This window comes from Suncus etruscus, chromosome 8 (assembly GCF_024139225.1).
Source record: "Suncus etruscus isolate mSunEtr1 chromosome 8, mSunEtr1.pri.cur, whole genome shotgun sequence".
Lineage (NCBI taxonomy): Eukaryota > Metazoa > Chordata > Mammalia > Eulipotyphla > Soricidae > Suncus > Suncus etruscus.
The window spans coordinates 10,116,167-10,400,401 of record NC_064855.1 but is presented as its reverse complement, the minus strand read 5'-3'; the positions used below and the strand labels follow the sequence as shown (position 1 = coordinate 10,400,401).

The window sequence follows — 284,235 nt, the reverse complement described above, 5'->3', positions numbered from 1 at the left end:
ACCACCTTACTCCATTTACATACATACACTTACATACATGACACGTGTTTCTGGGTGGGCTTCACCTAACTCCACAACACCAAAATTAACTTTTGTCCCAATTTCAAAGGACCTTGCTTCTTGTTTTTTTTTCCCATATCTAATCTCACATGTATTTTTGTGAGGGGAGGTAGTTACACCCAGAGGTGTTCAGGGATCACTCCGGGGCCATATGGGATACAGGTGATGAAACCTGCATATGCTATATGCGAGCTAAAGCCTTCCCTATTATACTATCACTCCAGCCCTAATTTTTTTTCTTTTTTTCCTTTATATTTTTGGAAGATGAGGTTCCAAGCAGTGCTCAGGGCCCCTGGGGCCATTCTCTATGGTACTTGGTCAAGAGAGAATGTGAGGGCCTGAGGGTTCGATGCTGCTTGGGCCCTGAGGTGCTGGGACATTCTGGAACCACAAAGGCCACACCCAATGACATTTGAGGCAATACCCAGTGGTGATTGGTTGTAAGTTGTAAGCAGTGCCAGGGATTGGGCCAGGGCCTGAGCATAAGAGCATGTCCCCAATTCCTGTGCTGTCTTCCTAGCTTCAGCTCACCTCTAGTCTTTAACTTATACCAGAATTCTGCTCTCCTTACACATTTTTGCCCTCTTTTGGACTTATTGCTTTACGTATCACCTATGTGTTGATGACTCCTCAATGGAAATCTCTTCCTGAGTCTCCACACTCACCTCCCTGACTGCCCGTCAACTGTTTCTTCCTGAAGTATTTAGCTTCATCAGCTTCATCAGCCTCCCACACCCATTAATAATGCCTAGTGACACCGAGTCGAGAATCACTGACTCATCTTTTCTCTCTACTTCTTTACCTTCAACCTTATCAGTCAGTCATATCAGCTTAACTTGTATCTAGATCCGAGGTTCATATTACTTCCGACTGCCAGGCTCCTGGCATATCACCATCTCCCACGGTTATTTTCTGTGCAAACAAATCAACAAATCTCTCTCTCTGTCTCTCTCTGTCTCTCTGTCTCTCTGTCTGTCTGTCTCTCTCTCCCCCCCCCCTTTGCTTTTGTCTTTTGAGACACTGTCCCTCCTACCCTGGCTGATCTGCCTTGGAAATGTATGACAAGTGCAGCATATTTCCCATCCCTGCCCCACATGGAAGTCCTGTGATGTCTCACCTAAGTTATAGCCAGTAGCTTCCATACTGGTTCCCTGCTTCTCTATTTTCTCTCAAACACTGCCTGCCATAGCAAACAGCTCTTTCAGCTATTTCTCTCCAAGTGTAAGTTCCTACCGTCCCTCTGCTCCAATTCCTTTGCTCTTCAAGGACGCCTGGGCCATTTCATTTGATTCAGGAAAGATGAATTCCTTACAGTGTCATAAATTGTTTATCTCTTACCTCTTTCATGGGCTTATTCTGTGGGCCTCATTGACCTTGTGCTTGCTCGCTCATCTCAGGACATTATTGTGGCAGGGCCTTTTGATTTTTGCTATTTTTAGCCTGGAGACACTTTTCTCCCAAGGGTCTGGCGCTCTCTTCCACACTTTCCCCAGACCCCTCTCAAAACAGACTTTTTCTGGTCATCCACCTTCCCCCAGCCCAGTTCAGTGTGCTCTTCTTGTCTTCATGGTACCCAGATCTGTGTGACATAAAGTTTGTTCCCCAATCATGGGTGTGCAATGGGATTTTGTCCTCTTTCCTATTTTTAAATTCTATGTTTTCCACTAAAATGGGGAAATCTTATGTAGAGAAACAATTCCTTATCTAATAGAAATAAGAACCCATAAATTTTATAATATAGGGATACCTTTCACCCTGAACATTTGTCATGGGGGCTTGACTTAGACCTCATGTGATTGGGCATCGACCATCCAACCCTGAACCCCAAATCCAAACCTTAGAATTAAATACAATTCCATGCACCTTCACCAGGAATCAAACTCCCCCCACAGGAGTCCCTAATACTGCTCCAGTACCAACTTGCGCTAGGGTAGTTTCTACGACACCCTTACAAAGATGAAACAGCAACAACTTGATCTAAGGGCAGGTTGCCCTACTTTATAACCTAACAGTAACATGAAATCAGAAGAACCTCCGTCCTAGGATCTGTGCAAAAACCAAGATCACTAATTACAGAAGACTGACTACCACAACTGCAACTGAGCAGAACTTTTCCTGGTACCACAAAGAAAGACCCTGGGGTTTGACAACGAACATGTCTGGAGCCTGTAGTCAGTCTCATGACAGTATGCTTCAAGAGTAGAGACACCCTGTATCTTTTAGGCTAAGGGAATTTCCTTTCTAATTTTCCCAATTAATTTGCTCTGTCTATGCAAAATAATAACAGCAACAACAAAAATTTGCCATAGTTCGTCCCTTTTTTTCTTTTTATCTTCTTTTAATTTTATTTATATTTTTAGCTTCTAGACAGGGGTTCTTGCCCGCCTTTTTTAATAGAATCATATAATATGAATCATCTTATTCTGACTCATATTTCTATGTTTTTTTTTCATTTTGTTTTTTTTGTTTTGTTTTGTTTTGTGTTTTTTTTTTTTAGAATAAAAAAGTGGATGGTACCCAGGAGCCAAGCAGTCTCAGGAGCATTGAGTAGAAATAAAAGATGGTCAGACCTAAATACCCAATGACAATAGAATCAAGAGATCCAAATTACAACAAGCTATACACAAAGGGACTTGTCACACTAGGAGTCCAGAGGGTTAAGGGTGAAGATATGGAATTGGATGCATGCTGGGAACAATGGCCAAAGGAGGCCAACACTGGTGGTGGGAATTGCACGAATACACTGTCACTATGTACCTTAAATACAACTGTGAAAGACTTGAAATTCACATTGGTCTCAAAATTATTTAAAAAATTCTATGTTTTCACATGATTTTGATGTTTATGTGAAATTCTTTAGAATTTATTTTTGCTGGATGGGGCCAGAACAATAGCACAGCAAGTAAGGCCTTTGCCTTGCACCTGGCCAACCTGAGTTTGATCTCTGGCATCCGAACCTACCAGGAGTAATTTCTGAGTGCAGAGCCAGGAGTAACCCCTGAGTGTTGCCAGGTGTGGCCCAAAAGCAATAACAAAACAAAACAAAACAAAAACTTGCTGGAACTGGTGCAATAGCACAGTCAGTAGGGTGTTTGCCTTGCACGCAGCCAATCCAGGTTTGATCCCTGGAATCCGACATGGTACCCTGAACCTACCAGGAATAATTTCCGAGTACTGCCAGATGCCCAAAAGCAAAACAAAAAAGATGTTTTACTTTGTGATTTCCTTTTTTGCAATTATGATTTAGGGTGACTCTTTTAACTTCTCTGGGCTATATTTTTCTAAAAATACATAAAAGGGGGGTTTATACTAAGGGATCTTCAAATCTTCCTTGTATCCCTGACATTCTGTGAATGTCTTCCAAAAGTCTGAGACACAAGTTTTATACCCTTATGCTCTCTTGCGAACTCTCTGTGTCTCTTGTTACCCACACTGAGCCATGGCTTCCCAGTGGTTTCCCATTGTGGACAGTGAAGTCAGTAGGGAACAAGAGCTATTTCCTGGGGATGGAGTCATAACACAGTGGGTAGGGCTGAGCCCTGAGTACCACCAGGTGTGACCCAAAACAAAATAAAATAAAATAAACAAAAGATCCATCTCCTTGTCTCTAGCTCTATCATTAGGTTTTACTTTACAGACTTGTGATTCTATAGGTTATAGTTGAACCCAAGGGCAGACCAGGAGGAGGTGGGGACCTGGAGGCATCTGCCCAGCTCAGGCAGCAAAAGCCGGGAAGCATCAGCCTTGCTGTTCCCAATACGAACTTCGTCCTGAGAGAAGGTTTGGATGAGGTTAAGGCAGTTGCAGTGGAAGGGTCCGAAGAGGCCAGTGTCAGGGGACATGTGTGTTCTAGATGGTGCACTGCAAGAATGTCAGCAGCAAACCCAACCATGGCATGTTTCCTTGGACAGTCCCCGAGACAGTCCCTCAGGGAACTTGGACCTGTTAGGACTCTGTGTCCTTTCCTCACATCAATCCAGTATATCACTTAATTGGCCTTTTATCTGTTGAACCTTTTTTTTTATGTTGAATCCTTTTATGATGGGCAAGATTGAGATTGTCAACAACCTGATTGGTTACCCCCAGCTACAGAGACTAGACATGGCTGCACTGTGTCTTCTAAGCAGTGAGTGTGTTACAAGGCTGTATTTACATCTCTCTGTATTTACTGAGATTCTATTTGGAGAAGCAAAATAGTTCCTTTGATTTCCCTCTGAATTAGTGAACTTACAATGCTTAATGCTTCAGGCAATTTTCCATGCTTACCAGGAGGCAGGGGGAACGATTCGGGGATGATATTTTTGTTGAGGAGGGGAAAAGCAACCTTCTAGCATGCTAAGCCCTTTCTGCTAGTGGAAAATCTTGGAATGAATTGGTTTGGCTCTGTAAAACTTTTTTTATATATAAAATCTTTAAGCACCATGATTACAAGCATGATTGTAGTTGGGTTTCAGTCATAAATAGAACACATCCCCTTCACCAGTGCAACATTCCCACCACCAATACCCCCCCTCCTCCCCAACCCTGCCTGAATTCTACTTCTCTCACTCATTAAGATTGTCATGATAGTTAGTGTAGTTATTTCCCTAACTGCATTCACCACTCTTTGTGGTGAGCTTCATATTGTAAGCTGGTCCTTCTGGGCCTCATCTCTATTGTCTCTGGGCATTATTACAATAATGTCCTTAATTTTTCTTAAAACCCATGGATAAGTGAGAGTATTTTGTGTCTATCTCTCTCCCTCTGATTTATTTCACTCAGCATAATAGATTTCATGTACATCCATGTATAGAAAAATTTCATGACTTCATCTCTCCTGACGGCTGCATAATATTCCATTGCGTATATGTACCACAGTTTCTTTAGCCATTCATCTGTTGAAGGGCATGTGGGTTGTTTCGGCTCTGTAAAACTTTTATTTAAAAGATGGAGAGCCAGAGCAATAGTACAGTAGGGAGAGTGCTTGCCTTGCATGTGGCTGACCTGGGTTCAGTCTCAGACATCCCATATGGACCCCTGAGTATTGACAAGAGTAATTCTTTTTTTTGTTTTTGGGTCACACCAAGCAGCACTCAGGGACTACTCCTGGCTCTATGCTCAGAAATCCTCCAGGCAGGCTTGGGGACCATATGGGATGCCGGGATTCGAACCCCTGTTCTGCATGCAAGGCAAACACCTTACCTCCATGCTATCCCTCCGGCCCCTGACAAGAGTAATTCTTGAGTGCAGTTGGATAAAGCCCCAAGTAATGCTGGGTGTGGCCCCTAACAAACAAATAACAAAAGAAAAATGATGCTCTGGTCCTAAAAACCTGTTCTGGTGATGCTTCGCCAGTCAGGCTCGAGTCCTATACTTAGACCTAAGAGTACTGTGCTGCTCAGGCCCTGAGGATCTGGGTACCAACAAGAACACACCTGGGGTGTTCAGGGGCTTCCAGAGCTACATTGAGTAATGCTCAGGGGACTGTGTGGTACCAGGAATTGAATGGGCATCAGGCTCATTTTAGGCCTGCACCTAATATGATTATTATGCTATTATATATTGGGCTATTTCTCTGACCCCTAATACTGTCACAAGTTGGAAGCATATGGTCACTATTTTTTACTGATGGAGTAAATTTTTTACTGCTGGAGCAAATTTGTCATGTGTACCCCTTAACTCACTACCTCTTCAGGCCTCAACACAAGATCACTTGAGGCATCATCACTCAAGCTCTTGCCTTAGGTTCTCGCCCCCCAACCCCTACAAAGAGAGATCATGAATGGGATTGATGCTGTCCTCTTTCTGATCTCATGCTCCTCACACATCTGCAACCCTGAAACAACCTTGATGGTTGCAAGTCAAGCACTGCCTCTCTCAAGCATTGGTGCCAAAGGATAAAGAGGCAGAAAATGGCAAATCAAATCCATATTTTGTTTTTCTTTTATTTTTGATGTACAAGAGTCATTCCCAGTGGGTCCCAGTCGTCACACTCAGCAGTGTTGGGGAGTGTTGGTTCTGAGGATGGGACTCAGGGTCTTACACATACCAGGCCCATGCTCTACCACTTGGCCTCTCTCTCTCTCTTTCTCTCTCCCTCCCTCTCTCTTTCCTCCATCACTCTCTCCTCTCTCTCTCATTCTCTTTCATTTTCTCTCCCCCTCTTCCTCCTTTTCTTTCTCTCTCCTTCCCTCTCCTCACCTCTCTCTCTCTCTTTCTCCAGCCCCTCAAGTTTCTATTTCTGTCTTCTCTCAGAATTGAGTTTCTCTAGAGAAACACACACACACACACACACACACACACACACACACTTCAGCTTATTGTCAAAGCTCTTTCTTGTTCTATCTTCAGAGGTGCTGCGACTGAGGGACAGTTTTTCCCATGGTTTGGATCGTGGGGACAATCACCATATATGAGTTTTCTAACCTTGAACAGTTTACTCAGGTATTTCCCAAAGAAGCATTTCCTAGAGTAGTGAGGCTTTGGTGAGGAGTCACCACTCCAGGCACAGTCATGCATCATTGGAGGCCTTTCCCCGACCCTGTCTAACCCTCCGCCATTTCACAACAGTAGCTGGGATGGAGCAGGAGGTGCAGGCCCTGAGCCATATGCCAGTTGGCTGCTGTTTCTCACGCCTGAGGAATTTTTTCTGTTCCCTCAGTTGTGATGACGTAGACATTTGATTTGTGTTTGGCCATTGGATGTTATTCACTGCTCCATCCTACATCCAGCTCTTTCTTGCCGCTGAAAGGCAAACATTTTTAGGGTGGGGCATCAGGGGCCTCCCTTTCAGCTCAGTAGGCCTGTCGCAGAACCTGTAAACAGGCATCTCTCCCCTTTCTCTCTCCCTTTCCTTTCTCTCTCTTTCTCTCTCTCCCTTTCCTCTCTCTCTCCCTTTCCTTTCTCTCTCTTTCTCTCTCCCCCTTTCTCTCTCCCTTTCTCTCTCTCCCTCTCCCTCTCCCTCTCTCTCTTTCTTTCTCTCTCTCTCTCTCTCTCTCTCTCTCTCTCTCTCTCTCTCTCTCTCTCTCTCTCTCTCTCTCTCTCTCTCTCTCAGATCAGGCCTAGTTCAAGGCCCTGAGTTTGCTCTCTGATACCACATGGGCAAAGAATCTCTGGGGGTTGCCCCTCTAAAAAGCACAAACAAAACCTCTGATAGCCCCCCATCCAACTGGGTCACCTGCCTTGTCCCACAACTCAGACTCAGGCTCTTGTCACCATGATGGACCCTGAGACTTGTCAAAGGAAGTCAGAGCCAGTGCCAGGCAACCAACCAACCCGTCTTGTCCCATCACTTGTCAGGATTTTATAGCCCACACAGAAAGCTGCCTCTTAGGGTTCAGGGCCAGGAAATCTTTCACCACACAGAAACTCTTTGTTCTTGCTTTATAAATGGACATGGGATGGAGAAGGTGGATGGGGCTTCCGGAAACAGGGCTGCCACTGGGGAGGGTCCTTTGCAGACTGAAATAGGCAGTGGGTGAGCAGTAGTAGAACACTTGAGCTGGAGAAGCACAGGCACTGGGCCCCTAATGGCTGGGAAGAATGTCTCAGTCAGATGTGGGGCTTTATTAAAAAGTAAGGAATTGGGGCCGGAGAGATAGCATGGAAGTAGTGCATTTGCCTTATATGCAGAAGGACGGTGGTTCAAATTCTGGCATCCCATATGGCCCCCAGAACCTGCCTGGAGCGATTTCTAAACATAGAGCCAGGAGTAACCCCTGAGCGCTGCTGGGTGTGACCCAAAAACCAAAAAAAAAAAAAAAAGTAAGGGAAAGGAGGACTGGAGCAATTGGACAGTGGGTAGAGCATTTGCTTTGCACACAGCTGACCCACATTCGATCCCCAGAATCCCATACGATCCCCCAAGCCTGCTAGGAGTGATTTTTGAGTGCAGAGCCAGGAATAACCCCTGACCACCGCTGGATATGCCCCTCCAATAAAAAAAGTAAGGGAAAAATATAGATATATATGAACTAAACATTGGGTTAATAATGTAAATGAAGACAACTGATCTTCCATAGTTCTAGTTTGCAGCATTATAAATTAGATCAATTATATTGTTTATTTCTTTGTATATTTTCTTTTTTGTTTTGTGTTGGAGCCACAGAGGTCGTGATCAGGGATCTGCAGTGGCTCTGCACCCAAGAATCACTCCTGATGGGCTCTAGAGACCAGATGAGCTACCAGGTATCTAATCCAGATTTGCTACATGCAAGGCAAATGCCCTCTATACTGTCCTATGGCTATTTCCCAAGTTGTATCAACAGTGTGCTTAGTACCAGAAATATGAAGCTACTTCTTAGGAATTTTGAGAGAAGTTCTAAAGTGGGATAACAGATGGGAGATCTCAAAAGTGCTTTGAGAGTGTATAGCTATAACATCTAGCTTTCAAAGAGGAAGACTTTGGGTCATTGGCTCAAGACTTTTGTCAGATGTTTGTCAACATCTTCCTAGTAAAACTCTTCCTGACCTTCCAACCCTTGACTGAAAAACATCATAATTCCTCAAGTGAATGCCTCGGATTTCTAAACCCAGCTTCCGGTTTTTCTCTGCCCAACCTGTTCTCCCTGTTGCATTCCTCTTGCTTCCCACTGTTGCGATAAAAGAGCTTTTCCAGCTGTTGGCACTACAGGGCTTTGAGCCGAGAGGTAGGTGGCTCATCCTTGCAGCCCAGTCCATGTGCTTCCCCTCCTGTGTGTATTATCCTGGAGCAGAGAGTGGTTTTCTCTCCTATGTACCCAGTGGGGCAGATGACATGGAAGGGGGGGTGGGCCAGCAGCCAGTTCAGAAATCTGTGCCATGACACTGAATTCTCTGTCCCCTGAGCAGACATGGGTAGAGGGAGATGCTCAACAGGCAGACTGGTACTCCAAGAGTCAAGACCCACCATTCCTCCTCTTCTAGAATCAATAGACCAAGGACTGTGAGGAGCACCACTCAAGGATTTTCCCCCATGTTTGAAAGAAAACTTGTTATAAAACAATGTAGACTCTCATGAAATGGCAAAACAAGTTCAGATGAGGGCTGGGAGAGATAGCAGAGGAATTAGAGGTGCAGGCTGTCCCATGGTGAATTCTGGTTCTATCTCCAACATGGCATGATCCCTCTGAGCAGCACAGGTATGGCCCTGGAGCCCTTTAATTCCCCCCTCCAGTGATCCCCAGCACCACAGAGTCTGAGTAGTACACAATCATTGCATTCTTGAGGCTTAAATTGATCTGAATGGTCCCTGGGCTCCTGAGCACTTCATAGAATCTGTCAATGCTAAGCAGATGAATAGAAAGCACCCCTGACTGCATCTGAGGTCACTGCTGTCCTTTGTGCCATCCAGTGCCCTTCGTGGGGCTGGCATCACCTAGGTGACTTGATTTGTTCACACTAGTTGCTGCGTGTTTTGTGGTAACTAAAAGTCTCCCCCTCCCCAAGTATAAGGCCACATACTGTGATTCTGCAGCCTATTCAAGGGGACAGTCACAGCCAAGAACGCACAGTATGGCTGCAGGATGGGCTAGATGGCCTGTTTCTAGTATTTCTTACAGACCAAGTGACTATAAGCTCAGGGGAGTATATGGGATGCTGGGAATCAAACCCAGGTCTGCCCTACATTGGCAGCATGCAAGGCAAATGCCCTGCCTCTGTGCTATCTCTTCAGCCCCCAACTCAAACAGCTTTCTGGTTTTTTTTAATAATATCTTTATTTAAGCACCTTGATTAAAGACATTATTATAATTGGGTTTCAGTCATATAAAGAACATCCCCTTTCACTAGTGCAACATTTCCATCACCAATGCCCCCCATCCCCCCGCATGTATTTGAGACAGGCATTCTACTTTTCTCACTCATTAACACTGTTGTGATAGTTGTCAGTATAGTTATTTCTCTAACTGCATACACCACTCTTTGTGATGAGCTTCATATTGTGAGCTAGTCCTTCCAGCCCTCATCTCTATTGTCTCTGGGCATTATTACAATAAGGTCTTTTATTTTTCTAAAACTCATAGATGAGTGAGACTATTCTGTATCTATCTTTCTCCCTCTGGCTTATTTCACTCAGCATAATAGATTCCATGTACATCCATGTATAGGAAAATGTTATGACTTCACCTCTCCTGATGGCTGCATAATATTCCATTGTGTATATTTACCAGAGTTTCTTTAGCTATTCATTTGTTGAGGGGCATTTTGGTTGTCCCCAGAGTCTGGCTATTATAAATAGCACTGCAACGAATATAGGTGTGAGGAAGGCATTTTTAAATTGTATTTTTGTGTTCCTAGGGTATATCCCTAAAAGTGATATAGTTGGATCATATGGGAGTTCAATTTTCAGTTTTATGAGGAATCTCCATATTGTTTTCCACAAAGGCTGGACTAGGTTACATTCCCACTAGCAATGAATGAGAATTCCTTTCTCTCCGCATCCCTGCCAACACTGATTGTTCTTGTTCTTTGTGATGTATGCCAGTTTCTGTGGCATGAGATGGTACCTAAATGTTGTTTTGATTTGCATCTCCCTGATAATTAGTGATGTGGGCATTTTTTCATGTGCCTTTTGGCCATTTGTATTTCTTCTTTGAGAAATTGTCTGTTTATTTCTTCTGTCCATTTTTTGATGGGGTTAGATGTTTTTTTCTTGTTATGTTCTGTCAATACCTTGTATATCTTAGATATTAGCCCCTTATCTGAAGGGTATTGGGTGAATAGTTTCTCCCATTCTGTGGGTGGCTTTTGTATCCTAGTCACTATTTCCTTTGAGGTGCAGAAGCTTCTTAGCTTAATATATTCCCATCTGTTTATCTCTGCTTCCACTTGTTTGGAGAGTGCTGTTTCCTCCTTAAAGATGCCTTTAGACTCAATGCTTTGGATTGTTTTACATATATGTTGTTCTATATACCTGTCCTGTCTGGTGGGGATCAGAGTACAGTGAATTGTACCTGTTTCTCTGGGCACAGTGGGGACTGCCTTACGACCTACTAGAGGGCCTCTCCCGTCACCATGGAGGGGTGCTCTTCACCTCTAGAAGAGGTGGACAGGCCAGCTAAGAGCCAATACAGCAGGGCCAAGGGGGCGGGCATTCGTTTGCACTCCCCCTTTGCCTCCATGTGGACCAGGCTGCAGAGCTGGAATAGACCCATTACTTACTCATGACCTGCTTACCTCTTTCTAGATCCTTAGGCCAGAGAGTTTGGTTTTCCTATTCCTCCTTTCTCTTTTCCTTTCTTCCATCCTTGCCCTGCAATGCTGTTGCTGCTTTGGGGTTGCCGAGTCCCGGCTCTCAGCCTGGAACAGACAGATGCAGATAGTTGACTGTGATATCTCCCCTCAGACCTCAGCCACCATCACCACCAAGCCACCTTCTCTCCCTGTCTTGGGGGTTAGTGATACCTGAGAATAGGAGGAGAAAAAAAGTGCCTTGATTCTATCCAAATTCAGATATGCAAGCCTGGAAATGGGGTTTGAAGAAATCGTCTTTTCTCTAAGAACACAAATCTCATCATATATATTAAGAATATGCCACCATAGGGCCCAGCCTGTCTGCAGGGTGAGTGTCCATGTCTGACCATGGAGACCCATCCTCCCACCTGGAACTGCTCACTGCCTACTCTCTCCTTCTTGCCTCTCCTGCCAGTATACTTGTTCTTTCCTTCACACCTTCTCCTCTTCTCTGTGTGACCCACACTGACGGGGCTTCCAAGCCTGCCTCTTGCACGGCCTTTCCAGAGACCATCTCCTCTGGCAGAGACCATCTCCTCTGCCAGGGCTCTTGGAGGCAAGTTATGTTTCATCTCTGCACATCTCTGTCCAATTCACCTCTGCATTCCTGGAAGGAAGGGCTAGGCCTATCTTATTCATCCCTGGATGCTCAGCCCAGCTCTCAATAAATGGCCATTGAATGAATGAATGAATGAATATTAATTACTTTGGATACCTGAGCAATCAAACATTATCCTTACTGCCTGTATGACTAGGTTTTCTGGAGTTCCTCAGTGTTATCATAAACATCTGTTGCTTCTGATTCCCTCCCACACACTTGCACACACACACTAAAATGAGTTGGAAAGATTAATCCCAATGTAACCACTTCCTCAATCAGCCCACATCTATATATACCTGTTGCTGCCTATCAAAAGCAGAATTGCTTCCTGTTTGGCTGTGGTGGCTCCCAAACCCATTCATTCCTTAGGGCATAAGGACTCCCAGTTCAGTTTGGAATACACTGGAAATCTCCTTTTCAGATTTGTTAGATTTAGACTGGGAATTTATTTTTCCGTACCTTTCCTAGTTTGTTTGTTTTTTGTTTTTTTTTTCTAGATGGATGACTGGCTAGCTAGCTGGCTGGTTGGATGGTTAGGTAGGTAAGTAGGTATTTGGCCATTGCACTTAATTTTGGTTGAATAAGTCTTTTTAGGTTGTTTATATTAGAAAAAAAATATCTTATTCCAGTTTTTGACAGTTAAAAGTCTATGTTCATCCTTGTGCACCACTTAAATATATGCCATCACAGTGCTTAAAATAACTGAATTGACATAAAGGTTAGGTCTACAAAACTAAAAATATTATCAAAAAATGGGGAGAGAAATTGAACAGATGTTTCTCTGAGAAAGACCAACAGATGACGAACAGACACATGAAAAATAAGTTCATTATCATTTATCATTTATCATTAGGGAAATCCAAGTGAAGAAACAATGAGATGTCATCTTACACCAATGAGGATGGCACATATCAAATATAATGGGAACAATCTTTGGTGGCAAGGATGTGGTGAGAAAGGAACTCTCCTCCACTGCTTATGGGAATGCTGCCTGGTCCAACCACTGTGGAAAACAGTATGAAGGGTTCTCAGTAAACTCAAGATTGAGCTGCCATATGACCCAGAAATTCCCCTTTTGGGTATCTACTCCCAGGACAGAAAAACACTCATCCAAAAGAATGTATGCACACTGCTATTCGTTGCAGCACTCAGTACAATAGCTAAGACAACAACAACAGTGATGTGCCCAACAACAGATGAGTGGATCATTAAGATGTGGTACATAAATACAATGGAATACTGTGTAGCTGTAAGGAATGATGCAATCATGCAATTTGCAGCAATGTAGGTGGAACTAGAAGATATTATGTTAAATGAAGTAAGCCAGAAGAAGGATACATACAGTATGATATCACTCATGTGGTATTTAGAATAAGTGCACAAAGAAACACAGTGGTCTAAATGGCGGATGTCTCAAACACCACAGGCTCCAGAGTATAGTGAAGAGAAGAAAACAAATGGAGTGAAAGAGGAGAAACACAAAGGCCTACATTTTCTTTTATACTTTAAAGACCTACAGCAATGGATACAGCTGTTTAGATTGAGCAGGTGTTCAATCAGTTGCTCTTAATAGAAGTCTATATGTTCTATGCTTTTTATCCACAGAAGCAGATGCCGAATGTGTTTGGTAGCCATGGATCCTACTATAGTTCTCACTATAAATGTTTAATTATCTTAATATATCTATAATAACTTAACATTTTTGTTCACAGTGGTTCTTGGAGATATAGGTTGGTCGCCCTAGTTTCACATTACAATGCTATATCATGTAAACTCTAAACACAGTGCTCATTATGATAATGTCTTGACAAAATACTCTATCCATTTTCTACCTGATTGCAACTGCTACTATGATCCAATGTTTATATCCACCGATACCATTGGAATAGGTAACTGCACACCGTAGACTCAGGCTATACAGTGCTTGTTCATTGAGCACGCTGTTGCAATTTTTTCTCAATTCAAGCTAGTTTATTATTATATACCAATGCCCATATTTTGAGTTTGCTTTTAGAAAAGGAACCTGGATGCTTGAGACCCAGTAGATGATACTTTATGGGGTAGATTCTTCCTACAGTGCTCTTTACCATAGTGTGTACTATTCTAGATGTGAAAATTATGATGGTTCTAAGAAAGCTCCATGCACAATCTAACCCTGGAAACCTTTCTTGAGCAAAGTTTATCTTCACCAATGATGATTTACCTAGAAACTAGAAAACCTTTCCCCCTGATCTCCCAGCCTCATATTTTTTTAAAGTGTTCTGACTTATTCCATAGAGTCAGTTCTTCAACAGCAACCTACAGATCCATCTTCAATGTCAGTCTATGTGTGTGCTTGCAAGCGTATATGTGGTAGACACCTCTATGTCTGTTTAATCTGTATTGTACATAATGCCTACGTTGTATATAGTCCCTGTTATATATAATCCTTCCTCCCCACCCCCATCCACCACTTTACAAATCCTCTTCTATCCTCTCACCCTCGCACCCCTGATCTGTTATTTCTCCTTATCTAACCCTCTTTGCCCTCAATTTTTAACTCCTCACAAACTGGAACCTTCCCCCTACCACAGCCAACTGCCAGCTGGCTCCCAAAGCAAAAGGACAGCCTCCCAACCCGCCTTGCGTTGGCCCAGGAAGAAGCTGCTGCCATGGCTCCTGCTACGTGGCCCCTTTTCTCCAATCTCCCTTCACTGGGGACTGTGGTCGTTACCAGATTCGAATCCAGAGAGAATCCCAGCTTGAGGACACTGCCTGTTGATCCCTGACGTTTGCAAACCATTTTTCAGACTCCACAAGACCACATTGCAGGTTGAAACTGTGCTCTAGATTTTACCCCCTCAGAATATTTCCTCAATAGGTATAATTGAAGAAAGACAGTGGGGTTGGCCTAGTATGCCCAGAGTCTGTGGTTGGTCTTATGACAGGATGCTTCATGGGTACAGATACCCTGTTGTTTTAGGCCAAGAGTATTTCTAATTTCCCCAATATTAGCTGTGCCTATGCAAAAAAAAAAAAAAAAAAAAAACAGAAAACATATTTGATTGTTAGGGGCAGGAGAGATAGCATGGAGGTAAAGCATTTGCCTTGCATGTAGAAGGATGGTGATGCAAATCCTGGCATCCCATATGGTCCTGCCAGGAGCAATTTCTGAGCATTTAGCCAGGACCTGAGTGCTGCCAGGTGTGACCCAAAAAACAAAACAAAAAAAATTGATTGATGGGGCCGGGAAGGTGGCACTAGAGGTAAGGTGTTTGCCTTGCAAGCACTAGTGTAGGATGGACCGAGGTTCGATCCCCCGGTGTCCCATGTGGTCCCCCCCAAGCCAGGAGCGATTTCTGAGCACATAGCCAGGAGTAACTCCTGAGCATCAAATGGGTGTGGCCCAAAAACCAAAAAAAATTTTTTTTTGATTGTTATCTTCTAGATAGGGCTCTTACCTTTTTCTTAGAAACCTGGGACATGAATTACTTACACTCGTGGCCACTTTCATTCAGTACAACACACACATGAACAGACAAAAGGGTCGATCCAAAACTTACGTTAGAAAAAATTGACCCGGGTAAAATTGGACAAGCGCTTTTAAATATTTAGCCAGCATGTTTGTAAGAAAAAAATTTTTGTAGAAAAACTTTTTCAGCTTTTAGAAGTACTTAATGTAGATGGAGTGGAGCTTTGATGAAAATAAAAACTTTAAGGTTGAGATTTAGCACAAAACATTTTTAAAACAATCCTAATTTGAAGTTTAAAACATTAAGTAAAATGGTTAGTAAGCAGTTAAAAAAATTTTAAGTAAAATGGTTAATGAGCACTGTAGAAGGAGTCTCCACTCTGAAGTATGATATCTGCTGTAAATAAAACAGGTTTCCTTTAAATTAGTTTCACAGTAGAACAGTAAGACAGCTGCAATAAAGTGTGAAAATTTCAATGATTAAACACAAGAGCATAAACTATGACTATTAAAGGTCTGAGAAACTGATTTTAAAAAATAAACAACTGTTCCTACTTTGAAGACTTCCAGTGAATAATTTGTAAAAAATATTATATACCAAATTAACAAAAGGTTTAGATCATTATAAAGTATAAAGACACTTGATGCATTTCCACACCTAGAGCTTAAGACCAAAATTATATTTGATACTTGTTGTCAATCTGCTTATAAGATTTAGTTACTTTTATAATATTAATTAACAATATTATTTTAAAAAGGCTAACCACAACATTTTTCATGTACTTTTAAGATCAAAAATAATTTTCTAAGAGAAATATAAAAAAATTCAAATTTTAACATTTTTGTGTCCGTTTGAATTTTAAAACACCAAAAGTTTTTTTTTTACAAGTGTTAGAGTTGTTTTCTTGCTCTAAAATACCTGAGGCATAAACAAAGTTTAGTGCCCTTATCTCCCTGTTGCTCTTTCTCCCTAGAGAAGTTTTTAACCCTTACAGACCTGAATTTAGAAGGTTTTTTAATTTCCAATGTTTTAATAATTACTTTACAACACCCAATGCACAAAACTTAGTTACATAAAGGTTTTTAGAAAAGGCACATTCATGCCACATAATTTAATTCACAAACAAATCTGACAATAATTCTTATTATAAATTCCACATAAACAGGGTTGCTGATTTTTTTTTATCTCCACTGCTATCTGCCATCTTAAGCAGAGCTATCGATCAAACTTGCGACTACAAAGAGACACAGAGACTATTTCTGCTGAACTTAAGCCAAATTTTACCAACTTTAAGGTGGAGGTGATATTCTATCCTAAATTATTGTCTGCATTTTGACTACACAGAAACTTACGTTTCCAATACAGGTATAGAATATACCACATATACACTACCTCTGCATAGATTAAAGGGCTCATTATGACTTTTTTTTTTTTGGTTTTTGGGCCACACCTGGCAGTGCTCAGGGGTTACTCCTGGCTGTCTACTCAGAAATAGCTCCTGGCAGGCACGGGGGACCATATGGGACACCGGGATTCGAACCAATCACCTTTGGTCTTGGATTGGCTGCTTGCAAGGCAAACACCGGGCCCACATTATGACATTTTTAAACACTTTTAAAACCTCATAATTTTACCAACTGTGCAAAAGTATGATTAGTGGATATTATGGTGAACACATCATTAATTATATAGGCAGTATGTTTATTAGAAGACCCATTCATAAATATGACATCTGCATTATTAATAGGAGAGGATTATGTTATAATGGGAAAAATACAAACATGCATCTTTTAAAAAACTGTATAAACTTATTTGCTGGATAATGAATACCAATTTTTTTTAGCAGAGGCACATGCCAAAGGCCAGTTATTTGTATTTTGCATCAGCCAATTAATATGCTGTTTTATTATAAGGTTGAATAAGATAATTAGGTTTTTTTTTCCAAAATATTTTTTGCAAAATGTATTACCTGTGCTACATATATTTGACAAAGTATAGGGCTGAAAAAGTGAGGCAGAACCTTCCACTGATAACATGGGGAGGGGCCAGCACAGTTAACAGCAGGAAGGCTAAAGGCAAACCTCTTACAGTCAGCAGGGTGCAATGGTATAGAGAAAAAACAGCAATCTTTTAAGATCAATTACTATTTTATAGGAATTAGAGGGAATGGCAACCGGGGAGGGGAGTCCGGGTTGCAAAAGCACCCATGGGGATCATTGGTCTTGTTAATTGCTTTAAGATTATGCAAGAGACGCCACTTTCCAGATTTCTTTTGGATAACAAAAATTGGGGTATTTCAAGGTGAATTGGAAGGCTTCAAGTGGGAGTGGCAGGGCCTGAGCTGGCTGTTCCCTGAGGAGGCTGAAAGGGGGCCCAGGGCTGGCCCGAGCAAAATGTCCCGTTTTTCCACACTTAAACATTCTTTGTTGGCTGCTTGATTAAAGGCGGTCCTGGTGGCCAAATGAACCATCTGAGAAACCTTATGGGCAAAGGGGTCAGCCTTACTACACATTTGGATCATTTCATTTAAGAACTTATCCTTATTACCAATAGCCTCTTCCCCCAAGGCTCTTTCAGCTGCTTCCAGCAGGCAATTAATAAACTTACTATAATCCTCTTGAGCACTTTGCACAACTTGGGGATGGGGGTTACAGCCAACCCTTTAAAGGGGATTGCCCTCCAGGCCCCCAGGGCTGCGGTGGTGGGCACGCGCTTCTGCATATTCTTGGAAGAGAAGCGACCTTGTCCACTTAGTTTTTCATAAGTCCAGGGGGTGCCCTGAGGCCCCGGGTTTTTGGTAGCAATGCTTTGACAATGCTCCAGGAAGGCCTGCCAAGTAACAAATTGAGCTCTGGTGAGGACAGCACGGATAACTTTAATCCATTCACATGGGAGCAACAGACCCCCAGCTGAAAGGGCATGGAGAATGCACTGAGTAAAGGGCGCATTAGGCCCATAAGTTGGTAGCAGTGGGCGAGCCTAGCCAAAGGTTGCGATTCCTTCATAGAAGGGCTGCCGGGCAGAGTATCAAATCCAACATTCCCCTTAGGCAGGGTCAGTCAGAAACTGGAAGCCCCAAGGGTAAAAGTTATTAGTGGCAGAAGGTCTCTGACAGGTCAAAATGTTTCAGATCTGATGTGAAGCCAGAGGTCAAGGTCCCAAGAGACAACCAAGCCATCAAGGTTCTGGAGCAAGATCCTCATCCTTTCATCTCACGTTCTACAGCTCCAGCTGCCTCCTGGTTTCCTGCTGATAGGGCTGTCCACACCCTGCAGGGCCCAGCGGGCAGTGCGGGACTCTTACCTGATAACAGGCTGGGGAGGCAGGAGCAGAGTCGGTGTGGGTGAGTGAAAGGGTTTCCAGACTGCCACATCCCCTGCCGCTCCCCAGGCAGCAGGAAGGAAGGAAAACACCCAGCCTGTGAGCAGTCTGCCCACCCACGGAGGGCGAGGCAGTCAGAGTCTATGTACAAGCGTTCTGGAGGTACCTTGACAGGACAGCAGGGCTGGGCTTCCCAATAAGGCCCCGGGTGAGGCGGCTGCTCCCAGCGACTATGCACACCATAAATAACTACCCTACCATCCTCTCTCAGTCTTTGGTGTGGCACCTCCTGGCACACACAACTTCTTCAGGGTGGCATGAGAAAAGAGCAGTGATGTGTCCATCTCAGAGATGGCCTCCCCACACCCCACAGTCCTGTGGTCTCTGGCCCTCGAGCTGGACTCAGGCCCTTGTGCCTCTCGTGTGGGCTTGTTCAGCTGTGCTGTAAACTTGCTGATACTCCAACATAATATTGAAAACTTGTGTCTGGTCACGGAGAAAACACAGGGTCTGGAGCTCATTGGCTGCATGTCTGAACACGTGTCTGATCCCGGGCATCATGTACCCAGGTCTGCCCCAGTATCACTGGGCTTGAGGGGTGCCTCATGGCCAGGGCTAAGCACTGCCCCCCAGACTCCCTGAGCACTTTTAGGACCCCATCAAAGTGTGTTATTTTCTACTCGCTTTGGCAGTACATATACTAAATTGGATGATACAAAGAAGATTAGCATGGCCCCTGTGCAAGGATGACATACAAAGTCATGAAGCGTTCCATATTTAAAAAAAATGTGTTGGGGGTCGGAGAGATAGCATGGAGATAAGGCGTTTACTTTGCATGCAGAAGGACAGTGTTTCGAATTCCAGCATCCCATATGGTCCCCCGAGCCTGCCAGGAGCAATTTCTAAGCGTAGAGCCAGGAGTAACCCCTAAGCGTTGCCGAGTGTCACCCAAAAACAAAAAAAAAAAATGTGTTAAAATTTTATTTGAGGGACCACTACCAGGTGTCCAGGGCTATTTCTGGTGCCAGGACGGACCCAGGGCCTTGCACAGACAGACACCTCTGTGCCCAAGTTCCTGCCTGTCCTGACTCTCTCTGGGAAGGAACAGCAATGTTCCTGAGGGGCCCACTCCTTGTTCTGTTCCTGGGGAGTCCACTCCTGGCTCTGGTCCTAGGAGGTCCACTCTTGGTTGAGGTCCTCAGAAGGTCCACACCTAGTTCTGGTCCTGGGGGACCCACTCTTGGTTCTGACATTTGCTCAGACTCATCCATGTGGTACTCTCAGCGGCTTCTGCCAGCCTGGGCAGCCTCCTGCGGGAGGGAGGGCAGTGTGCTTAGGGTCCCCTACATGAGAAGCGCTCTAAGCTCCCTCACCTGCTCAGCACACAACCTTGGGAGGAATGAATGGAAGAGTGGGCATCTCGTTTTTGTTGGTTGGTTGATTTCCTTTGGGGCTTCACCTGGTGGTCCTCGGGGCTTACTCCTAGCTTGTGCTCAGGGGATCCTACGTGGTTCTGGGGAACAAATCCGCCCAGTCTGGTTGTACGTGCGCAAGGCTTGTTCCCATCTGCTGCACCACCACTCTGAGGATCTTATCTAGACACCAAGGCCCTCCCGGGGCCCTGATCCCCCTGTCCCCCTGGGTGCTCCCAGGGTTGCTTCTATGGGTTGCAAACCGAAGTGGACCTCAGGAGCTCCCTTCCCCGACAAGATCTAGACTCTGAGCCCAAAGGAAGCAATCCCTGCCTGTGCCAACCCTTGCGCGCCCCGAGGGCGCAAAGCAGGCAGACGCCTGAAGTGTGGAGACAGGAAGGGCTGAGAGCAGGGAGCCCTCACCCACCCCCATCAGTGGGAGGGCAGCTTTCAGTTCCTGCCTCCGAGCCGAGGAGAAGCAAACCACCCCCAAGCCCTGCCGTGGCCCCGGGCACAGCCCCAGAAGTGCCGGTGCAGCAGCAGCAGCGGCTGCTGTGCGCGCAGAGATGGGCCGGCCCCGGGCTCCATCTGACCCTGCGGGCGGTCAGGTGCGAGGGGGCGTGGGCTGGGTGCGGGGCATTTAAACCGCGAGACCGCCCCCGGAGGGCACCAAGCGCCAAGCATCAAGCACCAAGCACGAGGAACCGCACTAGGAACAGCACCAGACACCCGGCCAGTGTCTGTCCTCGCTCAGTGTCTGTCCGTCCGGCCATCCCATCTCCTCCAGCAAGATGCGCTCTTCCCTGGCGCCCGGCGTCCACTTTCTGCGCTCCTTCTCCCGGGACAGCTGGTAAGCCGCTGTGTGCCCACGCATGTGTGTGTGAGGCATGTGGTTGTGTCTTGGAGGGTACAAGGGGGGTTTCGCCGACACCTACTATTTGCAGTGCCCACCAGAAAGATGGGTGATACCCCTCCCTAACTTAGCAGCCCTGAAAGGACCGTCACAGGTGCACTTGGCAGGCGCGCAAGAGAGAGTTGGGAAGGAAGCTGCTAGCACGGAGGGAATGCAGATGTTGATGCCAAGTCGGACAACCAGTTTCTGAAGGAATGCCAGACCCCAAGGGCACCCCCCAGGGAAGGACACACATCTCAGCGAGGTCCCCACTGTGGGTGTTGCTCCGCTCATTTCTCTCCTGGGGCTGTGGTGGACAAGCACCGGTTTGTTTGGTGCTTCTGGAGCCACGCTCTCTGCGCACCCAGGCACTTTGCTTGCTGCTCAGGGTGCTTTGCAAAGGACAGTCAGTGGCTGTCACCGACCAGGCGCCAGAGTAAAGCAGAACATGGTAGTGCTGGGTCTCAGTTTCCCAACTGGGTCTGCAGCTGAGTTTCCCACCCTCCCTTAAAGAGGGCCAGTGGAAAGCAAATCCTGGGGCTTCCTGTGCACTGGAGCTGAGCTTCCCAGAGTCTCACCCCAGCTCTGTCCCTCATCCCCTTAGTATCAGACAGTGGAAGTGACCTGAGGTTGCTTTCCAGCTGGGGAACTGTCCCAACCAGCCCCTTACACCCAGTGCCATGGCTTGCTTACTTGCTTTTGCTCTCTCTCTCTCTCTCTCTCTCTCTCTCTCTCTCTCTCTCTCTCTCTCTCTCTCTCTCTCTCTCTCTCTCTCTCTCTCTCTCTCTCTCTCTCTCTCTCTTTCTTTCTTTTCTTTTCTTTCGCCACACCTAGTGGTCCTCAGGGGTTACTCCTGGCTCTGTGCTTAGAAATCGTTCCTGGCAGGCTAGGGGGACCATATGGGATGCCTGGATTCAAACCACCGTTGGTCCTGGGTCAGCTGCTTGCAAGGCAAAAGCCCTACTTAGCTTTCCTTTCTTGGATCTTTTTGAGTTGGAGCTTCTTTCTGTTCAAAGACATTTTTCACCACTCAAGTGAAATCATGCTTCTCAGAAGGGTATAAAAATGACACTTGTGGGGCCGGAGAGATAGCATGGAGGTAAGGCGTTTGCCTTTCATGCAGAAGGTCATTGGTTCAAATCCCGGCGTCCCATATGGTCCCCCGTGCCTGCCAGGAGCAATTTCTGAGCATGGAGCCAGGAGTAACCCCTGAGCACTGCTGGGTGTGACCCAAAAAACCACAAAAAAAAAAATGACACTTGTGAAAAAATTCATTTCTCTCCACTTGAGGGTCAGAGATATTCTAATGGACACCCCAAGAAAACCAGGGAAGGGAGACAACAAGTCAGTTCAAGTGAGGGCCCAGCAGACATTGGCCAGATGAGACGCTACAAGGGCTGAAAAGGTGTCTAGACTCAGTGTAAGGGCACCCACTGACTTTCCTGCTGTTTGTCCTGCTGCTACAGAGAGGGAGCCCAGAGAATTTACCCCTTTTTAAGCCCCTGGGAGAGAGAGCCAATGCTGGCCCTTCCATGGGTCAGGAGGAAAATGATAGTCCAGGCATGGGCTAATTCTTGTGCTTCACCCGTTACCTTCCCAATTGAATTATTGAATAGTTCAGGATCCACGTCACACCCCAGTCAGATCACCTCAAGGGGTGCCTCCTAGCCAATTTGGGTTCTCAGTGACACACGGTTTCTTTCCCTGAACCCTTCAACCAGAAATAGCCTCGCTGAAGGATTATTCTTGGTCATAGGCGTGACCTGATCGTTTCTGAAGGTGATTTTTACAGGCTAGGCCATATTCCGGTTGTGTTGCTGGAGGTTGCCCAAGGAATCCTAGACTGGACTTGTTCGGGGTCCACACCCAGCAGTGCTCAGTGGTTCTGCACTCAGGAGTCACTCCTGGTGGGGATCAGGAGACCATGTGGGGATAACCAGGGATCAAACCCAAGGGGGCTGTGTGCACGGCAAACATCCTTCCTGCTAATCTGTTGTTCCAGACAAGGAACAAGAATTTTAGATTGAACTTTTAAAAGCTTACTATTTGCTCTTCTGAGATTATGAAGCTAAGCCAAGAAATTGTCTCTGTAGACTTTATTGTATCTGCTATAGCAATAAATGTGGGCAAATTGTTCTGGGGGCAGGGGATCCTGTCTGCAAATACTCAGGGCTTGCTCCTGGCTCTGTGCTCAGGGATCATTCCTGGTGGGGTTCTGGGGACCATATGCAGTGCCTGGAATCAAACCCAGGCCAACCTCAGGCAATGCAAGCGCCCTCCCTGCTGTCCTATTGCTCTAGCCCAAGTCCCCTGTCTTGAACTTCTAAACTGTACTAACACTCCTGGTCCCACTAATGGGTGACCTTCCTCAAGAGCTTGTAAGCTGACACAGGAAACCAGTTTTGTTTTATTAGTATTGGCCCTACACAGCCAACTTTCATTCCTTCACACAGACTACTTCGATCTGATTAAATGAGCATCATTGTCAAAGGGAACCCGCCAGGTGAGGCCTGGGTTGCATAACCAATTTTCTAATTATGTCCTGGTTAAAAAATAAATAAAAAAGGACAGATGACCATTGGAGCTTTTGCAACTCCTATTTCCGTGCAAAGCAAGGAGACTTCTGAGGGGTCAGCCTGAAAAAAGAAGATATTTGCAACTGATTTTTTTTTTCACTTTACACAAACCCAGAATCTCCTGATGTTTCACAGATCACAGATAAGCTTCCTCAGGAAGACAATGGGAACCAGGAAATCAGCTTCCACAGTCTTTCCATTGACAAATGCCAGTCATTCCCTCCCTCTTCACTCAGTGCTAGATGACAGATTCTTGTTCTATGGAATTTGGGGCTAGCAACTTTATAAACCCTTCTACTTCTGGACTAAAAAGTTCTGGAAATCCTGACTTGGCTGGAATGTGTCCCTCCCCCCTAAGCTATCATGATTAATGAGAATATTTAATGTTTTAGACATACACAGCTATAGCACCTCGTCCCTGCCAGGATTCTGAGCCTGCTCCTTCTCCTCTGCCTTCCCTCCACCACCACCACCACCACCACCACCACCCCCTGGCATGGATAAGCTCAGTTCTGTTGACAGCATCTCAGGCCTTGTTTTCATTGGCCATTGTCTAGTCCCCTGCATTGTTTCTTTATATTCCACAGAGGAGTGAGATCACCCAATATTTGTTCTTCTGACTCACTTAACTGAACATGATACCCTCCAGTTCCATCCAAGCTGTAGTGAAATGCAAAGTTTTCTCTCTCCTCACATCAGAGTCGGGGTCCTTTTGTATCTCTGGCTCCATTTCCTGACTGACTCCCTCGTCTGTTCTCCAGTACTTGGTTGTCACCAAGCTGTTGCAAGGAGAACTACGATTGAATATAGACATGCAATTTGTCTTTGCAGCCGGGTGTTTTTGTGTTCTTGGGAGAGATGCCAACAAGAAGAATCACGGGGTCATCCAGCAGTTCTATTTTTGCTTTTCCATTGCCAGTGAGTGAGAATTCCATTCTCACCACATCCCCTCCAGCACTGGTTGTTTCAGAACTTCTTGAGACGGGTCAGTTTTCTCTGGTGTGCGGTGAGCCCTTGTGGTTTGGATTCATGTTTTCCGATCACCTGTAGCTATGAGCATTTTGCATGTGCCTGTGGGCCATCATCTGTATGTCTTTGGAGAATGTCAGATCAGCGCTTTTCCCCATTGCTGGGGGAAGACTTGTTCCTCATTGCTAAGTTCTACAAGTTCCTTCTCTCTCTGTAAGCTGGTCCTTAGGTATTTCTTTTCTCTCAGTTAGTCAAGGGTCTTTTTGTTCAGCTGATAGTTTCTTTTCTTTTTTTTTTTTTTTTTGGTTTTTGGCTCACACACGGCATCGCTCAGGGGTTACTCCTGGCTCCATGCTCAGAAATCACCCCTGGCAGGCTCGGGGGACGGAACCACCGTCCTTCTGCATGAAAGGCAAACACCTGGGCCTGGAGAGATAGCACAGCGGTGTTTGCCTTGCAAGCAGCTGATCCAGGACCAAAGGTGGTTGGTTCAAATCCCAGTGTCCCATACAGTCTCCCGTGCCTGCCAGGAGCTATTTCTGAGCAGACAGCCAGGAGTAACTCCTGAGCATCGGCCGGGTGTGGCAGAAAGAAGGAAGGAAGGAAGGAAGGAAGGAAGGAAGGAAGGAAGGAAGGAAGGAAGGAAGGAAGGAAGGAAGGAAGGAAGGAAGGAAGGAAGGAAGGAAGGAAGGAAGGAAGGAAGAAGGAAGGAAGGAAGAAGAAGAAGAAGAAAGAAAGAAAGAAAGAAAGAAAGAAAGAAAGAAAGAAAGAAAGAAAGAAAGAAAGAAAGAAAGAAAGAAAGAAAGAAAGAAAGAAAGAAAGAAAGAAAGAAAGAAAGAAAGACGGAGGGAGGGTGGGAGGGAAGGAGGGAGGGAGGGAGGGAAGGAAGGAAGGAAGGAAGGAAGGAAGGAAGGAAGGAAGGAAGGAAGGAAGGAAGGAGGGAGGGAGGGAGGGAGGAAGGAAGGAAGGAAGGAAGGAAGGAAGGAAGGAAGGAAGGAAGGAAGGAAGGAAGGAAGGAAGGAAGGAAGGAAGGAAGGAAGGAAGGCAAACGCCTAACCTCCATGCTATCTCTCCAGCCCCCAGCTGATAGTTTCTTTATGTTGTCTCAACAATCCATTAGAAGCCAGAATAAACTTTTGGTGTGGTGCTTTTCAGAGAGAGTTCTTAATTGGGAAAGATGGACACTCTGGCCTCTGACAGACAGATAGACTGACTAACTGATTGACTGCAGAGCCTTAGGGAAACATTAGAAGAAAACCAAAGCTCTGTAGGTGACAGAGACTCAAAAGGCATACTGAAACTTTCCAAAAATGAAATTATCATCAGGACAAAATGCAGCTGGCCAGCAGAGGTAGCTGTTTCTAAGGTGTGCAAGAAAAAAAAGTCAATAACCCTCGCCCCCAAATCCAGACAATGTCCAAAAAATCTCACAAGGCTAATATAAAAAAAAAAGATAGTGAAATCAGTTCTGATTGATTAAAAATGGGTGAATGCAATTTTCTTTAGTTTTATTTTTATTGCAGTCTCAGTCACAGGTTCCCATAGTGTTAATGTTGATGTTTGAATTTACTGCACAGAAAGTGCCCTAGACCATCCACTACTGTCCTCATGATTTTGTTTTGGTTTCTATTTTGTTAATTTTGGGGCCACACCCAAAAGTGCTCAGGGGTTACTCCTGGCTCTGAATCCAGGGGTCATTTCTGGCAGTGCTCAAGGAAAAAATGGGATGCTGGACATCAAACCCTCCCCACTGTGCTATTACTCTGGCCCCAAACACAGTTTTGGGGAAAATGAGATCATATAACTATCCTGAGGCTAACTCACAGAAGATATGAAGATATGTTAAGGGTGTTCACTGTTTATGAATGAGCCCTAGGTATAGGCCCTTCAGTAGAATAGTTCATAAGAAAGTCCAATCTAGGATCCTGATCTGAAAGATGCTGACGTAAATGATGGGGTGGCCCAACTGACAGTGACAGTGTCAGCTCAGGTTTCCCGGCCGGCCACATCCTTGCCAGTGTGAGACCCTGGGCTTCATCGCCAGTTCTGTGCGCACAGAGTCTGGGGATCCCCAAGCACAGCTGTGACACCTGTGTCAGCTGGACTCCAAGCCTGTTCAGGGCCACAGGAAATGACGGGGAGTGGTACCCCAGAGGCAGGGCTGGCCCTGAGCTCTGGCTTCCCAGAGCTGGGCACCACTGCTTCCTGTTCACTGAACCCAGCAAACCAGCCCCTGCTCTTGCTCTGGCAGCTTAGTAGGGTACATTCTTGAGTGTTTGTCCCTGCCTGGGGACAGACACATGGGCAGTGTGAGGCACAGAGGAGTCCAGTAGCTTGACTGAATGCACGGTCCAGGCAGGCTCCGCCCAGCAAGGCCAGTTGGCAGCAGACAGACTAGTTCGTCTCTCCAGGACAAGGAAGGCCCTGGTGTCCTTGGAGGCATCCCATGGAGGTTGTGGCTGCATCATGTGGCTGTCCACGAAAGTGTTTCATAGGGTCCCTGAAAACCTATCACAGGAGCTGTGAAAATCTAACACAGAGGCCAAGTGCCTTAGGCACAGCCTGCAGCCACTCTAGGTCCCTTCGCTGCCTCTCTCCCCATGGCTGCTGCCGCTCACGGTTGCCCGGGGTTGCCCGTGCCTGTGTGGGCATGCCTGGGGCAGCCAGCAGCACTGAGGCTGCTCATTCCAAAGCTTTGACTAGGGAGAGAAGTGTGTGGGAGGAGGCCCGGGGTGGTTGGGTGAGCAAGGCGGACAGGACCAGGCGGGCAGGCAGAGCAGGCCCTGTGGCTTCCCTATGGCATTTCCCCCACACCCAACCCCTGTGGGAGCAGGGGTGTTTGCCTGCAGCAGCCCCCAGATGGGTCCAGAAGCTTCTGTGTACGCAAGGCTTCCTCATCCTATAAACTACATAGTGTGTGGCAGTCCCTAAGCTTAGTGTCCAAAGCAAGGTTTAGCCTCTTGGCCGCTGTGACCTCAGAGGAAGACCCTCCCAACCCTCCAACCAGCTCTGGGCTTCCTCAGCTTGCTCTGAAGGGAACTGGGGGGGCAGGGAACGGGAGGTGGGCCTTGAGCATATGACTGCAGCCCCCAGTGACCACTGGCTCCCAGCTGCACTCACACTTCCTCTTCCTGCCTGTTTCCTCTTTCCTTCACAAGGCCAAGGTGAACCCCTCCCCTTCTTGGCCCCCAAGATTGCTCTCAAGGACTGCAGGAGTTGGGGGTGGAAGCACCTCGAGTCTGGCCACAGCCTCTTCCCTCTGATTAGTTGCACAGCTGAGGGCAGAGGCCTCAGTGGAAGGTGTGAGGGACCCCCCCATATCTGTGGGTCCCCATCCTTCCTGCTCAGGAGGGGAGACAAGAGTGGCCCCTTGAGAGCTCTCCCACTCACTTCTCTCTCAGTCTCTCTCAGGCTCTCTCTCTCCCGAAGCGCTGAGTCAGCATCTGGATGTCTCTCCCACCCAGCACTGTGGCTTTGGCTCTGCTGTGTCAGCTTGGACCCTTAGCTTCCCCTGCTCAGAGGCACCCCACATCCAGCCTGACCCTGTCTCGACCCGTATGGCCCTGTCCCATCAGGATACTCCCTGCAGGCCGGGACTGGTACTGGTGTCCATTTGCCCCCTGCCAGACCTGCCAAGCCCCTAGACAGGCACCAAGTTCATGACCTCTGCCAGTGCTCGGGCCACCAGGGGCCACCTGCCTGCTCTGAGCAACCTCTGGTTGGAAGAGGGGTGAAGGGGGTTCTCCAAATTATCTTGGGGTGGTCAGGAAGCTGGGCGAGGTTGCAGGGTGATGGGTGAGCAGCCAGAGCAACCCCTGGGGTTTTGCTTGTGAAGGGACAGCCTTGGCGGACATTGTCCTTGTTTCAGCCCTGAATCTGAGGGCTGTTAGATCTGCATCAGGGCCTGAGGGAAAGAGTTGGCCATAGCTGGTCAGTGGGGGGACACTACTGTCCAGCTGTTCTGTCTGCCAGCCTCGTCACTCAGTGACCACAGAAAGCAAGGGAGTGCCCTGGGCCTCAGGTGGTCAGGAGGGCCTTGCCTTGGTTCCCACTGCCCCAGGACCCAGCAGTCTCTGCAGCCTCTTGACTAAGGAAGAGCCGGAAGAGAAGTGAAACTCTTGCAGTCTAGGGGCACAGGACTGCTTCCCTTGGGGGTGGGGGCTGAGAATACTGCCTGGGCAGAGGTGACTAGGTTTTGGCCTGCATATAGCCATGGTACTGTGGCCTGGCTCTCAGGATGCTGCCTAGTGTCACCAGGGCACCCCTCCCCCCACTGTGAGCTCTAGGATCTCCCATTCCCTGGGTCCTGACTTTCCCTTGGATGCTACTAAGTCTCTGTCTCTGCATCTCAGGAATTGGGGTGTGGCCACTCTGTAGACCAGCCTCCTCTGGCCTTCTGTAGGCTCCCCAAGTGTCCAATGGGCAGCGAAAAGCCAGTGGCCTGTTTGCATCCCTGCAGACCACAGGGGTCTCCAGACCTGCCTTCACTGTGACCCCAGATCTGGGGGCTCCCCAAAGAGAATAGGCGGTCTCACCTTGACCCCACTCTGCTGGCACTCGGTGGGCACAGTATATGGGTGCCCTCCCAGAGGTGACCCCAGATGACCCCTGCCCAGGGCAGCAGAGGCTGGCATCCAATGACAGTGTCCAGAGCACTGCAATGTTCAAGAAAAATCCCACCTTCTCCTGACCTGTAGAAAAGCTCAACTCCATGCTACCTTAGTAGCTAGGGAGTCCTATGGTGGGCAGTGATGGAACCATGGGGGTTGGGGCCCAGGGGGAGATTTTACGGGGGCTGGAGAGAAGAGTAAAGAAGTGTCTCCATGCCTGGGTGGCCAGGGGAGGGTCTTGAGCAAAGGGTGGTATGGAAAGTGCAGTGGGGGGAGGGACCAGACAAATGTCCAGAGCCGGGGTCCAGCTGATATCCCTGCACTCCTTGGGGCTGGATTGACTCAACTCAGCTGAGGGTGACTCAGGAGAACTTGGGTTCTGCCCAGCCCCCTGACTGGAAACTTGGCAGAGTCTGCCCAGCTCAGCTGTTCCTTCCACTTCTGATAGTTCCTGAGGAGAGGGCAAGTGTACACGAGGGGAGTGGAGGGGATGACCCACATCCTGCTACTGGGGATCTTGGGGTCCATCACCTGCCTCCCAGCAGAGGCCATACAGCCAGGACACACCGGCTAAACTCATGTGTGGTTGGTTCCCAGGTTCAGTGACCAGACAGACCCTCTACAACTGCCAGCGGCCTAGAAGCCTCGTCTGTGCAGCACACGCACCAGGCACCGTGCACATGCGTACAAAACAAGCAGTACTTGCACACACATGCATATAAATGAGTGCTGTGCATAGAAGCACAGTACATGTAGCTCATGTATAACTCATGTGTGTACAAGCACATGGGAAGAGGCACTTGTGTGTGCTGACATGTTACAGGCATGCAGTCTTGTGTCTAGACACATGTGTGTACATCTATGCTTTGTACACAGATACATGTGTGTCAGACACATGAGCACAGGTGTCTAGGCACTTGTTTGTGTGAGCATGTACATAGGCATGTGAATATATGCATCTGAATATACGCTTGTTAGACATGGACACTCGTAGTGTACCTCGGCTTGTGTGCTTAGGCACAATGAGAGTGGGGTGAGGCCTTCTCCTGTGCTGAGCCCCACAGGCTCCCTGCCACTGCTGTGGATGCTCCGGAGCTGCCACCAGGAATCTGGGTCCCTTTGAGCCCTACAGTCTCAACTCTTCCCTGGCTGGTGGCCTCCACTGAGGTGCTGTGTTAAAGGGGAGCTTGTAGAGGGGGTGCAGCCCCAGGGACCTACTTTCTGTCTCCCCGGATCAGTCCCCTTTCTGATCTCCCCCTGGCTCTGCTTCCGCAGGTTCCGGGGCTTCATCCTCCTGCTCACCTTCTTGATCTACACTTGCTACCACATGTCCAGGAAGCCCATCAGTGTGGTCAAGGTGAGGCCCGCTGCCCAGCACACTGGGATGGGTAGAATGTTCTGGAACTCGGCCCATTGCCACACAGTTTTTGTCCCACAGTCACCACCAACATAGCTGCCTCTCACCTGCAGTCGCTCTTCCCCCTTCAGTGCTCCTTGTTCCCTTGGTGTGGTAGGGTGCAGAAGGGGTGCATAGGTCTGCTCTCCAGCATGGCTCTTGCAGGAGGAGGCGTGATGCAGCAGTGGGGTGCACCGTGGGAGGGGGAGGAGGAGGCTGAACCCCTCTGCCCAGTTGTCCGTCACCCACTGCCCTTCGCCTGCTGCTCCCCAGAGCCGCCTGCACCAGAACTGCTCAGAGCTCATCCACCCAGACAATGACACCCACAGCCCCAACGACACCACATGGTGCAGCTGGGCCCCATTCGGTGAGTGCAGCTCCCCCAGCCTGGCGTTCGGGGTTGGGAGGAGCCCGAGGGGCATCTGCAGGGCCTGTCAGGCAGCCTGTTCCATGCCCCTCATACTTGCTTCCAGACCAGGATAACTACAAGGAGCTGCTGGGCGCCGTGGACAATGCCTTCCTGGTGGCCTACGCCGTGGGCATGTTCATCAGGTTAGGGGCTCCCTCGGGTGCCCAGCTGCCCACTCACCACCTGACTTTGCCTCAAGAGCCCCTTCCCCAGGGGCAGCTCCAGGGGGGGGGGGAGTCTGCTTGTGGCCACACACGGGTCATTTGCCCAGAAAAGAGTGTAATGTGGGGTTGATTGTACCAACTCTCTCCCTAGTGGGATTTTTGGGGAGCGGCTGCCTCTCCGCTATTACCTGTCAGCTGGGATGCTATTCAGTGGCCTGTTCACCTCACTTCTTGGTTTCGCCTACTTCTGGGACATCCACGTGCTCTGGTACTTCGTGCTGGTGCAGGTATGGCTTTGAAGCCCCTCAAGGATGGGGTTTTGGCCCAGAATCCCTCACTGTTGCCCAGCGCACCTCCAACTTGTGTTGTGGGCTCCCACTTCCCATGCATGGGCTTTGGGGGCTACAGAGCCTCCCATGATCCTACGGGTCCAGACACAGTCTTTGCATGGATGCTCATGTCTGAGGAGGACTCTAGTTCTGTTTGTGTGTGTGTGTGTGTGTGTGTGTGTGTGTGTGTGTGTGTGTGTGTGTATGTGTATGTGAGTGTGTGTGTGTAGAGCTGGATCCACTCTCTGATGTGGACCCTCCCCATCTGGGGGCCCAGCTTTTCTCAAGCCTGTGTTCCCCTTGCAGATCTTCAATGGACTCGCCCAGACCACAGGCTGGCCTGCTGTAGTTGCCTGCGTGGGGCACTGGTTCGGAAAGGGGAAGTAAGTATGTGGAGGGGATGGGGGACCTGAGAGGAATGGGCATGGCCCGTGTCCTCTCTTTCAGGAGAAACGACTTCCATCTTGCTCATGTGCACCTGTGCTGAGATACAGACATCTCAGTCCCAGAGCAGTGGCATTGACGCATGGCTGCACCCCCTAGTCAGCCTGCAGGAGGCACTGAGTCAAGTCTATTTTTCTATGAAGCCCAGACGTTGAATTTCTGCTCTTGAGATTAACCTGTGTCGGGGCACATTTGGGGGAGGGGGGTTGAGGGCTTGCTTGTCCCTAGCAATACCTCCATTGTGGCTATCGAGAATCACACACACACACACACACACACACACACACACACACACACACACACACACACACACACAAAGTACTATGCTCTGTCTAAGCCCTGCCCACCCCTGGTAGGTGCTCTGAGTTCTAGAAGCTTCCTGGGCAGAGGAAAGAGCCAGGGGATGAGGATCACCTGTGTCTTCTCGGGCAGCTTTGGGAAGGGATGCCGGCCTTGCTGCTGGCTTGTCTGCTCCTGGGCATCTGGATGAGCAGCCAGGCCAGTGCTCTGCGCATTTGTGTGTGTGCCTCTGTGTGTGTCTCTGTGTGTCTGTGCATATATCTTTACACACATGTCTGTGTATTCCATGCATTTATTCCTTTATGCCTTTATTCCATATGCATGTGTCTCTGTGCATGTCTCTGTATATTCCGTGTGTGTCTCTGAGCATATGTCTCTCTGTATCATGCATGTGTCCCTGTGGGTCCTGCCCTGACATTGCCCTGCCATCCCTCTCCATAGACGGGGACTCATCATGGGCATCTGGAACTCACACACGTCCGTGGGCAACATCCTGGGCTCCCTGATAGCCGGTGTCTGGGTGAACGGGCAATGGGGCCTGTCGTTCGTGGTCCCTGGCGCCATCACTGCCATCATGGGCCTCTTCACCTTCCTCTTCCTCATCGAGTGTGAGTGGGCAGGAGGGGCAAGCGGGCGGAGCCGGGACTGGGTGGACCGTGGAGCCTGTCTCTCATGCGTGGACAGAAAGCAGCCCCATGTGTAGCTCCTGGCAGTCCATGGTTGCAGGGCTGAGGGGAGAGGGAGCCCTGGCCCATGGAGAGGCGCCTGACACAAGTTTGTCCTTCAGACCCAGAGGATGTGGACTGCAGCCCTCCCCAGCATCATGTGAGCACAAACCCCTCCACATACACAGACCCCGACCCTCAAAAGCTCAGTGTGGCTTTCCCTGTCCTCTTTCCCCTACCAGTGAGGGTTGGGTGGGGGTGTCAGGACACTGCCCACAGCCATGGTGTCCCTCTCTCAGGAAGGCCCAGAGGTCAGTCCAGACTGTGTCGAGGAGAGCCGGGATGACAGCCTGGAGGCAGCAAGCAGAAGCTGCAAGGACCCAAACACACAGCCTGCGGCCATCAGCTTCTTCGGGGCACTCTGCATCCCGGTGAGGGCCACAGCTGGGACCAAGGCCAGTGGGGATGGTCAGGATTGAGGGTGCCTGCCAGAGGAAGGGGAGACGGAAGGAGAGCAGGGAGTCCCTCATGCTCAGGGCGTCACCCACCCCTCCCGCCCAGGGCGTCATTGAGTTCTCGCTGTGCCTGCTCTTCGCCAAGCTGGTCAGCTACACCTTCCTGTACTGGCTGCCGCTCTACATCTTCAACGTGGGTGAGTCTTCACAGACAAGGGGGGGTCGGGTGTGAGGACTGCTCAGCACCCCCTTCCCGGCCAGTGGAAGGAGGACACTTCCAGCTACAGAGCTTGAGCTGGGGCCTGTTTTCTCCAGGAAGAAGCCACCTTGGGTTCCCAGAGTGTCTGAGGGGGACAGAATGGGAGCACCAGGGCAGGACCCCAATTCTGCCTGGACCCATTCAGGCAGAACACCCGCCATGTGCTGAATCCCCTGTGGCTCAGTACTGGTCCTTAGATGCCCCTTAGCTCTAAGGCTCCCCCTTCTGCCCCTGGCTCTGTTTGCCAGCAGAGACTCAGATGGTGTGGGGTGCAGGGGGCCCAGCAGCTGCACAACTTCCTTTCTGATCCCTGCGTCCTCTCCCCTCAGCTCACTTCGGAGCCAAGGAGGCTGGGGACCTGTCCACACTCTTCGACGTGGGCGGCATCATAGGTGATGCAGGGGGTCTCCTCTGAGGGTTGCTCCCACCCACGTGAAACCCCATGGGCCACCTGCTTTCACCTGGGCCTCCCCATTCATTGGTGGGGGGCAGGAGGCGCTTGGTTCTTCTGGTCCTGGAAATGCTGCTGGGCAGGGTGGGGGTCCCTGGGTGGCAGGGAAGCAGTTGGGGGTGGCAAGGAGTGGAGAAGGGGCAGCAGAAGGGGTGCAGTGAGAAGGTTTATGAGTGATGCGGCAAGGGAGCTGCGGGTCTATGGGTCGAGCTGGCTTTGTTGCAGGCGGCATCCTGGCTGGGGTGGTGTCCGACTACACTGGTGGCAGAGCTACCACTTGCACTGTGATGCTTCTCCTAGCTGCACCCCTGGTATGAATGAGGCAGGTGGGGGCAGGGGTGCATGTGAGGGCGAGTGGGGAGGACCATGGGAAAGTGTCCAGGCCGTGTTAGACAAGGGGAACCCCCCACCCCACGGAGCCTGGCAGGAGCCATGGAGGCCTCAGACGTGACCCCTCTCTGGGCAGATGTTCCTGTACAATGCCTTTGGCCAGAGCGGGTTGACCAATTCCATAGGTAAGGCCGGGGAAGGGCTTCCCACCCAGAGATGGGGCCTGTGGGCAGTGGTGCCCCAGCCTGACTGTCCCCGTCCATTTCAGTCATGCTCATTATTTGTGGGGCATTGGTCAACGGCCCCTACTCGCTCATCACCACAGCTGTCTCTGCTGACCTGGTATGTGGGGACCCCCTTGGGGGACTGGGCCAGGCCCACTTCCCCTCCTCTCGCACCTGCTTCCCTAGACAGTGCCCCCCCCAGGATCCTGATCCCATCTCCTCACCCCTCTCCTCACAGCTCCTTCCCCATCTTCTCTGGGTTAGGGTCCTTGCATGTTCTCCTTTTCTCCCAGGGCACCCACCAGAGCTTGAAGGGCAACGCCAAAGCACTGGCCACAGTCACCGCCATTATCGACGGCACCGGTTCCATAGGTGGGTGATTTCTAGACTCAGGCACTCCTGGAGACCGAAGAGTCTGGGAAGGGGGGAGCCCCCTCATCCATTGCCTTCGCTAATCCTTTCGCTATACACAGGGGCAGCCCTGGGCCCCCTGCTGGCCGGACTCATCTCCCCCACGGGCTGGAACAACGTCTTCTACATGCTCATCTCAGCCGACGTGCTTGCCTGCCTGGTGAGTGGTTGGGGGGTCCAAATTGGGCTGGGACTAGAGGGTCAGCATCAGCCTTGGGGGCCCAGGGAGAGACGGACACTGCCTGTGGGACTCTGTGTATGTGCACCCAGTCCGGCCTGCCCTAAGCTCATCGGATCTCCCCACAGTTCCTTTGTCGCCTAGTGTACAAGGAGATCGCTGCCTGGCGGATGTCTCTGAGCAGAGACAGAAGGTACGTTCCCCTCAGCGCCTCCCCATCTCTCTACCTCTCCCAGGGCACAGACCGGGCCCCACTAACCTGTGTGCGTTGTCCCGTGTCTCCATAGCTCTAATCTGGCCCTCACTCACCCGCGATAGTCTTTCCCTCCAGTCCCAACATTTTTGTGAGTATTTTCTGCAAGTCCGCAATCAGTGAGCCCTGAGAATCGAACCCGCATGCAACTCCTGTCCTGCCCAGACCCTCTTCTGGGCGGCAGCTTGGTGTTTGGGGAGTCTTCTGAGGGTCTTTGGGCTGCTCCACAGGTTGGCAGTCCACCGCCCACCCCTGCTGAGGGGTTAAATGCACCCCCCCCAGTCCAGAGTGGAGGCCAGTGGGTCACTTTCCCTTCGAGCTGACTCAAAGCCTCAAGGGCACAGGTTCAGTCTAGGGGTGCCCAGAAGGCAGCTGCCAGTCAGACCTGGGGAGCAGATGGACCCTCGCTGGTGGCGGGCTGGTGGCTCCTTGCTGTGGTGCATTGGTGGTGGTGTGACCATGTGGCTGGGTCTTGCATGTAGTTCTCGGGAGCAGGAGGCTCTGAGGGCCTGTGCTGGCCTGGCTGCAGGTGGCTCTTTCCTTCACGAGGAGCCACCCCTCCCAGGGTGGGAGCTAAAATCAAAGGACAATGGAGTGGTGCTGACTTGGGGATGAGGCCTCGGGATAAGGCCACCCCAACACATACTCTGAAGGAAGTCTGACTTTGCAAGGTTACCTCTGCACCCTCAGTCAGGCTCCATCCTTCAGTGACAAGAGAGATCTGTGCTCAGGACAGCCTGGCCTGAGAAGGACCCAGGCTGGAGCCAGGCGGGACTTCCCCAGAAGTGCTTTCTCCATCGTAGTCTTTATCCTAATGTCTCACCCTCTCCCTGAGTCCCTAATCAGCTTCTCCGAGGTGCAGGGGAGATGAGGCGTCATTGCTAATGCAGCTGTCAGATCAGGGCTGGGGGACCCAGGAGTCGTCCCCATCTCTGAGCCTGCAAGAGCTTGTAGGATCTCACTGTCCCCCTCCTCCCCTGCAGCTATAAAGAAATATGAAGCCCTGGATGGACAAGACATGGAGAACCCCACAGGGGACCTGGATATCCCCCTGGGCAAGACAACGTGGTCACCATGGTGAGGCCTAGGCCTTGGAGCAGGACTCAAAACTGAGACTCCCGGGAAGGGCCAGGCCACAAAAACGTGGAGGCCTGGGTTCTGGGAAGACAAACAAAGCCTGGACTTGGCTCATGTGACTCTCGGTTCAGGCAGAGCTCGGCAGGGCCAAGCCTGAAGCAGTTGGGGGTCCCCTGCACCATAGATGGGCCCTGGCCCAACTGCATTTGTCCTCTGTCACTTTGTCCGTGAGCACCCAACATGGCACCCTTGTGGCTCAGGCCCTTTGGATGGATGCGCCGTAACTCTGTCCTGGACAGCACAGGGCCAGTATGCTTGCTTCAGGCCAAGTTGATGGAGGGCACCAATCACCTAGGCACAGGCAGGGTATGGGGCCTGCCAGAGGTGCCGGCTTTGGGTTTCTCCCCCAGCCAGACTGGCATCTGGCTGACCCCGGAGTTAACAGGCACCAAAGCCCAGTTCTTCTGCCTGTCACACCTGTGCCCTTAATTATGGCTGGGGACTTTGGAGCTGCAACCCCAGGTCCTGAAACCACAGCAGAGGGTTCATTGGCAGATATGTTCATGGCACAACAGGGGTGAGCTGGGCCAGAGCCATGCTCCAGCAGACTTGGTATATGAGGCAGTGGGCATTCGGAGAGTCTCCACAGGCCTTACTCTGGCTTCGAAAGCAGTGGCCAGCAAGGAACTGGGGTGCTGATGACACTGCAACTTGCCCACCAGATTCCTGCCACATCACTCCTCAAGCGACCACCAGAGAGCGCCATGACGCTGTGGCAGAGCCGGGAGGCTAGTTCTACCCACCGCCCAGCCAGCCAGCCAGTCTGAGCCATGTGGGGCTAGCAGCGAGGGAGCAGAGGGCTTTTGGGGGGGGGCTCTGCCCAGCACCCCATTCACCACTTTCAGTGTTGTCCCAGCCCAGCACAGAGGGCTCAGGACATGGCAAACAGCTGGGATCTTGGGGATCGAAACTTCTGGAAGGTGCCAGAAATGTGCAGAGTGGGCAAAGGCCACAAGAGAGAGGGGAGCAGATAGAGGAAAGTGGGATCCCCCGAAGAAGGGCCCCCCTGGAGCCTGCATCAGGCGCCAGCTAAGGGGACCAAGGAGGTATATTTCCCTGGGCCACCCCGGCCCAGTCCCCAGGGAACAGGGGAACTTCCAATGGTAGACATTGGCAGAGTCCCAACCTGAACCCATCCTCTGTGCTCTCTGCACCTAGCCCCAGGCTCCCCCCAGGTCCCCTCTGCTCCCCAGACCTAGTACCTGCCATTTCCTGGGCCTCGGCACTCACTTGGGGCTAATGCAGGAGCATCACGTTAATTAGTTATTCATTTAATTTAAGTTCACATTTGGTCTCAATTAAGCTTCAAGTGTTCTTCCTTATAGATGTTACAATAGCACTTGTAATTAAAAAGCAATAACTCTGCGTTTCTCCTTTAGAGATCTGCTGGGAGGCCAGGATGGGGGTGGCAGGAGACTGGAGCAACCCGTCCTGTGACTGCAGCTGACGGGACCCCACACTAGTGGCCAAGGGTCAGGCTCTCTCTGCAGGGATGGAGGGTGGAGGTCCTAAGCCCCCAGTGTACCCCCATTCCTGGGATCGTGTCCGGGACAGAGGTACTGTAATGGATCTGCACCAGGCGCCTCGCACTGTGCCTAGGACAGTGGGCGAGACTCCCCTGAGGTCGCATCTCAGGTCCTCAGGAGGAGCTGGGGTGTCAGAGGTGGTTGTGGGAGGGAGACAGGTGTCTCAAATGGGAAGGCAGGGGGGGGGCTGGCTTATCACAGCTCCCCAGCCTTCACTCAGGTTCCTGCCCCCCACAAGTACAATAAATCAGTGTTATTCCAAACTGCCGGTGTGTGGAAGTTCCTACAGCAGTGAGAGGTTGTGGTGGGGCCCTAGGTCGGTCGCAGCAATAGCAACAGAGGAGGAGCAGGACCGGAGAGGGGGGCCACAGGGCTGTCGAAACCCAAAAGGCAAGTGGGAGTAGATGAGGTGCAACAGGCAGCCCTTATGGAGCACCCCCACCCGCCTCCACAGTCTCTGCACCTAAACTCCACAGCTCACAGCTCACAGCAGTCCTGCCCTGGTCCTTCCAAAACCCTGATCCCTGTTACCTACCTTTCTGTGGAGCTCTCTGGGCTACCCGGATTCTGAGAAGGAACCCTCTGCTGGCTGCCCTGGGTTTAGCATCTGAGCTGGGCCCTTGGCGGTGCCAAGTGTCAGAGCTGCCTTCAGCAAGGAATCTTGCCCCAGCGTCCTGGCCAGTCTGAAGTCTAGATCTGCTCCGCTCCATGGCTTCTCCTAGGGATTTCTAAGAACTAGATTTATGTCACCTCAAATCTTTCCCCTTATGTTATTTTCTCATCTTTTGGGGCCACATTGTAGGATGTTAAATAAGGAGAGCTAGGACAGGAGTCCACCAGCCTGACCCCGGTTTACTCTGCAGCTCTGAGTACATCAGCTTGTTTCCCCATCAGTGATGGGAGGATTGAAAGAGTCACTTCACGGGAATCCTCATCAGGGTCCCTGCACTGACGCTGACACTGCATAGACAATGAAAGCTGAACCCAAGTTTCCCAACAAGTAAAACCTCAGCATGTGAAAACCAGAATCTCCCCCGGTGCAGGGACGGAAATCGGCTGAACTTAGTGAACTATAAAATCCCCTCCTGCCCAGAGTTTTCATACTCCTAAGAGAATAAGCCATGTTTTTTTCCAGGCCTGTTTCCGTACAACTCCAGTTCTCACATCTGGAAATTTGCTGCTCTGTAGCAACAAAGATGTAACGATTGAAGCCCAGAAGTTGGGAGAAAGTGTATTGTCAGTTCCATCAAAAATTCTCTGACGGGGGGCCAGGTGGTGGCACTAAAGGTAAGGTGCCTTCCTTTCCTGCGCTAGCCTTGGAACGACCGCGGTTGATCCCCCGGCGTCCCATATGGTCCCCCAAGCCAGGAACGCAAAAGCGACTTCTGAGCGCATAGGCAGGAGAACCCCTGAGCGTCACCGGGTGTGACCCAAAAACAAAAATCAAAAACAAAAAATCTCTGACAAAACTTCCTCTTCTGAATGTGGATGTGGGCCGGGGAGAGGATGGTTACAAAGAGCTAAGAAAGTGCTGTCCAGGAAGCATTGGACAGTAAATAAACACGTGGAATTGTGTGAAAGCCAACTGGTCTTTAAGCTGAGGAATGAGGGGTGGCAGGCTTGTACCCCAGCATCAAGTAACTGAGACTCTACAATCCCTTCATCTGCCCACTGTGCCTCTTTGTTGTTGTTGCTGTTGTTTGTTTCTTTTGGGGGGAGGGAGCACACCTGGTGATGCTCAGAGGTTACTCCTGGCTATGCGCTCAGAAATCGCTCCTGGCTTGGGGGACCATATGGGATGCCGGGGGATCACACCACCATCTGTCCTAGGTTAGCGTGTGCAAGGCAAACGCCCTACCGCTTGTGCCATCACTCCGGCCCCTTTGTAGGGTTTTTCTGTTGTTTTTAATTTTTGGTGGGTTTTGTTTGTTTGTTAGTTTTTAGTTTTGGGTCACACACTGAACAAAGATCAAAATCAAGCCAAAAATGCCACTGGCATAAGTGAGGAGTTAGAGTTGGTAGAAAGAAAAGTTCTGTTGAAGAACAGGAGTGGATTGCTGCACATTAGAATCAAAGCATGTTTGAATGAGTGGGGGCCTCCATCTGGGATGCAGCTGGAAGAGCCTCTGCCCTCTGCCTAGTACCTAGGCTGGTATGCTCTATCAGGACCACGCGGTCGTATGGTGAACATGGTCACCAAACAGGGCATGAGGAGTGCACAGGGCAGAATGCTGTTGAGCGTTAGATGACGCGCACATTACCCAGGGTGCGTGAGGACCTGTAGCTTTACTTGCACTGTTGTAACTAAAATAAGCACTTGTTTATTTTTTGTTTGTCTTTTGTTTTTGGGTCACATCGAGCAGCGCTCAGGGTTACAACTGTCTCTACACTCAGAAATTGCCCCTGGAAGGTTCGGGGGGACCATATGGGATGCCGGGATTTGAACCAAAGTTCTTCTGCATGCAAGGCAAACGTCTTACCTCCATGCTATCTTTCTGGCCCTGTAACTAAGAACTTGAACTGGTGCAGAAACCTCCGCCTCACTGATGGGGACTTTGAGACAGAGTCTGCAGCGCCACCTGGTGGGGGTAACATATGCCCAGGAATAGGGGACTGGAGACAGACTAATTCTGTTAAGTCTCAGGAATAGCAGTAAAGGGAGGTCTAGTCCTGGACTACACCTTCCCTGGCGCTTTCAAGAAAGGAAAGGATGCTAGGACCTGTGTACCTGTGTACACAGGTAAATCTGGTGAAGACGGCTCAGCCTCGGGAGAGGAAGAATCCAGGCTGCAGTGTGGCCCGATTGTCTTCCCCGACCCTCCACCAGCCCCGCATGCCCTCAACTTCCAAATTCCGGGGGCCCTGCCCTCAGAACGACCTCCTGGACCCTGTGTCCTTCCCTCATGGGCAGCCATGAACTGTTGGCTGGGAACAGGACCCTGGTCCTCCATTAGCAGATGGTGGGGGGGCGCGAATGTCATTTCCCCAAAGCCATTCGCTGGAGTGGACAGTGATGCTCATCTCCAGCTGCCAACTCGCCCTCCCTGGAGCAGTCCTTGAAATTTGTCGTGGCTTGATGTCAGGTATAAAGGCGACACCCCATGTAGCAGCAGCTCAGTGTGAGTGCAGGGGTTTGGCATAGACGGGCTCCAGGACGTGATGGACGAGAAGAAGGAAGAGGCTTCCAAGGAAGACAGCCATGAGGACAGCCAGCAGGACATAGCGGCCAATGAAGAAACGGTCCACAATCTGGAGAGAGAAATGCCCACCGTGAAACATCGTCACTTTGACACTGGCTCGGCTGAGGGGCCCACCCTGTCCTTGGGGTAGCCTGTCTGCCATCTGGAAGATGGAAGTCTGAAGACCCTCTTCTCCATCTACACATAAGAGCAAGGTGGAGCCACTCAGAGCCTCTGGGTGCAGAGCTATGGGGAGTCGTAGGATCCAGAAAACACTTCTCACTTTGAAAACTGTAGTCTAGCTGGGCCCTGGTTGCCTCAGAGCGAACTCCAGATCATCAGGTTTCCCCAGCTCATCTCCCCTGCTCTAGTGCTGAGAAAGCTGGGGTGGCACTGCAGTACCATGTGTGCCCCTACACATACACACACACACACACACACACACACACACACACACACATACACACACACATACACACAAACCTGTTTGACTTGGGGCAGGAAAAGCTCCTGGTCCACAGGCCTACTGGAACAAAGCCACTAACCAGGCCCCAGGGTGAGCATCCAGCTTCTACAAGCTTTGGAAACCCAGTGTCTACAAGGGAATCCCAAACACCTGAAAGCAATGGGGTGCAGGGTTTGTGTATGCAATAATCACTCCCCAATGGCCAGTTCTGGAAACCTCTGTTCCATCTCACAGCAGGGGGTGGAAAGGCTGCAGATGGGATGGGGTGGTTGAGTAGCGACAAGGATGGGCCTTAACACGCAGGTGCTCCCCACCCCCCAATACAATCACCAGAGCTCTTAAAAAGCAAATGAGGGAGTCAGAGCTGAGGAAAGAAGCAGAGAAGGAGGGAGATTCCCTTCCTGTTCTGCAGATGGAGCCAGGGCATCCCTATCTAGGTACTGGGATGGCAGAGATACCAAATCTTCTAGAGCCTCCTGGAAGGAACCCAGCTTTAGCCAACACCTTGGTTTGAGCCTGTAAAAGTTGTATTGTTGTCATTTGTTAGTTGGAAGACTCTCGGCTTGTCAAAAGAAAGAACCTGGGTTCTATCATTGCCCCAACTAGTGAAGGGAGGAAAGGGCCACCCCAGAGGTGACCCAGCACAAATATCCGGGAAAGGTCAGTTGGTGACACAACCTGAACATGGTTGACACATCTCGAGTGGCCTATAGACAGAAATCCCTTGCTTGTGGGACACCTTGCCCTTTGTAAAGAGCTATTAGCAGGCCTTGGGCGTGCTAATTAATTCATGGCTCAGCCCATGGATTATTGATCTGGTATCGAGCTGGCTATACAATGGCACTTGGCTTGCCCATGCCTAACTCTGGATGGATCCTCAGCATGGCATATGATCCCCAAGCACTGCCAGGCATGGTCTTCTTCCCCCACCCCCAACGAAGAAGCAAACACCAAGAAGCTCCCATGCTACTCCCCCATGAAGGGAGAAGGTACAAGAGAACCATTGGCACACATGCCCTGTTCAGTGCCTACTTCTGCTACACCTGCTTCTTAGCACTCCAGGTACCTGCAGTCAGCCTCATGGGCCCCTCAACAAGGGACATTGAGGGGGGAAAAGGGGGACTGGCCAGGCCCCCAACCATGGTATACTACCCCTACGAGACAAGTCTTGATGCATGCGGTGAGCACAGACGGTCCCCTGGAGCTGCAGAAGTGCCTTCAGGCCCTGCCTGAGCTGCACTGGAGGTGTGTCTATATGGGTTCAGCAATGCTGTCTAAAAATGGGGGTCCAAAGGTAGGGCCAAAAGGGAGGCCCTGTCTTCTGCTGAGTCAGTCACTAACAGACAAACTGGAGCTGTGTGGCCCTCTTGTTTATACTATGGTCCCATGCTGGGCTTTTTGCAGCCTGTTGGCCCCTGTTTCCTTCTGCAGCTGTTCCTGCAGTGCAGGGTGGGATCCAGGCTCTCCCCCACTAACCCTTGTGCTCCTTCTTCCTCCTCACAGATCTAAATGAGGCCAAGGTGGGGCTGGAGTGATAGAACAGGGGTTAAGGTACTTGGCCTGCAGGCAGCTACCCAGGTTTGCACCCTAGCATCCCTTCTTGTCCTGAGTCCAGTAGGATGATCCCTGAGTGCAAAGCCAGGACTAAGTCTTAAACACTGCTGAGATTGCACCCCCTGAAAGCAAAGATGTCATGCCAACAGTGTGGCGAGCAAAGGACCTGCGGCATGGGGGTCCTGTAAACACAGCCACCCAGCCTCATGCTACTGAAATAGTAAGTGTGAAGGTCAGCTGGCAAGAGGGTAAGAAACTCAACCAAGATGCAGCGTCAGAGCCCATCAGAATGTCCTCCAGAGATGCAACCGCAGGAGGCAAACCCTGAAAAGGGCCTAGGGGAAATCCCTTTGATGCATTCCCCATCCTAAGCTTTGTTTGGCTTTTTGGGCCACCCCTGGTGATGCTCAGGGGTTACTCCTAGCTCTCCACTCAGAAATCGCTCCTGGCTCAGAGAACCATATGGGACATCAGGGGGATCGAACCACAGTCCGTCCTAGGTCAGTTGCATGCAAGGCAATGCCCTACTGCTGTGCCACTGCTCTGGCCCCAGCCATCCTGAGTTGCTTTTTCTTTTTCTTTTTTTTTTGTTTTTGTTTTTGGTTTTGGGTCACACCTGGCAGTGCTCAGGGATTACTCCTGGCTCTGCACTCAGAAATTGCTCCTGGTAGGCTCGGGGGATCATATGGGATGCCGGGATTGGAACCACCATCTATCCTGGAACAGCTGCTTGCAAGGCAAATGCCCTACCACTGTGTTATTTCTCCAGCCCCATCCTGAGCTTTTTAACTGCAAAATTCCCCAGCACATTTTGTCTCTTTGGTGAGGAAAGGGGTTGGACGGGCCACTCTAGGGGACAGAGAGAGCTACCTTGGTTTCCACTACAGGAACTGGGAGTTCGTCAGCACGGGGCAAGAGCAGCAGGACTGAGGTGATGATCACAGCTCCAAGGAAGAAAAAGATAACAGAGAATCTGAAAAAAGAGGAACAAGCTCAGAGCACTATGCAGTTTCCTGGCCCATTGGACCTTGGTCCATACTCGCAGTGAACCCACAAGTCTCACCTCCTGCCTGGCCCTCCTTCCCACACAGGAGCTAGGGGATGCTAATCTGTGATCCTGCGTCTTCAGTCCCTGCCCAGGGCATTGGGAGCTTGTTCTGTAGCCTCATGCAGCCAGACTCATGTAAAACAAAGCACTCCCTACCATTTCTGATTTTGTTCAAGAACTTAAAGATGGAGTTGGAGAGATAGTACAGTGGGTAGCTTGCTTGCTTTGCATACAGTCAGCCTGGGTTGGATTCCTGGCATTCCACATGGTTCCTTGAATGAGCCCGCTAGGAGTGATTCCTAGTACAGAGCCAGGAATAAGCCCTAAGCATCTTTGGATATGGCCCCAAAGCAAAACCACACAAACACACACACACACACACACACACATACACACACACACACACACACACACTGAAATTATGAGATATGCGCTGAGTTATGCTGATGATGAGAGGTAAAAATGCAACTCAAACTGCTGGCATTTGGCAAGCCTTCTCCTGAAATAATGAGTGTTTCACGGGTATGTGCGATCCTGAGTCCGATTGCAGAGTGTCCTTACCTGGCTAGGCCCGAGGTTCTGGCCAGCAGCATACACAATACCAGCACCACCACCCAGAGCAGGATCAGGATGAACACACCGGCCCCCACGCCCAGCACCGTGCTGGTCATCTGCAGGAAAAGAACGTGAGAGGTGCCAGACTCATTGTGGGGGATCCCTCCACTTACCAGGGACTGAGGTGTGGCAAGGAGTAACCGGGCCAGATCCTGTCTCCCAGGAGTCACATATGGGACGCAAGCCTTTCTCGACAAAACTCTACTCTGCATGACTTCCTTCAGAGACTGCTTCTGAATTGGGCTTTGAGAGGTGCCCAGCTGTATCACCCCTAGGACAGTTGGCCAAGGAGCTACTCTCAGTCTATTCCCCCATCCCCCAGCAGTCATGGGCTGGTGCCATGAAAGATGAGAAAGCAAGCAGGGAGGGGGCGTCCCTACAGACCATCCCTAACCCTCTGAACCAGAGTGTGGCAGGAAGATACGCTCTAAGGGCTCTAAGAAACAAACAATGTGACTTGCCTATGACAGCCCACCTTTCCAGGCCTTAGGTTCAAACTCAGCAGGGTCCTCACCCATGGGGCAAGATGCATAAAGACTAGACTTAGGGTGCTGGGTCCCCAAAGAGAGTCTCCTGTGGCCCTATGTTCCAGGAGAGACCACCACAAAGCTCCTGCCTCCTACGTACATGGTAGCAATGCAGAGAGGTACAGGTGGGAATCACAAGGATGGGTAAGAAAAATACCATGAATAAAATGAGATCAGAACATCAGTGAGGATTTGATCACATATAGTCCCCTGAGCCCACCAGGAGGGTTCCCTGGGTGCATGACCAGAAATAAACCTGACCTCGGCTGGTTGTGACCCCCAAATGAAAAAACTTAAAGATCTTGGTAAAAAAAAAAAACAGGAGCAACCAAGCAGTTTTCCAGTTCAATGAAGGAACAGAGCAATGGAAGTCACTGGACCATGGCCGCCCCTTTGCTCTAGGGCGGGAAGACTTCAGTGGTCACCTGTTGACTTCATTAAGCTGAAGTGCATGGAAGGAAAACTCAAGCAAACAGCCAGCCCCGGAAATAGAAGGAAGACCTTCCGGGGCAGCAGAGTATGGGGACTAATGCACACAAACAGGCCAGAGGGAAAAGAAACAGAACAAGCAAAGGGATTAGAAAATGTGAGATCAGACTATAAAAACAAACCTAGATGAAACAGTGGTTCTAGCAGACGCAGAGAGCGGAGAGTGGACTGTTGAAAAAAAAAATGATCCTACTGGAATTCTAAAAGCTATGCTGAAAGACCTCAGCACAAAGTGAGTGGAATGGAAAAGGCAAGTACTAACACAACAAAGACACACACTGGGGTTCAGGGACAGGTTGTCAGTAGATTTAGGGTTCCATTTTGTAAGAGGTAAACCTAAAGAGATATTCTACAATGCTCTGAACCCCATATCCATAACACCCTGTAATGCTTCAACTAGATAAAGAAGTACGTTTTATGAGGGGCTTTAAAGCCATATTAAAGTAAATAAAATATAAGCTGAAGTAGTAATAGGATCAAGCCAAAGAGAATATAAATCTTTAAAAATAGCATCATTGCAAAAACAAAAAAAAATAGCATCATTGGGGCTTGAGAGATAGCACAGTGGTGGGACGTTTTCCTTGTATGTGGCTGACCCAGGAGAGACCCAGTTCAATTCCCAACATTCCATATGGTCCCCCAGCCAGCCAGGGGTGATTCTGAGTGCAGAGCCAGGAGTAATTCCTGAGTACCACAGGGTGTGGCCCAAAGATAGATAGATAGATAAATAAATAAATAAAGTTACTTAAATGGCATCGTTAAAGACTGTGTCTCAGAATAATTCAGCAAGATACAAGTCAAATAAAAATAAAGTTAAAACAAAATCTCAAAAACAAAAGCTGAAAATTGAAAGAATCATAGCAAGAAATGAATAAACCAAGAAATATAGATTTTAAGCTATTATCACTTAGAACTGGGCAACTGAGCAAATAAGAGTAGAGGAATAGGGGCCAGCGAGGTGGCGCTAGAGGTAAGGTGTCTGCCTTGCAAGCACTAGCCAAGGAAAGGAGCGAGGTTCTGTCCCCCAGCGTCCCATATGGTCCCCCCAAGCCAGGGGCGATTTCTGAGCGCTTAGCCAGGAGTAACCTCTGAGCATCAAACGGGTGTGGCCCAAAAAACCAAAAAAAAAAAAAAAAAAAGAGTAGAGGAATAGAGAGATAATACAGCAGATAAGGCCTTGCATGTGGCAAACCTGCCCTGGCACACCATATAGTCCACTGATCTCCAAGCTCAAAGTTACCAATAGTCCCAAATCCTATCAGGAGTGACTCAACTCCCCCTAAAATGTGAGGGACACTCCCCCACCCTACACACACCCACACAAGATAATGACACACAATGACTAGAACTTCCCAGCTATCTGGGCATAGAAGGTAGAGACCATGAACCCAAACTGGCCATGAGTGCATTATTGAAGCTGTATGATGATCTCATACTTTTGAATCATTTGCAACTTTTAAAATTGAAAGGTGGGTGCATGAATATGTATAAGTAGAGCTTAACAATAGATGTGTAACGTTTTTACAGCAAAAATATCAAAATATATTCAGAGATTTGAAAAAAAAAAAGGATCTGAATAGAGCAATAACCCATGTTGCTAGCTGGAAAGGTTCACTATAAAAAGATTTCCCTGTTCTTTAATCACCCAATTCAATGCAATTCTTATCCAAACTCTCAAAATAATTCTTCGTAGAACTTGGAAACTGATCCTAAATATGAAAGAGCAAAAGTCCAAGAATAGCAAACACAATTTTGAGAAGTTGCCTTTCTCGTTAACAACTTCAGTGAGATACATTATAAAACCAAGGTAATTAAAACAGTGTTGAAGTGATATAAAAACACAGTGGGATAAAATAGAGACCCAGGAACACTCTGTGCATTTAGAAGAGCTTGGTACAAGACCGAGGGGGCTTTATGATTCCACTGGGGATAGGATTTCATAGATGGTGTGAGGACAAGTGATTATCCAATCAGAAAACATTCAAGTCCATCTTTCTATCCTCTCCAGAAGCCCATTTCTAATGGAATGTGGCTCATAATAAACAGCATATGTTGGATGTGCAGGCGCTCAGGTTGACTGCGCTATACCTAATGAAGTTACCCAGTCAGATGCTTGTGCCTAACTTAGACTTCAGAGCAGAAAGCCACACACATGGGCAGAGGCAGATATGTGCAATGGCGGTGCTGATATCATAATGGGATGGTGACGTTCAGTAGTGCCAGCTGTGCTATGCAGGTGCCACGGCACAAAAGCATGATCTTCCCTTGATTTACATTACAGCTGCTTTCTTGGAAATGTTACTCATCAAATGGGTCCCCAAATACATGAGATATACATACAAAAGACTGGCTCAGATCAGAAGCTCTTGCATCCCGTGAGGGACAACTCATCCGTCCCTCTGAGGGCTATATCAGGTGCTATCAAATGTCCTGCAGCCCCAGACTGGCTCAGGAAACCTCTATAAGATGCGGCAGAGAGATAATACAGTGGTTAAGAGATAATGCCACAGAGAGATAATATAGGGATTAAGAAATAATAGTACAAAGATAATACAGAGGTTAAGGCATTTGCCCTGCATGTGACTGGCTCTGGGTTTGATCCTTGGCACTGCCAAGAGTAGCCATAAACACTACTGGCTGTGGCCCTAATGCCCCCAAAAGAATAACCAAAGTGCCTATACAAATTCTAGACCATCAAAGGGGAAGTGTTGAGAAAACACTCACACAAAGAACTATGTTAGGAGCTGGAGTGATAACATAGCATTAGGGCATTAGCCTCGCATGTGGCTGACCCAGGTTAGATTTCTAGCATCTCATATGGTCCCCAGAACCTGCCAGGGGTGATTTATGAGCATAGAGTCAGGAGTACCCCCGAGCGCCACTGAGTGTACCTACCCCAAAAAAAGAACCACGTTAAAGAATGTTATGCAGCTTCACTCATAACACAGCATGGTGGGAGGAGGGGTGAGGGGCATAACTAGCCATCCATAAGAGAATATAGATTCAAAATATATGCCCATAACCCTTAGGAGAGCAAACTCTGTGCCTACTGGGTTTAGGAACCAAATGTGTTGTCAAATGTGTTGTGGTAACTTGGGTTAACCACATGCAAGACAAGCACCCTTCTCACTGGTTTAGCACTCCAGCCCCTACTTGCTCTTTTGCACAGGCACATCCAGTGGTACTTAGAAGTTACTCCTTTTTTCTTTTCTTTTTTTTTTTTTTTTTTTTTTTTGGTTTTTGGGTCACACCTGGCAGTGTTCAGGGGTTCCAAACTCCTGGCTTTATGCTCAGAAATCGCTCCTACAGGCTCAGTGGACCATATGGGATGCCGGGATTCAAACCACCGACCTTCTGCATGAAAGGCAAACATCTTACATCCATGCTATCTCTCCAGCCCTTAGAAGTTACTCCTGAAAGCACCTGTGGGACCATCTGGGGTGCCAGGGATTCAATCTGGATTGGCAGCATACAAGGCAGTTGCCCTGCCTGCTGTACTATTGTTCCAGTCTCCTACATTGTTTTGCCCCCCCTTTTTTTTTTTCATTTTTGCCACAGCTGGTGGTGCTCAGGGGTTACTTCTGGCTCTGCGCTTAGAAATTACTTCTGGCAGACTCAGTGGGCTATATGGAACTGATGGGGATCGAATCCAAGTTAGCTGTGTGAAAGGCAAACATCTTACATGCTGTGCTATCTCCTTGACCCCACCCCTACTTACTTTTTTTTTTTTTTTTTTTTTTTTTTGGTTTTTGGTTTTTGGGCCACACCCGGTAATGCTCAGGGGTTATTCCTGGCTATGCGCTCAGAAGTCGCTCCTGGCTTGGGGGACCATATGGGACGCCGGGGGATCGAACCGCGGTCCGTCCTAGGCTAGTGCAGGCAAGCAGGCACCTTACCTCTAGCGCCACCGCCCGACCCCCCCTACTTACTTTTTTATTAAAAAAATAAACCAGAGTATAATAGATAAACATGAAATATATATATATATAAATATATATATATATATAAATGTTACATAATACTGGGCTTCCATGGTATTTAGCAATTTCAGAAGAGGAAAGGAAAAGGGAAGGGGAAGGAACCAGAAAAGAGATCCTAACTAAAAACTGGTGTTTTGTTTTTGTACAATAAAAAAAAAATTGGGGCCAGGGATGTTGCTCAGAGGTAGAGTACTCGCCTTATATATAGGAACCCTAGGTTTAATGGTTTAATATTCAGCACTGCTGGGGCCAGAGAGATAACATGGAGGTAAGGCATCTGCCTTTCATGCAGAAGGTCATTGGTTTGAATCCTGGCATCCCATATGGTCCCAAGAGTCTGCCAGGAGCGATTTCTGAGCATGGAGCCAGGAGTTACCCCTGAGCACTGCCAGGTGTGACCCAAAAACCAAAAAAAAAAAAATTTCAGCACTGCAACAGAAAGAAGCAAGAGGAGTGGAGGAGGGGGAGAAAAGAGAGTGAGAAAGAGAGAGAGAGAGAGAGAATATACACTACTTACCTACAAAAAAATTTTCAGATGTGTTGAAATATCAATGTCTGTTATTTTACTGGCATGGCACAGGGATTCATTATATCTCCAAGAAAAATAATATCTCTCTGCAATTCTTTTTGGAAATTTTTATAAGAATAACTGGTGGCAGGATGCATATAGTTCCATTTCACCAGGTCAGGGTAGATGCGGGTCTGAATTCAGGTCTTGGATGTGGAAATTAAAAGAATCAAGGGACAGTAAGCCAGGAAGGTGACTAAAATTTTCTGATTTGTTGGTTGAACTGATGATACTGCCCCAGCAACACAACCAGTTCATATTAATTTTGCTTTCTTGGATATTAAAACCCTATAAGATTTGGATTAATTCTAACACCTTGAAGATGAGGCAAATGGTGGTTGAAGTTGGTATCAGTAGAGGTACAAAGAGTTACTGTAATGAGATAAATGTCTCCAAGCTCTTCCAAGAATGAGGCCATCACTTTATAACCAAACCTTATATTTTCTGACTAAGCCTGGAATAGTATTATGAACTATAACGACTAAGAGGTCACATCTAGTCATTTATCTTGTAATTCAGTGTGGGTGAATAGTTAGATTATTGTAAAGTGTGGTTGCAAAATAAAAATGACAGTACTTTCATTTAAATGTCTAGGCCTGTTTCAAAACTCTGCAGAGAAGTAATGGTCAGCCAGTCTGGTTCCAAGGTCAAAGTCTGTGGCACTGAAAACAGATGGATGGGTCAGAATAAAACCACCTGTTCCTTTAGCAGCTGACAACAGAGCAACTTTAGGGGCCATTCATTCCCCTCCATTGTCATGCGAGGAGGCCTCTTTGGAAAGAGTCTGTCTGGCTCTTTAGAGGTGGCCTGGCCTTCATTCACTGGACAGCTGGTCTCCATATTCTCCTTCATATTCTCTGGACAAGTGATAGAGGCAGGGTTCAGGGCCACCCACAACTGTGCATGCTGACTGGGTTTGCTACCTAGCACCACTGAGTTCATGAAGGGGCCACAGACAGTTACTGTCCCTGGAGCTGCTGTAGTGAGGATGGCATTGGGGACATATCCTGTCCCCAGATGTTCAGACTCCAGACCTTGAAAGCAGCAGAGAACAATAAACCTCAGGAGTAACCCGCCCTTTCACTATGCATAATTATTCCTAACTTTCAAAAATAGTGTGTGTGTGTGTGTGTGTGTGTGTGTGTGTGTGTGTGTGTGTGTGTGTGTGTGTGTATGGGGGTGGGTTGTGGTGTGGTGTAGAGAAAATTCATACTTTCATTTCTCAACCATTATGGGGTTGGTTTTTTCATTTGGGGGCCACATCTGATGATGCTCAGGACTTATCCCTGGCTTTGTACTCAGGGATCATTCCTGTCGGCCTGGAGGGGGACCATATAGGGTGTTGGGGTTCAAACCCCAAGTTGGCCATTTGCAAGGCAAGTGTCCTACCACCTATTGTTCTATCACTCAGACCTCTAATTTTTCAACTTTAAACACTGACCCATGGTTTGACAATGCTAAATAACTGATTTGGTTAAAAAAAAAAAAAAAAAAAAAAGCCTGGGGGAAATAGATGCCTAAATGCTACCTAAATGCCACCAATGTTGCATAGTCTCAAAAATGCCCTAAAGAAGGAAGGTAGAATGGGCAGGGTCAGATCACATGCTTGCTTCCCTCTTTCCAGAATCTGGATCCAAATGACAAATGACAGGCATCTCCATAGATGGGCTGTGAACAACCAAAGGACCCCCAGGTCTGCAGCCCACGAGAACCCAGGACACCATCCTGCCAGCCCTGCAACCCGTGAATTGCATGCATTGCAGGCTGCAGGACAGGCCTAGAGTCCAAAAACTCTAAGGGATAGCTTGGGAGTGGTCTACGCACCGACCTTTCCCCCTTGCATCTCCTATACCCCATCCCCTTCCTTTCTCAACTCCTCAGTGGATTCCCTCCAACCTCCATCTTTCCCGGGTCCCCTTACTCACATCTCAGTCTGCCTTTTTCCAGGCCACGGCTGGCCTTGGGTTCCTTCGGACGAATCATAAGTGAGCTTTTATCTAGACGCGTTCGCATTAACCAATCAGCATAGCTGTTTTAAAATTCGCTGGATTTTTATTGGCCGTTCGCCTCGGCTCCAGGCAACGGGGTGGTGGGCGTGTATTATTCCGTGACGGCCTCCGATTGGTCAATACCAGCCGGAATGTCGTCTTTGATTGGAGGGACGCTGCCCTAAAATCCAGATTTAAGACGTCAATCATCCGTCGCCGTGGTAACTCGTCAGCCGATTGGCCAATCCGGCCAGAGGGCGGGTTGTTAGGCGGAAGGGAGCTGAGGCGCCCTCGTTGTTGCCATGGAGACAGCACCACCACCCCCCTCCTGCTGTGAAGCTAAGGGACCAGGTAACCCCTTTTTCTCCATTTCGAAGCCACACAGACACTCAGAACTGTGAGCGTCTAGATTTAGGGTCTGTAGACCGCTTGCAAGGCTGAGGAGTTGGTAGGTAGCAGAGGTGAAGACAGTTCAGGGGTCCCCAAGCACACCTGAGGGGACCCCGAGTCTGAAGCATTCAATGGCATGACATGTTTTCATGACACCCCTGGCCTGGCGCCATGTTGTGGTTCTGTCAGCCCCCTTGGAAGCTTTTCTCTCATGGGGCACAGTGTGCAAAAGCAATTGAGTCACCCCAGGCAAAAGCTCTGTCACTGTCTCCCCCCCTCCCCCCAAATTTCCTCACAGACACCCCAGATCTACATGCTCACTGAAACTTTGCCTTGTAGGCCAAAAAGATTTGTAAAAAAAAAAAAAAAAAAAAAAATGGCAGCAACCCTAGGGGGTTGTGCTCTTTGGAGGGAAAATGGAAAAAAATCCAAAATCCAAAACCCGAAATCTTGTCACACCTAAAATCTGAAGTCCTTGAGCCTTTGACCTGAGGTAAAATTATGACCTGAGGGGCCAAGAGAGATAGCATGGAGGTAAGGCGTTTGCCTTGCATGTAGAAGGACAGTGGTTCGAATCCCATATGGCATCCCATAGGGTCCCCCATGCCTGCCAGGAGCGATTTCTGAGCATAGAGCCAGGAGTAACCCATGAGCTCTGTCAGGTATGACCCAAAAACCAAAAAAAAGGAAAGAAAATTCTGACCTAAGCATAAAGCAAACAGACCTTCTCTCCTGCAGCAGTGAATCCCGATAGAAGGATATAGGTTCAGACCCTGAACCCTGTCATGGCAAGTAGGGGTGACAGAAAGGAATTAATTCCATTGATTCCCATTGTCACAGCCATTCAACATGAAGGCTTCCTCAGCAGCCACACCACACGCTGACTCATGATTTCTGCTGCGTTCAATCCCTTAACCTTTCTTGTCCTGATGAGGAGCACTGTGGTTAAGAACAGCCATTATTTTGATGAATTCCTTTCATTGGAACCAGTGTTAATGGTAGCTCAGACACTATTAGGGACTATGAGGATACAAAAGAAATATGATGTGACGCCTGCTTTAATAGCATGTGGTTTGTGAATGCCAAAAGCCTGTGAAACAATTAAGAAACACTTTAAAACAATAACGATGTGCCAAACCAAATTTATAGTTCATCACCCCCCAGAGCTAATACTAATGTTTCCTATTTGCATCGTATTTTGTCGTGTTCAGAGTACTTCTTCATTTGGGTGGTGGGGGAGCGTGTTTGCTCTGGACTGGGATCGATGGGGATCCCCAGGTCCAGCCAGTTGTTCACTGTAGGCCCTCACATAAAGATAGGAGAAGGACAGGGGAGCAGAGATGGATGAGAATCAAGCACAGAAACTAGTTTCAGAAAAAAAGGCAAGAATGAGCAAGTAAGTTCTGGGAGATCATGTGGATATTGATGAAGACCAGAGTGAAGGCAAATAATAGAAAATAACCTTGTGTGGAAAAATCTCATTGTTCTACACAAGTTTTGAGTTCTTAAGAACTGGTTGAATGAGGCTGGAGAGCTCACATGGGTACAGGCAGGTGCCTTGTATACTCTTTTGTTTTATTTGTGTTATTTATTTATTATTTTATTTATTTGGTTTTATTTGGTTTTGGGCCACACCTGGTGACGCTCAGGGGTTACTCCTGGCTATGCACTCAGAAATTGTTCTTGCTATGGGGACCATATGGGGACGCCAGGGATCGAACCGAGGTCCATCCTGGGTCAGTCACTTGTGAGGCAAATGCATACCGATGCTCTAATCACCCCAGCCCCAAGTGCCTTGTATATTCTTCCAAAAATTGCCAAGTGAAGTCTTTTTTTTTTTTTTTTTTTTTTTTTTTTTTTGGTTTTTCGGACCACACCGGTTTGACACTCAGGGGTTACTCCTGGCTAAGCACTCAGAAATTGCCCTGGGCTTGGGAGGACCATATGGGACACCGGGGGATCTAACCGCTGTCCTTCCTTGGCTAGCGCTTGCAAGGCAGACACCTTACCTCTAGCGCCACCTCACCAGCCCCGCCAAGTGAAGTCTTGAGAGACCCTCACACCTCCCAGATGTGGCCCAGGAACCCCCAGGTGACCTAGCACCACAGGGTCCAAGCTGCACCACATCCTGGGCACTTCACATGAATTGCTAGCAGAGAACAGCCACGAGGACCCAAGGCCTCCTGAGCACTGTTTCAGAGCACCTGAAGTGTTCCAAAGCTTGAGAGTGGGAAAATCAACTTTGGTAAATTTGGTAAATTCTAAATTAAGAATGTGGCTGAAATGAGGAAGCGCCTGATACTTGTTACTGCGTCCTGGCTGGATATAAATTTTTTCTATGTCCTAATAGGGGACCCCACTTCTCAAAGCCCAACTCTGTCTCATCTCATATGGGGAAGAGAAGTAGTAGTGGTGTTCTGATTCGCTTGTGGCATCCCTCTTGTTGAAACAGAGAGAAAAGCTGTGTCATCGGCCATTTCCTGCCATTGCCTAATCAGACTCTATTAATCACTTGCTTTCCACTATTTGTCATTTTATACATTGTCTTTTGGATGTCAGATATTACTCTGTGCCCCTCCACACTGCCTCTCATCTCTGCCTTGTTCTTGTGCAATGTACACAGGTGCTATATAGAGATGTTTGCCATTTTGTTTTCATTCTAGTTTTCTTTTCTTTTACACAGAATAGTCCAAGAACAGTATCAACTACAATTGGTGCTTCCTTTCCTCTTTCTTAAGAGGGTCACTGTTTTATTGTGTGAAATAGTTTGTGAGAGGGAGTATAGCAAAAGAACAGTTATTGTGGAATGTAATGAATGGTTTCAAGAAAAGACACAAGTTTGGGGATCATTTTATAGTTATCAAAGTGATTTTTTATTTGAGAGCCCTAAATTTATTTAATGCTATTTTTTGAGAGGCACACCCGGGGGTGCTTTGGACTTAGTCCCCGCTCTGGGCTCAGTTTCTATTTGGACTATATTTGGTGTTGGGAATTCGAACTGGGGTTGTCTGCATATAAGGCAAGTGCCTTACTTTATGTATTTCATTCTCAGCCCCTGTTGAATGCCTTTTTGTTCTTTTTTATTTATTTTTTTAGGCCGCATGTGGTAAGGTTTGGAGGCTACTCCTGATTCTGGGCTCAAGGCCCCTCCTGGTGGTGCTCAGGGGACCTTGCAGTGTCATAAAATTTGGGCCTCCCGCTTGCAGAGCACATTGCACTCCAGTCTCTTACCCTTTAACTTTTCTTTAGTTCTGAAAATGGACCAAGAACTTAAGTAATTGTTGGTTTATTAGCTGAGACTCAAGACCTACCACTGTTCCATTTTACTAATTGGGACCTTGGGTAAACAAAAATTTCCTCCAGCACTTCACTAGTTGAGTTCAAGTTGCTTGTCTTCCAAATTCACCTCGATTTCATCATTTTTGCACAGCTGGGTGTGCCCTCCCCCCCAAAAAACCCTGACAAACAAAAAGTATGAACAGAATAATCCATGTGATCAAGGAGGCTGTTTTCTGTGGGGGAGAACCTGTCTTCTATGGGGGGACCTTGACTTCTAGGAGGAGGCGTCAGGTAGGGAGCAAACCAGCATGGAAGGTGCCTGCTGATAGAAAGTAGGGTCTTACAAGCATTGCTTTCTACAGGGTTTTCAGATCTCTGATAAGATGACTCTCAGTGATGACCAGGAGAAATGAGAGTTGGCTAGGCACTGTAGTGAGCCAAAGGGGGGTCCTGAAGGGTGATGTAGGGTTTCAGGGCAGAGAGGAAGAGCCTGTTGAACTGGAGCAGCTGCTCTGGAGGGCTGGTGACTTGGGGGGGGGGGGCGGCGAGCCAGCAGGGAGGGTGTCTGTTGGAGCAGAAGACTGACATGGGCAGTGCCAGGACTGTAACTGATGTTTCTGTCACAGGGCCACCTTCCCAGAACTAGGAGTCACTTTATCCTAGAGGCTCCTATTTTGCTCCAGGGCTCTCCTCTGGGGAGAAATAAAGCTGTCAGGCCTTTGCCCAGGCTGGCCATGCCCGGAGCGGGAGTGAGTCTGGTTTCCTCTGGTGGCGTGAAGGCAGCAGCTGGGAGGATATATATGGCAGAACTCAGCTGGAGCTTGCATAGGAACGGCAAGGGAGGGGCTCACGATGCTTTCTGGGGAAGTGTGAGAGGATTAGGAGAGCCGTGGGGGTTCTGAGGTAGCAGATGTCTTGAGGCATGTTCCAGCCCGAGCCCCAGGCCTCCTTACAAGAGGAGACCGTTCACAGAAAGCAGTGGAAAACCATGCCTGTCTCCCCAGGTTCACACCAACAGGCACTCATGATGGTGTCCAGTGATGAGAGCAGGAACATGCTGAGTGGGGGGCAGGGGGGGAGTGCAGCCATGGTCCGGGCATCCCTGCGAAAAGGGGGCCAGACCCAGAAGGGAGGGATTTAAAAAGACAGGGAACAAATCTTATTTGAGCTCTCAGCTGCTCAAATGAAAAGGCTTTTTATAGCTTCGTGCTGTGTTCTGGGATTGAAAGACCAAATACTTAGGAAGGAGATCTGGAAGCTAATGCCGGATTAGCAATATGATTCTCTCAGAAGCACAGGGATTCCAAGGTGTGGCACAGTGGAGAATGGAGGCCCTGAAGCAGCCACATTTCTTGCTGGGGTGGGCCACCCTCCACAACAGGAAAAAGGCTGCTTGAAGAGTTCACTTTTGGGCTTTCACCTAAGAATCTGGCTCTACTAAGCCTTTGAGGATATTACACCCACCTCCCCTCAATGGCAACATATGAGTTTATTACCCAAACTCAAAGATAGGGGGCAGAAGATAGGGTCATTCTAAGAAGTAAATGATGAAGAGAATTGCTTTGCCCATCTATCCCCCAGGCTGAGCCAGTTCTGGGAGACATAGAGCATGGAAGCAGGAGACAGTAGGAAAGAGAAGGGGAGTAAGACAGAGGCAGGATGAGGATAAAAAGGTTGAAGGCAGCCCTGACATTCGTCCCTACTTGAGGAGCATCATTCCACGAATCAGTCCCCTAAATTTACTTCCACGGATGATTCCTTCAAGGGAAACCCTACATTCTGTGTCATGTTCAACCTATGGTATCAAGACCTGGTGCAGTTCCTGTAGAAACCAGGCATTTCAGGCCAGAGATAGCATAGCAGTCAAGGCTCTCATCTTGCACACAGGTGACCTAGGTCACCTCCATATCCCCACCAGGAATGATTCCTGAACACAAATCCAGGAGTACTCTCCATACAGTTCGATGGCCCAAAAACTAAACAATAAAAACAAGCAACTCAGGAGGGAAAAAAAAAAGGCAACTCAGGCCAAAGAGATGGGGCCAGAGAAAGGTGCTGGCCTTATTTGGGGCTACTTTGACTGCAACCCTTTGATCCTTGTACCATATATGCCCTCCAAGTACCACCAGAAGTTACTCCTAAGCACAGAACCAGGATGAACCTCTGAGTGCAACAACCCAGAATCCAAACCCAGAATCAAGCATCAGACTTTGTAGAACTGGGTATGTAGAGATGAAGGCCAAATCCTCTCTCCTAATTGTTCACTTTCCCCTCTTCCAGACAAACAGGGAAAACAAGCTACGTTACAAAGTGTTTATCAGAGACAAAGGGACAGGGGAGGAAACTGTGGGGTTAGGAGAGGTGTTCAAGGGAACACTTGCTGGCAGCCTTTGCGAATGACCATAAATTAGCCACAGAGATAAGAAGGGATTCTGGGCCCCAGGAATTGCTATACTGAGATCTAGCTGATGATAGAGGCAAGTGGACAAATGACAAGTGAGGGGTATGGAGGGTCTGTGACAGTGAGGGCTGGGGGTATAAGGGCAGAAAAGAAAGTGGGGGTGGGGTAGGCACATTTAGGATCTCATTGAGACCAGCAGGACAGATGGTGAGTTTGGACCTTACCTTAGGTTCTGACAAGTCACCAAGAGATTGTACAAGGGAAGATTATTATATTCCGTGTGTATATTAATAAAATTTCTCCCATAACTCTTCCATAGATACTTATCTACTTATCCAGCCTCCACATGAATATGCTGAGGGCTAGGGAGCCCTCAGCCTCTCAAAGCTGCATTTTATTGCCGGGTGCCTATAAATCTTAGAAGTTCTGTTGAGCCAAACTCTGCCTTCTCATCATTCCTACTTACGTGCCTTGCACTGCCATTTGTGGAAAGACATAAAGGATCACTCTAAAAATGTCAGAAGATCCGGGTGAAACCTTTCCAACTTTTCTGCTTTCCAAGGTAGGCACACACAGTATGGCTGGCTCTTTGTTTTCGTTCAGAAACCCATCATTTCTGGATACCTTTGCCAGCTGGGTCACAATTAATGGGCTGAACTTCAGGTCCCTGAAGCTTTTTTCAGAATCTGGCCTGAGAATGGCTCATAACACTTGCCATCAAGGCAGAGAGTTCTCTGGCACTATTGCTGCTTCTTTCAGATGGGCCACTGGCATCAGGGTCCCTTATCTCTAAGCAGTTGATCAGTTGCAGTGTGTGCCTTTACTGCTTCTGAGAAAAGGAAGCTTCTAACTTCCAAACATCAATCACTATTGAACAGAATGATCACCATGCTCAGTATATGCAATTTGTTTCGAAATATATATACTTTATATTTTATTAAATTTGTTTTTCTGTGCCCAGAGCTAACTCTTGGCTCTGCACTCAGGAATCACTCCTGGGAAGGCCATATGGAGTGCCAGGGATTGAACCCAGGTTGACTTTGTGCAAGGCAAGCACCCTACCCATTGTACTATTGCCCCTACCTCTGACACAGCTTTTTATTTTTTATTTTTTATTTTTGGTTTTTGGTGGCACTCAGGGGTTACTCCTGGCTTTGCCCCCAGAAATCACTCCTGGAAGGCATGAGGGACCATATGGAATGCCAGGATTCGAACCACTGTTCGTCCTGAATCGGCAGCATGCAAGGCAAACCGCTGTGCTATCTCTCTGACCCTATGGCACTGCATTTTTGACTGCACACTTGCTGGGTACATGTCTAAGCCCCCAACTTTCTCCTTGGGGTCCAGATTCAGTAATACAGTTTTGATTCTCCCTACTCTGATACTAGTGGGTTTCCATGTACATTTGATAAACATTCTTTGTCCACTTTGTACATAGTCATCAGCAAAATCATTGTCTAGGTCAATGCTTGTTTCAGAGCACTGAAGCCCTCCTTCCAGTCTGAATACATATCTGGGTAGCTTTGGTTTTGCCTAATGACCCATTTTACAACATGATTAATAAGAACTTGGAAGATACATTGTATTTGGCATTTCCTCTCATCTGAGTCAATAAATGTTTATTGTTGACCTCCAGTCTGCTGGATTCTGGGCTAGGTGCTAAAGATTCAAAAATGACCAAAACATCATTCTTATCTTAAACATCTCATGACTTAGATGAGATGAAAGATATCACCAGCTTGAAATTAACCTGCATAGAATTAAATGTGTCACCTCTAATTTATATTGGAGTGATATAACTTTTTCTACATGAAATACAGACTAGATTGTAGACATTATATTCTATTGTACTTTACAGTAAAAACAATATTCAGAGCCCCAGGAAAGGGAAGGAAGAGAAGATTACTTCCGAATTAGGGGGAAAAGAGAAATGAGAACTTCACAGAAGATGATATTTTGGACTGGAGAGAGAGTATAGAGGCTACACTACTTTCAAGTGCCTTGCCTGGTTTGGAGCCCAACACCACATAGTTCTCCAGACATCACAGGGTATGTATGGCCCTTGTTTCTACCAGCCACCACTGGGGTAGCCCTGATGGTCCCCCACACCATATGGCCTGTGCAGCTCCGCATCCTTGGACCCTCACATAGAAACATTGGTCTAGTTTCTTAAGAATTTCTGAGTGTAGCTCCTGATCCCCCTAAACACTGCCTGGGAGCATCCTAAATAATAATAAAAAAATGGCATTTTAGGGGCTGTGAATGTGGTTCAGTGGTGAAGTGCCTTCTTTGCATGACCTGGGTTTGCATAACAAAAAGAAAAGGAATGGCATTTTAACTGACTCTTGAAATATAGGTAGGGTTTTGTAAGGTATATCAAGAGCAAATGTAGAAAGATATTCTAGATATACCCACCAAAGAAGATGGAGGGACTGTTAGAGAACTGGAGCCACACGCTATATTGTGAAGGATAAGGTCACAGAAAGTAGAAATGGGGAGGAAGGTCTTAGCTACCGATTTGCCAACCTCATAATTCTGTTGTATGTGTAAGTGAATCAGAGTAGGCAAAGCTTACTTATGAACTCAGGTGGGATCTTTTTCTTTGTTTTGTTTTGAGTCCATACTTGGCAATGTTCAGGGGTTACTCGTAGCTCTGCACTCAGAAATTCTTCCTGATTGTCCTTGAGACAACGAACATATAGGATGCTGGGGTTGGCTGTGTGCAAAGCAAGTGCCCTACCTACTGTACTTTTGCTCTGTCTCCAATGGGTCTAGTTTTTAATGACTATTAAACAATCTTCTTGTGTGACTTGCTCAGCTCCTATATATTTACTGTTTTGATAGTTTGGCCACTTATTTTTTTTAACTCATAGATATTTGGGGTCTGCCTTTGTCTTTCATCTCCCCCTACCCATAAAAAAAACACCCCATTCCTTTCCTGTGCCCCAGTCCTTGACTGCACAGGGTCCTGCTCTTCTGCTCTCATACCCTCAGTTCTGCTGCCATCTTGGCCTTTCTTGTACTAACATGGCCCAGCCCTCTACCATCTTCCCCTCATTTCTTCTATCCTAGCTCCCTGAATTGCACCTCCACTTCTGGTGATGAGATCAATGGTCTTCCCCTTGCTAGAAATTATGTGGTGTGTCAAAGAGATAGTCCTAATGCACAAAGAACTACACAATTGCAAGTGATTGACCCAATTGGAGGTACTAAAGAAAACAGGAAATTCAAGAAACTTTGGTGGAATAGCCCTTTCCAGGCAACTTCTTTCTTTCAAGTTTTGGTTCTATGAGACCCAAGCAAGTCTTTGGAAGAAGAGGAAATATAGGGCGGGACTTCCTCTGGACTCCTTTCAGATTGGCTCCTGAGCTGCCTGCCTTAGGGGAACGACCTTGACTACGCCACCTAGCGGTCACTGTTCCTAGACACTTTACCCGCCTCCAGGAGAGAACAATTTAACGCCATTTTCAGCTTAAGCACCATATCTACAGGGCGTGAAATTAGTTCCAGCAAGCAGCAAATTTGCTGCTAATAAAAATATTTAGCGATTCACTTGTCTTTAAATCAGCAGCAGAATATTCTTTTACTTGCATCAATGCTTGTTTCTCCCAATTCTAATATTTGATAATCAAGCTAGCATTGTTTAGCTAAAGCTGTGAAATAGCAAATTCTTCAGCTCTGCAAAAATGTCGGATTTCCCCGGGAACAAATTTCTCTTTTGGTTAGAAATTCTCTTTGGATCATGGAGACAGAACAACTCTCACTGGTCTGGGAATCTTGGAAATAAGTTTTCGTTCTTGCTGTCTGCCAGTCATTGTGAGCTTTCTTGAGTCATAGAGCAAGTAGAGCATGGAGGGCGGAGGGCGGAGGTTCTTGTTTAGATTCAGCCATACTCTTGTCTCCCAGCCAAACTCATTTTACTTTCTTTCTCCTCTCCTTTAGACTCATCTACCTAGAGTGAGGGTAATGTCAATACTGGAGAGAAAAGTTAAAAGAATGTATTCCAGAAGTATTTATTGGAGACCTACCAGTGGCACTCTGGATCAAAATGTTCTAAAGTCGAACCTGAAAAGAGAGAGTTTGACCTAGCTGAACCCTGTTCTGGAGGTCACTGGAATAGCTTCTCCCAAAGTCTGTATCTTTTTTTTTTTTTTTTTTTTTTTTTTTTTTGTAAGAGTAGAACCTACAGAAGGAACAGAGAGAGTGGCAGACTTTCTACCCTATGCCACTTGATCCAAGAGGCTGATAAACCATTTGTTTCAAAGTCCCTCCAAATTAAGAGGAATACAGGCCTCATTGGGACTTCATCCTCATCCACCTTAGAGGCACCCTGGCTGGTTGTCTCTTGTTAGTTCCTGATAGAAAACCAATTTTGATCATCCTGATCAGAAATCAATGTAAGGCGGTGTCATACATGTGTTGCTCTATCTTCCTCGAAAATCAGTCAGCAGAAGATACTGATGGAAGCAGATTTCCTGCTTAAGAGAAGGCCATATGCAGAGCAAATAACAGGGTGGTTGATTTTGGTTTGAGTCATACTGGAGTAGGGGCAGCATACAGTGTTTGGGATTGAACTGGGATGAGCTATTTGCTAAACAAGTATCTCCTGTTCTTTTTGTCTCTCTCTCTCTGTCACTCTGTCTCTTTCTCTGTCTCTCTGTCTCTCTCTGTTTCTCTCTCTCTCTGTCTCTGTCTCTCTCTCTCTCACCCACAACAGGGAGTTATAATTCACACAGGGGCAGGGGGCAGAGAGAGTGTTGAGGATAGAGCATTTGACTTGTATCCTGCCAACCCTGGCTCGGATTCCTGGTACCACATAAGTTCTCCTGAGCACTGCCAAATATCACTTATGAGCAGAGAATCAGGAATAGCCCCTGAGCACTACCAGGAATCACTTTTGAATACACTGATTTCACATGGGCATTGCTGAGGTTGTGGAGAGCTGTGGAATACAAGCTCTGTGCCACCATTTCTTTATCTAGAAAGTAAGAAAAATCTCCTACCTCAAGATTTGCTTGGTACAGTGGGCGTTATATTATCTTTAGTCATTGTCACATGAAAAATGTAAAGATTTTAGGGACTGAAGAGATAGCATGGAGGTAAGGCGTTTGCCTTTCATGCAGGAGGTCATCGGTTCGAATCCCAGCGTCCCATATGGTCCCCCATGCCTGCCAGGAGCAATTTCTGAGCCTGGAGCCAGGAATAACCCCTGAGCACTGCCGGGTGTGACCCAAAAAACCACACACACACACACACACACACACACACACACACACAAAAGAAAAATGTAGGGCCCGGAGAGATAGCACAGCGGTGTTTGCCTTGCAAACAGCCGATCCAGGACCAAAGGTGGTTGGTTCGAATCCCGGTGTCCCATATGGTCCCCTGTGCCTGCCAGGAGGTATTTCTGAGCAGACAGCCAGGAGTAACCCCTGAGCACCACCGGGTGTGACCAAAAACAAAACAAAACAAAACAAAAAAACAAAAGAAAAATGTAAAGATTTGCCCGGAGAGATAACACAGCGGCATTTGCCTTGCAAGCAGCCGATCCAGGACCAAAGGTGGTTGATTTGAATCCCGGTGTCCCATATGGTCCCCCGTGCCTGCCAGGAGCTATTTCTGAGCAGACAGCCAGGAGTAACCCCTGAGCAATGCCGGGTGTGGCCCAAAAACGAAAGAAAGAAAGAAAGAAAGGAAGGAAGGAAGGAAGGAAGGAAGGAAGGAAGGAAGGAAGGAAGGAAGGAAGGAAGGAAGGAAGGAAGGAAGGAAGGAAGGAAGGAAGGAGGGAGGGAGGAAAGAAGGAACGAAGGAAGGGAAAGGAAGGAAGGAAGGGAGAAAGAAAGAAAGAAAGAAAGAAAGAAAGAAAGAAAGAAAGAAAGAAAGAAAGAAAGAAAGAAAGAAAGAAAGAGACAGAAAGAAAGAAAGAAAGAAAGAAAGAAAGAAAGAAAGAAAGAAAGAAAGAAAGAAAGAAAGAAAGAAAAAGAAAGAAGAAAGAAAGAAAGAAAGAAAGAAAGAAAGAAAGAAAGAAAGAAAGAAAGAAAGAAAGAAAGAAAGAAAAAGAAAGGGAGGGAGGAGAAAAAGAAAGAAAGAAAGAAAGAAAGAAAAAGAAAGAAAGAAAGAAAGAAAGAAAGAAAGAAAGAAAGAAAGAAAGAAAAAGAAAGAAGAAAGAAAGAAAGAAAGAAAGAAAGAAAGAAAGAAATAAAGAAAGAAAGAAATAAAGAAAAAGAAACTGAGTGACGATAAAAATAAATAAATAAATAAAAAGAAATAAAGAAAGAAAGAAAGAAAGAAAGAAAGAAAGAAAGAAAGAAAGAAAGAAAGAAAGAAAGAAAGAAAAAGAAAAGAAAGAAAGAAGAAAGGAAGGAAGAAGAAAGGAAGGAAGGAAGGAAGGAAGAGAGAGAAAGAAAGAGAAAGAAAGAAAAAGAAAGAAAGAAAGAGAAAGAAAAAGAAAGAAAGAAAGAAAGAAAGAAAGAAAGAAAGAAAGAAAGAAAGAAAGAAAGAAAGAAAGAAAGAAGAAAAAGAAAGATGTAAAGATTTTCAAAAAGCCCAAGCTGAAACATTCCATTTATTTGTGCACTTTATAGAAAACATAGAAGAAAAAAAAAAAAGACTTCAAACTAACTGAACTCATAAATCCTAGGGCTGGTACAATGCCCCATTCTTGTGGATTCATTGTGAAATTCTCATGGCAGCTGTTCCAAAGCATTACTACTTCATCTTGGCACAGTGAACGTTTGGGGCAAAATGATTCTTTGTTGAGAAGTGCTATCCTGTATTGTGGAGTGCTTAGCAGCACCCCTGGCTTCCACTAGGCACCATCAGACCATGACAGCAGTGCCTTCTCCCCTGTGTGATCATGATAAACATTTCTGTCCATTGTTCCAATGGCAGTTGGGGGCAAAGTTAGCCATTTGCCAGAATTCACTGTTGCAAATCCTCTGTCTTCACTTGTTCGCACCCCTTGCCCCTTAGCTAGTTCCTGTTTTCCTGAGAAAGAGATGAGCTGAGAAAAGTCTTGTGCCTCTCTTCCTGCTCAAATTCCCCAGAACATCCCCCAACCTTTTCTCTTCTTCTTGGCCTGGACTTGACCTCTTTTCCAAAATGAATCTCAGCACTTGCTTCCTTCAGGTCCACTGGCCCCACCTCTGGTCCCACATCTGGCAGCAGCTTCTCTTCTTCCATGCTTTATGGTGACCTCCTCATTTGTCCACCATAACCCCTGTTTATTTCAAGCACTTTTGAGTGTCTTCATTGTCTTCACTAAAAGCCTTTAAGCTACTAGTCTTTGTTTTTACCACTGAATCTTCATGACTTTTCTGAACAAGAGGTAGTAATGTGCATGTTGTGCCAGTCCATGTTGGTAGATACTATGGCTTCACCTCAGCTACACTTTGCTTCTGCACTTCATGCCTAGAACTGGTTCCCTCAATGGTCGGCAAATGGCCAAAGCCAATTGCCCTTTCTTGACCGTCAACTCTTTGCTTCTTCTAAGGCTCTGAATTTATACCATTGAATATGTTAGTTGAAACTGTTTCTTCCTTGAATTTTAATTTCTCTGGGCTTTAGTTCGATTAGCTGAAAGACATAGGAATTAATTGAAGTGATTTCAAAGACACACACACACACACACACACACACACACACACACACACACACACACACACACACACACACACACACACACACACACACACCCCGAGCACCCTTTGGGGCCAGTATCATAGACATTTAAGATTCTCTTGGCTTCTGTTCTCCAGACAGCTGCAGCCAGAATCCAGGTGCCCGGGATGGCCTGAGGAATGTGGGAGGCTGCTGTTTGCTTTTTCAGGTGCTGCTTTCTCCAAGTACCACTAGGATTTTCACCCAGGCTCCAAACCATGTTTAGTTTGGTTTTGCCTTCAGCTTCTTCTTCCTTTCTCTGATCTAATCCCCAAATCCAGCTTCCCTGGATTCTCTCAACTCTCTCTCTCTCTATTTTTATTTTTATCCCCACCAGCTAGTACTGTAATCAGGACCTAATTATTAATTTGAATTCAATTTCTCTGACAGTATTTGCATTTGTCCCCATTTTCTAAATAACATTAGGTACTAACACTTTATTCTGCCTTCTCCCCAAACACACACATTATTCTTATCATTTCCTCTGGAAGATGCTAATTAAATTTTCTATCACATGTTACACACACACACACACACACACACACACACACACACACACATTACCACCTAACCTAATTACCATGTGGTTTTTGGTGAAGTTGGTATTTGTTGTTGGTGTGTTGTGGCTATAGAAATGTAATAAACTGGGGCCGGAGAGATAGCATGGAGGTAAGGCATTTGTCTGGCATGCAGGACGACAGTGGTTTGAATCCCGGCATCCCATATGGTCCCCTGAGCCTACCAGGAGCGATTTCTGAGCGTGGAACTAAGAGTAACCCCTGAGCACTGCCCGGTGTGACCCAAAAATCAAAAAAAAAAAAAAAAAGAAAAAAGAAAAAGAAATGTAATAAACATTGTGTTTCAACAATTCAAGCCATGTAATTCTACCTCATTTTCTTTGTGCCTTTCAAAAGTTATAGCCAAAATCTTTAAGACTGTCAGCTGGGGCACAACTGAACCGTGAAGAGTTCAGAATTTTCGGTTCCCTATCATTTCACTCTTTATCTCTTTCTTTCTTTCTTTCTTTCTTTCTTTCTTTCTTTCTTTCTTTCTTTCTTTCTTTCTTTCTTTCTTTCTTTCTTTCTTTCTTTCTTTCTTTCTTTCTTTCTTTCTTTCTTTCTTTCTTTCTTTCTTTCTTTCTTCCTTTTTCTTTCTTCTTTCTTTTTTCTTCCTTCCTTCTCTCTTTCTTCCTTCTCTCTCTCTCTTTTTTCTTTTCTTCTTTTATTACAGGAGTAAGAGTTCCTCAGGTCCGGCCAGCTCCTATCTACACTGGTAATTCTTTAGTCCTGTGACACTTCTTGGGGCACATTTGGGAATTCCTCTCATTCCATCTGAGCTGCCTGTTTCCTGGATCTTGTGTCTTGCTCCTTCTTGGCTTACTCCCTGGTTGGATTAAGTTAGTCCTCTTTTAGGCACATTCCATCATGGAAGGAACTTGTGATAGATACATCATTTTTAGTACTTTATATTTTGGAGGGAACTTTCTTAGTTGATTCATAATTTACCAGAATATGGATGTCTTAGTGGAGTCATCTTCCTGGGAACCTTGATCAACCATGATTTTTTGTATTTTGTCCTGTCTTCAAATAGTCTAAAGCCTTTCTGATCCCTACTTCTGTGCATGCAAGCTTTATTCCTCTCAGAAAGTTTATAGGGTTTTCTCTCCTTTCCTTTCTTTATAAATCAACTTTATTGAGATGAAATGCACATAGGTGACCTCACTTTGATCCCCAACACTGCATATGCCCCCTGAAAAACACAAGGTATTATTCCAGAGCACAGAACCTGTAATAGGTTGCCTCAACCTAATATATATATATATATATATATATATACATACACATACACCAGTTAGAGCAGTAAAATCAGAAGTTCAGTGGCTTTTATTTATGTTTTGAAACTTTATTTAAACACCATGTTTTAGGGGCCAGAGAGATAGCACAGAGGTAGGGCGTTTGCCTTGCAAGCAGCCGACCCAGGACTGACATTGATTCAAATCCCAAAAAACAAAAACAAAAAAATGTTCATAATACAGGTCCAGAGTGATTGCACAGTGGTAGGGTGTTTGCCTTGCGCATGGTTGACCCAGGACAGACTACAGTTCAATACCCCAGCATCCCAAAGGGTCTTCCAAATCAGGAGTGATTTCTGGGTGCGTAGCCAGGAGTAACTCCTAAGCATCACCAGGTGTCCCCCACAAAAAAGTTCATAATACAGTTGTTTTGGGAATTCACCACTGGTGTTACCTTCACTTCACCATTGTTCTAAGTTTCCTACCCAATCCCCAAGTCTGTGCCTTGACAGACACAAAATAATTTATTTTTTATTGCTTGTTGCAACAAATGGTAAGTAGAATTATCAAAATATAGCTCAAGGGGCCGGAGAGATAGCAGGGAGGTAGGGCATTTGTGTTGCATGCAGAAGGATGGTGGTTCGAATCCCGGCATTCCATATGGTCCCCTTAGCGTGCCAAGAGTGATTTCTGAGCGTAAAGCGAGTAGTAACCCCTGAGCACCGCCAGGTGTGACCCAAAAGCACAAAAACAAAAACAAAATAGTTCAGTGAAACAAAGTTTGTGAAAATTGTTGTATCTCACAATGGTGTTATTCAAGTTATTGTCTGAGGAGTTACTGAGCTTGTTGCTAGTTTTGTTGTTGTTCGTTTTTGTTTCTTTTAACTTATTGAGCTTAGTGAGGTTCTATGTTACTTTTCCATCTAATTTTCTATGCTCCTACTGGGCTGTCAGTATTATTAAATTTGGAGATATCGCTGGTTTCATGTGGGGCCACAAGCTTCTGGAGTTCCAGGATCTATAGAACTGGGGCAATTCTCAGACTGACCCTTTCCTAGGGGAAACCCCTGAGTTCTCACATGAAGACTGATGTATCCATTTTTGGCTTGGCATCTCTTCCAGGATTAGTTTTGAAGCTGTGAAGCAGGGCTGTGGGATATGGCTGCTGGAGCTTCCAGCAGTGTGGGATGAAGGAGGTGGAGAGAAAACTGTCTGCCCACACTCTAAGAAGACTCCAGAGGTTTCAGCCTATAAACCAGTGTGCCTGGGCATGTTGCTGGCTTAGCATCTGAAGAGATTAGTTGTGAAGCAGTGGAGGTGGGTGGTTTGTATGGCAGTGGTTGCGGGTGTAGGTGAGGTTCGGGGAGTCCTAAAGGATGAGGACTTGCCCTTCCCAAGAGTATCCCAAAGGATCATGCTGTACCCATGAGTTTCCTTGGCTTTGCTTGGCGTCTCTTCTGAGATTAGTTATGAACCATGAAGTTGGGCTGTTTACATGGAAGCAACTTAAATGGTTTTTATTTAGAGTTGTACAACCATAACAACAATCACTTTTAACATACTTGATCAAAGCCACAAAGATAGTACATGGCGATAAAGTGTTTGCCTGCTATTCTGCAAACCCTAGATAAATCCCTGAAATGGAATTTGATCCCTTGAGCATAGCCAGGGCTCACTCCTGAACATAGAGCCAGGAATAGTCCCTGAACCTACCACCCCCAATCCAAAAACATTTGATCACCCCCAAAAGAAACTAACCTTATAATTGTTAGCAGCCCTTGCTAGCCAACTTTCCACAGTCTGCCTCTATTTAGATCTGCTTGTTCTAAACACTTGATGTAATACATGATTCTTTTTTTTAATGCCTGTCTTTAAAACTTTGTTAGTAAACATATTTTAAAATATTTTTTATTATTTTTGAACCATTTTCCAGGGCTACTCCATCTGTTTATAGCCTGTGATGGTGCTTTGATCCTTTTCTGGATAGAAGACATCCCTGGACTCTAATGTAGACAGACACATTTTGTTTCTCCATTTTAAGCTGGTGGAGATTTGGGTTTCCCATTTTTGGTAATCATGAATAATGGTAATCATGAACAGGCTTCTTCCTATTTTCCCCTTTGTGAGGTGGTTGAGGTTTTTGGGTCACATCGAGTGATGTTGATAGGTTCTGGCTCTGTACTCAGGAATTACTCCTGGTGGTGCTCAGGGGGTCATATAGGGTGCTGGGCATCTAACCCAGGTCAGCTGTGTACAAGGAAAGTGCCCTCTCCAGTGTCCAATCACTCTCATTTCTTCTTGTTGTTTCTGTGACTTTGCATGGAGGGCCCTGTGGGGTTGGTTTCCTTGGAAGTCCAATGGGCTGTTTGGGACTGGGTGGAGGTGCTGGCCATTACTGTTGCTGTTTCCATTCTCATCAGGTCCTTAGCATCTAGGCACCTGGTGCTTCTTATTCCAAGGCAGACCCTTGGACCTTTTCAGTCTGCTGTTGTCTCCTTTTTCATAGTCTCTTGTCTTTGTGGTTCAGGTTCTTTGTCTTCATTTACTGTCACTTACGTTGGATTTTTGCAGGAGCACAGATAAGCTTGTCTCACCCTCCATGTTTAAATTGGAGTCATAATTGCCTGTGATGGAACTATTTTCCCAGTCTCATGCATGCCTGTTCCAAGTTTCTGCTTTGACCTAATCTATGCATTCTGCCCTATATATCTTTGTAAAGCCCAGACTAATGGTACAGCTCCTCACCTTGCAATCCTTGACTGCTTCTCCTTTTACTGTAAAATCCTAATGTTAGGGGGGCTGGTGAGGTGGCGCTAGAGGTAAGGTGTCTGCCTTGCAAGCACTAGCCAAGGAAGGACTGCGGTTTGATCCCCCGGCGTCCCATATGGTCCCCCCCAAGCCAGGGGCGATTTCTGAGCGCTTAGCCAGGAATAACCCCTGAGCATCAAATGGGTGTGGCCCAAAAACCAAAAAAAAAAAAAAAAATCCTAATGTTAGATTTCCAGGTCTCAGAGCCAGCTCATAGCGTGGTGCCTGAGTCTTTCTGCAGCGAGGGATTGTTCCTGGCTCTTGCTCAGCCTGAGCATCTGCAGTAAGAAAGCTGCTTGCCACCTGCCAGGTCAGCAGTGCTGCCCACCTTGTCTGTTAGCAGGTTCTTCCCAGAAAGAGCCTGAGCCCAGGCAGCACTGATCCCAGGGCTTCCAGTTAGTGACCCAATTTCTCACCTATAGAACCTCTAATTAAAGCCTGATCTCAGTTGCTGGAGAGGTAGGTCAGCACTAGGGCACTGGCTTTGCGTGACCAACCCATGTTTGATCCTCTGCTCCCTATTTGGTCACCTGAACCCCTTCTAGGAGTGATCCCTGAGCCCAAGGCCAGGAGTAAAACCTGATAAAACCAGGTGTGGCCCCCAAATCACTAAAATACAAAACAAATAAATAAAAAAGCTTGGTGCCTCTTCCTTATGATAGCACTTCATATCATTGAATTATACCCACCTAGTTAATGTCTCCTAGGCCTTCTGATTAAACCAATTCCTGCAGCTCTTCCTTACCGGCTGTGGTGATTGACTCATGTTCCAAACCCTAGACTGTGCTTAGGACCTTCTGTCACTTTATTTGGCTCCTCTCTCTCTCTCTCTCTCTCTCTCTCTCTCTCTCTCTCTCTCTCTCTCTCTCTTGCTCTCTCTCTCTTGCTCTCTCTCTCTTGCTCTCTCTCTCTCTTGCTCTCTCTCTCTCTTGCTCTCTCTCTCTCTTGTTCTCTCTCTCTCTCCCTCTCTCCCTCACTCCCTCACTCCCCACCCCAATCTGTCCTCTGTCTCTGTCTCTCACCTCACATTTTCTTCCTCACCAGTGACACTCCTCTTCTCTGCAATCAGGGTTTCCATTCGAGCAGTATTGCCAGCACACACTAAATTCAGAGCAGTTTCTGTGGGGACGGAGAGGTGGGATGGATGGCTGAGTGTGATGGATGGCTACTGATTGATTTTTTTTTCTTCTACTTTTTATTGATTCCTGTTTCTGTGGTACCAGGGATTGAGCCCAAGGACCCACACATGCAAGCCTGTACACTACCTCCCTGGCCTGCTTATTGGTTTCTTCTAGGTATGTTTCTTCAAAACCACAATAGCATCATGGATCATCTTTTTTTCCCCCTGTTATTATACAATGTGACTTTCAAAGATATCCAAATTAAGTTGAACAGTATATTAAAACAATTTCCACTCAGGAGTAGCAGGGCTCAGAAACTCTTCATTTTCCTTCTAAAGGAAACTCCTTAACTCAAAGACCCAGAGCAGTGAGGAGTAGTTTTCTTACAGCCTCTGTCTTGCTTCCCTTTTCTCACTTGTTTGTTTTTGTCGTTTTGTTTTGGGGTCACAGCCAGTCATAATGTGGTTGGGGATATACTCTCAGCTCATTGTGTAGAGGTCATCTTGGGAGGCAAAGCTCAGGGAACTATGTGATGCTGGGATCCAATGGGGGATCCTGCACACTCAGAACCATCTCCGTGGCAGTGTGTTATACCTTTTATTCTAAATATCTGTGCACTGGTTTTACCTCTCCTCTGGATGATCTGCACTCAGGGCACCCTCCCTGCATGGTGCTGGTGACTGCTGGCTCCTTCTTCAGTTCTGCTCCACCTATGCTTCTGTTCTTTGCATGGAGTGAGAGTGTATGCAGGACTGGTGTGTCTCCATTCAGCCGCTGAGTGGCATTCCTCAGTGTTATACAGCCTTGTCCCTCTGTTGCCAGAATCTCACATGCTTCTGTGTAGGGGAATGAAGCTGACTAGGAACCCTGGCAAGGGCAAAGGAGGACAAAGATGGGCTGGGCAGGGGTGAGATGAGCCAGTTTCACACTGGAAGTTGGGGACACTGGGATTAGGAGAATAGGATGCCCATGTCCACATGGCATATGCCCCAGTCCCACACAGCTGGTCCCCAGATTGTGCTGCATGCTCCCCAAGGCGGTATGGAGCAGAGAGCCCCATTATTGATAGAGGTGTGTCCTTCTGGTCTGCTTCCTACCTGGTCTGCCCCTAAACAAGAGCATGAAGAGTAACAACTGCTGACGCCCACCTGGAGCCCTTTCCTGCACCTCACAGGCCTGTCCCTACCTACAGTCCCAGTCTTTCTCTGTTCGCAGTGACAGTCACAAGGCTGCCAGCTCCTGGCTTCTGGGAGGGCATCTCAGGTATGGATACCCACAGACCAGGTGCTAGCTCTCTGCACATTCACTCTGCCAGCTCCCTGGTCCTGCTGCAGCGTCTCCAAGGCCAGCATTGCTAACATTGGCTGAGTTCCAGCAGTCAAGCTCCATCTTTTTCTTTCTTTTGTCTTTCTGGTATGATCTGTGCAATGAAGCATCACTTCTGAGACCTGTCAACCATTAGTCCTTCCCCTTCTCCCAACAGCCGATTTACATTCTTTGTCCCTTTTTGGATGGTTTTCTCCTTTTCTGACTAATTTGTCAGAATTCCTGGAAGATTTGCGGGTGCAGATGTCTTTCTCGAGGCATTGCCCAGCTGTTGATGTCCGTGGTGTACTTCACAGAATAGAAATAGTTCATTTCTCTGTAAAACCTGCCCATCCTCCTCCTTCAGATTTTGCTTTTAGGGCTGGTTATAAACAGTCCTGTCTTGCCTCAAGGTCAGGTCTTTTTATATTTTCTTCTGGTACTTTAATTTTACCTTTCACATGCAGGTACTGAATCCTCCGCAGAGGGTTTCTTTTCTTGTGTGGTTTGGTTTTTGGTTTTGGAACTATAACCAGCAATGCTCAGGGATTACTCCTGGCTCTGTGCTCAGGGGTCACTTTTGGTGGGCTCAGGGGTGCATGGGATCGAGTTGGCAAATGCCTTCCAAATTATGCAATTTCTTAGGCTCTAAGAGCTGGTCTTCTTACTCCACAGTGAGATGCTCACATCTCTTTCAGTATTTTTGGTTTGAGTCAGGGTTCAGCATGTGTGTGTGTGTGTGTGTGTGTGTGTGTCCACTTGTTAGTTAGCAAGGCCCTGCTGGGCGGTTTCTTGTCTATCGTCTGCCCGTCACTGGGAACCTTCCAGCCTAGCCTTGTTCATCAGGCAATCATTGATTTGGTGTTTTGCTCCCGGGTTTGAGATTCATGTCGGATCATTATTGATTTATGTATTTCTTGATGTTCTTTGCTCTGGAAGGAAGCATTGGAGAGTTGAGAGTCTGAGAACTTCAAAGAGCAGAAACCAGGGTTAGATGAGAGAGATCATAGCGGACTGAGGGTGCTCAGGGAAGTGGGGCCCCCCTCCTGAGGGCTAGAGCCCAGCTGCTCCATGCACCCTGTCTTCCTCATGCACTGGACTTAAGGGGGGGGTCCTGTGGGAGGGAAGAGAATGCTTAGGGATCAGGACTGATTCCAGCACAACTACAGGGAGTCACTTTGAGAGAGTGACCCTGTAGCTAGAACACAGCAGGAAAGCAGAAGTAGGGATGCCTTTCTCTTGCCCACACATCTCTGTAGCCTAGGGGTGGGGAGAGAGTCCCAGCTTCCATTAAAAAGCTTTTGAACCCAGTCTGGATATAGTGCCCTATAGGGCATGACTGTGAGATGCAAGTGGGCTGGGGCTGGGGGCGCTGTGTTTTGGGGACAATTGAACCTGTTGCTCCCCTGTTTGGGTCTGAATTCAGTTGTGCTTTGTTAGCAGTTGTGCTTTTGCCCAGCTCCTTTGATCCCTCCTTTCCTCTTACAGACAACATGAATCTTAGGCACCCCCTCTCTCCATGGTGACCAAGTCCCTCATTTCCATTTCCGCTCAACCTCCCTCCCTCTGCCCCACAGTATGGGCTCCCACTGGCCTCTCCTCTTCTTTCCGCCCCCCTCCTGGCAACTTCCCATCGTGGAAGGGACACATGTCAACAGTTCCTAAGTCACAAGTCGTCGTTCCTTCCCTCTGCTTCTTCTGGGTGTCCGGATCTTCAATCGCTCTGGCGAGGATTCTTCAGTTCTTCGTGTGGCTGAGTCTTTAGGGGTGGGGGTAGAGGGTGGAGAAGGCGGCTGCTCCCCAGGCCTGGCTCCTCTCTGTGTCCTGCAATCTGGGCCACCTCCCCACCGCTGCTCAAGTCTGCTTGTCTGTTTCTCTGCACCACCTCCCCTGTTACCGGATCCCTCCCGGAGGCCCTGCACAGTGTGAACATGCCAGAGTCAGGAGGATGGTGGGGGAAACCGAGGCCCAGAAATACTGCAGGAATGAACAAAGCCTTTGCGGGCAGAGTGTGGACCTTCTAACACATTCCACCTTCCTCTCCCGAGGCAGGGATATATGTGCTGTGGTGGGCAAAGAAAGGGGTGAACCAGAATGGGGCTGCAGAGGAGCCCTGGGCCCTGCCCCCCTAGGCTCCACTCATAGGTCTCAGGGCTGCTCAGCCCCTTCCTGTCCCTGTTTCTCTGAGGTGCCCCACACGTCTGCCTTCTGGTTCTGAAGCCCTGCTTGGAATGAGGTGGGGTGGGTGGGAGTGGGGGCTTGCATGTGGTCGCCACCCCACACACTCTCTAGCCTTCTGTCTCCCCAGCCTTTGGCCATCAGCGTGTGTGTGTGTGTGTGTGTGTGTGTGTGTGTGTGTGTGTGTGTGTGTGTCTGTCTGTCTGTCTGTATGTATGTATGTATATTCCCCAGGAGCAGCTCCAGAGCACCCAGGAATAGACAGCCCAAGACCCAAGTTCAAGTCAAATTTCATGGCTATCATTTAAGCCCAGATCAGAGCCCTCATGGAACCGCTAACTCGGGGCTCCGAATGCGGGCTTTATAGTCCATCTGTCTCTCTGCTTCAGGGAGTCTGTATTAAATTTATTGCGAAGTAAAACAAATAAACCCAGGCGCAGGCAGGATGGAAATCTGCATACCCGTCTGAGAATTAGCAGCCCTCTCCTCTCTGTCAGGAAGGCTGCTTCTCAATTTGCATCTCTAAGGAGTTGTGACTGCGCTGGGGGCGGGGAACTGGGGGGCAGCCTGACTGCTCCCTGCTGGGCAGATGGAGGAAGTGTAGCCACGAGACTGGGGTGGTGATGGTGGTGGTCATCTTCTTTGGGGAGCCCCCACACTGCTGAACAGATGGAGACTTTGTCCCCCAAGTGTGGACTTGGAAGAGCAGGGAGCAGAGAGAGGGTAAATGATGCTTCCTTCCCAACGGAAGACGTGAGGACCGGAAAATGGACAACTCCTAAGAAGCCGTGCTTCAGTACTTAGGACTCTAACACGATGTCTTTATGGCCCGGAATTTGGGGAGTTATGGCCAATTTGAGGGAGATGATACAAGGAACCCCACTCCTCTCCCCCAGTCCCATCCTCCTTCCTTCACTGATCCACTGCCTCACTGATCCATCCTTCCTGTTCCAGGGTGGACAGGTAGCAGCAGTCACAGAAATCATCACTAATAATTGTGTTTGTTTAAATATGATTCTCATTTGCCAGAAGGCAAAGTCCTTGAACCCTGTATATAGCAGAGACCAAGGGAATGGGCCATTGGACATCACGGCCATGCTCAGTGTTTTCCTGCCTTCCAAGGCAGTGCCTGCACTACAGCAGGGTTGGGTTAGGGCCAACGTGGGTGGAGTGAGTGAAAGGTCTGCCCTGGTGTTCTCTGTGCCCTTCTGACCTTCCTCATCTTTAAACACTTACTTCCACTGAATCTCCTCACTTCTGACCTTCCTCATCTTTAGACACTTACTTCCACTGAATCTCCTCACCCTTAGACTCTTCTTCAGCCAGCCATGCAGGGCGGGGTGGGGGGTGGGGTAGGGACCACACACCCTGAATTGGGGCAGTTGAGGAAACACAGCCAGAAATGGCCCTGCAGTCAGTTCAGCATCAGCTGCCCGGTGAATCTGGCAGTGCTGGCCTGGGGCTGCCCTTGGAGGAAGAGGGGTCTCAGGTGAAAGTTTGCCAGAAATCACCTCCCTGAATTGGGTGAGGGGCTCAACCACATAACAGAGACCCCTTAACCGTAGAGGCCCCTTCCTTCTCTCATGGCCACTGCTTTGGCTGCTGGGAGTCAAGGTCAGAGCCAGCTGGGTCCTCACAGGTCTGCTATCAGACAAATGCTCCTGTGTCTTCCTCTTCTGAGAAGGTCACCAGGGGCCCGTGTTATTTAACCGGCACCATCACTTCCTTAAGGGGCACCTGCACATGTAATTAGGGTTTGAGCTGCAGTGTCTGTGATGGGGGAGCCCTGAGGGCACTTCAGCTGCCAACACTGCAGTAGGCTGTAAGTTCCCAAACTCAATGGCACCCACCACCCTGCGGAACCTCCCACAGTCTCAGTCAAGAGGCTGTGAAGGAGGAAATGGTCAGTTACAGTTTCATGATGTTTTTGTCTTTCTAATGTTGGGAGGCAGGGGTTTACCCAGCATTGCTAGGGATGGAACCCTTGTCTAGGTCTTCTTGAAAGAGTCATTGGCCCTTTGTAGGCCAACAGAGCACATCCTCACTGTCCCTCTGAGACCCTGAAGGCCCTCTCTAATTTTGAGGTCATAGCTTCACTCCCTAGGGGTGCAGCATTTGGTGGATGGCTCACCTGACCATGCTCTGATCTCAGGAATTAGTCCTGGTGGTGGTGGGGGGACCATATAGGATACTGGGGATCCAGTTTACTATGTTCAAGATAAGCTCCCTCTCCGCTGTTCTATGGCTCTCGCCCCAGGAGCTCATACTCTCTATTTTGCTAGTAGATTGTGTTCGTTGTCATGTGACTTATTTAATATTCTTTTTCTGCCTTAAAACACACCCAATTATAAAGTGAAATATCACAATTAAATCACTTAGTGAAGGACATTAGGCAGCCAGAAGGAATTGATTTGTAAAAATTTGGGGGATAGGGGCCAGAGAGATAGCATAGCGGTAGGGCATTTGCCTTGCATGCAGATGGATGGTGGTTCTAATCCCAGCATCCCATATGTTCCCCTGAGCCTTCCAGGGGTGATTTCTGAGTGCAGACCAGGAGTAACCCCTGACTGCCAGGTGTGACCAAAAAAAAAATTGGGGGGGGGGGATAATTCAAGATTTTTTTTTTTTTTTGGTTTTTGGGCCACACCCGGTGGTGCTCAGGTGTTACTCCTGGCTGTCTGCTCAGAAATAGCTCCTGGCAGGCACGAGGGACCGACCATATGGGACACCAGGATTCAAACCAACCACCTTTGGTCCTGGATCGGCTGCTTGCAAGGCAAATGCCGTTGTGCTATCTCTCCGGGCCCAATTCAAGGTGTTTTGAGAAGTGACTAAGCACCAGTTTTTGTTCTTCAAACAACTCACCTCTAGCAACTTTCCCTTGCCCTGTTCATCCTTACACAGGCTCAGGCCCTGGCCCACCCTTGGTCCTTGTGCTGGTGCACCTGGTTTCCATCTCCTGCCGTAAGACTCCTTCTTGCTCAATTCTCCTCTGCCTTTCCCCACCAGAGGAAATTCCACCAGCCAGCAGATCATGTCTGCAAAGTTCTTGGAAGCCATCCAAAAGAAATGGCCACTGGGTGGAGAGGCTGGAGTGGGCAGGAAAGGAGAAGGTGTAATGGTTTTAATCACGTCTCTCTGCCACCTTGGTGAGTGATTGATGTATTTTTGTGTTTGCTTCCCAGCTTTGTGGTGATCAATAGCAGTTAGGGGCATAGGAGCAGGAAAGGGCCAGGATGTGGGATGGGCTGTATTGATTGGTCTTTACGGGAAAGAGCCCTCCGGAAGACTGACCTTCTAGTCCTGAGGGTGCCTGGAGGGGAACTAGCTGTCCTGGACAACTTTGACCATAGAAAGTAGGGAGTGAGTGAATCAGGACTAACAGTTCCCCTAAAAACCCTTTCTGGTATTCTAGGAGCCAGTTCCTAAAAAACCCTTTTTAATATTCTGGCAGTCAGAGTTTCTGTACCCCCTCCTGTAAGTGGGTAGGAACCAGTATTAGGGTAAGGTGAGGGGACACTGAGGCCCAGACTGCTTATGACATAGGTCACTTCAAACTTGACTTCAAAGATTGCTTCAAACCCACCTCCATGTCCCCTAAGTCCCATCAGTAAAATGATTCTCAGCAGCACCTGTTCATCCAGACCAGGGGCTAGAAAGGGCCTCTAGTACCTGGCTTTCATTCCAGGCACCACTATTATGGTTCCCCTCAGTCCTGCTAGGAGAGACTCCAAGCAGTGTGAAGTTGTCACACCACTGGGTATGACTTTTGCCTGAGCCCAAAAGCAAAATGCCACTGCATGTTGGCACTGAGAACATGTTTGCATTGAGAGCTGAGTTCAGTTTTCTTCGGTGACATAGGTATTCTCAGGATTGGTGCTCAAAGGTTGTAAGGAGGCCTATTCTTTTCCAGTGTTTGTAGGATTGGATCCCATGACAAACTCAGGTCGGCAGAGGGACCAACAAGATGGAGGGCCTCTCTGTGCTCTCTCTAGTCTCCATAAGGAGCCATAAGGAAGGCACCCAAAGGTGCTTTAGTTCCTACACTCCAAGTCTTTAGATCACTGACCCAAACTGACTCTCATAACTTAAATATATTGTTTTGAAATATATTTCTTGGGGCTGGAGAGATAGTATAGCAGGTATGGCACTTGTCTTTATTTTATTTTATTTTTTTTTTGGCTTTTTGGTTGCACCTGGCGAGGTGCTCAGGGATTACTCCTGGCTTTGTGCTTAGAAGTTGCTCCTGGCAGGCTTAGGGGACCATATGGTATGCCAGGATTTGAACTGGGGTCCATTCTATGTTGGTTGCATGCAAAGCAAATACCTTACCACCGTGCTATTGCTTCGGCCTCTGGGCACTTGTCTTATCCACAACCCCTGGGTTCAATCCCTGGCACCTCATTACTCCTGAACATCATCAGGCGTACTTCATGAGTGCAGAGCCCTATGCATCACTGGGTGTGGTCCAAAAACAAAACAAAAGAAAGATTTTAAACCAGCAAATGCTAATTTGTATAACTGTTATTTATATATACCATATACCTGGGATCATATAAAAATTTCTAAAATTCTACAAGTGTCACAAGTGCAACAATTAAAAAGCCCTGCTCACGTACATAGGTTTTATCTTATTTCATATTTGATTGTATTTCTAAACATATGTGTTTCTTTGTGTGTGTTCCACGCCTACTTGCCTTAACCCCTATTATATCTCTCCATCCCCCATTAGCATCATTGAAAGAGGAGCAATGGTCTTATGACATTCAAAACCTGGGCTAGACCCCAGTTGCCCTGTTCTTCCCCAGTGCATTTCCTCCTGACTTCACCAGAGACTTGATTCTACTCTATATTTGTTTGTTATCTAACAGCTCAGATCAACTCCCAGAATCCTTCTGGGAGCCAAGCATGTATTAGCTCTCAAATCTATCCAAAACCTGGAGCCTGCACCTGGGCTAGTCAGAGCAGACCCTTTTGCACACACTTGCCTGTGGACATTCTGGGCCAGATCTCTCAGATCCTTCCATCCTTCCCTCCCTCCCTCCCTCCCTCCCTCCCTCCTTCCCTCCCTCCCTCCCTTCCTTCCTTCCTTCCTTCCTTCCTTCCTTCCTTCCTTCCATTCTTCCTTTTTTCCTTCCTTCCTTCCTTCCTTCCTTCCTTCCTTCCTTCCGTCCTTCCTTCATTCCTTCCTTCCTTCCTTCCTTCCTTCCTTCCTTCCTTCCTTCCTTCCATTCTTCCTTTTTTCCTTCCTTCCTTCTATTCTTCCTTCCATCCTTCCTTCCTTCCTTCCTTCCTTCCTTCCTCCCCTCCCCTCCCTCCCTTCACTTTTGGCCACACTTAATGCTCAAGGCTTACTCCTGGCTCTGCACTCAGGAATCACTCTAGGCCATTCTCTGGGCACCAGATGGGATGCTAAGGATTGATCCCAAGTCAGCTATGTGCAAGGCAAATGCCTTATTTCACCGTACAATCACTAGCCCCATACTGCTGTTTCTTGATACAGCAATTTTAGAAATTATAGGTGGATGTTTTATCACGGTAGAAGGGAACTTGGTTCTCTCACACTCTTCTCCCCCACCCCCAGACTCCCCCACAAAAACTACCTTGCTGTCTTAAGACCAATGACTTGGCAACATATGCTGGGAGCAGTCACATGCTGAGATGTGTCAGGACCTCTTACATGTGACCCTTTGTTTCTTCTAGAAATCATGACTACCTCCCTTAAGATGTCATGCTGGCATCCAAACATATGCATCAAATATTCTTTTAGGCAGCACCGACCCTTTCCACACACTGGCCAATAGTCTGTCCCACGTGATGTAGTTTGTGTCCTTCCCCAGCACAAATCTGCTGTTCACTCTTTCTGTCCCTTCTCCCCTTTCTGTTGGATTGTGGCCAAGCTGTTGGCTGGACCCTTCCCTTCCCCAGATCCTGAACACTCCCTGCTGTCCCCTTGCTTCCTGGAGCCAAGTCTTCTTTTCTGGACTAGGGCCAAGCAGCCCTTCAGCCCATCCTCTGAGCACCCCCAGGAATAGTATTAGGGGCCACTTACTGACAGTTATCTGAAAATCTCTCATTGTGGCTCGGACATGTGGTTGCGATTTTGTTTGGGTTTAGGATTCTAGATGGAAAAATACTTTCTCTCAGAATGTAGAAGGGAGTTGCCTGGCACTCTTCAATAGCTGTAACAGTTCCTGAAGAAGTTGGATGTTTGTCTTATTAATATTGCTGCTTTTGTCTGCATTCTTAGGGAGGATTTACGGTAGAAGCTTTTATTTGATTTCATGATTTGGAACGTCACAGTGATGATGGTGAGGGCAGGAAATGACGCTTTTCTCCTGCTTTGTGTTGGCTGGTCTGGAGACCAATGTCCCCAGGTGTCTCCTGAGTCATCCCTTTCTCTGAGGCAGTCTCCTTCCAAGCCTTCCTGGGCTCTATCTTCTAAGCCCTGAAAAATCAGAAAAATTTTGTAATGAATTTTCAGATCTCAGAAGCTTGTTTTCAGTGAGCTTTTGCCTTTGAACTATAATTGCATTCATGTTATTTTTGGTTTTGCTTTTGGGCCACACTTACCTGGCGGTGCTCAGGTCTTACTCCTGGTTCTGTGATCTGGTTCTGTGATCACTCCTGATGGACAATACTGAGTGCCAGGATTGCACCTGGGTTGGCCATATGTAAAGGCAGTGCCCTCCTCATTTTGTTGTCACTCGAGCCTTGATCTGTCCTGCTGGTCCAAAACTTGGTGTTTCAGGGGCTCCTTGGTGGTCAGCTATGCTGGCCCAGCTCTGATTTCCATCAACTCTTTTCACTCTGCCCTTCTAGTTCCCTCTCCCATTCATGCCCTTGACTCGCCTGGAGAGGTCATGTGGACTGTGTGGCAGGATGTGACTTGGGTCTCACAAATCCTCATCAGCTCCTGTTTCTCATGTACCCCCCCCCCCCAATCCCGCTGCTTCTGCTCCATAGAGATTCTGTGTGTCCTTGTAACTGGATTGGCTGGAGACAAGGGCAGACCCAGACATGCTTTGTGGTCCCTGGCTCTGATCACCTGGGCTAGAAGGAGTGAGAGGCGGGGGTGGGGGTGGGGGGAGAGGGATGAAAAAGCGGTTCTATTGCTCTTTCCTGATTATTGACAGGTCCCTGTTTGGAATCTATCTGTCCTGAGCAGCTTTCCTTGACAATTGGCCAATGAGAGCAGGTTCAGGAAAGGATAATGGCAAGAGGAGAGCCATTACCCCCCTCTGCTGCTGTCACTCATTCTACAAGAGTTGGGACTGAATGATATAGCACAGTGGGGAGGGCATTGGTCTTGCATGCAGCAGACCTAGGTTCGATCCTCAGTCCCATATGGTTCCCTGAGTCCACCAGGCATTGTCCCTGACTGCAGAATCAGGAGTAATCCCTGAGTAGATGTAGCCTTCCCACCCCACACCCCAAAATGAAAGTAAATCTGGGTTCTTCTGCAGTTTCTGAACTCAGCTGTGAGTAACTCCCACCCACCTAGTACCACATGGAAACTCCAGCTCACACTGTGGGCCTGTGGCTCCTTCACCAGGGGCCAAGTGCAGAGAGACAGGATGGTGAGTAGGGTGCTAGCCTTGCTCACACATGCTCTGCTTCAAATCCCTGACACTGCATAGGGTCTCCCTAACCCGGCCTGGAGGGATCTCTGGACTCAGATCCAGGAGTCAGTCCTGTGCAAGAAAAATAAAGACAAGCAGGTACTTTCTTAAGTGTTCTGATGTTATAAGCCCTGGTGCTGTGTCCCGCCACCACTTACTCTACCATGAATTCTGTGAGAAGCCGGCCCAGTTGTTCTGTCCTTCCCAAGGCATCACCCCCTCCCTGTTCCACCATGGCTGGATGAGGAGGCTATGCACAACAATGTCCCCCAGACTCCTGTTATTCTCACCTGAGAGAAGGGACCAGCTTGGCTTGTGAATGTCTAGAGAAGCTCCTCTGCTCACAGAACCTCATTTCCTAGGGTAGAGCTGGAGCCTTCCCACCCCCACCAGTGGCAGGCATGTGGGGGTCAGGGAAGAGAGGATGTGGGCTGCAGGATACAGGGTTGTAGAATACAGGGATGTGGGGTACAGGATCAGAATGTGGGATGCATGTATATAGGGTTATGGGATGAAGAGATGCAAGGCTGCTGGATGTGGGGATGCACAGGTATGAGGATACATGGATGTAGGTGTTGAATGTGAGTATGTAGGGGTGCTAGGATGCAGCAGTGAGGGATGTAAGAATGAAGGGTTGCTAAATGCAGGGATATGGGATATGGGGGTGCAGAAGTGAGGAATCTGGGGATGCAGGGGTAAGTGATATGAGGATGCAAGGCGATGGGATGTGGGATGTGAGGATGAAGGGATGATGGATGTGGGAATACAGGGGAGTGGACAATGGGATGTGAGGATGGCAAGGCTGTGGTATGTGGTATGTGAGGATTAGGGGTATTGGATGTAGGGATCTAGGGGCATGGGATGTGGGGATGCAGGGGTGTGAGGTGTGAGGATGTAGGGGTGCGGGATGCGGCTATGCAGAGGTGTGGGATGCGGGCATGCAGACAGCACTGTCTGGCCTGTGCCCTCCTGTGGTCCTGCACTCTGCCTCCAGAGGGGAGCTATGCCGCTGATCCATCTTCTTCAACTGGGCCTGTCTTCCAAGAACCAAACATTTCCTCTGCCCAGAGCCCCACACACCCCGCCCACAGCCAATTTTACAGTCCCTCACTCTCCACCCCTCTTGCCGACTCATCGTGCTGCTGAGAGCTTGGCTGCTCTGATTTATCGGCTTGCACAGGCCCCTGTTGGATTCGGAATCTGGAACAATCCGACAGGGCCATCCATCAGCCCTTGCTTGGCTCTCCCTGGGCTGGGGCTCACAGGAGAGGCAGGAGGGGTATGTGGCGGAGGAGAGAGCCTCAGGGGTCCTGCCCAAAGAGCATTTGTCACATTTGATGGAACGCGAGGGGCCAAGTGGGTGGGGGAGCCCAGGCTCTTTATCTGGTGCGAAGCCTGCCCCTGACATCGAGACAGAGGAGAGTGGGGACAGGGCCCTCGGGAGCACTCCTAAGGGGGAGGAGGAGGGTGTCTGCGCTTAGAGGGCATTGTGCTTCTCATATGCCCCCACAGCACCCACCCCAACCAGCAGCAGACACCTGCTCTCCATCCCACCCTGCTTCAGCACCACTTCGTGCTGTCCTGTTTGTGCCACGGGCACAAACTTCTTGACCTGACCTCAAAGTCAGGACAACCAGGCAAGCCCTGGTCCTGTAGCATGAGTGTGAGGGTTTGTGTCCTTTTTGCCCACCTCAGGGCATCAGCTGCCCACAGCCAGGCATGCCACATACCACCGAGGGTGATGTGATCTCTCCCTCTACATCACTTTCCCTTCCCTTCCCTTCCCTTCCCTTCCCTTCCCTTCCCTTCCCTTCCCTTCCCTTCCCTTCCCTTCCCTTCCCAAATCACCCTGCAATGCTCACAGTAGGCTTGGGACCATATGGGATACCAGGAGTTGAACCTGGGTCAGCTGTGTTCAAGGCAAGCATCCTCCCTGCTGTCCTATCACTGCTGCTCCTCTCTACATCTTCTGGGCCCTGTAACCCAGCATAGAGACTCCTTGGTGGATATTGTCTAAAAGCCACTTGGAATCATCCTTGCTCCTAGTAGTCCCAGCTTGGATTCAGGGATCATGGATCAGGCTGAGGGGCTCACAGGTCCTTCCACCTCCAGCTATGTAGGTCTGGCACCATCTCTTCATGTGCCTGCAAAGACTGAGTTGGGGAGGCTAGGAGGTGAGCATTTGACTGTCAGGGAATTAGGGGCTTTGTTCAAAGCCAGAAAGAGAAAGTCAAACCCTGAATCTTGGAGCTGAAGAAAGAGAATCCAAGGGCTGCAGAGTGGCACGGCTTTGTGGCATCTTTTGTTTTAGGGCTGTCAAAGCAATGGCTCTTCAAGGCCTGGGCATTGCCGACTCCCAGCTGGGAAGCTGGCTGACCTGACTGGAAGCCAAGGGTGGCTAATGAGTCATTACGAGTCTTTATCAAATTAGGATTATAATCCATCTCAACAGGCAGAGGGAGATGTTGCAAATTATCTACTTTCTTAATTGCAACTCAAAGCTTTGGCAGGAAAGAATCAGTAGAGATAAGGTCTGGGAATTGAGGCTGGGGCAGATGCGTGTCTAAGCTTTCAGAATCTTGAGAGCTGGAGACTTGGCCATGCACAAGTGCAAATCTTGCGTGCCTGGCAGCCTTGCTGTCACATGAACTCAAGAGACAAATGCGCATGCATATGTGTGTGTAGGTATTTGTACTCACACACACATGTGTCTGGATACAGCAAAGTCATAGACATTGTCCACCAAAGCCACAGCCTGAGGCAACTGATGAATGCTGAGATTGGGGAGGATCAGTCACAGCTTCCTCACCTTTGGGAAGCAAAGGTCTCCTTTGGTCTCCTTCTCTTTGCTGTTCACGAGCATGGACCTCACAAATATACTTCCTACCTAGGGCCCCCAGAGTTCACACCTGTAAGGCCTTGTGACAGGCATATTCTCACTTGAGGGTGTATATACACTTGTGTTGTCGTGAGCAGTTATACATGTTGGTGGTAGGGTCTTGAGGCTGTCCAGAGGACCCTCAGTGGCCATGGTTCATGTTGAGTTTCTGCCCCTAGGAAGAGCACAAGTGCCCCCAAAGCTAGGCCTGCTGCGGGATCCCAGAGGACTCCTCATTGCCTGTGATCAGCAGTGCTCAGTTGACCCTTTCTTGGTTCTCTTGCCTGAACTTTCTATGCTGTATAGTAGTGAGGGGTTCGAGGATTAAGCCGGGTGCCATACCATCCCCTGTGTGTCTATAGGATCTCCAAAGTCCAAGTAAACATTCTCTTTTGTTTGGTGTGGGGTTGGATCACACCTGGTTATTTTCAGGGACTGTGACTGGCTCTGTGCTCAGGAGTGACCCCTGGTGGTGCTTATAGCGCCATATGTGGTATGGAGGATACAGACCAGGGTCTTGATGCCGAAGAGATAGCATGGAGGTAGTGCGTTTGCCTTGCCTGCAGGACGGTGGTTCGAATCCCGGCATCCCATATGGTCCCTGAGCCTTCCAGGAGCAATTTCTGAGCATAGAGCCAGGAGTGACTCCTGAATGCTTTCAGTTGTGACCCAAAAACCAACCAACCAAACAAGCAAACAAAAAACCCAGGGTCTTGTCCCTGCTGAAGGCCTTGTATACTTCTGCCTTGGTTCTTGCTCTAGGCAGTGGGAGCTGGGAATGTCTGCAGGGGGGCAGAAGAGACCAGTCAGGGGTCCAGGAAGCTTTGCAGGTGAGTCAGCATAGGGAATAGTGTGGGTAGACACCCCCCCACCCCCGGCCAGGAAGGAGGAGATAGAGAGAAGGGTGGCTGAGCTGGAGGGGTGCACACCTCTCAAGTGACTTCTGTTTGTTAAGGAATCAGTTTGTTTGTAGTACTTTTGAGGGCTGTCCCTTCCCATAACCCTCACCATCAGCACCCTCGGCAGAGGGTGAGTGGTGCATTTGTGAGCCCGAGGAGCCCTTAGCAATGCAGTCCAAGGTTTGCAGGAGGGAATAGCACATGGGACGAGGAACGAGTGGCCTAGACATGGGGTCTGCCCAGTCTCTTACTCAGCAGTTCTCCAGTGCATTAGTGCCATGCACATCCCACAGCACATCTGTCCTGAGTGCCCTGCTGCCTTCCCAGGGTGTCCCAGACCTGCATCCACCTACCCAGCAGGCACATGCAACTCATTTCTTTGCAGCACTGAATAATTTTCCATGATCTGGGTGTTCTACGGTCTCATTATCTATTCACCTAATTTTGAAGGGCATTTTTTGGCTGTTTCCAAGATTTGTTATAAGAAAAGCTGCTGTAAACATCATGGTACAGATTTTTTTTACGAGGATATATATATATATTACTTGTCTTTTTTTCTATCTTGCCAAACTATTTTTTTAACTTTATTGATTGATTGACTGATTGATTGTTTTTTGGGCCACACCCAGCAGTGCTCAGGGGTTACTCCTGGCTCTGCACTCAGAAATCACCCCTGGCAGGCTGGGGGACCACATAGGATCCGGAAATTGAACTGGATCCCTCCTGGGTCGGCTGCATGCAAGGCAAACACCGCACCATTGCGCTATCTCTCTGACCCCTAACTATTTCCGTTTTTTGATAATTTTATTTTTTAATTTTAATTTGCCTTTTAAAAATATTTTGGGGTGTGCTGGGCAGTTCTCTTGAGCTGCTTATGGCTCAATGCTCATGTTGTTCAGGGGATCATGCGGTGTTTGGAATTAAATCCCGGCTTCCTGTATACAAACCATAGCTATTCTCTTGAGCTCTCTGGACCCTGGACACACTTTTAAAATTCTTTTGAGGAATGTCATTGCCAGGCCCTTTGATAAGGATGTGTTTAGTTTTGAGAAAAACTACCAAACTGTCTTCAAAAGTCCCAGGACCGCTTTGCAGCCTTGCCAGCAGTGAGGGGCCTCCCTGCACCTCCACAGAGCCCTTCTTGGCTCACTGTGGGATCTTTCTGTCCGCTTTAGCCTGAGCCTCTGCCACTCTCCTGACACAGACAGATGCTTCCTCATGAGCGCTTGGGTGAAGCACTGGCTTATGCCTTTGTGCACGGAGCCAGGCTGTGCTCTTGCGTGGATTTGTGTAGTGATTCTCTGAGCTTGGATGATGTTCCTTTACCAGACGTGTCTTCAGCATGTTTCTCCTCCCCTCTGTGGTTTGTCCCAACAGTCTTTTCTTAGAACAGTTCTTGTGAGTCTGTTTTATTTATTTGTTTTGTTTTTCTTTTTGGACCACACTAGCTGCACTTAGGAATGACTCCTGGTAGTCTCTGGGGACCATTATAGGATGCCAGGGATAAAACCCGGGTCTGCCACATGCAAAACAACCACCCTACCTGCTGCTGTCCTTGGAGCAGTTCTTGAAATATATTCCCAAGCGCTTCTCCAGACCTACTTTTTCACGAAGTGAAAGCAGAAGCCCAGAACTATGAAGAACCCCCCCACACACACACACACCCCTCTACCCCCAGCCCATGATCCTGCCAGGACTAGCCCTGGGCTCAGCACAAGGTTGGGAGGTTAAAGCAGGACAGAGGGAGGTTAAGCCTTCAGAAAAACACAAGGCCAGACAAGGAGGGAGAAGAGCCCCATGCTAGAATGTAGCATTTAATGACTTCTCTTTGGGGGCCAAAGGTGCTTGGGATTCAGCCCAGGGCCTCACACGGAGGAAGCAAATGTTCTGTCTTGGAACTTAGTACCCCTGCCAAGGTCCTCTTTTTTTTTATATATATATATATATATATATATATATATATAATATATATATATATTATATATATATAATTAATTGGATCCATGAACGTTTTACATGTTTATTAAAAGTCTTAAATTTGGGACCTGAGCAATAGTGGGAGGGCAATTGACTTATATGTGGCCAATCTAGGTTTGATCCCTGGCACCCTGTATGGTCCCCGAACATAGCCAGGAATAGTTCCTGAATGCAGAGCCAGGAGTAACTCCTGAACATAACCAGGTGCGGCACACACACACACACACACACACACACACACACACACACACACACACCTAAAACAAAAGGTTGAAATCTTATAGACGGGAAAGCCAGTGACACACACACACACACACACACACACCTAAAACAAAAGGTTGAAATCTTATAGACGGGAAAGCCAGTGACACACACACACACACACACACACCCCTAAAACAAAAGGTTGAAATCTTATAGACGAGAAAGCCAGTGAGCCCTTAAAGAAAAACCAAGAAGTGATCCACTCTGTTTTAGGATGAACTGTCCTGGCTTCGTGTAGAAGAGAAAGTTATGGGATTCTAGAGACACTAGAACTAGTCAGGAAACTATCAGTGTATTCAGGTCACTGGTGATATGATATATGTATTTTGTTTGTTTGTTTTGTTCTTGGGTCACACCCAACAGCGCTTAGGGGTTACTCCTGGCTCTACGCTCAGAAATCGCTCCTGGCAGGCTCAGAGACCATATGGGATGCCGGGATTCCAACCACCGTCCCTCTGCATGCAAGGCAAACACCTTACCTCCATGCTATCTCTCCAGACTTGGTGATATGTATTTTAACTGGGTTCGGGCTGTGATAAAACTCTGAATTTAATTCAATTTAATTCAACAAGTCATTTATTTTGTTTTGTTTTTTGGTCACACCCAGCAGTGCTTAGGGGTTACTCCTGGCTTCATGCTCAGAATTTGCTCCTGGCAGGCTCGGGGGCCATATGGGATACCAGGATTCGAACCAATGACCTGCATGAAAGGCAAATGCTTTACCTCCATGCTATCTTTCCAGCCCCAACAAACCATTTCTTTAATGTGTTTTTTCTGGACTGAGTACAGTATCAGATTTTAGGGATTCTAAAGTAAAATAAAATATTGCCCCACCAATCAAGGAATTCACCATCACCAAGATTTATCACTGTTAGGCTGAGAAGAAAGGGAACTGTACTTGCGTAGTGTTAGGAGCCCGTGTCTTTCCCAAATTCACATATTTAGTCTCTGGCTCACCATGGGACATTATTTGGATCAAGCATTGTCTGATAGAAAGGGGAGAGACACTGAAGGTCTTCATCTCTGTCCCTGGTACACTCAGGACACAGGCACTGTGTGAGGACACTGTAAGATGTGAGGAGAATGTCAGCCCTGCTGGCCTGACTTTTAGCACCTTCCCCTTCCCCCAACTCTAAGCAATAATAAAGGTCTGTAGCCTGAACCACTTAGCCAGGTTCTGTAGCCAGGGTCCTTTGTGTTTACTTATGGCAGCTCAAGTGGACTCATCCATGCTCCTCTTTCATTCAAAGGGTCCTCCGTTAGGCCACTGACTAGACAGACCTGTCTGGACCTCACAGGAGATGGAGCTGGGTGGGTTTGAGTTGCTTTTTACCAAAGATAAGTCAAGTGCAGGTAGAATGAGACGAGGGCAGAGAAGCAATCCTGAGGAATGTCAACATTTAAGAGAGCTGACTAGGGCTCGTGGGCAGCCCTGTGTTGTTATTGGCTTGGTGGCTCTATCCTGTGACCCTCTCCCTTGTCTTGTCCTCAGTGGGCAGATGGGAGGGACTGTAGTCGAGTGTATGCCACATGTATGCCACAGAGCTGTTCCCTACTCTGTCCTACTACTCACTGACAGCCAGTATTTAGGTTTAGAACTCATGAAAACGGACATATTGTCGATTCATTTGCTCATCAATTATTTACCAGCTTGTGTAGGATTCTTGTATTTTTATGAATGTTTTATACTGTGTCACTTTGCTTTCTTATCTCTCTTAAATTTTGTTGTAGGCACCATGATTTACAGAACTGTTACTGGCAGGGTTTCATGCATACAACATTCCAGCACCCCATTCTCCACCAGAGTGCCCCCTTCCTTCCACCACTATTTTGGTGCTCCCCTCACCCATTCTGTCCTCCACCCCACCTACCTCCTCCCTGTGGTAAGCTTCTCACTGGAAGACCAGTTCTTGAGATTTGGAAGAATTGGTCTTTAGAAGTTTCTGTTGCCTGTAGGCATTTTTATTCCCCTACTATGTTTTTTTTTTTTTATATTCTACATATGAGATGATTCGGTGTCTATTCCTCATTCCAATTAGCTTCCTCAGCATGATACTCTTCAGATTCATCTATATAGCAGTCAATTGCATGAGTTCATCTTTTCGTAAAGCTGAGTGGTATTCCATTGGGTAGATGTACCACACTGTCTATTTGTGAATATTGCTGCAATGAACATAGGAGTGCAAATATCTTTTCTGAATAAAATTTTTGGGTCCTTGGGGGAGATGCCAAGAAGTAAAATTGCTAGGTCACATGGAAGTTTATTTTCTAGTTTTTAAAGGAATGTTCATATTCTTTTTTTAAAAAAGGTTGGACCAGTCAACATTCCCATTAGCAGTGAATGAGGGCCCCTTTTCCCCACATCCTCACAACACTGGTTGGTTTTGTTCTTTGTGGTGAGTGCCAGTCACTGGTGTGAGGTGACATCTTGCTGCTTTGATTTTAGGTGCTTTGTTTCCCACTGGAGTGAAAGTGTCTTGAGAACAGGAGCGGGAACTTGAGCTCCTCTCCTCCTTTTGTCCTCACAACCACATATGGCACAGCTGCCAGTGGTCACTCAAATCTTGAAATGTAGGCCTTGAATGAGTCTAAGGAGGATGGTTACATTTTTAGGTAATGCTATTTTAAAAAGTTTTTGCGAACTACCAAAGTAATCTAAGTACGATGCCGTTGTACAAAAATTACACTGTACCTCAGAAAGCACCGAAAGGGCCTTAGTGGAAACAACAGTGTCTTAAAGACTGCTCAAACCAACAGCTCAAGGCACTGGTCCTCCGTTTTCAAGAAGGACTGGGCACTAACGGGCTTCAGAACCCCAGCGTGTGTGCCTGGCTGAGTCAGCGGTGCTGGTGCTCTGCTATGGCCTGCAGTACTATTTATGGCGCCCTGACACCTCTCTGATGGGGTTAAGTATTTACATTCTGCTCGATCCTCCCCTTTGACTCTGCAGACTAAGACGAGGCTCTGTCTTCTGGGAAAGAGAAGACCTCTCCCTCCAGGGGTCCGGGGCTGGGGCAAACAGGGTCCCCTCCCCCTGCCCTATCTGAGCTGGCTCCCCTCTGAGAGTTTATGGCGGCCTGACCTCCGCCTCTGGGGTGGAGGCTCTGGCTGCTTCTGTACTACATAAAAAGGGCAAGTGCATTCATTATTATTATATTATTATACAATGGATAATATATAATGGCGATTATGCTGTCAGCAGTGGGAGTCTCTGACCACACATCAGAGGCTGGGGTGACATAAATCCACCTAGTGAAGCTTTTGGAGGTTCTATGTGAAGGTGAGAGGACCGGACTCAGGGTAGCGGGGATTCTGGGCAAAGTTTCCTACCACAAGCAACTTTGGAGCTTGAGTAGGGGTTAGAAAAAATAAAGGGCTGGGAGAATCCGGACAAAGGAGATTTGGAGTGTCTGGACGCTGACAGGCCTCGGAGCCCTGGAATGCTAATAGCTCCCTTCGGGGAGGGGCCACGAAGAACGACCCGACCTGGAGCCTGGAAAGAGCCGGGGCCACCTTCCCCTCCGGGGGTCAGATTCTTGACTACAAACCTGGCCTGCTTGGGTTTCACTTTCTGCTTCAGGCTCTTCCCTTGGTGCCTTTGTCTTGGCTTTGTCCAGGCCCCCTACTGGGCCCGGGGTCAGGAGGTCACTGGCTGCCTGGCTACGGGGAGCAGGGGTCGAATTTCCTGGGGCTCGGGGTTCCCCTCTCCACCCCACCCCCCTGTGCAGAACTGTAGGACCCTGGATCTGCAGGGAGCCGGGTCTTGTGCCCGGCACTTAATAGGATCGAGCTGGGGCGACCTGGGAGGGCACCTGCGAGGCCTCTGTCCAGGCAGGCACTCCCAAGTCCCGCAGCGGAAGCCCAGCTGGCCACCCCAGCCCCCCAGAACCCTCCACTTTTTAGAATGAAAATAGCGGTGGCTTTAGGAAAGGCTTGCCCGGCCATCGCGTTCACTGACAAAGCCTTTGCACCCTTTTATCTCTCCCCCTGCCCCCACCCACCCCTTCCCACGGCCTCCCTCCACTCCCGAACCCAGCGCCCCAGGAAGCCCAGAGCAGAAAAAGCTCTTGAGAATCGGAATTACTAACCAGAAGTGTCATCCGAGCACCTTAGCTGGAGCCGGGGTAATGAGAGTTATTCAAATGCAATCATAAAAATGAGGCCAGCCGGGAAGGGGAGTGGGGTGGGGTGAGGGCGGGGGGCGGGAGTGGGGGGGGGGAGGCAGGCTTTCCAGCCAAGTTACGAGTTTCATCATCTTCTAGGGAGTTCTCTCGAGGGTCCCCAGAAAATGCCACCACCTTCCCAGAGCCCAGGAGGCCCGTGCAACTCCGCCTGGGCACTTTGTGGAAGAGCACTGGGCCCCGGGCAGCGGCGTGGGACGCGGGGGCGTCGCGTTCCCGAGTGGGCGCCTGGCCGGTCGGTGGCTCGGTAGGTCGTGGGTCGGCCGGGCTCCGTGTCTCCGGCAGAGGGAGACACAGCCGCGGCTCCGTCGGCTCGGCTCGGCTCGCGAGCGGCGCGGCCTGGGCCCAGAGTGGGTGGAGGTAGATGGTGCGGGGAGGAGGAGAAAAGACAAGCCGGGGTGGGGGAGTGGGAGCGGGGCGGTGTGCGTGTGGGGGGGCCCAGGGGGCGGGTCCCCGAGCCGCTGACGTCCCGAGCAGTGCTGGGAAGTATAGGCTGTGTTGTCACGCCGGTGTCAGTCTGATGAAGATTGGCATCAGGTAAGCTGTCATTCATTTCCATGTCAGAGACGCTTCTGCAGGCGGCGGCGGCGGCGGCGGCGGCGGCTGCTGCGGGCGGCTGCCTTGGAGCGCGCGTGTGTTTTATTCCCGTGCCCAAGCCAGAGTATTATTCATTGCGACAGGGCGAGGAGGAGAGAGAGGAGAGAGAGGGAGAGAGGGCGAGAGGGAGGCAGCAGGGAGGAGAAAGAGGGAGAGAGAGAGAGAGGGAGGAGGGAGGCGGCGAGCGGCGAGGGACGGACGGCGGCGGCGGCGGCGGCGGCGGCAGCGTTCAGCGTGCAGGCCCGGGGACCGGGAGCCGCGCGGCCTGCGGGCGCTCCAGGCCCGGCCCGCACGCAGCCCCGTCGCCTCCTCTCCGCGGGGTTCCCGGGCCCGCCAGCCGCGCATTGTCCTCGGGGGGCGAGGGGCGAGGAGCTGGGGAGCCCGAGAACGCGGAGCTAGCTGGCTGCCTGGCCGGGCCGGGCGCTGCGCTGCGGGTCGGTCCCCGCGGACGGAGCGGAGCGTCTCGTCTGCAGGCGGGAGCTGCCGCGGGCGGACTCGCAGCGGTTGCCGGAGCCCGTGGCGCGGCCGGCGGGGCCTGGGCGTCGGGGTGCTTGCGGTGCTTGCGGGCGGATCCGGGGGACGGACACCAGAGGCCGCGCTCGGGGACCCCCCTGGCTTTCCTTCGCTCCGCTTCGGAAGGCGCGATCGGCGGGTTTCGGCAGATTTTGGGGAGTCTTCGCGGGGGAGAGAGAGAGAAGCCGGGGTGCGGGGCCGGCTCGGGAACCGGGAACCCCCTACCCGGGCTTGTGGACGCGGGCTGGAGTTGGCAAAACAAGGGGCGCAAAGGGCCGGAGAGGTAGCGTGGAGTTAAGGCGTTTGCCTTGCATGCAGAAGGACCGTGGTTCGAATCTCGGAATCCTATATGATGTTCCCCCCCCATAGCCTGCCAAGGGTGATTTCTGAGCGGAGAGCCAGGAGGAACCCCTGTGCAAAGCCGGGTGGGACCCCCAGAAAACAAAAACAAAATACGAGGGTCGCAGAGCAACCGAGAACAGAGAGCGATGGGGTGCTGGGGGGAGATTCCCGCGTCTACGCGCAAACTTTCCGCTTCTTTGGGGTGAGGCGTGCGAGGTTCGCTCCGGCTCCCGAGTCCGCGGCTTGGCGGCCGGAGATGGATGGAGCCCGGTCCGGCGGGTCCACAACGCAACCGAGCGGGGCACACGTTGACCCGCCACCGGGCTATAGGCTGCAGCACCTGGCGAAAGTTTGGGTCGCGGGTACCGACCGTACCCCGGTTTGTTTTCAGAACCGGATTTCGAGTCTACTCCACCCGGGTCCTACCTCCCGAGGGCCTGGCTGGCGGTGCCGGGAGCTCCATCCATCCATCCATCTCCGGCTGCAATCGGAGGAGGATCGGCGAGCGAGTTCGAGGAGGGTTTTCTCCACCGGCTCACTCTTCGCTTTGCATTGGGATCGAGGTTGCTGGCCTTTGGGGTGGGGAGGTCCGCGCGTCTCTTGAGTCTCCTCCCCAACGCTCCGTGGGTGGAAAAAAAAAAAAAAAGCCTTTGGGTTGGACGTCCAAAGTAGCGGATCCCGGCAGCCGAGCGCTGAATTCCTGCTGCTGCTCCTGGGGAACAGATCTGGAGGCGAGGACTCCGGGGAGCTTAGGACCCCAGTGCTAGGGGAACGATGGAAGGCACCAACACCTCGAAGGGACCTTCTGGGCCGAGCAGTACTGGACAGCCTCGGCAGGGACCTCCTTGTGGACCCCAGAACCCGACCCTGGAGGTTTCTACCGGTGCCAGTCCACACCATCAGGAACCTTTCTTTGGGCTGCACACCGCTCGGCGGGGCAGATGCGGGATGGGATGCGGGGCGCGCAGGGCCCGCGCGCGGCCTGTGCTGATGCTGGGGGCATCCCCTGCACAGAGCCGGGTCTGTACGGGCCCCAGCTCCGGCCGATCTTGCTTCCCCGCCGCCCAGCGACAGTGCAAGAAAGGGGGCACTTTCCTCCTTTCCTCCTTCGCTTGCCTGGGACTTCTCAGGCCTGTTGACCTTTCGGGTTTTCGAAGCCCCCGGGGCCTCGAGCTGGCGACCCCCGCCAGCCGGGGTGGTGTTGAAGCACCTTTGTCAGCCTTTGCACTTGGTGTCCAGGTTCCCCCCATACCTGCATTCGCGGGCGCCCCGGCCTAGCTGGGGTTGGGGGTGTGGGGCTGAGACATCTGAGCCCAGCTGGGAAAACGGCCCACAGAATGGGGGTGTTCTTAGGAGGGTCTTTCTCCACCCCTCCCGGACCTCCGCACTCCCCTTGGCCACCCTCGCGGGGCGGCCAGCCAGCCAGAGCTTCCCCGACCCCAAGGGCGCGCGCGCAGGAGTGGTGGTTGCCTTCGCGCAGGGCCCGGCGCCTTGGCTGTTGTGATCAGGGGTGTAGGGCAGCTCCTGCCTGCCCAGAGCCTGATCCCTCCGGGATTCCTTAGTTCGTCCGCGTCAGACTCCTTTGTAAGCACTAAAGGCAGGCAGAGGAAGTGGAGTCGCTGGGGACGAAGGGCTGAGGGTGGCCTGGGGAGGAGGAGAAGGACAGCCAGGCCACCAGCCCTCAGCTAAATCCCTCCTTGGAACTGCACCGGTGCGGCAGCAACTGGAGATCGGCTGTTTTTACGATCCTTTCTGGGAGTGTCCCGCTCCCTGCTTTCAAGTCCATAGATTGCTTTAAGTTAATGAAAGTGCCGCTTTCAAAGGGGACTTTGATTGTGCAGCAGTGGCCAGCCATGCCAGGCCATTTACTCTTCCCAAATGGGCCTGTGTAAAAAAGAGGGAGCCTCTCGGAGTTCCCACCGCCTTAGCGAGACGTGGGGGCGGGGCCCCACGTGACACGGACGATGAATAAAACCGATGCCCCGATCATGCAGAAACACCCCCTTTGCTGCTTTGCCAGCCCGTTTCCTCTGCTTGGCCCTGTAGTGCCTTTTGGACTTTTGCTGAGTCTGATTTAATTGTGGCCCGAGACCCCCCTCACACTCACGCGGGCCCCTCGTCCCCTTTCAACATTGCTTTATGAAGGGCCTGACCCCCTCCTCAATTCAACTCTAACTCAGGGTTCCTATGGGTGCCAATTCAAAGGGCCACACGGGGACAAGTTGTTCACTGGGGCCTGGGGAGGGCTGGCTCTGGCTTTGGTGAGTTGGATGGTCGCAAGTGTTGGAGAAGAGTGAGCTGAGAGTCACGTGGAAGGCTGGTTCCAGGGCTCTCCCCTTTTTCTAGCTCTCTGGCACAAAAGGTGAGACTGCCAAGGTTTTTGCGGAGGCATCCGCGGGGCAGGGCTGTGGCTGTGACCGCATGTCATAACCATTTAAACTGCGGTTAAGCATTCAAAGCCCAAAGCATCTCCAAGCTGGGTTTCATTAACTCTACACCAGTTGCCTGGAAGTTTCAGTAGCAATAAATTGTGTAAACACATTTGAAGTAAGTTAGTGATGAAATAAGGAGAATTACTGTCTTGTGAGTGGAGAATCCTGAATCCGGGGAGTTCTCCCGTAACTGGAAACAGGCCTCCACTGGCCTGGCCTTGATGTTTATGGGGGCTCCGGAGTATGTGTTAAATTTCTTTCTGCCATGTCCATCTTCGGCCCAGGCCTGAAACTCATTAGAGACCAAGGCATGCCTGAAAAGCAAAAAGAAAAAAAGCGAGAGCCCCGGCTTCAAGGGGCTCTATTAGCTTGGTTTCGAAATTCAGCCCAGCCCATCAACCTGACTTCCTTCCCTGGCTGAACGTGGTGCAGTCGCATTAAATGGCAGCGGAGCAGGCCAAATTAGATTTTTAAATGCTAGCAACTTAATAATACCTTGTTGTTAGCCATTGAATTTGTTTTTATTAGAGAAACAACCTATTAAATTTATATAGGCCTCCAACATGTTGCGAGATTTCCTCGCTATTTCTGTAGCTCCCACCCCCCACCTCCATCCTACCCCTGTCCCCAAAACTCTACCTTCAGTATCAGGCTTTGGCTCTTGGCGTCTTTAACGTAGAGCACATTTTCTAAATTAGTTCGAGGCAGGTGAGAAACGCAACTCAAAGTCTGCCCTTCCCTCTGCTGGGTGGCACTGGGCGCGCTGCTGTGGGTTATATATACACAAATGTGTGATGAATTTCTAGAGGTGACACCGGCACGTGAAGCCGAGTGTCTGCTGCATCACACGAGTTGCCAAGGAGAGGCAGGATTGGGGAGGGGGGGGTGCAGGCAGAGGAAGTTAGAGGGGAAATGAAACTGTGATGAGCCTGCACCAGCCTCCCTTTCCAGCCGACACACTGTGCTGAGGGGTGGAAAGGCTTCCCAGGAGCACTGTGACTTCCTGCAGATGGGATTATTCTAGGCCGTGGGCATGGAGGGAGGATCTACAGGGGCTGGGTGGGGGCCAGGATGGCTGCAAAGGGGAGCTGCTAATTTAATTAAATCTAATACCTGGTGGGGAAGAGAAGAAGATAATCAAGGCTGGTAGGTCAGCCCGCTGAGCTATGTGCAAACTGAGTTTGGGGGTGCTGGCAGTTTGATACCTTGGAATCATCTGACACCCCTAGTCACCGAGCATCTTCTGGACTTTAGTTTCTTCATTCTGGTTTTCTTTTTTGGGGGGTTTGATTGTTTCTGTTTTTTTGAGGGGTGGGGGGACACCACCAGTGGTGCTCAGGGATCACTCATGGTGGTGGGCCAACTCAGGGAACCATATGAGGTACTGAGGGATAGAACCTGGGTCTGTCATATGCAAGGTAAATGCCTTGTCTGCTTTGTTTATTCAGCTCTAAAGTGGAGCATATCTGCTGTAGTTCTGTGGAGTGTTTCTTGCAGAAAGGCAGGCTGGGTACGCCCTAGTTCCAAAGATGTGACTGTGCCACCAACACTTCCTTCCCAGGTGCTCTTTCCCTGCTGGTGCCACAGCCTCCCAGGAGTCCTGAGACTTGGGCAAAGGGGCTCACTTTCTGCCCTAGTTTATGTTCAAGGATTTGCCTACCCCACCATGGTCCTCTGCTGCCTTGGGATGAATAGTTGAAGCTGAGCACTGCACTCTGTAGGCTGGTAACTTTTGCCCATCCTAGCCCCCCTGCACCACCTGAACTCATATTCATGGTCTCATAGACGGGGGCTGGGTGAGCCGCGTCTTAGCCCTGCCCTGTATTGTCAGTGGGAAGGGTAGGCCTGAGCCATCCCTGGCCCAGAGGATGTGGGTGGGGGGTAGTTGGACACTGACCCCTCAGCTCACCACGGTCTGAACCTCTCTGAGCAGGCTCCATGCTGGCAGATCAAAGCAGTTCTGGGCTGGAAAGCCCTGCAAGTCACACCCAGCACAAAAGATCCTGTGCTCCCTTGAAGCCTGATTGCTGGGGATCCTAGAGACAAGACCCTGCTGGAATGCTGCCCCCCACTCCTTCCTGGTGGGGGAGTTGTATCCTCCGCAGTCTCCTCCCACAGCCAAAGGCAGCATCTTAGCCTCCCCCCCATTGGGAGTGAGGCAGAGTTGACTGGGAGGGCAGGTTTGCTCAGAGGGTGCCGGTGAGGAGCTGGAAGATTCCCCTCAATTTCCCAGACACCTCCAGGCCCCAGCCTGGGGTGCCTGGGCCGAGCTCACTGCACACGTGTTGTCTTCAGGGGCATCTGCTGTTAGGCTTGGCTGCCGCCTCACTGCAGGGCCTGCCTGCCTGGGTTTCTAATTACAAGAAGGACATTTCTGCTAAGACCTATCTCACTAAAAACACATCACTGTGTGTAATAAGAAACCCTAAACCAGGCAGGATATTTTAAAACCGAAGCAGCAAAGATTAGATTAAGTCTCCACCAAACGGCTTGGTTCTTGTATTATTTTTGGCTGGAATGCGGGGGTAAAGCAGCTGGCCCCGGGCTCAGGCTGACTCGAGGCTCGGATGGGGCTGGAGCGGGTGGCGTCAGCGGGCAGTTCAGTGTGTGCAATCCAGACTATGAGGGGTGCCTGGTGGGGAGCGGGGGAGTCCCTGTGGTGAGGGAAGAACTGAATGGGATGGGCCTCCTGGTGGTCCCAGAGCCAAGTAGGTCACAGGACACTGAGAAAAGTCTGACTGGGCCGACCCAGTCTGGTCTGACTTTGTGTGGTGGATGTCTGCTCCCACCTTGAGAGACACCAGAGTCTGCAGGGTGCTTTCCGGAATGGAGAAGAGCAAGACTGACTTCTCCAAGATCACTGGAAACAGCCCAGAACCCTGCACCAGCCCTACTCTGGGCCATGTGTTGGCGCGGCAAAGACCACCCTGTGTCTCTCGGCTTGTGACCTGGTCCTAGGCAAGGAGGGGACTGTGCTACACAGCAAGTCTAAGTAAATAGACAGACCACAGTGAGACACATATTATACCAGCAATTGGCAGATTGTTCTAAAATCCCATGACCACCTTTGTCCAGTGCAGGAGATAAAAGCATAGGCCAATGGAGTTGGAGTGATAGCACATCAGGTAGGGTGTCTGCCTTGCATGTGGCTGACCTGGGTTCGATCCCCAGCATCCCATATGGTCCCCTGAGCCTGCCAGGAGTGATTCCTGAGTGAAGAGCCAGAATTAACCTCCAAGCACTGCCAGGTGTGGCCCAAAATCAAAAACAAAACAATACACAGGCCAAGGGCCGAGTGATAGCACAGCAGTTAGGGCATCTTCTACCTTGCACATGGCTGACCTGGGTTTGATACTCTGCATCCCGTAGGTCCCCCAAGCCTGCCAGGAGTAAGATCTTAGCACTACTGTGTATGTCCCAAACAACTAAAACAAACAGGAAAACACAGGCCAGAGAGCCTGAGCGTTTAGGGCCTGACTCCCTCCCATGCTGCTCATGACAGAAGGCCCAGTGGATAGGGTTCAGGAGACCTGACTGGGTTGGGCTGCCAGTTACTACAGGGGGTGTGTGGCTGAGGTAAAAAATAGTCAGTGAGGGAGAGAGCATGTGCAGGTGCACAGAGGGACCCCAAGGGACAGTTCTAAAGGCTCGAGATGGATACTATTGGGCGAACGGCCCACTCCTGGGAGGCTTCTATGGAGAGTATTAGTAGGGTGGGGTGCCACAGTGCTCTAGCAGTGTGGTGCAAGCCCGAAATGTGGGCATTGGTGGGGCCGTAGCTTGATTTGCTGGTTTGGTTTTAGTTGGGGCGAACTGTTCCCAGCACCGTGCTTGGACCCACTGGGGGCAGTGTGTGTAAGAAAATGGGGTTCAGGGAACTGAACTAGGGTCCTGCTACCTGCAGAGAACATGCTCCTCTGAGTGGCCTCTCTGGCCTGCAGCTTGCACCAGATGAGAAGTTTAATGCCCCCCCACCCCAGACCTCCTGTGGGGCTGTGACTTGTTTAACTCCTAGCTCCTGGCGTCATTTCCAGGTAGGAATGAGGCTAGAGATTCAGTGCGTGAAGCCAGCCTGCACTGCTCCTGGCTGCAGGTCAGTCCCCCTTCGAGCCCCTTGAGTGGCCATGCTACAACCTTCATCGGTCCTCAGGGACCATGATGCTGCCCAGGTGTGGCCGGGACAAGGAGAGGACATGGCTGCTCACACTCCCCTGGTCTGTGGGGCCTTCTGCTGTGGCACCGCTGACCCAAGCCCCCTGCACTGTACTGAGCACCTGGGTCCATTCTCAGGATCCTCTAGCCTGCTGCTTTCTCGGCCCCCTTGGTGGGTCCAGGGACTGAGGGCAAGGAGTGGAGGGTGGCCTGGGGCTTCCTGGGCAAGGGGCTGGGCCCAGGACTAGGGGTTTCCTGTGGGCAGTGCCTGTGAACCCTGTAAATGGAAAACTCATAGCCCCCCATTCCTACACTGTCCTACTCCCACACTGCCCACACCACTCTCATCCACAAACTGCCATCTTCCCTCTACACTGCCCTTACCCCATACTGTCCCTCCCCCCTACTCCTCCTCACAGAGTCCCCTCTCCCCCACTACCTCCCTTCTCCCTATTGTCCCCCACCCCACCCACACTGTCCCTCCTCAACTTTGCTTCCCACACACAACATCCCTCCCCCAAATTCTCTCCCTCCCACAGGCAGCTTCCCCATACTGCCCCTCTCCCACTCTGCATATCCCCAGAATAGACTGCATGTATGGAGGGCAGTAGCACAAAAAAGATGCAACTTTGGTTTAGATAAAGTCAGTACACACACACACACACACACACACACACACACACACACACACACACACACACACACACACACACACACAAAACACCGCACCACCCACTCCCCCAGGCCACTATTGCCTTTGATGTATGTGGGCCAATGTAGCTGAGGATCTCAGGAGCTTGGTGTTTGTGGCACAGCTGGTTTGTGCTTTGTCCTGGGTGTGCTGGTTTGGGGCTGGTCCTGCTGGCTTGACCCTGCAGAAGTGATGGCCTTGCTGCTTTCTGGGCTCTGGTGCTGTCCCAGAGGCAGGAGGAGTTTGGGGGCTGGGGCCCTCCTGTCCCTGCCTTCTCATGCTGACAGCAGACCCTTGTGACTTCACTGCCTCCTCTTTCTCCATATGTGATTTTCTAGAGTGGGAAGGCAGGAGGGATGGGACTAGGAGAATCAAGGGCAGAAGTTGGGGTTCAGCCAGCTGGGGACTTCTACTCCTGCTGGAGGCTGAGCCTTGATCAAGGTCACTGACTCTTCACAGCCACTTTTTCCGTGGACTCACGAGATGAGAATGCACCAAAATCTGTGCTGCTGCATGGTCAGGGCTTTCCTCAGCCCTTCTCCCTGTGAGGCCACACTGGCCGCCACTCTCATGAACTTGGGGGTGTGAGTGTTATGTGTGAGGGTGCAGTATGTTGTGTGAGTGGGTGTGTGTGGTGTGAGGGTGCGGGCAAGTGGTATGTGAGTGATTGTGAGTGTATATGATATGTGAATAAATGTATGCATGTGTGAGGTTGTGTCTGAAAATGTTGTATATATGTTGGTGTGCGGTGTGTGTGATGGGAGTGAGTGAGATGTGTGAGTGAATGCTGTCTGTGCATGTATAAGGTATGTTTTCTATGTGCGTACGTGTGTGTGTGTGTGTGTGTGTGTGTGTTGGGCACTTTCCCCACCTCGCTTAACCCTTCTGTGGTTTCAGGTGACCCCCGTCTTTTCGTGATCACCTCCCCACTCTAGTGCCAGAGATGAAGGCTACACCTCAGAGGGCGTCAGATGTGTTCACTAGTTCCAGAATTTTGAATGTGGAAGTTTGTTTTCTGTCCAGTATTCTCAAGGGGCAAGAGCAGCACCCCTACCCTGTGGGCCCAGAGCCAGCTCTGCCAGCCCCTCAGGCTCTGCTTTCTTCCCGACTGTGGCCCATGATGCTGAGCCTCTTGCTCCCCGAGTTTGGGGAGCTGGTTCTATGTGGTTCTGAGGTAGCCGAGCAGCGCTGTCCTGCACTGACTCCCAGTTAACTGGGGAACAATCAACACGGGCTCCCCCCACCCGTACCTGCCGCCGTGAGCACTTGGATAATTCATGGCCTGTGTTTGGTGTCTGCCTCACATTTCTGGGTCACTGAGCTCAGTGAGAGCCTCTGCTGCGGGGTGATCCTGGAACGTCTGGCTTGGCAGGGGCACGGTCCTTGGGGGTGGTGCAGCGGGTGCAGCAGACAGTGCTTGCTGGCTCTCCTCTCAGTGCTGTTATGCCCAGTATGAGACACACAAGACTCAGACCATGTTTTGGGGGGCTCCAGCATGATCCCCGTTCCCCACTTCTGTGCTGCCCCACCCCATGGAAGTGACACCCGAGAGGCAAGAGTGACTGGGATAGCCATTGGAGGGAGCCTGCAGGTAGAGATCGGGGTTCCAGTGCTTCCAACCTGGGGCTCCCCAGGTCTTGGCTGGCTCTGTTCTCCAGGGAAGCTGGGCAGTTGGCATATCTTAGTAGTGGCACCTGAAGACCGTGTCTGAGGGAGTTCAGGGAGATGAGGGCATAAGATGCCTATGCCAAGGCAGGGCCTCCTTACATGATATCCTGAGAGGCTGGGCAGACCCCCCTCTGCCAGGAATGTTTGCACCCACAGTTATGCTGCTGCTTTGTGGGGTGTGTGGGGCAAGTACAGCAACATTTCCTGTCCAGCACTATGTCAGGCCCCTTGAGTTTCAGCATGTTTGGGATGAGGATTATTCCAGACAGACCCCACCAGGTTTGCTCTAGCTAATGCATTGTGCTCTGGTCTCCACCTACCACCACAGTATTTCTCCAGTGTCCAAGAGCCATTTCTATGCCATTATCAGTTGGGTGTCCCCAGCAAACTCCTGCTGTGCGGCCAGGTATGAGCCGCCCCAGGAAGACAATATGTGGGCAGAGCTGCAGATGTGCAGCCTGGCCCTTCTTGGCCACATAGGGACACACAGAGCTGGGGGAAACTCCCACATCTCTCTGGAATGTTTTCCCCACTATTTCAAGCCTCCCATCTGCAGCTTTTTTCCTGTGCCTCGACTGGCCCATAAGTGGGGACTAACCCATGAGTGTGAACTGGCCTGTGTGTGTGGACTGGCCTTGAATATGGACAGTAACTCTGGGTTGTGTCTCTGGCTGCCTTATCTTGTGTCACAGCCCCTTAATACCCGAAAAGGACCCCAGTGCAAAGCAGGGATGTTTCTGGGGAATTGACCTATGCCCTCTCCTGCATACCTGGGACTGAAGGAGGGCCAGAAAATGGGGTGCAGCAGCCTCCGGTGTTACTTTGGGCCAGCAATTGCCTCAGGTCCCTGCCATGCAAGATTGGTGGAGGTTCAGCACCCCCAAATGTGAGGGTCTTCAAGCTGCCCCTGTCAGGCAGGCGCCAGGCACTGCTGTGAGTGGGGCAGTAGTCCAAGCTCTGGGCTTCTGCCAGAGCCCTGGGGTGAGGGCAGCTGATGCAAGACAGGGCTGAGGGGCATGCCTCCTGGGTGTGCTGTGTGGGGGCAGAAGGAAGCCCTTACTGCTCTTCCATCTCTGCACCCCAATCTACCCAATTGTTTCTAAAGCCTGAACCCCCTCCTGGTCTTTGCTCTACCCCAAGGAAGTGACAGTCCCTGGGGAGTGTTGGCATCCCAGGTAGAGGTTGGGCCTCTAGCCCTTTCCTTCATCCCTCCAACTCCCCCAGACCACCCTGCAATGTTCCCTGGCCATCCCTGCTCTCCAGCTGCAAAGCTGCTATGGGCATACCTGACACCAATGCCTATTACCTGGGTTTACAGCACGGAAACCCCACTGATTGTCTCCTGCTGGCCAGACATCGGAGCTGGGAGGGTCCAGGTAATACCCAAAACAGGCAAAGAGGTTGTTTCTTCCATCCCTCCCTTCTTTCCTTCCCTTCCTCCCTTCCTCCTTCCCACCCTCCCTTTCTTTTTCCTTCCTCACCTTTATCCTTCCTTCTTCCTTCCCTTCCTTCCCTTACTCACTCTCTCCTTCTTTCCTTCCTTCCCTCCTTCTTTTCCCTCCCTCCCTCCCTCCTCTTTCTTCATTCTCCTTTATTCCTTCCTTCCTTCCTTTACCTCTCTTCCTTCTTTCTTCCCTCCTTCCCTCCCTCCTTCTTTTTCTTTATTCTCTCCTTTCTTCCTTCCCTCCTTTTCCTTCCTCCTTCCTCCTTCCCTCCCTTCTTCCTTCCTTCCCTCTTCTCTTTCTCCCTCTCTTCTTCCTCTTTTCTTCTTCCTTCTTGTTTCCTTTTACCACTCTTCCTTTTTCCCTTCCATCATTTTTTTCTTTCTTTCTTTCTTTCTTTCTTTCTTTCTTTCTTTCTTTCTTTCTTTCTTTCTTTCTTTCTTTCTTTCTTTCTTTCTTTCTTTCTTTCTTTCTTTCTTTCTTTCTTTCTTTCTTTCTTTCTGTTCCTTCCTTCCTCCTTCCTCTCTTCTTCTCTTCCTCCCATCCTTCCTTCTCTTTTCTTCATTCCTTCCTCACATCCTTCTTCCTTCTTACCCTCCTTTCTTCCATCTCTCTCTCTGTCTCTTTGTCTCTTTCGTCCCTTCTTTCCTCCCCCTTTCCCTTCTCCCTCTCAGCGCTGCAGGGTGCTTGTTAGTAAGAGAGCCTCCAGACCTGCCTGCCTCAAACCAGGCTGCAGAGGGGTGGGTAGCCAAGTCGTGGGTTGATGTCCCGATCTGTTGGGGTCATGCCAGCTGATCTATATACTCTGAGCTGCCCATGTCCTTAGGATGGGTGGTCTGGGTTCCCACCCTACCTTGCCCCTGGCACACCGGCAACTCATCCTCACAAGGGCTCTGTGCAGCTGCTCTGGCATGTTTGGGAGAAGCCAAACTCCCCTCTCCATCCATGGGCCCAGGCTCTTGCCCCTACTCTGTACAAAAGGGGTTTCTCATCCCCAGGAGCACAAGGCAGGAAGCTCGATCCATGTTCTATTTTGTCATTCCCCTGGCAGGGATCCCACCCTGAGCCAGGAGACACTTTCCTTCCACACAATTTCTTGCGTCCCGGACAGCAGGGCTGGTGAGTGCTGGGAATCCTTCGCCCTTCCTCATAGGCTATCACTGGGGGCCAGGGGAGGTGGCCTGCACTGAGTAGGGTCCCTGACCCAGCATAATACAGGCTCACCCCTCCCATCCAGCTGAGATCTGGATCCCTGACTTGAACCCATGGCTTACAGACTTCCTGACTATGGGAGACTCTCTGTTGGCCCAACCCTGTCTCTCCCATCACTGGCATAGCCCCTGGCATGTCTGTCTTCTGTGCCCATGACTGTCTTCTGCTCCTGGCACCCTGGCCCTTCTCTCTCGGATGCAGCTTTCCAAAGTGTCTGTGTCGAGGGTGAACACAATAGGAGGTCCAGAGGAGCATGGGACAAGGGGTCCCGGCTCACTCTACCCTGTGTCCTGGGCTAGAACACAGGAAGGAACGACCGAGCAGGCGGACCCCCAATTCACTTTCTCCTCCCAAGGAGTAAATTTCAAGTCTGAAGCATTGTCCAGACCATCGAGGCCCCAAATTCCCACTGTCTCCCTCTGGTTGCCCTTTTACCCTTCTGTCCTCTCTGGCCTTTCTCATGGGCTGAAGAGGGGCTACCTAAGGAGAGGTGGGGGTTTTCATCCCTCTTCAGGGCTGGGCAACGTCACCACTGCTGTTACCATTGCTGACTCACGAACAATCCCAGCCCCAGTTCTGGGGACCCATAGAATGTAGGGCGCATCAGGCATGTCTTGAGAGCACAGGGGTGCAGGGTGAAAAACCTGCCCCATGAGGGTCTCTTCGGGTGGTCGTTACTATTGTATGAGGGAACAGTGGGGACCCGTGTGACCACCAGCCAAGGCAGGTCTGAGGGGCGGGTCGGCTGCAGGGTGGTCGCCTCTGTCTACCACTGACCTGAATAGGCCATGGTCCCAGGCCTGATCTCGCTCTGGGGGGTTCTGGGTTCTTCCCCGGGCCGAGGCTGCTCCTCAAGCCTTGCTCCTTCCCTGCAGGCATGCCCCCCCAAACCAGGCAGGCTTTGTCAGCTCAGGGTCGAGGGAGGCAGCATGTTTGGGGGCCCTGGCGGAGCCCCAGCCATGGCTGTGCCAGCAGCCCCTCCGTGGAACCAGACAGAATTAAGCCTTTTGTTTCCTGTTTGCTAGGCCGGCTTAAAGAAAACAGAGGGTCCCGGCGGCGGGGGCACCGACAAGCCCGCCTTTGTGCTCCTTTAATTAATCAGTTAGCCCACGGAGAGGAGAGGAGGGAAGGGCACGTTATAAATACATGTTTTTCTTTGGCTTCTTTCACCTCCAAAGACCGGGCCTGCATGGATCCCCAAGAGGGCTCCCCACCTCACCCCAGACACACGAGGAACCCCCCACCCATGCCTGCCCCTAGGGACCTATGCCTGATCTGGGAGACCCTGGGGAAATGCTCAGAGCTGGTTCTCACACCCCATTCCCTGCCTTCTGCACCCCTAGACCCTTCTCAATCAGCTGGATGATGCTCTGCTCTGCCTCCTTCCGGGTGCCCCCCCTCCAGACACCTGACTGCACCTTATCCCTTATCAGGGGCTTCTGAGAGCAAGCTCATGAAGTGTCCTCTGGGATCCCTGGACCCTGGCCCTAGCTACAGCCCCTCTGTGTTCCTGAGGCATCTCAGGCGGAAGCTGCTGAGCTCATTCCTCCCCTAGCCCCCCACTACCAGCTGCCAGGTGTTCACCAGCCTCATCCCTTTTCATTGCATGGTGAAAGGTTTGCAGTCCCCAAATCAAGGGCCCTGTAATGGAATTTCCCTGCAGTAAGTTTTTCCATGTGCATGTCCTGTGCAGAGCTTCTGGAAGGTCTGGTAGCGGCACCTGTGATGCGAAACCTCTGGACATGCCACCCAGCATTGACCAGACAGAGCTCATGGCTCCAGGCCAGGGCTGTGAGGGCCCTCCTGGGGCCAGGCCTTACAGCCCGCCCCTTGTGTCCTCAGCCCTCCAGTGAAATGAGGGTGGCAATAGGCCAGAGGAAGGGCTTTCCTCTCAGACCTGGTGGCTCTCTGAGTCCAGAACTTGCACACATATTTTTTCCTTGTTGTTATTTTTACTTTACTTTATTTTATTTTAGGCACGAATACATTTTTGTTTTGTTTGTGGATCACATTCCAGGCTCACTCCTGTCTCTTCCTTGGGGGACTATATGGGGTTCTGAGGATCGAACCTGGTCAGCTGTTTACAAGGCAAGCACCCTCCCCACTGTCCTACGGCTCTGGTTCTCACTCTGTCTTTCTAAGTCACATCCAAGTAGAAACTCATTCTATTCTCACTGTCACTTTTTTGGTGTTCAGAAGGCCTTGAGGACTGTGTCTGGTGCCATGGATTGGCCCCAAGGCTTGGATACCAGGCCTTGAGCAATGTCTTGTCCCAGAGGCTCATGTCTCATCCCGTAGCTGAGTCTCACCTGGGAGGAGGAGCTGTTCCTTGCCTTCCATTCCTTTGGCCCAGTTCCCCTAAGCAGCTTCTCCCTTCAAGTCCAGACTCTCCCTTGCACAGATGCCTCAAAGTAAAGCACCACAGCCCACCAGACACCACCCCTGCCCGAGGCATTGAGGGACCTGGGATAGGAGCAAAACTACAACTCTATCTCTAATTGGGGAGGCGGTTCTGGAAAAGGGAAATAACAATACAGGAGTTAAATAAAAATGAAGATAACACACAGGGGAGGTCACTAGCAGGAAGAACACTAATTAATAACAGAATGAGTGGACTCTGCGCCAGGCCTTCTGGGAGGAAGGAGAGGAAGAAGCCCGAGTTGGGGGGACTGGGCAGGGGGGACTGAGCAGAGGGAGGCTGGCAGGCTCCTGCATTGTGGCAATGAGGAAGCAAGCAAGAGATGGTCTCTGTCCTCCGGGAAGTGCAGCCCAGTGGGCAACGGCAACCCCAGGGATAAGGGACTGTGCCAGCCAACCCAAGAGGTGGAGCACCAGGAGAGCCTTCTTGTGTAGGCAGCAGCAGTACCATGTGGCCTGGGTCCACCTGTGGGCAGGGGTACTGTGCGGGCCTGAGTGCGTTTGTCCAGGTGCACTTTGGAAGGATGGACCAGAGGCTATGTTCAGAGACCTACACAGCCCTTCAAACCCTATTCATTTCCCCTCCCTCTATTCCCAAGTCTCAGTTTCCCTGTTTGTGAGTATGGCAGAGCCAGACAGAGCTCCAGAGCCAGATAGGGGGAGAGGTAGATTCTTTTTTTTTTTTTAAGTAATATATTTATTTAAACACTGTGATTACAAACATGATTGTAGTTGGGTTTCAACCATAAATAGAACAGCCCCCTTCACCAGTGCCTCATTCCCCTCACCAATGCTCTCCATCTCCCCACCACCACCATCTGTATTTGCAACAGGCTTTCTATTTCCCTCACTCATTGGCATTGCTATGATAGATCTGAGTGTAGTTATTTCTCTAACTGCACTCATCACTCTTTGTGGTGAGCTTTATATCGTGAGCTGATAAGAAGTAGATTCTTGATCAAGGTCCTTGTGTGCTCAGGTGTGTATCAGGAGCGGAAGACCCAGGGCCATGAGGACCCCCACAGTGCCTGCTTTCCTGGTGTAGGGTGGGTCCCACTCTACATTGGCAGCTGAGACTGAAGAGCAGGAGCCATTTCCTCAGGTCTGAAATCATTGACTTCTGGCTCTTGGCATTCCTCTCTCTTCCTGCACTGAGCAGACGAGATCACTGTGGCAGGAGCCGCTGTTTCATAAAGGGGAGAGCCCCCCCTCCTCCGCAAACCATACTCAGCAGGTCCTTGGCCAGCAAGGTGATTCAGTGTGAGAATGGGTTGGGGATACCTGGGCCACCCTGATGAGTGCTTGTGGATCCACGAGGAGCTGGGGATAAAACGAGCTGGCTGCATGCAGCCATGTTGCTTCTCTGGCCCCAAGACCCACTTTATTCACCCTCCCTACTTCTGTCAGCATTACTGAGGGACCCTGCCAGCCAATGCCTGCAGCTGGGCATCTCTGATCCCCAGAGATGGCCCAGAGGGGCAGTGATTTAGCAGCCACTAAGCGCATTGCTCTGTGCAGGAATTGGCCTGAAGGGGATAGCAAGCAGGTTAAGTTGGTAGTATGGGTGTGGGTGTGGGGGTGTGTGCATGCGCACGTGAGTGCAGGTAACTTGGAAGCCTCTGAGAAAGTGACGGTGGGACCCAGTCCATTACCCCAGCTCTGTCTCCATCTCCCCCTGAGCTCACTCCCCACCCAGCTGCATGGAAGGTGGGTCGCAGCGGATGTTCCACTCCAGGGATTCATGGTGGTGTGAGCAGCGTCTGGGTCGTATGGCAGACAGTGACCTCAGCAGGCTGGGTGGTCTCTTGACTGAAAGTCACTCTGTAGCTTGTCCTGGCAGCTGTTCCTTCCACATCACCTTTTCTGGAAGGAAACCTGCCCCTGTGTGCCTGACTCCCTGATGTCTGACCTGTCATCTTCTCTACCTGGAAGGCAGTGGCCTCACATCCCTGTCACGGGGACGGTGTAAACATCTGAGAGCAGGGACGAGACAGCTCACCTGTAGGCTGAGGACCTCCTGGACCAGAGCTGCTGGTGGCCCTTCTCTAGTGCCTCTGTGCTCGCTGTCAGGATCCAGGCTGCGTGTGCCCGCAGCTGGGATGGCTTTGGTAGCTGGCACCAGGCATGGCAGTTTCTGGGGACCTTTCAGGGCAGAGGATGATAATGAACTACAGTGACACAACTTGCCTAGAATCAGTGCTGGCGACTCTGCTTGGCCTGACCCTCCCATCTCTGCACCCACAGAATGTCAGGTACCCCCTTCTAAGGGTGTCTTGGGGTCCCTACATGACACTTGCCTTTCTGTGCCACCATTCCGGCCTTGGCCTCTGGGACATGTGCTTTACCCCTTGCCCCCTGCCTCCCTACCTCCAACACCACAGATGGAGAAAGGGGTACACGAACCCCACCATCAGGATAGCACAGAGGAGAGTCTAACTCATGCCCTGGGAGCCTGGCAGAAGCCACATGGATCACAGAAGGGCTGGTCCATGCAAAACCCTGCCCAGTACCTCACATGCCTGCCTCTGCAGCTTGGAACACCCCTCCCCCCAAAACCCTCTGCTCTCCAGTAGCTTGTTTGAGGACACAGAGCTGAGGGGACATGGTATCGATTCTTAGTCACTTACCCACACCCACCCTCACCTCACACCCTTGTCTTGGGTCAGAGGCCTCTCTGCTTCACGAACACCCATACTGTGGAGTGTCTCCAAGGGCTTTGGAGTGGGGTGACTGGGAAGAGGGGTCAAGGCATGACCCCAGGGCTGCTTGGGATCAGAGGCTGTGGATCTGATAACTTCAGAGTCCCAGCTCCAACAAAGAGAAGCTGTGGTAGTCCAGGGAAGCATAGCTTCATGAAAACAAACTTTTGGCTGTGCTTTCTCTGCTCTTGGCAGAGCAGAGGGGAGACTCAGCTTCCGGAGCCACTGTGGCTCAGAGTTCAGGCTTGGGAATGGTCCTGGTATCAGCATGCTCCTGTAGGGGGGTGGGAAGTGGGGTTGGGGTAGCCTGGAGCCAGGCCTGGGGGACAGAGTTGAGGGAACTAGTTTCCTAATGCAGGTGGGAAGGGCTGACAAGGCCAGGGAAAGGTGGGCAGTGGATCCCTGCATGACTGGCCCCAAACCTGCTCTCACCCCTCTCTCTTCTCCCTGTATTGCTTCAGGAAGGATTTACAGCTGGAAAAGCAGCTCCTGGGCCCTGTGTTGTCTGATTTGCTTCAACCCCAGTAATTCTCGTCCCCTAAAGGAAGTGGCTCTGCCCTTTTCTGTCTCCGCTCTGTTGTGGCCCAAATGAGGTCTTTCCTGTGAATCTGTGTGCCAGCCTGATTTGACCAGCCTGGGGACTCCTCTGGCTGAGTTCAGTGCTCTAAAGCCCCCGTGCAATGGAGCAAGTGGAATAGAGGAAGCTACTGCCAAGCTGTTTTCAGCCCCTCGGTACAGGGCGGCCTCGGCACCAGCCCTCCTGCTAGTAGAGAATGAGCATCAAGGGTTCTGGAAGGCCAGAATGGGGCTGGGGTCAGGGGGCTGGACTTCACTTCCCAGTGGCACCCTGGGTTTGTGGTAGAGAATCTGGGGAAGGGGCTGTCCTCGGGGTGCAAAGGTGCCCTGAGACTCAGTGGGATCTGCTCTCTCCCCCGCCCTGCTCTTCTTCTTGCTGGTGTGTGTGTTTGTGTGTGTGTGTGTGTGTGTGTGTGTGTGTGTATTTCGTATGCTCACTGTCAACTCGTTGAGAGGGGACACCTGCACCCCCAACCCCACCCAGCTGGGTGCCTCAGCCAAGGTGCCTCCTCCTCCTTCCTGCGCTCACAGGTCCCAAGTCCTACAGCAGCTCGTAAGCAGCTGGGGATGCTGATGTCAGGCGGGGGAACTCCCAGCAACAGGGCAGCATTGTTAGGAGCTGGGCACCAGGTGAGGCCTCTGCTGGCCGCAGTTAGAGTTCATGACATGTCTAGGATCAAGAGGCAAGGGAATGCGCGTGTGCAGAAGAGGCAGGAGGCCAGTCTGTGCCAGCCGCCGCCTCCTTACCACCCCAACTCCTGTGCTAGAGTTACAGTCCCACATGGGGCACGCAAGCACCATAATAATGGAGCACACGTGGCACATGGAATACATGCAGGTCACATGTGGGACACGTGTAATCACACAGGGGACACAAACTTATATGGAACACATGCATGATCATACATGGAACATGTATGTCACCATATGTGGGGGACATACGAAACGGTCCTGTGTGGAGCACACATACATGGGTCATATACAGAACACATGCAGAATCATACATGAACTGCAAGCTACCCACAGATGTGTACAGTTGTGCCTACAACACAGACAACATGCATGTCCAGCCATGCATGGAGCACACACAGTCATACATGGAACATAAGGCAAGTTGTACGTGGAACACTTAGACACATATGTCTAAGACATATATGAAACACACAGCTAGACTTAGGCACATTCGCACTGAGGCATATACCCAGGTGATACTATCACTCATACACATACACAGAATCGCACATAGATGCGGACATGTGCACACTGAATCATAGCAGGCAGTCACGTCCACAAACCTATGTACACACAGCTACATGTTCTCACACCACGCATGCAAACTGGCGCACAGCACACCCAGACGTACAATGTGCGTAAGGCATATGGCACGCCTGGAATCCCACACAACATGACAACCCAGAATCCCACACAACAGGCATAGTCGGAATCACCCCCGCCAGCCTGCTGGAGCCTTGAGGGTCCTCCCCATTGCCCTGCCCCCTCTCCCCACCTTGACGCTCCACCTTCCGTCCCCCTTCTTCCTGAGTTGTTGCCAGGCACTAGATTCACCGCTGTAGGGTCTAGAGAACTTGAGACAGCAAAGTATGGGGAGATGCCCACTGACCCCCCCCCCCTCTGCTGGGCTCCTGACCACATTGGGGAATCCTTGGTTCTTAGAACTTGCCTTTCTCTTCTGTGGGTGCAGGCTGGGGCATCACTGGGGGGGGGGGGCTTATGTGGGGGCAGGAGTGCCTCTGGGGATGCAAAGGCTGCATCCCATCCCCCAGTGCCTTCCTGCTGCCTGCTTAGGCCAATGGCCTCATCCATAGGGGCTGACCAGGGTCACTGGGAGAGTCTCCCCAGGCTCCACCTTACCTGCCTAGGCTGTCAGGGCAAAGCAGTTGGCACTGCCCTTTTACCTGGTCAGGGGAGAGGCTGAGGGACATCTCTAGGGACAAGTGGGATGAGAAAGGGCTGATCTAAAGGATTGGCTCTGGCTGGAGAGATAGCATGGAGGCAAGGCGTTTGCCTTGCATGCAGAAGGACGGCAGTAGAAATCCCAGCATCCCATATGGTCCCCTGAGCCTGCCAGGGGTGATTTCTGAGTGTAGAGCCAGGAGTAACCTCTGAGCAGTGCTGGGTGTGATCCAAAAACCAAAATATAAATAAGTAAGTAAGGAAAGAAAGAGAGAGAGAGAGAGAGAGAGAGAGAGAGAGAGAGAGAGAGAGAGAAAGAGAGAGAGAGAGAAAGAAAGAAAGAAAGAAAGAAAGAAAGAAAGAAAGAAAGAAAGAAAGAAAGAAAGAAAAGAAAGAATTGTCAAGAAAGAAAGAAAGAAAGAAAGAAAGAAAAGAAAGAATTGTCAAGAAAGAAAGAAAGAAAGAAAGAAAGAAAGAAAGAAAGAAAGAAAGAAAGAAAGAAAGAAAGAAAGAAAGAAAGAAAGAAAGAAAGAAAGAAAGAAAAGAAAAGAAAAGAAAGAATTGTCTCTGAAACTTGCTGGTAGAGGTGATGGGGGCAAGTGGCCCTGGCAAGCAGTGATGGTAGAGCAGGTGGTCCCTGAAGGGGCTCACAGGGAAATCTGGCTGTTGGGAGCACAATGTGAACAGGGACGAGGCCTGTGTGTATGGAGGGGGTTGAGGTTGATCAGGATCCAGAGCGTCTGGGGCAGAAGCCCAGGGAGGACAGGGTCACTCGGAGTTCTGCTCTATGGGTGTTTGAGAAAGCAGGCAGGGCCGAGTACATTCTGCAGCAGTGGGCGAGGGTTGGCAGGGACAGGGCTTCCCAAGCACAGCCCAGGTACATGCCAACTGGGAAGCCTTTGGCTGCCAGTGCTGCCCATCTCTCTCAAAGGAGCTTAACCAACAAGTTACTGAGGAGCTTGACTGGATCGTGGTTCTGAGACACCCACTGCGCCCAGGCTCTCTCTATGTCACCCTCAGAAAGTCACCTCAGTTTGCAGGTGCCCCTGGGCTGTGCGACGTTTGCAGCCATTGCAGACAGGACAAATGTCTGAGCCAGCAGCTAGGAAGGGTAAAGTGGACCACAGGCACAGGAAGTGGCAGAGGCCATGCAGGAGGTGGGTGCTCCCAGCCTGAGATTTAAATGTGAAACTTGGGGGCATAGTACAGGGGTTAAGACATTTGCCTTTCATGGAGCTGACTCCAGTTTGATCCCCAGCACCACATCTGATGCCCTGAGCACAGAACCATAAGTATAAGTAGGCCCTGAGCACAGTTGAATGTGTTCCCTGCCCCCATCCCCCAAAAACAACGAAATAAAAACAAACCACTTGTCAAGCACCAGCCCATAACAGCAAAGTCAAGATACATACCACCAGCTAGGAAACATTTTGTAATTTGCATCTCAGGACTAGACACCCTAAAGTAAAAAGAATTCCTGAAAATCAACCACAAGGCAGGAGAAAAAATAGGCAGAGAATGCAAGTTGGACTGTCACAGAAACTGCTTGACATCTGAAATGTAATCTGCTTGGAGATAACTATATTGTTTTCAATTTTTTAAATTTATTTTTAACTATATTGTTTTTATTGTTATTTTATCTTAGCTTTTGTGGGGCTATGCTCGGTGGTGTTTTAGGATGACTGGTGATTACTTCCAGTAGTGCACAGGGGACCATGTGGTAATGGGACCAGACACAGGTCTCCTGTGTACAGAGTGTGTGTTCAGACCATTGTACTCTCCTGCCCACCCTTCGTTCAGTTTTCAGATGGATAAATAGACATCCAGAGTTTGGTGTCCTACTGCATAGGGAACAGTTTTATGGTGCCAATCACTATTACCCCCTTAGACAGGCACTTTGGCAAATATCTAACAGAATGATCAATCATTTGTCTTCCAACTCAGCAGTTTCATGTTGTGGGACTGGTCCTAGAGAGATTTATACTTACGTGAAATGACACGGGAGCTTGCTTGTTACTTGCCATGTTATTCATAGTAGTGAATGATCAGAAAGAACCACAGTGTCCCTCAGCTGGGGACATCGGAATTTGTGCATTTTTAATCAGGAGTAAGGAAGCACTGTCCCCTCAGATGGATACAGAAAAGTCTCCAAAGCATAGGGAGTATAAAAAGACAAAAGTCCACCAAGGTGGGGGCCGGAGCGGTGGCACAAGCAGTAAGAACTACCTTGTCCAAACTAGCTTAGGATGGACCGCAGTTTGATCCCCCGGCATCCCATATGATCCCCCAAGCCAGGAGCCATTTCTGAACACATAGCCAGAAGTAACTCCTGAGTTGACATCACCGGGTGTGCCCCCCAAAAAATATTCCATCAAGGGCAGGAAAGTGCACATTTAAGGAACAAAGCAGCCTTTTTGTTTATTCAAAGGTGGGAAATATTGAGATTGAGGGAGAAGGTGTGGATGTTTCAGTGGGGCATTTTCATACTTTCAATTTTTTTTTGTTGTTGTTGGTGTTTGGGTCACACCCGGCAGCACTCAGGGGTTACTCCTGGCTCAGTGTTCAGAAGTCACTTCTGGCAGGTTTGGGGAACCATATGGGATGCTGGGAATCAAACTGGAGTCTGTTTTGGGTTGGCCGCATGCAAGACAAGCACCCTGCCACTGTGCTATCGCTCCAGCCCATATTTTTAATTTTTGAACCATGTTACATATTGTCTTTCTTTCTTTCTTTTTTTTTTCTTTGCCACATCCAGGTTAATCCTGGTGGCCTCGGGGGACCTTTTGGCCTGCTGGGGATTGGACCCAGGTTGGCTGTGTGTGTGCAAGGAAAGTGCCCTGACTTCTATGCTATCTCTCTGGCCCTGCGTGTTGCCTTTCAACCAACATAGTCCACGTGGCCCTTACAAAACACTAATGGAGGCTGTTGTTCCTGGCACTGAGATGGGGGCGATGCTGAGTAAGAGGATGTGACAGGCAGGACCAAAGCTAGTTCTAGAGAGAGGAACCCTGGAACAGACAGTATTCTGAGACAGGGAGTGTGGGAGAACCTGTGGAGGGAGACTAAGAGAGGAGAAGAGGTTTCTTGGGGCCACAGCCCAACTCTCACTAGTTCGTGTCTTTCACCACTCTGACACTGGCCTAGTGCCTCCAGAGTTCAGGCTTCAGCACTGATAATTTCTCCCAGCAACACACTAGGCTAGCACAGTGCCCTGGCCTGGTTGGGGCGGGGGGGGGGGGGGGCGCCCAGAGAGGAGTGGGGCTGCCAGTCCTGGGGAAGGCAGCCCAGTGACCAGATAGAAATCCCGTTCTCCCTCATGTGTTAGATTTGGGCAAGCCTGTGCACCCTGGTCCCCTCCGTCCATCCTTTCAGGGATGAGCCTGGGCTGGGGCCTTGGGATTGGGGCCTGCCATGGGGCAGGAAAGAGGATCCAGGCCTTGGAGCTCATGGCAAGAGGCTCCTTTGTGATGGGATACGTGGGGACACCTTGACCTACACGTCAGTTGGAAGTGGCAAAGCAGGGCCGAAATAGAGCAGTGTGGCATCTATTGCACCTTGCCAGGAGCAGACGAGGGGAATGTGGGTGCTCAATGGGTCTTTGCTATAGCTGGGAGGAACTAGGAGACAATTAATAAATCATTTAGTGCCCCGAGTTTAAGTAACTTATTATTATGGGCTGAATATATTTATTATGCTTCGCTGGGCAACTTTGGCAAATCTCCTTCAAATATCACACGATTTGTATGCAATTTGTTTCAGAAGGTTTTTAAAAATGCATATATAAATGATTAACCTGAATTCTTCAGAACAAAACGCCAGAATCCCACCCCTCTACTCTCTGATATGCCTCATAACATCTTCTGGTCCCCCAAATGATAGTGGAATTGTACCCCAGGGGCAGGGGGGTGCAGAGTGTGGGATTGGAGCTAGGGACTGGCTGTAACATTCTTTCCCCCCTGTAGCCAAGCCTGAAAGATGGTGAAGGAAGCTGCATTGGGGATGACTGGCGGTTGCTGGAGAGGACCGGGGATCAGGATTAGGGATCAGAATCAGGGATTGAAATTTGGGCCCTTCCAAAGCCAGGCCTATGTCCAGAGAGATCTCCTGAGGGGCTGGCCTCCCTGCAAACTCAACAAGCAAGTTTAGTCCCTCCATGTGCCCAAGCATTCTGTGCCAGTCGCCAGCTCCTTGGCTGGCAGGTGCCAGGTGGAGATGGCTGCTCAGGAGAGAGATTGTTCCGCACAGTTTCTGCTGCCAGGGGCCCCACTACCTCCCCCCAGCACAGCGGGGTGCTCTGTCATAGCCTCTCCAGGGAGTGTCTGGGAAGTCCAGCCAGTGCTGCTAGGAAGGGGCTTCCTGGAGTTTCCTGAAGGGCTTGTGGGGGGCACCAGGGCACCTCCACCCTCTTCCCCTTGATTGGAGTTGGTTCTCTTCGAGGAGAAACGCAGGTTTTCCTACCTAGCTTCTCCTCAGATTGGGTTGCACCCTGGAGCCAAATTAATGCAGAGACTAACAACTCTGGGAACAGCTGGAACTCTAACACACTGGGAAACAAACTAACAACAACGGGAAGTTGACAGCACTAGAAAACTAACAATACTGAGAAATAAACTAACAACTCTGGGAAACAAGTAACAACACTGTTACAAACTAAAAACTCTGGGACCCTAACCTACTGAGAAAGAGAGGAACAACTTTGGAAAGCAATCTAACCCTAAGAAGCAAACTAACAGCACTAGGAATCAAACTAACAACTGGGAGGCCGACTCTCCCTGTCTTGATTCAGGAAGTGCAGGGGGAAGGTCCCATGTTCCCCTCTTCCCACACCCTGCAGAGAATTAACCTCCTGAGCTGAAAGTAGCTGCCCCTCCTGGTAGTCGCGTTAGGCAGTAAGGAGTGGGACGTGCCAGCCTCCAGGGATGGGAGGGTACCTGCTTTTCCCATGGCCTGACTGGGCTCAGTGGGTTCCATCTCTCCAACCAAGGTTCCTTTCATTTTGACTGGCATCTTCTGCCAGAAGTGGGGGCCCTCTTGACTCCTGTGGACCCTTCTCTGATCCCTTTTATCACCTTTTCTGCTGGCAGCCACTTGGCAGGGCCACAGGACATGTACCCTCCATAAGGAGCTGGATCCCTGTCTGGTGTCTACCCCTGGTATAGCACGGAGCTGCTTCAGACCCGTCATTTCCCAGAGTGTAGGCTCTCCAGTCTCTCCCCTCCTCCTTCCTCCAGCGTTTTTGCCTTCCTCATGGGCTCTGGGCATGGTGAGACTTGGCCTGGCCATCAGGTGGCCTGACCTGAAGCCAGAGCAGCCATCCACCCTGGGATGCTATTTCTCAGGCCTCAAAGTCTTCCCAAGGCTTCCCAGGATTTGGTTCTGATTTTTATTTTGGTTGCTTTCTTTTGTTGTTGTTTTGTTGTTGTTATTGTTTTGCTACTTTGTTTTTGGAGCTGGTACTTCCACATTTAATATTGTTCAGGGGATACTCTGGGGTTCTCACTCAGGTATCTCCCTTGGTGGGATTCAGGCGTCCGTATGTGGTGCCAGGGATATAGGACCTGGAACTGCTGCATGCAAGGCAAGTGTTCTGTCACTGATCCTTGGTTTTACCTTTTTTTTGTTTTTGTTTTTGGGTCACAGCTGGCAGCGCTCAAGGGTTCCTCCTGGCTCTACGCTCAGAAATCGCTCCTGGCAGGCTCGGGGGACCACATGGAATGCCAGGATTTGAACCACCATCCTTCTGCATGCAAGGCAAATGCCCTACCTCCATGCTATCTCTCCGGCCCCTGGTTTTACCTTTTTGAGACTTCTCATTTCGTTTCAGATGAGCCCATCTGTTTATTTTATCATTGCCTTGTGGACATGACATACTGTGTTTGTTTCAGATGCAGAGCATGGGATTTGAGGTGTGTGGGCCCTAAAAGGGTCCCCCGTGTCTGTCCCTGTCCCCTTGTGCCCTTGTCACCTTGTCACTTGTTCTTCAACTTTCCTGGTTTTTTCACACCCCTTGGCAAAACTAAACTCCCATCCCTGACCCTGCAGAGTAGCCTCAATACCCTCACCTGGCGTCCCCTCCCAGGCTTCGGGGAATTGGACTCAGACTCTGTCCTAGACACACCAGATGTGCTGGGCTGCTCTAAGTGTGATTCTAAGGCCAAAGACAAAATTTGATGTTTTCATTCCTTTGAAGGAGTCAAATGGGAAGTCTAAAGACAAACATGTAGCCAGGATGTGCTGCCTCTTGTGAGGCCTGGGCTCTATCCCCGGCATTTTGCCTCTGCTGGGAGTGGCCTAGGGTCCCCCAGGATGGCTGGTGTGACCGGCACCAGGCGCACGTGGCGAGGTGCTGAAACGAGGCCCGCCTGGCACTTGGAGGCCCATAGGCAGCTGCGGTCTCGGGAGAGTTTTCACATCACGCTCTCCAGCCTTTCCACACCTCGGCTGGCTGTCCCCGCATCACCTGGGACGGCGGCGATGCGTGTCAGTAACGAGCTCACACTAAATGTTCCTGGTCTGCTGCTTCCCCTGGAGGGCTGGGAGCCGAGCGGTCTGTGGCCTGCTTTGCAAGTGATTAACACGGTGTAAGCAATCTGCACGGGAGGAAGAACCCCCTGTCCGTGTTCCATTATTCTATTAGAGTTTCAGAGCCGGGATTAAGTGGACATGATTTCTTCCTATGGGCCATTAATTTTGTTTTATTGCCGGTCTGACGGCCATTACCCTTTTTTGCCAATGCATTCCCCCATTAGGTTTGTACAATTAACAAAATATGTGCTGTTAGGGCTTTGATAAGAACAGTGGGATGGAAATAAAGAGAAGGGGGTGTAGGGTCCCCCGAGTTGGAGGTAGAGAGAGGTGGAGCTTGGAGTGGGGGGGTCTCCTGAACATAGCTGGTAGAGACCCAGCAACTCCTCGGACACACCCTATAGCCTTACCCCCACAAACCCTTTCCCTGCCCTGTAGGGAAGAGTCGCTCAGGTGACTGGATGCTGTGTCCTTCCCTACCCACCGCCCTGCTCAGCTGAGACACCATATGTCCCTTCCTGCCTTCCTGCAAGCTCTCCTGCACTTGAACCCCACAGTCCTCAACATGCATCCAAGACAGGAGAAGCTTTGGGACAGTGATGCCTTCTCTGTTACCAGCAGGTCTGTGCTGGGCAGGATGAGGTATTGGGAAAGCCTGATCCCTGGTCCCTCGGCTAGGAACCATTTATTTATGTATTTTGGTTTTGGGGCCACACATTTGGCAGCGCTCAGGGATTACTCTTGGCTCTGCACTCAGAAATTGCTCCTGGCAGGCTCGAGGGGATGGGGGGACGAGACACTATATGGATGCCAGGAATCAAACTGAGGTCGTCTGGGGTTGACTGCTTGCAAGGCAAATGCCCTACCACTGTGCTATCTCTCCAGCCCCTGCTGGCACCATTTCTACAAATATGGGACAAGCAGTGCGGTCCAAACACCTTTAGGGCCTGGTGGGAGGAAAGGATGGGGTGTGTGTTTGCATTTCGAGGGGATCCTGGGCTAGAGAGATGGTGGATAGGCAGACACAGGGTGGCCCAGGGCTGGACCCCAGGAGGGGCGAGGCAAGCTTTTCTGATAGGGCTTTAGCACGATTTGGTGTCTTCACCTCAGAGGGAACCCTAGTGCCATGATGTGACCTCAAATAAGCAAGCACTGGGGTGGGGGTGCATCCCTGGGGGCCCCCCATGGCCCCCATGGTGTTGGGGCAGATTGTGGGTGCTGTGGTGCCTTCACCTAGGAGAGCCCTCGGGACAGCATGGTCCTCACAGTGGCCGAAGTCCTGCCGTCTCTCGACCCTCGATCTCTCCTGCTTGCTGGTCGTTGGGCCTTCCCTGCTCTGTCAGAGATGGGGAAGCCCCAGGAAATTGTTAGCATTTGTGCTGGTACCTGGGTACCCCACAGCCGTGGGTCTGGGTTCTGAGGAATGGGGGGTGTGACTCCCTGGGCATGACCTACCCAGTGTCCAGCCCAGCCATGCATGGTGCAACATCTGTCCCCTTATGTGCCCAGGCCTGCCCACCAAGCCCTACACCCCTGCTGTGCCCCCTGCAATCTCCTCCCTGGTGTCCCACACAGCTGCTAAGGCTATCTCCTCTCCCCGACAGGTGAAGTGCTGAGCAGAAACCCAGACCTTCTGTCCTCCATGCCGCTCCCCCGCCAAGGCCCCGTGAACTGTGAGTAATTTGCTTCATTTCTGTGATGGCCCATGAGGACATAGGGGGCTTCCGGGTGCCAAATCCTGGTTGGCTAGCAGCCCCATCATTGAGCAAGGGAGACCCATGGGCCACCAAGCTTGTCCTGTATTGCATGCAGCTCTGTGGGTTTGGGCCAGGGGCCAGGGTGAACAGGGCACCGGCTGAAACTAGTCTTCGTGGTGGTCAGCACAGCCACTGGTTGTGCTTCCATTTCTGATGTCGCAAAGGCAGGTTCCCTGGTGTCCGGCGAGACCAAGCTGAACCAGAGCCCTCCCTGGCCTAGTAAGAAGCTCAGACTAGGGTTAGAGTCCTTCTAAGGCTCATAGGAGGGAGACAAGTGTATCGGCCACTTCTCTGAAGAGGTGCCTGCCTAGCAGGCCACTCACCACATTGTATTGTCATGTTATCATGAGTCCTGGTCAAAGGCAGATGAGCACAAGTACAGGGGCTCAGCACAGGTGGAGCTCAGGGTATCACTGGTTGCCTACTGACCTCAGAGGGCCAAGAGAGAGGGTTGGGCTGGTCGGGCACACAGGCCCACCATTGTGTTGGTTCATTGTCTCCTGCTGGACCTGTCTCTTCACCTATAGCGCCAGCTGAAGACTTGCTTCTGCATGTAGCCCTCCCTCCCACAGGCTCTTTCTCCCTCCCTCATCATGTCTGTCCTGGCAGCTCCATCTGGAGGCACCTTAGGACTTGTTCCAGGAGGCACAGGTCACCCTCCAGCTCAGGCCAAGAGCCCTGGCCGGGAGACTAGGGGTTCCATATTCTCCCCCCCCCCCAACCGCTGCTTCTGGCCCTGGTTTGCCCAGCAAACGTTCTTTGAAAGATGGGGTGCCCCATGGGCTGCAGCGCTTCCCCGCCCCTCTTCTGGGGGCAACTAGGCCCTGAGCCTTGAGCCCAGCTTTGATAATGCATTGGCTTCCCACCAGTCGGTGAAATTATAAATGATTAACCATCATCAGCGCACATCCTCACCTCTGTGTAAAAATAGATTGACTGTAATGAGTGTCTGAATAAATCATAAGAATGGCCGCCCCGTGCTCGCCTGACATCCTGCCGCCGCCGCTGCACGGTGTGCACTGGCGCCGGGCCTTGCCGCCTGTTGGCTCCTGGGGCTTGCTCAGCTCCCTCAGCTCAGCTTTGGAGAGGCCTGAGGATGGCAGGTGATCCCTGACAGTTCCAGGAAACCCCCAAGAAGTAGGGGGCCAGGAGGCAGAGCCCAAGGAGAAGGAACGGGGGCCCTGAGAATTTGCAAGAATTATTGTTCTAGGGACCTGAAAATGGGGCCTGGCGTGAGAGGAGTGAGCTGGGAGCTGCTGGTGACTTGGTGGAGGGCAGTGAGGGCTGCAGTGAAGAAGACACATGTCCATGGAATTTTGGGGTGATGCAACGACTTCCTAGCATTCATAGGGCTTGTTAATTTGGTGGCAGACCCAGACTGTGTGGCCAGTTAGTCCTTGTCCTCCTGGATCTGGGTCTTAGCAGTGGGGCTTGGAATCATCTAATGCTGCTGCCGACTAAGATTTAGTCCCCCCAGCCCAATCAAAAATTGGTACCAGGAATCTTGATTTTTAGTCATATGTAGGTACAGTCAAGTTTTAGGCATCCTACATTCCAGCACCATACCTGTCATTGGTCTTTTGGAAACTTTTCAGACCCTACCTGCCTGTTCCCTAGTTCCTGAGTTCTGCTGCTGGAGGTGTAGGCTGAGACTATGAACCTGGCCTCTCCCCGCCCCCAATGCCTGGGCTTCCTTCCTGCATGGTGGCAAGGCTCTGAGAGATGATGTGAGTCAGGAGGAAGCTGCCCCACCAAAGCCTTATTTCTACCACATTCTCTTGATGGGGGCCATCGCAGATCCCACCTAGATTTGAGGAAAGGAACAGGAGCCCCTATTTCCCCCCTCCCCCCCCCCCCCCGGGACTATTTTTGTGCTTCTCAGAAAGGAGAACAGGTCTGTGTATGTATGAGCTGATGGTCATCTCTGGAGGGTGCCACTCGCCATGACTCGCATTTACCAAGTCTACCACAGAGTAGCCTCAGTCACCCAGAAAGGATGCCAGGGGCCTTGCTCAGGACCGTGAGCTCCCCGGAAAGCTAGTGCCAGTGGTTACCCACTAGCAGCCTAGGGCTGAGGGACCAGGGCTGAGGGTGGGCTTGGACCTTGACCAAAGGTTTTCGAAAGTCTTTAGCTTTTATTTATTTTTGTTTTTGGGTCATACCCGGCAGCGCTCAGGGGTTACTTCTGGCTCTACGATAAGAAATCGTCCTGGCAGGCTTGAGAGACCATATGGGATGCCGGATTCAAAACCACCGTCCCTCTGCATGCAAGGCAAGCGTCCTACCTCCATGCTATCTCTCTGGCCCTGTCTTTAGCTTTTATTGCCATCCCTAGGCCCATATCCCCAGCTCCATGACCTTCCAGGCTAGAGTTGGTTCCAGTCACATACTATATGGGGCCAAGGGATGGGATGTGGGGTAGAAGGACACTGGGCAGCCCTTTCCCTGCCGTTATGTTCTCTCTTTTTATGCTTCCTGACTCTGCCAAACAGTACAGACTGTTCCTGAAAAGAACACTTTCCCTGTTCTTTGCCATTTTCTTTTCGTTTCTTATATTTTGTGTCGGGGGGGGGGGTGAGGGTGGGGGTGGGGGACAGCACACCCAGTGATACTCAAGGATTACTCCTGGCTCTGCACTCAAGATTCACTCATGACAGTACTCAGGAGACCCTATGGGATGTGGGGATCAAACTTGTGTTGGTCACATGCAAGGCAAGCGCCCTCCCTGCTGTGCCATCTGTCCAGTACCTATTCTTTGCCTTTTTCTTGATCCAAAAGTAATTCAATCTTGTAAGAGTCTGAGTGTCCTTTGTTGTGACTCAAGGGGATCTAAGAAGAACCCAAACAACCAAGAAGTAGAAACTGTCAGTTTCTGAACCAAAGGTTAGAGATTTGGCAGCGGCAAATCTGGCAGTGGCTGATGGCTAAAAGTGGGCTTGGTCCTAACGGAAAGGTACTGATGGGTTTGAAGAACAAGTCTCAGTGTCTCCACGGTAAACATCAACTGGCCAACAGGCTTTACTGAGTTCTTGCTGCAGGCTGGGAAGTTCCCAGATATCCCAGGATATCTGCTGGTGGTTGCAGATATCCTTGGAGGAAAGGAATCTCATCAGAAGCAGCCAAGCCAGTCACCTAGTAGAAGCAAACCTGCTCTCTCTTCTAATCCCTATATGTGGGGCCTCAAGATCCCAGTCCACCTTCTTGCAAAACGGGCATATCAAATGGTGCTGTCTCATGCCCCAGAGTGCGAGACATTGATTAGCAGGAAGAGGCTTTGGTGTGTGTGGAAGTCAACAGAACCGAGCCCCATCTGTATGAGACCATGGGTGCCCCCACTGTCCCATGCCTGGATCTGACCCACTGTCTTCTGGGGAGGTGAAGGAAACAGGCAGAAACCGGCAGGCTGTGTGCTTGTGTGTGCTTGCCTTGCATGTGAGGCCAAGACTGGCAGCATTATTTGGGTGTGGAGTCTGAGCTGGGGTTGGATGTCAGCTGCATGTGATGGCCTTCACGTCTCTCTGCTCTGGTGGGGAAAAGGGATGGGCGGTGACTCCCAGCCACTTCTGGCAGGCTGCCAAGGGCCCAGGTGGTCCCCTGGCCTTTCCCTCACCCAGGAAATAAATGGAAAGTGGAGAGAGAGAGAAGAAGCTCCTGTTGGAGCTCCTGACAGAAACAGTCCAGAACCTGCCTTTAATGGCACCTCCCTAAAAGTTCACTCATAAACTATTGATGTTTTAATACTACACATTAACATCTTGCCCCTCTGACAGATGAATATTGAATGAGCACTTCAGGAGGCAGATGAGAAGCCAGGTGGAAAGGGCTTCGGGGAAGCTGGGCCCGGGTTGCCTGCCCTGGACCCTAGGCACAGCTCTGGGGAGTGGGCCCAGCTCTGCCCACTGCAGGGTTTCCTGCCCTGCTGAGGTTACTGCCCTCTGACTCTTGGGGGTTTCTGACCTCTGACTGTCAGGTGATTTCTGCCCTCTGACTGCCAGGGTTTTCCACCCTCTGACTGCCAATATTTCTACTCTCTGGCTGGAGGACCTGACAGGATCCATCACTGACAGCCGTAGCCTCCATCACACAGCGAAGGATCCAGTGCTGGCATCCTTTTTCCACACTGCATGTGTGCTCTATGCCCCCGAAACTGGAGTCCAGCCTCCAGGTCACTTAGCACCAGCCTCTCTCCTTTCCACAGCCTTTGCCGACGGCCCTGACAGGTGGTGCTGGTGCAAGGGACATGCTAAGGATCCTGAGACTGAATTCCCTGTAAACAATGGTCGGCTCCTGGGGTCCCGAGCTTCATCCTCCTGACAATGGTGATGGGGGTTCTTTGCTAGTCAGCCTAATTGGAGTGATTTAACGGCATTTCTGGTGCGTTCAGATTTACACAGCCTTCTGAGCTGCAAATCTGCTTTCTAAATGTGGAATTTTTGTGGAGTGGTAAAAAATAATGGCCGTTCTGTGATTCCTGCTTTCCCGAGCTAGGAGATTGCAATTTACATTATGCAAATAGACATTATGCAATCAAAGGCCCTTGAGCAGGAACGTGGCAATGGTAGCAGTGGCTGTGGTGGTGGCAGCGTAGGGGAGAGGCCGCTGATGAAATGGCGGTCTGAGACACATTGCAAGGGTGGTGTGAAGTGGGGAGCCCCCGGGGCAGATGAGAGGAGCCCGGAAGAGAGTGCCCTTGGCCCAGGGACGTCCAGAGGTGCCAGCCCAGAGATGACCGCATCTGGGAGCTGCCAGGGACTCTCTCAATTAATGACTCTGTTTAATCATACCCCCTGTCCAGAGGAGTATTGTCTTACGGATAATTTCATTTGCCTAACGAGATTTTGCTAATTAAATCTCCTTTCAGTTGGTGTGACTGCCTGCAGGAGAGGGGCCTGTTTGGAATCTTCTTCATGAACCTTTCTGGAGAAGAGCTGGGAAGGCAAGGCGGGGAGAGGGCTGAGGTGAGGGTGGACACCCCTTGCTGTGAGCTGCACAGAGGCGCTGCGAGATGAGATGCCTGCCCCTGCCCCCTGCCGCTCGCTCCCCAGTGCCCCGAAAATGCAGATGTCATAAATCTGGGTCCCGCCTGGGGACCAGTCTCTGGCTACCTCCACCATGATCTGTTCTTTGGCTCTTCAAACAGCCGCCCCCCCCCCCCCCACCACCACCACCACCACTGCAGAGCAGGAGGGTTTGCGAGCCAGGCTGCTTCTGCTCTCTGTGAGGGTGCCGGAGGTGGTGAGTCTGGATCCTCACAGAAGAAACACCGCCTCATCTCTGGCTGCTTCTCCTGGGAGAATGGCCTGGACCAGAGGCAGGGTCTTGGCAGACTCAGTCAATCCAGACCCTGAGTCCCATCCCAGCTCCACTAGCCCTGAACTTGGCTGTGGGTTGACTGATTCCTTACCCAGCTTCACTTCCTTCCTCCCTGTCTCCTACATTCATTCACATGGCCATAGGCCCACTCCTGAACCAGGCCCCATCTTTCCCTCTTACCCACCTTGACATACTTGCTGAAAACTGAAAATGTCTAAAGTGCCTCCAGGGCTGAAATGAAAGCATAAGTGGGGAGGGTGTTTGCATTGCATGCAGATGATCCAGGTTCCATCCCTGGTATCCCAGATAGCCCCCCAAAACTTACTAGGAGTAATTTCTTACCCTGAGTCAGGAGTAAACCCTGAGCACTGCTGGAGGGTGCTCTGGAAATCAGAGAGAAATAAATAAATAAATAAATAAATAAATAAATAAATAAAGTGCCTGCACCAACCCTAAACTGAGCACCAGTCTTAATTGGCCTTGCCTGCAGGATCTGTGCTTGGGAATTCAGGAGCCTCTGGTTGGGCCAACTTTAGGGAAATATGCTGCTGATGCTTGGAGGAAATGTGGAGCATGGGACTAGTGTTGGGGGTCACCATGAGGCAGTGGCCACTGTGTTCCAGAGAGCCCCTCCTCCCAACAAAACACACACTTAAATGGCTATGGAAAGAGAAAACCCCAAAACTTGAGGCTGTTGCTGAGATGTGTTCAACGCCACCACAACTGTAAATTCCATATCAAACTGTCTTAAGTTGGGGGGTTTGGGGATTGCTGGCTGCCCACAAGTCATCTTCACTATGATCCCCTAGTACCCTCGGGTCTTCATTACCAGGAGCTTCCTTCACTCTGAGACCTGCGTTGCTCCCAGAATGTCCCCTGAGCTCCCTCTTCCATAGTGTTCTCCACCTCTGTTCTGTCCTTCACTCCAGACTCCCCTTGCTAAGGGATGAGTCCACGACTTCTGATCCCAGTGCCCAGAAGCAGGGATGGCCACTGCATGCTCCTCCAAATGGGCTGAGTGCATAGGGAAGGATTGAGCCTGGGATGGTGCTAGGTAGGGTTGAGTCACCTGGGAGAGCACCCTGAGCCCTGATGATGGGGGAGGAGAGGAAGGAGTGGGGGCGGGGAGGGAGAATGTTGTCAGGAATCTGACCTCTAGTAAGGCTCTGGGATGCCTGCCCACTGCTGCTGTGTGTCACTTTGGGCCATGAGCACCATCTCTTCTATGGCCATGCTGCTCTCCATGTAGGTATCTCCAGCACAGCTGTTGGGCCCTGAAGGAGGGCATTGTTTCTATAAGCATGCCTGTTTTCAGCAGAAGACAGGTTTGTGACCTTGGCCACTAATGCCCCCCCCCCCAACATAAGCTTGTTTTGCCTATAGATGGGCATAATCCCCCCACCTCTCTTTCCCCACTCGTCTCCTCCATTCCCCAACTATCCACCTGCCCACGGCTCCCGAGAAGAGCAGGCAGCCTTCTCTGGACTTCAGGCAGACCTGAGTTAGGGTTCTCACTCTGGCATTGACTTGGTGGCACCCTGGATTTCCTTTCCTTGCTGCAGAAAGCAGGACTTTAGAACAGTCTTCTGTCTCTCTCGATGTGTTGCAGCGAGGGAATTATGAGAGATGGGGGATGTGGCTGATAAAGTGCTGAAGCACCATCGAGAAGAGCTTATTATTATAATGGCTGTTAGACTTGAAGAGATGGTTGTGTTTGAAAGCAGGGGAGTATGTTTTCAGGAACATAAGATTAGCCCCACCAAATGTGGCTTGTCAGGCTGACAGCGCGATTGCCACAGGGACTGAGACCAAAGTGCTGCATCCCCGGGACCCTGCAGGTTTAAAGGAATGGGGGTGCGGGTTACTGGTGATCCCTCTCAGCAGTGGCCACATCTCCACACGGGCCTCTGCACTTGCTCGGACTTCTTGACTCATCAGCTTTGCACATGCGCTTCTTTCTGCCTCAATGCCTTTCCCCTCGTCCCCTTCCAGGCTGAGTGGCTGTACACATACTGCAGGATACCAAGCTTGCTCCTTGTGGGGGAGGTAAGGGCTGTTCTCAGTGTCCCCATGACTGGCGATGTCTTATCAAGCATTTTAGGGTGAATGTTACTGGTCTGAGAAGTCAGGGGAGAGTAGAAAGGGGAAAGTACAAGATTTGTGTGGGGGGTTTTTGTTTTGTTTTGTTTTGGGGCCACACCCGTTGATGCTAAAGGGTTACTCCTGGCTATGTGCTCAGAAATCGCTCCTGGCTTAGGGGACCATACGGGTGAATCAAACCACAGTCTGTCCTAGGTTAGTGCTTGCAAAGCAGACGAGTTATGGCTAGCACCACCCCTCTCCAGCCCCCCAAGATTTATGGGTTAATTTCGTTTGTTTGTTTTGGTTTTTGGGTTACACCCAGCAGCGCTCAGGGGTTACTCCTAGCTCTACACTCAGAAATCACCCCTGGTAGGCTCGGGGGACCATATGAGATGCCGGGATTTGAACCACAGTCCTTCTGCATGCAAGGCAAACACCCTACCTCCATGCTATCTCTCTGGCCCCAAGATTTGTGTTTTTGAAATGCAGAGAAATTAGCACCGCTCAGCAAGTGAGGCTGTTTTTTTTTTCTTCTTTTTTTTTAATTGGGAGCCATACCTGGTGGTGCTTGAGGCTTACTCTTCCTGGCAGAATCCAGGGGACCATTGGATCAAACCTGTGCCACTCACATACAAGACAGGTGTCCCCCCCACTGTACTTTTTTGGGGGGAACCACACCAGTGGTGTTCCTTGTAGGCTCCCAGGGGTCCTCAAACTTTTTAAACAGGGGGCCAGTTCACTGTCCTTCAGACTGTTGGAGGGCCAGATTATAGCAACAACAAAAATTATGAACAAATTTCTATGCACACTGCATATATCTTATTTAGAAGTGAAGAAACAAAATGGGAATAAATATAATATGTGGCCCACGGGCCGTTGTTTGAAGAACCTTGCTCAAGACCATATGGGATGCTGAGGAATGAACTAGTTGGCCGTGTGCAAGGCAAATGCCCTTCCCACTGGGCTATTGCTCCCACCCCACACCCACTGTACTATTGCTCTGGCCTCCAGTGCTTTATTTTTTTTGTTTTGGTGGAGGGGTTACACCTGATGGTGTTTGGGGCTTACTCATGGCTCTGTACTCAGGAATCACTCTTAGCAATGCTCAGGGGATCAGGTCAGCTACACACATGCCCTTCTTTTCTCTATACTATTACTCCAGTCTCAGTGCTCCATTTCTAAGAGATATTTCCCACCTGGCCCAGACCTGATTGCTCTTTCTGTCCCATCTAAATGCATTTGCTCCAGGTTGTGGGGGTGGATGGATGCCCTGTACTGCTGAGCCCTCCAGCTGAGCAGTCCCACCCTAGGGAACAGGTGCGCTTGCCACCTTCAGCCTTTCCAGATCTGGCCTCTGGGTGGTGTTGCTCCAGCTGGTGGGCCCGTGCCAGCTCCCCTCGCCCTTCTGAAACCCCTGGCAGCCGCCGTGCAGTGCCGGGGGGGGGGGGGGGAGCTGGGAGGTTTTCATTACCGAATGCACTGAACCTCTTTGCGCGTCTTTTGCAAAGTGTTTAATCCAAGGTGTTCCCTCGATTAAATTAGTGCAAACATCTGTGTCCCACATCCGCCTGCATTTCCATTCCGTGCCATTTGTTACCGCGGGAAATTGGAAGGTGGCTCCGGTATACTTAGGGCCGAATTAGCTTTGGGGTGGGCTTCTGGGGGTGCCTACAGGCTGGCCCAATGCCACCATTGCTGCTGGAGACCTCAGCAGGAAGAAGCATCCAGCTCAGGATTTGACAGGCTTATGGGGGAGGCTAGGGGACTCCTCTCGCTGTGGAGGTATGTGGGGTTCACTCTTCCTGTTTCATCACTGTGGTGAGAGACAGTCTTCCCTCTTTGTGATCCACACCTGGTCTGGGGGAAGGTCCACCCATGATAGGCAATGACTGCCCAGTCCTCGCTATTATCCAGCCCACCCTCCTCCTATGGGTTCCATGCTCTGTCACAGGACAAAACTGAGAACTGAGCTGGCATGGCCGGGGTCAGTGCTCAAGTCTGTTCCCATCCTGGTAACATTTGTAGGGATCTGCATGGTCTTTCCCTTCTCACAGGTGCCAGGACAACTGCAGAGACACCTACCCGCCCCGCCCCCCATTACTTCTGGGTTTGAGCTCTGCTGCTGGAGGTTCTGCCTACATTCCTAGGCTGTGATGGGCTCACCGTAGATTAGTGGGTATGCCCCTGGGTGATAATGGGTTTACCCTAGGTTAGTGGGTATACCCTGGGCAGTGATGGGCTGACCCTGGGTTAGTTTGCTAGAGCATGGCTGGGATGAATGTGGTGAGGTAAGGGGCTGTGTGATTCTGACAGACCTGAGTGCTCCCTGGTTCCTGGCACCTTGAGGGTGCAGAGGCTTGGCCAAAACCCTGGATGGGAACCCATGCTCCAGCCTATAGGCCTGGCTGCCTGGCCACTCTGAGCTCTTTCTCCTTCCTTCCTTCCTTCCTTCCTTCCTTCCTTCCTTCCTTCCTTCCTTCCTTCCTTCCTTCCTTCCTTCCTTCCTTCCTTCCTTTTTCCTTCCTTCTCTCTTTCCCTCCCTCCCTCTCTTCCTCCCTTCCTTCCTAACACCTGAGCTCTGTGGTGTGCTGCTGGCTCTCCTGACACCAAATGTCCATCATGGCTGCAGCAGGTGCCAGGGGAGGATAGTGGCCACTCTGGATTGTCATTGTCCATTGTCCCTTGGGGCTGCCCAGCAGAGAGCTGTCCAGTCCAGCCAAGGATACTGGTCGTGGGGCCCTGCACCCCTCTGCTTCCCTGCCTGTCTACCCTGGGGCTGGGAGCCGTGGAGGAACAAAGCATGATGGGCTAGGGATCCAGTCCTCATTTCCTCCTCTAGGTGCCCCACTTCCTGTTAGTCCTCTTTCCCTGTTAAAGAGAATCATTGTCTCATCATAAACAAAAGGAAATGACAAGCAGCCTGGCATCTGCTCATCCTACTCCCTGCCCTTTCCAGGTGTCCTGTCTATACTCATCTTGTCTCCTGGGCCAGAGTGGAGGAGGTGGGTGTTGGGCAGATGACACTTTTCTTTCCCCTGCCCTCCCTGCTGCATCCAAAGGCTTGAACAAAAATGCATCTCAGGAGGTTGAGCAGTGGCGCAAGCAGTAGAGTGTTTGCCTTGCATGCGGCTAACCTAGGACAGACCGAGGTTCTTTCTCTCGGCATCCCATATTCCCCCAAGCCAGGAGCGATTTCTTTTTTGTTTTTGTTTTTGTTTGTGGGTCATACCCGGCAGTGCTCAGGAGTTACTCCTGGCTCTACGCTCAGAAATCGCTCTTGGCAGACTCAGGGGACTATATGGGATGCCGGGATTCGAACCACTGTCCTTCTGCATGCAAGGCAAAACGCCTTACCTCCATGCTATCTCTCTGGCCCCAGGAGCGATTTCTAAGCACATAGTCAGGTGTAACCCCTGAGTGTCACTAGGTGTGCCCCCCCCAAATGCATCTCACCCTGGGGCCCTCTTTGGGGGGGCTTCACTTCCTAGGAATGACTGTCCACCACCGGCACTGAGTTGGCGCTTCCTATGTGGATGGCTCTGGCCTGGGAGCAACCCAGCCTCTGCTTACCACCCCAGGCCCCGTCATTTCTACTCTCTTCTGATTTGTTCTACCTCCAAGCCAGCTGACTCTGTGCCCTTTCCTCTGCCTGTGTCTTTTCTGAAAGGACTCTTGCCCCAGAAGCTGCCGAGATTGTGTATACAGGACGAGCAGGTCTGTGGCTGCCTCTTCCCAAGACCCTTGTCTTCCAGTATCTCAACTGCACAGGTTCCTGGGGTCCATTCATTGTTCATCCTCAGTACAACCCCCCTTGGGGAGCTGTAAACACCTGGGTGGTGCTTCTGAACACCTCTCTGTTCTGCAGCCACACCGGGTCTTTTCTGCTGTGGCTCCAGGAATCGGGCCCTCAAATAGAACGAGGCCTCAGGGAAGACTCGTCCCCTGGGCTCAGTGTATGCTGCTGCCAATAATGTTTCCTTTCCTTACACTTGATCTTAGCCAAAAGGCCGAGAAGCGGTGTGTTTCCTTTTCTTGAAGTCTCCTTTTCTCTTTGCGAAACCGGCCCATTCCCAGCCCAGTCTTGGCCACCAATTCCCACATTTCTTAGGTCTGGGGAATTGCATGGGGTGAGGGGCATGAAGCAGCAATTCCTGGTCAACCTAGGCAACTCCCCCAGGGTCCCTCAGATCTGTGTGGCACAGGCTCTCTGGCACAGACCCTGCCCTGCCTGCCCTGGCCTCTCAGTGTACCTTGGCCAGGTGATCCAGCACCAGCCCTGCCTCCCACCTGCTCCTCTAATCCTGTGCCCCAGGGTTCTTGCAGGCCTGCAGCACTTTTGGTAACAGCTTCTGGGAGCTGGAGGCAAGGGCCCATCCAGGATGCAGAGCTGGGATCCTGCTCCTTTGCTCACCAGGTTGGTGTCTGGCTCTGTGGAGAGGCCTGAGGCCAAAGGCTCCAGAGCCCAGCAAGCAGGGCAGGCTGCTGGGCTGGAGAAAATGAGGCCACTTAGTGGCTGGTAGATTTTAAAACTCTCCCCTGCTCAGACTCCTAGTGTGCTCCGCAGGGTGCCTCAGGCAGGGTGGAAAAAACAAATCTGGACATGAATACTCACACATGCCTGTGCGCGCGCACACACACACACACACATACATGCAATCTGTGCATATGTTTGTATATTCATGCCAGCCTACTGGCGCACATATATCAATATTTTCACGTGTTTGCATGTATGACATGCGAATACATGCACAGTATAATTGTGTGCATGTATGTTCATGCATGTACAATCTACTAACCCTACTACGCATCCTTGCTCAGCTACACGTCTGTGTGGATACTGGGGCATCTTCTCAGGCTGGCTGTTAGGATGGTCCTGCTCACTGCAGGCACATGCAAGTGTGCGTGTGAGTACATATGTGTCACCATGTGTTTGCACATGCTCACGGCCCCTTCCCTGCTGACCTACCAGCTGCCTTCTCAGCACAAAAGGAAGGTCTGGAGCAAGGCCTCCTGACCAATGTCCTGGGATCCAGGAGGCCACACATGCCAGCCCTACTTCTCAGCCTCCTCCCAGCCCGGCATGTTGTGTCTGTTCCAGTCCCCCCAGTGTGTGGCCAGCAGCAGTCCCTGCTGCTCCCCAGCAGGCCCTGGCAGTGGGCACCCCCACACACCCTCCAGCCGCTCCCTCACTCGTCCCGGAACTGGGTTGCATGTGACTTTCCTCTCTTCCTGTGCGCACGGAGTACTTGCCACCCTGCTGTCTGTTTTTCCTTGCTAAGGTTCAGTTCTAATTATGTTGATTTTCTTCATCCCACCCCCTCCTGGAAGCTTATTAGGTTGAATATTTTTATTTATTATCATTTCGCCCAACTCCTGCCAGCATTTCCAATTACTCTCCCCGCTTCCTTGTAATTGTCTTTCTGTAATGGCTCTGAAACAATTGCGCTAAATGAGGTGTCTCCTGGAAGATGAGAGTCTCACTTCATTAAAGGCTAATGTATTCTCAGCTCCAGCTCTGTGGGGCTAGCTTGGAAGGAAGACATTTAAACAGCTTCTTTTATTTTATAGGGAGCAACTTTTCAGCGACAGAGATGTCTGTGGGGTATATAAGCGTGTGCGTGAGTTGCCTGATTTTAATTTAAAGAAAGTTTATGAAATAGGGTGCGTCTCAAGATGAAACTCTGTTCTCAAGGCACCAAGACCCCTGCTGATGGGGTGCAAGGGCTCCACAGTGGGCTGGAAAGGGGTGCTTGGTTCAGCCGTCCTCCCCATGGCTCTGCAGCCCCCCCACTTTCTCCCCCGCCTTCTGCCTCAGCTGCCACTCCCCCTGCTCACTGCGCCTCTGCCTCCAGCCTTCTGAGCCGGGCTCTGCTGCAATCTCTGACCTCCTGTTTTCTTTTCAGGCAGTTCAGAGATGCTCACCCCACCCCATTCATGAGATCAATCGTTTGTTTGTTCGTTCATTCATTCATTTACCTGTTCATTTGTTATTCACTCGCTAAATGGGGAGCCCCTGCTACGCTCAGGCATGATTCAGGATGGAAATAGGCCCATTTGGAGCTTAGAGTGAGAGAGGAGGAGAACCCAGGTGACAGGTAAGCCAGACACTTGCAGAGCTCCCGGGAACAGCTCTCAGGGCTCTGAGAAGCTACTAGTAAGCCCTCAGGGCCAGCTTGGTGACTCTGGGATGGGCACTGTGTAGCCTGGCTATGCCCAAGCCAGGAAAGCTAGCTGGTCACTCCCTGAGGCCAGACCACAAAGAGATCCATATCTCCTACCAAGCCCAGGGAGCCAAGAGAGTTGGGCATGGAGGATGGTGGATTTCTGGCCACCCCACCTCACTGTTGGAAAGACCATTTTTTGCTTCAGGATCATCTATGGGCATGGTGCTGAGGGAGAGGTGAAATGTGACAGTGAAGGGGCAATGCCTGGGGGCATTCTGGCTCCCTAACCAGGGCCTCCCCAAAGGTCCCAGATAACTGCTAAGGCACCTTTAAATGCTGTGCCCTGCACTAGGCAGTGCTGGCTCCGCCCCTGCTATCCCTCATGACTGACCTAGACTTACATTGGTTCTGAGTAGGCAGCACTGCCAACCTAGTCCTCCAGCCAGGAGCAGTGTGCAAGGGTTCAGGTGAGAACTTAGTGCTCTCACCTGAGAGATACACACACACACACACACACACACACACACACACACACAACTGTACGAGCTTGAAAGCCTCTTCAGGGTCCCTGCGAAGTGTCTGACACCCCCAGTCTCAAAGCAGGCCATCCAGACTTCTGCTTCCTGATTTATCCACTGCTCTTCCCTACCCATCAGCATTTCACTCACTCATTCATTCACTCATTCACTTATTCACTCACTTCTTTCACGTATTTATTCACTCACTCATTCATCTACTACCTCATTCACTGACTCACTTTCACTTGCTCACTTTCACTCAAGCCTTCCATTCATTTATTCAGTCATTCACTCACCCATTCACTTATTCACTCAGTCACTAGGTCACTCATTCACTTATTTGCTCTCTCATCGGCTCACTTATGCACTCACTCAATCACTCATTCATTCTCCCTGATCCTTCCAGGTCCATTGCACATACCACAGAGTCCTGGGGAGAACCAACCTCACCCCCTTCTCTGTGACAGCTGTTTCCTGCTGCTGGTTTCTGTTCACCTGTGCTCAGGTATCTTGGACGCATCATGGTATCTCCTCTCTCCTGGTTCTGTGCAGGGCATGGTGCAAAGTGCAAAGTGCAAAGTAAATAATCACCATTAGAGTCATCAGACACTGGGGCGTCTGGAGGTCAGACTTGTACACTGGCCCCTCTGTCCATCATGGCCAATTCATGCCCAGACTGGGCTGCTCTCCCCAGAGTTGGCCTCTGGGTGGGGGCAGGAAGCACAATGCTCTCTGTACTACCAGCATGGGCAGAGTCAGGGCTTCTGGCAGGGTCTCTGCAGCTTGAGGAGGCACAGCTGTGATCCAGGCTTCAGGCTTCAACATGGTCCTCAACAGCTGAGGTTAAAGGTCCCCTCTTACCTCTCCCACCTCCTGGGTGCAAGGATGTCACCTCGAAACTTGTCTGGGAACCAGAATCTCCATCGCTTTGATTTTTGCTTCCCACTGCCCTTCCTCCACACTAGCAGAGGCTGCTGAGGTGTGGGGGCCAGGAGGTGGGGACCAGGGAGAAATGGACCAGGAGGTGGAGCCCTGTGATTCTTCCACTCACCCAGTGCTTTAGGGTGCTTTCAGAGGCTAGCTCCCAGAACCCAATCCCACCCTCCAACCTTAAGGGAATCTTTGCTTTAGGGGATGGGGGTGGACAAGTGACTGTGAAAAGAAAAAACAGGGGCCAGAGCAGTGGTGCGGAGCGGTAAGGTGTCTGCCTTGCCGGCGCTAATCTAGGACGGACCATGGTTCTATCACCTGGTGTCCCATATGGTCCCCCAAGCCAGAAGCAATTTCTGAGCACATAGCCAGGAGTAACCCCTGAGCATCATTGGGTGTGGCCCATAAAAAAAAACACAACAACAACAGAAAAAGAAAAAAAAACAGATGTTTTCAAATTGATAAGGGGTGCAAGTCATGGAGAGTGAATATATCTGTAAGCAACTATAAAGAGGTGAGGGGTGGGGAAGGGGTGAAAAAAAAAAGAAAAAAAACCAAAGAGGTGAGAGTGTAGGGGGTGGGTCAAACGGGGTTGGTGGTGGGGGGAGGTGAGGCTGGGTGTTGCCTGCTGTGGAAATGGCCCTTTTGTGAGTAGTTTCAGTGTGCCCATCTCTGACACACACACACACACACACACCCTCGGGCCTCAGACCTGCTGGTCTGTGCCTGCAAAGGAGAGAAGGGATTGCTTGTCTTCTTAGGAAGAAAAGAGGGACTCTCAAAGCTGATGCTGTCTGCAGGAGTGAGGCTGAGTCCTCAGCTGTGGGCAGAGTGATGGGAGCAGCTCCCACCCACTGACCTCCACCGTCCCCTTGTCTGGTGGTCAGACTCGGCCCTGTGTCCCTTACCGCTGGTCGGCCCTGGGGGCATGCACATTCTCAAGAGGCTGAGGTCTTCCAGATAGTTACCCCATTTGGGACCTGCCACCCTCAAAACCTTGTCCCCTGCCAGGGCTTCTTCAGAGCACCCCAGAGGCCCTGGGTCTGTTGGTGGGAGAGGGGGGACCCTACTTCACTCCGGGCAGGGTGGGGCAGTGAGCAGCCTCTGATGGTCACCCCTGACACCCTTATTGGTTATTGGGACCAACTCAGGGGTTTCCTTCCTGACTGCTCCCCATACCCCAAATCTGTCAGGTCCCAGAGGCAAACTCAGGAGCCATAGAGACATCCTTGGCCAGGAATCCTCACTATTTGGGGGTTGGAGGGACTGATTCGGAATCTCTTTGAGTCCAAGGAGGCCTGACCACAGAGTGGGGCTGCAAGCCATCTGAGCTTGTGCTCAAATCCCCAGTGTGCCCCTTTGGTCCTGCTGTGCCCCAACTGGGGATTCCCCTCTGATTGCCAGTCCCCAGGTGAGCTCAGGTGTTCTGGCTGGGCAGCAGGCGTGGGGCAGGTTCTTGGGCAGGTCCCTATATCCGGGAAGGGAGAGGAAAGAGGCCAGCAGCATTGGAGCCTTCCTTGTGCTGAGCAGAGCGCAGAATGGGGAGATAATTAAGTTGCATTTCTGTGCATTGTTTACTGTTGCTCTCAACCAATCACTGGTCCTTCGGGGCTAATCTGCAAAGTCCCCCCCCACCCCCCCTTCCGCCGTGCCTGTTTGTACCACATTCTTCATTATGCTTCAGTTACAATTTTAATTTTACTATTATTAAATCTTCCCCAAAGCTGTATTATTCTGCGCCTCTGAGCTGAAATTCCTGATTTGGGGACCGTTTGCATCTGGGCCTCTTCACAAATGATTGTTCTTGTTTACAAAGGCACATCCGTTAGAGCAGAGCCCTAACAGAGCCTGTGGCTCCCGTCCCTCTGTCCTGCTCTGCTCACCTGGCTTCTGGAAGAGGGGATGGAGGCAGTGAGAGTATGTGCGTCTGTCGGATGCCTTCAGAGATTGTGCTGGCAGGAGAGGTTGTCCCAGCGCACAGCGGGCTGAGTGCTCCAGGCCAGACGTTGAGCAGGAAACTGCCTCTCATGGGCTGCTCGGTGCTGAGTGACAGGAAGGGAGCTACGGCTTAGTTCCCACACACACACACACACACATACAACACACACACACACACACACACACACACACACACACACACACACATTAGGAGGCATCGCCACCCAGCAGGTGGAATTCTGGAACACTCCCTTCCTAGCTCTGGACTAGGCGGACTAGGGGTCCTATTTGGGAGCAGCGCCCATCACCAGCAAGGACACTGTTGGGTCACCGTGAGGTGGTGTTCGCTCCCGGACATCCTTTCCTGCTCTTCCCGGCCGCCCCCTCAAAGCTTGCTGCTGCACTTGGGACCTTTAGCTCTCATCACGGAGTCAGCAGAGTGGAATCTTTCCAACACTTTCCATCTGCTCCTGGAGCCAGGGAGCTGGGAAGGAGGCCCTGCCTGTCAGGGAATGGGGTGACTCCCCAGGCGTGAACTTTATAGAACCTGCATCGTCCCCACTGTGAAAGTGCTGGGGTCTGGGCACCCAGAGCCCCACACAGACCCTGCCCACAGGAGAACCAAGGTCACCCGGCAGGCCATCTCCACTTTCTGCCTCAGTTTCCCCAGCCCCTTTCCTCCTGGCCCTGGCCCCCCACGCCACCACACACACACACACACACACACACACACACACACACACACACACACACACAAACACACGCAGACCATAACTTTTTTTCCTCCCTTTCCCATTATCTCTAACCCATATACTCTGGGAAGTTTAATTTGTTCTCGGTAGTAATCACCATTAACTAGAAATTGTCTTTCTCTGTGTAAACACGTCATTAGTGAAGCTGGTTTTCTGCAGGGTCCAGATTTCATTTTTATTAAAATGAAACACTTTCAGGCGCCTCACTGTGTCCAAGGAGAGAGAGTATAATTTTAACCCATTGGGTTGGCCACAGATAATTGGGCTGGCATTTGATTGGACGATTAGGGAAATATCTTCTTTGCATGCGGTATAATTTGCATTTTTTCCCCACTTATATGACGCTAAGTCATGCTTTCGTACACAGGCAGTTTTAATGAGCATTATAAATCCTAATGAATATATTTTCATGTTCATTTTATTGGCTTGTTTTTATTACTCAAGGTCTGAAAAAACAGGGCAGCTAGGGGGCTGTGGAGGAAATGACAGGGGGGCCTTGTACCCTTGCCCACCTTGTGGTGGGGGGAGCGGGCAGGAAGGCAGGCACTCTTCTCGAACCCTAGCTGAAAGCTTCTGGACACCCAGGGGAGTGTAACCGCATCTCCCACTCCCCACTGAGGTCAGCCCAAGGCAGCTTGCGTGTTGCAAGCTTCTGAGCCCTGGAAGCAACAAACCCCCATTCGTCATGTTCCACAAGCGGGTGAGTTGTTTTGCAGGACCAGGCACATGTGCGAAGGTCTCCTGGGGTGCCCCAGTGGAGTGAGACCATATTCCGATTTGTAGGGAGCCCCCTGCAAATGGAGCCTGTGTTTCTACCTCCCCCAGCAAAAAAAAAGGCAGATTGTGAGGAACAGAACACCACTTCCTCCTGGATCATTCAGGAGGCTCATCTTGAGCTTAGGGTCCCGCCTTGTAAGGGAGGGTTTGGGGAGGGAGGGGAGCTTCTGATTTCCCCCATTTCTGTGCTATTACCCATGACTGCCACAGGGAGCGTCTTATCTCTACCTTCCTATATTTGATAGGGGATTATCTGATCTAATTGTGACTCACTGTCCTTTTCTTTTCTTTTCTTCTTTTTTTTTTTTTTTTTTTTGGTTTTTGGGTCACACCAGCAGTGCTCAGGGGTTACTCCTGGCTGTCTGCTCAGAAATAGCTCCTGGCAGGCACGGGGGAACATATGGGACACCGGGATTCGAACCAACCACCTTTGGTCCTGGATCGGCTGCTTGCAAGGCAAACGCCGCTGTGCTATCTCTCCAGGCCCTTGTCCTTTTTTACTTTATGCATTTCAGCATTTGAATACAAGAAAGACAGTGTGGTTTTTTTGTTTTGTTTTGTTTTGTTTTGTTTTCTCATGAGAAAAATATCTCTTGAAGTCTCGGGCATTATTGCCAGTGTCAAGGGCTATGGCAATAGGCAATTGCCTTGCTTGCTCATGACTGACCTAGGTTCGATCCCACGCATCGGCATCCGATATGGTTACTCAAGCCTGCCAGGAATGATCCCTGAGTACAAAGTCAAGAATGTGTGACCTCTGAGCACCACTGGGTGTGGTCCACAAACAAAAAAAAAAAATTTTTTTTTTTGGTTTTTGGGTCACACCCGGCAGTGCTCAGTGGTTACCCCGGCTCTCTGCTCAGAAATTGCTCCTGGCAGGCTCAGGGATGCCAGGATTCGAACCACCTTTCTTCTGCATGCAAGGCAAATGCCTTACCTCCATGCTATCTCTCGGCCCCAACAAACAAAAAAAATATTTTAAAATGATTTTTATTTTTAATTATGAGGACAAAGATGCAAAGAAAGAGGACAAGGTAAAGTTACAGTGAAAGGATAATCACCCATAAACAGAATTCTCAGAAGAAGTCCCCTTGCTGATATCTTAACTTTGAACTTTCAGCCAAAGAACATTAAGATAAATAGTAATCACTCTTGGCAGGCTGGGGGACCATATGGGATGCCGGGATTCGAACCACCGTTCTTCTGCATGCAAAGCAAATGCCTTACCTCCATGCTATCTCTCGGCCCCCAACAAACAAAAAAATTTTTTAAAGAAAGTGTCAGATAAGGGTTTTAGCTCTAACCACCTCCCCATTAGGTTAGATCATTCTCATGTTCATTTGTGTTCAGTGAATGTTTTGGGGTTGGGACACTGCTATGTATAGGATCTGAACCAGGATACGGATACATGCAAGGTGGCCGCTAAATCTCCACCAGCTCCAGCACTGAAGGAAACTCACTCTTAAGTGGCCCAAACCACCAGCTGTGGCTCTGTGCAGGTCCGTGAGTTGGGAGGCTGACCCATTTCCTTCCGGTATCTCTAGTGCTCTGTGGGGGCAGAGTGCTCCGTCCTGCCTATCTGCACAGTCAAGGCCTCTGCAGACCCCCGAGGATTCTCCTAGGCTCCAATGAAGGGACTTCAGCCCCTGCTCTTGGTGACCCCCGAGACATGAACACTCACCTGACTTGACACAGATTTCCTGCAGGACTTCTGGGCCCCATCCCAAGTCAGGGACAAGCCTACAATTGCTTCTGGCTCATGCTTGTGCTCATGCTGGGGTTTAGGGAGGTGGTGGTGGAGAGGTGCCTTCCCCCCATGCTGCTCTCACTCACCTGAGCTAGACCTTTGTCACAAGGAGGCTGCAGAGAAGCTGCCTGGGCAAGTATGAGGAAGGCAACTGCTTCCTGCCTTCCTGGCCCATGTCTGACTGTCATTTCATTTGTCCGTCCATGGGTAGAATTGCAGTGAGCATGTGCTTCATCAAGACCCTGCAGACCCCTGCAACCCCAGAAAGGCTGCATAGAAATGGTGTGGGTCATAAAGGGTGTTGATGTGCGAGTATGGCTAAGGGGGGGGGGGATCCAGCACCTCCCTCTGTTCGCCTGTGTGAAATAGGGGTGCTGACAGGTGCTCAGGTCCTGGTGGCCTCCCCCAGGGTCACTGACACCTTCAGGGAGCTTGGTGAGGCCTTTACAGTTTCAACCTGCAGTCTGAATAGGGGCTGCCTTGAAAGGGGGTGGGTTGAATGTTTGCTTGGGGAGCTCAAGACCAGCAGCCGGGATTGCACCCTAAAAGTCCATTAGTGCCCTAATGTGAGGTGGCCACAGGGGCACCAGCTGAGTGTGGGGAGACGTCTGGAATTACCTGTGGAGCCCTTGGACACCCCTTTCCTAGACCAGCTCTGCTCCCCTGTAGGGTTTTTGCTGCTCCCTGACTGCATGCCTGTATGGGCTCACAGGTCTATCTGTAAGTGCAAACCCCATGACTGTGTATGAGAGACACAGGCCTGTCTGGGGGGTGCAGGGGCCCATGAATGTATGATTATTGCAACCTTTTTGTGATGCATCATATCCTGTGCTGGTGCATGACTAAAGGAAGAGCCCCCTGCCCCCTTCTCCCCCACTATTCCCCAGGGGTTTGGTCAGCAATTTTTGCCTTTTCTCTGGCCTCAGTTTTTTTCAGAAAGGTGATTGGGGAAGCCACCCCCCACCCCGCTCATGAAGAACTGGCCCCCTCACAAAGCTCTGCTCCCTGTTCCCTGCCCCCTCTCACCCTGCTGGCCCTGCACCCCCTTCCTGGCGGTGTGATGAGGGGGCTCAGGCAGGACTGGTCTGGGCTAACAGCGGGGCCTGCTGGGGCCGAGCCAGCCGCACTTAGCGGGAACAGCTGCAATCCAGCTGCCGGCATCCCTGCTGGGCCGCTGCCCGCCCGGTCAGCGCAGTGCTATGTCGGTTTCCATAGCAACCCGCCACCGGGCACTTCTTCAGAACAATTCCCCCACTCAGCCAGGTCCTGGACTTAGCTCAGCCCAAGGGCAGTGGGGGGAGGGAGACCCCTGCCCCACACCCAGCGGCATCCCAGGCAGAGGCCCCAAGATGCACTGGGCTGTGCCCTTCCAGTGCCAACTCCCTGCGCTCGCCCTCGCCCGCTCTGCCCCCTCGCACCCTCCCAGCCCAGCCCAGCCTGTTGGAAGAAGCCTCAGGTCTTTGTCTGCATCCAGACAGCAGCTGCCTGGGGGCTGGAGCAAGAGATGGGAGCCAGGAGGGGGAGGCGCCAGGCACTGGCCTGTGGGGGCCCCACATTTGCAGAAAGGCCCCCAGAGGTGCCATCACAGACTCACAGACTCAGGGTACTGCAAGGCCCAGAGGAAAATGGGGAACCCCCAGGATTGTGTCAGAAGTGCATGAGAGACTGTGTGTGTGAGGGTATGTGAGTGCATATGTTTGTGATAGTATGTGTGAATGTGTGTGCAGATGTGAATATATTTGGGCCCTCTCTGGCTAAATCCCCGTGTCTGTCAGGGCTGGGGTCCCTGTTCCTGCCTTGGCTTCTGGCTCCTTAGCTCTGGGCACTGCTTTTCCCCAAAAAAGGAGCTACTTAGCCACTGGGGAAACTGAGGCTGGGGAGTGTGTCCATAACGAGTCTGAGCCCTCAGGCTGGAATTCGGGTTCTGAAAATAACTTGGGTGGTCCCTGACAAATTTGGGGAAGCATTGGAGTTCTTGGGGTGACCTGTCCAGCTGTGTTTCTCCACAGCTCACTCTCAAGAGCCCTTCCCTCCTCTCACCTCTTCCCACTTCACCCCCTTAAAGGGAAGACAGATGTCCCTCCTCCAAGCCCCGCAGCTGCAAGGACATATGTCCTCCTAATCCTGGGAAGCAGGTGTGACATGGCCTCGGAAGCATGCTATTTCAGCAGCCAGGTGAAGACCTCCTCCTGGACCATGTGATATGGGGTGTCCTGGCTATTATATCTGGGGGTACACTTCAGCTGCATGAACCCTCCCTTCTGAACAGGGAAGGGAGGCTCCATCTTATGGTCAATTATGAAGTCCAGCTTCAAAGAAAGGAAGCCTGGAGCGTCCTAATTCTCCAAGACCACAACCCCCTGTTTTAAGTCCTTTTGACCCCCAGACTCCCCCCAAATCTGTGCAAGCACCAACCACTGCTTGAAGCATCTGGGCTTTCTGGGGGGCTAGTCAGCTGAAGGATGGTCCAACTACAAGGACTGCTTTGTTCCCCCCTGGGGGTGGAGGCCCCACTCAGGGCTCTGCCCTCACCCTCTCTCCACCCCTGCTCAGCCGCCTGTTAGGCCTGGTGGGATTATCTGCATTCCAGATGGAGACACGGGGGTCTGAGCAGGGCAGCAGGCCACTGACTTGATTGTCTGGCTTTGTGATGCTCTCAGGCCCCCACCTCCAGTTGGTCTCAGAGGTCTGCAGCATCCCTGCTTTGAAGCAGGGGTGGAGAGGGTGTCTCTTGAATAATGGGAGGAGACTAACTGCCTGGACAGGGACTGGAGAGATAGTATAGGGGAGAGCGTTTGCTTTGCACACAGGTTACCCAGGTTGGATTCCTGGCATCCCATATGGTCCCCTAAGCCCTACCAGGAGTGTTCCCTGTGTACAAAGCCAGGAATAACCTCTGAGCATTGCAGGTTGTGGCCTCAAAACCAAGTGTCTGGACAGAGGACAAAAGGGGGAGATAGGAACATAGTCCACCCCTGCCCTGGACAGTCCCTGCCCCTCAACTGTTGGCCTCTCAAGAAGGGGAAACAGAGGTGATGAGAGTCCCCAGCTCCACCCAACTGTTTGTCTCCTGGGGAAACAGTTCTGTTCTTGGGGCTCCTGTATAGAATGCAGGAGGCATCGCCAGTTTAGTGACTCGTAGAAGGCCACCTAGTTCTCTCCACTCTTGCCCCTCACAGATACTACTTGCTGGGCTGGACTGTCCCCAACACTCTGAATAGAACCCCCAAAACTTATTGAGAGTTCCCCCTAGGAGGCTGTCCATGGACAGTGCTACCAGGGGCTGTGGGCAGACAGCTCTTAGAGACTATATCTGGACAGTGGTCTGGGGGCTGTTTGGACTTGAGAGAGAAAGCTTTGGGAGCTGGTGCTTTCCTGGCCCTGCCCTACAACTGGTACCCCAATACCTCCCAGGCAAACCCTGAAGTGCTCTCAACCCCACCCTGATGCCATTCTTTGCTTGACTGGCAGTGAAGGGAGCTGTGTGCACTGGCATGAATGTGTGTCGGCATGAATGTGTGTGCTGAGACACAAATGGGTGTGTTCTGGTGTGTGTGTGGCCATGGGCATGTTTTTGCATGTGTGCCATGGGCTTATGTTCATGTGTGTGGTCATGGGCGTGTGCTCACGTGTGTGGCTCTGTGTGTGTGTGTGTGTGTGTGCTTGCGTGTGTGGTCATGGGCGTGTGCTCACCTACTCTGTGGGTCTGCAGGTGCTTTGTGGATCGGGAGCCAGAGAGGTAGGGCAGGGGCAGGGGCCTGATTAGAGCAAGGCACTAATTAGCACCATTTATGGAGGGTTTTCTGCAGCAGGCAGGGGTGGAGCACAGAGAGAGAAGGCATCTTTTGGGACTGTGCAGAGTCATCATCACACCTAGAGTAGGCTTAGGGTCCCCAGACTTCTGTGCCAACAGTCTATTCCAAGGGCACCTGCTGAGCAGCTTCTTGGTGGGAGAGGGGACTAAGATGGTAGCCCCAGCCAGCAGGACACAGGAACCTGCCCCACTGTGTCTCAGACCCAAAAATGTGCCCGACCCCCATGAAGATGGGTGATGCTGGGGGCCGGAAAGATAGCATGGAGGTAAGGCGTTTGCCTTGCATGCAGAAGGACAATGGTTCGAATCCCATATGGTTCCCCGAGCCTGCCAGAAGCGATTTCTGAGCGTAGAGCCAGGAGGAACCCCTGAGTGCTGCCAGGTGACCCAAAAACAAAAGCAAACAAGAAAGATGGGTGATGCTAGAGATGCTGCCTCAGAGCATGGGAAGATGTGTGGGCACGGGGGTGGGGGGCGGGGGGGGGGCGCTGCTCACCCTTTCTGGATCTAGGATCTCAGAGCCGCAGGGTCAGCAACAGAGTGGGAGATGGGTACTGGGACGTGGAAGCTGGCACCGCATGAAAGCAACGCACCGGACTCTTGCTACCCAAGTGGCCTCCCAAAGCTGCTCTTTCTCCTCTGCACATTGCTTGGCTGGATCTTCACTGCCCGAGTGACCGGGCAGGGGGCTGGAGTTTCCTTGGATGCCCATTCTGAAGGGGCCCCATTCTGTTCCTGTCAGTCTGGGCTTTGGGGGCTACTTCAGATTCACAGTGCAGCTGTTTCCTCTCTGAGAATTCAGAGGTTCCATGGGAGGGGGCCAGGAAGTGGCCCTAATGCCTGCCAGTATATCCCGGTGGGGAGTCAAAGGGAGGCCCGGCTGGGGTGATGATATTGGGGTGACCATTTTCATCTTTTCCCCACCCCCCATGTTGCTGGGGGGGCCCCGGGAATGGTGACCTCCAAGTGCCCCACAGGAGGAGAAGGATGAAAGACATGGGAATTCTTGTAAATTTTTAATCTGAAAAATAAAGAAAGTGTGAATTAGAATTAATGTGGGTATTAAATATTTAAACTTTCTGTACTCACTTTCATTTTTAACATATTTCTCCTGCCGAAGCCTGGCTCCGAGTCACGCATCGGCCGCGGTTCCCCGCGTCCTGCCCCCACCCCGGCCCTGTGTCCTGCTGCACACCGTGGGCATCCATCATCCTGATGGAAACACGCATTTTATTTCTCCTCCAGGAATCTCTCATCACTCTCTTTATATTTATGCTTTCTCTATATGGCAGCGTAAATAATTAATGCCATTATGAACACATCCTATGCAAAATATTTATTAGAAAAAATAACTCTTTAATTTGGCATGTCATTTAATTCCATTTTGTAAGCATGGCACACAGGCCTACAATTAATGCCAGGATAGGCACATCCCGCCCGCCCGCTCCCATCGCTGATGCGGAGCAAGCCCCAGCCTCCCCATACCCTTAGGCCCCTGCATCTGCCACCCCTTTACTCCAGGCTCTGGGCAGTGGGCTTCTTGCCTCAAGTGCATGGAGGAGGCTGTGCCCATGGTCTCTCAGGCTGAGCCAAGATTGCTGACTTCTGGGGCCAGAGAGATAGCATGGAGGTAAGGCGTTTTACCTTGCATGCACAAGGACAGTAGTTCAAATCCCAGCATCCCATATGGTCCCCTGAGTCTGCCAGGAGCAATTTCTGAGCATAGAGCCAGGAGTAACCCCTGAGCATTGCCAGGTGTGACTCAAAACAAAACAAAACAAAACAAAAAAAAAAAGAAAAAAGGAAAAAGATTGCTGACTTTTCTCTGTAGCAGTCAGGGGCATGTGAGGGGGGGCACTGGGACCTCAGCCTGTGCACCATGACCCACATCTCATGGCACAGGGACCGGACCTTGTTGGTGGTCCTTTGGTGTGTTCTCACAGGAACAACACAGGGAAATGTCGTGGTCCTAGAAGCCAAGGTTCATGCATTGTCACCCTCATCTGTTCAGCGATTCCCGCCTTTCCCAAATGATACAGTGAGTGCTAGTGACACAATAAAGGAGGCTGGAGGGGTTCTGAAGGTCCACTGGTCCCTTTGGAGGCCTTTCACAACATTTTTGGTTCAGGGCAGATGTCCCCACTGGCAGTGCTGAAGTAACACCCTCCTGGTCTTGGTCCTGCCTCTAGGCTAGTGCTTCTCAATTATTTTCTGTCATGCCTCTAGGAAGAAAGAAAACATTTTTGTGTCCCCGCTCAACTGTAAATAGTATCTTTATTAAAAAAGACTTTAACCTGCAAAACAAAAATATATAAAATAATTTGAGCTGATTTTTGAATCAGAGATGATGTCTGGATTAATGGCTACAATGAGCACGTTTTGCAATGCATAGCTTTTCAAAGCTTTTTGAAGCAGGACACAGCGACTCTCAGCTCCAGAGACATACGAGACGTAAACTCGGGGCTTAGCTTGTTATGACAGTGTTTGCTGAGGTCAAACGCGCCTCCCTTTATGGAGCTTTGCACCCCCCCTCAGGGCACACCCCACTATTTGAGAAACACTGCTCTAGGCTCAGGCATGGGAGGGAGCCTGGACCGCAGCAGGACCTAAGGCCTAGTCCTTCCTCTGAGGTGGGGGTGTGGCTCCCCTCAGGTCCCAAGGCCACCTATAGCTCCCCAACCTAAGGGCAGCTCTGGTTCCACAGGGTCCTTGTTGGCCACAACCCCCTGCTGAGTCTCTCATTGTTGGGGTGGGGGAGGGCATCCTGGCTCCATGGGTTCCCAAGTAGAGATGCTCTGATTTGTACCCAGATCAGGCTCCACTTTCACAGGGCGTAGGCCAAGATACCAGCCACCTGAGAAGGCTGTGTTAGCTACCCCATATCTGGCCCACTGGCTCCCAGGAGCCACGAGAACATGGGGTGACTCCACAGGACCGGGGTACATTGTGAGTCTCCCAAAGTAGGATGCTGGGAAGAAATGAGGAGCCTCCCACCCGGCACTCCCTGTGGCCCCTGACGCAGATCTAGCAGCAAAACCAGCTATTTAGGTCCCCGCCCTGATGAGGCCTGGCAGGAAGGGCCCAGGCCTGCTGGGGTCTCCTTGGCACTGATCTAAGAGGCTGCTAGGAACAGGAATATAGGTGTGGTGGTGGGGACCCTGGTGGACTTGGTTTCTAGGTTTCTCTCAGCACTGGCTACCCCATATAAGGGGTGGATAGAGGTAGCTCATATGGCATTGCAGACTGCACCACAGCTTCTCCTTGCATTCTCCCTGCTGCATGCTTGGAACCCATCTTCTCCCTGTTGCAGGCCCTGAATGGTGCTGCTGTCTATTGTGGTCTCTGTGCCCTGAACTGGTAGCTCCATGGCCACAAAGCCAGTCAGTAGGAGGCACCTTGGGTCAATCCTATGAAGAACCAATGCCTTAGTACACCTTATGCCCTGCGACTCTCATCATGGATTGTGTAGAGGGTTGGCAGAAGAGAGGGGCTGAGGGTTCTCTGGCCTCAAAGGTCATTGGGGACTCCCTGGAGGCAACCAGCGGGTGTTAGGTTGGGTTCTGAGTGGACACTGAGCACATCTACCCCCAATACGCTGTGCCTTAGTGCTTCAATAACCTCACTGATTCTGGGGTCCAGCTCAGACCCCTTTCAACTTTTCTGCTCTTGATTCTCCCACTCCCTCCTGATCCCATTTCTCCTCTACCTCTCATGTGGCCCCCATTCTGCGCTGGGCCCTGGGTGAGGCCCACAGGCTCCTCTCTCTAATCTGGCTGAGAACCCAGCCTCGGGCCACTCAGATATTGTGGACACGGATCCCCAAGACAGTCCCAAGTCATGGTTTTCCTGGAGCTGCAGCTGAGGTGAGAGCTGGTGTTTCCTTGACTCCTGGCATAGAGTCCCCTCTGGTCTGCCTGTCCCCAGGCCTAATGCGGCACATCTGCCTGGGATTGGAGAAGACCCAGCACCAGGGGCTAGCGATGTGGCCCCCTGAGGCCAAGCAGTGGGCCTGCAGGGCTGCCCTGACTCCCTGAGCATGGCAGCATGTTTGCCTTTGCAGCCCATGGTGCCGCCTGCTGCGTGAAATTCTCCTAAAACCCAGAGGAGTAGCTGAAAATATCCCAGGTAATATGAAAATGAATAAGGGCTTGGCAAACAGAGCCCAGCTTCTGAGCAAACAGCAGGAAAGGCAGGCGGCCCCAAGCGCAATGAGAAAAGGAAAGAATGCTAGAGGAGCCAGGGAACCAGGAGGGGGGCCCAGAGTGGTTAGGGTCTTTAGGCCTGGGCCCCCTACCCTGTCCACCTGCTCCCCACTGCCCGAAGGCTGAGGAAAAGATGCAAAGACAGTTTCCCAGCTTGGCCCTGCCTGTGGAACATCAAAGCACCAAGGGCTTTTTTGTCTTTGAGGTTTTCCTACAGAGCAGGGAGCTGGGGCTTGCAAAGGCTGGTTCAGCCCCCGTGTGAGCTGGTGGGGTTTATGGTCTACCAGCTCCTGAGTAGCACAATGAGAAGGGACAACTGGGGGTCTTGAGGTCAGGCCAGGGAGGTCCACCTGTTCTCTGCTGCCACATTCTGTGCTTTCAGCTATTCATCATTCTTGTCTGCAGAGATGGGCAAGTGTGGGCTGGGCTGGGCCCTACTGCCATGAGAGGACATGCAGGGACAGTGGCTGTCCCAGGAGCAGGAGCGAGGAGCATCCTCTGTCATTGGGGAAAGATCAAGGTAGTGGGTGCTGCAGGCACTGTGCCTGGCCACACACACACACCTGTACTCAGCTCTCCCCCATCTCACGAAGCTGTGTCCAGGACTGGGATCTTAACCTGCTCACATGCCAGCCACCCCCTTCTCTGCACCAAAGCCATCCAGGAAGGGGAGGGTTTGGAGGTTGGACTTGGGGTGGCTCTATGGACTGGAGCAGGGAGGCTCTGAGGTCAGTTTCCAGCACTGGATGGAGTGTGACCCTGCTGGCCCCAAATTCCCAAACCTGAGCTAAACCCAGGAGTCTTGTGCAGTTGAGTGTGGCCCTAGAGGGATGGTGAGTGATGGGGTCCAGCTGCCTCTGGGCGTCTCCTGGCCAAGGGGATAGAAGGGGAGAAGTGAGTCCAGCAGAAAGGGGGGGTAGACAGAGGCACAGCGACAGAGATAGAGAGTTACACCCTGGCATAAGCCAAGACATGGAATAAGAGGAGAGGCAGTATGAAATACAGGGCCAAGTAAGAACCTCGGGGCCACACCCAGGCGTTTGCATCTCTTTCCACTCCAGGGGAGCCCTTGGGAGCAGCCCTGTGTGGGGTGAAGGGGATAGGTCAAGGGGAACTCCCTGAGGAGCTGGGCAGGAACAGGACTGCAGTGGACCTGCAGCAGTGAAGAGAAAGGGGGAGGCTTGGCAGAAGGGGGCATCTGATTTGAGATGGGGACTTTGAATCCCATCTCAAGTACATGAAGTCTAGGATTAGGATGCCTTTTAGAAACCAGAACAGATGCATAGAAAGTCTGGAGCCTTGGGCTGGTGTGCTTTGTATGGACCCCGGGCCTGTGCATGCACGAACGCGTATGCACACGCGGGCCCACACAACATAACGAAATTGAGTCAAGGGTTCCGTGTGACCTTCTGGGCCTCTGGAAAGGAAATTTGATTGAGATGCATGTGGAAGGAATAACAGAGTCTGGCTGCAGGGAGAGGGGGGCCGCAGGATCAGGGCTGAAGGCCAGGAAAAGGGGTGTCCACAGAGCAGGGGACAGGCAGATGTGTGAGGCTTCCTGGGACACTCAGAGGAGAGGGGCTACTTGGCTGCATGTCTCAAATGCTGCAGAGGTCGAAGGACACCAGAGATGTGGTTCAGACATCCACCTGGCTTCTGTGATTGGGAGAGTGTTGAGTGAGTATAGACAGCTCCCCAGAGTGGATGGCTTGAAGGCAGAGTGTACATGAGGAGGGAAGTATGTGCTTGCGGGGATTCGGCTCCTTTCACAAACTATGTCCATGTCTGCCCCCCATTTCCAGTCTCCCCGTCCAGTCTCCCTGTCCAATCCCCCATGGTATGTGAACTGAAGACTGTGTAGACCGTGCAGCTGCTCTGGAAACCTGTCTATATCCCCATTTGCCTGGCACCATTTCTGGGGTGTATCAGGGTGTCAGTGGGACTGACCCAGCATAGGAAGACAGTGATGATGCCAGAAGTTGAAAGGAAAAGTCCTTCCTGAAAGTTGTTCCCCTTGAAGAGTGTGTCCTGAGCCAGCTCATGTTCTTGTGGGTTTGAGGGGCCAGGGCAATGTTGAGGCTCTGAAGCCTCCACTCTAAGGGATTCATGGATGGGAAGAGAAGGTAGTTCTCATTCTGCAGAAATCTTAATTTTTCTCAGGAAATATATGGCTGGATCACCAGCTGGGAATGAGGCATGGAGAGAACCCCAGAGCTGGAGAGAGAAGGGTAAGGACTGCACCCCAATCCCCAAGATGAAGAGATGGAACTTTTTTTTTTTGTTTTTGTTTTTGGGCCACACCCGTTTGATGCTCAGGGGTTACTCCGGGCTATGCGCTCAGAAGTCGCTCCTGGCTTGGGGGGACCATATGGGGCGCCGGGGGATTGAACCTCGGTCCGTCCTACTCTAGCGCTTGCAAGGTAGACACCTTACCTCTAGCGCCACCTTCCTGGCCCCGAGATGGAACTTTTAAGGGAAGCGGGGTAGATAGTCCTGACCAAGTCCTAGAGATTTGTGGGCCTGTTTGTGGCAACTTGAATCAACAGATCTGGGTCATTTTTCTCTAGCAAGATCCAGAGGCTAGGTACAGGTTTGGCAAAAGCACCAGGTCCTGGATCTAGAAATCTGAAACACGTCCAGGGGAAGGAGACCCACAGGAAGGCCCTGTGGTGGACAAGGCTGCGGGGAGGGCAAGACCGAGACTCCACATGTGCGTGAGGACTCCACATGGGGCCAGAGGCAAGTGAACCAGGCAGGAGAGGTCACATGGATCCAGTGCAGAGAATACTGGGAGGAGCTCACAGAATCGCTGCAGTGTCAGATGAAGCTGCTGCAGACCAGGCCTGGAGCACTGGGCTGAGAGCCCAGGGGAAAGTCCTGCAAGTGGGCAGCAGCTTGTCAGTGCTGGGAGGATCAAGACACTGAGTGGCCAGGAGAGGGAACGGGCATCCTCAGGGGCACCACAGTCATTGCCGACGATGGCAAGATGAGCTATGAAGGACCCCACAAGGTCTGGGTTCATCTCTCCTGACAGCTGGAGAAGCACCTGAGCTCTGATGAGGAGGAACCAATTAAGTGGGGCTCGAGGAAGGTCCACATGCCCTATGCCGGCCTTGGGTGCAGTGGGGTTCACTGAAGGCTGCAACCATAAGAGAAATTGTGGGCCCGGAGAGATAGCATGGAGGTAAGGCGTTTGCCTTGCATGCAGAAGGACGGTGGTTTGAATCCCGGCGTCCCATTGGACCCCCGAGCCTCCCAGGAGCGATTTCTGAGTATAGAGCCAGGAGTAACCCCTGAGCGCAGCCGGGTGTGACCCAAAAACCAAAAACCAAAAAAAAAAAAAAAAAAAAGAAGAAATTGTGGGGCCAGAGTGATAGTACAACAGGGAGGGTATTTGCCTTGCACGCAGCTGATGTGGGTTCAGTCCGCAGCACTAAGAGTAGAACCAGGAGTAATTTCAGAGAACCACTGGGTGTGTCCCAAAAACCAAAAAAGAAAGAAAGAGACACAGAGACACAGCAGAAGAGAGGCACTGAGGTTTGGGGGCATCCTGGCAGGCAGAGTTGGTTCAGGGATGCGGGGTTGTCCATGAAGGGGAAATGGAGGTGAGACAGGGTGTGACTGAGCATCTCGGCAGGGGGAGCTGGGCCACTGGCAAGGCATAGCTGGCCTGTGGTGCAGGTGTGGGAGCTTCCATTCAGATGTGGGGAGAGGGACTGGCTGGGGCAGGGAGGGCTGACCAGGCTTTCCCTGGTCTCTGAGTCAGCCGCTCTCAGGGGTGATCTGAGACCTCAGCTCCATTTCATATTCTAAGGTCCGTAGCATCCTCGCCCTAGTGAGTTTGTCTCCCATAGGGGAGGAACCTTGTTGAGGCCCACAGCCATGAGCTAACGAGCAAGCATGGATGGCATAGTGGGTGTCCACTGTGACCCACGGGCCCTGGAGAAACTGTTTCTCTGGGCCTATTCTGGAGGCCATGATTGCAGTACCTGCTCTTGCATAAACCAGAGCACTTGGTCCGAGCATTGGTCCCTGTGCCCTCTGCAGGGGTCTTGGCCGATGCCCCACTGCCCTGCCATGGGGGCTCCTGTGCATTGTGGTCACAGCCAAGCAGCTAGGAGGAGGAGCAGGACTGTGGACTGTGGTGCTCACAGCTGTGCCCGGCCCTCTGGCAGCACCCCTGGGTTCTGCAAGTTCCCTACACCCTCACCTACTTCTGTGATGCTCAGTTCTCCCAGGGACTTGGGACTCCATGCAGACCTGGGGATTCAGTCCTCCCACCCAGGACAAGGAAGTAGCACCCGAGCATCAGCACAATGTCTCTCCTCCACCCCAGTCCCCCAGCCCTGTGCTCTGGCCCCTGAGCAGGGCTGTCTCCGTGTGGCGACCACTCACTGCTGCTGGGCTACTGCACTTCCTCCCCACAGACCACCCCCCAAATACTCAGCTACACCAGACCTGCAGGAATTGAGGGTTTTGGGTTCTTTTGCTGTGGATGTGGCCCCAAGGATTCGGCTTCTGGTCTCTCTCTCTCTCTCTCTCTCTCTCTCTCTCTCTCTCTCTCTCTCTCTCTCTCTCTCTCTCTCTCTCTCTCTCTCTCTCTTCTCCCTCTCTCTCTCCTTCTCTCTCCCCTCTCTCTTCTTTCTTTCTCTCCCTTCTCTCTCCCTTCTTTCTCTCCCCTCTCTCTTCTTTCTCTCTCTCCCCTCTCTCCTCTCTCTCTCTCTCTCTCTCTCTCTCTCTCTCTCTCTCTCTCCCTCTCTCTCTCTCCCTCTCTCTCTCTCTCTCTCCCATCTATCTATCTCTCCTTCCAGCCCGGGCAAGTGTTAAATACAGCATCAAATTAAGCAAAATTAAATACATTTCCATGCGGCATTTTTCTCTTGACTGATTCAAACAATGCGGTTACCATAGGAACAGCCTCCTCCGAAAAGGTCAGCTGCAGGAAACTGGGTTTTAGGTACAACTCAAGGAGATTAGGGGGGATTAACTCATTTTATACATAGATATTAAATATATATATTTTTCCCTTTAAAGGGGCTGTTAGGAATAATATCCGACTGAGCTGGAAGATACCCACAGGATAAAAAGAGAGGAAAAAAAGAAAAGAAAAGAATTTAAGTCCCTGATAAAGGGGTGGGGTGGGGTGGTGTGTGTGTGTGTGTGTGTGTGTGTGTGTGTGTGTGTGTGTGTGTGTGTGTGTGTGTGTTTCTCTTCTTTTTTTTTTTAACTAGCATGCAGTGGGGGTGATATCTGAAATGGCGACTCCGTGTTTTTACTTAGCTTTAATTAAACCTCAGTCGGGGCTGAGAAATGTGGTGAGGCGAGATAATTGCACTATTCCCAGTACAGTTTTTAAACTCCGGCTTTGATATGCACCTCGTGGCAGCCTGAACCTGCACCCAGGCTCCAGGGGCTGCTTGAAGCGCAGCTCATAAGCACCCCTTCTTCACCTGCTGGGCACATGGGGAAGGCTGCTGGGAGCCTTAAGGGCAGAGAAGAGAAAGAGGAGGAGGAAGAGGAGGAGGGGGCGGCCGGGGTTCCCCCTAAAAGTGTCTCTGGGGTAGCAGGACCCACAGTGGTACCCCAGAGTCCAAGAGGCACAACCCTAAGCATGAGTCAGGAAGAGAAGGGGGCACTGGTTGGGCTTTCTGGGGAGCCCCATGCAGGATGGGAAGGGGTCATCCATCCATAGACTGAAGGCATCGTGCATGTGAGGGTCAGGTGTGTCCCAATCTTGGAATGGGCCAAGGGCTTCTCCCTAGGATGAGGTGCCAAATCTCATGCCTCACAGCCCTCTTCTGGCCCACCGCTGTATTCAGGCTTGCACAGCATGGTTGCAGGGTCCCATGTGCCATGGCTCCTCAGTGTGCTGGCAGTCGGACTGGGGGTGGCAGAGCTGAGAAGTGGAGGAATCAGGCCTCTGGGTCTCCTGGATCTCAGCTGGGCTGGGGGCTGCTCCCACTCAGGAGGAATTCTGAGTTTGCCCAGTGCTCAGACCCAAGTCACTTGCAAAGTGTGTGGTTTCCATGTGCCGGGGCACAGTTCAGGATTTCTGGGATGTGGGGTGGGAGGTGCAGTGGGGCTGTCAGAGGTCACCTATGGGCCTGGTCATATGTGGAACAGTTTATACAAATCCCCGTGGAAACATTCTAGGGGAGGGGGCTTTGCTCTGTTTCCCATCCTTCCTCTGATAGGCACCATTCAGGTTCTGTGCCTAGAATTCTGGCCAGGTCCCTGGAGATCCTGGTCATGGTGTATACCAGGCAGAAGTGGCTTTGATCCCATTGCCTCTTCTCCCCAGTCCAGTTGCTCTTCTTCCTCCTTGTCCTGGCACCCATCCTTGGTGTGGCTGTGAAGATTAGACGAGTTTATCTGGGGAAGCATATCTGAATTTGGGGAGTGTATGGAGGATGTGTGTAGACTGTTGCAGGGACATGACTTTTGCAAAAAACCCACCCTGGGTCTGGCCTCCTGTGAGCTCCGGCTCACCAGCCGTGAGCTGGCTGCCGAGATTAAAGAAGGAAGAGCAATTTCCAGCTCTAATCCCCTAATGCCGTCGCTGGAGGTTTTCTCCAACTCTTAAGAAAAGCAAATCTATAGTTATCCAGGGGAGAATTTTATTTTTAGAGCCATCCAGCCCTCTGAACTCACACGCACCCTTCAAACAAAATCCTCAGCTGCTTGACCAGGCCAGAAAGACCCAGAACAAGACTGCCCATGCTAAGGGGGGCTGGTCAGGTCTTGGAGTTACACTGCTCCCCCCAAATCCACAAAGACGTGGTAATGCAGACACGGTGGCCACTGTATATGCAGTAAAGGTGACCTGGCCATGTCCCCTGTCCTGCTTTGGGTCCTACAACTCAGCTTGCCAAATGCGGAGAATTGTTTGAGTAAGTTGCGGAGATTGCAGAGATAGTTGGGATAAACTACAGACCCAGGCAGCCCCTCTGTGACAGATCTCGAGTCACATTTTGTGTGACCATTGTGCGTCAGGATGCCCAGAGACCCAGATTCGATTGTTAGATGCCTTGTCCAGCATCCCTGACTCAGTGGGCCTGAGACCAGTTCCAGGGGTCTGCATGTCACACTGTAATAAGCACTAGTGTCCGCCATTCAAAAGTGTGGAAAGCCATTGGGATAACCCACCAAGTGTGGGCTTCCGTCTGCATTCAGAAGACTGAATTAACTCAGTGGCCACTGTCCCTTCCAAGTTCCGACCATGATGGGGATGACCCATGTGTTCATTCCCCTCCCAACAAAGGCTGGAATGTTGAGTGGAATAAAGGTGGACAGGAGCTGTGCCCAGACAGTGGCCTGTGTGTTTCAAGGGGACAGAAACAGCGAGGACGTTTCCTGGAAGAAAATAGGGTCCAAGTTGTGGAATTGACTGAGGGTGAGAAGACGGGAAAATAGAAGGACCTGGTTCAGGAAGACATTACACAACCTCAAGGCAGGATGTGGAGACATAGCTAGAAAGGGGAACCAAGTCCCGGGGAATGGAGTCAGGGCCAGTGGGAATGGGAAAGTCATAACACAGGCCTTTCCTGTGAGGGGGACTCCCATGTAGCTTGAGAATCATCCTGACAAGGTTCCCTTAAGACTCCTCAGCTACAACTATGCTTAGAAGGGAGAAGGAGCCACGGTGTGTTAAGATGGATGGTTCAAGAGCCTAATTCATGAATGAGTTCAAAAGACTCATTTAGTGTCAGCCTTACCACACACACAGGGGATGGTGGGGAGTCTGGGCAGGCTTCTGCCTTCTCAGCTCCTCCATGTGGAAGCCATAGTTATGAAGGCTTCATTTTGGGATGGAAGGAGATGCAGCTATAGCCATGCCCTGACCGTGTGCATCTGGCCACATCTCTACTTCGAAACTATGGGCCAGCCCTGTGAGGTGAAGTAGGTGGGTCTCCCAGCGTGTGGGCCCTGGGGTGAGCCTTGACCACTCTGGGACTGGCTGCTGGGCTGGCTAGTCCAGAGGCAAAGGCATTGCATCCGGGAGGAGCAGCTCGAGCGGCCTGATTTAGTGCTGAGAACATGACAGCTGCCGAGCCTGCTGGCTCCCTCCCAGCAGAAGGCTATTTTTTGCAAATAAAATAGTAAGTTGCTAATCAGAAAGATAAATTAAGAAGCATTAAGATAATGACGGTCTAATCACCGTCCACACAGAATTGCTCGAGTGACTATCCAGGCTGCCGCATGCTTGAACGCACTTGGTGATTATTTGTGTGGTGAGGGGAAGGATGGGCTCCAGGCCTGGAATCCATCAAGCTCAGGAAACCCATCAGGCCAGCCTGCCTGGAAAAGGGGCCTCGGTGGCTTCTGGAGGTCACTTGATCCTCGGTCCCCTCTCTGTCCTGTCCCCAGCACTACAACAGCCTTTCCCCAAACTGGCTTTGTCAAGACTGGCCACTGAGGGCCCGGTGTGCTTGTGCTTAGGAGGGCCGCCTGTCCGGACCAGGGTGGGGGTGGGGGTGATGTCTTTTTTGGTGTGAAACCGCTAGGAAGAGGCATCTGCGTGTGTGCATAAATGGGTGTGTGAATGAATGGGCGTGCAGATGGGTATGTGTAAGTGTGTGCATAGATGGATTGTGTGTTGTGAATATGTGCATGAGTCTGGTTGTGGATACGTGCGCATACATATGTGTTTGTGTGGGTGAGTGTGCATGGGTCGGCATGAGTGGGTATGAGTGGGTTGTGCATAGATATGGGGGGCGAGTGGGTGAGTGATTGTGTGAGTACATGCATGGGTGAGTGTATGTGTGATGTTGTGTGTAAGTAATAGGTTGGGTGTGCATTTGCATGGGTATATGAGTGGATATGTACATGGATGTGTAAATGCATCAGCCACGTAGCTGAGATGGGTGCCAAATTTCCTGGTATGTCCTTTCGTGGGTGGAAATATACTGTCCTGGGCAGCCTTGAGCCTGGTCCATCCCCCAGTCCATGGAGACCACAGCTCCTCTCTTCTGCTGGAGACCCCCCCACAGCCTGCCCAGTCCTGTGTTGAGCAGAGCAGAACTCTGGATGCCCAGATGTGGGTTGTCACTCCTCAGCAGAAGCTTGAGGAGACCCCATCTGACACCTGGGAGTCAAGGGAAGCCATGAATAGGCACCATAGCCCATGGTCTTCAAGGCAATGCTGGAACCCATGTTCTGTCTCATGTCTCCAAGGAATCCAGGGGCCTGCCCAAGCTGCAGCAGAGCCATCCAGGGCCTGCCTATAAAATGAGGCCTGCAGAAGGCAGAAGGTGGTGTGGCTCCCCTCAACCCTCTGACCCTCACTTAGAGGGCAACTCTTGGCTCTAGGGATTTGTGACCACCAGGGCAGCAGAAATCAGTTCTGCTAAGGGCCAAGATTCATATCTTCTGATGTCTGTTTTGATCACTGGCATCCAGGCCTGTTTGTACATCTTCCTACCAGTGGGATCCAGGGATAATGCACACTGACTCAGATCCTCCGGTCACAGGCAACTCAGATACTCTGAGAAAGGCCCCAGCCTAGGGGCCAGATCAATGGCACAGCGGGTAGGGCATTTGCTTTGCACACAGACAACCCAGGTTCAATCCCCAGATTCCATATGGTCCCATGAGCCTGCTGGAAGTAGTTTCTGAGCAGAGAGGCAGAAGTAACCCCTGAGCACTGCCAGGTATGGTCCCCACTCCCTCTAAAATAAAAAAAGGCCCTAGATCAGTGCAGGGACTCCCCCACTATGGCTGGAACTGGGAAAATACAAGGGTAGGAAAGTGAGGGGTAAAACTGGGACCAGGCACTGAGTTTGAGGCTAAGATGCACAGCTGGAGCCTGAAAACAAACCAAGCCTCTCTCTGCTAAACTGAATATTCAGAACTGACCCGGGGTGGAGTTTGAAGCATCAGATCTTGAGCTGAGGACTCTGGATTTGGATGGAGGAAACTCTTCTGTCAGTACTTTTATACAGGAAAGAATCCAATACAATTGCTTACAGACACTCACACCCTACAGTCATGGTTACAAGATAGAGAGCCACTCACACAGTCACATATACATACACACCCACACAGACATCCTTACACTCGAACATGCTCATGCCCACATTGTCACTCACCCACACGCACACTCAGTAACACACATTCACAGAAGCCCCACAGTCATAGTCACCAGACACACAGCCACTCACACACTCAGTCATTCACACACACACACACACACACACACACAGTTACAAGATATCCCACAATCACATAGAGCCAGCAGAAAATTACAGTTACACACACACACACACACTCACAGTCACACGTTATCACTCATTCACTCACAAAATGACACACCACACAGTCACAGTTACCAGACACACAGTCACACACACCCAGACATAGTCAGTTACTCATTCACTTCCATGCAGTCTTTATTACACACACTCAAAGTCACGCACAGAGATACACTCAGTCAGTCGCATACAGGCACACGCAGACACACTCCCATTCATCAACCCACACTCAGCCTTCAGGCTGCAGCCCAAGGCTAGTGTGTGTTTACCTCGAAGTGCCTAGTCAGTCCAATGGTCCACCTCCCTGGCCCTGGGGCAGGGGCCTCCCCCTCTGTCTCCTGCAGCCTGAGAACTGCATCCCAAAGCAACATGTGTCTTTGCTTTGGCTTCACCACTGTGTGTGGAGACCCCTGAAGACCCCGTCCATCCTTGTGGGGATCAGGAGCAGAGGATCCCCATGGTCTGGGCCGCCGCTGGCAGCTGTGGGAGGCCAAGCTCCGTGGGCCTTGCTCATGGCGGCGCTAATGACAGAGGGCAGGCCCTGCAGCTGCGCCTCTGCTCTCAATGCCTAAGATTCTGCCCCAGAAGGGCCATGACTGGGAAGCGGAGGCCCTCCGGGAGCCTGCAGCCTGTCAGCAGGGCTTGGCTTGAAAGGCCCCCGGCGAGGACCACCCAGGGGGCTGCCCCAGCACCAGCTACCTGCAGGCTGCGAGCCCCGTAATGGGAGCCAGATGGTCCGCAGCCTCCACCTGGCCTCTGCCTGGCTGCTCAGGCATCTAGCCATGTATGCATGTGTGTACATTTGTGCTTGTGTGTGTGCATGCTTAGGGAACTCATGTTCCTGAGCCCAGGAACAGGAGTCAGCCATGCTGGCGCTTTCTGTGGGAAAGACGGGGTAGATCCCAGCACAGACTGCTCTTGGGGGCTATTGGGCACACACAATCCCAGGCGCCCTGCACAGCCCTGTCTGAGAGGAGTTGACTGTTTTCTTAGCAAAGCTCCCAAGAGCTCTCATGTCTGTGCGGCTCAGGCTGGGGCACTCACCCTGAGATGGTGTAGCCATCCCTGGGGCCCCCAGTCTGCTCCTGAGCAGTGCAGCTTCCCCAGGCTGCTCATCCCTTCTGCACAGCGGGAAGACTCGTGGTCCCACAGTGGCCCTGCCACCCTTGGGAGATGCAGTGCAGTGTCTGGCACCTCACCCACCTGCTGTACACTGCTGGTGGCTGTGGGAGAACAGACACTGCCATTTGAGGGTGAGTCTGCCTCACTCTTGTCTTCAGCCTGTCCAAATAGAGTTGCCCCTCCTAGCAATGAGGGACAATGAACAATGTTCTGGCTCCCAGGAGCGCCTGCCCCCCCTTGTGAAGTAGGAATTCCAATGCTACAGCGCTTCAGGCTGGGTTGTGGGGTCCCTGCACCCCAACCATCTCTGTGGACGAGGCCTGAGTGGGAAATGGGACAAGCACACTGCTCACAGGTGACTATCCCCCCTTCCAGGGCACCTCCTTTTTGCTCTGTGCTGTCCCTACTCTCTTATAAGCTGGCATAGCCCCTCAGGGGCACTGGGTCAGATGTGGGAAGGGAAAGTGGCTCCAAGGTCTATGGAGGAAAGAGGTGCTGCAGAAGAGGAGAACAAAGTTTCCCTAGGGTGGGGAGCCTTGTTGGAAGGGCCAGGTCCCTAATGGAACAGAGATGGAGGAAGGAAAACAGCCAGCGCCCTGCAGCCCTGCACCTTGGGGGACTCTCTGAGCAGAGGACTCAGCTCCCAGGCCCTGTGCCTGGGTCCAGGACCCTAACCAGCTCCCAGTGGTTTCCGTTTTATTTGCAACATAAAGTGGAACAGAGGAAGGAGCCCCCTTTATGGAAACACCCTGCCCCCCCACCCCGGGCAGGGCCAAATCCACACCCAGTGTATCTCACCCCTTGATGAAAAATTGCCCAGCTGTGTGGGGTGACAGGATCTCTGACGGGGGGGGGGGGGAATCTTTGATGTGTGTGAGCCTTCGAAGACCCCCCACCCTCAGGAATTAATCCCCCACCCTGGGGACCCCAGCACCCACTGCCAGCTGTGTGTGCCAAGTGTCAACTATACCCAGCATAAGGGTGGGGTACTCTTGTCATGAGTCATCTGGTGGTATTTGTGGGGGAGACATGAAGGAGCTGGACATGCTTTTTTATGTTTCTTCTAGGTTCACTCCTGTCACTGTGGGGCCTGTGAGGCCTCTGAGCCGCACTTGTGTCTGGGCTCCACTATCAGCAGGGCCGTGGACAGGTGGGAAAGGATGCAGAAAACAGCCTGCTTTTATTCCAGGGGCCGCCCTTACCTTCCAACTCCGGGGCCACAGTACCCGAGCATGTTGTAGTGTGGTACATCCCCTCATTCATTCCTGCAGGCCTATCCCTTGGGGACACTGAAATACTTGGGGGCTCTGAGAACTGTGTGATGGGAACTGTGTGACCTGGCCTCAGTGAATGGCGGGGAGGGGTGGTGGAGAGAGTTCGCAGGCAGACAGTGCTAGGCAGACAGGGCTGAAGGAGATAAAGGAGGGAGGCAAGCCAGGATAAAGCATGCATAGCAGGTGCCCCAGCAGACCTCAGTCCTCCCAGTGGCCCCACCCCACCCCTTTCCAGCAGACAGGGATGGAGTCCATGGTCCAGACACACCAGCTCTTTGGCTTATGAGCAGGAGTCGCTGTGACCCTTAAAATCCCAGCTCCAGTGTTGTGTTTGCAGTGGGGCTCCCTTCTAGGAGCTGTCCTCCCAACGCAGACTAAGTAGCCAACTGGCCCCAAGATGATGCCTACAGGCTCTGGACTCTGCTTCCCTCTTGGGGCTGGGTCTGAGGTTGACAGTCCCCATAAAGGACTGAATACCCCAACACCGCACAGTCACAGGTGCATCCCCACTTTGTCCATCCAATCAGAGAAGCATGAGGCCATCAGCACCAGCGTGGTGGCCTTTGCAGGTTACAAGGCAGAGCAGAAGGGACCAAAGTCAGGGGTAGTGGAATGGGGACCCAGAGTTTCTGTTGGAGGCCAGTGAGATAGGTCAGTGGGGAAAGAGCCAGGGCAGCTCATAACTCACTCTAATTTGGTCTCTGGGTGCCCCATACAGTGATCTCTGAGCACAGAGCCAGGAGTACACCCCAAGTTCCACAGGGTGGTCCATTTTCCCCAGAAACACCCATTTTTAGAGTTTCATTTGGGATGATGGAAAAGTTTTAATGCACATTGTGTGGGTGGCACCTGTGGGTATGGATGAGGAATGTCCCTGACTATCTCTGTGGTCCACATGTGTCAGTTTGTGCAGCATGGCTTTGTCTTACGGCCGAAAAAGGAAAATCCATTCCCAGCAGGTCACTGTCTCTGGAAGGAAGCTTGTCTCCTCAGGGTCCTTGGGGATTCTGTCTACAGGGAATAAGCCAGTTGGGAGAGCAAGGGATGAGTGTTCGAACAGAGTTTAAAGATGCCTGGTTATGTTTCTGTAAGCAGAACGGGTCTTAGTTCTCAATTCGCCTCGGGCCATATCGGCTTTGTCTATACTAATGTTGCCCCAAGTTGTATTTGTAACAACTTATCCAGGAAGTTGGGCCAGGACTTGGCATGCATGGCAGAATGGTTCGGATGGACTGTTGGTCTAGGCTCTATACACACAACCACAATTTTGGAGAAGGGTCCCAGGTCCACCTCTGCAGAGGCAAAGCCCCATACCCCATGGGGTGGCCCTACTCTCTGCCCCCACCTCCAATCCCACCCCGCATTTCTTTCAGGCCACCTGGCAGCTCTCAGCTCTGTTTTTATTTCCTGCCTCTGCCTCTGCTACCCAAATCTATTCTTGCTCTCTGGGGCTCATGCCCTCCCAGTGTTTATTTGTTCATGTAAATTAGTGCCCGAGACAAAGCTCTGATGACAGTCTCGGTGTCAGCCGTGGTGGCCAGGCTCAGAGCAGGGACAGCCCCTCTGGGCAACCACTCAGGGCTGGCCACATGGGGCTCTGTTCATGGAACTGTGTGGTCGTGCCTTTGGTTTTGGATTCAGACGCTGCCACTGTGCACTGAAGTGCAAAGCTGCCACTCTTCCTTCTCTTCCTTCCAGGCTAGGCACAGAGGGGACTGGGGTTCATTGATGGAGCACTGAATAGACCCCATGGAACCTGGGAAGGGGTCTTTCATGTGAAAGTCCCTTATTCCATCTCCCCAACACAATCCTCTGAGTTCTTTCCTGAGTCTCTCCACAGAGAGGCCAGGGCAGGGCAAGGAAAGTAAGAGGGGACAATCCCTGTCAGGTGTGCTGTTTGAATCTCTCTCCTGGAGGAATCTCTCCCTTCCTGCTCCTCTACCTGCTCTGGATGCTTCCTGGACCAACAGTCCTGGCCTTGTACCTGGAAGAGTCTCCCTCATACTATTAGTCTCCGGGGCTTTTACTCAGTTTTCTCTTCTGATTTTGGGTACAATCAGTTCTCATTAATGACTAGTTTCAGGTGAAGTTAGTTTCTGTGGGAGAAGTGCTCTCTCTCTCTTTCTCTCTGCCTCTCTCTGTCTCTCTCTGCTCTTTGTCTCTGTCTCTGACTCTCTCTCTCTCTTTCTCTCTCTCTCTCTCTCTCTCTCTCACACACACACACACACACACACACACACACACACACACACACACACACACACACATACACAATCTCCCCCTTTCTCCCATCTTGCCTCTTACTCAAATGTCTTCGAAATAGCTATGGAGATTACCTTTAATCTTTTTTCCCCAGACATTGATGAAGGGAGGGAAAACAATCAATCAGAACATTTGAGAACATTTTGAGGCCCCAAACGCTCCGTCTTTGGAGGAAGTTGTCTCCCCAGCCAAGCTGGGCAGTTCACAGCTTCAGATGCTAGAATAATAATATTTTTCTTCAACAGAAGTCTTCTCACATGGCCATCTGCTTTGACTTCAGACCTTTTCTGACCATTTTCTACGTGTTGACAGGAGGAAATTGATGCATCATGCTTTAATACGCATGGTTTGGGCCCCTGTGATCACCCCGTCATTTCAGCCCGTCTCCTTAGGATCGTGTATGGTTGTTCACAGCCCAAGACAAGCTCTTGGTGTGCAACAGTATCCGGCCATGAGGAGGGGGTCAGAGAAGTCTGGGTGCTGGGTCACAGGGAATAGGAAGAAATCCCTAAAGGTGGTCTCAACTCACATCTGGTTCCTCCTCCACTCAAAGAAGCTGGCAGGAGCTACAGGAGAGGTACTGGGAGATACAAACTGAATGGCACAACCCAGAAAGAGTTCACGGTGACAAGATCACGGGGACTGTATACTTAGGCAGGGCTGAGTACCCCCAGGGAGGGCAGGGGATCTGCAAGCAGGGGGCACTCTCAGGAGTCAGGACAGCATAGCCTCAGGGAGGGCTGTATAGACAGAGTCAGGGCCACAGACATCCATCAACATGCTGAGGCGCCCTTGTGTAAAGGGAGAAGGCTCGATGCCTTCGCAGGTAAGGAGAGGGCTGAGGAACAAACTGATGAAGTTAGATGCAACCCACCCTTCTTCACCTTCTGCCAGCTCTTCGAGGGGGGTCCCAGGCTCGGCCCAGCTGAAGTGTCCTCCCGACCTCCTAGGGACATCCAGTTGGGAGGAAAGCTGCAGGGGAGATATAATATAATTTGGAGTGAAGTCAACTGATGGGTGGGATCCCCAGCTGTGCAGGCTATGTGCATGAATACATGTGTGTGAGTGTGCCTGATGTGTGCTATGCATGTAAGCAATGCGTGTGTAAGGGTGTGTATGTGAACGCAGGCGGTGTGTACATGCTGTGGCCATGCATGCGTGTATGCTGTGAGCACAAGCAGTGTGTGCCATTTGTCCATGTCATGTGTGTACATGCTGTCATGCAACCAAATGCCACTCTCACTGTCAAGGCTACAGTGGCCTCTGGCGGACACCTGTATCTAGAGATAGTGTGGGACAGGGACCCGAGAACTGAAGGAGCTGCACAGGGGGGATGAGAAACGCTGGTGGGAAATGAGGCCTGCGGCGAGGGCATGGCATTTGGCAGGACCCCAAATCCCAGCCTGTTGGGCCACTTGTGAGCTCCTGCTCACGCTGTGCAGTCCCCAGTCCGGGACTCTGATTCCCTCCCCTGTGCCTCACCTGGAACAGGCAGGCTCATGGAGCTTTGTCTCAGGGCAAAGCACCAGGCCGCTGTCCACTCTGCCCCTCAGACCGTGGGACTTCTTACACCCTGCCTCTGCCTCCATATCTCCTTTCAGCTCTTCTTGGATCCAGAAAACTATGGCAGGGGTCTCTTCCCTGAGCAATAGCACAGTGGGAAGGGCACTTGCCTTGCACACAGCTGATCCAGGTTTGATCCCTGGCATCATATATATATATATATACATACATACATATACATATACATATATACATATATATATATAGTCCTCCTGAGCCCCACTAAGTGCACAGCCAGGAGTAAGCCCTGAGCAGCACCGGATATAGCCCCAAAACAAGACAACAAAGCCAGGCAAATCTGCCTGGGAGGTGCTAGTGCCCTCTTGTATGGAAGGACCATCTGCAGCCACATTGGCCCTGACTTGTCCCCAGGACAAGTCAGCCTGCTTTGATAGTCATCCACCCTGAGACTTCCTTTGCCCCACCTGTGCTCTGTCTAGGCGGACTCACCTTGGTGGCTACCCTCTGCACGGGCACTTGCCGGCTGTAGTTTCACTGTGTTGGCCACTTCGAGCCCAGTGCCTCAAGTCAGGCCTGGCACGGAGCCTCCGCTGTGTCTCTGAGTGCCAGGAAAGAAGAGGGAAATGCGGGCGCCCCCTCCCTGCCTGAGTGCTGGGACACTGACTTATTACTCCTATACTCCTCAAATCCTGCACTCCTGGGGTCTTTCTTAGCTAAGGAAGCAGCTGCATCTGGGTGGGACGGATTTATCGAGAAGGACTGAGAGCAAAGGCAAGAGTGGGAAGGAGGTGGTCGGGGGCTGCCTATCCCCCTCCATCAAACATGGCATGAGAACTTGGCTGTGTCAGGCCCTCGGCTAACTCCCAGGAATCCTGCACTAAATAAGAAACTGCTTTGCTCTCTCCGGCCTCCTGGTGGGAACAGCCATTAGAACAAAAACTGACAGCAGCATGGTAAAGGCTGTAGGGGAGTGTGAGTTTGTGTGTGTGTGTGTGAGAGAGAGAGAGAGAGAGAGAGAGAGAGAGAGAGAGAGAGAGAGAGAGAGAGAGAGAGGCATGCTTACTTCAGGAGTAGTCATAGAAGACTCCTGGAGGAGGTATCCTCAGGTAAGTGGGGGCTCTCTACCCTCATTGCCTGTCTCACAAACACACATGCCCCTCTGCTTCCCACCTTTCCATCCAATTTTCCTGGCACCCCATGTTGCTCCCCCAAGCAACTCTGCAAAACAAGGACAGAGCACAGAGCCAGGAGTGTGCTCATCCCTGCCAGTGCACAGCAGGGACCCCTGCCCTGTGCTCCCCCCAGAGTCCTGGGACAAGCTTGTTCCCTAGGGCAGGGGCACTCTCGGGCACTGCAGCCCCTCACAGAGTCAAGGGCCAAATAATGACTAGGGATGAGTGAGCGAGTGATGAGTGAGTGAATAATAAATGGGTTGAATAAAAGAACAAGTGAATAGGTGGAAGAGTGGATGAATGAGTGAACAAATGAGTGAATAGATGAATAAACAAATGCAAGCCTGCAGAGTTTGGTTTTGATTTATTACTTTTGGATTTTATTTGTTTTGGGTTTTTTGGGGGGTCACACTCAGGCACTCTGAGGGGTTCCCTGGCTCTACGCTCAGAAATCACTCCTGGCAGGCTCGGAAACCATATGGGATGCCAGGATTTGATCCACTGTCTGTCCTGGTCTGCCCTGTGTAAGGCAAATGCCCTACCACTGTGCTATCTCTCCAGCCCCCTACTTTGGTTTTTTTTTTTTTTAAGGCCACACCCAGTGGTGTTTGGGGCTTACTCCTAGGTCTATGCTCAGAGATTACTTCCTGTGATGCTCAGGGGGCCACATGGGGTGCTGGGACCAAACCAGCTATATACAAAGCAGGCACCCTCCTCACTGTACCATCTTTCCCCTGGCCTGTAAGTTTGGAGTTGCTCAGAAGGCAGTGACCAGACTGGTTTGAGGTAGACCTTGAAGGCTCTGGATCTGCCCCACAGCTCCCCTTTCTCCTGTTTCCTCCTCCTCTCCCTTCCTCTCCCCTGCCCTCCTCTCTTCTCTTCCACTCTCCTCCCCTTCCCTCCTCTGTTCCCATTCCCTCTGTTCCCCTTCCTTCATCTCTTTCCTCCCCCACCTTCCCTCCCCTGCCATCCTCTCTCCCTTCAGTCTGAGGCATTCCAGTGCTTCAGCTGCCTCTGTCCCCTGCTGAAATGTGCTGTGGGTACAGGCCCCTCTGCTCTGCAGACCCTTGGCTGATGTGGGTTGGTGTCTGCAGTGGTTCCGAGTTGCCCCACAACTGGGCCATCTGGGCAGCGAGGTCAGCAGACTGAGAGAAGGCGTCAGGCTAGCCCAGGGCTGCAGTCTTCTGTCCTTCTCATGGGAAGAATGACAGAGGCCCCAGCCTCATTCTGACCCACGGAATAGGAGCATCCCACTGTGAATGCAGAGGACCTATACCTGGTCTCACTGCCCACTGCTGGCTGCACAAAGTGGGTATTTTTTTTATGGGGCACAGTGTGAAGAGGGAATAAAGTGCTGAATTGTTTGGCATTATCAAGGATTTTAGCTCCCCAGGACTCCTGCATAAAGAGATGGAAATATTACTGCCAATGCCAAGAACCGCACGGGAGCATATGAATTTATTACATATTCTCTTTCCTTTGCTGCTCAGAAGATGTCACAGGACCTGCCATTGTTTCCTATTGACAGAGACATTTGGCCCTTGCCGGGGGCAGAGCAGGTGGTAGTCGCACTCGCGTACTCTTGAGGGGTGCCTGCACACCTCCTGCAGACAGTGGCACCCAGGCATACCCAGTCCAGGACATCTTCCCCAGTGGGTGCAAAACTCCGTGGTCAGGGAGCAAGAACCATTTCCTTCTCCAAGCTTCAGTCCCCCAAAGGGAGGCAAATAGTCCCCTAATCACCCCCAGTTCTATAAATGAGTAGATAGGGACAGGCTGAGGCCCGTGTCTGGGGTCATTCAGGCCATCTTCAGAGCCCTGGAACCTGTCTCCTTGCTCTGTTCCATCCCCTAGCAGGCCTGGGGCATTGAGAGAGAGAGAGAGAGGAGAGAAAGGAGAGAGAGAGGAGAGAAAGGAGAGAGAGAGGGAGGGAGAGAGAGAGAGAGAGAGAGAGAATGGGTGTCTCTGTCCTACCCTGCCTTCAAGCCTCATGGCATCAAGACTTCTCCATGTCTTTGGGAGAATGTGGACAGCAGGGAAAGACAGAGTGGAACTGGTGGCCAGCAACTGTCCCAGGGAGGGCCCCCCTTCTTGTGCTGAAGGACATGATTTGTGGGACCTGTGTAGACCCTCCCACCCATGTCTGCTTTCTGATTCTGGAACATGTATGGAAGTATCTCCAGCCTACACAGACCTTTGGCCTTAGCCATTGGGGATCCAGCTCCAGACCTCCCCCAAGAAGGCCGATTTCAGAGGGTTCCCTGCAGCTCCAGGAAAAGCTGATGCCCTTTACTGATGGCCCCCTGAGCATCACAGGAAGTGGTCCCCGAATCCCCAGTCACAATCCAGATGGCCCAAAAGGAAAATGCTCTGCCCCTTACCTCAGAACCCCACTCCTGGGTTCTCTGAGTAGCCTGTGGGTGAGCACAGCAGCAGCTGCTCTTTAGAGCAGTCTGTGCATGTGCAGACCACAAGCCAGGGGGGTACGGGGGTCCCCAGGAGGAAACCTGTGAGTCTAAGGAATGAGAAAGACCTGAAGAAGGCCAGCAGGAGCATAGTCGATAGGGGCTCATTGTCTGGGAGAGGGAGACTGGAGAAGGGAGCAGGGTAAAAGGAAGGAAGAGGGAGGAGAAAAGAGGGAAGAGCAGGAGGAAGGAGGTAAAGACAGAAGAGAGGAGGCAGGATGGAGGAAGAAAGAAGCAGGAGGGAAGAGGGTGAGCAGGAGGGAAAAGTAAGAGGTTGGAAGGAGAGGGGAGGAGGCAAGTAAGAGGAGGGAGGATGGTGGAGACAGGAGGAGATAGGACATAGGAGGGAGGAGGCCTAAGGGGCAGAGGGGACTCTTCACTGTCTTCAAAGAGGCCCTTTCTGCTAACATGAGCAGAATACAGACCTGTGACCTGCCAAGTCCACAGAACTGGGTGCGGCCACCATATGCAAATGTTGGCAGTTATGTCCCCACCGAGATGGGTACTGGGGTAAGCAGTGAGAGCCCAGGACTGGAAGTGGTGTCCAAAGCCAATCCCAACCCCAGACTAGGCCCCTGCATGTCCCCTTTCTCCAGGGATACCTAGGGCCAAAGACACATAAGTCACCCTCAAGGGGGTCAGGACCTGGCATTATGGGGTTGGGACCCCTGTGGGAAGAGCTCAGGATGTGCCACTCTGACCTGTCCTCTGAAGGAAAAGGTGCTTCTGGAGGCTCGGAGGGCCCAGGCCTGTCATGGTGCAGAACCTGGAGCCCCAGCTCAGGGCCAGGCTGTTGTATAGCATCTGGTAGAGGAATCTCAGCACCCTCTTATTCCCCAGGAGACCTGCCCACACCCTTTCCCCTTCAAGAACCTGTGAATACCCAAGATCCACTGAGGAGCCTGGCTCTGTGGGATATTCAGGCTGTGATATAGCACCAGCAGTAAGGCCCCGAGTTGGAAACATGGAGGAATGGCTGCAAATAGCTATGGGTATTGTGGAGTGATTGCAGCATGAAGGCAGGCAATGGAGGGCTGGCTACCGGGCATGGCTACATAGCCTGGATTGGAGCCCAGGGTGGGGAAAGAACAGAGCTGTGGGGGCCCGAGCCATAATAAAGAAGAGAGGGCATCTGCCTTGCACACGGTCAACCTGGGTTCGATCTCAGCATCCCATATGGTTTCCTGAACACTGTCAGGAGTGATTTCTGAGTGCAGAGCCAGGAGTAAAGCCTGAGCATTGCTGGGTGTGGCAGGAAAAAAAAGAAAAGCCATAAATTCAGTTTCCTGTAGGAACATTCTGGATGAAGGAGACAACAGCTTAGTTAAAATATGCCTGAGAAGAGAAGCAAAGATGGTTCTCTTTGAGTTAGGACATAAAATGCAGATCAGACACGGCTTTATGGGTCCTCTCTGTGGGCCTGGTGCCAAATTCCGCCAACCCTGAGATGGTGTTTCCCATCTAATAGCAAAAATGAAATCTCCCCTGGCCTCTCACCATCCTGCCCCACGGTGCACCCCCAAAGAGGTCAGCCAGGGTCCCCACCCTTAATCCCCACACTCAACACTGAGCAGCCTGCAGGGCACAGAAAGTAGAGGAGCTGCCTGAGATCCATACCAGCTGCCAGTCTTGGGGTGGGGTGGATTCTCTACCTCTCTACCATCCCTGAGATACCTAAGGCTAAAGGTTCCTCCCAACACGGGGCACTGCCAGGCAGAACCCAGTCCCATATGGGGACACCAAAGGTTCAGTCAGTCCCAGGGCCCACCTGCTTGCTTCTTTCCTGCCAGGCGCCGCTTTCTTTCTGGCATGTTTCCTTTTCTCTCCATCAGAGGCTGATGCTACCAGAGAAAAAGTTCATAAAAATGTTATGTCCACCATAAAAGCACTAATGTGGCATTCTGCATGATCCATGCATTACCATTAACATTTCCCGACAGTTATTGGGCGATAATGGTCCCAGCCGTAACTCAGCCGCAGCGTCCCTCCGAGCAAATGTTATGGAGAAATAAATGAGATGCCGTGAGGCTGGGCCCGCAGTGGCGGGGGTGGGAAGGGCTGCCTGTGCTACTTCTAGTCAGGGACTCAGTGATCTGATGGGGGCTTCTCTGGGTGGGGATGGCCTGCTCACACAGACCCTCGCTTCCCTACTCACAGCCTGTGACCAGGACATAGGGCTCCTCCATGGGCAGATGCCTGTGCCCTCATCAGCATTGTGTCCCCCTTGCTGCCCTGAACCCAGCACATGTGACACTTGTCTCGGACTCCCACCTCATGCTTCATGGGGAGGCCATATTGTTGTCCTCTGCTTGCATGCATTCCCTTGGGGCAGTGGGTATAATGTGTCCTTTGAGATGACTGAGTGAAGGGCCAGAAATGGAGGCAACTCTCGAGCTGAGTGATAAAGGGGAAAGATCCTGGAATAGAGCCCAAGGACAGGTGCCAAGGGACGCCCCCCCCCCCAGGTGCCTGGATGCAAAGATGGGTCACGATTCCAACCAATTAAGGCACTGGGCCAGTTTGTAGGGTGGTGCACCACGCACAAAGCTCACTCCTGGACACACAGGCCACACTGAGTAGAAACCAAACCCACAGAAACTCAGGCAGAGCTGGAGGTGTGCTGCTTGGGGGAGGGTCTGGTTTGGAGGGTGGGAAGGTGCAGACAGGCTGAGTCTGGAACAAAAGAGGCCTCAGGATGGGGGCTAGGAGCACTGTATCCAGAGTTGCAGAGACTATCCAAGGACCTGCCTTTCCTGCAGTGGCTACGGTGTCAGTGCTTGGGTTAGTGGCTCCTCTGTGCACAGGGGGTGGGGGGCAGGGTTTACACTCATCAGGAGGGATGGTAGCTGCTGCTAGAAAGTGGGCAAGGGCATGGGCTATCGCATGGAAGTAAGGCTTTTGTCTTGCATGTAGAAGGTCTGTGGTTCGAATCCCGGCATCCCATATGGTCCCCCGAGCCTGCCAGGAGCAATTTCTGAGCACAGAGCCAGGAGTAACCTCTGAGTGCTGCTGGGTGTGACAAACAACCCCCCCCCCAAAAAAATAACCAAACAAAGAAAACCAAACCACAAAAGCCTAGAATTGCCTTGTCCCTGATTAACAGCCCTCAGAGGGACAAACGGCCTCCTTGTCTATAGAAAGTGCGAAGGGGCTCCCTGGTAGAACTCTGGTCCCCTGGGGTGCAGCCCTCCATGCCCAGAGAGTTTCATCTGTCCCTCATCCTCTGACCAAGCCATCTGGGAACCCCCGCATTCCCCTTTCTGCCAGTGTGGCCTGTTAGACAGGCTTGGCCTTCTTAGGCTGAAGTGGGCTCAGAGGGGGGGTCTCATCGCCGCCCCCTCCAGTCCCGTCTGCTGGAGGCAGCCAGGAGAAATTCGAATAACTAATCAGAGTCCTCATTAGCCCCCCACCGAGATGCTCAAACATTCACTTTGCTGTTTGTGAAGCAGAAAAAGCTTCTCCCGCATTAAAATAAAATCGATGCATTATTAATCCCCTGCTCCCAGCCCTAGGGCTGTGCCCTCCTGCCAGAGAAGCCACCCTGCCCCATGCCTCTCTCTAGGGTGCCCCCAACAGCTCCAAGCAGTGCAAGCTGCCCCCAGGTCGCTGGGGCACTGAGTGACCCAGCCTGGGATGTGTCTCTCAGAGGAGGGGACTCAGCATCCCCTTGCCGGGCCACAATCTCATGGGCAGCCACGGTGGGGACTGAACTTTCAGACATCACCTGAGTTCACCTTCTGGGCATCCAAGACCACCCTCCACCAGGCCCTCCCAACATGCATCCTTTCCACATGAGAACAGCCACTCACAAACACTTAAGTGCTGGCCTCAAACCAGAGCTGTGAAGGGACCCAAAGATGCAGAAAGCACAGACTTACTCCAAGGAAAAGGCACTGTTGTGAGTCAGCTAGTTCTGATAAGTCCATACAGAGTGATGGGGTGGAAGGGCGGAGAGAGGAGGAGGGAGAAAGAGTGATGAAGAGTTGGAGAAAGGAAGGAAAAAAGGGATGGAGGGAGAGGGAAAGGGAGAGAGGGAGGAAGAGAGGAAGGGAGAGAAAGAGGAGAAAGGAAGGATGAAAAGGAAAGAGGGAGGGAGGAGGGAGAGAGATGAAGGGAGGGGAGAAGGGAAGAGAAAAAGGAGGGGAGGGAGGGAAGAGAAGGAGAGGAGGGAAGGAGGAAAGGAGAGAGAAGGAAGAAGAGAGGGAAAGGAGGCTGGAGAGATAGCATGGAGGCAGGGCTTTTGCCTTATATGCAGAAGGAACGTGGTTCGAATCCCGGCATCCCATATGGTCCCCCGAGCCTGCCAGGAGCGATTTCTGAGCGTAGAGCCAGGAGTGGCCCCTGAGCGCTGCCGGGTGTGACCCCCCCCCCCAAAAAAAAAGGTAGGGAAGGGGAGAAGGAGGATGGAGAGAAGGAATGAAGTAACAGGAAGGGAGGGGGAGGAGAGCCCTATATGCTATGATGGAGTTCCTGATGGGGGAAGCCCCCCACTCCATCTGCTGTGTGAACTTTGCCCTCCTCAGTTTCCCTCCATCCATCTGCTGATGAGGGTCCTGCACATTTGTATTCAACTTGCCCTGTGCTCCCAAAGTTGGAAAAATGGGTTTGGGAGAGGAAGGAGCCCAGTCCCAGCCTTATTTCAGTCACTCCCATGGTGGCTCTCACACTTGGGGGTCTTTGACTTGGGTTTAACACTTGGGGGGGTCTTTGACTTGAGTTTCAAGGATGACTTTTAGCTGAGTCCTGGGGTTTGGGACTGGGTGTTGGGGTCAGGGCGTAAAAGCAACCTGGACTTGTGCCCAGGAACCAGCCCTGTGCACAGTTCCAAGGTATAAATAATCACAACCTAAAACGCAGAAATAAGGAGTTGGGGGTCTGTGGGGGGGCAGCAGAGCTGGGCTTGTCTGGAAATCACTCCTAAGGGAAAAGCACTTTCCCAGGTGCTGGTTGAACTTGTGTAAAGGTCCTGTGGCAACAAGAAACTCACTGTGACAACCAAGGCCTGGGAGGATGGAAGTGGGGACCAGCAGGGAAGATGAGTGAGGAGACTGGGTTTCTTTACCCTCTTAGATCTTAGCCTTGACCTCAACAGGAAGGAGGAAAGAAGCCAGTAGACTCTGGACACTGGGATGCAGGTGGCAGGGAGAATGGCAGCTACTTCCCCAAGGTCTTCTGCTCATACGTAGCTCTCCCCCCTCAGCATCTTCTTTCCCTTCTGTACTCCCTCACAGTCCCACTCTACAGTGGTCATATCTCGGACAGACAGTGAAAACACTCTATCCCTTACCCTACTCTCCCCACAGTCACCTGTAGTCTCTGTCTGCACAAAGTTTGCCCATAGACTGGAAGGGGACCAGTTAGTACTCTTGTTCCCTCAACACCTCAGAATCTGAGGGTTACTTTTTCTGAATGGGACAGAGATGCTTTCTACCAATACTTCAGGAAGCCCCTCAGAATTCTTTAGAACCCTTCAGAATCACCTCAGAACCCTTCAGAGCCCTTCAGAGTTCTCTCAGAGCCACTCAGAGGCCCCTTAGAACCCCTCAGAACACCCTCAGAGCCTCTCAGAGCCCCTAAGAACCCCTTAGAGCCCCTCAGAACCCTTTAGAGCACCTTAGCACCCCTCAGAGCCCATCAGAGCCCCTCAGAGCCCCCCTTAGCCCTATCAGAGCTCCTCAGATCCCCTCAAAGTCTTCTCAGAACCCCCAGGGTCCCACAGAATGCCAGAGAAACTCTTAGAGCTCCTTCAGAATCCCTCCAGAACCTTTCAGTCTTTCACAGTCCCTTATAGTTCCCTCAGAAGGCCCCTCAGAACACCTAAAAGCCCCCTCAGAGCTCCATCCGAGCCCTCCTTCTAGCTGGAGCAATCTGTCTCCTTAGCAAGAGAGTTCCTGTTAAGTTTAGCTACCTCTGTTCTTGGGACTCCAGCCAGGTTCTCTCCAGGAAATTTAGTGGGGAATCTCAGCAATACTGCCCTTCTTCCCTCTCCTCTGCTGGGTGATTTGTCCCCCACTCCCATCTCCAACCCCAGGAAGGAGGAAGGAGAGTCCTGCATGGACTACAAGCCTCAGCCTCTGCTGTGAGCAGATGGGAGTGTTGTGAGCATATACAGATGCTCATGAAGCAGTTGTTAGCTGGTGGAGAACAGTAGGGGTTCCGCAGGCCTCTCCTCCAGCAGAGTGGCCTCTCCTCTGCCAGCCTGGAAATGGTGGAATCTTTCCTAAATTAAGAAACAGCTGCTTGGGCCTCGTATTCCAAACATGTAAAACTGGCCAAAGCTAGAAAATTGTGGGTATTATTTTACAATTCCAACCTAGGCAGTAGGTGTATATACATACATACATACATACATACATACATACATACATACATACATACACACACACACATATATATTAATATATAAACATTCATGGTTTTTGAGATGAAATGTATATTAGGGACCAAGCCCTGAGCAGTGCCAGGTGTAGTCCCCAAACCCCCAGTTAATAAACAAACAGGGATGTTGGAGAAGTTTGAGATGCGGGAACTAGAATCGACTCTGATGCTACTGCAATTTTTTTAGGAGTTGAATAATAGTTTTTTAATTACTAATTAATTAATTTTTTGATCAAAGTGTATTACAAATCTTTCACAGTAATATTTTAGGTACATAGTAATATTGAATCAGGGGCATTTCCACCCTCTATATTGTCTTCCTTCCACCCCTGTTCCCAGCATATATCCCATATCCCCCTCTTTTACCCCCCAGACTGCTAGTGTAGGTGGTCCACTCTGTGTCTAGTGTGTTGTAAATTGGGTGTTGATTCTGTTGTCGTTGGCTTTGGATTTGGTGCTTAATTTTGATCCTCTTTTTTTTTATTTCTACTTAATGTTCATCTGACTGTTTGGTCTCGTTAGCCATTATTTTCCCCCTCCATTAGTGGGGCGAAACAAGTATTTTTATTGAAGCACCATGATTACAAACATGATTGCAGTTGGGTTCAGTCATAGAAAGAACACCCCCTTCACCAGTAGCTATTGCAATTTTGGTTGGTCCAAGACCCTTCAATCTCCATTTTGATTCTTCTGTGTCTGAAGTGGGCTGACTCCAGCCCCATCCACCTCACCAAGGGACTGTGAAGAAACTGATCTGTAATCGATTATATAGGAAATGCAGGGCTAAGCCTGCCAGGACATGGAAAGGAAGCAGATACCCCAAACTAATAAGCTAGAGAAGGGACACTTGAACACAATGTTGACATCTTGCCACGGGCTGTGGAAATGGTCATGGTGGTCTGGGGGTGCCCTCAGGAACAGCTGAGCTCAGGGCCGCAGGGGGATTAGACCATGAGCCCTCCCCTCACTCTGCAGATGGACCAAGAGATCCAGGTGGTGCTGTATCCACTGTGGCCCCCCAGCCAGACCTGAGGGGTGGAGGAGGTGTTGTGTGGAAGGGCCCCCATCCCAGTCTGGCCAGGTGTAGTGTATGGCCTCTGCTTGTTGCCCAGACTAGGAATTTACAAGAACAAGGAGCAGGATGAGGGTCAGCAAAGCCTGGAGTGCAATGGCTGTGAGAACCCCAAAGGATTTTACAAGCATTTCTTCTCGAGCCTATCTGTGGCAGTGACCTCAAAGTGACCATGGAGCAGGTGACCACAAAGCAAATGTCCACAGAACAGGTAACCAGGGGGCTGGAGAGCTAGCACAGCAATAGGGTGTTTGCCTTGCATAAGGCTGAGTTCTATTCCTGGCATCCCATATGGTCCCCCGAGCCTCCCAGGAGTGATTTCTGAGTGCAGAGCCAGGAGTAACCCCTGAAAAATTGTTTCTAGAGGGTCCCTCCTTCAGTGTGGCTTCCCTGAGTCACATGTCCTTCCTGGCTACAATAGATATGGAATGTGGGGGGGAAGTCTCTATTTGGGTGCTGGGGGCAGTTCTGCCTGTGAGTTGTCCCCAGAGCTTCTTGGTCAGGACAATAGCTTCTTGAGGAAGGTGTGGTCGTGCTCTTGAAGGTGATCTGGAATTGGTGCCTTTGTATGTCCTTTACCCTGGCCAGGACACCCCCCCGCCAGGTGTGCATGAGTAAGTGGTCATGTATATTATTCTGTTCTATCTTTGTGACCATGTGTATGTAGTTCAAAGTGTGTTTCTTTTTTTGTTTTTTTTTTTGTTGTTTTTGGGTCACACCCGGCAGTGCTCAGGGGTTACTCCTGACTCTACACTCAGAAATCGCTCCTGGCAGGCTCAGAGGACCATATGGAATGTCAGGATTTGAACCACTATCCTTCTGCATGTTAGGCAAATGCCCTACCTCCATCCTATCTCTCTGGCCCCAAAATGTGTTTCTTTAAAAAAAAAAAAAAAAAAACTTTTCTTTTTATTCCTCATTTCCTGCATAAATTACTCCCTGTAAAAGGCCATCCAGAGCTCGGTCCCTCGAATCCTTTTTCAATAAAGCAATATTATCGCAGCCAAGTCCCAAAACTAGTCCCAGGAGAGGCTTTTCCTCGATTCTTTGTCAAACGAAATGTCACCAACTCGCCAAATAATGAGACAGAGAATTCTCCCTGTTTATTTCCCAGGCAAGGTGGGGCAGAAGCAGGCTGAGTCGGCCTGCACCCTGGCCCCAGTGGCCAGCAGGCTGCCCTGGAAATGCCCACAAACCCCTGCACTTTGCCCCTTAACCAGCGTTGTGACTTTGGATGCACCTTTTTTGAGTCTCAGCTCTTTCTGTTGATGAGACAAGACAAAGAGCCCCGGCTAGGGAGAGTCATTGAAAGGAGGTGGTAAGGCGCCAGGCACATGCGCTTTGCTCTATCCACCTTCTTTTTTTGTGTGTGTGTGTGTGTGTGGTTTTTGGGTCACACCCGGCAGTGCTCAGGGGCTATTCCTGGCTCCAGGCTCTGAAATTGCTCCTGGCAGGCACGGGGGACCATATGGGGCACCGGGATTCGAACCGATGACCTCCTGCATGAAAGGCAAACGCCTTACCTCCATGCTATCTCTCCGGCCCCTCTATACACCTTCTATACCCTCCACTGGGCCGGTGTGAAGGCATCCCTGTGCTCCCCCACTGTTCTCTGAACCTCTCCCATATGTCCAGATGTGTATGAGGATCCGGAGGGGGGGGTCCTCGGTGGGTCCGGGGTATTGTGTCCTTCAGGAAAACCAAAGTAGGTCCCTCAGCCACTCTGCTTTCTTTCGTCACCATCTACCAGGCAGCTCCTTTCCTCATCAACACTAGAACCAGCTGACCTCAAGCTGGGCCATAAGCTCTGCCCAACAGGCCAGAAAGCAGGCCTGGGATTATATAACCTAGCGAGCGTTGGAGGCTGCCAGCAGTCACAATTTGGCGGCTCAGTGCTAAGAGAATTGTGTACTGGTCACTTCCCGTTGTAGAGTGGAGGCCGGAGCAGGCAATGGGAGACCATTAGGAACTATTGCTGAGCTAAGGGTGGCCTCAGAGATGGAGGAGGAAAATGTAGCTCACTCCACCTGGGGCCTGGAAAGAAGGCCAAGCTTGTACATAGAGGCGCTTCCCAGTGAGCTGGGGGTCAGCCCAAACCCCTCAGAACCTGTGTCATTCTGCAGCCTGAGAGACAAGGCTTTGCAGAGATTCTCACATTCCATGAGCCTCTCTCTGGTGGGGGTGGGGGTGGGGTTGGAGGCATCCCCAAAGGGGGAATCTTGCAGGAAAGGCTGCCCTACCCATAACCAAAATTTCTCTTAGTGATGTGCTAAGGATGGATTTCTGGTGCCAGCTCTGCTCTGATATGTTGCATACCACCTCTTCATCCCTTCCCCTTAGTAAAGGCTCTGTGGCATGGCTGGCCAGCTCAGGGAGCACAGAGATGTATGCTGAATGCCTGGGATGCTGGGGAGGGACCCTGACAGCATAGAAGCTAAGCACCTGGGCTAGCACTTGGTTCTCTTAGAGAACCGAGAAGGCATAAATTGGGTTCTAAGAGTGGAGGTCCCAGTCTCAACATGATTGGTGAAGAGGACCTGGCCATTAGGCCATGTCAGTCACAGCCTGGATACCCCAACACGCACTTGCCCTGTGGGGTCAGTGTTTGTCATTCCCGTCGTCAAGAGATGGAGAAATAGGGCAAGCGAGACTCAACAAAGACACAGGAGACTTTAAGGCCTCACCGACACCTTCACACACTGCACTGGCTCCCACCTTCATTTGCCACCATGTAGAAGGGCGGGAGCTGCCGTGACTTGGCTACTGCCCCATTAGAAACGAGGTGAAGGGAAGGGAAGGGTGGCACCCCCATGACAACCAATGATAATAACCTGAAGCAGGCTGGCTCTCAGGGTCCTGTGTCACCTTCCACTGACCCTTCATGATTCTTCTGATGGGACACAGCTATGCTGGGTAACAGTCCAGATCTCCAGGAAGGCTAGAGAAGAAAAGAAAGGTTCTATTCCCATCTTCTCCCACTACGTAGCCAGCTCCCTGCTATGTAGCTTCATCAGACTCAGATTGTGGAGAGCCACAGATGGAGGGAGAGCAAGGAGGCTGGCGGGCCTGGATGCTGGCTGGTATCCTCTGGAAGTCCCATACATTCACTTACTCTGGGGCCTACAGATGGGGGATACACCCATTCTCCTGGGTGCCCAGAAACAGAGGTTCACTCTCAATTTATGCCACCTGTGAGGCTGGGGGCTACTGCTAAGTGACCCCAGCCCGGAATCCAGACTTGGGTGGCAGCATGGATCAGACTTCCCTTCAGCCTCTATAAAAGTTTGGGGGATATCCTCTGACTAGATCCCAAGTCAGAAAAAGCCAGAAGGGCACCCCAGTAAGGCCTGGCCTGTGGTGACAGTGACCATGACTGTGACTGTGAGGCGATCACAGCTACCGCCATCGACTGGAAGTTCCCTCCAGGCACTCGCTTTGCACCCGCCAACCCTCTGTACTATTGCTCTAGCCCAGTGGTCAGCAACCATTTTTTTCAGCTGAGCCAAATCTCTTGAAATTTATTTTGAGAGCTACACAGGGCGTGCACTGACAGAGGCTAGGAGCAGAGTCCTGACTCCTGGAGTAGCCGCCCAGCACACAGAAGAGCCAAATTAAAAGTGTAAAGAGCCACATGTGGCTCACGAGACGCAGGTTGCCGACCACTGCTCTAGCCCATCAGTGCGTTCTTGAAAATGAAGATACAAGGAGCAAAAACAGAAAGTTTATGGAAAAGTAACAAACCCCGGTTCTGGTAACCCCACTCTAGGAATTGGACCCTAACATCCCAACAAACCTGGAGCCAGATTCAGCTCCAAGGATGGGCATTGTTTATTTCTAATAGCAAAAATCTGGCTGAGGCATGATCATGCGTCCATAAATAGAATGCCCACCGCAATAACATGTTTCCCTTGTATTATACAAGGGTATTTATGGTCTTTTGCTAAAGAGAAAAGGCTGGCTCCAAAACAGCGTCTATAGTACTGAAATTTTTTAAGAAGGAAGAACTAGGTTCTGCATATTAAGTAGGGTCCTCTTCATCTAATTTTGTGATTGTGTGCATAAGCAGATGTAATTGTATAAAGGTAATAAAAAGTAAGTTCCATTTCTGCCTTGACTTCCAAAGTTCATTTTCCAAGTTACTGACAGTAATATCTGCACGTGGAGGGGCAGCCACAGTATGGAAGACACTAGCACAATGATGTGTGTCAGTGTGGCTGGCATGCAGAAGATAAATGGTACCAGGCTACCCAAGACTAGGAAGGCTGGAAGGCTTGAGTTTAGCAGTGAAGGAAGAAATATTTGGTGGCTCTTGAGAGAGCTGAATCCAGACCCCTGTAAGAGGGAGTTAGGGGCAGGCTTGTGGTGGGATGAAGCCTGGGATGCTCAGGGACACAGAAGTGTCTGGAGGGAGTCGGGGGGAGCTGACTACCCCGCATCTGTGCAGTGAATGCCTAATTGCCCAAGCAGGAAGGAATCTCTGAAAGCCAATCTAAGCGGTGATGCTGTCACTAGGCCTCGTGGGTGGGACCTGGTGGCTGTGTGGGTGGGGTTGGTCTGCAGCTGTGTGGGTGGAGTCTAACATCTATGCAGGCAGGGCCTGGGAGTTGTGTGGGTGGGATGTAAATGGTTGTGTGGGTGGGATCTGGCAACCTAGCGGTGGGGTCTGCATCTGTGTGATGGGGACTGTGTGGGCAAAGCCCAGCATGGGGAGGGCGTTGAGTGCCCATTGAATGAGTCCTCATCCCACTATTTAGTCTGGCACTCTAGAAGACAGAGGGTGAGGACAGGAGAGCTTGGTGGTGACTGTGGAAAGGTGTTCTCCCCACCAAACACAGGGAAGGAGAGGAGCTGGGGACAGAGTACATGAATGTGAGCTAAGGCTGGATGGGATCCCCTGGCACCCAGTCCACCCAGGTCTGAGCAGCCACAGGGTGAGGTGGGTGAGTGGGTGCCCAGAACTGGGGCATAGTCAAACCTAGATGCTTGCCTCCTGGCAGACAGCGGTCAGGATTCCTGAGCTTCTCTAGTTAGAATGGATCTAGCACCCCTCAGCCTTCTTGTGAGGTTCTAGAGTAGCTTTACTCCAATCCAGGGAGCTGTGGAAAGGGAGTTCACTCTACACCTGACCTCCACCTGAGGTCTCTTGGCTCTTCGTCCTCTGTTCCCACCAGCTGCAGAGCTTCAGGCATTGGCGCCCAACCCCACCCATAGAGCACACAAACATGTTCTCATGTACACGCTCATGTACATGCACACAAGCTATTTCATGCACCCTCATAGACATACATGCTCCCTCACATGTACAAGCTCACCCACACACACTCATACAGACTCTTCATTGTCTCTCTCGCAGGCACAGCCCCTGCTCAGCTCCGCCTGTTGTCACAGCACCAGTTGCTTGTATTCTTTGCTGAGGTGCAAATGTGTTTTTCCAGGGAGGCTAAAGGGTGTTATCCTGGCGCAAGTGTGGGTGGTTAAGACACTTGTCTCTCCAGGCTGAGCTTCTTGAGGACAGATGCCCACATCTCCTGCTTCTCTGAGCAGGTTGCCACTACCTCCCCCGCCCATGACCCCAATACCTGCATTCCAAGTACAGCTCGCAGGAGAAACTCAAGTGTTTGGCCAGGTCCTTAAATCCATGTGACTCCCCAAACTCAGTTTCCTGCTATCCATTTCAAATATTGGGGAGTAAAATGAAATCAATTGAGTCTAAAATCTAAAGATAAACTAGTAAGTGGAGATGGTCTGGAGCAATGGTCCTCAAACTACGGCCCGTGGCCACATATTGTATTTATTCCCGTTTTGTTTCTTCACTTCTAAGTAAGATGTATACAGTGTGGTAGAAATTTGTTCATAATTTTTGTTTTTACTATAATCTGGCCCTCTGAAGGACAGTGAACTGGCCCCCTGTTTAAAAAAGTTTGAGGACCCCTGGCTCTGGAGTGATAGCACAGTGGGGAGGGCATTTACCTTGCATTCAGCCAACCGGGTTAAAATTCCCTGGCATTCCATATGGTTCCACAAGCAACCCTAGGACCTAGTTCAGAACCAGAAGTGGCCCCTGAGCATCTCCAGGTGGGGCCTCCCAAAAACCAGGAAGTGGAACATAAGACCGTCTTTAAGCACTGGCTTCCCATCCCTGCTGATCCCTGCTGTGGGGTCTTTGCCTCCTGGTGCCCTCCTGGCTACCTGCAGCCAAGACAAGTCCCTAGCCCTGCAGTTGGGAAAGGTCCTAACCTCATGTGTATCTCCCTTAAGTTCCTGGCCAGGCCAGAGCCAAGGGCCTGGGTCTGAGACCAGGCCTCAGGCAGCAGGGTGAGCTAGTCCGGGTTCCTGCTGCCTGGGCACTTGTGATGGAGGAGCAAGCTCTGTGCAGCAGACAGCAGGCATTTGCAGCTCAGATCCGGAAGGGGACACACAAAACCTGGGTCCCCGCTCCCCCACCCTGTGCCTCTGGGCTGTCCTCTGAGCTGCTCTGCCCTTCTCGCAGGTGCTCTGGCTCTAGCTGACAGGAAGAATTTCTGGCCCCGCTGGAAGTGAGAAGAGAGAGCTGGCCCCCGAGGACCATCCCAGAGGTCGCCAGGATCACCCCAACAGTAAGAAATGCTTCTCCTTCCTTTCCCACGAGGTTAAGCACAAGCATTACATGTACACACATGCACACATATTCGTATTCATACTCACACACGCACGAACACTAGCTGACACATTCTCAAGAAGGTCACACACTTTTTTTCGTTGTCGTTTTCTTTTTTCATTTTGTTTTGTGACCACACCCCGTGATCCTCAGGGTTACTCCAGGCTCTGCGCTCAGAAATTGCTCCTGGCAGGCTCAGGGGACCATATGGGATGCCAGGGGTTGAACCAGTATTGGCCACAAGCAAGGCAAATCTCCCCCTTCTGTGCTACCGCTCGACCCCACACTTCTCTTTCTGTTTCTACCCAGGATGGGGCCATGTCACAGCCTTGCTCCCCCCTTTTACTCCAAGCCCTGTGAGAACCGCCTGTCCACTGCCAAAGGGCCACCTCAGCTGTGCCCAACCGACTTTGGTAGCTGTTGGCCTGCAATATTCTTAGGGCCTTTGGGGAAATATGGCTCCTGGGCTTACACTAGCCTGTCTGATTGGGAGAGACCAGAAACCTGTACCTATTTTTCCTGGTGATACATGGGAATCTTCTTCCCCAGGAGTGGGATGAGGAAGGCGCAGAGAGAATTCCCAAGAACACCAGATAAAGATAAATTCAGCCTTTCTGTCAGATGCCCTGAAAAACAAAAGGGTCTCGAGCCCAGCATCAATGAGCCCGGCAGTGAGCCTAGGTGTCTGTCACTGGGATCATGGCAACCTCAGCCCCCCCCCATGCCTTCAGGCTCTGTGTTCTAGCTCTTAGGGTGGTGGGCCATAACCAAGCTGCTTCCAGAAAGATGAGATCAGATAGAAGGTGATGGGGCCCCCTCCCTATCCCCTGATAGTCAGTGAAATGTGGGTTTTTGTGCTGCTATATCCACAGTGCTTACCCTGCCCTGAGCTCTCTGGTTGTTTAGGGAATCCAAATTTCAGGGAGATGCTGGGACACACAATAAAAGGGCACCGCAGAAAGGCAAAGTGTCACCCTGAGTTGGGGTTGGGGTACAGTGGAAAGTGTGGGCTGGAAGTAGCAGGAGAAGAAGCTCGAGTCACCAGAACTGATGACTATGGGGATATCACAGCAAGGGACAGTGAGTGAGTGAGTGAGTGAGTGAGTGAGTGAGTGAGTGAGTGAGTGAGTGAGTGAGACAGTGGGGACAAGTGGAAACAAGGGGTGGGGATAAGGGGGTGGGAGACAGTAAAGACGAGTGACAGTGGAGATGGGGACAGCAGGGATGGGTGTGGCACCTTTCTCCGGGACTGGAAAATACTGGTTCCCCAGTGGCAGCTGCAGTCTGTGGGGTACTAACAAGCTGGGCCTTGCCTGGGTGTGGGGTCAGGGTACCCTTCTCCTTGTGGGGTGAGGGAAGGAAAGAGGTAGGTCAGCGGGTTACTGACCCCTGCTCAGGTGTGGAATGGCTGTCACAGACAAGGAACAGTGCCCCCATCCTCTCCATACCCACATACCACACCATACCCCCAATGCTCTGGTCTGTGTTGGGAGGGGAGGTCGGACTGGCCTGACCAAGAGAAGTGGGGAACCCCTCCTGTCTGTGGGGGGGGTCCAGCCTGCCTGACCCAGTGAGGGGGCGGCCCCCAGGCTGGCTTGTGGATGCGGCAGGCCTGCTGCCAGCTGTCTCACTTCAATTCTTAGCTCTCTCGCTGGCTTTTTTTAAACCGTTTTGCTTACATAATCCACCCCCTCTTTATTTTCTAATTCTCTCCTTGCAGAGCTGGCACCAGTGGGGAGGGCTGGGCAGGGGGAGCTCTCCACACAGGCTGTGGAGCATTTACATTTTGCAATTACAATTTAAAAATAAGTCCCGTTAATGATCTCCGCGTGGCCCCGCCAAACCCCCTGACATCCGCACTCCCCTGGCTGTTCCCCCAGAGCAAGGATGCCTGCCTGCCTGCCTGCCTGCCTGGAGACCAGGGGACTGGGGAGCAAATGGGGTGGGCTAGAAAAGTCATGGTGCTATTAGGGTGGGGAGAGGCATAGAGCTGAGCACCCCAAGATTGAGATTCTGACCCAGCTTCCTGCCACAGCACAGCTCTAAGCCCAGGAGGCCAGGGCCCGAGAAAGGCCCCAGCTGCTAGCAGGATTTGTGGAGCCCCCTGGGGGTCAGGGTGCCTGGAGCTGGGCACAAGGGAAAGGTCTGGTTCCCATGTGGGTCTGGGAGCAGGGGTGCATCTCAGCCAGCTGCCATAACCTTAAGGAAACCCTCTGGCTCTGTGGACCCATGGGCCCTGTGACCCAATTCAGCTTCTCTTCCTGCCTGTCTGTGTGATTGGAGTTTTTGAAGTCCCTCCTCCTGGCTCCAAAACCCCAGAAGGAAGGATGCTGAGGAGAGGTCCCATTGCTTCTGTGCCCTTACTGAATTGACACAAAAGACCACAATTGCACCCCTGCATTCCATGCAGCCCCATGCTTCCAATTTCCTATGCAATTCCCTGTGGGACCTTGGCCTGGGGTCTCCCCCTGCTTCCCTCTTCTGCCTTCTTTGGGCCCCCCCTTGCCCTCCCCTGGGTTGTCAGGCTGGCCCTGCCCACTGAGCTACTGCTAAGCTCCAGCTCTCCTGGGTTCCCTGGGACTCATCAAAGGTCCCAAGGGCAGAGTGCAGACCCAGGGTGCAGGTGCCACGAGCTCGGCTGGGACCCCCCCAAGGACAGAGCTTCCCACCTGCTCCAGCCTCCTTCCCCAAGTTATTTCACTGAAACACATGACTTGGTCCCCAAGTTCTCTGCCTGTGGCTGTGTTATGCACTGATGTTCTGATTCATACCCCCTCAAGTGTCTGTGTCTCCCCCCTACCCAGTCTCAGGGCACGCCCTAAGTCTAGCGAGTTTTATAGAAAGGTGGGTATGAGGGAAAGCTCCTGGTAAGTCTTACTGGGTAGACCTTGGGGTAGGTCCCACCCGTGGGTTCCACCCAGATACTCCACCATAGGTAGCAGTGAGTGGCCCCTTTGTTCCCCGGGGACCAGATCCCATCCAGTTCCAGTGAGGACAGTCAATCTGGCCCTAGGTCTTTCTGCTCCTAGAATTGGTAGGAAACAAAAGGAAGAGGGGGTGGTTCCCGTGAGCATCCCTGAGGCTCTCCACAGCCCCCTACTTACCCCTCTCTGGGCATGACTGTCCCCCATCCAGAGCTGCCTCTGTGTCCCCACCCACCTCCGCCCAGCCTGTGTCTGTGACTCCAGGGGTCAGCATGTGGGCCAGTTCCCCACAAGGCAGGTACCCCACTTGGCCCCTCTGAATAGGGGTCCAAGAGCCCATTTCTGCTCAATTTTCAGCCAGCGACCACCTGGGGTCAGGGAGGTAGCAGGTCGTGAGTGTGGAGGCCAGGCTGAGTTGTCTTAATAGCTGCCAAGAGAAAGTGACCCAGAGTTCTGGGTATCCATGGGGAAGGGCCTTAGAGCAGTTCCTAGGCCAGGAAGGCAGAAGAGCCTGTGAATGGACACAGGGCAGGAGCATTCTCAGGGACATCTCTACCCTTCCTAGTAGCCCAGGACAAGAGGCCTGAGAAGAGTGGGGCTGCTGTCTCAGGCACTCAGCAAGTGTGAGCCCCACAGCCCAAGCACCCCCCAAACACAGCCCAGGGAAAACTTCAGGTTCCAGCTGCCGTGACGGGGGACTGATTCTTGGGGCCCGCATCCCCAGTGGGCAGCTCTGGCAGGTCCCACCAGCCACAAGCACCCCAGCCCGCACCCTTCCCTGCTCCCCTCCTGCTCTTGATTCTTGCAGGCTTCTGGGCCACAACCCCTCAACCCTTGGCCTGGGCAATGACCCCACTTACTGCAGAAGAAATCTTGGGATTTCCAGCTTTCCTGGAGGTGGTTTTGGAGGGAAGGACCCAGGTGCTTGCCCCCCCCCCCGGGATATTGGGGGAGCCTGACAGCCCCGAGGGAGTTCCCTCTACCTCTCCTTCCATCTGCTGCCTGCAGGATGGAGCCTGGAGAGGCATTGTGCCCCAACTCTCTTCACCTGGAATCTCTATTCTGAATGTTGGGAGGGAGGATGCCAGCCTCAGGGGCTGCCCGGCTGTCCTCTCAGCTCCGTTAATTCCATGGCATCAGCCTCTGACAAATAAATAATAATAAACCTGGGAGTGGCTGATGGCAGGGATTCAGTCTCTGGGTCCATTTTTAGGCTTATTCCAGTGTGCGTGCCTATGTGTGCTCATGTGTGTGTGTGTTCTTAAGTGTGTTTGTGTATGCACAGATAACAGCATGTAACAGTGTCTTGAAGAAGCAAGCTGGGTCCCCTGGCACTTTGAGAGCTGAGGGCTGGCCTTTGTCCCCCTGTGACAAGCAGCAGGCAGCTCTAGCCCCTGGAAGGCTGATGGGCTGGAGGGGTGAGGGCAATGAAGGGTGCATAGCCAATGAGAGTGGGGGTTCCTAGGCCACAGACCCCCCTGTTAGGGATCCACAGGAACCTCATGTGGGAACCCCGGGCCACCTGGCATGGACACTCCCTACCTCTGAGCCACACCTTCTGGAAAGGGGTTCTCAGTCCAGATCAAGAACATGGAAGGGAACTCTGAGTCCCAATTATGAGTCTGAGGGGAGTCTGGGTGCTCATGGGATGTATCTCGGGGGTCACTGTCTGTAGAAGACCAGAAGGTAAAGGAGATGACTGACCACCACCCACTCCTGCCTCCTCTTGCCTTTTTGTTTTATTTTGTGTCAAGGGATGTGGGTTGGGGAAACCGGATGGAGGATAGCTGTGTTGAGAACTACCTGAACAGGACCTGGGGACTGTGGGGAAAGCGAGAGGTAGCCCTGTCATTTCTGGGCCAGGTCTGACCAAGAAGAGCCAGGCATGAAAGGACTTATTGTCAAGCCCCTCAGAGGGAAGAAATGGGCAGTCACCGCTACGGGGACATTAAACGGCTGTTTCAGTTCATGAGACATATCGGTGGTGGCTGAGGCTGGGAGATATGATGGCCCTGGACAGTGGGAGCCAAAGAAGGAGCAGGCATCTGCTTCTCTGAGGTCGCTCTGGGGGAACCCAGAAGGGTGATGTGGTGACCCAGCCCAGGGATGTGAGGGGCCCCTGCCCTGTGCCCTGTGTAGCAGGAGCTCTGGGGGCCATGCTGTGGGCCATGGAAGTGAGGTACCAGGATGGAGCTTGGAGTCCCCCACCTCTGAGCTATACTCACAGGTGTTCTGGGAGGTTGAGGGTGTAGGTCCTTAGGGTGCACAGACAAGGGGAGCCCCTGTGAGGAAGATCAGGCCCCGGCCTTCTGGCAGCACATGGTCCACATGTTGTCATGTCCCCCAGGAGCCGGGGACGGTGCCCCCTTCTCACTGACTCTGGTCCCCGACAACAGCCTCTCAGGAGGACTTAGTGAGCCAGTGACCACGCTGCTGTGGTCCAGCATGTCCTCTGTCGCTTGCTTATGAAGAAGATTCTTTTCAGGCCTAGGGGCCACCTCTTGGCAGGCACCAGCTGCAGCGAGGGCCTCCATGGACCCATGGGAACAGATGTAGATGGAGTGAGTGAAGGCTCGAGGTTCCCTCCCCATATCTTCTTCCTGCTTAGGTCCCATGCCCACCAGCTGCTGCTCCTTGAGGCTTGAAAGTAAGGCTTGGGGGGCTGGAGAGATAGCATGGTGGTAAGGCGTTTGCCTTTCATGCAGAAGGTCAGTGGTTCGAATCCCGACATCCCATATGGTCCCCTGTGCCTGCCAGGGGCGATTTCTGAGCATAGATCCAGGAGTAACCCCTGAGTGCTGCCGGGTGTGACCTAAAAACCAAAAAAAAAAAAAAAAAAAAAAAAAGTAAGGCTTGGGGCAGGAGTAACATTGAGTAGGCCCCCCTGAATACCCACAGCCCCAGATGAGGGGACCCTGGGAAGGAGCCCAGACAAGCTTTGAGGAGTCATGAGGGACCATGAAGAGCTGTGAGGAACCATAAAGGGTTTTTGAAGGGACCATGAGGGGCTGTGAGAGACTATAAAAGACCTTGAGAGATTATGAAGAGAGACCATGAGGCACTGTAAGAGGCTAGTGAAGGAATCATGAGGGGCCATGAGGAGCCATTGTGGGGCTGTAAGGAGAGGCCTTCCCTTCATTCCCCTAGAGTCTGCTCTTCTCCCTCTTTTCCCAGCACTTACCCCCTCCTCATTTCATTTTGTGGCAACGTGTGCACATGTGTGGGTCTGTGCACATGCCTGTCATAAGTTGGTTCCCTGTCTCTACATTTCAGAGCTCTTTAGTCCCCTTGTCCATATTCTCTTCCACCTTCTACCGTTTCCCCACCATATCCCCTGATGCCTGGAGTGGCCAGCTCAGTTCTGAGCCTCTATCCAGGGGTTTAGCAGAGTCAACTTTGGACCCCTCATTTCTGACCCTTCTTGGGACTGTGGAAGAGACCTGGGGTGTGTGTGGGTGTGAGAGAAAGTATGTGTATTGTGTGAGTGTGTTTTATATTAGTAATATATGAGTGGATGTGTGTATATAAGTGTGTATGAGAATATTTGTCTGAATGTGCGTGTTTGTAGTTGAGTGTATGTATGAATGTGTGTATATACTTGCATGTTAGTGTGTGTGTCTGTCCCTGCCTTTCCTTAGATAAATCCACAGTCACATGAAACCAGTGACAGGTTGACACCGTTATTTCAAGATTCATCACTCCGAGTTGCCAGCATGGGGACCGTGCCAATTCCTTCCCACCTACGAGACACTTTTTTTTCCCCCAGGCATAATTTATAGCAGCGGGGTGAATTTGTTTCCAAAAGATGAATATCGCACTATCAGCAACAGCTGCCTCTCCTTTTTATTTGTTTTTAAATTTGACTCAAAGTCCAATTCCGTATACACATCCGAGGCTGTAAATCCCCAGGACGACTGATTCTGGGATTCGGTAAACATGTTCCATTATGTAACTCGAAGAACACGGAATCTGTGGCGCCATCTGCAGGCTGCCTCCGGGAAAGACACCTCACTGGGGGGCGGGGGGTCTGGGGGTGTCTGTGTGGAAATGAAGGGGCTCCCCCCCCAGAGGTGGAAGCCAGTCAAGTGACTGAGCAGCCTCGGTCCCAGTCCCTCCTGCCGAGCTCACGGTGTTATTTCAGCCTCCTGCAAATCTGTCTAGACGTCAGAGTTGGGCCTGGCAGCTGCTCAAAGGGGCTTGGGGGGGCTGGAGGACCACCTGGGGTTCGGCACTGGTCTCCTTGGAAGGAAACTGGTCCAGCTCCGCATGTCCAGAGCCACAGAGCCTGGGGGCCTTGCTTCCTGTTCTCCTGAAGTCCCTGTTGCAGTCAGAGGGACTATAGGGTGCTGGGGCCCACGGGGGTGTCACCGAGAGTGTGAGGAGGGGTATTGAGGTGTAGAATCCAGACTTTTGGGCTCAAAATGCTGAGGAGGGGTGTGTGCCCCAGTGAGGCTCGTTGTCTCTGCTTAGAACGCTGCTGGCCTGTGCAAGCTACCAGAGTGGTAGTAAGGGACTAAAGCAGCCGCTTGCCCACTGGCTCCTCCTCTAAGGAAGCCCCCTACCCTGCTTTGAGGGTTCCAACTTCTCCAAGGAGTTTTCCAGAGAGTTCCAGGATGGAGCCCCCTTCCCTGAGCACAAAGAGAAAGGGGAAGTGAAAGCAGGGCTCTGTGGTGCAGAACATGACTGCCCTTCTCTTCCATTCCTTGTTCACCCCTCATTCACTTTTCTTCCATCCCTGCCTTGTCTCAGATCTGGGCCAGAGGTGACCTGGGGGAGCCACTAGGCTCCATCTCCGCTGCCCCCACTCCCTTAGTGCCATGCCTAATGCTGTGGAACCAGCTGGCCAAGTTCCCCCATTCCACTTTCTCACCCGAAGGCCCTGAGCCCCCAGCATGGCACCCCGGCCCAATTACTGCTGGGCAGCGCTAACCCCTGGGTGCCCTGGCTGTTAATGGAATGTTAATTGGTCTAATGGGTTTCATGTCAACAAGTCCTAATGAGCTTCTTCCTAACAAGCTGCAGCTCCTCTCAGAGTGTGTTTGTCAACACTCGGAGTCCAGCAGGGCCTGAGCCCCCCACCCCCACCCCCATGCACATGTGCGTATCTACACACGAACACACGCATGCCTGTTTCCCCTACCTGACCCAGTCAAGCGGCCTTTCAGTGAGTGGCACCAACATTTCCAGTCACCTAATGAGGTTCTCCTGTTGGTGGTCAGCACTGAGAGAACAGCCCTGGGGGTGACTTGGGGGGTCCTGTGTCCACTCACAGACCTGGATTCCCCTCGGTGTTCCCCAATAACCTATGAGACTGGGGTCTCCCGGGGATCATACAAACAGGTTTCCTCTTCCCCAGCCATGAAGTCTCAGCCCAGATGCTCAGCTCCCCGGTTTTTCTGCAGGATAGCTCCACCTGATACCCCAGAAAGTGGAGGCTGGGCACTGGATGGAGGGTGGGAAGCGGAGGAGCTTCCGGAGATGGGCCCCTGCATCACATTACTGGAGGCTCTTGCCCCGAGAGTGGAGCAGAGATTTAAGCCCCGATGAAAAGGCCTCCTGTTCTCTGGCAGAAGCCCCCAGAGGAAGGGGGCAGAGGCCTAGTGGCCCATAGCGACCCCAGCGAGGGGGAGGGGCTGCGGCAGCCCTGCAAGCCCCTCCGCAGTCATCTCTATGGGACCAGCCAGGCCTGCAGGCGCTGCTGGAACCTGGCCCCTCACTGTTATGGCTGTTGCAGCTGCTCCACAGCTCTCTGAGGTCCCTGCAGGGCCCCCACTGTCACAGTTCCTGATGAGACAAGAATACAGGGGGTGGGGGCTTCTCTTGAACTTCCTTTGCCTGCACAGACACACACAAACATATACATGACACACACAAATACAGACACAGATGCATGCACACACAAGGGCACTCGAGCTGCCCCAGTCCTTCCCTCCTGGACACTGTGGACACAACCGCCTGCTGCCCCAGAGGCTAGGGAGGGCCAGACAGTACTGGCCCAACCAGAGCCACTTTCCTTGTCCCTTGCCCATCCCTGAAAAACCCTGCTCCCCTTATGTCCCTGAGATGCAAAAGCGCCTTTACTCTTTCAAATGCTCCTTCTGGAACTCCCGGTCCTTCCTGTCACTCCTCTCCCCAGAACAGGCTCTGGCTTTGTGAAGCCAAAAGAGCCTGTCTAGGCCCTGACTTGGAGACCTCCATGGCTAATCTAGAGAATGTGCTGGGGCCTGGTGTGTGTGTGTGTGTGTGTGTGTGTGTGTGTGTGTGTGTGTGTGTGTGTGTGTGTGTGTGTGCTGGGGGGCTGGTGTATGCGGGGCTGACTCCGAGGTTGCCGTGTTTCTGTGCTCCCTGCCTCGTGCCTTCCCTCTGGTCCACCCGCAATGATGCAGGACTGGGAAGCTCCGCCCTCCTCACTCCTGTCCTTCAGCCCAGCAGGACCTTGAAATGGTCCCCACGAGGGTCCCCAGTGTCAGTGAGGGCAGGTCAGAGCGGGGCTCCCTACAAAATGAGGCCACAGAGCACCAGACAGAAACACACATGCACAGTACACCTTCAGACACATGCATACAGACACATGCGTACAACACATGGACATTCGGGGTTCTAAATCTCCCACTGAGAGTCAGGGATGTTTCTCTCTGAAGGGCCAAAGATGGGGCAGGGAGGGGGCCAGGTTGGCAGAGCGGGAAGCCCTGATTTGGGGTCCTAAATCCTGTCTCTTCCCGCTATTCCTCACTGCCCATGGTGGGTCCCACCCCACAGAGCTTCTGAGCAGCCCACTGGCTCCTCCCAGATGCCCACTTGACTCAGACTGGTGGCCGGCCTACTGCCAGCCTTGCCCTGTCCGCATGTGCTGTGGGTTAATGGGTTCAGAAAGAAACCTAGAGGCTCTGTGTGGAGAGGAGGAGACCACAACTCTGCCAGCCCCACCCGTACATGCCAGGGTCGCAGCAGGGGCCCAGGGTCCAGAGGTCCAGGGTGCAGGGGACAGAGGTGCGGGGTGCAGGGGCACAGGCTGGCAGGGCTGGGCACGTCCCCTCTCGGCACTGCCATGGGCTGATGGTTCGGCCCTGTCTCCCTGTCAGGTCCTCCATGTGAATCCGCCCAGGATGCAGCATGCCTCCCCAGCCCCCGCTCTGACCATGATGGCCACGCAGAGTGTCCCGCCCCCACCCTACCAGGACAGCCCACAGGTGAGTGCCACCACCCCCACCCGTGACTGTCACCCTCCCTCCACCCCTAGTGACCCGGATACCCCTGGGCCCCACTCAGCCCCACCCAGCAGGACAGTGTACTCCAAGAAGGGCTTCGGGACCCTCTCGGGGCAGAAAGTCTGGCTCTGACCCTTAGTCCAACTCCCTGATAGTGTCCAGCATGGGGAGCACTGGCCCTCCCTCCCGTCTTGTCTCCCAAGCACCAAGCACACACCACTCCCAGCCGTGCCCCCCATTCCCCTGCGTGAGCTACAGGGTGTCTCTCTGAATCTTGGCAATGGACCCTCCTGGGCCAGCCTCACCCTTATTGGGAGCTCCTGGTATTCATGACCATTCAAGAATTCGGGGCTGGGTTGCTGCATCCATGAGTTGGGCCTGAGCTTCACATGCAGGGGCCACTCTCACATGGTTTCCCAGCAGCACCCTAGCAGCCTCTGAGCTCTGCCGAGTGTGCCCCCAGCCCCCAAAAAAGATTCAGGAATGAGTAGCATGGGAGCTGACCCAGGATATGAGCGCAGACTTTACAGGAAAATCCCAGCCCCTCACTTGGGGACCCAGGCTGCCCAATCACCGAGCCAGAAATAGCCCCAAAGTTCTGCCGGTGTGACCCAAACTAGTGAAGATTCCAGAACCTTGGCTCCATTTCCTTTGTGTGTGGAGAATCGTTCCAACTCCAGAGTAGGAAAGAAGGGGCGAAAAGGACAGTGAGAACTGGGCCACCAACATGGCGGGTGCAAAGGTTTTAGACCCTGGGCTCGGGCTCAGGGACAGATGAGGGGAGGGGTCAGGTCCTAAAGGTCTGAGGGTACTCGGGCTCCAGCTGGGGTGTCTGGTCTGGTGGGATTGAAAGAGAATAGCAGGTAGACTGCAGAGAGGGTGCCTCGTGCCCTCCCCACACATACACACACATACATATCTACACATATACATACATGAATCACTTGGAGGGGCTCAGCTTCAGGGAGGGGAGCAAAGGGTTTCCCCTGTGAACCTCAGTGTGCATGGGCCAGATGGGCTGAGCATGAAACATTCTAGTTGGAGCAAAGGAACAATGTTGGGGGTGTGAGGAATACCAGGTCTGTCCATAGCTCCAGAAGCCCAGGCAGGATGGGGCAACCCAGAAGTGTCCACACTCACTCATGGCGAGCCAGGCCAGGTCTTGGGGTCTTGGTGTCTTTGCCACTAGGGGCTCAGGAGATTGAGGGAAGGAGTGGGATGGAGGTGGGGTTCCCCAGAACAGAAGGGCTACACTCTGAGGAAGGTTTTCGAATAGTGTGCTGAGCTCTAGGGAACCCCTTCTCCCTGCTTTTTGGGATCTGAGTGTCAGGGGTCTGCTGGCATTGCTCTGGCCCTGCTCAGATGCTGTTCCCCTCGGTTCCAGAGTACCTTCTTCAGCCTGAGGAGCTGGTTCATAGGAGGGCATCACCCACCCACCCATTCCCATCTCCTTACTCTAGCCCCTCATCTCATCACCTCATGAGGATAAAACTGAGCTAGTTCCCTTCCTCAGAAACACACTTTCTTTTTCTTTTTCTTTTTTTGGTTTTTGGGCCACACCCAGCATTGCTCAGGGGTTACTCCTGGCTGTCTGCTCAGAAATAGCTCCTGGCAGGCACGGGGGACCATATGGGACACCTGGATTTGAACCAACCACCTTTGGTCTTGGATCGGCTGCTTGCGAGGCAAACGCCGCTGTGCTATCTCTCCGGGCCCCAGAAACACACTTTCTTCCCCAGGCCAGAAATGGCCAACCTCCCTGCTCCCGACACCCCCGAATTGAGAGAGAGAAAGAGCAAGGCTGGGCCCTCCTGAGAACCCCACAATCACTTCAATACGGTTCCCGTGGTGCCCAGAGCTGGCAGCAGTGAGCATAATCTATTCAGAACACACAGGAGAATCTCACTGTGGAAAATTAGGAGTCTGCATTAAGAAAAAAAAAATTTTTTTTTTCCAAGTCAAGCTCTCAAGTTGGCAATTTCATTTTTTGAAGTTTGGGGAATAGCATTATTAAAAACAGGGCGGCTTTCGTCTCCCCCCCTACTTTCTATTTGAGCCACAAAGTGCTAATGGTTATGGCCCGTTATTTGGGCAGAAGCCAAATGGTTTTCATAGCCCAGCAGCTTCCGGCCCCTCAATTCTGTGTCGGTCCATGCAAGAGAAATTCCAGGAGTGCATGAGAGCATGTCATGTGCAACCGTAGACAGGCCCATTAAAGTTACCAAGGGCGGGAGCAGAGATTCTGGGGACCCACTTAGAAAGTTGCAAAGGGTGAGAGTAGGAAAGTCATAAAGGACCAGAAGAGGGAACCTGGTAACCATCTTCCAAAGTTACAAAGAGCCCAAGCAGGGAGCCTAGGACTGCCCGGCAGATCCCTCCTCCTTCGGGCCTTCCCCTGCGAATCTGTTGGGGCTACAGCACCCTCTGCTGTTCGCAGCTGCACTTTGTGGGAGATTCCTGGGGACCTGCCCCAGATTTTCCACAAACATTGTCTCCTCCGTCTCCGGAGAGCTGGACAGGACCAAAGAGTGCAGTTTCTGTGATCTGTGAATCTTGCTGACCCTCACGTCCCTGAACTTCCCTCGTGTCCCTGGCAAGCAGAAGCTCTCGCTGCAGGATTTGTCACTGAGACACAAAAGCCGCAAGGCAGACTACCCCCAGCCACGCACTCCAGTCCTTGGAAATGTTCTTCACTTGTCTTGGGGTGTGATAGGTGTGGCTCACTTGCTGCCTTTATTTTACTTATTTATTTATTTATTTTTTGTTTTGGGGCCACACCCGGCTATGCTCAGGGGTTACTCCTGGCTATCTGCTCAGAAATAGCTCCTGGCAGACACGGGGGACTATGTGGGATGCTGGGATTCGAACCAACCACCTTAGGTCCTGAATCGGCCGCTTGCAAGGCAAACACCGCTGTGCTATCTCTACGGCCCCACCTTTCTTTATTTTTAAACATATATATTATATTGTATATATTTATATAGTTTGGTTTCTTGGGCCACACCCTATGGCGCTCATGGGTTACTCCTGGCTTTACGCTCAGAAATTGCTCCTGGCTAGGGGGATCATATGAGATGCCGGGAATCAAACTTGCGTCCTTCCTGGGTTAGTTGATTTCTGAGCGGAGAGCCAGGAGTAATTCTTGAGTGCTGCCGGGTGTGACCCCAAAAATAAATAAGATAGAACAAAGAAAAGAAACAGGGGGACCAGTACATTGTGAGGGTCAGGACATATGAGGAGTCAGGAAACTGGGGTTCAGGTGCTGTGAGGGTCAGGACATAAGGGGGTTTCGTACATGTGGGGGTTCAGGACTGGTAGTCAGGATATTGGGAGGATCAGGATGCTGGGGGTCACGACATAAGGGAGTCAGAACATGTGGGGGTCAGGACATGTGAAGGTCAGAATGCTGTGGGGGTCAGAACACTGTAGGGGTCGGAACGTGTGGTGTTAGGACATGTGGGGGTTCAGGGCCCTCCATCCTCTGAGCATTGCTAACCTTTCCAGCCTGCCAGCGGTGTGGACTGGTATGGCTGCTCCTGTCCCTTGCTCCTCCTGTCCCTTTCTCTGAGCCTCTTCCCCCTGGGGAATAGACCAGTTGTGCGGACGGGGTCCTGGGGACTCTGCTGACCTGGATCTGCCATTGAGGTCCCCTGCTGCTTTCCAGAGCTAGACCTGAGGATGACAGTGAGCAGTGCCATGAGCAGGCAGCTGTGCTGGGTCCTCGGCACTGGCTGGCTGGTCCCCAGTGCCTGCATTCCCTCCAGGCAGAGCTGGTAAACCTCATTGGCCTGGACACACCTGAGAGCTCCTGGGGCAGCTTTCACACACACACACACACACACACACACACACACACACACACACACACACACACACACACACACCCATCATGCACCTCTCCTGTGGCCTTGATAGGTGGCACCTCTGTCCCAGGCAGCACCTAAGGGACACATGAGCCCCCCAGTCCCTTGCTGCAGTTCCTCGAGGCCACCAGCCTCTGCCTTGCTTCTCTCATGCTAGACCTTTCTTCTCTTTGTCCCTGTGACCTGGTCCTGGTGTGGACACTTGGTGTGGACACTTGGCATGGCCCTTCCCGCCATTCACTCAATGGCCGCATGTCTGAGCGAACCTAGCACCTTCTCCAGATTCACCTCCTGCTTCTGCTGTTTACCCGTGACACGCAGCCTGTTGTTTGCTCTTTCATGTGTTTACCCCCCCCTTGCCTTCCAGCAGGACGGCATCCGAAATGTTGCAGAAATAGTTAAGGGCCCAAGTATCCAGCTTAAAATAAACCCAGGAACAGGTGACCCGGCCAGCCGCCGCCTTAGCAGCTCAGAACTAGCTTCCACTGTCCCGGGCCGCTTCTGGGAGCTCCGGTGTCAGGGAGGCCTGGCAGGAGGCGCCTGGATGAGGAGCACACCCCCTTTGCCCTTGACAGTCCTGGGAAGAAGGGCAGAGGCAGAGACCTGAGCACCTTCCTGCCTGCAGCAGATTCCCGAGTGTCCGCTGCAGTCCTGGCCTGTGTGCCTGACTTCCAGTGAGCTTGAGCTCCTGCAGGTCCCTGCTCAGCCCCTGGGCCTGTGTCCCCTGCCCCCCTCCTGTCACCAGAATGGGATTGGACTGCATGCTGTCTGTTAGAACGTAAGAAGCACGGCAAATGTGAGTGTCTGACTGGAAACACCCCCTCGCACGCGCACGCACATTTTCACACATTCACACACTGACACACAAACACTGACACACACCTGGCACATTTGCACACACACTTGCATACATTGACATGCCAACACATACATTCACATCCTGACATAGTCACACACACACTCGGATTCACGCGCACACACACACACGTCCATCAGACATGAACTGACATTCACTGATGTTTAGACTGTGCCCGCTGTGCTCCTGAAGGACTTCAGAGAATCGCTGGTGGGGACCACTGCACAAGTGAGGGGTCTCCCAAGGAGGGGAGAAGGGATGGGCTCAGACGGTTCCTGGGGAAGTGCGAATCTCGGACTGTACCCACCCAGCCTTGGGCAGTGACCTGTGCCATTGGCATCCAGGGGCACTCTGCAACCTCTACCCCTCTGCCTGCCAACCCTAGCATGTATGGGCCCCCATACGGTGCTCAGGAAGGCAGGGATCCCATCCCAGAATGTCTTGGGCAACTGGGCCAGTGATTACTGTGAGGGCTGAGTGGAGACTGCTGCTTGGGTTCCTGTAATGCTGGAGGTTGGGGAAGAAAGGTGGTGCAAGGATGGAACCTGGGCCCCATGCATGCCAAGCACATGCCCTAACCCTGGAACTCTCTCTTGGCCCTTATGAAACCATTGTTCCTCCTTTAAGGACCTGGCTTCATACCAATAGTAACTTCCATTCTGCTCTTCTTCTGGTTGTCTCTGGAATCAGACATAAGTGATATGGGCCTGCTATTCCAGAAGTTTTTTCCAGTGAAACCAGGCTCTGAGCCCAGCCATCCTCTTTTGTGGGGAGAGATATTTGCAGGAACATGGCCTCCCCTCTTTCCAATTTGAGGGTCCATTTTACAAACCCTGGCTCCATCCCTCTCTTCACTGAGTCCTTCAGCAGGGACCAAAACCTACCATGGGGCCATCATGGGGAAGGGAGATGGAGAGAGGACCAGATGGGGAGGAGCAAATTCTCAGGGGAAGCCCAGCCCCACAACAAGAGCTTGAGCAGCCCAGATGGGTGAGACTAGGTTCGGGACTCTGGTGAACTGGGAAAGCCAGGAGGGAGCAGTGGTCAGGGGCTGCATTTGGACCCCACAGGAAGGTCTGCTCCATGAGGCACTGCATGTAGCCCAGCCTGTTCCCCTATCCCTGCCCTCGAAGGTCAGTCCGTCATCCCTGTGTGTGGCTGGGCAGGGCGTCCAGAGCCCAGCTAAGCCCGCTGTGCACTCACGGAGAACTTCTGCTTTCCTCCCCATGATGGGTGCTGAGAAGCCCTGAAGCAGTGTGTGAGAATAGGGGAAATATCGGCTATCTGGGAGGCTTAGTGATGATGAGCTGAGTGTTTGTGGGGTGGAGAGGCCATCCGACGTGGGGAGATGACCTAGCATAGAACATCCCTGCCCCCTGTCTGCTGCCTACCGAAATCACCAGGTGCACCTGCTGTGGGAAGTCCATCCTGCTTCAACCCCGACACCTGAGGGTTTGGGCTGGTGTGAACTCAGCCCCTGGTTGCAGGAGACCGAGTCAGCGTTTTTCCCACCAGAGGGTTGCCGAGTCACTTGTCCTGGAGCCGCTTCTGTCCCAGACTCAGACATCAGGCCCTGGGCAGAGCGGTTGGTATCGGGGCTCTGCCCGTAGTTTGCACAAAGGGAGATTTGTCTCTTTGGGGAAATGTCACTGCCCGGTCTGCATCTTGGTGGCCCTGAGCCGTTTCTCTGGAATGTTCTCTGCCCACTGCAGCCCGTCTCCCACACGGATTTGTGCCCACACACCCTCTTCTTGAGCCGGTATTCTCATTCACCCCCTTTCTTCCGTCTGCAGATGACGGCGACTGCTCCAGCGCCCTCCAAGGCCCAAGCTGTCCACATCTCCGCCCCTGCAGCTGCTGCCAGTACGCCTGTGCCCAGTGCCCCCATCGACCCCCAAGCCCAGCTGGAGGCGGACAAGCGAGCTGTGTACAGGTAGGGGTGTGGCATGTGCCACAGGCTCCCCAGTCCCCTCTGCTCCTGAACCCACCGGAGGCCTCCGAGGGCCCCTTCACAATCCCCCTACGCCTCAAAACCTTCCATTTTTTTTCTGGCCAGTAGGTAGCTTCCATAGGTTCTCTCTGCCCCACCCCACCCCTGCTGGTGTCTGCACCCCAACAAACCCACCAGATCCCCCTCTATGACTCAGCTGACTCCAGACCCTGTTTGCAGCTGTTGCCACATTCAGTTGCCACCCCTTCCCCCAGGGGGTGCTGGCATCTTGCTCCATCCGAAACTTTGCCCAGGACCCTTAGTGCCCACTCTGGGACAGTGAGTGGGTGAGCCTAAGCTCTGCTCTCCTTGACATCTGAGTCCCCCTGGAGGAGCAGGGTGGGGACAGGAGCTTCCAGCTATAGACATTGAAGGGGCAAAGAAGCCCTCTCCGCTCCTACTGGGGGCTGCTTGCTTCTGAGGAGACTAGTGGGACCAGGGAGGTGATAGGGACATGGTGCGCAGGTGGGTCCAGGCTGGAGCACAAGCGTTGCCCCAGGGAGCTGGTTAGGGCATAGACTCTGGGGCCCTCCTCAGACAGGCCCTGGTCCTGTTAACAAGGCCCCCAGGACTCCCTATGCAGAGGAAACAGCCCTGAGGAGCCGACTTCGGCCCCCAGGGCAGAGGCTCTAGGAAGGCCCAATGGAACAGAAGGTCTGGAAGCCAGGTCTGCCCCCCCCCCCACTGCTATCAGTGGGTTCATCACAGTAACAAAGGGCACAGCTAGGGTAAGGCAGGCCCCAGGCTCCCTCCCAGCACCCAGCGTGGGCCCTGTGAAAGGACAGTGAGCAGGTGCCTGGCAGGCTCCAAGCACCTGCCTGTCGCTACTCACAGCCACACCCCTCTCTGGGCCAGGCCAGACAAGGTGGGACACGATCCCCTTAAGTATGACGCCCCTCTCTTCCTTCCCAGTTATCTGTATACCTGAGAGTCACCTCCTTCTTCCACAGCCCCCCCCCACTTTCTCCATCCATCTGGCTTCATCACTCGGGGTAGGGCACAGCAGCCTGGCTCTTCATGCCCCTGTGCAGGTTGAATCAGCTCTATCTGCCTCCTGTGGGCAGCAGGGAGGCTCATCGTGAGATAAGATTTTTTCCCCCAAGCTGGGGATTTCCCAAGGGCAGGAAGGTGGGAGTCTGAGAAGGATGCTCCTATGGCTTTTTCTGTGAAGATTCATGACATGCACTGGTCCCATCTGATGCACGTGTGTATATGTATGTGAGCATATGTCTGTGCATGTATATATGTGTGTCCATATGTGTGTGTGCGTACATGTGTGTGTTTGCACATGTACTTGCCCTCGGTGTGCCGGGGAGAGGGGAGCCAAGGCCGCCTATAATTGGATCAGACCCGAGCATCCTCTGGACTAATCAGCGGGCATCGGAGCGGCTGGTTAATGAATGCCCATCAAGCGCCATCTAATCCATGCGACCCTGTGACTGAATGTGCACGTCCCTGGGAAATGTGTTTGAGGTTCTAGAGCGATGCTGTCCAGCCCACGCCTGCACCCTGGGGATGTTCCCCCAGGAAGTTACAACAGGATGCTAGGAGTCAGCGAGATGGGAGGCTTGTCCAGCTGACTCACTCGGTCCTCCCCACCCTGCACTCTCCTTGGCTTCTCTTTGAAGCCAGTTCCCATGGAAACTGCAGTGTCCTGGGGGAGGGGACAGGCCCAGCAGGTGCAGGTGGGAATGGGGAGGCCAGGGTCCTTCACTGAGATCCCAGGGCCCGTCGCTTGTTTCTGAGGACAGGAAGAGATGGCTGTAGGGGGTGAGACTGCAGAAAGCTGGGGGCACCTCTCTCCCTCTCCGGATTCCCCCCCATCCTGAGCACTTCTGGATTCCCCCAGGAGCTGAGTGCCCTGAGGGAAGGTTCAGCACTTTGTCCTTTTATTTTTGTTTTGTTTATTATTGGGGGAGGGAAACCTATTTGCTCAGGGAATCACTCCTGGTGGGTGTAGGGAACTCTATGAAGTGCTGGGGATCCACCGCCTATAAGGCAAGTACCCTCCCTGCTGTACCATCTCCCTATCTCTCTCTCTCTCTCCTCCACACTCTCCTTCCTCTCCCTCTTCCCTCTTCTTCCCTTTCTCCTCTCCTCCTCCCTCTATCCCTTCTCTGCCTTCTCCCTTCCCCCTTGCTCACTCTTCTTCCTCCTTCCCTCCCATATTTTCATTCTCCCCATGCCCAGACTGGCCAGTCCCCCTGTGTCCAAGGGAGACACTAGATACCTAGCCCCTGGACATGATGACCACTGGTGGCTCCAGTCTCAGGTCCTTTGCCCCCTGCCCACTCTCTTTCCCTGTTGGGTTTGTTGTGATTTCACGGATTGGTTGTTTTTGGGTTTTGTTGGTTTTTTTTTGTTGTTGTTGTTCTGTTTTTTAATTTTTAGTGCCAGGAGTGAGAGGAAAGAAGGGGCAGAGCTGACTGCCCTGGGACACCCCCAGGGTGTCCTGACACTTGTCAGGACAGGCTGAGTTGTCCACAAGAGAGAGAGAAAAAGAGAAAGAGAAAGGGAAGGAGAGGGAGAAGGAGAGGGAGAGGGAGGAGGGCCAACCAGGGCCCCAGGAACCCTGGCAGATGCAATTCCGATTTAGCACCGAGCGCGAAGCCCTCTCCATGGCAGCCAGGCGAGCCACCGCCCACCGGGCAGGACTAAAAATACCTATGCCCGCTGCCACGTCACACCTGCAGGGAGAAGGCACCAGCCACAGCCGCTCCATCTGGTGCCCAGGGAGAAGCACAGCCAAGTCGCCTCTCGAGGACTGTCAGCCCCGCCCCTGCCAGGGTAGCCCAAATGAACTGGGGGGGGGTGTTTACTGCTCAAAAGCTCACACCCGAGGTGGGGACTCCTTCCTCCCTTGTGGGTTTCCCCTTTGACTCTTGAGCCTTTGCTCCGTGCCAGGTGTACAAAAAGGGTCAGACAGGGCCGGTAAGCAGGACAAGAGGTGGCCAGAAGCCTGTCATCCGGGTCATACCAGCTCCCAGAGAGCTGAAGGATTTAGAGTCATCCAGGAAAATGAGAGCCCGTGGAGAGTAGCAGTGCTTGTCTGTGGGAACCCTCTCTGAGTTGATCCGACTGTCCTCATGCCTCCTCTCCCCATAGCCTTTCTAGAGTCCACTGCCCTGGCCAGTGCCACCTGCCCCCCTGAGGAGGACGGCTTGGCCTCACACGAGGTGTCATGGGGGTTGACTGAGGTTCCCCAGGAGGTGGCGCTACCCTAGGTGTGTGAGTCTCAGGACATCTCCAAGTGGTCCCCTGAAGTCACACCTGTCATCTGGTCTATGCTGAGGACAGCCCAGCGACCTCTCACCCTCAACTGGACATGAGTCAAGGGGGAAACCCTGTGTCTCCTTGGCCAGAGAGGCCGCATCGAAGCATCAGGAGCTGGGGTTCTGAGATGATGGAGCCCGGGACACACAGGAACCGCAGTTATGGGATGGGCCAAGGGAAGCCAAGGGGGACACAGTGTGTTTTGGAGGGTCCCGATCTTCCCTCTGACCAGCTTGTTTCTCTGCATGTCCATGGTTCAGTGCAAGGGCAGTCCCCCTTTGGGACTCCCCATCCCTGGGTCTGCCAGGGCCTGACTGGCTGCTTCGAGTATCGGACACACCCCTCCACCATCCTTGTCAGTTGCATCTGGGTCAGAGGGTTTGTCTGACCCTCTGGTCCCAGTGACCCCTGACCTGGCACTAGAAATAAAGGCCACAGACTAGCCTGGGTGAACACCCAGAAAGTGGGTGGGAGGCAGGGGTTGGTGGACTGGCAGGTTGATCCCTGAGCTTGGTACCGGCCCGGCCACACTGGCTTCTCCCTGAAAACCTTCTGAAAATGTGTCCTCAGAGATCATGTCTGGAGGCTCAACCCTGTCCTGACCTCAAGGGAAGAAGTGGTGGGCCCTGGGAAAGGGTGCACCAAGTGAGCTGGGAAGAAAAGGACTCAGGATAGGCTGGGTCTTCATAGTCAGCACAGGGTGCCGAGGTGGGCTACTCGGCTTGTTCTCCAACTGGGGTTTACAGTCAAGGCTGGGGTAACCCAGGACAGAGTCACAAATTCAGCACCCAGGAAGGGATGCTGGGCTGCCCCGGGCATGTGATGCTCCTACCCCATCTCCATCCTCACACCCGTCCCCACCCATGTCCCGTCTCAGCTTCTCATTGGTCCCTGCCCCCGTCCCTCTGCCATCTCCCATGGACACTGAGGACTAAGAAGTTACTGAGAAATCCAGAGTGAAGATAGCGATATGTGGCCAAGCGGAGCCTGGAGGAATTGCGGGTCCTTGGGCCGGAGGAGGGTGACTGGAGGCCTTCTGCGTGGGCCCCACCTGCCTGACCAAGGACATCACTGGAAGTGGGACATGAATTCAAGAGAGGCTTCTGGGCCTTTGTAGTTGGAGAGATGGTCTACCCAAGACCCAACTGGAAAACCAGCTGGTATCCCAGGAAGGCAGCCCCTCTCCCTTTCCTACCTCACGTCCTGACCCCTCAGGGGCCATTCCCGGCTGCCTGCTAGGATGGGCAGGAAAGCAGAAATGTCAGAAGTAATTAAACCCCAATGACAGCTTAAGCCCCAGTCGAAATCAGCGCATCCACTTTAATCGTCTTCCTAAGCTGTGCGGCGCTGCTGGTCTGTGGAGGGGCCTTGATTTCTGGGGCTCCTCACGGGCACGTAGGGATTCTGAGCTTGCTGGCCAGGGTGGGCTGGGAGCTTGGGATGGATGGAGGGAAAGGAAGCATCACCCCAACCTCTCCTTCCCCTGTCCCCAGCCCAATGGCGCCCCTAGCCCCTAGTTTCGGAGCCCTGCGTCCGCCCTCCCAGCTCCCGGCACAGTGCTGAATGTGCTAAATTAGTCCATTAGAGAAATTCATTTCTCTTTATTAGTCTGTGTCAAATCCTTTTTATTAGTGGCTGGAAACGACCTCTCTCCTGCCGTAAAATGTCACGCAGGTTCACTCCTTTTATTTGTTCTGCGCTGGCGAGGCTCAAACTCTCGCTGAATTAGCGTGTGAGATTTATCTCCTCCAAATTTTGAGCGGCTTAAGAGAGATTGGGGTGGAAGGGGCGGCGGTCAGGAGGCGAGGCCTGTAGGGGAACGAGGAGGGAGTTGGGGAGCGAGCAGAAGAGGTGTACCCCGTGGACGTCAGATTCCCTCACAGCGGGCACGTTGGAAGCCAGGTCTGATGCCATCTCCCACCTCTGTTTCCGTGCCTACGAGGTCCTGGTACCCCTTTTGCAGTCCTCACTTTTGACCTCAACGGGAACTGAGCAGCCCTGGAGAGACCTCGTGCACCTTCCAGTTGGTCAAACTGAGGCTAGAAAAAGGCCGAGGAGGACGAGCCCCATTGGCACCTCAACACCTCGAGCCTGCCTCATTCCCCCCTACTCCTATGCCAGCCTGCACAAGCTCTCTGTCCCAAGTGCCAGCCTGCCTGGTCCCTGCCCTAGTCGCCATCCTCAGGGGATCCACAACTGGCTCGGGACAGGTGTCCCAGTGAGGGGAAAGTTGGCACAGGCACAGCAGGTGGCAGCGGGATGGGGGTCCCCAGAATCTGTTGGGAACCTCAGGCAGCCCCACTACCATGCTCTGTTTCTCATGAGGAGTATATGTGTGAGTGTGAAAGTGTGTGTGTGTGAGGGGCCGGGCAGTGGCGCTAAAGGTAAGGTGTCTGCCTTACCTGCGCTACCCTAGGACGGACCACGGTTCGATCCCTGGCGTCCCATATGGTCCCCCAAGCCAGGAGCGACTTCTGAGCGCATAGCCAGGAGTAACCCCTGAGCGTCACCGGGTGTGGCCCAAAAACCAAAAAAAAAAAAAAAAAAAAAGAAAGTGTGTGTGTGTGTGTGTGTGTGTGTGTGTGCACGAGTTGTATGTGAGAGGATGTGAGAAAGCTTGTGTGAGCATGTTGAGTGTTGTAACAATATATGATAGTATATGTATTGTGATAATGCATATGAGTGTGGTGTGTGTGTGTGTGTGAGCAAAAGGGTATTTGAAGACGTGTGTGTGCATGTATATATTTTGTGACACATACTCAGATCCAGGACATACTGTGACACACACACACACACACACACCCCACTCGGATCCAGGACACGCCATGAGTCACACACACATAAACACACTTGCTCAGTGCCCTAACCCGGCGCTGCCCCCTGCTGGCTCACTCCCACACGCACACCAGTTCCCCCTTCTGTCCTCCTCCCCCTCCGCCCTCCTGCGCCCCCAGCCCAGAAGGAAGCTGTGACCCGCAGCTGCCTGGAGGTTGGGGGGGGGGGGCTGCACCCCCACCACCTGGGCCGACGCTGCGGATTATTAGTTCCCGGTAATTTAGTGCCCTTGTTCAGAGCCGATTTGTGCCTTTCATTTCTAATTGATCTAGTGGCTGTTGAAATGGCAGCAGGCATCTGTTGAGAGAGGGGGGTTCATAAGGCGCAATAATTCATAACACCGTCTGGAATTTGCCTTTCATGTCCCTCAGCTAAACCACTGCAGGGCTCTGCTGAAATTGCAGCCACCGAGGCTTGCTCTGCTGCTCCACTCAGGGCCAGGAGAATCTGGCATTAAACTGGGATCAGGTCAGATTAGACTGTAATATGCGGCTGGATTAGTGGCTGCAAATGAAGATTTAGGCTGGAGTTTAACCCCTTCACCTGGTTTTCTCTTTGTCTTCTTCAGCTCCGCCCGCCCATTGTTTCCCTAGCCAGCCTCCTGCGGGAGCCCTGAAGATCTTTTTCAGCAACTTGGGGCTACCCAGGCCCCCTTATCCTTTTCAGTCTCTTGCACAGTTGTTGTCATGTCAGTTCCCAGCAAGGTGGGAGCCAGTATCCAGGGGCCCCTTAGCCCTCCAGCCTTCAGCCTTTCTGCCTGGAATTGGAGAACCCCAGAAACATACAATGCACTCACCACCCTCAGAGCTATCCCTTCTACCCACAATCCCCAGGTGGGCTGGGCAGCAGGCCCTGCTGGGGTTCTAGAACAAGGTGCAGGGGGCCAGACAGTGAGTGGGTAAAGAGCTTTCTCTGGATGAAACTAGCCTGGACTCGATTTCTGCATCCCATATGGCCTCCCAATTCTTGAGTGCAGGACAGGAGTAAGTCCTGAGCAAGGCCAGGCGTGGTCCCAAAACAAAACCAAATAGAATAGGCTGCAGAGGGGAGCCCAAGCCCCTTTCATTCCTCCTGAACAGTCCACTATCACAGCCACAAGCCTTTTGTGACTATTAAATTGAGCCCAGCTAACATGATCTCAGTTTTAACCAGTGGAAGCCTGACACTGCAGCCATTTTTCTGTACCCCCCACATTTTTTGGATTCTGGGTCACACCCGGTAGCACTCGGTTTGGCTCTGCACTCATAAATCACTTCTAGAAGGCTGGGGGACTAGATGGGATAGTGGGAATTGAACTGGGGTTCTTCTGGGGTTGACACATGCAAGGCAAATGCCCTACTGCTGTGATATTGCTCCAGCCCCAAAGTGGGGGGCTGTTGATGGCCTCTTGATAGTGGCTTGGGGGGAGGGGTCATGGGACATTCCCACCTCAGCCCAAAATTCTGTCGGATAATGCCTGTCAGAGCACTCCTGGGTTAGAACCTGCACTCCCGAACCAGCACTCACCCTCCCCTGACCACCAGTGAGGTTCAGTGAGAAGGGGCCAACTTCAGGGTCCTGAAGGCACAAGGAGAAAGAACAGAGAGTGGACATGTGGGGGGTGGACATGAGGGCTCTGGGCCCAGGGTACAGTGTTGTACAGTCAGGGGCTGGACATGGATGTGGTGACTCACATGCCCAGGACTGCAAAGGGCATGCCTTTATGGGGACAGACTTGCGTGCACGCACTTACACATACATACACGCATCTATGCATGTCCATGCTCCCCGCTGGGCTCTGGACAATGGTTCCTCTCCAACCTTCAGTGACTTAGGCCAGCGAGGAAGCAGGTGAGAGGCCAACAGCTGCAGGGGAGTCAGGGAAGCTTCTTTTTTTTTTTTTTTTTTTTGGTTTTTGGGCCACACCCAGAAACGCTCAGGGGTTACTCCTGGCTATGTGCTCAGAAGTTGCTCCTGGCTTGGGGGACCATATGGGACACTGGGGGATCGAACCGCGGTCCGTCCAAGGCTAGCGCAGGCACCTTACCTTTAGCGCCACCGCCCGGCCCAGGGAAGCTTCTTAAGGCTGCAGAGTGGTTCAGTGGGGCCGTCATGGAATGGATGTAATGAACACAGATCTGTGCGGCCTCCTTCTGTGGGCATCAGGTACCCACTCAGGCACAAGGCCATGAAGACAAGCGGGCCTAGGGGAGAAGTGAGCAAGCCCTGAGGTAGCTGAGCAGTTTCCCGCAGGAAAAGAGGGGAAGGGAGTCCCCTCAGAATAGCGATGACAGACACAGCCCATAATGACCGCCCTCCCATACCCACCCAGACATCCCTGCAGCTGCTCTGAGCAGAGCAGAGCAGCCCCCCTGAAGTGTGTGGGATTGGCCACCCCCAGAAGGGGAGCAGAGAGGCAGGGACCTGAGCTCGGCTGTCCTGCAGGCACCCGCTGTTCCCTCTCCTGACTCTGCTGTTTGAGAAGTGCGAGCAGGCCACGCAAGGCTCCGAGTGCATCACCTCGGCCAGCTTCGACGTGGACATCGAGAACTTTGTCCACCAGCAGGAGCAGGAACACAAGCCCTTCTTCAGTGATGACCCGGAGCTGGACAATCTGGTAAAGACCCTCAAACACCCCCACCCCGCACCCTGGGATCCACAGGAAGCAGGGCAGCCCCAGGCATTTCTAGCAACAGGAGCCTTCCTGGCTTCCTCCTCTGGTTCTCCAGCACAGCTGGGTTTTGCCTTCTCTGCCCCTGCTGGCAGGGTGGGTGGGAGGAAAGAGGGGATGGAGAGGGTGGGCGGGTAGGCAGCTGGTGGCTGAGCTGAGTACTGGCAAGTTGGTCATGTGAAAGGTACCATTCAGAATACTGGGATACCCACCAGTAAACGGGTATTACTCAACATACTAGGATATGTAGGATACCAATCAGCATACAGGGTTAACAATCAGCATGCTGAGGTACCACTCAGTATTTGGGATACTCTCTGAAAACTTTATTCCACTTAGCAGACAGGGATAAAGCTCAACATACTGGAGTGTTACTCAGTATACTAGGGTACCATTCAGCATACTGGGGTACCACTTAGACAACACGGTACCACTCAGCAGGCAGGTATAAAGGCAGGACTGTGCTGTAGCCAGAAGGTCTGGAAGCTGCAGTCATGTGACCCAGGGGAGCAGCAGCGCCCCCTGAAGAGTCACTCCATAGTCTAGGTTCCCCAAAGCAGCCAATGCTCTAGGGCAGTGATGGCTAACCTTTTTGAGCCCGAGTGCCCAAACTGCTGCACAAAACCAAAGAATTTCCTCAAAGTGCCAGCATGCCAATTAAACCTTAATAACAAGATTTTAGTGTCACACTCGCCTCCCGCCGTGCCGCGTATCTTAGTTGCGGACCTTCCCGCGTGCCAGCTGCAAGGCCTTTGGGTGCTATAGGTTCGCCATCGCTGCTCTAGGGCCTAGGCCTAAAGTCTAGGGCCATCGCCCATTCCAGAAGTGCTGATGCAGGGCCCCAGCATCTCAGATGGCTTGATGGGTCTGGGGTCTGCACTGGCTGAAGCTGTGAGGTCTGGGCCGCCTGAGCTGGACCTGAATGGAGGGTGTCTGTGGAGCACAGACATCTTCCATCCTGCACTCACCCAGGGGCTCCCCAGATGGAGCCGGAGTAGCCCCCAACACTCCCCACTTATCTATCTCATGTGAGACTGATATCTCTATCCAGTACGCCAAAAGGCAAGAGCACGCGAGAAGCAAGCACGAATCCACAAAAGCTAGAGTCTAGACATGTCTGCGCACACACATGTATCCCTGTACATACATGCATTCACATACACACATGTGGCAGAGCAGCTGAAGTGCTTCAGGTTGTGCCACTGTCCGCAGAGCCAAGTGTGATGCCTTAGGAGAACCCAGAGGCCCCATCAGGCCTGCTCTGGCCTGGACAGTCATTGCAAAGCATTGCTTGGGGGCTGTGGTTCGAGGGCTGCTCAACACAGGTCCATCTCATGGGTGTCCCATGTGTCCCTGGCATCCCCAGCTGTCCTAGAGCAGATTCCCAGACCTGTCCCAGTTCCCTTGTAGCTGTCCTGTGTGACCTGTCCCCTAGCTTAGCTGGTCAGAATTTCACAACAGCAAGTCCTGGAGCCACAGATCTAACCAGCACCCACTGCGCGCTGCAGAGTTAAGCCATCTCCTGTACAGTCAGCACTGCTGACCCCACCAACCCCACACTGGTCCCCAACTGTGTCACATCTGCTCTGGCCACAGACACAGACTGCCCCCCACACACACACCCTGAGCAAGTGGTCTGTGGGCCCACATGGCCTTCTCTCGTCTGGTTGGTGCCTGCCCAGGAGTCGCATCTGTGCAGAACTACCAGGACACCTTACCTCCTGGTTTGGCATGGCCAGGAAACTAGATTTGGGGGTTCAAGCAACACCCTTGAGTACCCATCTTATGTCTTGATGTGTCGGACGGGGGGTGCGCAAGGTGGCCCTACGCAGGCGCCCCGTTTGGAGCCAGAATCATGTTGCCAGCACTGCCGAGATGCACATAATTAGAAATTAGAGAAAGGTCAGATGGCGTCATTATCGGCTCCATCAGCTGCCGAGCGCCACAGCCAGTTAATTTGGCATCTGTATTTTTTACAACCCCGCACACGTAGCCCAGCGGACTGTAACTCTTTATCCGGACAGATATACGGCGCAGCGGAGCAGGGACATAAAATGAGAGACCCCAAGCAAATGAGCTGAGATAATTGAGAGATTTATTTTTTATATATGTGTGTGCCGGGGTGGCTCGCGGGTGCCCTTGAGTGTTGACTTTCACCAAGGGAACTGTCAGCAGCACAGTGGGGACCCCCACATGGTCTCACCCTGGGCCCTTGCCCATCCTCTGACCATCTCCCAGTCTGGGATTCCCCCCACCCCAGTCCCTCGGGCCCACCCTTTGTCCTATGGATCTGGGAGCTTTTCTCCCTTCCCTCCCAATGCTCTTTTGGGGATATGGCACATGCAGTAGTGCTCGGGGGCTACAGAGGTGCCTAGGATGATGAAGTGATGAAGACCCAATCCCAGACACATCTTTGGAACTGAATCCTCCGCAGCTCCTCTGAGCGAATCCCCGAGGGGTGCCAGCCCCTCCAGCCCCATATCCCAGTAAACTTCACTAGGAAAGGCATGTGTGCAAAGATAGGCATCTCTCTATGCTCACTACCTAGTCCCTGCGCTTCCCAGAGCACCAGGGTCTGAGCCACGAGGGGACATTGACACTGAGGGGTCAAGGTCAGTGGTCTGCTGGCTCCTGTGGCTGCCCTGGCACTGCCCGGCACCCCGCAGCTGTTCCTCCAGCCAGGACCACCAGATTCCCTCCCCTCTGCCCCACTTCTGACCATCCCTTTACCTTTCCATCATTTGTGCCCCTGAGGTTCAGCACCTCACATGTGCCCACACCCGTCCAGGCCCCCAGAGTGGGGCACCCACCTCCAACTGGCAGTGGGTAAAATTTGTAAAATTTGCAAGTTCCCCAAGCCCCTTTGAAAGGTGAAAGCTTTTTGTTTTATAAGATCTGATTTACGGGCCCCCGGCGCAAGGCCAAGGTTTTATATATTATGCAAGATTTCAAACCGAGACTGTAAAACGTACGGTTCCAGTTTCATGCATAGGACTTTTTTTTCTTTTATTTTTATGTGTAAATTTTTTAACATTTATGGGGCATGTTTTAATGAGACTTGGGTGTGACTAGGGGGGACAGCTTATGGCTGTCTGACCACAAAGCCAACTCCAAAGCAGGCCCAGGGTCCACTCTGGGGAAGCAGGGCCTGAGGCTGGAGGCTTGGCTGGCAGTGGAGGGGCTGAGGGATACGCTCTCTCAGGCCCTGGGAAAGGACTGGCAGGGGGTGGGGGGATGATCAACCCTAACAGTGGCCCACATACAGCCTGTGCCCATCCCTGGAGCAGAGGCTGGCAGAGAAACAGTAGGACTCCTTTCTGGGTATAGAGAGAAGCTAGTGCTATTACACCAGGTGTTGGGGGGGGGCATGAATATCCGCATATGTACAACCAGAGCCCCCCAGTTCCCCTACTCAGAGCTTTGTAGCCTCTCACATGTGCTTTCTTCCAGCTACTCTGGAAGATGGACAGGGCCTGCACCCCAGGGAGGGAACCTCCCAATTGAGGAGGAGGATAGCACAGCAGGGAAAGCTTTGCCTTGCACTCAGTCAACCCAGGTTTCATCCCTAGCATTCCATATAGTCCCCCAAGCACCACCAGGTGGGATTCCTGAGCGCAGAGCTAGGAGTAACCCTGAGCACTACAGGGTATAGCCCTAAAACAACAGCAAAACAATTGCCCAGGAAGTTCACCAGCTCTTGTCACCTCAGCTCCCAATCTCCCTACCTCTCTTTGTTCCTCACCTCTGCTCCCCACCTCCTCATCCTGCACCCCTTCTTGCCTCTGAGAGAAAGACGTATTTTCTGTGTGTCCCTGCTCCTCTCAACTCAAATGAGATCCTGCAGAAAGAAGCATTTTGACAGCTGCTAGGACCAGGACATGGGCATGAGGAAAGGATCTTTGGGGGCCCAGTGGGAAGTGCTCCCCCTTAGAAAGGAGCCCAGGAGGATAAGCACTCTAGCAAGCAGGATTGGCACTTCTCCTAATGCCTGGCCCCTCCATCTTATCAACCCTGCCAAAAGCACTGAGGCTGGAAACAGGGTGCTGGGCACCTCCCTGCATGGGCTCCAGGGCAGGGGACGAGCCAGCTGGGTGCAGAGGACGGGGCCAAAACCTCCTGCCCCTCTGCAGAGGGAGAAAAGGACAGAGAGAAAGTGGGGCCGGAGGCCAGGCACAAGCATTGCATTTACAGAAACTGTTCCATGGAACCTCTGCTGTTAAAAATCATCTTTACACGACATCCCAGTAGAGCAATAGTCTTACACGTGGTAGGTTTGTTCTGATTTAGAGCAGACAGAGGTTAGTTTGCTAGAGGTTAGTTTGCTGAGCTCCACTGTAGGAGAATGAAGGGGAACAGATGTGAAGGCACAGGAAGGTCCAGCGGGGTCAGGCATTTGGAACTGAAGAGAATTCCAAAACAGGGGCCAGAGAGATAGCATGGAGGTAAGGCATTTGCCTTTCATGCAGAAAGTCATTGGTTCGAATCCCGCATCCCATATGGTCCCTTGAGCCTGCCAGGAGCGATTTCTGAGCATAGAACCAGGAGTAACCCCTGAGCACTGCCGGATGTGAACCAAAAACCAAAAACCAAACCAAAACAACAACAACAACAAAAATATGTGCCTTTGCTTCTCTGTGGCTCGCCAAGCCCCTTCTTGGGCCCTTTTTTGGTGTTTGAGTCAGAGGGGGTAACATCAGGATGCTGACATTGTGTCTTACCATCAAGGGAACTGAGGTTAAGGTTGGTGGCACCCAGGTACATGTGCCCCAGAATGTAGCTTGCACAACACAAAGATGCCCCCAACCTCACCACTCTACCCAGGTCTCTAACCTCCTCTTTCTATCATTCTGGTGAGGCCCTGCTCGTTCAAGCCTTCACCAGATGTCCTTCACCTTTTAAATCTTTAAAGCCAGTCTATTCGCCCATTAAAAAAAACCTTGGTTTTGCTGTGCTGTCATGGCCCAGGGCAGGGTTGACTTCTGCCCACAGCTTCAAATCTGGATGGAAAACAAAGTGCGCGGTTCTATCCAGCACAGACTGGCAGGGCGGGCGAGAACCCACTTTGCTTCTCTCTTTCCCATATCTGCACTGACTAGTTCTTTACCACAATTGGCTGCTTCTGAAGAAACATGCACTTTGCTATGTGTGTGTGTATTTGCTCCACTTCAAGGGAAGGTTAAAAATAAATGAGTAGATAAAATATTGATTAAAAATTATTGCTGAGGGCTAGAGCGGGAAGGGTGTTTGCCTTACACACAGTCAACCCAAGTTTGATCCCACACACCCACTATGGTCTCCTGCGTTAGCCAGAAGTAATTACTGAGTGCAGAGCTAGGAGTAACCCCTGCTCAACACCAGGTGTGGCCCAAAAACAAAATTTAAAAAGTATAAAAATGAGGGGCCAGAGAGGTAGCACGGAGGTAGGGCGTTTGCCTTGCATGCAGAAGGATGAGGGTTCAAATCCCAGCATCCCATATGGTCCCCCGAGCCTGCCAGGAGTGATTTCTGAGTGTAGAGCCAGGAGTAACCCCTGAGCGCTGCTGGTGTGACCCAAAAACAAAAAAACAAAAACAAAAGTATAAAATGATTGCTGCTTTTCATAGCACAATCATTACAGGTTGTCTGAGTATTTTTTTTTCTTGCAAAAAAGTAGAGTGTGAGGGCCAGAGAGATATAGCACAATGGTAGGGCATTTGCCTTGCATGCTGCCAACCTCGGATGGACCCATGTTCAATTCCCGGCATCCTATATGGTCTTCCAACCTGTCAGGAGCGATTTCTGAGCACTGAGCCAGAAGTAACCCCTGAGCTGAGCTGCATGTGCCCAGAAACCAAAACAAAACAGAAAGGTAGGTGTGGTCATTATGTGGCACTTTTGTATTTTGGTTTTAGAAAGATCTTGCCAGTATTATCTAAAATTGAGGTCTGAGGATAATGCAGTGGTGGTAATTATGATATAAATAAATATGGTATAGCTATACAGAAGTGCTAGAGAAAGGAAAGGAAGGAAGAAGGAGAGGAAGGCCAAGAGGAAGCGGAGAGGAAGGCCAAGAGGAATCACAGAGGACAGGAGTTAAGGCATTTGTCTTGGGGCAGCAGAACTCACAGTTCTGTGTGGACCAGACAGCTCCACAATATGGCCTAGCCTCCCCCTCATCACCAGAAAGAGAAAAATAAAAAAATAGAGGAAACGTAAGGAATTGAGGTTGTTTTGTTTTGAAAAGAAAACTAATTAAACAACATCCTCAAACCCTAGAGAAGACTGTGCAGGCACTTGGAGGCACTGCTGGAAAGACTTAAGAGTCCAGGAAATTGTATCAACAAGGGAGACCCGATGTTTTCAGTGCTCACGGGGCCCGGAAGACAGTCCCACAGGCCACCTGGATCTGGACGTTAGCACTGCTTATGGGACCATATAGAGTGCCGGGGATCGAACCCTGGTTGACCACTTGCAAAGTAAATGCCCTACCTGCTGTGCTGTTGCTCCAACCCCAGAAGTCCTCAAGCAGTTTATCTGGCCTGGTCACAACATCTCATGCAGCTGTGAGAACCAATCCAGGGAGTCCTATTCCCTTCACGCCTCATTGATGACCATGAAGCTGCCAGTTGGACAATACGCACAACTTCACCAGAGGCCACCAAGTTTACATGCATTCCTGTGTGTGTACATGTGTGCGTATGCCTCCATGCCGTTTTATCATGTATGGATTCATGTATACACTGTGCTATCAAAGCTAAGATAGTCCCATCCCTCTCTCTTCTGGCAACCATGAAATCTCTCCCCGTCTCTCTGGTTCTGTCATGTGAAGTTTGTTCTCTAACTGGCACCAGAAGTGAATCACCTTTGAGGCCAGTTCTTCTTCATCCTTTTAATTCCCTTGAAATCCATTCAGTCAACCAGTGTCGGCTGGGTTCATTCCCTTGTCGTGGCTGAATATTATTCCATGGCGCTGTTCTAGTGCCATTTCTCCATTCACCGTGAATGTGGCTGTTTATTTCCCATTCAGGGCTGTTGGACATAATGCTGCCTTGAACTTGTACACTCAGGGTTTTGCATTTACCGGTGCTTCATTTCTCTGGGCTTGCAGCCTGAAGACTGGGTCTGCTGAGCTATTGGTGCTACTCCACTGTTTTCCACCCTGGCTATGCTACTGTGCTCCCACGAGCAGAGCAGAAGAACTCAGGATCAGTTTTCCCCAGCTCTGGGGCATGCCGCTGAGTTTCTCATAAGTGTGTGCTCAAAACAAAACAAAACACATCACTGTTTAACAGCCAGTGGCATGATGCCTTTCTTCCTGGCCTCATCTGCCATCTGCACTCCTTCAGTAGAATGTTGGATATTGTCTTTTGCTTCTGTTTTTATGAGCTGGCCTGTCACCTTGGTGGCCCATGGAGAGCTCAGTATATATTTTTTTATTCTAAGACCTTTGTCCACCAAATAATTGGCAATGTCCACTCTCAATGTGTAATTTGTCCCTTCCTCCTTCTCCCCAGGGTCTTTGAGGAGCAAACCTTCTTGAGTGCAATGGAACTGGTCTCCATTCTTTTGGGGTCTAGCCCAAGACCTCTTTTCCCAGCACTTGGTCCTAGTCATTTTCCCCAGTTTTTTTTTTCTTTTTTTCCTACAAGTTGTATGTCTTACTCCTATGTCTTGGATTGGTTTGAGTTAATGTACACAGAGGATAAGAAATTTCAGTCGAGGTTCAGATCTTAGCTGATACATGTCCAACTGCTCCAGAGCAACCCCTGTCTGAGCAATAAGCAGTTTGACCATATTTGTCACCGACCAGAAGGATGCTGTAGTGTCTTCCCTTTCGTACCTGGGGATGAAGCTCTCAGGAAATAAATTGGGGCAGGGAATATCCTGCTGGGAAAATAGTTGCTCGGACCTTTTTACAGAAAGGTAAAATATGACAGACTTTGAATCTAAGAGGTTGAGCCTTGCACACTGCTGACCTGAATTTTATCCCCAAACATCCTTTAGGGTCTCCTGAACCCTACTAGGAGTGACCTCTGAGCACAGAGCCAGGAGTAACCCCTACAGGTGTGATCTAAATGCACTCCTCAATAGATTAGCCAAGGGGCCGGAGAGATAGCATGGAGGTTAGGTGCCTTTTATGCAGAAGGATGGTGGTTTGAATCCCGGTATCCCATATGGTCCTCTGTGCCTGCCAGGGGCGATTTCTGAGCATAGAGCCAGGAGGAACCCCTGAGAGCTGCCAGGTGTGACCCCCCCCCAAAAAAATAAATTAGCTAAATAACTTTCACTCTTCCCACAAATATTTTATTAGTCAGTATCCATATGTATTAGTACCAAGCAAATCAGACTCTATCCCTGCCACTGAAGGGGAAAAAAGACAACATTGGGACCTGAAGGGAAAAAACAGGAAATGAAATTGCACAAAAATGATTGAAACTACGTTAAAATATATGCATATGGAAAAGACACCACCACCACCACCACCCCACGTCATTATTTTGTTTGACTTTGGAGCCACACCAGGAATTAGCAGGCAGTGCCTGGGGTACCTTATGGGATGCTGGGGATTATACTCAGGTTAGATGCATACAAGGCAAATGTCCTCCCTGCTGTACTCTCTATCACTCTGGTCCCTTGTCAGTCATTTTTTCAAAGGGTGATTGGACCAAGGGCAACTCAGCCTCTCTTCCTGGAGGCCCTGGGCACTTTCTTGTAAGCATATAACAGTGTCCCCAAAGATTCTCAGGAACATACATGTATACCCTCAGGCGCCCTGGTCTCCTTGCACCCTTCTTGCACTCTGCTCTCACACTTTGCATTCATGCCCCTGCTTTTTTTCCCAGCAACCCCACACTTGGGGGGAGGGGTGGCATATTTACTCCAGCTTCCCAGATGATGAGGGGACCCCATATTCAAGAGGCAGCATATCTACCCCAGCTTCTAAGATGATGAGGCCCAGGCTGAGCTTATGTCAGGTCACACAGGACAGGGTCAGAGGTCATAGGGTGCCAGTGCCAACCCAACACCCTTCTCAGAACAGCTGCCATGGGCACCTGGCAAGCAGCCCCAACCAGCAGGTGGGTGAACAGAGACTTGGGACTGAGGGGGCTGGGGTTAGCGAGCAGTACACCCCCCCCCGGGGCTCACCCCCTGCCCGCCTGTGCCGCAGATGGTGAAGGCGATTCAGGTGCTACGAATCCACCTGCTGGAACTGGAGAAGGTGAACGAGCTGTGCAAGGACTTCTGCAACCGCTATATCACCTGCCTCAAGACCAAGATGCACAGCGACAACCTGCTCAGGAATGACCTCGGGGGGCCCTACTCCCCCAACCAGCCCGCCATGAGCCTCCACTCACAGGTAATGCCCTACCCACCGCTCCTGGACTCCCCCAGCTCGGCCTCTGATTCCAGCCGTGCGGTTCCTCCTCTCTCCGTGCCACCCCACACCAAAAACTGAGCCCAGCTTAATGGAGATGGAGGTTGAGGCCGGAGTGGGGAGGGTTGCCCCCCAACTCTGCCTGTCCCGCCCCCACCTTGATGCTCCCTCTGCTCTGAGGAAGGGCTCAGCTCCTCACTGTTTTCTGCCCCCTCTGCCTCCCTCTTCAGAGCTCCTGTGACTCCTGTGGCTCTGGGGTACAAAGGGGGTCTGTGACTTGCACCCAGGAGGGGGCAAGATCTCTCTGGGGGACATGAACCCAAGTTCATGAGCCCTCTGGACCTCAAGTGCTGTGCCCCTCATCCCCTCGAGCTTTCTCTCTCATTCAGATGGGCACATGGAGGTGCCCTCCATGGGGTTATAGCAGCCCCTTCAGGTGACACTCAGGCTCCAAAGGTTCTCGTGTGTATATGTGTGTGTGTGTGTGTGTGTGTGTGTGTGTGTGTGTGTGTGTAGCTTCCCAAGAACTACTTGTGAGGGGCACTGGATACAGCACTTGTCAATAACTGGTGGGGTCATGGTTGTGCCCAGTCATTTCATGTCCCGCATCCTGGTGATAGATTTGGGGTGACAAGGGCCCCCAGAAGGCCAGCACTCTGTCTGTTCCAGAGTAGCACATGGGGCCCAGCCTGAAGGATCCCGAGGGTACTGGGTCACGAGCACGTGGGCTTGGTGGCCACACTGAGCCCCTTCCTTCCCTCTTGCTGTGGCTTGAAATCACCGCATGGCTTGATTACAAGGCGGAAGAAACAGCCGCCCGGCTTCTTCTCGCTGATATTCTCTTGAAATAGACTCATTCCTTCGGAGCCTTATTGTACTTTCCCTTATGATCAAAATTAGCAAGAAACTTGCATAAAAGAGGACAATAATTGCTCAACGAGCATCTCGTTTGTAATTTATTAGTTTCTATTATTGTGGGTTGCCATGGCGACGAGGCGCAGCCCCGGCGACTGGAGAGATGGGAGATAGGAACCGGGGAGGCTGTGCGGCCGCACCAAATGGAGATGCACATTTTTATCAGTAATTTTCATGAAAATAATAAGTGAGGAGTTAATGAGATGGAAAGCCATCCCGTGGCTATTGTGACTTTTTTTTTTTTTTTTTTTGGTGAAAGTGTTGATCTAATTAGAATGCATCGGTCAGGAAAAGTAATGAGGATTTAGTGCCTCCCCGTGTGTGAGGATCATATCAGAAAATTAGCACGAGGCTTTGGAAATAATCAGGTCCTCAGAGAGGGCCAGGGCTTTCCCTCCAGGGCCCCCCCCCCCGACTGCCTGCAGCGCTGGTGTTGGGGGGTACCTGGGTGATGAGGGAGAAAGGGCGGGCCATGGGGCTTGAAGCCCCAGAAGCCTCCAAAGGACCCTGTGTTGTGAGAATGTTCAGTGGAGAAGGGGAATATGGGCACGGGACCCCCTTACAATGTAGTGCCCCCCCATCCCCCCGGGCCCAACCCTCCACCCCTGAATGGACTTTGATTCCCATCACTGGAAGCCCCAGCCCTTGACCTGACGTAGCTACTCGAAGGCTCTGCCCAGTGCAGAAGGATTCAGACAATAGCGGGCAGAGGAGTAGAGACAGGGGAAGAAGCTTTCAAGCACAACCTTCCTTCCAGCTCTCACATTGTCACCTCATTTCCACCACTGTCCCCTCATGCTCTGCGCATATTGTCACCTCATGCCCACCACTGTCTCCTGATATTCTGCTCTGGCCTCCTAGCATCTGCACTCATTGGATGTCATTGCCTGTAAGAACCTTTCATCTTTTTTTGTTTGTTTTTTGTTTGTTTGTTTGTTTTGGGGTCACACCCGGCAGCGCTCAGGGGTTTCTCCTGGCTCTATACTCAGAAATCGCTCCTGGCAGGCTCAGGGGACCATATGAGATGCCGGGATTCAAACTACCGACCTTCTGTATGCAAGGCAAAGTCCTTACCTCCATGCTATCTCCCCAGCCCCAAACATTATTTCTTTTTTTTTTTATTTTATTTTGTTTTGTTTTTGGACCACACCCATTAACGCTCGGGGATTACTCCTGGCTATGCGCTCAGAAATCGCTCTTGGCTTGTGGAGACCATATGGAACATCCGGGGATCTAACCATGGTCCGTCCTAGGCTAGCCCTTGCAAAGGCAGACACCTTACCTCTAATGACACCGCTCCGGCAGAACCCTGCATCTTGACTCTGCCCTTGCACACACACACATATGCTCACACATGACCAAGCAGAGATGCACAACACACAGGTGTGTGCACACATAGTCACACATGTACACAGTGGCACACACACCCTCCTGCTGTAGGCTCTGTGTCCCTGAAGCTCTGCTCCAGCCATTAGCGCTGATTTTCCCCCAGAGAACCGCTGGCTTGTCCCCTGATTGGCAGGCTTGGAGCCGCCCACCCATGCCCATCCATCTACCTCAAAAAACCAGCCTCGCTGCCTCTTGGGGTCCAGTTGGGGGTCCCTCTCTGGACCCTATCAGACGCATCTCCCCCAGTTGTCTCCTGGGTGCACAGATACTGTTTCTGTGGTTACTGGCTTTGCACATTTGGTTACTGTGTGGGACCCTATTCTAAGAGGCAGGAATGGGAGGGAGAAGATGGAACCCCCAAGCCTGGTGCTCAGCTGCACCCTAAAGGGGCTTTATGTACGTGATCCATGATCTCACGCAACAAGGCAATGGGGAGCATGCCGTTTATCTGCTCTCCCCCAAGGAGAAGAATACAGAGGGGTTAACACTGGTGTTAGAGTTGCAGCCAGAGTTGATTGGGATGGGAAGAGCCTGCTAAGATGGAGGAAGAGTCAGGAAGAGAAATGAGTGGGTGAGCAAGGATCTGGGTTTTGCTGCCAGGTGGAAAGAAGGGGAGAGGCAGGGCAAATTTAGCACTTGGAGTGCTCCCCTGGAAGCCATGAAAAGGGGTCTCCCTGGAATCCCACCCTGTGGACCACGATCTTGCCTCTTAACTGGCAAGAAGTCAGCATTCCCAGGACGGAGAGATGGGACAGGGCAAATGTCAGGCACCGCATGGTCCTGAGCACAGCAAGGAGTGATGCCTGCGCACCTACTAAGTTGGCAGTTGGGCTTGGCCAGGTAAAGAGACTGGGATCACTGCCCATCTGCTCCTGCTCACTCTGGCACCCCAGAGACCACTCTGTACCCATACCAATGTTCCTTAAGAATAGCCATGAGACAGCCAGGAGTAACTCCTGAGCAACGCCAGGTGTGGCCCAAAAACCCAAAAACCAAACAAACAAACAAAAGACAAGAAAAAAAAAAAAAAAGAAGAGAAGAAAAGAAAAAGAAAAGAAAAAAGAAAAATAAAAGAATAGCCATGCTCCTAACCCACACACACACCGCTGGAGTGCCCCTTGCTGCACAGGGTACCCCCACAGGTGGGCAGTCGAATCTAGCTTCTTCCATGCCTCTCTGCACCCTCCTTCCTTCAGAAGCACTGCAGGGGAAGGGCTCAGGGTGCAGGAGAACCATGGGTGGGACCTGGGGCATCCAGACCAGGGAGAAGTGAAGGGTTAGGCACAGGTGGGGTGCAGGGACAGTGCCCCTTGGGTGCTTGGCAGATCAGCAGAGATCCCTAATGACCAGGGGAGGGGGATGCGTGGCAGACTGGAGCCTCAGCACCTGCTGCCCGGGTTCTCTCTACACAAGGCCCATCACTTGCTCTGCTCCCCCCACTTACTGTGGAGACCTAAAGCAGGCCCACAGACCTAGCCTGTGATGCCTGCAATGTGCGGGTTTGACTCAGTTCTCTGTGACCTGACCACCAGGGCATTGCAGGAGTCACCCCAAGTGAGAATGGTTGAAGGGACCCAGTGAGACAAGCACAGGGGTTCTGATCACATGGGCACTGTTTTCAAGCCCAGCTCAATGGTGGATCCCCCAGAACCAAGGTTGGAGTCAGGACGGGGATTTTTTTTTTTTTTTTTGGTTTTTGGGCTACACCCAGCGGTGCTCAGGGGTTACTCCTGGCTGTCTGCTCAGAAATAGCTCCTGGCAGGCACGGGGGACCATATGGGACACCGGGATTCAAACCAACCACCTTTGGTCCTGGATCGGCTGCTTGCAAGGCAAAGGCCACTGTGCTATCTCTCCGGGCCCAGGATGGGGATTCTTGATGGCTCCCTGGTTCCCTGGACCTTAGCTCCTTTCCCCCTAACTATTCCCCTCAGGTGGCAGTGCAGGTGGAATAGAGGGTGAGAGTGCAACCCAGGGCCAGCACCCCATGGACCCATCTCCACATCGCCTCCCCTGCCAACCCTCTGAGGAAGCTTTTGAGAGACACGGTGGGAAGGGGTTATGAACCCTCTCCACCCCTCAACCGAGCCCTACTGCTCGATTTGCCAGTTGAGGGTGGGGCATCCCCCTAGACTTTGGGATCAGTATCTGGCTCCACTTTCACCCAGCTACCATGGAGCTGGCCCTACCCTATTTCTTTGCTCCTATGAGGTGGCTTCATCAGCAGCATCCAGCAAAGACCCATAGGGGGCCAGAGGGCTGCAAGAGATCATCTGGCCCTGAGGTCCTGGGAGCTGCCGAGTCTTCTCAGCCTGGTCTTGTGTCATGGTGGCATCTTGGGAGCATGTGCCGCTGGGCTGTTTTCGAAGAGTCAGGGAGAAAGTCAGGATCGACTTGGAACATCTCGTTTTCTCTTTTGGTTTGGTTTGGTTTTTCAGTGCTCAGTAGTTACTCCTGGCTCTGCACTCAGGAATCACTCCTGGCAGTGCTGGGGGACATATGGTATGCTGGCGGTCAAAACTGGGTTGACCTCGTGCAAGGGAAATACATTGCTCCAGCTTGGCACATTTGGGGTTCCCAGATACTCTAGTGGAAGGTGAGGCCAAGTAGGGGCTGGACAGTCAGGTCTGGACGCACCTTAGGATCAGCCAGGAAGCTTGACACCCCAGCACCCCCCTGAGCAGCTATATCGGGATGGGGAGTCTCTGGAGGTGGAGCCGAGAGGGGATCCTTACTGCCTTGTTTGCTCAGTGAGCATGGAATGGCACAGTGAACGATGAGTGGGTGTCCAAATCTTCCCGCTGGGTGTGTCCACAAGGGCAAAAAGGGATAAGGGTGGCAGCCGCAGGGGCTCCTTGGCCTGACCAGCCCCCCCCCCCATCTGCCAGGACCTCCTGCAGAGCTCCCCCAATTCCATGTCTGGAGTCTCCACCAACCCCCCGGGGATTGTGGTGGCCGCGTCCACGCTCCAGCCGGGCAACATCGCCATGACAACTGTCAACTCGCAGGTGGTGTCAGGTCAGTGATGGGCCAGGGTGCCCTGGGGAGGGTGAACCCAAGGGTCTGGCATGACAGCAAACTTTCTAGGATGTGAGAAGCGGTGTCCACTCTGTGCCCCCCAAACATGGGCAACCAGCTGAGTTTCCTTTTAATATTTGTTCTTTTGGGGAACCCACAACTCAGTGGCACTCAGGCTCTATGCTCAGAAATTATTCCTGGCAGGCTCAGGAATCCTATGGGATGCTGGAGACCAATCCTGTGTCAGCTATGTGCAAGGCAAATTCTACCTGCTGGGCTATCATTCTTGGTCCCCTAAGTTTCTTTTTCTGTTTGGTTTTTTGTTTTTGTTTTTATTTTTGTTTTTGGGTCATACCCGGCAGCGCTTAGGGGTTACTCCTGGCTCCAGGCTCAGAAATACTCCTGGCAGGCTCGGGGGACCATATGGGATGCCGGGATTCAAACCAATGACCTTTTGCATGAAAGGCAAATGCCTTATCTCCATGCTATCTCTCCGGCCCCTTCTATTTGGTTTTGGTTTGGGGCCATACCTGGTGCTGCTCAGGGGTTACTCCAGGCTCAGCGCTCATTCCTGAAGGGGCTCAGGACACCGGATGGGATGCTGGGAATTGAACTCAGGTCGGCAGTGTAGAAGGCAAGGGCCCTCCCACTGTGCTATCACTCAGGCCCCCAGCTGAGTTTCATGGCAGAAGTTTCTAGAGGGTGGGCACCAAGACCCAGTGGAGAAAGGTCTGGGACCATCTGGGTCAGTCTCTTATGCCCTGTGAGTTACACATGAAGCCATTGTCCTCCCCCAAACATCCTAGCAGCCCCACCTGCCTTCCCTTCCCCCAGAGGGCCTGCCCAACTCCAGGTGAACCACTGGCCTCCTCACCTCATGCAAAGACCCACCCGCATTTGTCTCCCCAGGTGGAGCCCTGTACCAGCCCGTCACCATGGTGACCTCCCAGGGCCAGGTGGTGACACAAGCCATCCCCCAGGGTAGCCTGCAGATTCAGAACACGCAGGTGAGTGTGATGGGCCCAGTTCCTTCTCCTCGCGCCTCTCCGCTGCGGGGACCTCCATTCCTACCTATGACAAACTCCCCTGCTCCTGCTTCGTGGGTTCCAGCAAAGAGCCTGGTGCCAGGCCCCTGGAGGTGTGTGTGTTCTTTGCAGGGGGAGGCTGAGCCCAGGTCTGGGCTGTGGACTATCCCCAGTTCTGATCTATAATAGGATGACAGCCAGTCCCAACACACAGCCCTCCCCACCCACAGAGCCCCATTCCCAGAATCGCCACTTTTGTAGACCCCTGGGTTCCTGCATCTCTCAGCCCTGTCCCCCATGCCCCTCCCTCAGGCCTCTAGGAGCTGGTTCAGGTCTCACCCTCCAGGGCCCCAGCAGTGAGCAAGACCAGGGTGGGGCTGGCATAAAATCTTTGTTGCTATGGCAGCGGGTCCCTTGCAGCTCCTGTCCAGCTGCTGATGCTAATTATTTCGTGCCCTAAAGGTTAACCTTGACCTCACCTCCCTCTTGGACAACGAAGACAAGAAGTCCAAGAACAAACGTGGCGTCTTGCCCAAACATGCCACCAACATCATGCGCTCCTGGCTCTTCCAGCACCTCATGGTGAGTGTGTGGTGTTGGGATACTCTGGTAACAGGGACCCCTGAGCACCAGCCTTTGCTGTCCCCTCTAGAGCTGTCCCCTGGGAGCACCTCTGCCAAAGATGCTTCTAGAGGCTGGGCCTGAAAGGAGGCATCCTCGTAGGACTTGCAGCCGCAGGACTGTCCCCACTTAGCTTCTGTGGCCATAGAAAAGTTGGGAACTCCAGCCAAGGCACTGCGACCTCCTGTCCTGCAGAGCAAGGCAGTTGTATCCCTGGTTGTGTGTCCCAAATGGGTCATTGGCCTGTGTCCCCTTCTGGGCAGAACCTCTGCAGGCATCCCTGGCACACAGGCCTTCCTAGGATGGGAATGTCGCTCTTAGCCAGGGCCTCATGGCTGGGAAGCAAAACAGCAGTAGCCACTGAGGCCGAGTGAAAGTAGGGGAGCCAGAGAGACAGCCCTACTCCAGCCAGACCCATGGACTCACAGATTAACATTCAGACTCACAGATTCACAGCCAGATTTAGAGCCAGACGCACGGACTCACAGCCAAACCCAGTCAGACTCTCAGGTTCACGTCCGGACTCACAGATTCACACAAATTCACAGACACACACAGGCTCACAATCACACCCAGCTTCACACCCAAACTCAGACTCACACCCAGACCTCACCCAGACATCCCAGGTCCTTTCAGCCTGCACTCAGCCCCCTCACTGGCCCTCTCAGCTGAGGTGCTGCTGTCATTTTACTAAACTTCGGTGGCCACTTGCATCAAGGCCTCCTGTGCTCAGATACTGTGGCCAGCACGGTGCCAATTCCATGTGTGTAAGTGTGTATATGTGAGTACATGAGTGTGACATGTGCCTACAGAGAGTCTTCAGTGGAGGTCAGAAAGACTTCAGATGACCCGGAAGCACTCAGGGACAGAGCCATGATTCAAAGCCAGCAGCACTCTCAGGGATGCGTGGGTGTGATGGAGTGTGGAGGAAGCATCTATGAGCACACAAACACACACATAGACACACAAGCATGGTCTGCTGAGGGACGGGAGACCAAAATATCGTCTCGCCAAGATCAGGAGACCAAATATTAACTATAAGTCCTTCTGGAGGGGCTAGAAGGCTAGTGTCAGCACCCTGTACTCAGACAGGGGTGCAGGGTCTCTGGGGGGAGGGGAGGGGAAGCGGGTGATAGGCAATGAGCAGCAGCCCCCCACCCTTCACTGGCCTGATCCATTCAGGAAACAGTCAGGACTTACTTAGCCAAGAGAGGTTGTTAGAAGCTGGGCTGGGGGGCCCGGTGTTTGCGTTGCAAGCAGCCGATCCAGGACCTAAGGTGGTTGGTTCGAATCCCAGTGTCCCATATGGTCCCCGTGCCTGCCAGGAGCTATTTCTGAGCAGACAGCCAGGAGTAACCCCTGAGCACTGCCGGGTGTGGCCCAAAAAAACAAAAAACAAAAAACAAAAAAAAAAAAAGAAGAAGCTGGGCTGGGGGACCAAGAGGCAGCTTAGAAACAGAGAGGGCACAGCAGGGCCCCAGGATATCTGAGAGTGTCCGGGGCCCTGGGTCTAGTTCTGTTGGTGGCCACAGTCCAACTGCCCTAGCCCAGGGGCCAGAGTGAATAGCACAGCAGTAGGGTGCTTTCCTTGCATGCTGCTGACCCAGGATGGACCTGAGTTCAATCTCCAGCATCCCACATGGTCCCCAAGCCTGCCAAGAGCGATTTCTGAGCATAGAGCCAGAAGTAACCCCTGAGCACTGCCAGGTGTGGCCCAAAAACAAACTGCCCTAGCCCGGCTTCGGGGGAGGGGGGGTCACAGCCCTACTGTCCAGCCTTCCTATGGTCTAGGGTTCCCACAGATCTGGGGGGTGGGGGAGTGAAAGCTCAGAGGCTTCTACACGCCCTTACATCTACACGGCTTTACATCTACGCCCAACCCATTCTCATGGACTCACTCAGGAAAATTCAGGCCAAGCCCCCAATTCCTGGCACATCAGCTCTATGGCAGAGCCACATGTGTTTCAAGGAGCCGTTTGGTGGCAGGTGGGGATGATGGTAGAAAAGGGCATACACCTGCTTTCGGGGATGCACAGGCCCATGGATGGAGGGTCAGATTTTGCCTTTGTCCCAGTCTGGCTGTGGGTGTGGTCGGCAAGTCATTGTCCCCAAATTAGCCTTTGACCCCCTACCCCTTCCAGCACCCATATCCCACAGAGGACGAGAAGAGGCAGATCGCGGCCCAGACAAACCTCACCCTCCTGCAGGTGAACAACTGGTGAGTCCCACCCCTGCCCAGGTTCCTCCTGCCTCTCTCTCCTCTACCGCCCCGCTGACCTGTTCGCCCAGCTCCGTCTGCAGCACCGCGGCGCCCTCTGCTGGGTAGCTTTAGTGGTGCCCTCATCCCACAGAGCCCCATCTAAGGCAGTGAGGGCAGCAGTGGTGGGTGGGTGCTCTGTGTCCCCTCCCAGCCCTCTGCACTGAGGGAGTTCGACCTCCTACAGTGCCATTGTCACCCCATCACCCTCTGCCATCTCAGGTTTCCTCGCTGGCCATGTCTGACTGGGCTGCCCTAGGAGGAATGTCCAGGGTAAGACTGGTGGAGCATGAACCAAAGACTGAGGGGATGAGCCCATGGCCCCCCGGAAAGAAGCCAATGGTTAGTGCCTTGGCCAAAGCTCCTCCTGCATCAGCTGAGCACCCAGGCTCTGCATACACTCGTGGAGGATCGCAGGACCCTGTGTTACTTCATCCGGCCATTGGCTAGGAAACATAGGTCTCCCCACCCCACGCGCACACAGGCATAACACAAAGTCATACACAATCACATAGTCATATACTGTCACCGTCACACAATCACAGGGTCCTGGCACAATCACACACATATTCATATGCACAACCATAGTGTCACACACAGTCCCACAATCTTATATTCACAGTCACGCGGTCACACACAGTCACACATACGCCATGACACACATGCCCCCAGTGGCTGTTACTGACCAGGAACCCCGATCCCGGCAGGTTCATCAACGCCCGGAGGCGCATCCTGCAGCCCATGCTGGACGCCAGCAACCCAGACCCTGCGCCCAAAGCCAAGAAGATCAAGTCCCAGCATCGGCCCACCCAAAGATTCTGGCCCAACTCCATTGCAGCGGGGGTGCTGCAGCAGCAGGGGGGTACCCCAGGGACAAACCCTGATGGTAAGGGCTGGGGGGGGGGCCCACGCTGGACGCCATGCACCGAGCGCTGTCCCATCTCTAACTGCCCCTGTACCATCCCCACCTATCCCCGTCCTACATGCACCCCGAGTTTCCACGTCAGAACCCAGAATTCATCCCTAGAGTAGGCCCAGCCATAAATCCCAAAGCTTGCAGTTGGTCTGTAAGCTTGGCCGGGAAGGGAAGAGCTTTGCTGTCTCGTCTCTTCCATCCCCTCCATCCCCACGCCCCTCCCCGTACAGCTGAATAACACAGGGAGCCAGGAGCTCGGCCTTCACGTGTCCAGGCATTGGGAAAAGCCATGACCCGCTCCCATGTGAAGGGCCAGCTCTGGACAGAAAGGGCGGAGCTGGGCAAGTTTGGAACTTGATCACCCGGAGAATGTGGCGTCAACCCTCCTCCCCTCCCTTCCCTGCTTTTGGAGACAGGGACACCTGCAGGTGCCGCCTCCCTGCATAGAGCCCCTCAGAAAAGGAATCCAGGCCCTTCAAGGTTACCCACCCCTGCATTGGCCTTGTCTCCCCCACAGGGTCCATCAACTTGGACAACCTCCAGTCCTTGTCCTCAGACAACGCCACCATCGCCATGCAGCAGGCCATGATGGCTGCCCATGACGACTCCCTGGATGGCACAGAGGAGGAGGAAGAGGATGAGATGGAAGAGGAAGAGGAGGAAGAGGAAGAGGAGGAGGAGCTTGAGGAGGAGGCCGGTGAACTACAGACGACAAATGTCAGCGACCTGGGCTTGGAACACAGTGACTCGCTGGAGTAGTGGACACCCATGGGCGCTGACCGCCGCCTCCATGTGGGCTTCCGGCCGGGGGGAGGAGGGGACAAGGGTGGGCAGCGCCCGGGAATGGGCCAGGAGCTCCCCAGGAGCAGCAGTGGAAGAAATGCAGAGGGGACGCCTGCTCCTACCGTCCTCCGAGCTTCACGGGACCCCCAAGAACTCCCCCAGAACAGCAGTGAGAATCGAACTCACCAAATTCCCCAGGACGCACGCACCCGCTCGAGGACTTGTTGCCAGTGGCCCTGCGTGCATGGAGGGGACTTGGGGCTGTTTGTGGGTGTCCTCTGCCCACGGACATGCTTATGGGGGAAGTGGGAGACTGAGGGGGACCACATGCCGCCCCCAGACAGACGGTTCTCAGCTCCTTCGTAAGACTCGGGGCAGGAGGATGGATGCCCAAAAACAGAGCCAGAGGTTGGAGACGGAGGGGAAGGTTGGAGTGGGCCATGCCAGTTGGGGGGAGGCGCCCTACACTAGCACCCCAACAAGGTTGCTAGGAGCACATGCCTCAGGCTCAAGTAAGAAGCTAAAGGAGTCCCCCATTCCCCAGATTGGCTTCAAGGCCCAGGCTAGGAGCACAGGGGGCCTTGGGCATCATCACTGACCCAAGGTACTCCCAGGGCACATGTAGCGCAATGGAACTGTGGTGATCCCCTTGGTCGCCTCACCTTCCAGACCAGCAGAGGGGTGCCAAGCCAGCTTGGGGGACCTTCCATGCTCAGGTCTCCCCGCTCCCGACCATGCTCTCCAACTTCATTCTAACCTTCCAGGGAGGCAGGAGAAATTGGCAAGAAGCATCCAGCCCCTTGAGCAGCCAGGGCTGGAAAAGGTGCTACATCCATTTCCAATAGGCATCCGAAATGCGGGCTGGACCCAGAGGCGGAGTACCTCGAGCCAAGAGGTGCCACCCATCCCTCTCCCATCTGCACCCCACAGTCAGGCCCAGTAGGGAGGCCCTCGGAGAACAGGACTGCGCGCACACACGTGTGTCCCTCTGGCTTTGGTTTCACCAACCCACAATTTCCTTTGTGAGCTGAGCCCTGGCCAGCTCCAGCCAAGACAGGATGGAGGAGCTGCCTGTTCCCATGCCCCCACCCCAGGAGGGCTCTCAGGCCCCTGGGACTCCCCCCCTTCACCTTGGTCTTGGTTGGGGTGGCGCACAAAAAAAAGAAAAAAAAAAAAGGATGGATGGTCGCTTTCTTGAGGTCTCTCAAAAATGAATGTATTTCTCTCTTCCCCCCCAAATAAGAGCTGATATTTAATGTTTTAATAGGGATTTTTGAGCAACAAAATCTTATTTATAATCCGGGTTGATCCAATCATTTTTTTACTCCCTTTTGATGCCATAGGTAGAGGCGAGTCGAGCTTTTTTGGCGTGAGACTTTTGCAACGTGCAGTGGGATAAAATACATCTCTCTCTGGCTCTTTTTTTTTTCTTGTACACACACTCTCTCTCTTTCATTCTCGCTCACTTTCAGGCCCCCATTTGGACAGGCAGCCCCTAGGCATCTGCACCTCCTCCTCTCAGCCCCCCAATGCCCGATGTTAGCACCTGTTCCTGATGGGTTCACCAAACAAACCAGGACTGAATGTGGCCCAGATGTTTTCAGTAAATCTTATTACCTACCACGAGCCTGGTGCGCGCCTCTCTGTGCTCCAAGGGCTGCGGGACGGGACAGAGGAAAGGTGGGAGCTGGGCCTGGCTCTCCAGACTTGGGCGACCTGTGCACCCCTTAAATCCCCGCAGAGAAGCCGCTGCCCGCTCCATTCTGCCCTCTCCTGGCCATGTCCTGCCCAGGAGGAGAGTCTCCAAGGGGTCCCTGAGTTGTCTGTCCAAGCTCCCCACCCCCACCTGCTCCAGTTTGTTCTGGAACAAGAGAGGTCCCTGGGACCTGTAAGAGAGATAGGCTTAGCTGCAGGTCAAGAGAAGCTGAAGACGGCCTTCCCAATAAGCAATGGGCTTCTGTCCCATCCCCAGAAGTTTGGGAGTGCTGCAGGGGGTAAGTTCCTGCTTACACCCACCAAGGCTCCCCTTGACCCCAGAAAAAGGGGGTCACACAGACAAGTCCTCCTTTCTGGGCATGGCTCTGGGATCCTGAGTGCGCCACCTGGAGATTTCAGGGACATTTTGGAAACCCCACCAATGGCCACGGAGCACCCCTGCAGCTTGTGAATCCCACTTTCCAGAGTGGTGGGGAAGAAGGTAGCCTCTCAAAGCAGTGTTTTCCAAGAAACAGTTAAAAGATGGGCCCTTGTCAGGGGAGAAAGAGAGGGAGGGAGGAGAGAGGGGGCTGCAGTTCAGGCTTGGCATTTGGGAACCCTGGATCCAATTCCTGGCAATTTAGAGTCCACCAAGCCCTTGTACACAGCTAGGTACAGTTTTCTACCCCTGAAACATGCTTTTTATTGTTTTTTGTTTTTGGGGGGGCCACACTTGGCAGTGTCGGGGTTTACTGAGCTCTGTGCTCAGGAATTAATCCTGGCAGGCTTGGAGGACCATATAGGATGCTGAGGATTGAAACCAGGTGGACTGTGTGCAAGGCAAGCGCCTTCCCCAGTGTGCCACCACCCCATCCCCCCAAATATGCTCTTTTTTGGTTTAGTTTGGTTTTTGGGTCACACTCGCCAGTGCTCAGGGGTTACTCCTGGCTGTACACTCAGAAATCGCTCCTGGCAGGCTTGGGGGACCATTTGGGATGCTGGGATTTGAACCACCGTCCAGCATGGGAAATGTCCTACCTCCATGCTATCTCTCCGGCCCCAAAAACATGCCCTTGAAGCCAAGTTCTGACCACATTGGGGTAAGGTGAGCTGTACGGGCACCTGGAGAGTCACTGAACCAGGTGGGTATTCTCCCCACCCTGCAGCAGGAGAGCTGCCTTCCACCCACCCCACCCCTCAGAAAACCCTAGCCATGATCCTGGTGTTCCACCAAGCACATGCTAGGGAGAGTAGTGGTCCCAGGAATGAAATGCCAGGACAGCGGCCCCAGGCCTGACAGTCCCAGTGTACATGATTAGGTCAGTTTAAACTAGATTAAATTAGATCTACTGATGCAGCCCATAGACCTGCTAACCTCAAACTTGAGCTTCCAGCTTCTCTGAGAAACTCAGGCTGTTGGGCTGCTTCAGGACCTTGTCCACTTGTTTGGGGATGCTTGAATACTCCCCATGGGCTGGAGTTCCCAAAGACGAGATGGCCCCAGCACTGAGCAGCATGTCAGCCACCATCTGTGGGAAGAAGGGCCTTTGGGGCTATTTGTCCTCCCTGTCCAGGCTCCCCCTTTGAGGGGAGCCTTTCCCCACAGCAGGATGTGGCCCTGAGCAGGGAAACATTGCTTCGGTGCCCATGGGTGAGGCATCAGTCTTTGTCTTCACCACTGGACAAAACACCCCCACGTGACAGGAGTGTTGGTAACACTGCACAGTGGACCCACACAGCACCTGCATGAGCCCTGGGCACAGGCCAAGACACTCACCGTCTGAAGTGGACAGGAGTAGGCCACACAGTCAGTGTCTCATATGCCTGTGTTTTGGGCCACTCAGCCCCCAGGGTCTCTACAGAGGCAGGGCTGCCCCACCCTACCCCCTTGCACAGGCCCCATCACCCTCAGCGCCTCTCCCTGCACCAGGCAGATTTCAGTGTCTCCCTCTCCGGCCTCTCTTCCACCTCGCCATTTCTCAGCCTCTCTCTGGGCCAATCTCATTTAGCCCCTTTGCAAATTAAATGCCTCTCATTAAACGGAACCCATTTAGGACAATGCCCTTCAGGTGTGCACACCTCGGCACATCTCTCATTTGAAGACAAGTGTTTGATTTATTTTTCATCTCATTACACTCTTTAAAATTATGTGCATCTCATTACACTCAGCGCCAAGGCTGACTTCTTTCAGGTGTAGGCATTACCCACCCCCTGCCACCCGCCCCCCTCCAGATCATTAGGCGAGGATATTTTTTCCCTCCATTTCATTACACGCCTTACAATTTATGTGCATCTCATTACAATCAGCCATTTACGACAATTCCCCTCCGTTGTGTGGATCTCATCAGCCCTTTTCATTCTCAGGTAGTTTCTTCCTTCCTTGACACTCCGGCCTTATTCTGGTGCACTTTGCAGATCCACCTGTCAGTCCCTGAGTTTCTGGGGGGCTGATTCCCCCCATAGCTTGCAGAATTTGGGGGGCACACCCAGTGATGCTCAGGGGTTACTCCGGGCTTTGCACTCAGGGATCACTGTTGGTAGTGCTCAGGGATCATATGGGATGCAGGGATCCAACCTCTGTCGGCCATGTGTAAGCCCGGTGCTCTCTCCACTGTGCTTTGATTATCACAAAAAAAATGATTGAAAACCACTGTGGGGGGAGGGTGTCTCTCAGGACAGCTTAGCAAGGAAGGCAGAACTTGGAGTCCCATCAATTTGGACAAATTCTGCTCATAGCTGGCACTAGAAGTCATTTCCCAGCTCACATGTGGAAGGGGTGGAGATAGAGATGGATACTGACTGCCCCTCACTGATGGTCTCTGAACCACTGAATGGTTGCCTCTGACAGGTTCCCCACTTCTCAGGCTGATCCTCTGGTCCCGACCCCATGTGACTTTGGGAGAATGGCTTTGCACTTGTGTTAGAAGAGGCCCGAGACCTCAGACTCGGTTCACTTCCTTTCAACCCCCACCCAGCCGTTCTTAGCCAGATGAACCTTAGGGCAGCAGAGTGGGCTTTGGAGGTCCTCAATGAGGGACCCTACTTAGGGAGTTAGTCCCCGAGTTAAGAGCTTAGAGGACTCCCCTGGCACTGGGCCTCACCTGACAGGTTGCAGTTAGCTGGCCAGGTTGGGGGGGGGGGGACACCAGCTGGGGGCAGCTGGAGAGGTGGCAGCCATTTTGCTTCTCAGCTCCCTAGCTGGCAGTGCCTGCAGAAAGGCCAACCAGCTTCAGCAGACCTGGGAGCTACTATTTGAAGGTGAAAGTGCAAAGGAGAAAGCTCTGGAAGGTTCTGCTGTGGTTGTCCACCCATATGGGGCTCTTTAGACCCCTTCCTGGCCTGGGATTCACCCTTGAACTGCCTTTTCGGATTCAACAGGGGAGGCCACTCTGGGGATCTGTGCCCTCCTCCATGAAGGCTGTCTTCTCCTCATGCTAGGGACATCTGCTGCCCTCCGCAAATTGTGAGAGCAGGGCAAGGCCAGCGCCAGCCTGTTTCCCAGCCCATACCCCACAGGAATCTCCCAACAGGAAAGACTGCGAGAAGGGGTGCTGAGGGGAGGGGGCTTGCCTTGTCCTGTCTCCTGTCTTTGCTCTCAGTTCTGTGTCTGGAGGATTGAGGCTGGCAGGGTCCCCATCGTGAGTGAACCTGACCCAGCCTTCCACTCCTCCAAGTGTCCATGAAAAGGGAACGGAGGTTGGCTGAGCACTTGACCTGTGGCAGATGCAACAGACCTATTAAAATGTCATCCCTCCCCCTCCAACTTCCAAACTCAAGGGAGTGAGAGCACCGAGGAAAAGTATTTCTCTCCCCCACAAGTCCCCCAGCTCTGTTCACAGGCTGGGGTACAGACATACCCAGAGGAAGTGACAATATCAGGCCCAAGGCTCAGGGGTCGTATAAGTGCGGCTGAACTTGAGAGGGACCCAGGCAGTAGGGATGGGAATGTCTTCTCTCCCCCCCAAAAAAAGCAAGGAAGGTCAGAGGCAGGCTGGTAGGCAGAAATGAGGGGGGTGGTCTCAGGGAGCCAGCCAAAAAGCCCACCAGGTTGCCCTGAGCCACAGTTCCTTGGAAGAAGCAGCATGACTTGTCTGTGGGAGTGAGGTATGCAGGGCACCATAGAAATGATGGCATACACACCAACACACACCGACACACACACACACACACACACACACACACACACACACACACACACAGCTAGTTCTGGGCCTGGGATCCAACGCCTGGTCGTGGGCAGGTTAGAGCGAGAGTGAAAGTAAGGAGACACACAGGGCAGGAGGGGCGAGGGCCCAGGAGGAGTCTCTGGGGCTTTCAGACAAAGCTATTATCCAAATGCCAGCCAGAGCCTGCCTGGCTCATTTGCATACTCCATGCTGTGCTCTTTTAAGCAGGATGAATATGCATGAGGGCCTGGGGTGCTGCCGGGCTGTGGGCACCGGTGGCCCATTGTTCTCTGCAAAGCACAGCCTTTGTGAGAGCCAGTGCGCCTCCCTTGCCTGCCCACCAGCGCAGGGAGCATGGGTGCTCAGAGAGTGGGAGCAGCAAAGTAGCCCTACATCTGGGAAGTGCCTCTTTGGAACACAGCCATGATTCTCTCCTGGCCAAGCAAATTCCTTTCTCCTGTTTATGCTGCAGAAACCAGGTGCCTACTGGGCTGTGGGGACTTCACTGCAGAGTGAGGCCTAGGCACTCCAGGAATGAAATCCAAGTGCATGTAGGCCACCCAGGACAGGCTCAAAGGGTTCACTCACTAGCTCTTCTGGGGCTCCTTTGGGCCTCATCTATCTCCCCCCTGGAGGCAGAGGGGAAAGGGAACAAGGTACCAGGGAAGGTCCTTAAGGGAAAGCATGTCCCACCAGAGATTTTCTGCTTGCTGGGCAGGTCATGTTGGGTAAGTCCCAGCAGCACTACCAGAGGAAGTTGCTCTTGGAAGCCAGGCCCAGAGGCCCTACCTTACCAGTGCTCATTCTTGGGACCAGCCAGGCCACACCCTGAGGCTCCTGCTGGCTGTCTTGTGCCAGCTGGGGCCACCTCACCTTTCCAAGATGATGTAAAGTGAAGACCAGCCCTAGGCATCAGCTACACTGCCCTGAAGGCTGAGCAGGATGTGGCCAGAGTCTGTCAGCCCCACTCCTTGCCCCTGCATGCTGGAGCCAGTTCAGGAGGCCTGGCCGAAGAGTGGGGAACACATGCCACAAGGGGTCGGGCCTTTAGGAAAGCAGCAGTCCCAGCTCGAAGACCCTTGGTCTGCCTGCAGTGGTTTATCCTCTCAACTTTGTTTTGCTTTTTGGGTCATACCCAGTGGCTCCCAAGGGCTTCCTCCTGACTGGGCTCAGGACATTTTATTGAGGTCCCTGGGAATTGAAGCCAGGTAGAAGGCAAGTGTTCTACTTGCTGTTCTATCTCTCTCATCCTGGGGCCGGAGAGATAGCATGGAGGTAGGACATTTGCCTTGCATGCAGAAGGATGGTGGTTCGAATCTGGGCATCCCATACGGTCCTCTGAGCCTGCCAGGAGCGATTTCTGAGTATAGAACCAGGAGTAACCCCTGAGCACTGTCAGGTGTGACCCAAAAACAAAAACAAAACAAAACAAAAAAAAAAAACCTGTCTCTCTCATCCTGTTCCTGAGTCACTTTATTTTTATTTTTATTATTTTTATTTTTTAATTTTTGAGCCCTACCTGGCGGTGCTCAGGAATCACTCTGGATATCATATCGGATGCTGGAGATTAAAATATGTGCAAGACTGGGGCGATGACACAGTGGTAGAATGTCTGCCTTGCCCGCACTAACCTAGGATGAACTGCAGTTTGATACCCTGGCGTCCCATATGGTTCCCCAAGCCAGGAGCGATTTCTAAGCGAATAGCCAGGAGTAACCCCTGATCGGCACCTGGTATGCCCCAACCCCCCAAAAAAGAAACTGGGGCCAGAGAGATAGCATGAAGGTAAGGAGTTTGCCTTTCATGCAGAAGGTCGGTGGTTCAAATCCTGGCATCCCATATGGTTCCCCCCCCCCCCCCCCGAGCCTGCCAGGAGCGATTTCTGAGCATAGAGCCAGGAGTAACTCCTGAGCATTGTCGGGTGTGACCCAAAAACCAAAAATAAAAAATAATAAATAAAATAAAATAAATAAAATAAAAAACAAAAACTAAAATATATGCAAGACAAATGCTCTCCCTGCTATGCCATTGCTCCAGGTCCCCAAGTCACTTTCTTTTTTTTTTTTCCTTCCCCCAAGTCACTTTCTAGTCCACCCCAAACGCCCTCCCCAAAACAGTGCAGCTCCTTTACTGATACCCAGGGTCCAGATCTGGAATCAGAGACAACCATCGCCCTCTAAACAGGCCCGACTGCCACCCCACCTCCACCTGCAAGCCCGCCACGTCCCTTCCCAGGGCGCAGGATTCCAAAGCAGAAGATTAATTAAATGCAGGTTTATTCCAAAATTAGTCTTAGAGTGTCAGCTGCTTTTGCGGGCCGGAGTCAGACTAGATAAGGGGCAGTGGGCAAGGGGGCCCCCTCCCACCACGCCGGCCCTGCCCTTGGTCATGCACCCGATGAGAACTAGGACTAGAAGCCAGCGCTGGGCGTGGAGTCCAGGCTGAGCGATCTCCGCTTAGGTAGGCGCCCAGGCTGCGCGGGCTCATGCAGTGCCTGGAGGCGGTGGCGCTTGCTCGGCAGCAAGGCTGCTCCCAGGGCCCGTTTAGGTGGGACAGAGCACTGGAAGAGAGAGGAGAGGAGAGGGGTGGGTCACAGCAGGTCCGGGTCTTTGCGGCCATAGGCCCTGCTCCCAGGGGCCTCCTAGACCTGGGTTCAAGAGTCCATGCTGGGGCCAGAGAGATAGCAAGGAGGTAAGGCATTTGCCTTGCTTGCAGGAGGACAGTGGTTCAAATCCCAGCATCCCATATGGTCCCCCGAGCCTTCCAGGAGTGATTTCTGAGCGTAGAGCCAAGACTAAGCCCTGAGCACTGCCGGGTGTGATCCAAAAACCAAAAACTAAAAAAAAGAAATGTCTACTTTGGGGGCCAAATCAATAGCACAGTGGTAGGGCATTTGCCTTGCACGTGGCAGACTCGGATCAACCTGGGTTCGATTTCTGGCACCCCATATGGTCCCCCGAGCCTGCCAGGAGTGATTTCTGAGTGCAGAGCCAGGAGTAACCCCTGAACAGTGCCAGGCATGACCCCCAAAACAAATTTAAAAATGTCTACTCGGTATTTATGGATGGAGGGGGAAAAATACAAGAACTGGAATTAACTTCAAAATAACATGGAGGTGAGAATTGGGGGGGGGGGGGTAGGAGGGTTGATGAAACAAGATGAACCATGAACTAACAAAGACCCAGAGGGTCACACAGATGTCACCACAACAGCTGCCCATCACTGGGCTTTGAAATGTGTTTGAAATGTCTTTGCATGGTAAAAGCTCCAATTACAAAGGCAGGAGTTTCTGAACCCCTGGCCCTGTTGTTAGTCTTTTATCCCCAGAGAACCATTCAAGGCATGCTCAGGCTTTCTGCCGCCCCTGATTAAATGGCCAAAGGCCACAGACCCCACAGACTAGGCACCACAGGGACCCTGCTGGTGGCTGCTTCTCATGGGAATCCTGCAGCATGTGGGGTGCTGGAATCTCCCACCCAGGCTCCTGGCAACAATCTCCTGCTGGGCATCCCCCTGCTCAGCTGGCCTGGCTGGGACACTTGGGTGAAGCCACAGAGCATACCTTTAGCAGCGCCCCCCAGTCCCCCAGGATCTGCTGTAGGAGCGGTACTGACCTTTTAAAATGTAGTCTGTGAGCAGAGTCGGCACCTTTTCATTATCCTCCTTCATGGCAAAGAGAACTGGAGGGAGAGAAAAAGTGGGTGGGTGGGAGAGAGAGAGAGAGAGAGAGAGAGAGAGAGAGAGAGAGAGAGAGAGGGAGAGAGAGAGAGAGAGAGAGAGAGAGAGAGAGAGAGAGAGAGAGAGAGAGAGAATCATGAGCAAGGCACAAAAGCAGAGAGTTGGAAACGACCACCTGCCATTGAATAGTGGCCAAATCCTGGGCCATTCCCTGTGAGGAAAATTAGAATCTACTGACAATCGGCCTGGCCCAATCCAAGAAGGTGGAAGTGCCAGGAATGGGGTTCCCTGGTTTGGAGGTCCCTGGTTTAGACTTGGGAAGTTCAGTCAAAGAGGAGAGAGCAGGCAGAACCAAAAGGCAGAATCTCGGGAAGGCACAGTTCTCCAGAGCCGTGACCCCAGTTTCTTTAAGCAGCCCCTTCCTTCACCCTTGCTCAGCCTTCTTCCCTTATGTGAGCTGGAGCAGGGTTCAGGACTCTGCAACTCTGGTTGCACCTGCAGGGAGCAGGGAAGTGGCCCTTAGCCAAGCAGGGGTCCAAAAGGAAGGAAGCAAGTGTCTCCTCTCCAGAGTCTGCTATTCCCAGATGGTCCATAGGGAGTCAGTGTGAGCCCATGGCTGCATTTCTCAGAGGGACCCCCCCTCCCGGGGGACTCACTGTTGGTCAACATCTGGAGATCTTCCACAGATGGCGGCGAGGCCTTCTTCTCATAGGGGATGACTGTGTTGAGATACTAGGAGACAGATGAATGGATGGATGCACAGGCAGATGGATGCGGTATTTGACACAGGGCGCCCTCCCCGAGGCCAAGGCAGAGACCATGCTTCTCTCTGCCATGGCCCCCCAAAACTCTCCAAACCCCACACCCCTAGCACCCACCGCAAGCTGCAACCTGCTCCCTTCCTGAAAGGTTTGTCCCTTCAAGGGCTTCAGCCCATTTATGAACTGAAGTGAAGGACCAGCAGGGACTATGCCGGCATCCCATATGGTCGCCTGAACCTGCCAGGAGTAATTTCTCAGTGCAGAGCCAGAAGGAACCACTGAGTGCCACCAGGAGTGGCTCCAAAACAAAAATAAAAAGATAAATACATTTGAAAAAATAGTAATAATGGCTTCAGCCTGTTTAGTAGCCAGGAACTCCTCTTCGTTCCCACCAATCCACCCATTCTGCCTTAGAACCCTAACACACTTTAGGAACCCTGCAGAGTCCCTGGGGGGGGCGGTCAGATATTCTTGCTTTCCTCCCTGAAGAGGGTCCCACTTCAATGTGGGCCTGATGCAGGGAAGCCCAGGTGCACCTTGGGAAGGTGCCCAGGAAGCACCCTGGTGCTAGGGAGCTAAATCAGGGCTCCCTGCTGAGCTGTGCACCCCCCCCCAAGTCCTCTCCTTTCCTCTCATCAGGAGATCAGGTTCTACTTGGTGGGAATGAGTGTACATGTAAACATGTTTCAACAGTGATGAAATAAAGGAAGCTTTTTTTTTTCATTGAGTGAAGAATTTCAGTCTGATCCCTGGGTCTACCAGTGGTCCTCAAACTATGGCCCGAGGGCCACATATTGTATTTGTATCTGTTTTGTTCCTTCATTGCAAAATAAGATATATGCAGTGTGCATAAGAATTCGTTCATAAAAAAAAGAACTCGTTCATAAGTTTTGTTTTTACTATAGCCAGACCCTCCAATGGTCTGAGGGACAATGAACTGGCCCCCTGTTTAAAAAGTTTGAGGACCCCTGAATAAGGGTTGGATTTTTCTCCCTCTGCTGGACTTGGGGTGATTCTAGAAACCCCTAAGGATATCAAGGAAGAGCAAGGAGCCCTCCCCTTGCCAAAACAGACAGGAGGGGTCTCTGAGGACACCGGGACCCTAACCCTGGTGAGGTGATCAGTCAGAGGATGTAATCTCAGTGGGGGGCCTGGGGGACCCATCACGAACTGGACCCCTCCTCCTCCTATGCAGTTTGAACTTACAAATCCACTGCTGGGGCTTCCGTGTCCGGTCTCACAGAAGTTCACCTTGATGGCTCAATGGGCTAAAGAATACACTTTGGGTTCGAGCCCAGAGCACCACGTGTTTCCCTAAGCAACACCAGCATTTACTTACCCCTCCGGTCACTGAGCCAAGAGTAAGTAGCCCCTGAGCACTGCCAGACATGGCCCCCAAAGAAAAGCAAAGCGACGAGCAGGCGGCTTAGCTGCCCTCCTTGCCCAGGGTAATCCATTAGGCTGAGTCTAGTACCTCCCAGCCCCCACTCTATGGGTGAGGGTTTGGAAGAAAGAGAGAGACCCTCACCTGCTTGTCAGTTCCGGGAGAGCCGAAGGTTTGGCGGATGCCACTCTGCAGGATGCTGGACAGACCCTCCATGCTGAAGCGCTGGGGAGGAACATGCACTGGGTTCTTGATCTGCCCGTAAAGCAGACGGGCCAAAACATGCCAGGCTCTGAGCCTACACCCCTGATGGCCAAGCAGACTTAAGACTTGGGGGGAAAGCGGGCACTTCTGAGGAAGCCTGCACCCGTGGGCTCCTCAGAGCTGAAAGCAGGACAATGGGGACACAATGCCTGCAGCTTAGGGGAGGTACTAAGTGTCCCACAGCGGGAGATGGAAAGTTTCCCCTTATCTAAGGAGCTTTTTGCAAAATGCACCCGCGCTGGCCTCACTGGACCCAGATTCAGGCATTTAGGAGACATATCTCTAGGCTTCTGCTGAGTCAAAGCCTGGGGCTGGCCAAGCGCCTCCTGCCAGCCAGACAATGAGGCTTCGAACCAGCTTCAGTCAAAGCTCCCAGCTCGTGCTTAAGGGCCAGGGTGAAAGCTTGGGTGTGGGTCTCTGGACCAAAGCACTAGCAGAGGGGACAGGAAGGGCATTCGCCTTGCACACGGGTGAGTCGGGTTCGATCCCTGGCATCCTACATGGTCCTCCGAGCCTGCCAGGAGGCTCAGGTATCAGGCATGATTCCTGAGTGCAGAGCCAGGAGTAAGCCCTGAGCACTGCCAGGTGTGGCCCCCAAACCAAACCAAACCAAACCAAATAAACAAAAAGCCTGGGAGTGGGTCTCCAATGCAAGGTCTCCCCCTGCCTTCACCCCATTGTACAAGGGCCTCCCTCAAGGACTCCTGTGTCAACTGCCCGAGACCTGTGTGACCCCCTACAGAGATCTTGCCCTCCCCATTCTGCTAGGCACCCACTCACGCTGCCCCGCACCTTAAGGGGCATCTGGCTGCCTCGGTCTATCCGGCCGCTCTGCAGACTGAGTCCTTTCTCTTTCCGCCTCCTCTTCATCAGCTCGCGCTGCTCCTTCTGCTTGTCCTGAACCTCGAGGAGCACTGTGATGAAGGAGTTCTTCACCTCCTTCTCGAACTCCAGCTCATCCCGTCTGGCCAGCTGCTGCACCAGCTCCTCTGAGAAGTCACGGATGGCGCCTTCTACCTGCGCCAGCAGCTCCGCCAGCTCCGGGCCTGACAGGTGCCTCAGTCCTACAGAAACAAGACACCATGCGGCTCTTGGTTTTCTACAGCTGCAGGTCCAGGAGGGACTTTGCAATTTGGGGAACATGCCCCTGGGGACACGGTGAGAATGGAGGAAGAGGAAACACACTTCAAGGAAGCTTTTGGACAAGTAGGCATCTTTTCCCACTTCCTAGAACTTTTTGGGTTTTGGGGGATTTTGTTTTTGTCACACCCAGCTGTGCTCAGGGTTACTCCTGGCTATGCACTCAAAAATCGCTCCTGGCAAAAGCGGGGGACCATATGGGATGCCACGATTTGAACCACCATCCATCCTGGATCGACTGCTTACAAGGCAAATGCCCAACCACTGCTATCTCTCTGGCTGCCCCGAACTTTTATTTTTGTTTTGTTTGGGTGGTGCTCAGGGGTTACTCCTGGCTCTGCTCTCAGAATTAGTCCTGGCATGCTGGGGGAACATATGGGATGCTATGGATCGAATCCAGGTCGGTCACGTACAAGACAAACACACTACCCGCAATGTTATCGCTCTGGCCTCAGAACTTTCTTTTCTAGGGCCAGAGCAATAACACAATGGTAGGGCATTTGCCTTGCATACAGCAGACCCAGGATGGACCAAGATTCCATCCCCGGCATCCCATATAGTCCCCTGAGCCTGCCAGGAGCAATCCCTGAGTGCCACCGGGTGTGGCCCCAAAACAAAAACAAAGAACTTTCTTTTTTATTAGTTTTCTTTTTAAATTTGTTTGCTTTGTTTTTTAATCACACCTAGTGGATCCCTTGGATGCCGTGTGCAAGACAAGCATCCTACTCTCTGTACCATCTCTCTGGCCCAGAACTTTCTTTTCCATAAAGCAGCAATTGTTTTTGTTGCAGCCACCTGCACCCAGCTCTAATGTTTGATGCATCTTTTTAAGCATCACATGATTCTGCAGCTTCACGGTCCCCACTCAATCAGCTCCAGCCTTGGCCACGGCTCTGTCATTGTCAGACTCAGCAGCCTCTTTTTCCCACTTCCCTTTGCCCGACCTGTTGTATATGAAAACATTTCCATAGATTATTCTTTGCCTGTTGTCCCACCTTGACCTTCCAGGTGGGGGCGCTGTTGAGAGCGGAATAAATAGTTTGGGAGCGAGGTGTTCAGGGTCTTTTGGAGAGTTTGCTGGCTGGCTCCAGGTGTTTTTTGGAGCTGGTAGTAGGCTGACAAAGGACTCTCTTCACCCAACCTTTTACCCCTTAACCCTCCTGTCTGTGTGGAGTATTGGCTGCGGATAAATATTACCAAGATCTCCCCCCACAAGGGGATAAAGGGATGGGAATCAATTCCTCATTCTGGGATCTCTTTGAGGATACACAAATAACCAATAAAAGAGTAAATGGGACCCAACAGACACCAATTGGTCTTTGGCTAAAGATCTCACTGGCTGGCCAGTTCGGTTGATTGCTTGGGGGTCTCCCAAGCAGTGTGGAGGGCCCTGGACCATTCCTGGTGTTACTTGTTCCAGCTCTATGGGACACTGACTTGGGGGGCCACACACAGCAATGTTCGGGGTTACTATATGAGGTGCTGGAGAAGGAACGAGGTCAGCTTCATGCAAGGCAAGTGCCCTCCCTGCTGTCCTATCTCTGGTCTCAGGCACAGGGGCTTTTCTCAGCCCTTCCTGCCTATTCTCCCTCATCTTTGTATCATTCCTCCAGGAAGTGAGTTGAGGATCAGGAGAGGATGAGGGCCTGTGGGCCTGTGGGCAAAGGAGGAGGGAGAGCGGGGCTGAGCCCAGGCCTCCTCAGGTGCCCTGACAGGAGAGAGCACCCTGGCTTCTGTGTCCCCATCCTGTGCAGAAAACCCACAGCACACCTGGCAGGAGAAAGCCCACAGTTTGCCCAGATATGGCCTGAGCACTGGGTGGCTCTGGAGGGAGGGAAGGAGGCCCAGGGCAAATGCAGACGTGAAAGTGGCTATATGTGGGGGCCAGAGAGATATTAAGATGGTAAGTATTTGCCTTACCCTAGGTAAGGTAGGGATGGACCTGGGTTCTATCCTTGGCATCCTATATGGTCTCATGAGCTCAGAGCCAGGAATAACCTCTAAGCATCGAGGGGTGTGGTCCCAAAATAAAAACAAAAGAAGCTCCTTTCCTGCCTTTCCAATCAAGGAGATGATTTTAGTAGCTAATTAAGTCTGCACCAAAATTCCAGACTATTTCCCCATTGGCCAGGGTGTCTTCACCTGTTAGCTTTGCTTGATGTTTGCTGTTTTCCTCTTTGAACAAAGCTAAGTAGCTGAGACTCCCTGGCCGAGAGACTCTGAACCACAAAATTCACTTAGTCAATGCATAAGACTGAGTACCTAGGGCCCGGAGAGATAGCATAGAGGCGTTTGCCTTGAAAGTAGCCAATCCAGGACCAAAGGTGGTTGGTTCGAATCCTGGTGTCCCATATGGTCTCCCGTGCCTGCCAGGAGCTATTTCTGAGCAGACAGCCAGGAGTCACCCCTGAGCACCACTGGGTGTGGCCCAAAAACCAAAAAAAAAAAAAAAAAAAGACTGGAGCTATGAGGGGTCCAAGCTGCTCTCCAGCTGTGCAAGCCCCTGGAAGACTTCCTCTCCAGGAAGCAGAGGAGAAAAATGGTTTTATTATTGAAGAAGCACTAAACCATCTTTCTCCTCTGCTTCCTGGAGAGGTTTTCTGGACAAAGATTCTGGCTTGAATTCTATTTCCACAAGAATTAGGGTCTTGGGGCCAAAGAGATAGCATGGAGGTAAGGCATTTGCTTTGCATGCAGAAGGACGGTGGTTCAAACCCGGCATCCCATATGGTCCCCGAGCCTGCCAGGAGCGATTTATGAGCGTAGAGCCAGGAGTGACATCGCCAAAGACCAAAAAAAAAAAAAAAAAAAAAAAAAAAGAATTAGGGTCATTTGGGAGTTACTCTGGCCTGGGAAGGCTCCCTTTTGGGGTCAGTGGTGACACAAAAAGAAGCAATGCATGGAAGGAGGGTCTTGGAACAAGGTCTGGCACCATGAACAAGCTCTGAATCACAGGAGCTGTCACCCTATGACCTTTGTCAGTTATTTCTAGTGACTTCACAGTAGCAGTGACCCCAGAATAGCAGGTTCAGATTTCTCTGTGTCTCCTGCTCTAGTCTTGTTCTTTGGTTAGTGTTTTATTTTTTCCCAAGTGCCCATTTCCCCCCCCTCAAACTGCCTGCTTCTCTTTCCTCCCAACGCTGCCTCCTCTCTCGGCCCTCAGTCCTGGCTTGTTTGGGGCAGTGACTGGCGGATGTGTGAGGCCTGCAGGCAGCATCAGGTGGGGTGGCCTGGCGCTCCCCTGCCCTCAGGCCTCACCTTCGTAGGACCAGTTGTTGTTGAAGGTCTGTGTCAGGGCCTGCATCTCCTGCAGGAGGACTGAGTCAGCCTGGGAGGAGGTTTCTCCTCCATCTTCATCCTCAAGGCCTTCCTCTTCCTCCTCAGGGTCTGGGGAGTTCTGCATCATCTCTTCAATCTCCTCGATCACCTGAGGAAAGGCCACAGGAAATGCTCTGTTCTCAGCTCTGCAGGGAAGGAAACTTCCAGCCTGCCCTGGGAACACCCCTTAGTCAGGGCCTCGAGCTGCATCCCTGCAACCCCAAGTTCCGCCACCAGCACCACATGCCAGGGGTGGCCCCAAACAAATAAATTCTGAAAGCCGCCTTATTTATCTCAATTAATATTGAGGAGTAATCAAAATAGATCGGATCAAAAGATTGCAAATACTTTCTCGAAGCAAAGCCTCTTCCAAGAACACCATTTGCGTGAAAAGCGCTTTATTGGAAATAAATGGCTCTTGCAGGAAATGTAGCAGAGCTCCCTACAAGGGAATATTTGCTTCGATTTGCCAAGCACTTTACAGCTAAGTGGGAGACAGTGACTCCGCCCAGCCTCTGCCCATTCATCCTCAAGATGCAAAGTTCAGACGGAAGCCAAGTCTCCCAGCACTGCTCACTCAGGGAGCCTTTTGACTAGAGAAAAAGGGTTGTTTCTCCAGAATTCACCTAGACAGCAGTGAATGCTGCCCAGCAACAAGAGAAAATAAATATAACAAAATCCTGAAAGGCCAGGCGGGTCTGGAGAAGGGCAAACAGAACCAGTTCCCAGCTAGACCATGCACGGAGTGGGCACCTGCCTTCGGCAGCTGAAAGGAACACGAGTGGGCATGTCTGTACATGAGCTGTGGGCAGGGAAGGAAGATGGCAGGCACTTCTGTACTCATACTATGGGCAGGAAAGGGAGACAGGCAAGAAGAGGCGCCACAGGAGGGATTCCATGGAGGATGGCTCACTCAATGTCTGTTCTTTTCGTTGATGAAACCAGGGACTCCCACTTCCAGAGATGTGCTCCCACTTTGAGCCATACCTCCCCCATCCAATTTCTTCACATTTGCTGAACTCCATATGCATGCCAGTACACTGAGGTTTTTGAAGTGAAGCCAATCTTATGGTTCTAAAACCTCTTTTTTCAGAAAAACTTTTATTTTGGGGGGGGTCACACCCAGCAGCGCTCAGGGGTTACTCCTGGCTCTACACTCAGATATTGCTCCTGGAAGGCTTGGGGGACCACATGGGATGCTGGGATTTAAACCACTGTCCTTCTGCATGCAAGGCAAATGCCTTACCTCCATGCTATCTGTCCGACCCCAGAAAAACTTCTATTTCGATTATTTTCCCCAAGGGGAGAAAAGGTTGTTTTTGTTTTTACACCACACACAACTGTGTCAGAACTTATCCTGAATCTGCATTCAAGGTCCCCTCCTGGAGTCCCCAAGGGATAATACAGAATGCCATGGATTGAACTTGCATCAGCTGCATGCAAGGCCAGCAGCTGCCTTGCCGTACTATCTCTCTGGCCCTCTTTTTTTTGGTTTTAGTTTACAAAGAGACTCGAGTGTCTCTCAGACTCCTTCTAGAAGACTCAGAAACTTAAATCTTGTATTAAGCAGGAGGAATTCCTCCATCTCTAGGAACCTCATCTGTCACCTCTTGTCTTAGAAAATCTGGCAGGTGGGGCCCGGAGAGATAGCACAACGGCGTTTGCCTTGCAATCAGCCGATCCAGGACCAAAGGTGGTTGGTTCGTATCCCGGTGTCCCATATGGTCCCCCGTGCCTGCCAGGAGCTATTTCTGAGCAGACAGCCAGGAGTAACCCCTGAGCACCGCCGGGTGTGGCCAAAAAAAAAAAAGAAAAAAACGAAAAGAAAAGAAAATCTGGTAGGTGAGCCTCTTGTCTCTGTGTCTGCACCGAAGGACATGAGTGGCAGGAAGAGACATAGCAGGAACAATCAAAAGCAGAAGGGAAGGCAGCCACGGGCAAATAGAGCCAAATAGAGCTCACGTAACCCAGAGTCAGGGATCAGATCCCTGCTGATGGCCAGTGGTAAACTGAGGCACAAAGAGACATGTTCTTCCTTATTAAATACACTCTACACCATCAGCACTGCCCATACATGCATTTCTGTTCTTTGCATGATTGTCTTTTTGTTTGTTTGTTTGTTTGTTTTTGGGTTACACCCAACAGCACTCAGGGGTTACTCCTGACTTTACACTCAGAAATCACTCCTGGCAGGCTCGGGGGACCATATGGGATGCTGGGATTCGAACCATCATCCTTCTGCATGCAAGGCAAACACACCACCTCCATGCTATCTCTCCAACCTCACATGATGGTCTCTTAAACTCTGTCTCTGCCAAAGGAAGTCAAGTCCCCAGATCTCGCAAGGGCAGCTAAGTTCCCCCCCACCCCAGATCTTACGAGGGCAGCTCATACCTGATCAGCAGTGAGCAGGGGCTCCTCGTTGATACCAGAGTCATGCTCACTCCTCTCTGTGAACTCCTCCTCCTCTTCCTCTTTTTCGTGGATCTGAGGGAGAGGATACAGAACAGATTCTTGGCACCCTAGGCCCAGGGCAACTCCAGCCATCCACCTAGAGAAGGACTCAGAGGGACCGTGTTTCCTAGGCTCAAGCACCAGTCACAGCTCAGCCCAGCATGGTTAAGAACAGCAAGAATTCATTTTTGGTTCTTGGGCCACACCCAGCTGTGCTCAGGGGTTACACCTGGCTCTACACTCAGAAATTGCTCCTGGCAGGCTCGGGGGACCACATGGGATTCGAACCACTGTCTTTCTGCATGCAAGGCAAACGCCTTACCTCCATGCTATCTTTCCAACCCCAAGAATTTTTTTATAACTGAAACCCAACCACAAACATGCTTGTAATTATAGTGCTTAAATAAAGATATATATATATATATATGAACAAGATATATATATATGAACAAGAAGGGTATGTGGCTACATCCTTCTGAATGCGGGAACAGCATTGTCTCTTAGCCTCCAAGGGTGTGCCAGTGTCAATCAATAACCTCCAGATAAGCGGCAGCCCACAGACCTCTGCCCAGAGCACTGACTGAGCCTTTTTCGCTTTTTATTCTTGGGCACTAAGGGGTAGGTTGCCCCTGCACAAACAGGCACCCTCAGAGAGGCTCAGGAGATGCATCTTGAGCTTGGAATTTCGGGGAATCTCCTGGATGAAGGGGGGAGAAATGAGTCTACTAGAATGGGCCACAGAACCTGGATGCAGGAATGGAAGGACAAACTAGATAGCAATAATAGCAATATATCAATACACTGGCCATGAAACACTCCATAACCCCACTGAAGAGTCCATCTGTTGAAGTCCAAGTCTGCTTTAGCTGCCCCTGTTCCAAACATCAGAGTCTGGTATTTATGATCGAAGTCTGCACAAAAGGGGCCAGAGCGGTGGCACAGTGGTAGGGTGTTTGCCTTGCGTGAGGCTTACCTAGGCTGGACATTGGTTTAATCCCCCAGCGTCCCATATATAGTCCCCCAAGCCAGGAGTGATTTCTGAGTGCAGAACCAGGAGTAACCCCTAAGCATCACTAGATGTGGCCCCAAAACAAAACAAAACAAAAAATTCTGCACAAACCCTTCCACAGAACCAATTGCCCATGTCAGAGATCTGATTTGAAGATCTTAAGCTGGCAGAGGCATATCTCCACATGACCTTTGTGCCCTGCCTGCTCTGCCTGTCTTGCTCTCTGGGCCATGTCTAAAGTGTCTGAAGTAGCCCATGTAGACTCTGGCAACTACATGTTTCCTGCTCTCACAGGAACACCCCAGCTCCGTACCACCAGGTCTCTCTTCTTCTTTGAGCCTGGCCTCAGCAGACTCTTCCAAGGCAACGTGCCACCTTCTCTGGCTCCTCACACCAGGGTGATGTCATTCCCAAATCTATTAAGTATGTCTCCGCTGCCATCTGGACTCAGCCTGGATTGGGCTTGGGCAGGTTTACTGGAGGAGCTCATGTGCCAGAAGGTGCTTCTATTTCTGCTGCCAACCCCAGATGCTCGCATCTCTGCCATGTCTACCACCTGAGAGAGGCTCCATGGGGTCCCCCATTACAACAAGCCTCCCAGTATCTCAATTTGTTCACACCTCAGTAGGAGGTACTGGTCTTTCAGACAGCAAACCCAGGTCTGATCCCTGGCATTGCATATGGTCCCTTGAACACTACTAGGAATAATTCCAGAGTGCAGAGTCAGAATTAACCCTGACATTGCTGGAAGCGCACCCCCCCCCAAAGGAATAAGAAGACATGTTTCCAGCAGTGTAGAGTCATTTCTTTCCTGAAAAGGGGGTGATAGGACAGTAAGTTTGCGAGCCCCTGCTATAAGCCATCAACTAATTCCTTTCCATCTTCTCCGTAAGTTCTATTAATGGACAGCTCCAACCCATTTCCTATTTGGTATCCCTGATTTCTCTTTGATTTTGTTCAGGAAACATTTCCACATTTGTCTGGGGGTGCAAAGGAAGAGAACCTCCCTCACTTATGTGTACAACTCCCAGAAGTCTAAACAATATGTAATATTGTAATATTTCTTAGACTTTATCTTTTAACAAATGGGATTTTTTTTTTTTTGGTTTTGGGGCCACACCCGGTAGCGCTCAGGGGTTACTCCTGGCTATGCGCTCAGAAGTTGCTCCTGGCTTGGGGGACCATATGGGACGCCAGGGGATCGAACTGTGGTCTGTCCAAGGCTAGCGCAGGCAAGGCAGGCACCTTACCTCTTGCGCCACCGCCCGGCCCCAACAACAAATGGGATTTTAACAACTCAATAAGAACACATTGACCCCACTAAGAAAATGGGCAAAATGTGGAGGCCAGTGATATAATAAAAACGATAAGGCTTGGGACCAGAGAGATAGCACAGCGGTAGGGTGTTTGCTTTGCAAGCAGCTGACCCAGGACCCGCGGTGATTCGAATCCCGGCATCCCATAGGGTCCACCATGCCTGCCAGGAGCGATTTCTGAACAGAGAGTCAGGAGTAACCCCTGAGTGCCACTGGGTGTGGCTCCAAAACCAAAAAAAAAAAAAAAAAAAAGGCAATATTTGCCTTACATGCTAGAGATCTGGGTTTGATTCTAGCACCTCATATGGTCCCCTAAGAACCACCAGGAGTGTTTCCTGAATGCAACAATAGGAAGAAACACTAGGTGTGGATTCTCTCCCTCCCCCCCAAAAAAAATATAACAAGGAAAGAAGGGAGAGAGGAGGGAGAGAGAGAGAGAAAAAAATAGGATCCAAACACAGTACAGGCGAAGGCACTGGCCTTGCATGCAGCTGAGCCTAGTTCAGTCCCTGGCATCTCATGGTTCCCTGAGCACACCCAAAGCAGTTCTGGGGGGCCTCTGGGTAAGCAAGCGCTGGTGCCATGGTGGCCCAAGCAATCTCTGGTGCCATGGACCTGAGCTCCATCACATCCTCGGACCTCTCATTGAATCACCAGCTCAGTTGGCCAAGAATGTAGGGAAAGGCCCTTGAGCACTACTTGGGATCCCCGCTGCAAAAGAATGAGCAAAATACATGAATGGGCATTTCACTAAAAAAGACATATAGATTATGGTGCAGATGCGATTGCACAATGGGGAGAGCATTTGCCTGACACGTAGCTGACCTGGGTTCAATCCCCAGCATCCCATATGGTCCTCCGAGCCTGTCAGGAGTGATTCCTGAGTGCAGAGCCAGGAGTAACCCCTGAGCACTGCCAGGTGTGACCAAAAAAAAAAAAAAAAAAAAAAAAGCCAAATAAATAAATAAATACATACTGTGAGCTTTCAAAAGCCCAGAAGATAAAAGCACTTGCCATATGATCCCGAATATATCAAATTCTAGAAAATGTAAACTAATCAGCAGTGACAGCAGAGAAGTGGTTCTCTAGAGATTAGTGGGTGAGAAGAAGGAGTGACACAGGATGGCCCAGGAGTCTGCATGTGGCCATAGTTTCCTAACGCCCTCCTGTCACCCTCCTGTAGACACTTATCAAATGACACCTCTTTGTAGGTGTCACTTACTGTGTGCCAGTTCTCCTTCAATAAAGCTGTGAGAAAGAATAATAAGATATAAAACTTAAATAGTGGGGGAGGATGCGGGGGACAAAGAAAACTTAGATAGTGATGCGTCATCACTCAGTTGGATTTATCGCCAGGATGCAAGGTTGACTTACTATTTAAAAAACTATTCAAAAAAAAACCTATTCATGAAATTCATCTCATGAATAATAATTCATCTCATTAATAACAAAGGAAGAAATCATACAATCACCTCAATAGAGGCAGAAAACAAAAATAATTCAGCTTCAGAGAAAATAAAAAACTACCAGAAAACATGCCCCAGTTGAGTCTTCATCCTCCAAAAGTATAAAGTGTCAAGTGTGAAGAAGAAAATGCCTGAAAGGTTCAACCAAGGAGAAAGGAAAGAGAGAAGATGTTTAAAGCTGTTAGCAAGAACCAAAACTGGAGCTGGAGCAATAAGACAGTGGCAAGGGGGGCTGGAGAGATAGCATGGAGGTAAGGCATTTGCCTTTCAGGCAGAAGGATGGTGGTTTGAATCCTGGCATCCCATATAGTCCCCTGTGCCTGCCAGGGGCGATTTCTAGAGCCAGGAGTGACCCCTGAGCACTGCCGGGTGTGACCCAAAAACAAAAGAAACAAACAAACAAACAAAAAAAAAAGACAGTGGCAAGGGCTGACTGAATTCCATTCCTAGCATCTCATATGGTCTCCCAAGCACTCCCAGGCATGATCCTTGAGTACAGAGCCAACACACACACACACACACACACAGGATTGGACTAATAAGAGAATAAGGCTTTTGCCTGGTACATGGCCAAACCAGGACCTACCTGGGTTTGATCAAACCTGGGTTCGATCCCCAGCATCTCATAAGATCCTCCAAGCCTATGAGGAGCGATTCCTGAGCAAAGTCAGAAGTAACCCCTGGGTGTTGCCAGATGTGGACAAAAACAAACAAAAGGAATAACCCCTTTACAACACTGAGTCATCTAAAAATATCAATAACGAAAGAAACAAAACAGAATTACACAGAAAAGAGAGAGAAGCAGAATAGATTTGGGGTGTCTCAACAGCAACTGTAAACCAGGAGACAAATGCCTTCCAAATTCTGATTAAGAAATTGAAGCAACAGGGCCAGAGATAGGACAGTGGGTAAGGTACTTCACTGCTCACACATATGGTCCCAGCTACCGTCAGGAGTCATTCCTACATACAACATATGTGGTATTATAAAAAGAAAGCAAGGGGACTAGAGAGATAGCACACCCCTTTGGGCACTTAGCTAGCATAAAGCCTACCTAGGTTGATTTCTGATACCTCATATGATACCCTGAGTCCCACGAAGAATGATTCTTGAGTACAGCCAGGAGAAAGCATGTGATAAAATAAATTAAAAAAAAAAAAGCGCCGGAGAGATAGCATGGAGGTAAGGCGTTTGCCTTTCATGCAGGAGGTCATTGGTTCGAATCCCGGCGCCCCATATGGTCCCCCCGTGCCTGCCAGGAGCAATTTCTGAGCCTGGAGCCAGGAATAACCCCTGAGCACTGCCGGGTGTGACCCAAAAACCAAAAAAAAAAAAAAAAAAAAAAACTTAGGGGCCGGGCGGTGGCGCTGGAGATAAGGTGCCTGCCTTGCCTGCGCTAGCCTAGGACGGACCGCGGTTCGATCCCCCGGTGCCCCATATGGTCCCCCAAGAAGCCAGGAGCAACTTCTGAGCGCATAGCCAGGAGTAACCCCTGAGCGTCACAGGGTGTGGCCCAAAAACCAAAAAAAAAAAAAAAAAAAAAGCATGTGATAAAATAAATAAATAAATAAAATAGATACAACAACAAAAGAAAGCTACTTTCTAAAATAAAGTTGATATTTCCTGGAAAAAAAATTTTCAAAAGCCTTGAAATAAAAATTCTCAATATTCAAAAAATAAATAAAGAAAAAAGAAAGCTACCTAGAAAGTCAAACTGTTAAGTACAGACATCCTGAAAAAAAACATTCTCTGTATATTCTTTCTCAAGAATGTACTGTATTTTCCTAACAAAACAGGGAATCTGCAGAAAGACAGAGACAGAGAGATAGACAGAGAGCTAGAGATGTGGCAGTCAGAGACAGGAGCTTCCTAGAAGAGAGGGAAGGGAACTCCAGGGCCAGGGCTTTGGATATGTTGAGAATGAAAAGCAGAGATGGAAGGAAGATACTGTTAAGTTATATCTTATTTTACTCAAAACTAAGATCATTCCTGGTTCCTTTGTATCTATTTATTTATAATTTGGTTTTACCCCAAAACAGAGATTGTCTTACATGTAAACTTGGGCGGGACTGGCTTTGAGTTACCTGTCCTTACTCTGTCTTTACTGCCCCAAAAGGGGCAGTACTCAATAAAAATGTACTCTGTGCTCAATAAAAATGCCGGTTCTGGCAGGCAACTGGCTCTCCATGAGATAGAAGATTGCCAGACTACATGTGTTTCACCCTTAGCCTGGTCTAAATCATTTCATGCGTGACCTTGATTCAGACTCGTTCACCTGGAATTGAATGGGGTGACTTTACAAGAGACTGGAAAAATAAACTGGCCAGAATATCTGCTATTTTACATTTAACTGTAAGGTGTGACGTTCTCTCAGCGTTTGATTCATAGGGCTCTCTCCTATCTAGAATTTGGTTACGGGGTTTCAGCTACCCCCCCCCAACCAATGCACAATGTGAGAACAGTCCTAGAACTCCTCCCCTCCACAGTTAGAGCTGTTCTTTTATTATGGGGCCGGAGCGATGGCACAAGTGGTAGGGTGTTTGCCTTGCAAACACCACGGTTTGATCCCCTGGCATCCCATATGGTCCCCCAAGCAAGGAGTGATTTCTGAGCGCATAACCAGGAGTAACCCCTGAGCATCATCAGGTGTGGCCCAAAAAAGAAAAAAAAAAAAGAATTGCTCTGTTACTAGTTGCTGCATTGCTCTTCCCATGATGAGCAATAGTATATTAAACTTCAGGTCTGGGAAGAAGAGCAGATAGAATGACAGGAACGTTTGCTTTCAGGCACTGAAAGATCTTTGTTTTGTTTTGTTTTGTTTTGTTTTGTTTTGTTTTTGGTGTTTGGGCCACACCCAGCGTTGCTCAGGAGTTACTCCTGGCTGTCTGCTCAGAAATAGCTCCTGGGAGGCACGGGGGACCATATGGGACACCGGGATTCGAACCAGCCACCTTTGGTCCTGGATCGGCTGCTTGCAAGGCAAACACCGTTGTGCTATCTCTCCGGGCCCAGGCACTGAAAGATCTTACAACATGGCCCCTGTGGGTAATTGAGGACAATTGCGGTGACTGATCTAATGGTAATCAAGCATGTCAAAATAGGATAACCCTTCACTCAAGTTAAACAAAGAGTTGTTCAAGAGAAAAATAAATATTTTTGGCGAGTTCGCCCCCATTGGTATCAGATATCAGTCCTAGTGGGCTCTGGGGATCCTATGGATGCCAGGAACCAACCTGGTTGGCTGAATGCAAAGTAATTCCCAACCCACTGTACTAATGCTCTGATCCCGAGAAAATATATTCTCAGGAAGCATTATTGGACTCAGAAGAAAATGCATTTACATTTATTGATTTCTCTATACATTGAGGACCATCCTATATTGGAAATGGAAAAGCTAAATGTGAATATTTGAAATGATGAACAAAGTGAGATTGTATCTCTCTAGCTTAGGGTTAATAGATGATGGTCAAAACTGTTCATTCTGGGGCCGGGCGGTGGCGCTGGAGGTAAGGTACCTGCCTTGCCTGCGCTAGCCTAGGATGGACCGCGGTTCGATCCCCCGGCGTCCCATATGGTCCCCCAAGAAGCCAGGAGCAACTTCTGAGCGCATAGCCAGGAGTAACCCCTGAGCGTCACAGGGTGTGGCCCAAAAACCAAAAAAAAAAAACAAAAAAAAAAAAAAACAAAAAAAAAAACTGTTCATTCTATTTCTTTTTCTTTTTTCTTTTTTTGGTTTTTGGGTCACACCCAGCATCGCTCAGAGGCTACTCCTGGATCCACATTCAGAAATTGCTCCTGGGGGCCGGGAGGTGGCGCAAGAGGTAAGGTGCCTGCCTTGCCTGCGCTAGCCTTGGATGGACCGCGGTTCGATCCCCCGGTGTCCCATATGGTCCCCCAAGCCAGGAGCGACTTCTGAGCGAATAGCCAGGAGTAACCCCTGAGTGTTACCGGGTGTGGCCCAAAAACCAAAAAAAAAAAAAAAAAAAAAAAAAAGAAATTGCTCCTGGCAGGATTGGGGACCATATAGGATGCCGGGATTCGAACCACTGTCCTTCTTCATGCAAGGCAAATGCCTTACCTCCATGCCATTTCTCCGGCCCCTGTTCATTCTATTTCTTTGTACTTTATATTTACAATACTCTAGGTAACAATAATAGCATTAAAGTTTATGTAACTCATGTACAGATTCACTCCATCCAGTACAAGTCATTCAGAATTAGCAGAGACAGTCCCAACTATTCTATTCCTCCCTCTGCCTTCATATCCCTAAATTGTTAGGTAATTGGTACTGTTTTTCAATGCTAAGGGCCAGAGTCATTCATTTTAAATAACCAGAGAACTCTCAGTAGAAATGTCTTCTTTAGAAAACTGGCAGTCAAAGTCAAAGCTACACAAGTAACTGGGAAACACAAGTCAGATGATATGCTGCTTATAGTTAAATCTTACATTTTTTTCCCCAAAAAGCATCCTTTGGCTTTTACAACTATGTGCTCCTTGCTTTGACATTCTTTAAAATGTTGACTTTTAAAAGACTGACTTTTGGAATGATATTTCACCAACTTCTAGCACATTTGCTGAAAAGACATAAGGACAAGGGGGAGCAGATTTGGGGCTGAACATCAAGGGTCCTTCAAAATGAACAACTTCAGCCGAAGAGGGGATTCTGGGAGCCACTGTCGGAGACACATCCTGTGCCCCGGGCTTAGCTGCCACGTCCTCCAGCAGCAACTGGAGTACTGGCTAATCTTGCAAGTTTTTTAAACTGGGTTTAAATGGAGGTCAGGCAAGAGTTCATCTATAGCAATGAATCCACATAATAAAACAGGATGAAATGAAACCTCTTTCATCCATTCTCTTGTGTTACCAGCCCCTTTCCCATGGGCTAGATAAAAGAAATCTTGCAAGGAGCAGAGCTCAAGGTCATCTTCTGGGTCACTCCATCTTCCCTGAATATTAACCCTCCACAGGAGACTTTGCAAATGAAAATAGATGAGAGTGGTTCTGAAGGGCAGAGACTCAAAGTCTCTGAGTTGGAAGGTGAACAAAGCCAGCCTGCCCTGAGCACTGAATCTCACCACTGGGTTATCCCATTACCTGTGCGTTTGGGACTGGAGCTCAACCACATCCATCTAAGCAGTGCAAAGGAGAATGGGTCCCATACAGGCCTGAAGCAGACACTTCAACACCTGTGCCAACAGGGTGAGGACCAAGTTCCTGTCTCATCCGCCATACTCAATGATAACTCGAGTTCTGAGTATTTGGTTCACTAGTTGTCAGAAGAGTTTTGAAGAATACACAGATGCCTTTCAACCATCCACCAACTACTGACCTCTTTTTTGGCTTATGCTATTTTGAGCAGTGATTTATCGAAATACCAGCCAGAGGGGGAAATCAGTTTCCAATCCTTTATTCAACATTCAATAGATTATTATATCTACCCCTGTCCTATTTTTGCTGAACTCACTACCCTACCTCATTAAAAATAAATAAAATAAAAGGTTAGGGGCCGAGCAATAGCACAGTGGGTAGGGCATTTACCTTGCATGCAGCCAATTTGAGTTCAATCCCTGGCATTCCATATAGTTACTGAGTTAACCAAGAGTGATTTCTGAGTGCAGAGCCAGGAGTAACCCCTGTGCACCCCCAGGTGTGCCAAAAAACAAATAAACAAATAAATAAAATAAAAAGTTAAACTTCCTTTTTAAAAAAAAAGTAGATGGGCAGGAGTGATAGCATAGTGGTTGGGTATTTGCCTTGCATGTGGCTGACCCAGGATAGACCCGGGTTCAACCCCAGCATTGCATATGATCCCCCACGCATGCCAGGAGAAATTTCTGAGTGCAGAGCCAGTAGTAACCCCTAAGTGCTGCCAGGTGTGTTCCCCCCTCCCCAAAAAGGTAGAAATTGGGGCCAGAGAGATAGCATGGAGGTAGGGCATTTGCCTTACATGCAGAAAGATGGTGGTTTGAATCCTGGCATCCCATATGGTCCCCTAAGCCTGCCAGGAGCGATTTCTGAGCATAGAGCCAGGAGTAACCCTTGAGCAACGCCGGGTGTAACCCAAAAACTAAAAACTAAAAAAATAAATAAATAAATAAAAGTAGAAATTGACTTTCAGAGGGACAGAGACACCAAATGACTTGCTTTCCTTAGGGGGATTTCAGGAGCCATGCAGATCCTGAAAGGTCCCTCCTGACAGCCTGTGCAGATAAACTCAAAAAGAACTTTGCTCAGATTCTTATTTTCCCTCTTCATCTTTCCTAACTCCCCGAGTTACATGCTCTGTCTCTATCATCACACTCTGGCCGGTGCAGTCACACAGACCCCATGGTTGTGCTTCCAGAAGCATTTCCCTCCTCGTGGTGTGGTCCCCTTGCTGTCTGGGAGTCAGGCCCCACGCTAAATACACAGGCTTAACAGCCTGTTCCCTTATGGAGCTGAGCAATTCATTTCCAATGGGAAGTGACACTCTGCAAGCCCTCCATTCTCTGAACATTAGCAGCCTGGCTTGGCTTTCCTGCTCTCTCTAACTTGAAGTGCCGGAGGACACAGACCACAAGGGAAGTTCTCCACACTGACCCTTTGTGTAGATCGTCATTCAGGTCCTCTAAGAGGGGCTGGATCATGTGTCCTCTGTTTCTCCTGCTGATTCTTAGCAAGGGGGCTTGGGGGAGGTTTAAGTCGCTCATTCGATGGTTCCCTAATGTGAACACACACCTTCTCCTGTCCTGGGAAGTGGGGGGCCCAGAGAAGTACCTCAGTGTCAGAGCTGTTGTCGTGCAGAGCCTCGATGTGTGGGTCCCTCCAGTCTTCTGAGAGTAAAGGGATGTAATTGTCCGTCAGAGCATCCCAAACCCTGCAAACAAAGACAAGCACTCATGAACGCACATCTGGAGCAGGGCCGGGCAGGGCAGAGAGAGGCCTCTGTGTCCGGGTTGAGGTCATCTGCCTTCCAGCCTGGGCGCAGGCCCGCTGTGAGACCGCTTCGGAGGCACTACCAGGAGAGAAGAGGCTGCGAGAATGACCCCACACAGAGCTCCGTGTGCCAGAGAAATGGGCATCCCAACCCCGACTCAGATCCAGCCCCTTTGGTAGTGGAGAAAATGCCATTGAAAGCTAGTCTGTTGGGGGCTGGAGCAACAGCACAGTGGATAGGGTGTTGGCCTTTCATTTGGCCAACCTGGGCTCGATCCCGAACATCCCACATGGTACCCTGTGCCTGCGAGGAGTAACTTTTGAGCACTAAGCCAGGAGTAACCCCTGAACACTGTCAGGTGTGGCCCAAACATCAAACACCTCTCCTCCAAAAAAAAAAAAACAAAACAAAAAAAAAACAAGGGCCTGAGCAGTGGCACAAGCAGTAGGGCATCGTCTGCCTTGTATGCACTAACCTAGGATGATTGCAATTTGATCTCCTGGCATCCCATATGGTCCCCCAAGCCAGGAGCGATTTCTGAGCACATAGCCAGGAGTAACCCCTGAGTGTCACTGGGTATGGCCCCAAAACAAAAACAAAACAAAACAAACCAACAACTCTGTCTGCATCCAAAGGGTCTGTGACTTCTAAACCTAAGAAACATTCATCTCTGGGGCAGGAAAAAGAGAGTTCAGGATTTAAGGCATTTGCCTAGCAAAAAACTGACCCTGGATTAGTCCTTGGCACTGCATATGATCCCTCAATTACTGACAGCAGTGAGTGATCCCTGAGCACAGAGCCAGGAGTAAGCTCTGACCACAGCACTGGTGTGGCCCCAAAACCAAAAGACAAGAAAGAAAAATCAAAGAAATTCCCATATAAACAATCATGAATAACTCCTTAATCTCGAGTGTAAAGAGATAATAGCAACAGTGAATCCTATAAATGCTGACTTACCATCCAGAACCTTCCACACTGGTATTGCTCTACCACTGAGCTACCTTCCTGACTTCAAATCCCCTTTGAAAATGAAATTGTATTTGGATGACTCAAGACATGACAAAGTATGGTATCAAGGGGCCGGCGAGGTGGCGCTAGAGGTAAGGTGTCTGCCTTGCAAGCGCTAGCCAAGGAAAGATCATGACCACAATTCGATCCCCCAGCGTCCCATATGGTCCCCCCAAGCCAGGGGCAATTTCTGAGCACATAGCCAGGAGTAACCCCTGAGCATCAAACAGGTGTGGCCCCCCCCAAAAAAAAAATATATATATATATGGTATCAAGTGCTGACAAGAAACACAGACATTTGAAGATGAAGTAATCCTCATGGGGAAGAGAGCTGGTCACACAGATACAATGGGAGTGATAAATGCTCACGGGTGTAAAGGAGAGATTTTCCTCCATGCACACAACTGGCAAGGAAACACATCAAAGGAATTCGAGAAAACCCAACGGCATGGCCGTGCTGAGTTGTTCACTTTACTCATTATTTTCCTCTCACCACCAGGAAAGGGCCTTGAAGTCCGGTATTGATTTGCGGTATTCAGCAGCGTTTCAGAGTTGCTTCCTAAGCAAGCTGTTAAGCCCATCTCTGTCAGGCCTCTTAGTGCCTGCCTAACCTGGGCCCAAAGTTGGGTCTCCTAGGTGCTTTAAATCTGAGACCAGTGTGACTGGCCGGCATTGGCACCTCCCATGAGAAGATCACAGCCATGTAGCTTCGACTTCTCGACCTCTCAGTATGTCTGTGCTCACTTTCTTATCTGATGACCCTGCCTGCAGACCTTTAGGCTTGTCCCGAGAGCAGTAAAACCACTTAATTCAGTGAGCAAGAGATTCTCGCATTCACCTAGGTGGGGCAGATGGGGGGGGGGGGCCTTGGAGTGGCTATGTATTCCCAGTGACCTGGGAATGATCCCCTCAGAAAGGATAGGTGGGGATGTTAAGTCACTAAGAAGAGCCGTCTCTCCCTCCTTGAGTCTTTACTCACTTCTTGGGGTTCACTTCCAATTCTAAAATTTGTTTGCTTGTTTTGGGGCCACACCCAGAGGTGCTCATGGATCGCTCCAGGCAACTTGAGGAATCAAATGGGATGCCAGAGATCAAACTCAGGTCAGCCACATGCAAGCCACCCCACTATACTATCTCCTTCACCCCTGATTCAAGATTTTTTGTCGTTTTTTTTTTTGTTTGTTTGTTTTTGGATCACACCTGGCAGCGCTCACGGGTTACTCCTGGCTCTACCATTCCAGGCAGGCTCGGGGGACTATATGGGATGTCAGGATTTGAACTACCGTCCTTCTGCATGCAAGGCGAACCCTTTACCTCCATGCTATCTTTCCGGCTTCAATTCAAGATTTTTAATGCCAGTTCCCTAACCATTTCTTCCTAGGGGCTTCAGGTCACCCCCAGATTATCTTTCATCTTCACTCTAGCTTTCTGATAGAAAGGAAGCATCAATAATAGTTCTTTGGTTTGGGGGTCACAACCAAGTGATGCTCAAGAATGACTTCTCACTCTGGGTCACTCTCTGAGGTGCTCAGGTGAATGTTAATTGCTGGGGCCTAAAATCAGCTCTTCCATGTACACAGTCTGTGCTCCAGCCCAGAAAGTGAGTGCTCCAGTGGCCAGCCTTAAAGGAAAGCTCACGCTCATCTCTTGGCCATCACTTACTGTCCAGTAAGAACAGAGCAACTGACCAGCACTGCTGGAGCCAGGCACGGTTCCAAACCCTTGTGGGTGCCTCTTGCACTCCCTACAGCACTGAGATGAGAGAGAGCTGGACCTGGATGCAGAAAAAGTCACCAGGCTGCCTCAGTGTCCCTCTGGGGATGCTGCAGGCAAAGAGGCTCCAGAGCAGTTATTCCAGTCCTTAAGGAAAGCCTATCAAAATAATCTCCCAAATTCTAAATCCCACCCAGAGGAGCAGAGAAGCTCTCACTCAGGGATCAATTCTGGTGGGCTCAGGGGACCATATGGGATGCCGGGATCGAACCCTGGTCTACTACATGCTAAGAAGAAGCCCTCCCCACTGTACTATCTCCTTGTGATCCCAGATCCAATATTATGACAAAGGAAAGAAAGTTACACTAAGACAGAGAAGAGATTTAGATTTTGTTGTTGTTGTTGTTTTGGTTTATGGGCCACACCTGGCGACGCTCAGGAATTACTCCTGACTATGTGCTCAGAAATCGCTCCTGGCTCGGAGGACCATATGAGACGCTGGGGTATCAAACTGCGGTTCATCCTAGGCTAGAGCATGCAAGGCAGATGCCTTACTGCTCGTGCCACCGCTCTGGCCCTAGAATATTCTTTTAAATTTCAGAAGAGAAACTATAAATGGAGAGAGGACAGCTAGTACGGCACTGGTTCAGTCCAACCCAGGTTCAATCCCCAACACCATATGTCGCTGGTTTTCTGAGCACTGCCAGGGGTGATTCCCTCACTACAGAACCAGGAGTAGTCCTGTGTTCTGCAAGGTGTTGCTCCCAAACCTGAAATAAATATGTAGAAAATATAAGGAAAACATGAAAAAAAAATCCAGGAGCTGGAGAGATAGCACAGTGATAGGGCATTTGCCTTGCATGCAGCCAATCCAGGATGGACAAATATGGTCCCCCTACCTTGTCCAAAGCCATTCCTGAATTCAGAGCCAGGAGCAACCCCTGAACGCAGTCGAGTGTGAACCAAAAACCAGACAAAAAAAGAAAAAATCCAAACAAGTAATACAGATTCAAATCTGCTGTTTTGAACTCCTAGATCTTCCACACTCTGACAGCTCCCTTCCAATGAACTATTTCGAAGCAAGAACTAAAGAAATCAGAGCTTCCAAGGACATTGCCATGCTTGCTTTAGGATCTGTGCCACCTTGAACGAGTTTCATTTGGCCAAGAATTTCATTGCTCTCCTTGGCTTTGAAGAGTCCATTGTTTGGTCCAAATCTACCCAACACATTTTTTCTTGACCCAGTGTGAATAAATGACCCCTCTCACCATTAAAGCTAAGTGCATCCCTGGCAGATCTGGAGTATGGCTATGGAGATAGCTCTCAGGCTAAGCCCTACACTCTCTTTCTCTTAACCTTCTTGGAGTTTAACAGTTGAACCATCTGGCTGGGAGTCTGTCTAACAAAGTGTGATTTCACTCAGATTTTTATTTAAAACTGTAAAGCTTGAATTACAGTGCAGGGCAAGAGAGGCCTCTGTCAGTCCCTTCATTCCTCCTGCACTGTCCCCAATCACACTTGATCTTGGGAAGGAAGGAACCAATCTTTTTTTTTTTTTGCTGAGGCAGGCAATGAGGCAGGCAAGGCAGCAAAAAAGGAATCACGCCAAGAAACCCCATAATCCCGAGTGACGGCGATTAACTTTGAGTGGCCTCTACTAATGCGCTCCAGGAGGCAGGGGACCGTCGGCTTGCTGGGTCTCCATCCGTAATGAGGCGGGGGCAGGCGGGCACAGGAGACAGCCGAGAAATGATTTGTTGGAAGTGAAAAGAATGGGATGCATCTTAAAACGTCATTTTGCAAGCACTGCCTGGGTGAGTGCTGGGGACGAAATGTGGTCCCCGCCGGTCCTTAGCTCCACTTCATCAAGATTGAGCTCTGGAGGCTTCCAAGATGAGGACCTGTGCAGTCAAATAGAGTTAAGTGACTTGCCCAAGGTCACACAGTGAGTTAGCAGGAGTATGACAATTAGAATTCATAGTCTTTGGGTTTCTAGTTCATTGCCTGCAGCAATGAACTTGGTGAAAAATACTCTGTAGAATAAAGCCCCAAAGTCTTTTTATTTTTTTTCTTTTTATCCTTCAAGGAGCTGAACAAATTATCCTAGACTCTGAATCTCAAAAAGGAGCCATTAGAAATTGGAAATTAAATTGAAGCTCTGGGTCTCACTGGTTATGTCAGTGGAAAGTTCCCAATGAACATATGGGGGGCAATTATTCAAAAAGAAAAAGGAGAAGGGTCTAAAAATGCTTGTTAAGGGCCTACAAGGCTTACTACTATTGCTTATCCTGTTCATTCAATAATCAACAGTCTGCTCAAAAATGTTACTGACATGGGGCCGGAGAGATAGCATGGAGGTAAAGCATTTGCCTTGAATCCCATATGGTCCCCCGAGCCTAACAGGAGTGATTTCTGAGCAGAGTCAGGAGTAACCCCTGAGCGCTGCCGGGTGTGACCAAAAGAAAACAAACAAACAAAAAATGTCACCAACACACCAAGTGCTGCATTAGATGGTGGGGTGGAATGGCAACACTGGCAAATATGGAGTCCCACAGTCACAGAGCTACAGACTTAGTCATTAGCTCCCCATACACTCAGGCCAATCCTCTTGGCCACTCCTCTTGCCTCTTACCATGGACTGATCAGCCACCCTTCCCAGTCACCCAGAAGGAGAGAAACCAGAGAGGTTGTACAGAAGCTCAGTTACTTCCCTTACATGTGGCCAACCTGGATTTGATCCTCAGTATACCATATGGTTCCCCAAGCCCCGTCAGGAGTGATCCCTGAGTTCAGGTCCTAGAGTAAGCCCTGGATACTATTAGTTGGGCTTGCCACTGAGAGAGAGAGCCACTGAAAGAGAAAGCCACTGTGAGAGAGAGCCACTAAAAGAGAGAAACAGAGAGCTAGACTAAAATTGTAGTTGCTCCTAAGTTCCATTAAGGCAGCCATCTTAATCCGCCTCGCAAGCAAAAAATTTATGTTGGGGGCCCAAGCAATAGTAAGCAGGTAGAGCATTTGTCCTGCACGCAGCCAATCCAGATTCAATTCCCAGTATCCCATATGGTCCTCTGAGCATCGCCAGAAACAACCTCTGAATGCAGAGCCAATATTAACCCCTGAGCACCACTGGGTGTGGCCCAAAAACAAACCCCCCAAAATTCATTTGAGGTCAGAGAGATAGACTAAAAGGTCAATTGCTTTGAATGCAGCTGACTCTAGTTCGAACCCTGGAACCACATGGTCCCCTAAGCACTACTGGGAGCAATGCCTAAGCTCAGAGTCAAAAGTAGTTCCCTCAAATACCTCCAGGTTCAACCCCAAAACCCAAAAGGAGGGTAGGATGGAAGACGGGAAAGCAAGGAAGAAAGAAATTCATATTTAAAAAATATGAAATACTCAAACACCATTCTTCTTTTTTGGTTTTTGGGCCATACCTGGTGATGCTCAGGGGTTACTCCTGGCTCAGAGGACTATATGGGATGCCAAGATTCAAACTCAGGTCCTAATAAATTTTTTTTTAATTTATCAACTCCCCTCTTTCTTTTTTTTTTTTTGTTTTGTTTTGTTTTGTTTGTTTTCTTCTTCTTTTTTTTTTTTTTTTTTTTTTTTTTTGGTTTTTGGGCCACACCCGGCAGTGCTCAGGGGTTACTCCTGGCTGTCTGCTCAGAAATAGCTCCTGGCAGGCACGGGGGACTATATGGGACACCGGGATTCGAACCAACCACCTTTGGTCCTGGATCGGCTGCTTGCAAGGCAAACACCGCTGTGCTATCTCTCCGGGCCCATTTGTTTGTTTTCTTGGGTCACACTCAGCAGTGTTTAAGGTTTACCCCTGGCTCTATGTTCAGAAACTGCTTCTGGCAGTCTCCGGGCACCATATAGGATGCTGAGATTCGAACCACCATCCTTCTGCATGCAAGGCAAATGCCTTGCCTCCATGCTATCTCTCCGGCCCCCTCAACTCCCCTCTTTTGGCTACTGTTAAAAACTGTCAGGTGGGGCCGGCGAGGTGGCGCTAGAGGTAAGGTGTCAGCCTTGCAAGTGCTAGCCAAGGAATGGACCACGGTTGGATCCCCCGGTGTCCCATAGGGTTCCCCCAAGACAGGGGCAATTTCTGAGCACTTAGCCAGGAGTAATCCCTGAGCATCAAATGGGTGTGGCCCAAAAAACCAAAAAAGAAAAAAACAAAACCATCAGGTGTCTCATATTCGGGCAAATCATTGCCATATTTGGTTTTGGGGGCCTCATCCTGTGCTTAGGGCTCACTCCTGGCCTTTGCTCAGGGATCACGCCTGGAGGGACTCTGGGGCCCACCTCTGGTACTGAAGACTGAATCCAAGCATGCTGCATGCAAGAAGTGCCTTCCCCTCTGTTCTGTTGCCCTGACCCTCATCCTTACTGGTGTTGTCAAAAGCTGACAACTGACCTTCCAACTGGTCCTATACCTCAAATTAGATTTCATGCCTGAGAAAACCTTTCTGCTTGCTAAAATCTATGGGAATAGGAGCTACGCTCAGGAAGACTCTGCAGGAGACAATGCCCCCACAAACCCCACAGGGGGCCCTCCCAGTCCTGACCCGGCCTTACTCCTCATCTTGCAGCGTGTCCTCGTCCTCCTGGATCTGGACCTGGTTCTTGACAGGTGCCAGGTTCTCCGTCTTGGCGTTGTAGTTCCGAAAGCAGACGTTGAGTTTCTCATCAAACTCGTTCACCAGGTCCTCCATGGACTTGAAGCTGATGATCTCAGAGGAGAAATTCTCCAGCTCGGAGAGCGAGGGGTCCTCGAGGTGATGGGGTGACGAGCCATAGAAGCATCGTGGCTTCTCCTCCCGCTCCTCTGTGCCCCAGGGCCGAAGGTCCTCGAACTCCTCATCCAGACTCACCAGCGGGGCCTCCATGCTGGTACCCAGCGCAGCTCTCAGGGTTCTTGGCTCTAGAAGTAGACAAGGTGGTAAAGCTCTGCTTCCCGCCCCGAGTGTTGGGACCCTCTAATCACAGACCCTGAGTTTCCTCAGGCCTTGCTCCAGGGCCTCCTCTGTACATTGCAGCCAAGGCACCCAAAGAGACAGAATCCTGGGGCTGAAGCCAACTGAAGCATCTTTGGGGTCACACCTTCCCTTGTTCCCCACACCAGGCTGGTAGTAAGTAGGTCCTGACTCCTTCGACTACCCCCCCCCCAAGTGGTCCCTTTTCATCCAAGAAACGCAGTAGGGGTGAGCTACACCTCTGTTCACAATGGGATTCAGAATGGAATGTGAAGCCAATTTTGGTCACTATGTGTTCTGAAATTTTGCAGTGTGGTCAATGGCTTCCAACCCCTCTACCGCGACACTACCCCCAAGCTAAGAAGCCTCTTGGCCAAAGGCTACCTCATCGCAGGACGGAAGGGCTGACAAGACTCACCCCAAAGAGCAGGGTGGAAGGGGTTAATTATATCTGCCAAGTGTTTGGAACAGTTCCTGTCACAACTTCAATGCCAAAGTGTCCAATTGGTGTTTTATTGCTTTGATTATTATTATTTTTGTTTTGTTTTGTTTTTTTTGGGTTACACCCAACAGCGCTCAAAGGTTACTCCTGGCACTGTGCTCAGAAATTGCTCCTGGAATGCTCAGGGGACCGTATAGGATGCTAGGATTCTAACCACCATCCTTCAGCATGCAAGGCAAATGCCTTACCTCCATGCTATCTCTCCATCCCCTGGTTATTATTATTATTACAGCTGTTATGGTGATCTTAATCCACCTTATTAGCCACATGTTCTGAAAACTGAAACATATTTTTGTAAAAACATGTTTTATTATGCATGGCCAGATGATAGCACAGAGGTAGGGCGTTTGCCTTGCACGCAGTGACAGCCGACCTGGGTTCAATTCCTGGCATCCCATAGGGTCCACCAAACCTGCTAAGGGCAATTTCTGAACACAGAGCCAGCAATCTCAGTAAACCCTGAGCACCACTGGTGTGGCCAAAAACAAACAAAAGACCATGTATTATTATGAAATAATAAAAACTCGACCTAAGCCACAGAGATAGTACAACTGGTAAAGCACTTGCCTTGCACAAGGATGACTCTGGTTCAATTCATGATCCCCTTCATAGGGTCCCCCAAAAACTTTTGGCAAAAAGTAACCCCTGAGCATAGAGGCAGGAGTAAGCCTTGAGTACAGAGGTACATAGCTCAAAAATAACTCCTGGACTGGCCCTGAACACATCCAACAACACAAGTTCATCTGCAAGAACATAAAGTTGCATTCGGTTTTTAATAGATTCCACTAGTGTGATTTACGACTGAAATAAAAGGTTCTTTTTTTTTTTTTTCGGGGGGCACACCCAGTGGTGCTCAGGGGTTACTCCTGGCTCTACACTCAGAAATCACTCCTGATAGGCTTGGGGGACCATATGGGATACCGGGAATTGAACCCAGGTCTGTTCTGGCTGCATGCATGGCAAATGCCCTATTGCATTGCTATTTTTCTGGTCCCAATAAATAAAAGGTTTTATTATTATTATTATTATTATTATTATTATTATTATTATTTTGGGCCATACCCGGTGATGCTCAGGGGTACTCCTGGCTATGCACTCAGAAATCGCTCCTGGCTTGGGGGACCATATGGGACGTTGGGGGATCGAACCATGGTCAGTTCTGGGTCATACACGTGCAAGGCAATGACCTACCACTGCGCCATCACTCTGGCCCCAAAGGTTCTTTTTTTTTTTTTTTTTTTTTTGGTTTTTTTTTTGGGGGGTGCCACACCCGTTAGATGCTCAGGGGTTACTCCTGGCTACGAGCTCAGAAATTGCCCCTGGCTTGAGGGGACCATATGGGACGCCGGGGGAATCGAACTGCGGTCCTTTCCTTGGCTAGTGCTTGCAAGGCAGACACCTTACCTCTAGCGCCACCTCGCCGGCCCCATGAAATATATATATTGGGTTTTTTTTTTTTTTTTTTTTTTTGGTTTTTGGGCTACACCCGGCATTGCTCAGGGGTCACTCCTGGCTGTCTGCTCAGAAATAGCTCCTGGCAGGCACGGGGACCATATGGGACACCGGGATTCGAACCAACCACCTTTGGTCCTGGATCGGCTGCTTGTAAGGCAAACACCGCTGTACTATCTCTCCGGGCCCACCCCAAAGGTTCTTAATAGAGCACACACAGGGCTACTCGGAAGCCTTCATGGCGAATCCCGGTGGGGGTTGGGTATCAAGGTTGCTAAGTGGCCCCTGAGATCCACAGTGGAACTCAGGGTCTGCATATACTCCCCAACTTGAGCTCCCTGCTGGGGCCGGAGCAATAGAACAGAGGTAGGATGTTTGGCTTGCACACAGCTGACCCGGGGCAGACCCCGGTTCAATCCTGACATCCCAGGAGTAAACCCTGAGCACCACCAGGTGTGGCCCCAAAACAAAACAAAATGAAAACAAACAAAAGCTGAGCTCCCTGCTGTCCGGAATTTCACTTACTTTATTTTTAATTTTATCTGGTTTGGGGGCCGCAGCCAGCATTGCTTAGGATTGGCTCCTGGCAGGATCGCCCAAGTCTGGGATGTCAGGGATCAAACTGGGTGGACCAAGTGCAAGGCCAGTGCCCCACCCACTACAGAATCATGCCTGCCCCAGGATTTTAGTTCCTTCTAGCAATTGCATCCCTGCCTGTAAATCCCTCCCCACTCCCATCTTCCACAATTTGACAGAATGGATATTCTGAAAGGAACCTGGCCTTGAGGCAGTAATTTAAGGCCCTGGGTGTGACTATCCTCATCGGGCCACAACAGTCACCGAACAGTTCCAAGACCCAACAGGGAGCCCCTGAGCCAGAGTAGAAGCCCCCCAATTTATCTGATCTACCTCCCTCATTCCAGAACGACAGTCACTCTGAACCCCAGAAAAACTGCCTCTTAAGTGAACTGACGGAAAGAGCCCTCCCCCTTCACACCAGGTCCTATGATCACCCCCCAGATCTAATGCTAGCAGCATTAGTGATCTAGAGAACTGGACCACATGGCCTATTGCCTGCAGAGATGTTCCTACCAATGGCACAGGCCCCAAGACACTCAGCCCCCAACTGCTATGGGACCCCCATCCTCTTTATACATTGCCCTCCCCCAGTTTTATGCGATTCTTTGAGGGCACAGACACCCGCCTGGCAACCTGTCTGTCCCTCCCATACACACACTCTGGCAGCTGACCAAGGTGCGCTGCTGACAGCAGCCATGCTGTCCTGCCTTGCCCTGCCGCCCTTCACAAGGCATAGACCCCATCTCCGCTCACATAGTCAGCATCCACCCCAGCCGTGTTTCTCTCCTATCTGCATTATTATTGATCCAGTTCAATGCTCAAAGTAGAACTATTGCTCAAGGGAAGCCAAACTGCAAAGAAAAAAAAAATGGATGTTTTGCCCTGGGAGCTCCATTCACCATCTCTACCCACTAAGCCAAAACTCAAATTGAGGTAAAGGACAGGCCAGGAGAGACCCCAGATCAGCACACTGGCGTGAACTAGGTAACCATCATATCAGAATATGTTTTGACCATTCATGGTTTACAAAGGCGGCATGACATTATCTCGAAAGACTAAACATCTTTTTTTTTTGTTTTGTTTTTGTTTTTGTTTTTGTTTTTGGGCCACACCCGGCGGTGCTCAGGGGTGACTCCTGGCTGTCTGCTCAGAAATAGCTCCTGGCAGGCACTGGGGACCATATGGGACACCGGAATTCGAACCAACCACCTTTGGTCCTGGATCGGCTGCTTGCAAGGCAAACGCCACTGTGCTATCTCTCCGGGCCCAAGACTAAACATCTTGCATTTCTGAGAATGTCATCTTTACAGAACCTTGTAAAGCATCATGTAAAGAATGTGCAGAGGCAAGAATTGTGGTTCCTGACACTCTCCCTTGCTGGTAAAATAAAGGCATTGGCACAGTGCTGATATATCAGGATATTCATTTAAAAAAACATGTTCACTCCATCATTACAATTGTATGAATATATTTTAATAATATGTTTATTTTTATATAAGGGGTGGTAGGGGAGCCCCAGCTGGTGGTTCTTAGGAAATACTCCCTCCCAGCTCTGTTCTCTAGGTGCCACTCCCTGCAATGCTAGGGATTTAAATTGGGTATGGGGCTAGAGAGACAGTACAGTGGCTATGGCACTTGCCTTGTAGACAGCTGACCCACGTTTAATCTCTGGCACCATATATAGTCCCTTGAACCCAACCAGGAATGACCCCAGAATACAGAGACAGGAGCAAGCTTTGAGCATAGCTGGTGGACCCAAAATCACCAGAAAAGGATCCCATTCATTTCTTCAAATTGCCAAAGCTGGGCAGCGAACAAAGATTAGAAATTCCCCTTGCATTTAGAAAACATTAGTAGGTGCTTTTAGAAAACATTAAGAAACACAACACCATCAAGAAGGTGGATTTGTTTTGTTTTGCTTTTGTTTGATTTAATTTGGGACCACACCCAGCTATACTCAGGGCTTTCTCCTGGCTCTACACTCAGAAATCACTTCAGGCCATGCTTGGGGGGACCATATAGGACACCTGGGATTCAACTCAGAAGGGCCTTATTCAAGGCAAGGCCCTCCCTGCTATACTATTGCTCCAGCCTCATCATCAGGTTTTACAGTGCAGGATCTGTATCCACTGAGTCAGGATGCTGAGACACGTGTAAGAACCTGAAATCTAGGCTGGGACATGTGCCTGGTATCCACGAGACCCAGCCCTACAAGGCCAGCCCCCCAGACTGCCTCAGCAGTCTAAAATCCCTAGAGGCCTCTAAATTCAGAGAGAGAAAAAAAAAAAAAAGGAAAGAAGCTCAAATCCAGGTGCCCTCCTGCTGTTGCTGGCACTTCTGGACAGGAGATTTTGGGCACAATGAGTCTTTTGGTGCCTCTATTTCCAGCTGTAAAGGTATTAACTATGAAGTCTGTTTATGTTTTTCATTTTCTGTTTTGATTTTTGGGCCATACCCGGCAGCACTCAGGAGTTACTCCTGGCTCAGAGCTTAGAAATCGCTCCTTGGGCCCGGAGAGATGGCACAGTGGAGTTTGCCTTGCAAGTAGCTGATCCAGGACCAAAGGTGGTTGGTTCGAATCCCGGTGTCCCATATGGTCCCCCGTGCCTGCCAGGAGCTATTTCTGAGCAGACAGCCAGGAGTAACCCCTGAGCATCGCTGGGTGTGGCCCAAAAACCAAAAAAAAAAAAAAAAAAAAAAAAGAAATCGCTCCTAGCAGACTTAGAAGACCATGTGGGATGCCGGGGACCCAACCCAAGTCCATCCCAGGTCATCTGTGTGAAGACAAATGGCCTACCACTGTGCTATATCACTCCAGCCCCTGAAGGCTGTCTGTAAAGTAAATGGACAGGCTTGGAAGTACCAAGTGTGGTACTTGTAGTCCATATGTGGAATACAGTGTTCAGTAAATGTCACTGATTTTAGGGAGGTAAGGTTGGAGCAATTTTGCAGAAATATTGGGGAGGTAAGGTTGGAGCAGTTTTACAGAAATGTTGGGGTGAGCATGCTCCAAGTGGAGAGAAATTATGCTCTATGAGAGAACTGTCCCCAACACAATGTATCTTCTCTGAAATGAAGCATCCCTGAGTGATTGCCAGTTTGTTTCGCCAAAGTCTGTCAAAGCAGCCCCCATTTCTGACAGTCTTGAAAGCTAACAGCAAGTGTTCCAGATGTTCCTCTTCTTCTACATTTGTGCTCTTTTTTGGAGGTGGGGGAGTTTGGATGGGGGACAAGGTGCAGCAGTGAAAAAGTGATGTCCATGTCAGTACTGATTTGAACTGACTACATCTAGTATATTGTTAATTAGCAAGAAGAAAGCCAGACCCAAGACAGAGATGGAATCAGGAGCATGTGCAGGGGGAAGTGTGTGTTACAAACAAACAGATTTAGGGAAAGATTACAGAGAAGAAGAAGAAGAAGAAGAAGAAGAAGAAGAAGAAGAAGAAGAAGAAGAAGAAGAAGAAGAAGAAGAAGAAGAAGAAGAAGAAGAAGAGAAGAAGAAGAAGGAGGAGGAGGAGGAGGAGGAGGAGGAGGAGGAGGAGGAGGAGGAGGAGAAGGAGAAGGAGAAGGAGAAGGAGAAGAAAAAAGAAGAAGGAGGAGGAGGAAGAGGAGGAGAAGAAGAAGAAGAAGAAGAAGGAGGAGGAGGAGGAGGAGGAGCAGGAGGAGGAGGAGAAGAAGAAGAAGATGAAGAAGAAGAAGAAGAAGAAGAAGAAGAAGAAGAAGAAGAAGAAGAAGAAGAAGAAGAAGGAGAAGGAGAAGAAGGAGAAGGAGGAGGACAAGGAGGAGGAGGAGGAGAAGAAGAAGAAGAAGAAGAAGAGGAGGAGGAGGAGGAGGAGGAGGAGGAGGAGGAAAAGAGGCAGAGAAGGTAAAGAAGGAGGAGGAGGAGGAGAAATCACAGCTCCAGGGCTCAGCGTGGAATCCTTTGAAACATGCCCTGCAGCCCCATTTCATCCATTTCTCTTCCCAGGTCCCTCTAAGGGAGCCAAGAGGACTCTGCATGAATGACCAGGCAGAGGAAAGGACCCAGGAACCAAACACTTGAGGTGGGAAACAAAAGTCACTGTCCCAGCATCTGCAGAAACTCTGGTGCTCTGGCAGAGGCCAGTCCAGTGTCTGTAGCTGCAGAGGTTCTGGCCGGTGGGTCATGGGGCAAGGGGTGGACAGCTCTTTCTGAAAGGGCACCCCCTTCTCTCTAGCCCTTAGCCCGCTTACTTGCTCCCCTCTGCTGGGGGGTACATGGACAGCCTTTGCTCCCCCCAGTTCCAAATGAGAGGTCCACTCACAGCTCACACGGGATGTCCCTGTCCTCCAAAGCTTGTCCTAAGAAGCCAGGGTTCCTAGCAGATTCTTTCCAAATGCGGGAAGGATGAATGGCAGCACCAAGGGACCCTGGGAGAAGCAGTTAGTCTTTATTTTTATCCCCTCATCACAAAAAATGGTGCAGGACTGATAGTTTGATTATGTCCCAGGGTCGATTCCTTTTATTTCTGCCTCCCAGAAAATGATGTCATTTTGGAATAGAAAAAGAGGGGCTGGAGCTTAGCAGAAACCCAGCAGGCCACGCAGTAGTGCTGTGTTAACGATGCTCCTCCAGCTGCGATTCAGGGCTACAGTGCTGGTGCCCACAGATGCCCACAGATGCCCACAGATGCCCGGCGCCAGCTTTGCTGAGCAGAGCAGTGCTTTCATTCACCCTCCTCTGAGCCAAGCCGGGCACCGCAGAGTGCCCCCTTCCACCTCCTCTTCTTCCCATCATTGGGCCCATAGATCAACTGCTATGATTTGATAGTCCCCCCCCCAAGCCCTCCCTTAAATCTGCCACCAACGTACCACATCTCCACCACAAAAGCCAGCCGTGCCCAAATTCCCACCCGCTTTGCAGCTGGATTGAGTCTTGCCCTGGCCTCTGAGTATTCCAGCCAGTCTTGTGTTCTCACATTCCCCCCTCCTTCTGCCCCTGCATTCACCCTCATCTCACATCCCCCTCTCTCCCTGCTCCCCCACTCACTCCCCTGTTGGGGGAAAAAGAAAGGCGCCCGCCAGCAGCACAATGGCTGGGGCTGGGGAAGCCTGGATACATCCCGCACAGGCCGCGCGCTCACTCCATCTGGGGCCAGGCCTGATGGGGCCTGGTGGGCAGGGGGCTCCGGGGTGTCCCTCAGGAAGGAAGGGCCGAGCCCGAGAGAGGACAGGGCAGCACCCTGCGCTGCACCTCCTTTTCCCCCCATCTCACCCCACCCCACGAGCGTCCTTCCTCCGACCTGGCCCCTGCGCGCGCGCTGCTGCGGGAATGCACGGTTCTGGGCGCGCACGGGTGGGTCTCAGGGTCAACTTAGGGGTGCTGGTGGGGGGCAGCAGAGCAGGTTGGGAAGTGTGTGGAGGAGTCCCGGGACAAGGTGCCCCTCAGCAGCTCCAGCCCCAAAAGGCGCAGGCCTGGTCTCCGGGGTACGCTCCCTGGGTTGCCAATACCCCGCACCCCGCGTTCCTTGGCAAGGCTGGGTGGGAGGGCGATCTGACCGCTCGGGGGGCGTCTGGGAGGAGTGAACCCCGCTCCCACTGTCCCCTCCGACCAGTAGGGACCCCCTCAAATCCCCATCGCCTTCGCCCCACCCTGTCCCAGCCCACCCTGGACATAGCATCTGTCCCCAAGCTGGTGATCCCCGGTGACAGCACCTGTCCGGGTCCTAGGCAGATGCGGCGGCTCTCGGGGTTCAGCGGGACACCCCCATCCACGTCCACGGCCTCGGTCGGAGGTCGCACAGAGCCAGCAGCCAGCCCCCCGCAGCTCCGCGGCTCCAGCTCCCCGCGATCCGCCCGCCCCTCCAAGCCCGACCGAGCGAGCGCGCAAGGCTCGGAGACGCGCGTCGGGCACCCGTCCCCGGGCGCGCGCGGGGCTCACGTCACCTCGGCCTGGTCTTCAAGCTCCGACTCTTTTCCAGCGCCTCTAGCAGCTCCCAGAGTGCACCCCTAGCTCTGCACACAGGTTACCCCAAGAAACACCCTCCCGGGCTTCTGCATTACCCCACCTTTCTGTGTCCTGGTACCCTGAGTTTGGCCAGACCTCACCCCAAAATGCAGGACTCTTAGGTTGCAGGACATCTAGATGTTGGACTCGGGTAGATTCAGTCCTGCCAGGGTTGGGGTTCATATGCAGCAGGACCTGAGCACCTGGTTGAGGTGCAAACAGAGTTGGGGTGCAGAACCTAAAAGGCGCCTCGCAGAGGCAGGTGTGAGCAGACCCTTCTCTCCTCTCTGCTGCCCACCCTTCAGACGCCAATGTTAACTAACCAGATCCCAGAGCTAAGAGGTCAAAGTGCAATGTCACTGGAGTGAGGGGACCTGGAGGAGCCTGACAGTCTAGTGAAGCCCTAAAAACTGTTGTCAGGTTAGCGAGGAAGTGGAGCAGCCAAGGGGGTCCAACAGGGTAGGGTGTGGACTGAGCCCAAAAGCTCCCTTGATCCCAATGGGGGCACTGGCTCACTGTAGGAGTCCAGCCCAAGCAGTGAGGATGAGGAAGGGCATCAGCCCCTGGGCTCTCTCTTCCAGGATTGGGCAGTTTCTGGGGTCTCCCTCAGTGGAGGAGGATTTCTGTTGTTCAAGCGAAGAAAGGTAGGTTGTGAAAGAACCCGGGTTCGTGTGTGCATGTGCATGCCCCCTGAATCTCCACACCTTCTTTCCTCCCTTGTATGTAGTGAGGATGATAATGGGACCATCCCAAGGCCTGCTATAGGAAGGAGTCCCCTGGCTGTTCGCTACGAAAAGCCCATGTGAGCCAAAGGCCCCTCGTCACCCATCTCCAAATCATGGGGTTCATGATGCTGAGGAGAGATTGTCAGGGAGCAGGCCAAGATGTTGAGGGGCTGAAACTGCAAAAATACCCCTTTGCTGGTGACTTTACAAGTTACCTTCTATAGGGCCAGAGAGATAGCACAGTGGTAGGGCGTTTGCCTTAGACGCAGAAGGACTGTGGTTCAAATCCTGGCATCCCATGTGGTTCCCGGAGCCTGCCAGGAGCGATTTCTGAGTGTAGGTAAGGCCAAAAGTAACCCCTGAGCACTGTCGGATGTGATGCAAAAACAAAACAAACAGGGCCCGGAGAGATAGCACAGCGGCATTTGCCTTGCAAGCAGCCGATCCAGGACCAAAGGTGGTTGGTTCGAATCCCGGTGTCCCATATGGTCCCCCGTGCCTGCCAGGAGCTATTTCTGAGCAGACAGCCAGGAGTAACCCCTGAGCACCGCCGGGTGTGGCCCAAAAACCAAAACAAACAAACAAAAAACCAAGTCACCTGTGAACCTGTTTGTGCATGTCACATTGGCATTCTATTATTTGCTACAAGGCATGTATTTTAGTCTTTTTGGGGGGGGGCTTTTTTTTGGTCACACCTGGCGAAGCTCAGGGGTTATTCCTGGCTCTGCACTCAGAAATTGCTCCTGGCAGACTCAGGAGGCCATATGAGATGCTGGGAATCAAACCCAGATCCGACCTGGGTCGGCAGCATGCAAGGCAAACACTTTACCGCTATGCTATTTCTTCGGCCCCCAAGTATGTATTTTATATATATTTTAAATAATTTGTTCATACAAAATGTTTATCTGTCATAGAGCAAGTGCATAATAAGAGAGGTCTGTTGTGTTATTATGTGGATGTTATTGGAGGAACTGGAAGCTGAGGACTAATATTTAGGTAACAGGAGTAAGAATGTTTTAAATATGAGCAAATTATTCTTCAGACAAACATTTTATTTCATGTGGTCAAGATAAAACACTGGGTTTTTTTGTTTGTTTTGTTTTTGGTTCACACCTGGCAGTGCTTAGGGGTTACTCCTGGCTCTACACTCAAAAATGGCTCCTAGCAGGCCCGGTGGACTATATAGAATGCCAGGATTTGAACTACCGTCCTTCTGCATGCAAGACAAATGCCCTACCTTCATGCTATCTCTCCGGCCCCAAACACTGTTTTTAAGTGTTACAGCTTAGTAGCATTATATACATAATCATACATGCAATCATTAAATCATTCATCTATAACTTATTTAACTTCCCAAAGTGAAAAGTCTGCTCTGGTTACACAGTAACACCCAGCCTTCCCTTTGCATCCCTTAGTAGCTAGTAATCTGCTTTCTGTTTCTATGCATTTGGTCATTCTGAGTACCTCTGGCATCTTAAGCTGGTATAACCCTCTTCAGGCTCACCCGTGCTGTAGCACATGCCAGAATTTCATGCTTCTTCTAACCCTGGCAGATTTTTTATTGTGATATTCTATATTCCATTTTTCTCTCCCTAAGCTTGTCTGTGACATTTGGGTTGTTTTCGTATTCTGCCTCCGGTGAGCAATGCCACTAGGAGTAGAAGTGTGCAAATGTTGGCAAACACTTGTCTGTTGTATGCTGTGATCCGCCCTATAAGCCCAGGAGATGAAACAAAGGCCTTGCTACAAAGGGTTTGGGTCCAGGTATTGATTTCCAGGTGCCGATACTGGAATTGTAATGTGTTTATTTGTCTTCTCTTCCCCCCAGAATGCCCCAGTTTAGCCTAATCCACCTGGAAACTCAGAATGGGACCCTTGGGGAAATGGATCTTTGCAGATCTGATTATTTATGATGAGGCCATGTTGGATCAGGGTGTTCTTGGAGGAAGAGTGGGTGATGAGGGAGAGAGTGAATTGAGGGAAGTACAGGCCAAGGGCATTTCCAGAGAACACAGGATCTCAGGGAGGCAGAGGTACCCTCCCCTCAAGTCTTCAGAGGGGCCCAGGCCCTTGGTTTGAACTTGCAGCCTCCACATCCCTGAGGAACATACTCCTATGTTCACTCACTCAGCTTGTGGGAGACTCTGTTGGTAGATATGAGTGGGCTCAAGATCATTCTAGTAAAGTCACTATGGAAAACAAAGAGCATCTTAGAGAAAAATGTGTCACCACAAAAAAAAAAAATCTATTGCTGGGGCCAGAGCAATATCACAGTGGGTAGAACATTTGCCTTGCATGCCGCCAACCTGGGTTTGAATCCAGCATCCCATCTGGTCTTCCAAGTTGGGAATGACCCCTGACTACAGAGCCAGGAGTAATCCCTGAGCACCACCAGGTATGGCCCCAAACAACGAGAATAACAACAAAATCTATTGCCATGAACACACGCTACCAGAAAGGTGCTTAGCTTTTTGAGATCAAAATTTATCCTTTTACAGACTAAATTCCAACTTTGCAGATCAAATTTGCCCCTTTACAGATACAATGTGCCCCTTTAAGCAAATCAACGTCACCTTTCTGCAAATCAAATTCTTCTTTCAGCACATCAAATTGGCCCTTTAGGGCCAGAGTGGTGGTGCTAATGGTAAGGTGTCTGCTTGCCAGTGCTAGCCTAGGACGGACCACGATTCTACCCCTGGCATCCCATATGGACCCTCAAGCCAGGAATGATTTCTGAGCGTCACTGGGTGTGGCCCAAAAAACAAACAAACAAAAAATAAAACACCAAATTAGCCCTTTACAAATTAAATTCACCCATTTGCAGATGAAATTCCCCTCCCTCCTTTTTTGTTTTTGGGTCACACCCAGTGGCATTCAGGGGTTACTCCAGGCTCTGTGCTCAGAAATTGCTCCTGCCACCTTGGGGCACTATATAAGATTACTAGAACCGAACCCAGGTCAGCTGTATACAAGGCCTTACCCGCTGTGCTATAGCTATGGCCCTTCACAACATTTTTTCTTAAGCTTTGTAGTGCAAATAAACATGATGTCAACTCATTATTAAGATTAATATTTTATTGTGTATGTATTAAGCATAAAATATAGGTTTTGCACTCAAACGTCACCCTTGTGAACTCTAAATTCACCCACTTATAAATCAGATTTGCCTTTTGTGAATCCAATTTACTCTCCTGGAAATGACTGGCTGACTGAAATGATTTCATGGAAAAGACAAACTGCTGCCAATGATAAAGGAAAATGTGCTTTCTTTGCTTCTCCTTTTCAGAAGGCTGAATCTGTTCTACTTGGTGGTGGGACCTTAGAGCCATCTCTGGCCAAGGGCCTTGGGCACTGGGGCTGCTGACAATGGGTTGTTCTGTGGTCCTGGTGCTAGGAAACGGGGATCTTTGGCCTTTTCATTTCCTCACTGTTTGTTTCTGAATCACCCCATCTCTGAATACCAGGGTGTGCAGGGAGCAGACAATAGGAAAAGTGCTTGAGATTAAGGGAACTGAATAGTTCTCAGGGTGACCTATAAATAATTAGTTTATTTATTTATTTGTTTGTTTGTTTTTTGGCCACACCCAGTGGCAGCAGGGGTTACTCCTAGCTCTGCACTCAGAAGTTGCTTCTGGCAGGCTTGGGGACCATATGGGATGCCAGGAATCCAATCACTGGGTCGGCTAAGTGCAAGGCAAACACCCTACTGCTGTGCTATCTCTCCAATTCCTGATAAGTTTATTTATCAATTTAAATAAATATGTCAGGGCTTACTACTGACTTTGCATTCAGGGATCACTCCTGACAAGTTCAGGGGACCTTCTTAGGCCAGCCACATGCAAGGTAAATGCTGACTCACTGTCCTATCACTCTGGCCCTGCAAAAGAAATTTGAAATGTCCTTGAGTAGCAAATCTGATCTTATGGCTCCTGTTCCCTGACCCCCACTCTTTCATGCTTCTTAAGACTCTCTCTCAGGTGAGGGGCTAGAAATGTAGGAGACGGGCAGATACTTTCGGGAGAGTGAAAGGAGGAGGCCAGCACGAACTGCAGGAAATTCCAGAAGTGTAACAGCATCTGATGCTTAGGGATTGGGCTGTGATAGGCTCTGAGAATGGGTCACTTGATTGGGTCCTTGTGCAGTGTCCTAGAATGTTAAGACATGAGTACATGGGGGCCAGAGAGATAGGATGGAGGTAAAGTGTTTGCCTTGCATGCAGAAGGATGGTGGTTCGAGTCCCGGCATCCCATATGGTTCCCCGAGCCTGCCAGGAGTGATTTCTGAGCATAGAGCCAGGAGGAACCCCTGAGCTGCTGGGTGTGACCCAAAAACAAAGAAACAAATAAAAAAGACACGAGTACATGACACAGTCTACTAGGTCCAATACCGTATGTCATTGGTGGGGCCACTATGGTCTGTGCAGTCCTCCCTCAATCCATGTGCTGTTAACCAAGTGGGACACAAGTGACCACCACTGTCCGACCTGCTTCCATGTGAGGGTGTGGACTGGAGAGGCTCTGAGCTGGAGCTTGGCCAGCACATGCTTCAGTACATATCTCTGATCATGGCAGTTTCATTGGTAAACACTGGAAACAGCCCCAATGCTCATTGTCAGATGATGGATTAAGAATTGTCTGGTACAGGGCCCAGAGAGATAGCACAGTGGCGTTTGCCTTGCAAGCAGCCGATCCAGGACCAAAGGTGGTTGGTTCGAATCCCGGTGTCCCATATGATCCCCCGTGCCTGCCAGGAGCTATTTCTGAGCAGACAGCCAGGAGTAACCCCTGAGCACCGCCGGGTGTGGCCCCCAAACAAACAAACAAACAAAAAAAAAAACCACAAAGAATTGTCTGGTACATGTATGCAGTGGGATATTATTACCCCCCATGAAAAGGAATGGGGGGGCTGATATTGGCTACAACATAGATAAGCCTTAGAGAAAATGGTGCTGGAAAAGAAACTAGGCACAAAATAACTTCCACAAACTGCATGATTTCTGGACACAAAATCTCCATAACAGAACTTTCCAGAAAAAGAGGCAGGGATGTGGAAGTGGAAAGAAGAAGAGTTGTCAGCGAGTGGCTTTTTTTTTTTTTCCTTTCCTTGGGGTGATGAAAACATTAAAATGAGTCAGCAGGATGGTCACACACCTCTGACCATCCTGAAATCCACAGATTTCTTTTTTGGCTTTTGAATGGAAACTTCATTTGTGTGTGATTTTTGTTTCCATTCAGCGGTAACATTTTTTTTGGGGGGGGGCCACACCCAGCGGTGCTCAGGGGTTACTCCTGGCTGTCTACTCAGAAATAGCTCCTGGCGGGCTTCCCCGGGCCACACGCCTGGGCAAGCCGGTGAGTTGGGTCCCTTGGTGGAGCTTGAAGGTACCCTAGGCCTTCCCCCACTATCCATGCGGCTCCTTAGGGAGGGTCTGGGTGGGGCTCTGAACTTCTGGTCTCCCAGCTTCTTGAAGGATCTCTCCTTCCTGGGAGCCGGGAGTCTAGCAGGAGGAGGTTTGGCAAGCCCACGCCATGCCGGAGGCCTGCTTGGCCAGGCCTAGGGGGGGTGTGGGACTTGGGTAACCCCAGCACCCCTCTGCCGCCTTGCTCCAGATCTCCAGGGCTTCCCCGGGCCACACGCCTGGGCAAGCCGGTGAGTTGGGTCCCTTGGTGGAGCTTGAAGGTACCCTAGGCCTTCCCCCACTATCTATGCGGCTCCTTAGGGAGGGTCTGGGTGGGGCTCTGAACCTCTGGTCTCCCAGCTTCTTGAAGGATCTCTCCTTCCTGGGAGCCGGGAGTCTAGCAGGAGGAGGTTTGGCTGGCACTGGTAATCTCTGTCCAGTCTACATTCTCAAAATCGCGCGGGGGCAATAGCCCCCGCGCGCACAAGAAACATTAATAGTACTCTCACAAGAAACATTAATAGTACTCACTATCATTTAATTATGTTTTTATGTATGCAGAATGTCCATTTTGTACTCTGCCCTTTTGCATACCCCTTCATAAGTTCATATTTCTCTTTAACTTCTTTATCTCCTATCATCATTACTCCTTTTTTACCCTTTCTAACTTAAGTACTGTTGAGTCCTAATTCACAGACCAAAGTGGTGCCCTAGAGTTAACACCCACCCAACTATTTTAAAAGGCATAAAAATGACGCATATCTTTTCAACATTTTATGGGTGTTTTCTTTGACGGCTATAACTTTTGCTAAATACTTTCTTATACAGTGATGATCCCCCCCCCCATGTTTTTTATCTTCTCTTTGTGAACTGCTCAATATGGAATTTGGTGTGAAAGAATCCCTCAGTTTAATACTTATGTTTGAACCAAGTCATGGGTCTTGTTGGAAATGTTCTTATGCCCCCATATATCTGATAGCACCATGTGGCTTTATTACTTGTTTGCGTAGGCACACTAACATGGGAAAATACTATACATACCAATAAGTTCTTATCTAATAGAAATGGGAACACACAAATCTTGTAGTGCCATGAGACCTTACACCCTGAACATTGACATAAAGACCTGGCACAGGCCTCAGAAGAATGGGCATTCTCCATTTACCCCTTGATCTACAGAAGACATTTACAAAACATCCAAGGTTGTATATAACATCACCCGGAGGCATTCCTGTACCAGGGACGACCCTACAGCTGCTCTGACATCGATCTACTCAAAAGAGACATCCCTTAACACTGAGAAGACAACAAGAACAATGACCTGCTTACTGGACAGGGCTTGCTGTATTGCCCCTTTATGGTGAGGTTTGTCTATAACATCACCTGGAAGCAATCCTCTACCACGGAAGACCCTACCACTGCTCAGACACCGTCCTGCTCAAAAGAGACTTCCCTTAACACTGAGAAGACTTAACAACAACAACCTGCTTACAGGACAGGGCTTCCTGCATTCCCCTTTCATGGTGAGGTGAAACGAGAAGGCACTCCACATCATGACTTCAATATAGGACATGCAGATTCCAGAATCTTTAATACAGAAACATGAGACCGACAACAGAGACTGTGTGATAAGTGTGTTGGCGCTACGGACAATGTCTTGGAGCGAACGATAACTTTCCTGAGGCCTAGAGCTGGTCTTATGCCAGGAAACTTCAGGGGTAGGATCTCTTTGTATTTAGGCCAAGGCTATTCCTTTCCATGCCTCTCATATTTTGGTGGGCCTATGCAAACAACAATTGCCACTCTAACACCGTTTTTACTGTGCTCCTTTGACTCTAATCCTTAAAACACACCCACTTAAAATTTGAGGTTAACTTAAGCTAATATGCATGTACATGGAAATGTAAAAAATACTATGCCTCTAATGTTTAAGGAGTTACGTAAGTTTGA

At 51.1% G+C, this 284,235-nt stretch overlaps 4 protein-coding genes and 1 non-coding gene across 7 annotated transcripts; 3 read left to right on the top strand and 2 right to left on the bottom strand.

The window, feature by feature from the left end:
• Positions 1-19,300: 19,300 nt before the first annotated feature.
• Positions 19,301-19,405, top strand: LOC126017128 (U6 spliceosomal RNA). Its single transcript, XR_007498798.1, has one exon. It is a non-coding gene; the product is annotated as a U6 spliceosomal RNA (small nuclear RNA).
• Positions 19,406-20,700: 1,295 nt separating this feature from the next.
• On the top strand, positions 20,701-40,931 carry SLC37A2 (solute carrier family 37 member 2). Its single transcript, XM_049778359.1, has 21 exons — positions 20,701-20,886; positions 30,359-30,440; positions 30,753-30,846; positions 30,953-31,031; positions 31,204-31,339; positions 31,688-31,764; positions 32,567-32,733; positions 32,913-32,950; positions 33,090-33,221; positions 33,352-33,442; positions 33,834-33,896; positions 34,181-34,266; positions 34,422-34,470; positions 34,554-34,627; positions 34,803-34,881; positions 34,983-35,080; positions 35,227-35,291; positions 35,430-35,470; positions 36,335-36,428; positions 36,689-36,794; positions 40,755-40,931. Exons 1-21 carry the CDS (start codon positions 20,828-20,830, stop codon positions 40,929-40,931), a joined length of 1,887 nt encoding a protein of 628 aa, XP_049634316.1. The 5' UTR covers positions 20,701-20,827.
• Positions 40,932-41,122: 191 nt separating this feature from the next.
• TMEM218 (transmembrane protein 218) lies at positions 41,123-52,399 on the bottom strand. The gene is made up of 4 exons (XM_049777987.1): positions 52,366-52,399; positions 44,823-44,932; positions 44,084-44,186; positions 41,123-41,263 (listed from the first exon to the last, which is right to left on the bottom strand). Exons 2-4 carry the CDS (start codon positions 44,930-44,932, stop codon positions 41,129-41,131), a joined length of 348 nt encoding a protein of 115 aa, XP_049633944.1. The 5' UTR covers positions 52,366-52,399; the 3' UTR covers positions 41,123-41,128.
• Positions 52,400-93,595: 41,196 nt separating this feature from the next.
• Positions 93,596-231,185, top strand: PKNOX2 (PBX/knotted 1 homeobox 2). 3 transcript variants are annotated; one of them, XM_049777931.1, is made up of 13 exons: positions 93,596-93,719; positions 121,968-122,036; positions 184,367-184,472; positions 194,520-194,627; positions 201,158-201,297; positions 209,887-210,058; positions 219,261-219,449; positions 224,660-224,789; positions 225,699-225,796; positions 226,277-226,396; positions 228,577-228,653; positions 229,400-229,578; positions 230,126-231,185. In XM_049777931.1, the coding sequence occupies exons 4-13, from the start codon at positions 194,544-194,546 to the stop codon at positions 230,365-230,367; spliced, it is 1,431 nt and encodes a 476-aa protein (XP_049633888.1). In that variant the 5' UTR covers positions 93,596-93,719; positions 121,968-122,036; positions 184,367-184,472; positions 194,520-194,543; the 3' UTR covers positions 230,368-231,185. The 3 variants fall into 3 exon arrangements, with proteins under 3 accessions (XP_049633888.1, XP_049633891.1, XP_049633889.1); XM_049777932.1 differs by lacking the exon at positions 93,596-93,719 and adding an exon at positions 120,843-120,984; XM_049777934.1 differs by lacking the exon at positions 194,520-194,627.
• A 7,326-nt stretch (positions 231,186-238,511) lies between these two features.
• FEZ1 (fasciculation and elongation protein zeta 1) lies at positions 238,512-276,046 on the bottom strand. Its single transcript, XM_049778571.1, has 10 exons — positions 275,871-276,046; positions 267,267-267,612; positions 259,799-259,898; positions 249,192-249,284; positions 246,738-246,906; positions 243,132-243,403; positions 242,220-242,300; positions 240,587-240,662; positions 239,867-239,932; positions 238,512-238,812 (listed from the first exon to the last, which is right to left on the bottom strand). The coding sequence occupies exons 2-10, from the start codon at positions 267,575-267,577 to the stop codon at positions 238,796-238,798; spliced, it is 1,185 nt and encodes a 394-aa protein (XP_049634528.1). The 5' UTR covers positions 267,578-267,612; positions 275,871-276,046; the 3' UTR covers positions 238,512-238,795.
• Between the last annotated feature and the right edge of the window lie 8,189 nt (positions 276,047-284,235).

Coding starts and splice junctions, on each gene's coding strand:
- SLC37A2 (XM_049778359.1), top strand. CDS start 20,828: ATGCGCTCTTCCCTGGCGCCCGGCGTCCACTTTCTGCGCTCCTTCTCC. Junction 30,847..30,952: donor GTGCAGCTGGGCCCCATTCG/GTGAGTGCAGCT, acceptor ACTTGCTTCCAG/ACCAGGATAACTACAAGGAG. Junction 34,882..34,982: donor CGACGGCACCGGTTCCATAG/GTGGGTGATTTC, acceptor CGCTATACACAG/GGGCAGCCCTGGGCCCCCTG.
- TMEM218 (XM_049777987.1), bottom strand. CDS start 44,932: ATGACCAGCACGGTGCTGGGCGTGGGGGCCGGTGTGTTCATCCTGATC. Junction 44,187..44,822: donor AGAACCTCGGGCCTAGCCAG/GTAAGGACACTC, acceptor CTCTTTTTTCAG/ATTCTCTGTTATCTTTTTCT. Junction 41,264..44,083: donor TTCCTGTAGTGGAAACCAAG/GTAGCTCTCTCT, acceptor TTCTCTCTCCAG/ATTGTGGACCGTTTCTTCAT.
- PKNOX2 (XM_049777931.1), top strand. CDS start 194,544: ATGCAGCATGCCTCCCCAGCCCCCGCTCTGACCATGATGGCCACGCAG. Junction 210,059..219,260: donor ACCCGGAGCTGGACAATCTG/GTAAAGACCCTC, acceptor CCTGTGCCGCAG/ATGGTGAAGGCGATTCAGGT. Junction 229,579..230,125: donor CCCAGGGACAAACCCTGATG/GTAAGGGCTGGG, acceptor TCTCCCCCACAG/GGTCCATCAACTTGGACAAC.
- FEZ1 (XM_049778571.1), bottom strand. CDS start 267,577: ATGGAGGCCCCGCTGGTGAGTCTGGATGAGGAGTTCGAGGACCTTCGG. Junction 243,404..246,737: donor CAACAACTGGTCCTACGAAG/GTGAGGCCTGAG, acceptor TTGTTTCTGTAG/GACTGAGGCACCTGTCAGGC. Junction 239,933..240,586: donor TCTCCAGATGTTGACCAACA/GTGAGTCCCCCG, acceptor CTCTCCCTCCAG/TTCTCTTTGCCATGAAGGAG.